The sequence below is a fragment of the Lycium barbarum genome, chromosome 10 (assembly GCF_019175385.1).
Source record: "Lycium barbarum isolate Lr01 chromosome 10, ASM1917538v2, whole genome shotgun sequence".
NCBI lineage: Eukaryota > Viridiplantae > Streptophyta > Magnoliopsida > Solanales > Solanaceae > Lycium > Lycium barbarum.
This window is the reverse complement of record NC_083346.1, coordinates 62,363,145-62,651,502: the sequence shown is the minus strand read 5'-3', so window position 1 is coordinate 62,651,502 and position 288,358 is coordinate 62,363,145. Positions and strand designations below refer to the sequence as shown.

Genomic DNA, 288,358 nt, shown 5'->3' with positions numbered 1-288,358 from the left:
TCACAAAGCTCATTTGAAGCAAGATATTCATGGTTGCCACTGCTCGCGGCCAACCTTGGATTTAAAAAAAAATAAAAATTCTAGATTAAATTTCCAAGTTGCTTTAAACGTTCAAGGGGGCAGCAACATAGGGATATTGAGTTTAAGAAGATGAAGTGGTGCAAATGGTGAAGTTATTGTAGGATCTGTCCTAATTAAATTTGAGGTATGATTTAATACTCTCTTACAGGTTTTAGAGATGGTTTGGTCTTTGTATGAATTGGTGGATGTGGAATTGAATGCAAGAATTATGTATGTTGATGTTGAGATTTTGTTTGGGCCGTATAGGGGCTGTTTTAATCTAATAATGGTGAATTAATTTTAATTAGTGTTGTTGTTATTGTTGTCATTGATTATATGATGAAAGTGAAGGAATTTGATATTTAAAGTTATGGTTGTATTGTGTTGGTAATGATCGGGTTCTGGTTGTGCTGTTGTTCTTGTGAAATTGGAGGACTAAGTGTAGTTAAGACTTGTATTGTGTTGTTATAATTGATGGGCTGCTTTAGGACTTATTAATGCTAAGATAGTTTTCTTGCATATGGAAGTTGAGGCCGTTGTTGTGTTGTTGCTAATGTGAATTACTAATTTGATAAGAAATAAATGTATAAGATATCGGATGCGAAGCGTATGTGGCTTGTTGGGTGCATATTTTAGATATTTGAGGTGTATCGGGCATTATTATGTTATGTCGGCTGTTTTGGAGTATCCTCGGATCTTGTTTTAACTAGTTCTTGATGCGATAACTTAGACATGCCTTGGTTGATGCTATGTTGGTTGTTGTATGGTTGGCTTAAATGTGAGGAAAGTGAGCGATATAGGGGAAGTGCTGCCCAATTGTCTAGAAATAAGCTGCTAACGTTGAAGTACGTTTTATGCCTTTCCGTAGCTTAACCATAGTTTTGACATCTTAATATAGGTTGAGATACTTTGGGCAGTGTATACATATCAAGTCACGGATTAAGTGCCGACAGGTATGTGAAGCTAACCGTTCCTTCTTTTTGGCATGATCTTTATGAAAAAAACAGACGACGTGTATATGACTTCAAAGAATCTCCTATTCTTAGAGACACTAGGATGGCTAATGTTCTTGATTCCCAGAACTTACTTCATTATGTCTTGATACGTGTCTATGATTCCTGAAGTCTATTTGATATATTCCATAGTGACATTCGAAGGATGCTTGATATGACTATTGTCTTGATTATCAAATGATGGTTCATTTTGATTATTCTATTGAGTCTCAGAGATGCTTAGTTTGCATATGGTTGCTCACTACTCTGCCCGTGCATGCCTCAATGTATCTTTCATCGAGTCCCGGGCTGGGGTACGTTCTCGTGCACAGTTTCACTGCATTGTTCACCGAGTCCCTCACTAGAGGGCCGGGATACGGTATATATATATATATATATGATATGATGATGTGATTATGGCACCAAGGATGGTATATGAGGACTTTATTCACCGAGTCCCATAATGGGCCGGGTATGATATATGATATTGATATGCATGATTTACATTTCATATGGCAAGTGTATTGGATTTATATTGTCATACTTGTCTCTTCTAATCTCTATTTCAGTCATGATCCTCTTTATTGTATTTCATGCTTTATATACTCAGTACATATCTCGTACTGACCCCCTTTCTTCGGGGGGCTGCGTTTCATGCCCGCAGGTACGGATACTCGATTTGGTGATCCTCCAGCTTAGGACTCCTACTCAGCTGTCTGGGAGAGCTCCATTGTTCTGGAGCCTAGACTTTTGGTACAGATCTTTTGATGTATATATATGTTTGTCCAGGGGTACGGCGGGGCCCTATCCTGTCATATTTCACTATCGATACTCTTAGAGGTCTGTAGACATATGTGTGGGTTGTGTATAAGTTTTGTTCAGCTGTGTCTATGTGATTTGTTATGGATATGTTCGTATGTAGTGGCAGCCTTGTCGGCATGCGTATCGTATTAGTATGTAGTGGCAGCGTTGTCGGCTTGCGTATCGTATTACGTTGTGATTAGTTGTGACTCCTCGGGAGACAGGTCATCTTGATATAGATGACGTTATGAACCTTTAATGATTTTGCAAGTTTCCAGATTGTCTTTAGTTTCAGTCTGACTATATCTAACAGGTACAAATACGAGTGTCCAGCTTGGGCACTAGTCATGGCCCACGGGGTTGGGTCGTGACAAAAAGTGGTATCAGAGTAGTTCATCCTCGGAGTGTCTACATACCGTGTCTAGTAGAGTCTTTTTTATTGGTGTGTTGTGCACCACATCTATAAACAGGAAGCTACAGGACATTTAGGTTGTTACCTTTCTTTCATATCTAAGATCGTGCGATAGAGCCCAGCCATAGGAAATGAAATTCCTTATACTAACACTTGATTTCAGCTGAAGAACGACATCGACAGAAGAAAGTGACTGATGATATTGGAAGTTACAAAGTACACAGGTAAGAAATGGTCCGAAAGATGCATGTCGGATAAGGTAAGAATATTGAAGTATGATTGAAATGTAAAGTTGAAGAATGAAAGGGAAGGTAGATAGGAAGGTATAACAGGACAGATTGCTAAAGGATCAAGTATGTCTCGAGGTGTGATATATGAGGTAAGTTTCGACATCTTTATACTTCTACTTGAAATTGGGAGCCCTGTGTGGCTATGATATGATATGATATATACGTATATATGTTGGCTCTGTGAGACATTGTTGGTATTTCCTGCGTGCAGGTTTTGGGATAGTAAGAAATACAGAGGAAACTCTGCCAAAATTTTCTTAGAAATAAAAAGGGAATGAGATATAAGTTCGTAATATGTCTTGAAAGGTCGTGTCAACAGTAATAATAGGATTTGTGTCACGACCCAGCTAGGGGCCGCGACGGGTACCCGGAGCAATTACCGAGCACCGCTTACTCTACTGCTTGTCTCGCTCATTTCATACTCTTTTATCAATTTTACATACCAATTGTAGGAAAATCATATTTAATCAAAATATAAATACTTTATATACATTTGCCCCTTGGCCATCAAAATAATATACATACATATGAAAACATCTTGTGAGACCATCTAACCCACACTGCGTATCTACGAGCCTCTATTATCATAATGAATACATAGACGGAACAAGACTCCGTCATGCCCAAAATATGCATATATGAATGTACATCAAAAGAAGAGCCATAAGCACCTCCGAACAATGGAGTGCTATCTATCAGCTGACAGCTACTGAGGACCTGGACCAAGCTCTCCTCCCTGTCTACCTGTGGGCATGAACACAGCGTCCGAAGAAAGGACGTCAGTACGAATATTGTACCGAGTATGAGAGGCATACATAATGTAAGGAAACATCAGTAATATAAGGATAACATCAATATGAGACAACTGAATCTGACTGATAATCATACATGAAGTAATGCATGCTGTCTTACTCATCATCATAACATGTATGCATCATATGCAAGCTGCCCGTCCATGTCGGAACGGTGTGATAATCAATAATATTAGCCCGCGTCCAGGCCTCCCGCGTCCGGGGTACCATCTCATGCCGCCCACTAGTGGTGTCTGCCCACACCCGTAGGTCGTGGTGTATCCGTATCGCCGCCCGCCGAAGCGGTGTCTGCCCGGCCAACTAGGCCCGGTGTAAATGCAATCATGACATGCTCAATGTAAGTACTCGTAGTAATATGCTTATCATAAAATACTTATCTTATCATAATGCGTGCATAAGACTCATGATCAACTTTACTCTATCGGGGTGACGTAAAGTCGTGATCCCCCGGTTACATTATGGAACCATTATGGACATTCTGCCTCACCTTGAAAGGACTAGTACATAAGGTGAGTGTAGGCAAGGAATAACATCATCATCATTCTAGTGTCATCGTATCGTATAACTTATCTCATATAGACATTCATAGGTATAAGCTTTTAACTTCTTAGAATGTAAGAACTCATGGAAGGAATAGGGATTCAAACTAAAAGATTCATGCCATTAGAAAGAAGGACTAGCCTCACATACCTTGGTCGTTTAGCTAAGATATCGCTCACTTTTTCTCCGTCGATATCACGTCGTTACCTTCATAAGGGAATCCGTATCAACATTAGTAAACTAACTACAAGAACACATTGCTAATTCTAGGAAAAGTCGGACAACGCTTCCTTTGCTCATACCATTTTTCTCATGTTTTATATCAACTCCCAACATTCATAATATTACTCGCAATATCATCATCGACAATCGTCATTTACGTACATTTGGCAAAATCCACCATTTTCCTCCAATTTTCCCTTATTTCTACTTCTAGCTCATCCTTGCGTTTTCATGAATTTAATGCTTGTTTCATGATATAAACATCATTTATAACGTATTTGTATTCACAACACTTCAATATTCATAGTTCAATCCCACTATCATTCATTTGTGTCATTATTCACTCAATAATGACCCATTTCTATGTTCTTCTACATTTCAAGTGTCTAAGCTTTCCAATACTTCAAACAACATGGAATAATCATGAAACTTACCTTGGATGATGGTTGACAATCCTTAAGTGGAAATACTTCAATTAGCCAAAACCCTAGTTCCACCTTCTTGGGAATTTCTTGACTTAGAAGATCCTTTGATGTGTTCTTACACTTATTTTCATGAATTTAGTGGTGATGATCTTGATATTCCCTTTGATTCTCTTGAATTCTTGTGGAGAAAATATTAAGAGAGTTCTAGAATGTCCTTGAGTTGTATGGATGAATAATGAAATGAATTGAAGTCCAAGTCCCTTTTAATAATCACAAAATCTGATCTTTAATGAATTCTTGTCGGGATGAACAGTGGTCGTAAACCACCATATACGGACCGTATTTTGATTTACGGTCCGTCCTCCATGACCATATTTAACCATTTCAAAGACAGAAAGTTTTGGCTGATGGACATGGCAGTTTACGACTGAGGTTTACGGTCCGTAAACCAGGTTACGGGCCGTCCTCCAAGTCGTTTTTAACCATTTTCGCAATTTACAAAAAGTTGAGATTTTTGACAAGTTGGAGGACGACTGCACTATACGGTCCGTAAATGACTTTACGGGCCGTATAGTGCCATATACGACCACTGGACTGAAAAATTTTCCGCGACTTTCTTATTTCCAAAAATTCTTAATTAGCCATTCCCGACTTAATAAAACATCATTCACTCAACTTTTCATCATTCCACTCATCATACAAGTACGGAGAAATTTCCGAGGTGTAACATTCTTCCCCCCTTTTGGAACATTCGTCCTCGAATGTTCGACACTCGGGGATTCTAGAAAAGTTTTGCCAGAGTTTCCTTTGTAATTTGGATACTACCTTTCCATTACAACAACCCACGATATCTTCGCCTCACTGGGCTATATCACAATATCAACACATTTATGGCCACACACGACCAAAAACATAAAATTAAAACATACATACCTTACACCATAGACGTCTTATCTTGAATCTCTTCTAGGGATTGAAACAAATGGGGGTACATAGACTTCATCTTCTCCTCCGCTTCCCAAGTCATTTCTTCCCGATTATTGTTCCGCCATAGAACTTTGACTGAAGCAACCTCTTTATTCCGAAGCCTTCGTACTTGTCTATCCAAAATGGCAATGGGGATTTCCTCGTATGTTAGCTTCTCTGTTACTTGCACATCATCAACCGGAACTATTCGTGTTGGGTCTCCAATACACTTGCGGAGCATCGAAACATGGAACACTAGATGCACATATTCGAGTTCTGAAGGCAAGTCCAATTTATAGGCTACTTGACTCACCTTGAGAATGATTTGGTAGGGTCCGATATATCTGGGACTTAGCTTTCCCTTCTTGCCAAATCTCATCACTCCCTTCATCGGCGATACCTTCAGGAATACCCAATCGCCCACTTGAAATTCCAAGTCTCGTCGGCGATTATCTGCATAAGACTTTTGGCGACATTGAGCTGTTAACAGTCGGTCTCGAATCACCTTAACCTTTTCAACTGCTTGTTGGATCAAGTCGGGGCCTATCAATTGTACTTCTCCGGTCTCAAACCATCCAATTAGAGATCTGCATTTTCTTCCATATAAGGCTTCATACGGGGCCATTTGAATAGTGGAATGATAGCTGTTATTATAGGCAAATTCAATAAGAGGTAAATGCTCATCCCAACTACCACCAAAGTCCAATACACATGCCCGTAGCATATCCTCCAAGGTCTGAATAGTGCGCTCGGCTTGTCCGTCAGTCTGCGGATGGAACGCCGTGCTGAGCTTAACTTGGGTACCTAGACCTTCTTGAAAGGACCTCCAGAACTTGGCTGTGAACTGTGCCCCTCTGTCTGTGATAATGGTCAAAGGAATACCGTGAAGTCGTACAATCTCCTTGAGATACAATTTAGCATAATCTTCCGCTAAATATGTGGTTCTAACGGGGAGAAAATGAGCTGCTTTCGTGAGTCTATCCACGATCACCCATATAGAATCATACTTCCCTCGCGTACGGGGTAATCCTACCATAAAGTCCATGTTAATTTCTTCCCATTTCCACATAGGAATTTCCATTGCTTGCAATAAGCCTCCTGGTTTTTTATGCTCGACCTTCACTTGCTGGCAATCTGGACACTGTGCTACAAATTTTGCTATGTCTCGCTTGATGCCATCCCACCAATATATCAATTTGAGATCGTGGTACATCTTGGTTGCACCTGGATGAATAGAATACCGGGAATAATGTGCTTCCTCTAAAATCTGTTGGCGCAAGTTTGCTACATTCGGTACACATAACCTGTCTCGATATCTAAGAACCCCTTCTATGGAAACTTTGAATGGAGACTTTTCCTTTTCCTTTTCCTGAGATAGATCTCGATAGTGGCTTAACTGAGGGTCTTCATATTGTCGTTCCTTCACTTCTAGATTCAATGATGAAACTGTGGGGTCATTGACGCTAATACCTGCATCTCCTGAATCAATTGGCCGTACGCTGAGACTTGCTAACCGATGGACCTCACGAACCATTTCTCGCTTTTCCGAAGAAACTCCGCACAAACTACCCATAGATCGGCGGCTAAGTGCATCCGCTACAACATTCGCCTTCCCTGGGTGATATAGAATGTTCACATCGTAATCCTTCAGTAATTCCAACCATCGCCTTTGCTGCAGGTTCAACTCCTTCTGTTTGAAAATATATTGAAGGCTTTTGTGATCCGTATAGATGTCCACGTGCACACCATATAAGTAGTGTCTCCACATTTTCAATGCATGAATGACCGCAGCTAGCTCAAGATCATGAGTGGGATAATTTTGTTCATGTTTTCGCAACTGCCTCGAAGCATATGCAATAACTTTCCCATTCTGCATCAATACACATCCTAATCCCACACCGGAGGCGTCACAATATACTACATAGCCATCTGATCATTCTGGAAGTGTTAGCACTGGCGCTGAGGTCAACCTGTTTTTCAACTCTTGGAAGCTACGCTCACAGGCATCACTCCACTGGAATTTAGCTGACCTCTGGGTTAACTTTGTCAATGGGGCTGAAATAGATGAGAAGCCCTCTACAAATCTTCTATAGTATCCTGCTAATCCAAGGAAACTACGAACTTCTGTAGGCGTCGTAGGTCTTGGACAAGTCTTCACAGCTTCTATTTTCTGAGTGTCAACTCGAACACCATCATCTGAAGTAATATGACCTAGAAATGCCACCGAGTTTAGCCGAAACTCGCACTTCGAAAACTTTGCATACAATTCCTGATCTCGAAGAACGCCAAGAACAATTCTTAGATGATCTGCATGTTCTGATTCTGTGCGAGAATATACCAGGATATCGTCGATAAACACTATCACAAAAAGGTCCAAGAACGGCCTGAACACATTATTCATTAAATTCATGAACACTGCCGGGGAATTCGTCAACCCGAACGACATTACTTGAAACTCGTAGTGACCATATCCTGTCCTGAAGGCAGTCTTGGGAATATCTGCTTCCCTGATTCTCACCTGATGATAACCCGATCTCAGATCTATCTTGGAGAACCATTTAGCACCTTGCAATTGATCGAACAAGTCGTCAATTCTAGGAAGGGGATATCTGTTCTTCACCGTCACTTTGTTCAGCTGTCTGTAATCAATACACATTCGTAACGAACCGTCCTTCTTCCTTACGAACAAGACTGGTGCTCCCCATGGCGAGGAACTAGGCCTTATAAACCCCTTCTCAAGTAAATCTTTTAGCTGTGCTTTTAGCTCTTTCAGTTCTGCTGGAGCCATTCGATACGGAGGAATAGAAATAGGCTCGGTGTTTGGTAATACATCAATGGCGAAATCAATCTCCCTTTCTGTAGGAAGGCCTGGTAACTCGTCGGGAAACACATCTGGGAATTCATTCACTACCGGGACAGAATGGAAAGTTGGCACTTCCGCTTCCGTGTCATGAACCCGAACTAGATGACAAATATAACCTTTGGCTATCATCTTTCTCGCCTTAAGGTAGGAAATAAACCTACCCTTTGGGGAAGCTGTATTACCCTTCAACTCAAGTATGGGCTCACCCGGAAATTGGAATCGAACTACCTTTGTCCGGCAACAAACATTAGCATAGCACGATGCCAACCAGTCCATACCCATAATTACGTCAAAATCTATCATCTCAAGTTCAATCAAATCCGCTGTCGTCTGGCGATCACATATAATGGCTACACAGTCCTTATATACTTGCCTCGCTATTACAGGATCACCAACCGGAGTGAATACCTCGAAAGGTTTAATCGGCTCGGGTCTCACCCCAAAACAATAAGCGATATACGGAGTAATATATGAGAAGGTAGAACCTGGATCAATTAGAGCATATACTTCACGGGAAAATATAGTCAAGGTACTTGTGACAACATCTGGGGAAGACTCAAGATCTTGTCGCCCAGCTAAAGCATACACACGGGACTGAACAGCACCTGAAGTGGATGCTCCCCGTCTACCTCTGCCTCTGCCTGCTGTAGTCTGAGAAGTCTGTGCTGTCGGGCGCGTTGAAGAAGACCCCAATGCTGAACCTGTGGGCTGAGTCCCCGCTCTATCTCTCGTTGAAGGGCAATCTCTCATCATATGACCAACCTGCCCGCAAGCATAACAAGCATCCTAACCCTGACGACACTGTCCGGAATGTAATTTGCCACACTGGCTACACCGCGGTACTGAAGGTCTCCTCTGGCTAAAGTCTCCCCTAGACTGCGAATCTGAGGCCCTCGAGCTCTGCCCTTGGCCTGACTAAAAAGAACGGTCAAATCTCCTATCCGAGAATCTGGGAGGTGCACTGGTCGCTCACTGACCTGAGTGCCTGGAATGCGTCTGTCTCGGTCCCCCTCGGTACTCACTGCTCTCCCCCATAGACCTAGCCCTCTTACCTTGTCTTCTGTCACCCTCACGATCACTTCTCTGATGTCGTTGTCGTTCCTCGAGGTTCTGAGCATGGGCCTGTATTCGGGAAATATCCATCCCGTCTTGCAAAGAGGCTGTCAGACAATCTCTAAACAAGTGTGGTCCTAAACCGCTCACAAATCTATAGACTCGGTCTCCCATGTCAGCCATCATAGTCGGAGCATACCGGGCCAATGAGTTAAATTGCATACTATACTCTCGGGCACTCATGCTTCCCTGTTTCAAATTCAAGAACCTGTCCGCTCTAGCTCGGCGGACTTTAGGTGGCAACTAATGACGAATAAAGGCATCTACAAACTCTTGCCACACGGGAGGTGGTGCATTCTCTCCTCTTGTTATCACCCAATTCTTATACCATAGTACCTCCACGTCGCGAAGTCTATATGAGGCCAACTCTATGGATTCGGTCTCAGAAGCATGCATAAGTTTCAGCGTCCGCAACATCTCATCGATTAAACCTTGTGGGTCCTCATCCGGCTTCGACTCGAAAAATTCTGGAGGATTTAGAGTAAGGAAATCATGGGCTCTTGTACTAGCAGAACGATCACTTGGGCCCGCATTCTGTCGTTATGCCTGAGCGGCAACCAACTGCGTCAATAAATGTATGGCCTCTGACACTCGTTGACCCGAAACACCCGGTGGAGGAACCGGAGCTGAGGCTCCTCCCTGCTCTTCTACATTGGGCGCAGCCTCACTTTGCGATTCACTTTCCTCTACATTTGCCGGAGGCTCTCTTTCCGCCTGCCTCTTTGTCGAAGCTTTGCCTTTCTGGGCAGCTGTAGCTTTTCCTTTCGGCGGCATTTTCTGATACCATAACGCACTTTTAGGAATGATATAATCCTAGACATGGCTCTATCGCACGATCTTATGAGAAGAAGGATGGTCATTTTCCTAAATGCCCTGTAGCCTCTTGTTTATTGGCGTGGCGCGCAACACACCCTAAACAAGACTCTACTAGACACGGCTCGTAGACACTTCCTAGGGAGAACTGCTCTGATACCACTTCTGTCACGACCCAGCTAGGGGTCGCGACGGGTACCCGGAGCAATTACCGAGCACCGCTTACTCTACTGCTTGTCTCGCTCATTTAATACTCTTTTATCAATTTTACATACCAATTGTAGGAAAATCATATTTAATAAAAATATAAATAATTTATATACATTTGCCCCTTGGCCATCAAAATAATATACATACATATGAAAACGCGGAGGCAGGCAAGTTTGTAAAGTAGAGTTTTTCTCGGCCTACTCTTTCCTTTTTTAAAAACGAGCAAAATCTTGTGACACCATCTAACCCACACTGCGTATCTACGAGCCTCTATTAACATAATGAATACATAGACGGAACAAGACTCCGTCATGCCCAAAATATGCATATATGAATGTACATCAAAAGAAGAGCCATAAGCACCTCCGAACAATGGAGTGCTATCTATCAGCTGACAGCTACTGAGGACCTGGACCAAGCTCTCCTCGCTGTCTACCTGTGGGCATGAACACAGCGTCCGAAGAAAGGACGTCAGTACGAATATTGTACCGAGTATGAGAGGCATACATAATGAAAGGAAACATCAGTAATATAAGGATAACATCAATATGAGACAACTGAATCTGACTGATAATCATACATGAAGTAATGCATGCTGTCTTACTCATCATCATAACATGTATGCATCATATGCAAGCTGCCCGTCCATGTCAGAATGGTGTGATAATCAATAATATTAGCCCGCGTCCAGGCCTCCCGCGTCCGGGGTACCATCTCATGCCGCCCACTAGTGGTGTCTGCCCACGCCCGTAGGTCGTGGTGTATCCGTATCGCCGCCCGCCGAAGCGTTGTCTGCCCGGCCAACTAGGCCCGGTGTGAATGCAATCATGACAAGCTCAATGTAAGTACTCATAGTAATATGCTTATCATAAAATACTTATCTTATCATAATGCGTGCATAAGACTCATGATCAACTTTACTCTATCGGGGTGACGTAAGGTCGTGATCCCCCGGTTACATTATGGAACCATTATGGACATTCTGCCTCACCTTGAAAGGAATAGTACATAAGGTGAGTGTAGGCAAGGAATAACATCATCATCATTCTAGTGTCATCGTATCGTATAACTTATCTCATATAGACATTCATAGGTATAAGCTTTTAACTTCTTAGAATGTAAGAACTCATGGAAGGAATAGGGATTCAAGCTAAAAGATTCATGCCATTAGAAAGAAGGACTAGCCTCACATACCTTGGTCGTTTAGCTAAGATATCGCTCACTTGTTCACCGCCAATATCACGTCGTTACCTTCATAAGAGAATCCATATCAACATTAGTAAACTAACTACAAGAACGCATCGCTAATTCTAGGAAAAGTCGGACAACGCTTCCTTCGCTCATACCATTTTTCTCATGTTTTATATCAACTCCCAACATTTATAATATTACTCGCAATATCATCATCGACAATCGTCATTTACGTACATTTGGCAAAATCCACCATTTTCCTCCAATTTTCCCTTATTTCTACTTCTAGCTCATCCTTGCGTTTTCATGCATTTAATGCATTTCATGATATAAACATCATTTATAACGTATTTGTATTCACAACACTTCAATATTCATAGTTCAATCCCACTATCATTCATTTGTGTCATTATTCACTCAATAATGACTCATTTCTATGTTCTTCTACATTTCAAGTGTCTAAGCTTTCCAATACTTCAAACAACATGGAATAATCATGAAACTTACCTTGGATGATGGTTGAACAATCCTTAAGTGGAAATACTTCAATTAGCCAAAACCCTAGTTCCACCTTCTTGGGAATTTCTTGACTTAGAAGATCCTTTGATGTATTCTTACACTTATTTTCATGAATTTAGTGGTGATGATCTTGATATTCCCTTTGATTCTCTTGAATTCTTGTGGAGGAAATATTTGGAGAGTTCTAGAATGTCCTTGAGTTGTATGGATGAATAATGAAATGAATTGAAGTCCAAGTCCCTTTTAATAATCACAAAATCTGATCTTTAATGAATTATTGTCGGGATGAACAGTGGTCGTAAACCACAATATGCGGACCGTATTTTGATTTACGGTCCGTCCTCCATGGCCGTATTTAACCATTTCAAAGACAGAAAGTTTTGGCTGATGGACATGGCAGTTTACGACTGAGGTTTACGGTCCGTAAACCAGTTTACGGGCCGTCCTCCAAGTCGTTTTTAACCATTTTCGCAATTTACAGAAAGTTGAGATTTTTGACAAGCTGGAGGACGACTGCACTATACGGTCCGTAAATCACTTTACGGGGCCGTATAGTGCCTTATACGACCACTGGGCTGAAAAATTTTCTGCGACTTTCTTATTTCCCAAAAATTCTTAATTAGCCATTCCCGACTTAATAAAACATCATTCACTCAACTTTTCATCATTCCACTCGTCATACAAGTACGGAGAAATTTCCGAGGTGTAACAATTTGACCAAGTTGCAAGTCTGAATTCGAGAAATAAAGTTAACTGTTGAATTGATAGTAATAGTAATTATGAGGTCGATATCGATATGGTAAATTTATCATGTTGGATTAAAGCATTAAGTGATACCCTCCATGTCATCCGTAAGAGGCATCATTCTTATTTGGGAAATTTTATTTCAAAGAAGCAAATATGAGCAGCAAATTTTGGAATTCATTTGAACGGACCAGAACACTTTCCAGCCACATTTTACCTTAGAAGAGGCTCATGTTGAAGAGCAAAAACGTCCACAATTAAGTTTCACTTTTAGTTAAAGAGTACAAAGCATACAACAAGTAGTTTATAAACTAAATAGTTCGTTCATGACCCAAGAACAAATTTGAAGGTAAACTGTGTGAATCAAGCATTAGAAGTCCCGTGGTGCTTGTCAGATTCTAGTTCTTCTTCTTGTGGTGGTTTTGGAGGATGCTTCATGGTGACGTAATCTTGGAGTTGGAGCGTTCTTCTGTTCTTGAGGTAACATTTCATCATATCTTTATGCCATTGAGTTTATTAGTTCTGAATCAATTAATTGGAGATGGAATTTGTAGAAGGAAAACTCAAACTTGTGGGCTGTCTTAGATCATGTGTTTCATGCGTTGTTGATGAAATGCTAGGATAATTTGGAAGGTCTTGTGACACTAAGGGATGATTTAGAAAAAGGTGGCAAATCTTAACAGAACATTTTATTAAGGTATCGAGTGAACTGATAAGTAAGGATAAATTACGACGAGTTTATAGTTAGAAGAAGTAATAGTATGATTGAGACAAGAGTACAGAGGAGGAAGAATTGTGATGAATATGAATGTACTGATAAGACAGCTGGTGAGGTATTAAGGATAAGATTGATCAGAAAGGGAAAAAGGTTAGGTATGCCGACCCCGCAGAGTGTAATCAAACCATAGTAAGAATCGTGAATAAGGTTAAGAAGTGTTACACTATAGGATTGATTACGAACAGGATATTATGTGAATATTAGGGATTGTTATGAAAATGAGTAAAGCCTAGTGAGGAAGTGACTAAAAGATATGACGTGATTTATGTGACTAAAGTATAAAGGCAAGTGTGAGATGGAAAGGCGAGCTATAGAACGAATAAGAAAGATAAGTTCAGAATAAAGATTATGTGATAACAAAAATGAAAGTGAGCACAAGAAAAGAATGAGTTAATTGAAAGAAGGAAATAAGAAGAAAGCGAGCGAGATAACAGTGTAGTAATAGGCTATGATATGTATAGCCGAGAACACAAGTAATATAAGTGACGGAATTGTGAAAGACCAAACTACAGAAAGATGAGCAACGAAGCAGAATGAGTGCCAGAAAATGACTGGTATGATAAGAACAAATAGGGATGAACAGAATATGTTTTGAAAAATGAAAAAGGGGTTATGTAGAGGTAGCTTTCCGAAGGATACAGAAGATTATTTGATTAGGTATGTATGCTCATTTACTCCAATTTTGGCTGGAAATGGAACACATTTTATTTATCACTTTGATGTTGGGAATGAATTTATTGTGCACAGAATAAAAGATGGACATAGACTGGAGAAATGGTAAGGGAATTTTAAAGGAAGCACCCAAGATAGACGTAATAAATTGAGTACGAGTATAAAATAAAAGGGAAATATATAGCTACGAACTTAAAGTTGTAGTACGACGACAAGGTGATAAGATAAGACTGTTATTAAGATGAACTTGATATGATTTTGAGTAAGTTAGAAGTCGGTACTGGGTACACAACAAGGGTAAAAGAGCATAAGGCATAAAGAAGTACTGCATGTATATGACTTCACCTCGGGAACAGTGAAATCCTTAAAGGAAAAGGACTGTAGGTTTGAGGAACAAATGATGTATTGTAAATTTATTAAGAGGAAACAGATGATACAGGTTGGGATAAAGATAATGTTACAAGAGAACTTTGGACACTTATCATCAGAATATAAGTGCTACCTAATTGAGAATTTGGAACGACTACAAGTAATAATTAATTATTGATTGAAATAAGTGGAATGTGGCCTTGGATGAGTTGCTACATTGGTTACATTACTCGAGTACATATTATCTGATGAGATTTTGTACTATATATAGAAAGGTTCTCATCGCTTCGTGATCTTGTTAAGGTTTCATACGTGGATAATCAAAGTTACAAATTATAAAGAAAAGGAATGGATATGGTATGGTATACCAAGTGAATTGGAAAAAGGATCAGATGAATTTGAAATTGGAAATAGGGACATAGGGCAGAATACAAATAGATAATGGTATAAGTACACCCTAAAGGGGGGAAGCGGGTGAGAGAAATGTAGGTGTAAGATGGAAACAATTGACACTGAAATATATTTGATACAGATGCTTAAATTTCAATTGAGATCCCTTGCTGAAACAAGTTAGTAAGCTCTGAAAGTCAGCAATAAACGGATAAAAGTCAGGATGATATTTGAGATAGTGCGGAGAATTATTTGTAAAGATCTCGAATGGTATGACATTAAAAAGTTGGTGCTTATAAAAAGAAAGAGTACTACAAGAGAATGGTAACGAGTAACTTAAGAGATATTATAAAGGATAGCAATGCTATACTAGATTAGAGGCTAAGATTTGGTAGTAGACCCATGGGAATCGACATAGACCCAAAGGTCCTCAACGTCACAGATCATGATAATCTGTCTCCTGCGGAGTCTCAACCAATCACAACGTAATAAAATACGCAAGCCGACGAGGCTGCCACTATATATCATTATACTACGCAAGCCGACAAGGCTGCCACTATATATCGATAACATACGCAAGCCGACGAGGCTGCCTCAACAAACAGAAACATCCACAACAACTATATAGACACAGGTGATCATAATCTATATACAACCCACACACATGTCTACAGACCTCTAAGAGTATCAACAGTGAAATATGACGGGACAGGGCCCCGTCGTACCCCTGAGCAAATAAACATATATATACATCAGAAGGTCTGTACCAAAAATCTAGGCTCCGGAACGACGGAGCTCTCTATGACAGCTGACTGGAAATCCTAAGCTGGGGGATAACCGAATCGAGTGTATGTACCTGCGGGCATGAAACGCAACCCCCCGAAGAAAGGGGGTCAGTACGAGATATGTATTTAGTGTGTAAAGCATGAAATGAAGTAAAGTGGATCATAACTGAAATAGGGAGTATAGGCGACAAGTATAACATCCAGAATACCAAAACACTTGCCTTTTGAAACATAAATCATGCATGTCAATATCATCTATCATACCCGGCCCATGATGGGACTCGGTGAGTAAAGTCATCATATACTATCTTGGCCGCCATAAGCATATCATTATATCATCATATCATATATATATATATATATATATATATATATATATATATATATATATACCGTACCCGACTCTCTAGTAAGGGACTCGGTGAACAATGCAGTGAAACTGTGCACGATAACATATCCGGCCCGGGACTCGATGAAAGACATATTGAGGCATGCACGAGCAGAGTAGTGAGCAACCATATGCAAGTTAAAACACATCTGAGACTCGATAGAATAATCAAAACGAGCTATCATTTGAAAATCAAGACAATAATCACATCAAGTACCTTTCGAATGTCACTATGGATTATATCAAAATAGAACTTCTGGAATCATATACACGTATCAAGACATAATGAAAAAGCTTCTGGAAATCAAGAACATTGGCCATCCTAGTGGCTCTAAGAATAGGAACTTCTTTGGAATCATATACACGTCGTCTGTTTGTTTCATAAAGATCATGCCAAAAAGAAGAAAGTGTTAGCTTTACATACTTGTTAAAGGTTAATCGTAATCAAGTTCGCTTCATCGCACCTTTAGCCTATTTAATATGAAAGTAACGCTATCGTTAGTAAACTATACTTTCTAGCATATAAATCTGTAACCAATCACTTATAGGAATCATTCTTTAATTCATACTTTCTTGATTAGGATTTTCATTAGTTAAGAACTTAACGGGAATCGGGAAGCATTTCCCTTATATAACTCGCCTAACCCGAACTTCCAATTAACCTCCTGTTATCACAGCAATACCAATAATGACAATAATATAAATATTCGTATAAAACCCTTACAATTCATCCCATAAACAACTCAAACAATCCAATAACCCTTCTTAATCCTTTTCCAATCCAAATCATTAACGTATGTCGATTAGCTTGCGAAAAATTCGACGTACAAAAATACAGGATATAACATTTTGTTTGGGCCGTATAGGGGTTGTTTTAATCTAATAATGGTGAATTAATTTTAATTAGTGTTGTTGTTATTGTTGTCATTGATTATATGATGAAAGTGAAGGAATTTGATATTAAAAGTTATGGTTGTATTGTGTTGGTAATGATCGGGTTCTGGTTTTGTTGTTGTTCTTGTGAAATTGGAGGACTAAGTGTAGTTAAGACTTGTATTGTGTTGTTATAATTGATGGGCTAATTTAGGACTTATTAATGCTAAGATAGTTTTCTTGCATATGGAAGTTGAGGTTGTTGTTGTTTTGTTGCTAATGTGAATCACTAATTTGATAAGAAAGAAATGTATAAGATATCGGATGCGAAGTGTATGTGGCTTGTTGGGTGCATATTTTAGATATTTGAGGTGTATCGGGCATTATTATGTTATGTGGGCTATTTTGGAGTATCCTCGGATCTTGTTTTAACTAGTTCTTGATGCGATAACTTAGACGTGCCTTGGTCGATGCTATGTTGGTTGTTGTATGGTTGGCTTAAATGTGAGGAAAGTGAGCGATATAGGGAAAGTGCTGCCCAATTGTCTAGAAATAAGCTGCTAACGTTAAAGTACGTTTTATGCCTTTCCGTAGCTTAACCATAGTCTTGACAACTTAATATAGGTTGAGATACTTTGGGCAGCGTATACATATCAAGTCACGGATTAAGCACCGACAGGTATGTGAAGCTAACCCTTCCTTCTTTTTGCATGATCTTTATGAAACAAACAGACGACGTGTATATGACTTCAAAGAAACTCCTATTCTTAGAGACATTAGGATGGCTAATGTTCTTGATTCCCAGAACTTACTTCATTATGTCTTGATACGTGTCTATGATTCCTGAAGTCTATTTGATATATTCCATAGTGACATTCGAAGGATGCTTGATATGACTATTGTCTTGATTATCAAATGATGGTTCATTTTGATTATTCTATTGAGTCTCAGAGATGACTTAGTTTGCATATGGTTGCTCACTACTTTGCTCGTGCATGCCTCAATGTATCTTTCATCGAGTCCCGGGCTGGGGTACTTTCTCGTGCACAGTTTCACTGCATTCACCGAGTCCCTCACTAGAGGGCCGGGATACGGTATATATATATATATATATATATATATATATATATATATATACATATGATGATATGATGATATGATGATGTGATTATGGCGCCAAGGATGGTATATGATGACTTTATTCACCGAGTCCCATAATGGGCCGGGTATGATATATGATATTGATATGCATGATTTACATTTCATAAGGCAAGTGTATTGGTATTATGATTGTCATACTTGTCTCCTGTAATCTCTATTTCAGTCATGATCCTCTTTATTGTATTTAATGCTTTATATACTCAGTATATATCTCGTACTGACCCCCTTTCTTCGGGGGGCTGCGTTTCATGCCCGTAGGTACGGATACTCGATTTGGTGATCCTCCAGCTTAGGACTCCTACTCAGCTGTCTGGGAGAGCTCCATTGTTCCGGAGCCTAGACTTTTGGTACAGAACTTTTGATGTATATATATGTTTATCCAGGGGTACGGCGGGGCCCTGTCCCATCATATTTCACTATCGATACTCTTAGAGGTCTGTAGACATATGTGTGGGTTGTGTATAGGTTTTGTTCAGCTGTGTCACGACCCAACCCCATGGGCCATGACTAGTACCCGAGCTGGACACTCATATACGTACCTGTTAGGTATAGTTAAACCGAATCTATGAAACAATATGGAAACTTGCATAAGAACTCCAAAAGTTCATAACGTCATCATATATATACATACTCGGATAACCTGTCTCCTGAGGAGTCACAACTAATCAAAACATAATATGATACGCAAGACGATAAGGCTGCCACTACATATCAATATCCATAGCACTTCGTATAGACACAGCTGAACAAACATATACACAACGTACACATATGTCTACAGACCTCTAAGAGTATCGATAGTGAAATATGACGGGACAGGGCCCCGCCGTACCCCTGGATAAACATATATATACATCAAAAGATCTGTACCAAAAGTCTAGGCTCCGGAACAATAGAGCTCTCCTAGACAGCTGAGTAGGATTCCTAAGCTGGAGGATCACCAAATCGAGTATCCGTACCTACGGGCATGAAACGCAGCCCCCCGAAAAAAGGGGGTCAGTACGAGATATATACTGAGTATATAAAGCATTAAATACAATAAAGAGGATCATGACTGAAATAGAGATTACAGGAGACAAGTATGACAATCATAATACCAATACACTTGCCTTATGAAATGTAAATCATGCATATCAATATCATATATCATACCCGGCCCATTATGGGACTCGGTGAATAAAGTCATCCTTGGCGCCATAATCACATCATCATATCATATATATATATATACACCATACCCGACCCTCTAGTGAGGGACTCGGTGAACAATGCAGTGAAACTGTGCACGAAAACATACCCGGCCTGGGACTCGGTGAAAGATATATTGAGGCATGCACGAGCAGAGTAGTGAGCAACCATATGCAAACTAAGTCATATCTGAGACTCGATAGAATAATCAAGATGAACTATCATTTGAAAATCAAGACAATAATCATATCAAGTACCCTTCGAATGTCACAATGGATTATATCAAAATAGAACTTCTGGAATCATAGACACGTATCGAGACACCATGAAATAGCTTCTGGAAATCAAGAACATTAGTCATCCTAGTGTCTCTAAGAATAGGAGCTTCTTTGGAGTCGTATATACGTCGTCTGTTTGTTTTATAAAGATCATGCCAAAAAGAAAGAAAGGATAGCTTTACATACCTTTAACGCTTATTTAAATGTCCAATGTCTACTTCTCGAGCTCGTAGGTATAAAATTAAGATAACTTAAGCCACAGTTAGATCATCCACATCACTTACTAACCAATCCAAGTACGAATGAAACTTAACGAAATTCGAGCAGCATTTCCCCTGAAAACTTAACAATCCTCGAGATTCCAATTTAGCCAAACATCAATCAAAATACCAACAACAACAACACCAACAATTTCATATCAAACTAGAATTAAATCCATTCTTAAATCACTTCCAAAACAGCCCAATATACATTCGTATACCAATGCTTGTATACACTTCATTATTTTCGTATATCTATAGTATAACAACAAACACAACAACAACAACAACTACAGCCAATCCCACGATATACCAGCCCACAAAACAATTCATAACAACCACCAAACAGCCCCAAAATATTGTCACAAAACAGCCCGGTATACGCTTTGTATATGATATCTTCATACACTTTATTCTCCCAAATTCAAGAACAGCAACTTGTCAACATCATCAACAATTATTATACATCATAACTCAGAAAATTCCATCCATTTAATCCAACTAAAACAGCCCCCGATCCATAAATCTCAACAAAACAACAAACGAATTTATAACGCTATTTTCTCCGTTCTAATCCGTTAAAACACTAAATAAACTTGTTAACAATGAAAAAGGGACCTTACTCTTACCTTAAGTATGAATTAACCACGTCAACACGCTTCTTCTTGGCTGATTTTTAGCTCAAATTGAAGGCAACGCAACGTACAACACTTTTCTCTTCATGAGCTTCGGGATTCGGGGCTCAGATTTTGATCAAAACTTTGTTTTTCTCTCTAAGGCTTTCCTCCCTCTATATCTCTAGAATTTTCTGTGTCTTTTTGGTCTGAAACTGAGGAGGAGAAGGCTGAAATTTCCCCTAAATAGCAAGGGAAATGGGCCTGACCCGGATTGGAATCGGGTTGGGCCCATTTCACTGCCCAGCTTGACCTTTCTGCCTTAAAACGTCCATATTTCCTTATCCCGATGTCACATAAAGGACCACGACCTATGGTTGGAAAGGTATTTCAATTATCTACAACTTTTATTTTAGGAGGTTTCCCAAATTACCAAATAATGATGGGTTTATGGCCTCCCGAAGTCAGATTACCCAAAATGTAACTTAAAAACATCTTTTGAGACGGCTTACACTTGGATTTGGATCAAGGGTCCTTATTGAGTTGTGTTTAACTTCACATATATTATCCATATAACTTGTCATATGTATATTTTTTAAAAAACAATCTCGACATGTGGACCCCACCTCAGCTTACGAATAATACAACGTACAAAAATATGGGGTATAACAAGCTGTGTCTATGTGATTTGCTATGGATATGTTCGTATGTAGTGGCAGCCTTGTCGGCTTGCGTATCGTATTGGTATGTAGTGACAGCCTTGTCGTCTTGCGTATCGTATTACGTTGTGATTAGTTGTGACTCCTCGGGAGACAGGTCATCTTGATATATATGACGTTATGAACCTTTAATGATTTTGCAAGTTTCCAGATTGTCTTTAGTTTCAGTCTGACTATATCTAACAGGTACGTATATAAGTGTCCAGCTCGGGCACTAGTCATGGCCCACGGGGTTGGGTCGTGACAATATGTCTGGCCCAGTCGGCCTATATTTTGTATATCATTTTGATAGCCTTGTCGGCTCATGTACATTGATGTGGCATAAATGCCAATGATGATATAAAAGCATTGTCGTCCAATGGGACTAGCCTGAATGATGAATAGAAATGTATGTTTAATTATGTGGCTCACCTAGATGTAACTGTAAGTGCAAGCCAAGGGGTGCCCGGGTGGGCTAGCACCGGGCGCTCGTCGCAACTCCTAGATGGGTCGTAACAGATGAATAGTGTATTCAAGCCTTTCTTGGATTCCTTTGTGATTGTGTTTATCGATGATATCATGGTATATTCTCGATCTGAAGTGAAGCATGTAGATAATTTACGTGCTGTCCTTACATTTCTTCAGGCTCGGAAGTTATATGTGAAGTTCTCAAAATGTGAATTTTGGTTGAATTCTATGACTTTTCTAGGGCACATTATTTCAGTTGATGGTACTCAGGTGGATACCCAGAAGATTGAATTGCGAAGACTTGGCCGAGACCTACAACACCTACTGAAGTTCGTAGTTTTCTGGGTTTAGCAGGTTATTACAAAAGGTTTGTAGAAGGTTTTTCTTCAATTTCTGCACCACTGACGAAGCTGACTTGGAAACTAGCTAAATTTGAATGGACACAGCTTGTGAGTGCAGTTTCAAGGAGTTGAAGTAAAAGTTGACTTCGGCCCCGATTTTGACACTCTCAGAGGGATCGGAAGGCTATGTTATTTATTGTGATGCTTCAGGGGTTGGGTTAGGTTGTGTGTTGATGCAACACGGTAAAGTTATTACCTATGCTTCAAGGCAGTTATGGAAACACGAGCAGAACTATCCAACCCATGATCTAGAGTTGGATGCGGTAATTCATGCATTGATGATGTGGAGGCACAATTTGTATGACGTACATGTTGATATTTACACAGACCACAAGAGTCTCCAATATATTTTCAAGCAGAAAGAGTTAAATTTTCATTAAAGACGATGGTTGGAGCTGTTGAAAGATTATGATGTTAGCATCTTGTATCATCCGGGGAAGGGGAACGTCGTAGCCGATTCCCTTAGCCGTAGATCCATGGGTAGTTCATGTGATGTTCAGCCAGGAAAGAGGGAGTTAGCTCGTGAGTTTCAACAGTGAGCTAGTTAGGAAGTTCGATTATTGGACTCAGGCAATATGGGAGTTACCATTTAGGATTCAACCATTTCGGCCTTAGTAGTTGAGGTGAAAGAGCGTCAGTATGAGGATCCCATGTTAGTTCGTTATAGAGATACATTCCCTTAGAAGAACAATTCGCCATTTGAGATTTCTGCAGATGGAGTTCTCAGGTACCGAGACAGACTATGTATTCCTGATGTTGCAGGGTTACGTCGCCAGATCTTGGGGAAAGCCTATTGTTCCCATTATTCTGTTCATGCGGGAGCGACGAAGATGTATCATGATGTTAAGACAATTTATTGGTGGGATGGAATGAAGAAAGACGTAGCAGAGTTCGTAGCTCAATGTCCGAACTATCAGCAGGTAAAGATCGAGCATCAGAAGCCGGGAGGATTGCTACAAGCTATGGAGATTCCGACTTGGAAATAGCAAGTAATTAATATGGATTACAGGCTTGCCTCGTTCTCATCGTAAGTATGATTCGATATGGGTAGTTGTGGATAGACTCATAAAGTGAGCTCATTTTCTGCCTGTTAGAACTACTTACTCAGCTGAATATTATGCAAAGATTTCTATCAAAGAGATAGTACGACTCCATGGCAATCCAGTATCCATTATCTCTGATAGAGGATCACATTTTACAACTAATTTCTAGAAGTCTTTCCAAGAGGGCTTGGGGACTCAGGTGATTCTTAGTACATCATTTCATCCCCAGAATGATGGACAAGCTGAGCATACCATCCAGACTCTCGAAGATATGCTACGAGCATGTGTGCTAGACTTTGGAGGTATCTGGGATGATTACTTGCCGCTCATTAAGTTTGCATACAACAACAATTATCATTCCAGCATTCGGATGGCCCGTATGAAGCTTTATATGGGCGAAAGTGTAGATCACCAATTGGATGGTTAGAAATGGGAGAGACTAAATTAGTAGGGCCTGATTTGGTCCAACAAGTAGTGGAAAATGTTAAGCTTATTCAGGACCGATTATTGACAGGCCAAAGTCGACAGAAGTCCTATGCGGACAATCACCAACGAGACTTAGAATTTCAAGTTAATGACTGGGTATTCTTGAAGGTGCCACCGATGAAAGGCATTATGAGATTTGGCGAAAAGGGTAAGCTTAGTCTCCGGTACATTGGGCCATAAAAGATTGTATGGAAAGTAGGCCTGTAGCCTATGAGTTAGATCTACCTTTAGACTTGGAGTCAGTCCATCCAGTTTTCCATAAATCAATGCTTCGCAAGTGTGTTGGAGATCCTTCCAGATTGTACCTGTAAATGATGTTCAAGTTACCGAGCAATTATCTTACGAAGAGGTTCCCATTGCTATTCTAGATAGGAAGATTCAAAGAGTGAGGACTAAAGATGTAGCTTCGGTAAAAGTCCTTTGGAGGAATAGGAATAAAGAATAAATGACATGGGAAGCTAAATAAGATATGAGGTCAAAGTATCCATATTTTTTTCCATTCCCAGAGGAGTTTCAGACAGAGACATCATTATCTTCAGGTGCGTAAAGTTTTCTTTCTATGATTTCTTGGTCGTGTGGGGCCATTATTTGTTGTTGTTGTTGTGGCTCTGTGAGACATTGTATATTTTAGGATGTAGTGATAGAATGGTAGTGGCATTTTTGTAGGGGAACCTCTGCCAAAAATTTTGTAGAATCCATAAGAGTTTAACATTCGACGACGAATGTTCCTAACAAGGGAGGAATGTTACATTTTGGAAATTTCGCATCGTTTGCATTATAAGTAAACTAACGTAATACTAAAGTAAATATGAATCCCTTACAATATTAAGCAGGGTATCCAATAATTTTAAGTGTGTATCTTAAGGTTTCGGGGTTGAATGAATCGGCGGAAGTAAGTTCGTTGAAGGATTGGAATTGGAGTCATGTTTTGGGAAGATTTCATATCATTTGTGTCATACTTTGTCTAGAATCACCTTGAGAGGAATATATAAGGCTACTTATATGGTTAATGAGGTTTTATACAAGTTCCAATAAGGTTCCATAAGGATTGGAGGTCGCACGAATCGAAAAGAACGCATTTTCGCGAAATCAGAAATTTAGGGCAATATGCAGCTGCATACTTTGTATGTTGTGCAACATAATGGCCTCAAACTCCCAATAATTGGGGGACTCAATGCCCAACATCTTCCCAAGGAGAGAAGGGGAGATGCGGCCGCATACTCGGTATGCTGTGCCACATCTCCCCCGCGAGTTGAAGCGGAAGTATGGTTTTAAATTCTTTTTAAGTTCCAAAAGACCCCATTTTTCGTATCCACCTCCCACACTTATCTACCAACATTATAAGAGAGTTATTTAGTGTTATTGAAGGTTCTATAACATTCCACAACTTTCCATACCATGAAAAGAGAAGACCAAACATCAAAACCTTAAGATAATCCATGGAAGATGATTTTTCTTGCTTTCCTTTAATGTTGTGATGAACTCGAGCTTTGGAGAAGTTGAGTGAGGTTAAGTCTTATATTATAAGGAAATTCTTCATCTTATTTATATGATTGAGTTGGTCTAAAGGTTTAGTAACTATTGGAAAGGAAAATAATTAAAGTGGAGAAGTCACAAAGTGTTGAATTAAAAAAGATGACTATGAGATGAATTTGAAAGGAGATTTTGGATTAATTTGAGATTAAATCGAATGAAATTATTTGATTATGGTATTATGGATGTTGTTAAGGTTGAGTGGGAGTTGTTTTGGAAATGGGTGGAAGTTGATAAAATAGGGGAAGTGCTGTCCAAATTCTGCTAGCTCATTAATTACACTAGTTTGAACTTAAGAGTGTTTTCAAGACTTAACCTTAGTATAAATCCACTTTAGTGTAGATTGCGAGATTGGGAGGAGAACATTAAGTAGTTAAGAAGACGAAAAGGGATGTTAAGGCTAACTATTTCTTTCTTAAGGCATGATTCCTTTGTTGTGAACCTACACACGATACCCATAATATCCCTATTCCTAGAAATGCTAGAAGCTCGTAATTCTTAAAGCTCTTATGATATTGTTAATAAATGTTCTTCACGATGATGATGATGATTCAATTTCTAGAGATACCAAAGCTTATAGTTCTTGATGTTCTCATGATATCGTTGAGATTGTTCTATGATTATTGGTTTTATTCATTGTTGTTGATCTCATCTCATAGTAGTTGCTCTTTCAAGATGAGATATAGCGATGATGATGATTCCACAATAGAAATCAGAGGTTTACCGACCTTACGTCACTCCGATAGATTTATAGCTTTTGTTTGGGCTCTCATTCATGCTTTATATATATGTAGCTATTTTGTCCCACCGAGCCGCGCTATAGTCGGCTGGGTACGACACGTAAATGTGCACTCCACTGCAGTGGGTATGTTATGATGATACCCCGGACGCGGGATGATATGATATATGGATCGGGCTGCACGTTCCGCAACACTAACATTTATATTATATATGTATGAAATGTTTTTTTTTTAAAAAAAAGCTAAGCATGCATGATATCTGCCTTAAGAGGTAATCAGATATACAAGTTATCTCTCCTATCTCATGTTTCTTCCATATTTTCATTATGTTGTTATTCATGTACATTATTCGTACTGACGTCCTTTTTTTTTGTGGAAACTGCATTCATGCCCGCAGGTAGGGATGGAGATGGATCAGATCCCTAGGTGCTTCATCAGCGATTGCACAGGAGCGCTCCATTTGCTTCGGAGCTGCAGTCTAGTGGTATTATTCTTTGTGTACATATTTGGGCATGGCGGGATCCTGTTCCGTCTTTATGATTCTATTTATTGTATGTAGAGGCTCGTAGGCATTTTTATATAGTTAGATGTTTTGTAACTTCATCGGTTCATATTTTTGTATATTATTTTGGCAGCCTTGTCGGCTTTTACATGTAGGCATAGTTGGAGATGTGCATATAGATGTGCTTTTATTTTTTGGACTCATGCCCCTACGGATTATGATATTCATGAGTTTTCTTTTATGGTCCACCTGGATATGATTACGGTAAGTATGCTTAGCGGTGCTGGGTAGGTTAGCTCAGGGTACCTGTCATGGCCCTTCGATTGGGTCGTGACATATATATGACCATGCAGGGTAAACCCAAAACAAGTGGAGTGCAATAACCTTGACCGCTGAGCTGGCATCCTAATAAATGGGTAACCAACCTGTATCCTGATATCTGCAGGCATGAACGCAGTCCCCCAGGCAATAGAGGAGTCAGTACGAATAATGTACCGAGTATGTAAGGTATGAAAGCAGTATATGTAAGAGACATGAAAGATATATGAGACTGGAAAGTAATTCTACAATTCTGAGTATCTCTGTGAGTCATAAAGTACATAATGTCTTGTATATGCATATATAATCTGTATATCTCTGTATACCTCTAGGAATCATGAAACATGTAAGTATCATGCTTATGCATATGAAACATGAGGTCGTACGTAAATATGTGCACGTATCATCATCAAGCCTTTGAAGGCATCCCATCGTAACATATCATATCGGCCCCTCTGTGGGCATTGTCGTCATCATCATCATCCTATACCAGTTGATCAGGTGGTGATACGTGTATAACTCCTATCCCTTTCCCCATACCCCATATACAGATAATATACACGTATATAACGCCTTCTGGTCATGGGTCAATGTACATATGTATAAATGAATGCAATGCATAAGTAAGATGAATAAATAGGACTCTAGGAGTGTCATAAAGTCGTGCTACCTCCGATAAACATCTTTGAGCTAATATCATCAATATATGTAATCTCAAGACCTATGAAAAGAAGGAAAAATCATAAAAGGGGTACAAGAACATCAAAGATTAGAGTACTCCTAATGCTTCTAAGAGTATAGTAATATGGAAGTTCCTTCATTCGTTCGTTTGTTCCTATCATAAGGATCATGCCAAAATGAAAGAAAGGATAGCCTTAACATACCTGGTCTCCTACTTAAACATTCCACGTTCACTTACCGAGCTTGTAAATCTATATTCAAGACGATATACACAACAATCATGCCACATACAAACACTCATAAACTCATTCTAAGCTAGTAGGTGACTTAATGAGATTCGGGCAACAGTTCCCTTATATTTTGTATTCCAATCAATCTCGAAACAGCCCACATATGTCCATAACAACATTAACAACAACAACAAGATATAACAGCATAATCGAGTAATAATTCCTACAAAACTCAATTCGAAATTAGTCCACAAGGCAGCCACATCTACGAACCCTTTTAGGACCTTCACAACATGGTTTTCTTTACTTTAAACTAAGGATTATTTCCATGAACATCTTAATAACAAAGTTAAGGTTGTACTCATAACCTTGAATTATCAGGAACTCCAACTAAACCCTTAGCTTTAACTTCAACCAAGCAGCCTCGCACCAACCATCTTAAGTACTACTTTCCCTTTCTAGTTTATGATTCTAAGATAATTTCTTGATCAACTTTGATGAGTTTGACTTGCGAATATTCAGAGAGGGTTTGGGAGTGTTCTAGGAATAGAAGTGTCATGACCCGACTAGGGGCCATGACGGGTAACCGGGGCTAACCACCGAGCACCACTCATTCTATTACTCATCATACTCATTATACAATTCTTCATTATTCTTGTGCTCATAATCATAGGAAAACCATTTGTCATTTGGAAACATAATTACTTTTATATACATAAGCCCTTTTGCTATCCACATAATACATATATACACGTGGAAAATCATGAGGCCATACTACCCACACATACGTATCTACGAGCCTCTACTAGAGTACTAGACATATGGACAGTACAAGACCACGTCGTGCCCAAAACATATATGTACATAAAATAGAGAATTAATGGCACCTCCGGAATAATGGAGTGCTCTCAAAAGTCTGCTTATCGGCTTCTATAAATCTAGGTCGCCTCCCCGTCTACCTGTGGGCATGAACAGATCGTCCAAATAAAACGGACGTCAGTACGAATATTGTATTGAGTATGTAAGGCATGAATGAAAGGAACATAATAGAGAAATCATAAGCTATAAGATGAAGATATAACCTGCGTAACTTTTAAGGATGGATACATTTCATACATATATCATATATATAATCATAGTACATGTATCATCATAGCGCATACATCATCGTATCATATAAATCATCATCGTTAACCCGCATCCGGGTAACCATCATATGCCGCCCACTAGTGGTGATCATGTACGGCCTTCTAGGCGCGGTGGAATCGTAAGCAGCCCGCCTTAGCGGTGACATGTCCGGCCATTTAGGCACGGTAGAGTAACAAGCAGCCCGCTGTAGCGGTGACATGTCCGGCCATTTAGGCATGGTGGAATAACAAGTAGCCCGCCTTTGCGGTGACATGTCCGGCCATTTAGGCACGGTGGAATCGTATCATCGTGAGCACATCATAGACATATCATGACCTTATCATAACTTAGCATCATTATATATATATATATATATATATATATATATATATATATATATATATATATATATATATATATATATATATCATAGTATCGTATCTGCTCATACACATTAAACATTATCCGTATTCGGCCACGTAGTGGCTCGACAATATCACATACATGTCTCCCGTACCCGGCCATAACAAGGCTCGGTATATCTCATCATCATCATTGCCATCACATACATCTCATAAGCTTATCATAACTTTCCATAAAGCATGCATTTGAATTTTAAGACAACCTATGAAAATCATATCTTATTCGTAGCGTGAACTTCGTAAAAGTATCGCATGATAGACTTTATAATCTCCAAACTTAGGCTCATCATTACCATCATCGTATCTATGGCATATCTCTTACCCTTAGCGCATATGGAACCCTCTATGAGCATAGACTCGTAACTTTTCGGAACATTGGTCATAGGACATGCATTAGAGCTTATAGAAAATATATAACAATGTCGGGGTGACATAATGTCGAGAACCCCCGATTCCATTATAGAGTAATCATATTCATCATATCTCACCTTGAAGGAACTAACATTTTAAGGTGAGTGTACACCATGAACAACATCAAGGGATCGTAAGTAGGATCTTTAACTTCATAGACATCATATTTTGCTTTAGAATCTCTAGGCTTAAACTTACCATCATTATTTCCGTATTCATGACATATTTCTCATCTTTATCTCATAAGAAGCTCTTTATCAATGTTGACTCATAGTTCCCGAAATGTAAGAAAATCATGGAGAGGTAGGGAAATAATATCATAGGAATCATATAAAGATCATTAGTATCGTAGTAATATCGTATCATGAGCTTTAGGATTTCTAGACTTAGATTCATCATCGGTATTATCATGCTCGTAACGTATCTCTTTTCTTTATCTCGTATGGAGCTCTTTATACTCGTAGATTCATAATTCCCGATATGTAGGAAAATCATGGAAAGATAGGAGGATTCATACCATAACGGTCATGCCTTAGAAAGAAAGGACTAGCCTTACATACCTCTTTTGTTTAACAATTTCCATTGCTTGATTGTTCTCCTTTAATGCTCGCATTTCTACCTTCAAGAGAATTCGCATTCATATTAGCTAATCGATTATATGAACGTGCTTAATAAAGCTAGAGAAAATTGGGTAGCATTTCCTTTGTTTATAAAACCTTCCCCATATTGTATATCAACTCCCAAACATTTATAATAACATTCACAATATCATAACCAACAATCTTCATTCATCTACATTACCCTCATTTCACAATTCCACTTCAATTCATCCATATTCATGGTCATAGTATACTAGTACGTTTTCTCACATATAATGATTATCCCATGTCCTTAATATCATTTATAGCATAATCATAATCACAACACATCAAGAATCATGACTCAATTCAAGCTATTACTCAATATTACATTATTCTCCATTCATGACCCATTTTTCTATATCCTTCTACAATCCAAGTGTTTCAACTTTCAAATACCTTAAACAACATGCATTGATCATAAAACTTACCTTCGATAGTATGAGAATAAGCTTTTGGTGGAAACACTTCACTTGAGCAAGACCCTAGTTCCACTTCCAAAGAGATTTCTTGTCTTGGATGAACCCTAGTGAGTTTCTTGCAGTCGATTCTCTTGGATTTATGATATGAACCTTTGATTTGTCTTGAATTTGTGTTGATGACATATTTAGAACCCTCTAGAACTCTTGAGAGAGATGAAGAAGTGGAAAGAATGAGAAAATAAAAGTGGGAACATGTATTTATACTTGCAACTAAATTAGTGTGTCGGGCATTATACAGACCACTTATACGGTCCGTATAACATTGTACGGTCTGTATAAGTGTCTGTGGTTCATTGCCTTGGAAAAAATTCTTTCTGTTGGGTTATACGGACCCTTATACGATCCGTATAAAATTCCACGGTCCGTGTAAGGTGGTCGTGTAACTCACAGCTTTTCCGAAGTTGTCCTCGTTGCTTCGTTTGATCTCCAATCATTATACAACCTTCTTAACACTTGTTTAATACTTCATTAACAATCTAAGGAACATTATAAATCTTCTCCAACACATCATTGAGCCACCATTAATTCGATACTAGTAAATCTTTCCAAAACACAACATATGCTTTGCCTTCCTTAACAACTTCCATTTCCTACCTCACATGTCTTTGAAATCTCATTTAGAATCATCAAATGTTATTTCTTTCTTATCAAAACATCGTATACGTCGTGCCCTTCGTCAGTCTATTCATTGTGCATGAACGAAAATTTTTCTGAGGTGTAACAAGAAGGGTGTGAAAAATGAAGGAAAATGGCGTGGATATACATATATATACAAGCACACAGGTCAACCACTGCCTATATGGGTCCCAACGAGGCTGACTGTGCAGTCTCGCGAAAACGCGAATATCTCTTTTCTAACATTGTATGGACGAATGGTTTAATGATTTGGAAACTAGACTCGTAGAAATTCAATTTGATAAGTGGATCACCCTGTAACTCCAAGTATATTGGGAGAGAATCTCAGTAACATTAGACCCAAATTTCAGTAAAATTTATGAACGTAACTTGTGAGACTTTTCGCCGACTTTTATTTTACAACTTGCTTGACTTTAAAGCATCAGATACGAATATTATATGATTCAAGTACCTTAAAACACGAACTTCTTGGCACATTAAGCATTCCTAGTTTAACCCCAAAAGTACGAGTTATGACACTGATTCGCTTAACCCCGAAACCTTATGGCACATGCTTAACAATTGTTAAAAGTCTTTCTTAACCTTATAGGGGTTCCATGGGCTCTCCGAGGTTATGTTAGCTTGCTTATGACAAAAATGACATAAAAATTTATGAGGTGTAACATCCTTTCCCCCTTTGGAACATTCATCCGCGAATGTTAACGTAGAGTTACCATCGTTTTAATCTTCAATGTGTTTTTGCTCGCATATAACCTCATTGAATACATTTCAACTTGCTGCGTCGATCTGCACATCTCAAGCTCTTGATGCCTAGGAGGTCTAAATGTTTTATCGAAGGTGTCTTAGTTTTTCTTATCACGACTCCTAGTAGTCTTTTGTTGTCCTCCTCGCATTCTTCTTGTAATCCTTCTCTTCTTCGCTACCATAACCCTTACTGCTAACTTAGTCACTCCTTTTCATTAGCTTATTTCATTTCACCTTCTTACGACGCTCATCTGGAGTTTCCTAGTACTTTGTTTCCTTTTATAATTTTTCTTGCCGAACTTAATACTTTGATCACTGTAACCTCACCTTCTTGCTCACCAAATCGACTAGAAACCTCCTTTTGATATTTCATTTGAGGATGTCCTTTTCGTACGCAAATCTTAATTGAATTCTCCGTTATCTTATACTTTGCTTCTCCATATTGCTTCCTCAGTCCGTATAGTTCCTCTTACTTTTAATTCTATCATTAACATAGATTGTTTCTGGCGGCTTGTTGTCTTCTATTTCTTGCCATTTATAAATCACAGGTTGAAATGAGATTACTTGAGTGCTACTGCAGGTACTTGTGAAGAAACGATCAAAAGAACTATATATTCACCATAAATATTACCTTGGTTCGAACATAATCTAAAGTTGTGTCCCTTCTTTAATAACTCGACATTGCTACCTTTAGTTTCCTTCCCTGTTTACGCCCTTATTTAACTTGACCATTTCTCATTTTCTATTGACTGCGCATAAGTTGTATTCATGTCTTCATGACTTACAATCCTTCTGGACTGATCATTTGATGTCTATTTCCTTGTTTTTACACAAGTCATATTCACTATTCGTCAAAGCTCTTCATAGGCATGATTATTTACAGGTTCATCCTCATGAAGCATCATCCGTAATTTGTTGTCTACATAGTCTTATCATGGTTTACAAAATTTTAACTGTCCCTCGCTGGTCGCTTCTTGACGACATTTGGGTATCCTTTCAATAACGTGAAAGACGAATCAATAGCCATTTACTTCCCTTTCTCTTCTTGATATTACAACTTGTCGATCCTTTTTTTTTCATGCTGGATTATTATAGGTGCTCTTTACCATTTATCCTTTCTGATGTAGTCATCGTCCTTTCAATCATTTACTATGTCAATCTCATAAGACTCTCGTCATAATTAGCAAGTACTTATAGGTACACCTTCCTTTCCACATCGGATCATCGTTTACTATATAATTAACTCTTGCACACTGTCAATTCTTATGTTGATATTAGTATCTCACTTAATTCTCGTGTTTCAACATGCTGACATTGCTTTATAAAGTTGGGGTTAATCTTTACTTTATTAACTAAGCTCTAACGATTATCAAATCACATAGTAGATCCCTTTTATTGCAATATTTCTGTTACATCTTGGAAATTTCGTGTCATTGAATTATGAGAAGACTAACTCAAGCCTAAAGTGGAAATGATTCCATTATAATGTTAAGGAGGGTATTTGATAACTTTAAGTGTGTACCTTAAGGTTTTGGAGTCATAGGAATCGGCAAAAGTAAGTTCATTGAATGAATTGGAATTTCAGTCATGTTTTGGAAGATTTCGTATCATTTGAGTTATACATTGCTTATAATTACCTTGAGAGGGATCTATAGGTCCCCTTAGATAGTTAATAAATTTTTATACAGGTTCCAAGAAGGTTCCATAAGGATTGGAGATCAAACAAATCAAAAAGAACACTTTTCGTCGAAAATCGGAGTTTGATCGCAAACAGGTCGAAAACTCACCAGAAGTGCTGGCTTCACTGCCCAACCTCCTCCCTAAGGAGAGCAGGGGAGTTGCAGCCGCATATCCGATATGTTGAGCCGCAACTCTACCGCAAATTGATGCAGGGGGGCGAATTTAACACCTTTTTAAACCCCAAAAGATCCCATTTTTACATCAACCTTTCACAATAATTTCCCCACACTTGTAGAGAGTTCTTGAGAGTTCTTGAAGGTTATATAACACTTCAAACCTTTCCATATCATCAATAGAGAAGATCAACATCAAAACCCCAGAGATAATCCATGGAAGATGATTGATAGCATCCATGGTAGCTCAGAATTATTGAAGGACGTGGATGAAGATATGGAAGTTCCAAGAAGATTTTGAAGAATATATTATATTGAGAGTTCTTTTGAACCTTTGTGACATTACTTTAGGATTTATCTTTCAACCTAACTAGTTCTTAGTTCAAGGTAGTAAGATAATTTCTTCTTTGATATCTTTGATTTCTTTTTGGTATTCTTTCGAAGGCGATTAGTTCTAAATACTAATTGTTGTCCTAAGTTACTCATAAAGCGGTCGGGATCCGAATCTACTGTTTTTGATTTGTTATCTCAAGTAAAGGCGTTAGATTTCTTCCTATAAATCTATACGTTGTTACTTGGATCTTGTCAAGACTTTAGAACTAACGTTCTTGGAAATTCGTGGATTGTTCCTTCGAATTTCACATATCTTTTATTTTCTAGTTTTTAGATTCTTTTCTATATTTGCTTCCGCACTTCTTATATTTTAATTATAAATTTGGGATTTAATGATAGCATCCATGGTAGCTCAGAATTATTGAAGGACGTGGATGAAGATATGGAAGTTCCAAGAAGATTTTGAAGAATATATTATATTGAGAGTTCTTTTGAACCTTTGTGACATTACTTTAGGATTTATCTTTCAACCTAACTAGTTCTTAGTTCAAGGTAGTAAGATAATTTCTTCTTTGATATCTTTGATTTCTTTTTGGTATTCTTTCGAAGGCGATTAGTTCTAAATACTAATTGTTGTCCTAAGTTACTCATAAAGCGGTCGGGATCCGAATATACTGTTTTTGATTTGTTATCTCAAGTAAAGGCGTTAGATTTCTTCCTATAAATCTATACGTTGTTACTTGGATCTTGTCAAGACTTTAGAACTAACGTTCTTGGAAATTCGTGGATTGTTCCTTCGAATTTCACATATCTTTTATTTTCTAGTTTTTAGATTCTTTTCTATATTTGCTTCCGCACTTCTTATATTTTAATTATAAATTTGGGATTTAATGATAGCATCCATGGTAGCTCAGAATTATTGAAGGACGTGGATGAAGATATGGAAGTTCCAAGAAGATTTTGAAGAATATATTATATTGAGAGTTCTTTTGAACCTTTGTGACATTACTTTAGGATTTATCTTTCAACCTAACTAGTTCTTAGTTCAAGGTAGTAAGATAATTTCTTCTTTGATATCTTTGATTTCTTTTTGGTATTCTTTCGAAGGCGATTAGTTCTAAATACTAATTGTTGTCCTAAGTTACTCATAAAGCGGTCGGGATCCGAATCTACTGTTTTTGATTTGTTATCTCAAGTAAAGGCGTTAGATTTCTTCCTATAAATCTATACGTTGTTACTTGGATCTTGTCAAGACTTTAGAACTAACGTTCTTGGAAATTCGTGGATTGTTCCTTCGAATTTCACATATCTTTTATTTTCTAGTTTTTAGATTCTTTTCTATATTTGCTTCCGCACTTCTTATATTTTAATTATAAATTTGGGATCTCCCTAACCTTGTTGTTATCAAGTGGTATCAGAGCGGTTCTATCAAGATTCCGTTCTTGATAATCTTGGGGATTTCTTGAAAAAAAAAAGAGCAAAAAAAAATAATAATAAAAATTACTGTAGCAGTGAACAGTGACGAAAAAAAAAAGAAAAAAAAAGTTTAGTGTTTGCTCTTCAAGAAATTTCTTCCATTTATTTGTTTTCTAAAGATTAAGATAGAAAACAAGAAGAGGGGATCCTAGATCTTTAAAGCTAAGAAGCAATCAATTCTTTTCTTGCTCCTTTAAAAAAATGTCCTTTTTGTTCGAGTCTTGTTTCAACTAAATTCTAATTCTTTCTAGGATTGGTTCTTCACTTTTTTTAGTGCCCTAAAATTCTTTATTTTACTACTAAGGGCTTGATTCTAGTGGGGTTTAATTATAAATCCACAAAGTGTTTTCCCAAAGGTTATTTGAGGGGAAAAAGGCAAGAGTGGGTGAGAATAATTGAGGAAAAAAGCCAAAAAAAAAAAAAACTGAGTGATACATTTTCTTTAAAATAACTATGTCTTTCACAATTGCAAGAATCTATGATTATGAAGGATTGGCCAAGTGCGGCAGTAATCATGTGGTACTACCAAGATTGTGCATGTGTGCTAGTAAAGAAACTTACCTACAATGGGAATACTATATGGAGCATATATTTGCTTGTAACAATTTTTGGGAGATGGAAAAATTGGAGTTTGCCACAAGGGCATTGTCCTTGAAATTACGGAAGATAGTCGATGATTATCGTAACCCTCATTGGGTGAAATTTAATCGGCTACTTTTGACGTGGAGTGATTTAAAGGAGGAATTGAGGCGCATTCATTCTATAACACTGTCCCAAGATGAAGCTAACTCCAAAATTCCTATTCGTTCCAATAAGATGGTTAAGTATGTAATCTTCCAAGAGGAGGAGTCAAGTTGTGAACAAAAGAGTGACTCTTCATCATGTGTAACTTCTCTTACACTAACAGAAGTTCTTAAACCTCCAGAAAAAAGAGAAGATGAGAGAATAAAAGAACTGAGTGAAAAAAAAAATTATAAGGAAGAGAGATACAAAATTGGGTGGAGTAAGGGAGTGCAAAATGGTAACTCAAGAGAGGAAAAAGGAAAGTTTCAGTTGAGAAAAGCGAGTGAGTTGTCACAAGAAAAGAATGGAGATAAAAACAAAAGCAAGAGTGAAAACAATGAGAGTGAAGGTAGAGATGTTAGAACAAAAAGTGTTTTGTTACAAGAATTGAGAGAATCAAAAGAGAGCTTAAGTGAGAATGGTTCTTGTTTATCTTCTAACCTCCTTACTCTTTGTCTTTCTAGTGTTTTTGAATCTACATTGCAGGTTTCGGAACAAGCGCCCATGCGGTCTTTAGAACAGCAAAGAAAAGAGATAAAGACCTTATGTTGCCAAGAAGATTCCGCAAAATTTTCAAGTGCTACATCACATGTAGACCAAGGTAGAGGATCCTTTAAGGAAGCAACTTGTGGTAAAATGGCTAAACCTAATACTTTATGTGCTTTAAAAGCCATTGAATGTGAAGGAATTGTAGGTAAGAGTTGTGATAATTCAATTTTTGAATCTGTTGTTTCATCACCTATGGATGAGAGTTATTCTCCTTGTTTAGGTCATTCTTTATTTGACTCTAGTGATGCAGTTGTTGATGAGAACTCATTCATGTCTAATGTGCACTATGCTAGTAATCTTTTAGTTGTAGCAATGGAAGGGGATATGACTAATCTCATTAGTCAAGGTTTTAAATTGTGTGACAACCCATTGTGGGATGATAATAAAGATGAGTTTGCAGTTTATTTTTGTCCACTTTGGGATACCAATGAAGGAAGAAAAGATGGTGAAATTCCCAATGAAGATAATGAGACACATGAAGCTTTTGGTGTCTTAGATATTAAGGAAGTTGAGCTAAATGCAGGATATAGTCACTCAAGTGTGGAAAAGGATAAGTGCTCACACATTGCTAATTTCACAATATCTTTATCTTGTTTCGTCGATCCTTTTTTGCAGGTTTATTCCAAGCCACTTCTTGAGGAAATTACTTTTGGTCCATCTCTTGATTATGGTATATCTAATGGTGAAGTTAAATTATTTAGTAAGAGCAAATATGGTATGTTTTCCTTGTATTCATACGCTTTTGGTCTAGCTAATGACCCTCTGCAATTTAAAGAGCTTATGAATTGTGTTTTTAGTGCTTGTGTTGGTGATTACATTTTCCTGTTAGCTGATGTTATACTTGGACTTTTAAAAGGAGTGTTTGTGCATAAAAATAATAAGTGGATTAAATGGTTGCATGGTCACTACCTTGTGTTACTCATACCAAGTGGTTGTTGTGTTTTTCTACTTATTATGATTATCATGTTGGTTGCAGGAAAATATCAAGATTCAAGGACGAGAATAATCTTTAAGAGAGGAAGAATGATAGTAACCATGAAGGCTCAAATGCATTAAATAGAAAATAAGGTCACCACCAAGATTCGAGACGAATCTTCTTTAAGAGGGGGAGAATGATAGCATCCATGGTAGCTCAGAATTATTGAAGGACGTGGATGAAGATATGGAAGTTCCAAGAAGATTTTGAAGAATATATTATATTGAGAGTTCTTTTGAACCTTTGTGACATTACTTTAGGATTTATCTTTCAACCTAACTAGTTCTTAGTTCAAGGTAGTAAGATAATTTCTTCTTTGATATCTTTGATTTCTTTTTGGTATTCTTTCGAAGGCGATTAGTTCTAAATACTAATTGTTGTCCTAAGTTACTCATAAAGCGGTCGGGATCCGAATCTACTGTTTTTGATTTGTTATCTCAAGTAAAGGCATTAGATTTCTTCCTATAAATCTATACGTTGTTACTTGGATCTTGTCAAGACTTTAGAACTAACGTTCTTGGAAATTCGTGGATTGTTCCTTCGAATTTCACATATCTTTTATTTTCTAGTTTTTAGATTCTTTTCTATATTTGCTTCCGCACTTCTTATATTTTAATTATAAATTTGGGATCTCCCTAACCTTGTTGTTATCAATGATGGTTCTTGCTTCTCTCCAAAGTTGTGATGAACTTGATCTTAGAGGGAGTTGAGTGAGGTGAAGATCCTCTATTATAAGGTATTTTATTCCTATATTTGACATGATTGAGTTGATGTAAATGTTTAGTAACTCTTGGGAAGGAAAAGAACTAAAGTGGAGAATCATAAAGTGTTGAAGTGAAAAAGATGACTATGAAATGAACTTGAAAAGGGTTTTTGGACAAATTTGAGACTAAAATGAATATAAATTCTTTATTATAATATTGGGGAAGTTGTTATTGTTGTTTGGGAGATGTTTTTTAATATGGTGGAAGTCGATGAAATAGGGGAAGTACTGCCCAAATTTTGTTAACTCGTTAATTATACTAGTTTGAACTTAAGAGTGTTTTCAAGACTTAACCTTAGTATAAATCCTCTTGAATGTAGATTTTTCGGTTTTTGGAGGAGAACGTTAAGTAAATAAGAAGACATAAAGCTATGTCAAGGCTAACCTTTCTTTCTAAAGGCATGATTTCCTCGTCGTGAATCCATCTATGATGCTCATAAAGCTCTACTTCATTGAGAATGCTAGAAGCTCATGACTACCAAGATTCTTAAGATATTATTGATAAAAGTTCTTTATAGTGATGACGATAATGATGATGATGATGATAGTGATTCCATAATAGAACTCGGGGGCTTACTAACTCTATGTCACCCCGATAGAGTTGTAATATTCCTTTGGATACTCATGTATGTCATATATGTATATAGTTATGATTGTGACACCGAGCTTATATGGCCGGGTATGATATTTATTGTGCACGCACCACTGCAGTTGGGTACGGACAATACCGAGCCTTGTTATGGTCAGGTACGGACAACACCGAGCCTTATTATGGCCGGGTATGGATGACACCAAACCTACATGGTCAGGTATGGTATAGTATATGTATATGTATGAAATGTTTTCTCTAGAGAAAGGTTAAGTTTGCATGACAATCGTCTTAAAAAGCGTTATGACATATAAATTGCTCTTCTTATCTTATGATATCTTCATGCTTTCATCATGTTATTATTCATGCCTTACATCAGTACATTATTCGTACTGGCGTCCTCTTGTTTGTAGACTCCGTGTTAATGCCCGCAGGTAGACAGGGAGATAGACCACACCTTTAGGCTGCTTCGTCAGTGATTGCATAGCAGTGCTCCTTTTGATCCGGAGCTGCAGTAGTTGGTATTATTCTTTTTGTGTACATATTTGGGCATTGTGGGGTCCTTTCCTGTCTTTATTATCTTACATATTCTTCGTAGAGGCTCGTAGACAGATGTATATGGCTAGATATCCTATAACCTTATTAGTTCATGGTAATTATGAGTTAGCCATGTGGCTCACCTAGATGTGATTATGAGAGTATGTTAATAGGTGCTCGGTGGGGTAGTTCCAGGTGCCCGTCATGGACCTCCGATTGGGTCGTGACAATTTCTCGCTACGATTTCAAATTCCAAGGGCTTGCAACTAAGTTACTTCATGCATACGTCATCTTGTCCGAAATGGCCCATAATTATTCTATAATTCTTTTGCAGCCGCTTCCATAACTATTCTATCTTAGCTCTCATACTCGCCCTCTAATTCCATTCCCTATTAATGGTTTCCTCTTAAGACATTGCAATATTACTTGAAACATGATTTCCATTTATACTGCCCCGTACGAATACTTAAATTGGTCCAATAAACACTAAAACAAGACCTCGTCCATTTTCGTGTTTTACTTTGTCTTCTTCTTTTCCTTAAGGGACCCCATTAGCAGTATGATAACTTTAGGCACAACCACATTCATCTTCCAACTTTGACTTAAAATTTGGGGTTGAGTCATACCATAATTTCCCAGTCAGCTCGTCGATCCCTGTCTATGCTTAATCACTCTAAATATCTTTTTGCCCTTGTTAGTTACTTCTTCTTCTCATAGTCTTATAGTCATCGCCTCCATAGTCACTTATTAAGTCAACCGCATGATTTGTTTTGTTACATATTGATATCGTTCCATCTCTTATCCATTTAAGGGTATGTAGTGATTAGGAAACCTCTTCGTAACTTTAAAACTTCTTTCGCGGTGGCCTATTTTCACTTATCCTTATTCTCGTACCAAATTCAAAATATTGACGGAATGTATCTTCTTAAAGGACTTATAAACTTTATGTTAATCAGGTTCCGCGATGAACCGAACCTATTAAGAGCATCCCTTTGAGGTAATTACCTATACTCTCATCTTCTACCCTATCTGATAACACTTGCAATATGGGTAACTTCTCTATGTAACGTCCATATTCATATGAAACTATTACATTGTTCTATCATTTGCCCATCCTTTGACTTCGTTCTGCAACTTACCTCATCTTGCTGGTATCTAGGGATTTTCTATCCCGCTTTTGTCTTACAATTCATATTTGCTATCACTTTGCCTTTACATCTCCGCATGCTTTATTGCCTTATAATGTCGAAGGTCAAATCCTTTGTCATCATCTGTTTAATACAACCCTGAAGCCGTGTGGTAGATCCCTTTGCCGTAGGTTTCCTTTCATATGCTCATCGTGACCCACAAATTACTTTAGATATTAGTTGCGTTTCGCATACACAACCTATGACCATTCTATATGTCTTTTACCACATCGTTCGTAAACTTACCATTTGTTGATTTGCCTTTCCTTATTGATCTCTTCTGAAGACACTGTCGTATAACTTACTTGGAATATGATTCTATCCGTTACTGCCTTTATAGGTACACAAGATTAGTCCACTGATTATTTAAGATCAAATCTTATCCATTTTCTTGTCGTGCTTCTCATTTCTTTGCTCAACTGATTCCATAATATTCTTTGATCAGTCCACATTATCATAGGTGTTTTCTTCTTTGATATTCCAATATATTAGTAACGTGGCAAAGTGTAGTCCTCTCGAGGTTCCTTGAAGGAAGGTTATATAGGCGAAGCGTCATCCTTTTACTAATGCATAAGTTATTCTACTCAACATATAATCTTATTTCCTCCGCCTTAGTCGCATCAATTACTTATCGTTTACAGTATAATCCAAGACTGTAACCACCCTCTGATATCCAGTAACATCCCTACTTATCATCGAGATGTTCACAAGGGATGATTCCTCTCTCACATTCTACTTATCGAGTTACTATAACGAATGGATGTATTGATATTCATTCCTTCTCTACTTCTCTTTCTCTATTAGTAACATACTCTTCTTCTTTGAACCATATACATTACACATAGTTGACAATGGCCACTAGTCGTCCTTTTGTCTCATTGATCATTCTTATCTTATTTCCATTATTGTAGCCTTGTATCCTTTCTTTCTTTCTTTACTTCTCATTCCCTTTTGTATCAATAACCATGAACTCTTGTTACGTAATTATCCTTAGTAAATTCCAAATCCCATAAAACTCTGTTTTCAGTCTATCATCTAGTAATATCGCTAAAGTCCGTAGGGCTGGTCCGTAGTGACATGAATACTTTCTTCCATAATCACGGATCAATTTCTAACCTGCCGGTCTGTACCTATGTCGCATTCATATATATATCTATATATATATATATATATATATATATCAAGTGCATTTCGTAACTCGGTCATACAAAGACATATAAGGGTCGGTCAATTTTTCCTTGATAAGTGAATTTCTTCTAAAGCAGCTTATCCTTTTGGATCTTTCATTATGCAAGGTCTCTCTCGACCTCCCGCTTAAAGAAATACAAAGCTTCCTCTTCATGTTCTTATATCCTGTTCTCATATACTTGTCACATTATCCTACTATTTACTTTTTCCAACTTAATGCATACCTGTTAAATCTATTCAACAATTGACTGCTAACTTCATCTCTAATTACTCTCTACCAGACCCTTTCTTACCTCTCATAACAATTCCACTTGAAGATTTCCACAATTTCCTTTAAGTCCTCGAGAAATTTCGGCAAAGTTTCCTCTATAATTGTAACAATCCCAAACCTGCACACAGCCCAGAAAATGCATCTCGTGCCTTACAAGGCCAAATATAGAAACACATATAGTATACAACTCAACCACATTGGGCTGATTAATATAAAAAGAATACGAAATAATAATGCTCATCTCATAAATTATCTCTGAACATCTATCCCTAAAACTCAAACTTTTACCTTCTAAACCTTTCGTCAATCAACCCCCTTAGATAATTAATAAGTGACTCTGTATTTACCGCTGAAATCCATACAAACATTACATAACTCACCTGTAGTACTCTGGAATTCATTTAACGACAAACCTTACTTCCTTATACGATCGCTCACATTATGAAGCTCCAACAACTGAGATTCTTACCTTGGCCCTATTCTGGAACTCTGATCTGGTATAGGTTGATCCAACGGTAGCTGGGGGAGTTCACCTTCTGGTTTCCCTTCTACAGGTTGTCCCATGACGCCCATACCCTCTACAAACGTACCAATTATACTGATTTTACCAGACTTACCTTTATTCTCATTTGAGCCCTGTTCTGCAGATACTGTCAATCTGGGATTATTCGAGTGATCATCTCCCAATACTTGCCTATCCCTTACCTGCCTAGTCGTGGCCTCCTGAATCTTAGACGGGTCTGTCTCTATGGAGGACATAGCTTCTGATGGATCTGTCTCAATAGAGGGCACATCCTCCAATGGGTCAGTATCATAAGAATATCTCACTTTGGGGGGCCCTGAACCATTTATCTTCTTTCCCATGGAAGCCATCTTACAACTACAAAATTAATCAGGATTAGGATTGGAAATCTCATATCCCACGACTTGTCTCTATCGCACGATCTAGAATAGGAAAGAAGGTAACCATCCTAAATGTCATGCAGCCTCCTGTTTATAAGTGTGGCGTGCAACACACCCATAAACAAGACTCTACTAGACACGGCTTGTAAACAACCCTAGGACAGAACTGCTCTAATACCAATTTTTGTCACGACCCAACTAGAGGGTCGTGAGGGGTACCTGACCGTACTAATCAAATACCATCTGACGTACATCTGTGACATTATTATGAATATAGGTGGACCGATAGGGTCATCATATGATACTCGATAGATTCATAAGGTACGCATGTCGGTATCAAATATCCTGAAAGAATCATCTATATGGATATGCTGGACAAACTGTATGAGCCAACAAGGCTGTCATGATCATCTGTGTGACAACATATAAAACATCTAGTCTGGACATTATCTGACTGTGCATAACTGTCTACAAGCCTTTACAGGAAAACATACATAACATGGCGGGGATAGGGCCCCGCCATACCCATGCATATATATATATATATGACCATGCTAACTCCTGGCACCTCCAAAATAAGTGGAGTGCAATAACCTTGACCGCTGAGCTGGCATCCTAATAGATGGGTGACCAACCTGTATCCTGAGATCTACGGGCATGAACACAGTCCCCCAGGCAATAGGGGAGTTAGTAAGAGTAATGTACCTAGTATGTAAGGCATGAAAGGAGCATATGTAAGAGACATGAAAGATATATAAGACTGGAGAGTAATTCAGTAAATTTGAGTATCTTCATGAGTCATAATGTACATAATGTCATGTATATGCGTATGTAATATGTATATCTCTGTATACCTCTGGGAATCATGAAATATTTAAGTATCATGCTTATGCATATGAAACATGAGGTCGTACGTAAATATGTGCACGTATCATCATCAAGCCTCTGAATGCATCCCATCGTAACATATCTTATTGGCCACTCTGTGGGCATCATCATCATCATCATCGTATACCAGCTGATCAGGTGGTGATGCATATATAGTGCCTATCCCTTTCCCCATACCCTATATACATATAATATATACGTATATAACGCCTTCTTGTCATAGGTCAATGTGCATATGTATAAATGAATGCAATGCATAAGTAAGATGAATAAATAGGACTCTCTAAGTGACATAAAGTCGTGCTACCTTCGATAAACATCTTGGAGCTAATATCATCAATATACGTAATCTCAAGACCCATGAACAGAAGGAAAAATCATAAAAGGGGTACAGGAACATCAATGATTAGAGTACTCCTAATGCTTATGAGAGTATAGTAATATGGAAGTTCATTCATTCGTTCGTTTGTTCATTCATATCATAAGGATCATGCCAAAATAAAAGAAAAGATAGCCTTAACATAACGTGTCGCCTACTTAAACGTCCCACATTCACTTCCCGAGCTTGAAAATCTATATTCAAGAAGATATACACCACAATCAGGCTACATACAAACACTTATAAACTTATTCTAAGCTAGTAGGTGGCTTAACGAGATTCGGGCAGTATTTCCCCTATATTTTCCATTCCAATCCATCTCCAAACAGCCCACAACTGTCCATAACAAAATTAACAACGACAACAACAAGACATACCAGCATAATCAAGCAAGAATTCCTCCAAAACTCCATCCGAAATCAGTCCACAAGGCAGCCACATCAACGAACCCTTTTAGGACCTTCACAACATGGTTTCCTTTACTTTAAACTAGGAAATATTTCATTGAACATCTTAATAACAAATTTAAGTTTGTAGTCATACCTTGAATGATCAGGAAATCCAAATAAACCCTTAGCTTTAACTTCAACCAAGCAGCCACGCATCAAGCATCATAAGTACTGTACTTTCCCTTTCTAGTTTATAATTCTAAGCTAATTTCTTGATCAACTTAGATGAATTTGACTTGGGAATATTCAGAGAGGGTTTAGGAGTGTTCTAGGATCAGAAGGGTGTGAAAAATGAAGCAAAATGGCATGGATATACTTATATATACAAGCACACAGGTCAACCACCGCCTATGTAGGTCCCAACGAGGTTGATTGCGCAATCTCGTAAAAATGCGAATATCTCTCTATTCTGATGTCGTATGGACAAACATGTTAATGCGTTGGAAACTAGACTCGTAGAAATTAAATTTGATCAGTGGATCACCCCATAACTCCAAGTATATTGAGAGAAAAGCTCAGTAACATTATACCCAAATTTCAGAAAAATTTATGAACGTAACTTGCGATACTTTTCGCCAACTTTTATTTTACAAGTTGCTTGACTTTAAAACTTAAGAGATGAATATTACATGATTCAAGTACCATAAAACATGACCTCCTTGGTAGATTAAGCACTCCTAGTTTAACCCTTAATGTACGAGTTATAACATTGATTCGCTTAACCTCGAAACCTTACGGCACATGCTTAACAATTGTTAAAAGTCTTTCTTAACCTTATAGGGGTTCCATGGCCTTTTCGAGCTTACGTTAGTTTAATTATGACACAAATGACACAAAAATTAATAAAAATAGCACCCCGAATAGAATGGGGCTCACTAATAGCTGACATGCGCTGAGTCCTAACGAGCTGATCCGTCGTCCATTAAATCTGCATAGTGAAATTCAGTCCCCCGAGCAAACAAATGGGACATCAGTACATTCGAATTGTACTAGTATGTAAAGCAACTGAATGAAACAAGCATGGCATATGAAATAATAGAACTGAAACTGAAACTTTGTCTGTAAGCTGAACATGAACATGAGTATATCTAACATGAGTATATATATATCAAGAGTAAAACATTTTAAGTGGGAGAGCCTTAGTGTAACTGACATGTAACAACCACGTAAGTATATGGCGTCTGATCTGTTACACCTCGAAAAAATCCTCCATTGTTGTCCAAGTGAATGGACCCGCGAGGAGTACGAGTATCCGATGTTTTTATGAGTAAGAAATAACATTTGACGACCCTAAGTAAGATTCTGAAGGCAATTACAATAAGAGATAGTTTATGCTCCATAATGAATAATTATAGGTTCTAAAGATGTGGAAAGTTGCAGATCTGCATTTTGGCCTGTTGCACGTAAAATGAAATACGGACCGTAAAGTGGTATACGGCCCGTAAACTGCCATGTCGTATTTTGGCTTCCAAAACTTCAACTTTCTGCCAAATGATCAAATGGTTAAATACGACCTGAAATACAGACCGTAAAGTGGTTTACGGCCCGTAAACTGTGTCCGTAAATCATCACATCTCAGCCTGAGTTTCTGGTTCTATTATGATTAAACACAACCACAAAGGACGGTTCGTAAACTGGAATACGGACCGTAAACCAAGTTTACGACCACTGTGCTGTTCACTCCAGACCATATTTTAAGTCATTAAATAAGGGATCCAAGTTTATTATTTCATTTCCACATTTCATTCCTTCTCTCTACATTTGTTCCACAAGATTTCAAGGATTATTAGTCATCAACAACACAAATCAAGTGAATCAAGTGTAAGGAAACCCATTAAGATTATTCAAGTCAAGAAAATCTTATTGAAGGAAAACTAGGGTTTTTCCTCAAGTGAAGTATTTCGACCAAGGCTCGTTCCTACAACATCTAAGGTAAGATTTATGGTATTTATATGTTGTTCAAGGTAGTTGAGAGTTAAAATGCTTGGACATTAGATGAGTATAGAAAAATGGGTTATGAATGATAAATAGTGATATTTTGAGAGATAGTTTGAATTGGACCATGATTCTTGTTGTGTTGTGATATGAATGTGTTATAAATGATGTTAAGATCATGAAAATGGGCATTGTATATGAATGGACGAAGTCGGGTGATATGACCATGAATATGGGTGAATTGGGAGAGAATTGAGAAATCTAGATAATGTGGTTAACGTAAATGATTAATGGCCATTGTTATGGTATTGTGAATGTATTATTGACGTTAGGGATTTGAATTACGATATGGAGGAATGTTGTATAAATAAAGGAGATGCTGTCCAATTTTCTCTAGCTTTAGCCATGTGTGCTAGTTGTCGATTGTATTGATAGTATGACTTTAATAAAGGTATAAACGCAACCGTTGAAAGAGAACGTGCAAGTGGTCAATAGTCGAACGAAAAGGTATGTAAGGCTAACCCTTCTTTCATAAGGCATGGTTCTTTGGCCAAACGTCTAAACCTTCTATAAGACTATGATTTCTTCAAAAGATTTGATCTTTCGGGCTAGTAAGCTCACGATGCTTGATACGTTACGGCTGTACCAAGTTCCTCATATCACGAGTAGGCCTATAAGATAGATGCAATGATAACAATGAAGATAGTGATAATGATAGTAATGATGATGAGAATAATATGATGTTAAAGATGCCTACGGGCTATTGTATGTATGTGTGCCTATGAAAGGCTATAATAAGACCCCGAGCTTATGATGCCGGGTAGTATGTATGTATATGAATATGTATAGAGTATGTATATGATTACGTAACGCGCGCACACTTCTGCAGAAGGTACGGATAACCCTGAAGCCTTGGTAGGGCCAGTTATGTATGACCTTGAGCCTTGGTTGGCCAAGTATGTATGAAACACCGATCCCTTATGGTCGGGTACGCTATACAAAAGCTATATAAAAGCTATATATATATATATATACACATATGACATCAATATGAGTATGTATATGCTAAGGATATGTAAATGTTGTGCAAAGGCTATGTATAAGCAATGTATATGAGATGTAGACGCTAGGAATATGAATATGAATGGGAACATGAATACGAATATGAAAATGAATGTGAAGGTAAATAAGTACGGATATGGATGTATGTACACGGATACACAATAGAATTGGGCTGTCCTTGTGGAAAAGCAAGTAAGTGCCACGACGACGATATATTATCTCCCATCCTATGTTGTCTCATATGTTATATATTATGCTTCTATATTGTTGTTGATCATGCTTTACATACTCAGTACATTCTTCGTACTAACGTCCTTTTGTTTGTGGATGCTGCGTCATGCCCGCAGGTGCACAGGGAGACAGGCTCGATCCATAGCTACATTCTCAGAGACTACATAGCAAAGCTCCATTTCCTTCGGAGCCATAGCCTTTGGGTACTTATTCTTTTGCGTACATAATTATGGGCATAGCGGGGTCCTGTCCCGCTTATGTGATATGTTATACTCTTCTTAGAGGCTCGTAGACATGTGTATGTGGTTAGATGTGTTTGGCCTTATCGGCCTATATTTGGTATACCATTTTGTTGGCCTCATTGGCCTATGTATATTGATGTGGCATAGATGCCTATGATGATATAAATAGGTTGTTGTCCAAAGGGGACTAGTATGATTGATGGATAGAGATGTATGTTCTACTATGTGGCTCGCCTAGATGTTGTGTGAAAGTATGTCAAGGGGTGCTCGGGTGGGATAACACCGGGTGCTCGTCGCGGCCCCCCCAATTCGGGTTGTGACATGATCTCTGCCCGACCAGCTAAGCCATCTTGTACCTTGTCGGGGTACAAGATATGAACATGGACATGAATGGATCCAATAACCCGTAATGGGTAAACATGAAGATATCGTTCTAACTGGGCAGAACGATCCTTATCCTACGCTGGTATACGTAGTTAATCTGTGCAACTCCCAAAACATGTACATGGATATATTTTACTTAGTAGCCCTTGAATTATATAATATTGACTGTAAACATGATTCGTGATTGTATTGTAACATGAAGATAAATAGATAATATAACTTGTGTGAAAACATGGAAACATGAAAATAAACATAAAAGTTCATATCTTGCATTTAAGAACCCATGGAATGCTAAGTATGGGTTTTCATGGAATACAGACAGATTCTCAATAACCAAAATGGAATATCAAGAATAAAATAACGAATTATCAATACAAACATGGTATATCATGTTACATGAACTTAGTGTTATTATGAATATGTCTAGAACCCTAGTTTTTAGTGAACTTTAGTATAACCATAGAAGAACATGGCGTGGGGAAGAACAATGATGTTCCCACACGTAGATAGAAACCCTACATACTTGTAAACGCTCCAAAACTTGTGATAGAATTCCAAAAGCTTAAACCTTGAGCCTTGAGCCTTGAGATGGGTTTTCTTGAAAATCCTAGGTTAGGAATGATGAACTCTCATTAGATTACATGAATAGATGTTAGAATTGACTTAAGAGGGCTTGGAATGCCTTACCTTAATGTTTTGGATTGATGGGAGATGAGGAACATCGTTGTAGGGCTTGAAGAATGTGAAAAGTGGGAAATAAAACTGAACCAATGTATTTATACTTAACCGAGTCGGAAAATTATACGGTCTATTTATACGGTCGATATTTCGATATATGGTCCATAAAAACTGACTGTATTTCACATGGTTGAAAATTCCAGAAACTGGAATTTCCCAAATGCTAATTATGAACTGAGATACGGTTCGTATTTCATTATACGGTCACCAAGTACGGTCCGTATTTCAATATACGGTCGGTATTTAAGCATTTAAGAACTTGGCCAAAATTGGAATTTTCCACATTCATGATACGACCCAAAGTGCAGTCCGTATCTCAAAATATGGCCAGTACTGTTGGTCGTATAATACCTGTTTTGCTGAACTGAAGCAGTTTTGAACTTAAACATTTTCCCGCTGATTTTTTAAGTCCCGAATCATGAACGTATCCTAGTTTAAAGGTGTGAGGTGTTACAATATCTCCCCCTTGGGATCATTCGTCCTCGAATGACGGGTCATGGTTACGAATATGGCTCGACGTGGGTTGAATACATGAATGTGAGGCAACACGACATGAAACATTGGAACTAAACTGACATGTCATGATTTCATGAAAACATGAATGCTAAAACATGAGACATGAGTAGAGAGTACATGAACATGAGCGTGAAACAAGAGGCATTAATACGTAAGGGACATGCCTTAGATTCGAAAGGGATGTACCTTGAACGCTTTTGCTTGCTCTTCAAACAATTACGGATACTTGGATTTCATGTCTTCTTTGGCTTCCTATGTAGCCTCTTCGATTTTCTGACTTCTCCATAAGACCTTCATTGAGGCTACTTCCTTAGTCCTCAACTTGCGAACTTGACGATCAAAAATTGCCATAGGGATGTCCTCATAGGTTAGGCCATGCTTAACCGTTATAGTGTCTGCAGGAACAACCAATGACGGTTCTCCTACACATTTCCTCAACATGGATACATGAAACACTGGATGAACCACAGAAAACTCTTGTGGCAACTCAAGTTCATATGCCACTTGACCAACCCTTCGCAGGATTCTGTAAGGTCCAATATATCATGGACTGAGCTTTCCTTTCTTGCCAAATCGCATCACACCTTTCATAGGTGAAAGCTTTAAGAACACCTAATCATCAACTTGAAACTCTAAGTCTATTCGTCGCACATTTGTATAGGACTTCTGACGACTCTGAGTTGTTCTCAAACGCTCTTGAATCAATTTGACTTTCCTCCTAGCCTGATAGACCAAATCTGGTCCCAACAACTCTGCTTCACCGACTTCAACCAACCAATAGGTGATCAACACCTTCGCCCATACAAAGCTTCAAACGGTGCCATCTTGATGCTAGCGTGATAACTATTATTATAAGCAAATTCAATGAGAGGCAAATGATCATCCCAATTACCTTTGAAATCTAGGACACATGCTCTCTACTTGTCCTCAAGAGTCTAAAGAATACGCTCTGCCTGGCCATCTGTCTGCAGATGAAAATCTATACTGAGGTTTACTTGGGTACCCAATCCTTTTTTAATGGACATCCAAAAGTTTACTGTGAACTGAGCACCACGATCTGAAATAATAGACACTGGTGTCCCATGATACCTGACAATCTCCTAAATATACAACTTGGAATGGTCCTCTGCCGAATCTGTGGTCTTGACTGGCAAAAAGTGTGTTAACTTAGTAAGTCGGTCCACAGTCACCCAAATCGAGTCATGTCTGCGGGATGAGCGAGGTAGACCTTCTATGAAGTCCATGTTTATCATCTCCCATTTCGAAACAGCAAAATTAATATTCTAAGCCAAACCACTAGGCCACCGGTGTTCAGCTTTCACCTGCTGACAATTGTGACACTTAGCCACAAAATCTGCTACATTCTTTTTCATATCATTCCACTAATAAATTTTCTTAAGATCATAATAGATCTTAGTGGAACCTGGATGAATGGAATACCCGGATCATGATACCGCTCTCTAAGCTCATCACCATATGGAACACATAATCTACCTCGGTACCTAAAGGTACCATTATCTCGCCCTTGTTCAAAAGCCATTGTCTTATGCTTGTGAATCCCCTCTTTCAGCTGTAATAAGTAGGGATCACTAAACTATTTCTCTTTAACTTCTACCACTAAGGAGGAATGATCTATGTTCTAAACAACAACACCACTATCTTCGGAGTCTAAGAGTCGAACTCCTAGATTAGCTAAACAGTGAACTCTTTGGTCATAGTTATTTTACCTGCCTCAACGTGAACTAAACTTCCCATGGAACACCGATTAAGAGCATCGACTACTACATTTGCCTTTCTTAGATGGTAGAGAATATCCACATCATAATCCTTAAGCAATTCGAGCCATTTTCTCTGCCTAAGATTCAGATCTCTTTGCTTGAAAATATACTTATGATCGGTGAAAATATCCACTTGCACTCCATACAAATAATGACGCCATATCTTAAGTGCAAAAACCACGGCTGCCAATTTCATGTCATGAGTCAGATAATTCCTTTCATGAGTCTTAAGTTGTCGAGGTGCATAAGCTACAACCTTACCATGCTGCATTAAGACACATCCAAGACCAATTCCCGAAGCATCACAATAAACTACGAACTCTTCGGTTCCCTCTGGTAGCGTCAAAACTGGAGCAGAAGTCAACCTCTTTTTCAACTCTTCAAAGCTTTATTCACATGCTCCTGACCACTGAAACTTAACCTTTTTTCTGAGTCAACTTAGTCAACAGAGCTGAAATAGAGGAAAATCCCTCCACATAACGTCTATAATAACCTGCCAGCCCCAAGAAACTTCTTATATCAGATACTGAGGTGGGTCTTGGCTAATTCTTTACAACATCAATTTTTTAAGAATCAACTTTCACACCTTCACGTGAAATTACATGGCCTAACAATGCCATTAACTTGAGCCAAAATTCACACTTGGAAAATTTCACATACAGCTCATGATCTTGAAGTGTCTGCAACACTATACTGAGATGTTTTGTATGCTTAGTCTCACTACGGGAATACATCAAAATATCATCAATAAACACAATGACGAATAAATCAAGATAAGGCTTGAAGACCATATTCATAAGATCCATGAAAATTTCTGGTGCATTTGTCAACCCAAACGACATGACAAGAAATTCAAAATGGCCATAACGGGTTCTAAAAGTTATCGTAGGAATATCAACTTCCTTATCCTTTAACTGATGGTAACCTGATCTGAGGTCAATCTTGAAATAACACTGCGCACCCTGAAGTTGGTCAAATAAATCATCTATTCTGAGGAAAGGGTACTTGTTCTTAATGGTGACTTTGTTCAACTGACGGTAGTCAATGCACAAGCATAAAGAACCATCCTTCTTTCAGATAAACAAAACTGGCGCTCCCCAAGGCGAGACACTAGGCGTAATAAATCCCTTGTCAAGGAGATCTTTCAACTCTACTGGAGCCATTCTGTATAGCAGAATTGATATCGACCGAGTGTTAGGAAGTAGATCTATGCCAAAGTCTATCTCCCTGTCGGGAGGAACTCCGAGAAGATCTTCTGGAAAAACTTCTGAAAACTCATTAACGACTGGTACAGACTGGAGAGTTGGGGTCTGGGTATCTGAATTCCTGACTTGAACTAAGTGATAGACATACCTCTTGGAAATCATCTTTCTGGCTTTAAGATAGGAAATAAATCTACCCCTGGGTACTACTAAATTACCCTTCCACTCTATGACTGGTTCATTAGAAAATTCAAATCTTACTATTTATGTTCTACAACCTACTGTGGCATAACATGAAGATAACTAATCCATACCCATGATTACATCAAAGTTTACCATTTCTAATTCTGCTAAATCAGCTATGGTTCTGCAATGATCCTTATAAATACGTCTAGATATAACTAACTCCCCAACTAGTGTGGACACTTCAAAAGGTTCAAGCAACTTTTCAAGTTCTATTCCAAATTTCTTAGCAGCAAATGGGGTTGCATAAGATATGGTGGACCCTGGGTCAATAAGGGCATACACGTTAAAGGTGAAAATTGTTAATGTACCTGTGACAACATCTGCACATGCTTTTGTATCCTGACGAACTGTAAAGTATACAAATGGTTTCGACCTTCGCCTGCATTACCAAATTGAGTTGCACCATGCCCTGACTGGGCTTGAGAGTTCCGAGGAGTTGCTGAATTTGTGGATCGAGCTACATTACCTCTGGTACCTTTTCTCACTGATTGACCTTCTCCCAGAAAATGGCCTCGCTGACCACACCCAGAGCATATATCCATACCCATAAGTGTTACACCATGTGGGTTTTATATGTTGAGATTCGCTAGGTGTTAGCTGTCCAATTGTGGACACTGGAGTTATTGTCGAGGAGATATGAATCAAGGAGATTGAGTTTTCGAAACTCTGGAGAACAAGTGAATCAAGGAGATTGAGTTTTTGAAACTCTGGAGAAAAGTTGGGTAAGATTTGGTACGATAATTTTGGTCTAACTTGGAGAAAGAAAATCTTTTTGTATATTAGGAGTTTTGGAGTGAAACAAAAGCATAAAATGAACTTCGGGAAGTCTAGCTTCCAACGCAACAAACCGCGCATCAACCCGACATCGGAGTCAAGCGTTATGAGAATTTTAAGATGGGCTATCAGAGTAGGGAATTAACCCTACACGAACACGCCAGAAGGTGGCGCGAATGCACAGAGGAGAACCCAGTAACTTAGCGTGAACACACCATAAGACAGCGGGGTACACCTTTGAATTTCGTGTCGCACGCATTATGAACATGCTAATGTAAACCTAAAGTGTATATGAAGCCCTTGTAAGGTGAATAAGGATGTTCGATGATTCTAATTAGGATTCCAAAGGCATTTGAGGCTAAAGAAGTATGTTTGTCGGAGAAAGCTAAGGTTGGGCCATGTTTTGGAAAATTTCGTATCATTTGAGCTGTGCATTGCCTAGCATCACCTTGAGGAAGAGATATGAGGTCCCTTAGATTGTTAATGAAGTATTATATAAGTGTCAATAAGGTTCCATAAAGATTGGAGGTTGAACGAATCGACTCAAGAAAGTTTCAAAAAAATTTGGGTTATACGACCACTTATACGGAACGTGCAGCCCGATCCATACAATATATTACTGCGGAACGTGCAGCCCGATCCATAAATATATTGCTGCAGAACGTGCAGCCCGATCGACAATTATAATATATTACTGCCGAGGAACGTTCGGCCCGATCCAAGATTGTATGCAAAGGTTAGAAACATTAATACTTACAGAACCATTTAAGGACATGAACTCTTATACCTAGCTCGTTATCCAATCAGGCCATAACCTCAACCATACTAAGTATGCTCATATCAATAGGCAAATAAGAATCGTAGACACGTTCGAACGCATATCCAATAGAACTTTGGAAACCATGGATACGTATCAAAGCCATATGAAACAGCTTATGGAAATAAAGAACGTTAGCCATCCTAGTGGCTCTAAGAATAGAAATCTCTTTGAAATCATACATATACATCATATACTCGTTTCATAGGGATCATGCCAAAAGAAAGAAAGGGTAAGCCTTACATACCTGTGCCACGCCTTATTAGCTACGCTTATTTATCCAAGCTTGCTATTCTACATTCAAGAAGATTTTACGTAATCATTAGATTCATTGTCATTCACTTGCCTTAGCTTCTCAAACAAATTCACTTATAATCTGCCGAAATTTCGGCAGCATTTCCCCTGTAAACACATCATCCCCGAGAATCTAACTCGGCCAATATACAACAACAAATTCGAGAATTTAACTCGGCCAAAATATCAACAACAATGCCAACAATTATTCCAACAATATCCACAATCGATTCAAAACGCATACTAACATTAGCAATTTCTTTCTACAAACTTCAACGGCGTTTCACTTATATTCAATTCATATTTTCTCACACATTCACGTACTAATCTGAAGCCATTCAAACAATATTCAAGTACGCTTTGAAAAATCCGCACAATATCCACAATAATCCAACCAACATGCCATTCCATCTGAAACCTTCCAAATTCAACAAGAACAACAACAACACATTTCTTCCTTTCAAATTCATGAACCACACCAACAATTTACACACTAACAACGTTATTTTCCATAAATGCAAGAAATGGTTTTTGACATCACATTAGCTTTTAAACAACTCTCCAACACTTACAACTTCAACTAGAATTATCAAACTTTCATTTCCATCATAGATTCCATTACAACAACAACCAAAATACTTAAGAAAAATTGATTCATTCTCTTCCACATCATACACTAACCATACGGCCACAACACATATATCCATATTTTCATGAATTTCATCCATTTCTACATACTACAACATACACCAACATCCATAACATATAAAAGAAGATTAAATCTTACCTTTTTCCTTCAACTTCTCACTTGGCTAGAATTATGGTCTTGCAACAAAGAGAGGTTTTCTTGCTCCAACAATCATACCACGTTAAAGAGGACCTTTGAATTAGTAGGAATACTAGAAGAAATAATTTTTTTTTGGATCAAAGTTCAAAGCTCCAATTTTTTTTCTCTCTCTCTTGGCCGAATAGCCTTTGTCTTGCTCCCAAGGATTTTGTTTTCTTGAAGGTTCTTGAATTAAGATGACAAATGGGAGTAGTCATCCCTTTTATTATTTGTACTAAATCCTCAAGTGGGCCTTGGCCCATCCCTTGGCCGGCCACACTTGGGCTTCTCTTTTTTTTTTTTTTTTTTTTTTTTGTTTTTCCAAGCCCATTTCTTCAAGACCAATCTCCCCTTCTTTTGTTGCATGAAAAATTATTCTCCAATTTCCAAATTTTCCCTTAGCCTTTCTTAATAAATCCACATCAAAATTATTCATAAACAACATATATGTTAAACAAGATCAAAAATATTGCCTTACTCTTAGCTTCCCGCAATTATCTTGAATTATCCGAATGCACAAAATGTGGGATATAACATGAAACATTGAATGGTAGATGGACGAGGGAAGTTAGGTTTAGTGTTGTTACCTCCTTTGCATTGGTCGTCTCCTCTAGCCTTGTAATCAAACTTAGCTTGAGGAGTGGGAGTAGTGATCTTGGGCTTCGCCCAAGTGGACGGCTTCCACTTCTCTTTCCCTTGGTTCCAATTTGAAGATGATTTTCTTTTGTCTTTGTAAGACCTCTCTTCTTTTAGATCCGCTTCAACCTTGGATACATCATGTAATGCCTCTTCTAGACTATTATAAGTCTTGAGCCGCATCGGTTTAGAGATGTCTCGATTCAAGTTGGCTACAAACCTTATAATAGTGTACTCTTCATGCTCTTCTATCTTAGACTTCATCTGCAAATCCTCAAACTCATCAAAGTACGCTTCCACACTTTTCAACCCTTGCTTCAACATGTACAATCTTTTGAGTGCATCTTGGTGGTATGTGGGTGGAAGCCATCTTGTCTCCATGAGCTCAATCAAGTCGTTCCAAGTTGGGGGATCATAGATGCGTTGTTGAGCTCTTTGTAACTTCTTGGATTCCCACCAAGTAGAAGCGTATCCCTCAAATTGAGTGAGGGCATACTTTGCCTTCAAGGCCTCGGACACATTGTTCGTTCGAAAGATGCGCTCACTTTGCAATTTCCATTCAAGGAACTCTTCCGGATTGCTACCTCCTTTGAACGTAGGAAGGTTCACCTTGATGGTGTTCAAATTCCGCTCATTATCTTGCCATCTTCCCCGGTCATCATAACCTTTTGTTACACCTCAGAAATTTCTCCATGAACGTACAATGAATAGACCAACGAAGAGTATGAGTGTACGATGTTTTACTAGGAAGGGGATAACTACTTATGGGTTTTGAAAATGTGAAAGTTGCAGATTTGCACTTCGGCCCAGTTGGTCGTAAAATAGAATACGGCCCGTAAAGTGGTTTACGGACCGTAAACTGCTATCGTCCTCCAATATACAAAATTTCAACTTTCTACCAAATGTCTACATGGTTAAATACGACTCAGAATACGGACCGTAAATCGAAATACGGCCCGTAAACTGTGACCGTAAACCACCATGACTCTAGCAAACCTTTCTGGTTCTGTTATACTTAAATACGGTCGTGAAGGACGGACCGTAAACCAGAATACGACCCGTAAATTGGGTTTACGGCCACTGTGCACTTCGACTACTGTTCATAAAAATTAGATTTTAAGTTAAGTATAAAGGACCCTTTTTCATTCCATTCATTTCATCTTCACTCCACACTTCAAGAAACATCTATAATACTCCTTAATATTCATCCACAAGAGAATCAAAGGGAAATCAAGATCAACAACACCAAATCCATGAAATCAAGAGTGTGAAACTCATCAAAGCTCATCTACACCATGAAATTACAAAGGAAGTGAAGTAGGGTTTTTGGTATAGAAGCGTATTGCTACTCAAGGCTTGTTCCTACCATATCTAAGGTAAGTTTTATGACTTTCTCATGATGATTGAAGTATTTATACGTTGAACACTTGGATTATAGAAGAGTGTAGTAAATGGGTCATAAAATGTGAATAGTGTCATAGTTGAATGATAGTTGGATTAAATTATGAATGTTGATGAGTTGGGAGTATAATATGCTATAAATGACGTGTAGACAATGAAATAGGTGTGATGTATGGGAAAATGTGATGATGAGCTAAAACCCATAAATGTGGAGAAATTGGAGAAAAATGGTGGAAAGTGGTAAATGTAGATAAATGACGACTGTTGATATGATATTGTGAGTGTTGTTGTGAATGTTTGGTAGTTGAAATGAAACATGGGAAAAGTAGTAGAAACAAAGGAAATGTTGCCCAATTTTCCCTAGAAATAGTAGCGCGTTCTTCTTGTCGGTTGACTAACGATGGTACGAATTCTCTCTTGAAGGTAGAGACGTGACATCAAAGGAAATCAAGCAAACAATAGCATAGTCAAACGACAAAGGTATGTGAGGCTTATCCTTTCTTTCAAAAGGCATGAATCCTTCAAGTCTTATATAATCCTTCTACAAAACAAAGCCTATGAGTCCTTCAATACATATGAATATGATGGTGATGATAATGAGTTATGTTACACCTTGGAAATTTCCCCCGCTAGCGTACAGTGATTAGGCCAATGAAGGGTATGACGTATATGGTGTTTTGACGAGGGACAATGTCCTTTAGACTGGTATAAGGTGCTAAATAATTGTTAAGAAGGTTCCATAAGGATCGGAGATCAAACGATATGACGAGAATAAGACTCAGTGAACTGATGGGTTATACGGTCGATTATACGGACCGTATAACATTATACGGCCGTATAATGGACCGTAAAAGAGTCACAGAATAAGGTTGCTGAAGGGATGATTTTACGGTCAATTATACGGACCGTATAAAATTATACGGCCCGTATAATGTACCGTCAAGTTGACACAGAAAAGGGTAGTCACTGGAGCAGTTTTACAGTCGATTATACGGACCGTATAAATTTATACGGATCGTATAATGGACCGTATAATGATGTCGGGTCAGATTTCAATTTTAAAATAAGGACCCAAGTTCATTTTATTTATTTCATCTTCTCTCTCCACGACCCAACCTCTCTCTAGAACTTTCCAAAACTCTTCCAATACAAGAATCCAAGTGAAAATCAAGATCAACAACACCCAAATCCGTGAAATCAAGAGTGTGAAATTCATCAAAGTCCATCTATACCAAGAAATTGCAAAGGAAGTGAAGTAGGGTTTTTAGTATAAAGGAGTATTGCTACTCAAGACTTTTTCAACCACCATCTAAGGTAAGTTTCATGACCATCTCATGTTTTTTAAGGTATTGGAAGGTCAAAATACTTGAATTATAGAAAGGCATGGCAAATAGGTCATAAATGGGTAAATAGTGCAAGTGGTTGAATGGTAATTGTGAATCATGAATGTTGATGTGTTGTGATTATGAATACGTTATAAATGATATTTATATCATGAAACAAGTATCAAATGCGCGAAAACACAATAATGAGTTATAAGGATAAATGTGGGAAAATTGGAGAAAAATGGTGGAATGTGGTAAATATATATATATGATGGTTGTTGGACGCAATATTGTGGATGAGGTTGTGAACGTTGGGAGTTGATATAGATTATGGGAAAAGTAGTATAGATTAAGGAAGTGCTGCCCAATTTTCTCTAGAAATAGTGACGCATTCCCTTAGTCGATTAACTAACATCTATGCGAATTCTCTGTTGAAGGTAACGACGTGACGTTAAAGGAGAGCAAGTGAACGATAGCTTAGCTAAACGACAAAGATATGTGAGGCTAGTCCTTTCCTTCTAATGGCATGAATCCTATAGTATGAATTCCTTTCCTCGTCATGAGTTTGTATGCTCCGGAAAGCTAAAAGCCTATATCCATAAATGTCTATATAAGATAAGAGATATGATATGATGGTGCCATATTGTTAATTATGCTATTTGTTGCTTACACTCACCTTATATGCTACTTCCTTCAAGGTGAGGCAGGATGTCGATGATTGTTCCATAATGACATCGGGGGATCACGACCTTACGTCACCCCGATAGAGTATAATTGAACTTGAGCCCTATGCATGTACTACGATAATATAAGCATGTTATGATGATGATATTACTATTACACCGCGCCTATTTGGCCGGGCAGTCACCGCCAAGGCGGGCAGCTATACACCATGGCCAAATTGCACGGGCAGACACCACTAGTGGGCGGTGTGAGATGATACCCCGGACGCGGGAGGCCTGGACGCGGGCTAATGATTATCACACCGATCCTATATGGACGGGCAGCTTATACATTATGCATATATGATATACTGATGAGTATGAGTAAGACAGCATGCATTACTTCTATTATAATTATCAGTCAGATACAACTATTTCACATTGGTATTTTCTTTACTTCATTGTCTTATTTCATCGTTTATGCCTCTCATACTCAGTACAATATTTGTACTGACATCCGTTTTTCTTTAGACGCTATGTTCATGCCCACAGGTAGACAGGGAGGTGAGCTTGATCCAGATTCTTAGTAGTTGTCAGCTGATTGAGAGCACTCCATTGTTCGGAGGTGCTTATGATTCTTCTTTTGGTATATAAGTACATTTTGGGCATGGCGGAGTCTTGTTCCGTCTATATGTTTAGTATGTCAGTAGAGGCTCGTAGATACGCAGTGTGGGTTAGATGATCTCACAAGATGCTATTATGTGTATATATTATTTTGATGACCGAGAGACAAATGTATATAAGGCATTTATGTTTCCATATAAAATATGTTTTCCTACAATTAGTGTATAAATTTGGTGAAAGAGCATTAAGTAAGTAAGATGAGTAGTAGCTCGAGTGGTGCTCGGTGGCTAGCCCCGGGTACCCGTCGCGGCCCTTAGTTGGGTCGTGACAAAAGTGGTATCAGAGCAGTTCGTCCTAGGAAGTGTCTACGAGCCGTGTCTAGTAGAGTCTTGTTTATGGTGTGTTGCGCGCCACATCAATAAACAGGAGGCTACAGGGCATTTAGGAAAAATGACCATCCTTCTTCTTAGGGAATCGTGCGATAGAGCTATGTGTAAGATTTTATCCTCCCTAATAATGTGTCATGGTTTCAGAATGCCGCCAAAGGGAAAAGCTGCAGCCACCCAGAAGGGCAAGTTTACGGCAAAGAGGCGGGTAGAAAGGGAGCCTTCGATGAATATAGACGAAGGCGAATCACATAATGAGGCTTTTTCTAATACTTCTTCTACCCCGCCTAATGTAGGAGAGCAAGGAGGTGCCCCAGCTCCGATACCTCCACCGGTTGCTTCGGGTCAACAAATGATCGAGGCCATCCAGTTATTGACACAATTGGTCGCTGCACAGGCACAACGACAAAATGTGGGTTCAAGCGATCGGGCAGCAAGCACCAAGGCCCATGATTTTATGAGTCTAAATCCTTTGGAATTCTTTGGGTCAAAGCCGGACGAAGACACGCAAAGTTTCGTAGATGAGATGTTGAGGACATTGAAGATTGTCCATGCCTCCGAAACTAAATCCGTGGAGTTAGGATCTTATAGGCTCCGGGATGTGGCAGTTTTATGGTACAACAATTGGGTATTATCAAGAGGAGAGAATGCGCCTCCTCCGGTATGGCAAGAATTCGTGGATACATTCATTCGTCACTATTTGCCATTCGAAGTCCGCCGAGCTAAAGCGGATAGATTTCTAAATTTGAGGCAAGGCAACATGAGTGTCCGGGAGTACAGTATGCAATTTAATTCTTTGTCTAGATATGCCCCGGCCATGGTGGCCGACATGGTAGATCGGGTGCATAGATTTGTGAGTGGTTTGGGGCCACACTTGGTTAGGGATTGCTTGACAGCCTCCTTGCAAGACGGGATGAATATTTCCCGCATACAGGCCCATGCTCAGAACTTGTAGGGGCGACAACAACAAAGAGGTGATCGTCATGTCGATAGAAGGCAAGGCAAGAGAGCCAGATCTATAGGAGCCGGCAGTGATTATAGAGGGGGATCAAGGCAGACACATTCTGGGTACTCATGCCAGTCAGTGATGAGTGCGCCTCCTTGATTTGTAGGTAGGAGATCTGACTGCTCCTTCCGTTTAGGACAGGGCCTGAGTTCGAGGGCTTCAGATTCCCAGTTCAGGGAAGATTATAGTCAGAGGAGACCCCCAGTACCGCGATGCAGCCAGTGCGGTAGGTTACATTCCGGACAATGCCGCCAGGGTTCGGACGCTTGCTATGCTTGTGGACAGGTGGGACATATGATGAGAGACTGTCCGTCAACGAGAGATAGAGTTGGGACTCAGCCCACAGGTTCAGCAGCAGGTTCTTCTTCGGTACGCCCGACAGCACAGATTCCCCAGACTTCAGCAGGCAGAGGTAGAGGTAGAGGGGGAGCATCTACTTCAGGTGTTGTTCAGCCCCGCGTCTATGCTTTGGCTGGGCGACAGGATCTTGAGTCCTCTCCAGATGTTGTTACAGGTACATTGACTATATTTTCCCGTGATGTATATGCTCTGATCAATCCGGGTTCTACCTTCTCTTATATTACTCCGTATGTTGCTGATTTTATTGGGATGAAACCCGAGCCAATTAAACCTTTCAAGGTATTCACTCCGGTTGGTGATCTTGTATTAGCGAGGCAAGTATATAAGAATTGTGTAGTCGTCATATGTGATCGCCAGACAAAAGCCAATTTGATTGAGCTGGAAATGCTTGATTTCGACGCAATTATGGGTATGGATTGGTTGGCCTCATGCTATGCTAATGTTGATTGCCGGACGAAGGTGGTTCGATTTTAATATCCGGGAGAGCCCGTGCTTGAATGGAAGGGTAATACAGCATCACCGAAGGGTAGGTTTATTTCCTACCTCAAGGCAAGGAAGATGATAGCCAAGGGCTATATTTATCACTTAGTTCGGGTTTATGACACCGAGGCCAGGCCACTAACTTTTCAATCAGTTCCGGTAGTGAATGAATTCCCAGATGTGTTTCCGGATGAACTTTCAGGTCTTCCTCTAGAAAGAGATTAATTTTGCCATCGATGTGTTGCCGGACACCAAGCCTATTTCTATTCCTCCTTATCGAATGGCTCCGGCAGAATTGAAAGAGCTAAAGGCACAGTTGAAGGAATTGCTCGAGAAGGGTTTCATTAGGCCCAGTTCATCACCGTGGGGAGCACCGGTCCTGTTCATGAGGAAGAAAGACTGTTCTCTACGAATGTGTATCGATTATAGGCAACTGAACAAAGTGACGATAAAGAACAGATATCCTCTTCCAAGGATTGATGACTTATTCGATCAACTGCAAGATGCCAAGTGGTTTTCAAAAATAGATCTGAGGTCGGGTTACCATCAAGTGAGAGTTAGAGAAGCGGATATTCCGAAAACAGCTTCCAGAACGAGATATGGCCACTATGAATTTCAGGTGATATCGTTTGGGTTGACAAACGCTCCGGCAGTGTTCATGAATCTAATGAACAATGTGTTCAGGCCACTCTTGGACTTGTTTGTGATAATGTTTATTGATGATATCCTCGTGTACTCTCGCATAGAATCAGAACATGTAGATCATTTGAGGATTGTTCTTGGCATTCTCTGAGCCCCAGAATTATGTGCGAAATTTTCAAAGTGCGAGTTTTGGCTAAATTCTTTGACATTTCTGGGCCATGTTATTTCAGATGATGGAATTCGAGTCGACACTCAGAAAATTGAAGCTGTAAAGACTTGGCCAAGGCCTACGACGCCTACGGAAGTTCATAGTTTTCTTGGACTGGCAGGCTACTATAGAAGATTCGTAGAGGGATTCTCATCTATTTTCGCTCCATTGACGAAGCTAACCTAGAAGTCAGCTAAATTCCAGTGTAGTGATGCTTGTGAGCATAGTTTCAAAGAGTTGGAAGACAAATTGACCTCAGCTCCAGTTTTAACACTTCTAGAAGGGTCAGATGGCTATGTTGTGTATTGTGACGCTTCCGGTGTCGGACTAGGATGCGTACTGATGCAGCATGGTAAAGTTATTGCATATGCTTCGAGACAATTACGAAAACACGAGAATAATTATCCAACTCATGATCTCGAATTGGCCGCGGTTATCATGCCTTAAAAATGTGGAGACACTATTTGTATGGTGTGCACGTGGATATCTATACAGACCACAAAAGTCTTCAATACATTTTCAAGCAGAAAGAGTTGAACCTGCGGCAGAGGCGGTGGTTAGAATTGTTAAAATATTATGATGTGAACATTTTGTACCACCCCGGAAAGGCAAATGTGGTAGCCGACGCACTTAGCCGCCGATCGATGGGCAGTTTATGTGAAGTCCCTCCGGGAAAGAAAGAGATGGTTCGAGAGCTCCACCAACTAGCTAATCTTGGAGTACGTGTAATGGATTCGGGCGATGAAGGGATTAGCATTAATGATCCCACAGTTTCATCTCTGAGCATAGAAGTGAAAGAGCGGCAATATGAAGACCCTCAATTGTGTCATTACAGAGACGCATCTCATGGAAAAGAGAAGTCTTCATTTGAAGTTTATATGGATGGGGTTCTTAGGTACCGAAGCAGGTTATGTGTGCCGAATGTGGCAGAATTGCGCCGTCGAATATTAGAGGAAGCCCATTATTCCCGGTATTCTATTCATCCAGGTGCAACCAAAATGTACCATGATCTCAAATTGATATATTGGTGGGATGGCATGAAGAGAGACATAGCATAATTTGCAGCACAATGCCCAAACTGTCAGCAAGTAAAAGCAGAACATCAAAAGCCAGGAGGCTTATTGCAAGCAATAGAAATACCTACTTGGAAATGGGAAGTGATCAACATGGATTTTATCGTGGGATTACCTCGTTCCCGTGGCAAGTATGATTCTATATGGGTGATCGTGGATAGATTGACAAAAGTAGCCCATTTTCTCCCAGTTAGGACTACATACTCATCCGAAGATTATGCGAGGTTATATCTCAAGGAAATTGTGCGACTTCATGGTATTCCATTGTCTATTATTACTGATAGAAGAGCACAGTTCACGGCTAAGTTTTGGAAGTCTTTCCAAGAGGGTCAAGGTACGCAAATGAAGCTTAGCACAGCATTTCATCCGCAGACTGATGGACAAGCCGAGCGTACTATTCAGACCTTAGAAGATATGCTGCGAGCATGCGCGCTAGATTTCGGTGGAAGTTGGGACGATCACTTATCGCTAGTTGAATTTGCGTATAATAATAGCTATCATTCCAGCATTCAAATGGCTCCATATGAAGCCTTATATGGAAGGAAGTGTAAATCACCAATTGGATGGTTTGAAACAGGAGAGGCACAATTGATAGGCCCCGAATTGATTCAACAAGCGGTGGAAAAAGTTAAGGTGATCCGAGATCGATTGCTAACATCCCAAAGCCACCAAAAGTCTTATGTGGACAACCGCCGACGAGATCTGGAATTTCAAGTTGGCGATTGGGTGTTTCTGAAGGTATCACAGATGAAAGGGGTGATGAGATTTAGCAAGAAAGGGAAGCTAAGCCATACATCGGACCCTATGAGATCATTAGTAAGATGGGTCAGGTAGCTTATGAATTAAATTTGCCTTCGGAGCTGGAATCGGTCCATCTAGTATTTCATGTTTCGATGCTTCGCAAGTGTATTGGAGACCCTACAAGGATAGTTCCGGTTGATGATGTCCAAGTGACAGAACAATTAGCATATGAAGAAGTGCCTGTTGCCATTTTAGATAGACAGGTGCGAAGGATTCGGAATAAGGAAGTAGCTTCAGTCAAAGTTTTTTGGCAGAACAACAATCGGGAAGAAATGACTTGGGAGGCGGAAGAGATGATGGGATCCGAGTACCCCCATTTGTTCCAACCCCCAGAGGAGATCCAAGCTGAGACGTCAACGGTATAAGGTATGTATGCTTTATTTTACTCTTTGGGTCGTGTGTGGCCATAGATAGGTTGATATTGTAATGTAGCCCCGTGAGGCAATGATATTATGGGTTGTTATGACAGGTTGGTAGCGCCAAATTACAGGGGAAACTCTGGCAAAAATTTTCTAGAATCCCGAGTGTTTAACATTCGGGGACGAACGTTCCAAAGGGGGGAAGAATGTTACACCTTGGAAATTTTCCCCGCTAGCGTATAGGGATTAGGCCAATGAAGGGTATGACGTATATGGTGTTTTGACGAGGGACAACGTCCTTTAGACTGGTATTGAGGTGCTAAATAATTGTTAAAAAGGTTCCATAATGATCGGAGATCAAACGAAATGACGAGAATAAGACTCAGTGAACTGATGGGTTATACGGTCGATTATACGGACCGTATAACATTATACGGCCGTATAATGGACCGTAAAAGAGTCACAGAATAAGGTTGCTGAAGGGATTATTTTACGGTCAATTTTACGGACCGTATAAAATTATACAACCCGTATAATGTACCGTCAAGTTGACACAGAAAAGGGTAGTCACTGGAGCAGTTTTACGGTCGATTATACGGACCATATAATGATGTCGGGTCAGATTTCAATTTTTAAATAAGGACCCAAGTTCAGTTTATTTATTTCATCTTCTCTCTCCACGACCCAACCTCTCTCTAGAACTTTCCAAAACTCTTCCAATACAAGAATCCAAGTGAAAATCAAGATCAACAACACCCAAATCAGTGAAATCAAGAGTGTGAAATTCATCAAAGTCCATCTATACCAAGAAATTGCAAAGGAAGTGAAGTAGGGTTTTTAGTATAAAGGAGTATTGCTACTCAAGACTTGTTCAACCACCATCTAAGGTAAGTTTCATGACCATCTCATGTTGTTTAAGGTATTGGAAGGTCAAAATACTTGAATTATAGAAAGGCATAGCAAATGAGTCATAAATGGGTAAATAGTGCAAGTGGTTGAATGGTAATTGGATTGAATCATGAATGTTGATGTGTTGTGATTATGAATACGTTATAAATTATGTTTATATCATGAAACAAGTATTAAATGCGCGAAAACACAATAATGAGTTATATGGATAAATGTGGGAAAATTGGAGAAAAATGGTGGAATGTGGTAAATATATATATATATATATTGGAAAAAAATGGTGGAATGTGGTAAATATATATATATATATATATATATATATATATATATATATATATATATATATATATATATATATATATATATGATGGTTGTTGGATGCAATATTGTGGATGATGTTGTGAGCGTTGGGAGTTGATATAGATTATGGGAAAAGTTGTATAGATAAAGGAAGTGCTGCCCAATTTTCTCTAGAAATAGTGACGCATTCCCTTAGTCAATTAACTAACGTCTATGCGAATTCTCTGTTGAAGGTAACGACGTGACGTTAAAGGAGAGAAAGTGAACGATAGCTTAGCTAAACGACAAAGGTATGTGAGGCTAGTCCTTTCCTTCTAATGGCATGAATCCTATAGTATGAATTTCTTTCCTCGTCATGAGTTTGTATGTTCCGGAAAGCTAAAAGCCTATATCCATAGATGTCTATATAAGATAAGAGATATGATATGATGGTGCCATTTTGTTAATTATGCTATTTGTTTCTTACACTCACTTTATATGCTACTTCCTTCAAGGTGAGGCATGATGTCGATGATTGTTCCATAATAACATCGGGGGATCACGACTTTACGTCACCTCGATAGAGTATAATTGAACTTGAGTCCTATGCATGTACTATGATAATATAAGCATGTTATGATGATATTACTATTACACCGCGCCTATTTGGTCGGGCAGTCACCGCCAAGGTGGGAAGCTATACACTATGGCCAGATGGCATGGGCAGACACCACTAGTGGGCGGCGTGAGATGATACCCCAGACGCGGGAGGCCTGGACGCGGGCTAATGTTATTGATTATCACACCGATCCTATATGGACGGGTAGCTTATACATTATGCATATATGATATACTGATGAGTATGAGTAAGACAGCATGCATTACTTCTATTATAATTGTCAGTCAAATACAGCTATTTCACATTGGTATTTTCTTTAAATCATTGTCTTATTTCATCGTTTATGCCTCTCATACTCAGTACAATATTCGTACTGACGTCCATTTTTCTTTGGACGTTGTGTTCATGCCCACAGGTAGACAGGGAGGTGAGCTTGATCCAGATTCTTAGTAGTTGTCAGCTGATTGAGAGCACTCCATTGTTCGGAGGTGCTTATGATTCTTCTTTTGGTATATAAGTACATTTTGGGGATGGCGGAGTCTTGTTCCGTCTATATGTTTAGTATGTCAGTAGAGGCTCGTAGATACGCAGTGTGGGTTAGATGATCTCACAAGATGCTATTATGTGTTTATATTATTTTGATGACCGAGAGGCAAATGTATATAAGGCATCTCCATATAAAATATGTTTTTCCTACAATTAGTGTATAAAGTTAGTGAAAGAGCATTAAGTGAGTAAGATGAGTAGTAGCTCGAGTGGCGCTCGATGGCTAGCCCCGGGTTCCCATCGCGGCCCCTAGCTGGGTCGTGACAAGTTAGACTATAGCGGTTCAAGAAATTGTGGCATGATGTTCCTATAAGGTTAATGATATTATCCTTATTAACACTCGCCTTATGCTTTATTTCCTTCAAGGCGAGGCACGATACTCATAAACGTTCATAATATAATCGGGGGTTCACGAGCTTACATTACCCCGACATAGTGTGGTTGCCTTAAGGATTAACGTGTGCTCTTAATGCTAATATACAATATGTCTATAGATGATTAACAATGCTAGTTTGTAATAGGATGATGATATGTATAAGATACCAAGAAATGATAAGATGATGCTATGTTATAAGATGTGTTATGATTGATTTTGTGATGATAAGATTCCATCGTGCCTATTTGGCTGGGCATGTCACCGCGAATGCGGGCTGCTATGTTTACACCGAGCCAAGAGGGTCGGGCATGATCACTACTAGTGGGCGGCATATGAGGATTACCCGGACGCGGGTAATGATGCGGAGTATGATGTGACGATGTACGTGATGAAGTATGTGACGATGTATGTGATGATAAATGTGATGATATATGAGATATGGCAAAACATAGACTATGATGATGTAAAATATGATATATGTGAAAAGTATGTTGCTTATAACACTCAAACAGGTTATATCTTTTCTTATGATTCATGATGCTCCTATGACATTGTTCATTTCATTCCTGCCTTACATACTCAGTACAATGTTCGTACTGACGTCCGTTTTCTTTGGACGCTGTGTTCATACCCAATGGTAGACAGGTAGGAGATCTTGCTCCGGACTCTTAGAAGTTGTTAGCTGACTGAAATCACTCCCTTGTACCGGAGGTGCTTATGATGAATCTTTTGGGTACAGTTGTATGTGTAATCCAATAGAGGCTCGTAGATACTCAATGTGGGTTATGGGGTTTCGCGACATGGATATTGTGTAAATATATTGATAAATGTTATTGTATAAAGGTATTATGTTTTGTAATGAAAAGAAGTTTCTTTTGTAAAATGAGCATGAAATAGATAAATGATTGTTGAATGACCCTAAGAAGTAATAGTACGAGCGGTGCTCGGTGGTTAGCCCCGGGTACCCGTCGCGCCCCCTAGCTGGGTCGTGACACCTTGAGCCCTCCCTAAGTCTACATGACCTTGGAATCTAGGGTCATGGCCCGGAAACCTCTCAAAGCCTCCTCTTCCTCCCCTCCCTCGGTTATTCATTCCTCCACGCCTTCCTCCTTGCCGATTACCATCCCACCACCTACCTTGTGGATAGTCATCATACTCCTCTTCATTCATAGGGTATTGATAGTGGCATTTCTATTGGTTTTGGTTAGGAAAGGGATCTTGTTTTTGGACTTGGGGTGGAGCTTGGGGTGTTTGTTGTAAGATTACTTGAGGGATTGCCTCATTCGGGTTATGTTGGTAAACTTGGGAATAGGTTTGTCCATTGGTGTTTTGGAATGTGGAGTTTTGGGGTGGAAGGTTGGTTGTTTGGGGTGGTGGAGCTCTTTAGGTGGAGGTGGTTGTGGTGTTGGGGTTGCACAAGGCATGTGCTTGTCTCGGGGTAAGGGTTGGTTTGGTGTCTTGTGTTTTATCCCCATCACCTTCATTCCTAGAATGGGGTGTGCCCCTTATACTCGAACCCTCCATTTGAACTTTCTCAATACTCACCATCTGTTCATCGATACCATTCAACTTCCCATTCACACCGTTCATCTCTCCTCTCATACCATTCATCTCTTCTCTCATATTTTCCATACCTGCTTTCATACCCGAGATTTGATTCGTGATCATAGCCAATGAACTTGCTATGGATGATATATCTACTACCTCTTGCGTCTTATCGCCTTGGTTAGACATGATGACCTGCAAAACTAGCAAACAAGATTAGCAATAAAAGCCTTACTTCACTCGTATTGAACTCTCAACCCCTACCGCACTCGTGCTCTTTCGAAGTAGTTGATGAATAACTCGTCCAATCAAATTCACACGTTACTTATCCTTATGGTAGAATGGATTCTTGTTTAGACGAATGACGGACGAATCAAAGCAAACGGATGAGAGCCAATAAAGTCTCAACGAAATAAAACGTAGAAAAGCTTGAAAGAAATTAGCACGAAAGAAATGCGGACACAAGAACTAGTAAACACAAGTAGGAACAACTAGTAAGTGGCTACTAGTTGAGAGACAAGAAATTGAAATGCTAAAATCGGAAAATAAATGAAATTTTGGGCCCGGGTAGGTGATAATTTGAAAATTGGGTCCTGAAGCCTCAATTGATCCAATGCATCAATTTGAAATAACAAAATTTTTTAAAATTATTTACTCTTTTTTTTTCTTTTTGTTCCCTACCTAAGGAATAGGGAAACAATCACTTACAATCAATGCTCAAGAAGTTTTGAGAAATAAATTGAGATGAAATGAAAATTATGAATTGAAATTGTACCTCAAATTTACGGATTGGGTTGTGAAATTTATATGGTCCGTATATAATTGACGGACCATAAAATGAGTCCGTAGAACAGGGACAGAAACTCAAAAATTTGGTACCAAATTTACGGCCCAAAATCTACGGGCCGTAAAATATTTACGGTCCGTATTTTTCCCACCGTAAATCACTAACAGAATGTAACTTTTGAGCCTCCAATTTTACGGACCGTAAAATTTATACGGTCCGCATGTGGGACCGTATAGTGGCTTCAGTGATTTCGTATTGAACTCGTTCTCCTCGAAATTTGGGCTGAATTTTCTTGGATCTGACGACGTCTTGGGCCCACACAACCTAGGACTTGCCCTTTTTGGCCCAACAAACAACTTTCCACTTGTCTTTGGAAAAACCTTTGGATCAAACCCTCTTCTTTGGTCTTCTTCTCCACTATGAAGATATGAATGTTCTTAAGAACACCAAGAACACCCAAATGCAATCTAGGACCAAATCAACTCGTTTTTGCTCCAGTTTTCATATCTAAGCTCCTTATCACTTGGAGAACAAAGCCCAATATTCAATTTGCCTCAATTGCTTCTCAATCACTAAACCCACTTTTGAGTTCTTCAAGCTTTGATGAAGCTTCAATGGTGAAAGCTTCAAAACCCACCCAAACAACTTCAAACTTTGGATTTAGATGTTTTCCACCTTGGTAAACTCAAATCTAACTGCAGAAACAGCAAAATCAAATCACAAGAACAATTTTCGATTTTGTTTGGATTTTCATTTTTTTTTGTGATTTTTAGATTTTAAGCCTAGGATTAGAAATTGTAGGAACAATCTCTTAGCCTATGCTCTGACACCAAATGATAAGATTCAACCTAAGGAAACTCTAAGAATTAAACAAAAATAAAGGAAAACAAAAATATAGATGAAGAATGGGGGATTAAAGATAGATGATAGATACTTGACCCAAGAGCAAGAAATCTATGGACAAGAAAGGGTATATCAAACTCTAACCCTTCCAATCGGATTTACAAGCCCTAGAACCTAAGCCATTCAAATCAACAAACGACTCAAATGAATCCACAAATGAGCAACATTGAATTCGATGGAAATGAGTAATTCACTTCACAACTAGGAAGCAACACTTGGTTAACCAACCAAACAATCTATATTAATCTAAAACTGTCAACTACAATCTCTCATAAGAGTTTCTTCATTCAACATAATCTGAAGATGAAAATAACTTAAGTCTAGTATTTATACTAAGAGACTTAAGAGCTAGGCTAGTTATTACAAGAATGCTATTAATGAGGCAAGGGCCTTGTTTGGCTAGTTGGATGTTGGCTTGAAATCCAAAAAAGGCTCCTCTTGCACATATAGCCATCATCCAATCCTCAAGCTTGAAATTGTGACCCTTTTGCATTTATGGCCCTTCTTTGTACGTCTAGCCACATTTGCGTTTCTGTCCCTTTGCGACTCCAGCCACTTGAGTGTTGGCCTTCTTTTTTGTTGCTTCTTCTTTCATTCCTCTCCAAGCATCTTGTCCATACTTCATAGGCCTTATTATGGGGCTTGTGTACCTCTCCATTGGTCTCTAATGCTCCTTTGGTCATCCTCCTAGCTTGAATGGATTGGAGTTCCATGCCTTGGTCTTCAATGTGAGCCTTCAAGCGAAGTGTGCCTAGTAGGGTTATATCAATGGATCTCCAATGCTATTTTGGTCATCTTCCTAGCTTGAATAGATTGGAGTTCCATGCCTTGGTCTTCAATGTGAGCCTTCAAGCGAAGTGTGCCTAGTAGGGTCATATCACCATAGGCACACTATCTTCCTTTCCTTTGGAGATTATTGAACTCCCTATAATTATTCCTCTTGTTAAAACTTTCATCTCTTCTAGTGCTAAGATTTCCCTTTTTGTAATCCAGATTGTCCTTTATACTTACTCCCTGGTCAGTTTACAGACCCTTCTTACTCCTTTCGTTACCTCTCGGAGTACGTTATTGCACACTTAAATGTAACCACAATTTCTTCGGTACGAGCGATTCGAGCCATAGTCCGGGGACATAACATGTCGCATTGAAGAAACTCATTCTCCTTCCTAGATTTGTCTCATAATATACCTGCATTTAATCCATTCTCACTTTTCTTTAGAACATTCTTGACATATCGGTTCATCTTGAAATTTGACTCCTTCAATCCAATATATATCTCTCTCTTGAGCTTCAGAATATTATAGCTCATCTTAGAACTGAATTTGTTCTTCCCCCCTTTGAGTGTTAATCGTCTTTGATAGTCATCTGGCCGACCTTAGTGATCCTCCAACTCCTATATTCCATATAATGCCGGAGTTCTTTTCATTGTATGGTTTAACTTGTTTTCCTTTTTGCTAGTTGAGTTCTTGTAGTAAATCAAAATGCTTATACATATCGGATACAATTCAGACTCCTTCTTTATTGTCTTTTCACTTCTACCCATCATGACTAGTGATCCTTCTAGGCTAATAAATTAATGGGGACATCGGAATTTATTATGCCCCTTATGGAGTGTCTGACTTGTCACACCCTAACCTTATTAGGGCGTGATGGGCACCCGACCCCACCTACGGAGCCGAGCGAACCTGCAGACTCTGATTACACACCTAATTCCTTGGGATCCAGAAAATCAAATACAAGTAAAATACATATTAAGCTGTCGAAATTTTCCTCTTACCGTTCAAGATTAAACAAAAATCTGTAATCACATAAAGTCTACTACATAACAAAAAATGACGTATCCGCTGATGGAGCCGCTTACAGACTGGCAACCATTACCCACGACGCTGTCTGCAAAGTCTCTAATGTTAACCAGAAACCATATCACATATACTTTTGAATCGGCAGTCCTCCAGGAGCAATTGGAGTTTGCCATCTTCGCTGGAGCATCTTCTATAATGTCTTCAACTCATCTAGGAGTACCTGCGCGACATGAAACGCAGCCCCCGAAGAAAGGGGGTCAGTACGGAATATGTACTGAGTATGTAAAGCATGAATCACAGAAAAGAGAACCATAACCGAAACAGACGGTACAAAGAAATTGGGTACGTTAACTAGAATATCAAGATGCTTACTTTACAGACACAAATCATATACCGATGTCACCTGTCAGAAGAAATACTGGAAGTACAGAATACCCAGAAGGCTTACTTTCCAAACACAGATAATATCATATATATCAGAAGGGACTCAGAACGTACAGACTACTAAAATGCTTACTTTCCAAACATAGATCATGCATGTCAGGATCATAAATCATAGATGCATGTAACGTGTCCCGGCCTTTTAATGAGGGACTCGGTAGATCATATATCATGTATGCATAGCGTGTCCCGGCCCTCACGTGAGGGACTCGGTGAATAGAATCATGCATGTCAATGTCATATATCATGTATACATATAATGTGTCCCGACCCTCTATTGAGGGACTCGGTAGATACATATAACTTGTCCCGGCCCTCCCTTGCGGGTCTCGGTGAGTAAAACATCATATGCCATCCTGGCCACCATCTCCATATCATCATAACATCATATACATATAACGTGTCCCGGCCCGCAAGTGAGAGGGACTCGGTGAACAATGCAGTGGAATATGCACGAGAACATGTCCTGGCCCGGGCTCAGTGGATAGACATATCAAACTTGCACGAACAGAGTAGTGCGAAATATGCACACAAATCAAGACCCGATAGATACGTGCACTTACCAACATCTGACAGCTCAGAAACAAGTTTCGGGCCAATCCGACGTCGTATGGGAAAGTTACAAACGTATAAAGTACAGAACATGCTATAAGCATTTTAGAGCAATTCTGCGATCTTTTCCGAAGGTTAGGAACATTATGACCTACAAAATTCTTTCAGAAACAAAACTCTTTATACTTATCTCGTTACTCAATCGTATAACAAACTGGATCATATCACACATACTTATATCAGAAACAAATCAGAATCGTAAACAGACTCGGGAACATATTCAATAGGACTTCAGAAACAAATCTCTTCCGAATATCATTTGGATCAAATCAAATATAACTCCCAGAATCATATGTACGTATAGGAAGGTCATGGACATCTTAGTACCGAAACCTCTTCGGACATTTCAAGGCAATCCGAGATCGTATACGGAAGTTAGAGACATTAAAGCTCACAGGAATTACTTATACCAGAATACTCATAGTAGAATACTTATAATAGAACACTTACATCAGAAATCTTGTTTCAGAATGCTTATGTCGAATACTTATTTCAGAAGGCTCATATCATAATACTTTATCCGGATACTTATACCAAAATACTTACATCAGATTACTTATATCAAAATATTTATATCGGAATACTTATATCAAAATGCTTGTATCAAAAACTCGTATCAAAATACTTATATCAAAGGGTGAGCAAAAATCATAAACTCGTATCAAGAACTGAGTTAGAAACATAATCAGACTCAGAATCACCGAACAGAGTTACCCCAAGGTAGCATATCACATCATACCTTACTTGGCTCTAAGACATGCCAAAAGAAAGAAAGGGTAAGCCTTACATACCTGTGCCGCGACCAACTGGCTACGCTCATTTGTGCAACTTGTTAGTCTTCATTCAAAAGAATTCATCCATTCATTCAGATCCTTGGTCATATACTTGCCTTAACCTCTCAAACACATCTGCTTATATCCTGTCGGAATTTCGGCAGCATCTCCCCAGTAAATGTACCATCCCCGAGAATACGGCTCGGCCCCAAATCAACAACAACAAATCCGAGAATTTGACCCGGCCACAATATCAACAACAATGACAACAAACATTCTAACAACATCGGCCATTAATGTAAACGCACTTTAACCTCAACAACCTTCTTTCGCAATATGCGACGACATTCCAATTACGTTCAAATCAAGATATATAATCAATCCAAAACCATTCAAACATGATTCCATAACATTTCCAACAATCCACAAAACTTTCCAACACAACCCAACCCAAAACATAAGGCAACCCGAAACCTTCCAAGTCCAAGGGAATATCAACAACACATTTCTTTTCCTCCAAATTCATAAACCACACCAACAATCTATACATTAGCAACATTATTTTCATCAACACAAAGGACCACATTAAAATCACATTAGCCTCCAAATCAACCCACACCATAACAATGTCATTTCCATAAATACAAAAATTACACAAGAATCACATTAAGGTGTCTCCAAAATACTAACTAAAATTTGTTCACTCATAACCACACAAAGAGACCATATTCGGCCACCATACCCATATACAAGCTTCATGATTTTCATTCATTTTCACACACTACAACAACAAAACATGCTAAATAGAGTTAGTTCATCACTCCTACACACATACACCTACACGGCCACATCAACATACACACTTCCATGAATTTTTATTCATTTCTACATATTCCAACATGTTCAAAACTCCCATAACATATGAGAAATAAGATTAAACTTTTACCTTTCTTCTTCACTTCACAACTTGCCTAAAGTTGGCCATGGATGAAAACGGATAATCTAACGCTTCCAATAACGCTTCCATGTTAATGAGCACCCTTCAATTAGTAGGTTTGCTTGGAGAAACAATTTTTTTGATGGCCAAATCTTGGTCTTGTTTTCCATAGCTCTTGGCCGAAAATGGCCCCCTCTTTTTTTTTTGATTGTTCTTCCCTTAGAAGGTAGCTCATATATATATATATATATATGTATGTATCCAAGCATGTGAGGGGCACATGCCCCTCTCTAGACTTTTCTTCTCTAGAGTCTTCTTAAAAGAAGACTAATTAATTAATTTTTTTTCCTTTCCTTTTTCTAGAATTTTCTTCTTCTTTTTCTTTTCTTTTCTTGAATCTTGTGAAATTACCTTCTTGCCCCTAGCCTTTCCACAAAATTACATAATGCCATTTTGCCAATTTCCCTTTTTGCCCTTGGTCTTCCTCAATATTTTCACACTAACAATATTCATAAATAATATTTTCAACAACTCGTATATTAAATAATTCTTGAAACATAGTCTTGTTCTTAACTTCTCCACATTATCTTGAATTTTCCGAACGTACGAAATACGGGTTATAACATCCTCCCCCCCTTTGGAACATTCGTCCTCAAATGTTCAACTGACCTTATGGGGCCTCGTGGCACTTCGGGAGGGGGTTTCTTTTATATTTGCCCGTTTCTCCATGCCCATTCCATATAATCGAACCTCTTCATCCTTATATGGGTCCTTACTCTGTGTCATCGGTTTTCTAATCTGCTGGGCCGACATATTATCCTTGTCTTTCTAAGGTCATCTTTTTTTTTTTTGTTACTGTTTCATGACCATATCTTAACAAAAGTCACACTCTTAGATTCGTACTACAATTCTTCTTTAGTCCCTTCTCTCATGTCTTTCGATACAGATATACTTGTTTTTGACTTCATGTGTTGGTGCTCATTTCATTCATCATTATTCCTTGTTAGCCTAATATGGCCTCCCCCCTTTTAGGGGTTCCTTGTACGTCACGATCTTCGAGTGGCCTTACCTTTAATTATTTTTCATCCCCCGTCTCTCTTTCTAGCTCTATGCATAACGTATCGAAACTTCTCAGCTCAAGTTTCCCGCCCCCTTTACTTCCTACTTATATCATTGTTTTGTCCACCTTTTCATTTCCCTTCAGGGGTTCCATCCACCGAGGTTTTCTTGTCTCTCACCTTTTTCCGATATCTTGATTTCCTTACTCCTCATTTACTTACTCACTTCTTTCTCAAATACCATACTGTTAAGACCTTTCTGTCCTTGATCTATTGTGAAAATAGTGTCTTATCTTATAATACTTACGCCGTTTGTTTTCTTACCACTGTTCCGGTTTCGGTATCCTTTACTTAATTGAGGCCTCCTTTACCGTAACATAGGTTGTTGGGGCACACGTGCCCACTGATACCATCACAAATAAGCCATCATACATATTCATATACATACACATAATTATTATCAACTATCCCACAAAATGGTTCCAAACATTATTCAAGCCTATCCTAATTCTCGAGCTGTGACACACCATTTGTCCCTTCACCGACTAATCTATCTTGTCCTATGCGTCTTCTTATGGTCTCCCGTCATCCCATATACCATTGTTTCACTTAGGTTACTCTAGTTTTCCATTCGTCCCTGTAAATTTTAACTTTACAAAAATTTTCCCAATTACTTCCCAGGGGGTCACCCATCCTGAAAATGCTCCCATCTGAGCACACTTAACCTTGAAACTTTGCTGGGATCCGGTGTCTTAATGCAGATATTTTTGCGTCCACTTTCACACACGACCTTTATTACATAATTTGAGACTAATCGAGGCCTTACAGTTCCCGGGACACCCTCGTAACACGTCCTTTTCTTTCACAATTACCATTTTACCCTTTTCGGCCCTCAGTGTTGTCACACCCCGACCTCGCTGGGGTGTGATGGGCACCCGACCCTTACTTAGGGCCGAGCGAACCCTCAGACTCTCACTGCACATAAAATCACGTCAACTTTTTTTTTTAAAAAAACAAATAATAAAGTACATAGCAAAACTTTTCTTTCAGAAATATTCTTTCTCGTGGCTTTCAAGCCGAACAAATTTGTGATCATACAAAATTCATTACGTACACAGACCGACAACCAATACCCACGACACTGTCTGCAAAGTCTCTAATAAGATCCCAAAAGCATAACATATAGAATCTGACTCGGCAGCACTTCGGGAACAAATGGAGCTTGTCATCTGCACTGGAACATCTTCCATCTGTCCTCAACTCAACTGGGAGTACCTGCGCGGCATGAAACACAGCCCCCGAAGAACAGGGGGTCAGTACGGATATGTACCGAGTATGTAAAGCGGAAATATAACAATATAAACAAAACCGAGCCAGAAGTATAGAAATAGAACAGGTAGTATCGGCTCCAAGTCCGAAACGGAAATACAGAGTGTATGGCCAGGACCACGATATATATCATAAGCACGGGGTGTAGCCGTCTGAATCGTGATATGAAACAGAGGTACAAAGCCTAACTGGCAGGATCATCGTGCGGATCGGGGCACAGAGTGCGACTGACATACCCGCAACCGAAGCTAGGGGTGTAGAACTATAGCCGACTGAAGCATAGTCCGGCTCAATCATGCAGAAGCAACACCAACAGAATCATTCTCCGAATCCGCTGTCCAGAAATGTAACAGGCAGAACCATGCATGTAGAATCATAAACTTACAGAAGCACAGGTAGTATACATTTACCTCAGGTTTCGGCCCTTTAGTGAGGGGCGCAATGGACAGTGCACTGGGGTGTGCACGAATAACCAGGTCGCCACAGGGTCGCCTCTAGTGCACAAGTCATACCCAAGAGGTTCCAGCAGGCAAATACGGCAGTTAGAATGTCAAAATGCTTTACTTTCTTTTGAAAAACATTTTTGTTTCACAAATATAAAGGAATCAACGCACAATTTCCGCGGCCATAAGTCCAGCGGTCGCTACCACGCATACCGCGGCCAAGTACCCAGCGGTCACTATCACACGTACCGCGGCCAAGGGTCCACCGGTTATAATCACACATACCGCGACCAAAAGTCCAGCGGTTACAATCACACATTTGACATACCGCGGTCAAGGGTCCAGCGGTCTATGTCAGGCACAATCACAAGTGCGGCAGACGCGGTCAATGGTCCAGTAGTCAATGCCACACGTCCGGCATGACGCGGTCAAGGGTCCAGCTGTCAATGTCGGACACGCCGCGGTCGAGGGTCCAGCGGCCAATATTACATATGCGCATATTCACATAACCGGCCCGGGACTCGGTAAAACAGAAAACAACCATACAGAATGCCAAATTATCACTTTCCCAACATAATCACACACGCCAGGATCATACATCACACAAGATTCAGGTATACCAAAATCGTATATCAGTAAGTACGGGAGGTAAGTAGTTTATCCAAAATATCAGGGTAATATTTTCAAAACGTTTTAGATGTCAAAAAAAATATTTTATAAAGCTCATAAAGGTGGTCATAGCACCTATCGTATAGTAAACAACATAATAACCAGGAGCTACCTGCGAGCTCCGGACACGAGTACATTTGCTAAAGCCATACAGAATTTATATCAGGGTTTCTGTCCCCGTAATTGTTTCCATGAACATTAAATCAATTCAGGTTCGTTAAAATAACTCCCGTTTAGTAGTCGGAACAATAGCCATAAGTTTCCTCGACTTATCGTATGGGAATAAGACAGACAGAACAATAAGAGAGGCATCGGGGAATAGCGGGCCCACCTCGGGCCAAGTCGAGGCGGCGGAAAAGAATCACGCCCATTAGACTCTACGGAGTCATCCAGGAAGGTTTCATAGTGATCGGGTTACATTTGTACAAGTTATGGAGGTTTAACCACTTTTCTAGCAAAATGCGCCTTTTGAAATTCAATTGAATTGAATGAATAGTACCAAAAATCAATCTCGAGTTTCTATGAGCAGAATCGTCCCCGAGGCTCCGATCTTGACCTAGTACATCTAGGACATGCCAAAGAACAAAGGGGAAGACTTTACATACCTCGATTGCGCCTTACGCTCGCTTGGCTTCAATTCCAATTTCGTCCAGAATCTACAAATGGTCATGTTTACCAATTGTCAATTTCAAGCTTTTCGAGAATCTAAGCTTAATCACATAATTGCCTACCGAAATTTCGGCAGCATTTCCCCTATATATATGACATCCCCGAGACTTAGCTCGGCTTAATATATCAATACAGCAACCCAACAACAACATCACTAACAACAACAAGCATTACAAAACACATAGTATGGCATAACTAGCCTTGTTTTCCACATGGTCCAACAACTTCCACTTCAACTTCACAAACCCAAACTAGTATCAACATTTCCATATTCATCATTAATCAAGACCATTACAATGTGATTTGGAAGTATTTCATATCATTTCTATACAATATTCACATGATATACAAAATATACAAATTTTCCACCAAACCATAATCCATCCAAAACTTCAAATCTTCAACATACATATTCATAACATATTTCCACCTTCCAATTTCATCAACCATAATCATAATTCACATCTTAACAACTTCATTTCCATAATATCATAAAATCATATTAAAATGACATAATCTTCTACAATCAATTTCAATGCCAACGGACGAATTTATATCGCTATTTTCCCGTTCTATTCCGTTGAAACTTTAAATAAACTTGTTGGCAATGAAAAAGAGCCTTAATCATACCTTAAGTGCACAGCTACCACGTCCACCCTCTTATTTTTAGTTGATTTTTAGCTCAAATCGAAGGCAACGCGATGTAGAACACTTTTCTCTTCATGGGCTTCGGGATTCGGGGCTCAGATTTTGATCAAACTTTATTTATCTCTCTAAGTCTTTCCTCCCTCTCTCTCTATAGAATTTTCTGGATCTTTTCTGATCTGAAAATGTGGAGGAGGAGGCTGAAACCTCCCTTAAATAACAAGGAAATGGGCCTGACCCGGATTGGAATCGGGTTGGGCCCATTTCACTGCCCAGCTTGACCTTTCCGCCTTAAAATGTTCATATCTCCTTATCCCGATGTCACCTATAGGCCCACGACCTACCGTTGGAAAGCTATTTCAATTATCTACAACTTTTATTTCTGGGTGTTTTCCAAAATGCCAGACTTATAATGCCGTTTTTGCCCCTCCAAGTCAGGTCATCCGAAAACGTTTTCTTAAAAAAATTCGTTTGGAGGGCTTCCACTTTGATTTGGCCCCAAGGCCCTTCACAAGTTGTGTTTTACTTTACATATGCGATTCATATAACTTGTCACGTGTCCCAAAAAAATATTGACGTGTGGGCCCCACCTCAGTTAATAATCTGACGTTCAAAAATACGGGATATAACAAGTGCTCACCTTTCACTTTCTTGTGTAATTACCTTTCATCCTGGGTTCCCAGACCCCTGCCGATAACAGATACACTTTCGTTGCCATTATTTTATGGATGCCCCGATATCAGTCCGTTCGAATTTCTTACTCACCACTTTTACATAGTAACCTGTAGTAAAATTAATTGTCAACTTCCTGAATCCTCCATCCGACCTTGTTTTTCTTATACTATCCTCTTGTACACAGCAAATACCAATGACACCTTACAGAACATACAGCTATACCACATTCTGGCCATCCGGAACTGCCAATTCCAAATAACAGATCAAATGCGTCAATACTTATCCTGGTGACTTTCCATATCGCTACTTACCTTTTCCGTCGTATGTAAGGCTCACATAAGGAATTTCATTTCCTATAGTTTGGCTCTATCGCACGATCTATGACAGAAGGAAGGTCAACAATCCCTAGATGCCCTGTAGCCTCCTATTTATAAATGTGGCCGGCTTCACACCATAAACAGGACTCTACTGGACACGACTTTGAAGACAACCCCACGGACAGACCTCGTTCTGATACCACTTTGTCACACCCTAACCTTATTAGGGCGTGATGGGCACCGACCCCACCTACGGAGCCGAGCAAACCCGCAGACTATGATTACACACCTAATTCCTTGGGATCCAAAAAATCAAATACAAGTAAATTACATATTAAGCTGTCGAAATTTTCCTCTTACCGTTCAAGATTAAACAAAAATCTGTAATCACATAAAGTCTACTACATAACACAAAATGACGTATCGGCTGATGGAGCCGCTTACAGACTGGCAACCATTACCCACGACGCTGTCTGCAAAGTCTCTAACGTTAACCAGAAACCATATCACATATACTTTTGACTCGGCAGTCCTCCAGGAGCAATTGGAGTTTGCCATCTTCGCTGGAGCATCTTCTATAATGTCTTCAACTCATCTGGGAGTACCTGCGCGGCATGAAACGCAGCCCCCGAAGAAAGGGGGTCAATACGGAATATGTACTGAGTATGTAAAGCATGAATCACAGAAAACAGAACCATAACCGAAACAGACGGTACAAAGAAATTGGGTACGTTAACTAGAATATCAAGATGCTTACTTTCCAGACACAAATCATATACCGATGTCACCTGTCAGAAGAAATACTGAAAGTACAGAATACCCAGAAGGCTTACTTTCCAAACACAGATAATATCATATATCAGAAGGGACTCAGAACGTACAGACTGCCAAAACGCTTACTTTCCAAACATAGATCATGCATGTCAGGATCATAAATCATATATGCATGTAACGTGTCCCGGCCTTTTAATGAGGGACTCGGTAGATCATATATCATGTATGCATAGCGTGTCCCGACCCTCACGTGAGGGACTCGGTGAATAGAATCATGCATGTCAATGTCATATATCATGTATACATATAACGTGTCCCGGCCCTCTATTGAGGGACTCGGTAGATACATATAACGTGTCCCGGCCCTCCCTTGCAGGTCTCGGTGAGTAAAACATCATATGCCATCCTAGCCACCATCTCCATATCATCATAACATCATATACATATAACGTGTCCCGGCCCGCAAGTGAGAGGGACTCGGTGAACAATGCAGTGGAATACGCACGAGAACATGTCCTGGCCCGGGCTTAGTGGATAGACATATCAAACTTGCACGAACAGAGTAGTGCGAAACCATATGCACACAAATCAAGACCCGATAGAAACGTGCACTTACCAACATCTGACAGCTCAGAAACAAGTTTCGGGCCAATCCGATGTCATATGGGAAAGTTACAAACATATAAAGTACAGAACATGCTATAAGCATTTTAGAGCAATTCTGCGATCTTTTCCGAAGGTTAGGAACATTATGACCTACAAAATTCTTTCAGAAACAAAACTCTTTATACTTATCTCGTTACTCAATCGTATAACAAACTGTATCATATCAGACATACTTATATCAGAAACAAATCAGAATCGAATCAGAATCGTAAACAGACTCGGGAACATATTCAATAGGACTTCAGAAACAAATCTCTTCCGAATATCATTTGGATCAAATCAAATATAACTCCCAGAATCATATGTACATATAGGAAGGTCATGGACATCTTAGTACCGAAACCTCTTCGGACATTTCAAGGCAATCCGAGATCGTATACGGAAGTTAGAGACATTAAAGCTCACAGGAATTACTTATACCAGAATACTCATAGTAGAATACTTATAATAGAACACTTACATCAGAAATCTTGTTTCAGAATGCTTATGTCGAATACTTATTTCAGAAGGCTCATATCATAATACTTTATCCGGATACTTATACCAAAATACTTACATCAGATTACTTATATCAAAATATTTATATCGGAATACTTATTTCAAAATGCTTGTATCAAAAACTCGTATCAAAATACTTATATCAAGGGGTGAGCAAAAATCATAAACTCGTATCAAGAACTGAGTTAGAAACATAATCAGACTCAGAATCACCGAACATAGTTACCCCAAGGCAGCATATCACATCATACCTTACTTGGCTCTAGGACATGCCAAAAGAAAGAAAGGGTAAGCCTTACATACCTGTGCCGCGACCAACTGGCTACGCTCATTTGTGCAACTTGTTAGTCTTCATTCAAAAGAATTCATCCATTCATTCAGATCCTTGGTCATATACTTGCATTAACCTCTCAAACACATCTGCTTATACTCTGTCGGAATTTCGGCAGCATCTCCCCTGTAAATGTACCATACCCGAGAATACGGCTCGGCCCCAAATCAACAACAACAAATCCGGGAATTTGACCCGGCCATAATATCAACAACAATGACAACAAACATTCTAACAACATCGGCCATTAATGTAAACACACTTTAACCTCAACAACCTTCTTTCGCAATATGCGACGACATTCCAATTACGTTCAAATCAAGATATATAATCAATCCAAAACCATTCAAACATGATTCCATAACATTTCCAACAATCCACAAAACTTTCCAACACAACCCGACCCAAAACATAAGGCAACCCGAAACCTTCCAAGTCCAAGGGAATATCAACAACACATTTCTTTTCCTCCAAATTCAACATTATTTTCATCAACACAAAGGACCACATTAAATCACATTAGCCTCCAAATCAACCCACACCATAACAATGTCATTTCCATAAATACAAAAATTACACAAGAATCACATTAAGGTGTCTCCAAAATACTAACTAAAATTTGTTCACTCATAACCACACAAAGAGACCATATTCGGCCACCACACCTATATACAAGCTTCATGATTTTCATTCATTTTCACACACTACAACAACCAAACATGCTAAATAGAGCTAGTTCATCACTCCTACACACATACACCTACACGGCCACATCAACATACACACTTCCATGAATTTTTATTCATTTCTACATATTCCAACATGTTCAAAACTCCCATAACATATGAGAAATAAGATTAAACATTTACCTTTCTTCTTCACTTCACAACTTGCCTAAAGTTGGCCATGGATGAAAACGGATAATCTAACGCTTCCAATAACGCTTCCATGTTAATGAGCACCCTTCAATTAGTAGGTTTGCTGGGAGAAACAATTTTTTTGATGGCCAAATCTTGGTCTTGTTTTCCATAACTCTTGGCCGAAAATGGCCCCTTTTTTTTTTTTTTTTTGATTGTTCTTCCCTTAGAAGGTAGCTCATATATATATATATATATATATATATATATATATATATATATATATATATATATATGTATCCAAGCATGTGAGGGGCACATGCCCCTCTCTAGACTTTTCTTCTCTAGAGTCTTCTTAAAAGAAGACTAATTAATTAAATTATTTTTTTTCCTTTCCTTTTTCTAGAATTTTCTTCTTCGTTTTCTTTTCTTTTCTTGAATCTTGTGAAATTACCTTCTTGCCCCTAGCCTTTCCACAAAATTACATAATGCCATTTTGCCAATTTCCCTTTTTGCCCTTGGTCTTCCTCAATATTTCCACACTAACAATATTCATAAATAATATTTTCAACAACTCGTATATTAAATAATTCTTGAAACATAGTCTTGTTCTTAACTTCTCCCCATTATCTTGAATTTTCCGAACGTACGAAATACGGGTTATAACATCCTCCCCCCCTTTGGAACATTCGCCCTCGAATGTTCAACTGACCTTATGGGGCCTCGTGGCACTTCGGGAGGGGGTTTCTTTTATAGTTGCCCGTTTCTCCATGCCCATTCCATATAATCGAACCTCTTCGTCCTTATATGGGTCCTTACTCTGTGTCATCGGTTTTCTAATCTGCTGGGCCGACATATTATCCTTGTCTTTCTAAGGTCATCTTTTTTTTTTTTGTTACTGTTTCGTGACCATATCTTAACAAAAGTCACACTCTTAGATTCGTACTACAATTCTTCTTTAGTCCCTTCTCTCATGTTCTTCGATACAGATATACTTGTTTTTGACTTCATGTGTTGGTGCTCATTTCATTCATCATTATTCCTTGTTAGCCTAATATGGCCTCCCCCCTTTTAGGGGTTCCTTGTACGTCACGATCTTCGAGTGGCCTTACCTTTAATTATTTTTCATCCCCCGTCTCTCTTTCTAGCTCTATGCATAACGTATCGAAACTTCTCAGCTCAAGTTCCCCCCCCCCCCCCCCCCCCTTTACTTCCTACTTATATCATTGTTTTGTCCACCTTTTCATTTCCCTTCAGGGGTTCCATCCACCGAGGTTTTCTTGTCTCTCACCTTTTTCCGATATCTTGATTTCCTTACTCCTCATTTACTTACTCACTTCTTTCTCAAATACCATACTGTTAAGACCTTTCTGTCCTTGATCTATTGTGAAAATAGTGTCTTATCTTATAATACTTACGCCGTTTGTTTTCTTACCACTGTTCCGGTTTCGGTATCCTTTACTCAATTGAGGCCTCCTTTACCGTAACATAGGTTGTTGGGGGCACACGTGCCCACTGATACCATCACAAATAAGCCATCATACATATTCATATACATACACATAATTATTATCAACTATCCCACAAAATGGTTCCAAACGTTATTCAAGCCTATCCTAATTCTCGAGTTGTGACACACCATTTGTCCCTTCACCGACTAATCTATCTTGTCCTATGCGTCTTCTTATGGTCTCCGGTCATCCCATATACCATTGTTTCACTTAGGTTACTCTAGTTTTCCATTCGTCCCTGTAAATTTTAACTTTACAAAATTTTTCCCAATTACTTCCCAGGGGGTCACCCATCCTAAAATTGCTCCCATCTGAGCACGCTTAACCTTGAAACTTTGCTGCGATCCGGTGCCTTAATGCAGATATTTTTGCGTCCACTTTCACACACGACCTTTATTACATAATTTGAGACTAATCGAGGCCTTACAGTTCCCGGGACACCCTCGTAACACGTCCTTTTCTTTCACAATTACCATTTTACCCTTTTTGGCCCTCAGTGCTCACCTTTCACTTTCTTGTGTAATTACCTTTCATCCTGGGTTCCCAGACCCCTGCCGATAACAGATACACTTTCGTTGCCATTATTTTATGGATGCCCCGATATCAGTCCGTTCGAATTTCTTACTCACCACTTTTACATAGTAACCTGTAGTAAAATTAATTGTCAACTTCCTGAATCCTCCATCCGACCTTATTTTTCTTATACTATCCTCCTGTACACAGCAAATACCAATGACACCTTACAGATCAAATGTGTCAATACTTATCCTGGTGACTATCCATATCGCTACTTACCTTTTCCGTCGTATGTAAGGCTCACATAAGGAATTTCATTTCCTATAGTTTGGCTCTATCGCACGATCTATGACAGAAGGAAGGTCAACAATCCCTAGATGCCCTGTAGCCTCCTGTTTATAAATGTGGTCGGCTTCACACCATAAACAGGACTCTACTGGACACGACTTTGAAGACAACCCCACGAACAGACCTCGCTCTGATACCACTTTGTCACACCCTAACCTTATTAGGGCGTGATGGGCACTCGACCCCACCTACGGAGCCGAGCGAACCCGCAGACTCTGATTACACACCTAATTCCTTGGGATCCAGAAAATCAAATACAAGTAAATTACATATTAAGCTGTCGAAATTTTCCTCTTACCGTTCAAGATTAAACAAAAATCTGTAATCACATAAAGTCTACTACATAACACAAAATGACGTATCGGCTGATGGAGCCGCTTACAGACTGGCAACCATTACCCACGACGCTGTCTGCAAAGTCTCTAACGTTAACCAGAAACCATGTCACATATACTTTTGACTCGGCAGTCCTCCAGGAGCAATTGGAGTTTGCCATCTTCGCTGGAGCATCTTCTATAATGTCTTCAACTCATCTGGGAGTACCTGCGCGGCATGAAACGCAGCCCCCGAAGAAAGGGGGTCAGTACGGAATATGTACTGAGTATGTAAAGCATGAATCACAGAAAACAGAACCATAACCGAAACAGACGGTACAAAGAAATTGGGTACGTTAACTAGAATATCAAGATGCTTACTTTCCAGACACAAATCATATACCGATGTCACCTGTCAGAAGAAATACTGAAAGTACAGAATACCCAGAAGGCTTACTTTCCAAACACAGATAATATCATATATCAGAAGGGACTCAGAACGTACAGACTGCCAAAACGCTTACTTTCCAAACATAGATCATGCATGTCAGGATCATAAATCATATATGCATGTAACGTGTCCCGGCCTTTTAATGAGGGACTCGGTAGATCATATATCATGTATGCATAGCGTGTCCCGGCCCTCACGTGAGGGACTCGGTGAATAGAATCATGCATGTCAATGTAATATATCATGTATACATATAACGTGTCCCGGCCCTCTATTGAGGGACTCGGTAGATACATATAACGTGTCCCGGCCCTCCCTTGCGGGTCTCGGTGAGTAAAACATCATATGCCATCCTGCCACCATCTCCATATCATCATAACATCATATACATATAACGTGTCCCGGCCCGCAAGTGAGAGGGACTCGGTGAACAATGCAGTGGAATACGCACGAGAACATGTCCTGGCCCGGGCTCAGTGGATAGACATATCAAACTTGCACGAACAGAGTAGTGCGAAACCATATGCACACAAATCAAGACCCGATAGAAACGTGCACTTACCAACATCTAACAGCTCAGAAACAAGTTTCGGGCCAATCCGATGTCGTATGGGAAAGTTACAAACGTATAAAGTACAGAACATGCTATAAGCATTTTAGAGCAATTCTGCGATCTTTTCCGAAGGTTAGGAACATTATGACCTACAAAATTCTTTCAGAAACAAAACTCTTTATACTTATCTCGTTACTCAATCGTATAACAAACTGGATCATATCAGACATACTTATATCAGAAACAAATCAGAATCGAATCAGAATCGTAAACAGACACGGGAACATATTCAATAGGACTTCAGAAACAAATCTCTTCCGAATATCATTTGGATCAAATCAAATATAACTCCCAGAATCATATGTACATATAGGAAGGTCATGGACATCTTAGTACCGAAACCTCTTCGGACATTTCAAGGCAATCCGAGATCGTATACGGAAGTTAGAGACATTAAAGCTCACAGGAATTACTTATACCAGAATACTCAGTAGAATACATATTCATAACATATTTCGGCCATTAATGTAAACGCACTTTAACCTCAACAACCTTCTTTCGCAATATGCGACGACATTCCAATTACGTTCAAATCAAGATATATAATCAATCCAAAACCATTCAAACATGATTCCATAACATTTCCAACAATCCACAAAACTTTCCAACACAACCCGACCCAAAACATAAGGCAACCCGAAACCTTCCAAGTCCAAGGGAATATCAACAACACATTTCTTTTCCTCCAAATTCATAAACCACACCAACAATCTATACATTAGCAACATTATTTTCATCAACACAAAGGACCACATTAAAATCACATTAGCCTCCAAATCAACCCACACCATAACAATGTCATTTCCATAAATACAAAAATTACACAAGAATCACATTAAGGTGTCTCCAAAATACTAACTAAAATTTGTTCACTCATAACCACACAAAGAGACCATATTCGGCCACCACACCCATATACAAGCTTCATGATTTTCATTCATTTTCACACACTACAACAACCAAACATGCTAAATAGAGCAAGTTCATCACTCCTACACACATACACCTACACGGCCACATCAACATACACACTTCCATGAATTTTTATTCATTTCTACATATTCCAACATGTTCAAAACTCCCATAACATATGAGAAATAAGATTAAACTTTTACCTTTCTTCTTCACTTCACAACTTGCCTAAAGTTGGCCATGGATGAAAACGGATAATCTAACGCTTCCAATAACGCTTCCATGTTAATGAGCACCCTTCAATTAGTAGGTTTTCTTGGAGAAACAATATTTTTGATGGCCAAATCTTGGTCTTGTTTTCCATAGCTCTTGGCCGAAAATGGCCCCCTCTTTTTTTTTTTGATTGTTCTTCCCTTAGAAGGTAGCTCATACATATATATATATATATATATATATATATATATATATATATATATATATATATATGTATCCAAGCATGTGAGGGGCACATGCCCCTCTCTAGACTTTTCTTCTCTAGAGTCTTCTTAAAAGAAGACTAATTAATTAATTTTTTTTTCCTTTCCTTTTTCTAGAATTTTCTTCTTCTTTTTCTTTTCTTTTCTTGAATCTTGTGAAATTACCTTCTTGCCCCTAGCCTTTCCAAAAAATTACATAATGCCATTTTGCCAATTTCCCTTTTTGCCCTTGGTCTTCCTCAATATTTCCACACTAACAATATTCATAAATAATATTTTCAACAACTCGTATATTAAATAAGTCTTGAAACATAGTCTTGTTCTTAACTTCTCCCCATTATCTTGAATTTTCCGAACGTACGAAATACGGGTTATAACATGACTATACCACGCTCTTTTAGCCCTAGTCTTTCGCCATGACTATCTTCTTAACATCCTTGAAATTCTCCTTGCTCTGGGTTCCCAATTCTGAATTAGGTTTATACTATACCATTAAAATTTGATACTCCACACCATCCATTCCCACGACTCGTCCTTTCATTAGCTTAGCTCATTTTATCCCGTAATATTTCTTAACTACTTGTTTGCATCACAGCTAGGCATTATAGTCCTTCTAGTGTTCTATCGATTCTTGTTCTTATCATGAAATCCTCACAAAGTATGCCCTTTCCTTTCTTCTTTCGTCGAGTCTTCATCTTCCTTTATGATATATATATATATATATATTCATGATCGCATATTTGTATCTTTTACACAACAATTGTCTTAAAATATCATTCATTTTTTTTCCTTTGGGTAAGCCTACTGACCCATTACCCTTCTCCTTGTTATCGGTGGCTACATAATTCCCCTTAACCATTTCGTTGAAACCTCCTCCTTCCTTTGGTCCTCATAATTTCTTTTACTTATAAAATACCTGTTTCCATTAGTCATCCTTTAATCTTAGGTTAGGACACTTTGGAGTGTTCCGTTACGAGTGCGAATCCCTGTTGACACTGAAAATCTCTTCTTGGGGTACTTTATTCCCTTAAATAGGAGTACCAATCATAGGTTCACATCCATCCTCCTGGTTAAATCTCAGGAGTTAAAATTTCCTCATCGCTCTCATAAGACCAGTTTATTTCTTCTCAAGGATGGACCTATGCCAATTATTTACAACCTTCTTAGTTCTGGTTATGAGGATGTATAGGTTAGTTCCAGGGTCCTCGCATTCATCCTTTGTCACGTACAACCTTACTCTATCTCCCGTGGATTTATTTAAATTTGATCCTATCGTCTGCTTTCCTGCTTTCGTCCTAACCTTTTCCTCAATTATATATTATTTGACCCTCAATGGGTATACATTTTCCTTGTCGAAGTTTCTCCCTCCTCCATGATATCATAACCTTCTTTTTCCTAATGCTCTTTCTTACATTGTTGGTCGCGTTACCGCTATCCGACTTTAATTCTCGAGACAACCCAATCCTGATTCTCTCTATAGCGCTTGCTACCTCAATTTTGACATACAGCACAATTAATACTTTTACCATGTCGTAACATCAATCATAAGGGTATACATAACACTCGATGTAGCCACTCGTGAATCATCTTTTTATCGCTTTTCAACACATTTTCTTACGAGATATCTCGTTGCCATTTGATTTTGTCCTGAATCTGTAGCTTTAATACATCTCCCCTCTTTTGACCAACTAGATAGACTCATACCTCACGATCATTTTGAAATTCTAATTGCAAAGCTCATATGCTCCTAATTTCCCTTGGCCTATTCTAGTTACTCATATTCCCTTTTTCGTATGTCTAAAGTTGTAGGTCTTCCTAGCATATCTTTTTACATCCTAACTGTGAATCCCGATGATATAACTTTACTTAAAAATCTTTACTCGTACTTCTACCCTATCTCTTTGTCTAAAATAATCAACCTCACATCATTTGCTTTCCAGTTGTCACGACACCACTAGAGGCCATGACGGGTACCCGGTACTAATATACCGAGCACCTCTGAACTAATATTCCATTCTCGCTACTAGGTGGGCCACATGGACAATTTATGAATATCTCACTTAATATAGTCATCAATAGCTATACCCGTAAGCATATGTCAATAAGCGTTACCAAAATATTACACAACAAGAAGGACGGACAATGTTACGAAACATCTATCCACAAACGTCTGTCTACGAGCCTCTAAATAAGATACATAAATCCACGAGGACGGGGCAGGATTTCACCATGCCCAAATATATACACAAGAGTAGTACTAATAAGTTGTAGCTCCGGAACAACTGGAGCACTTTCAAGATACCGCTGATGGAGCTCCTAGAAGTCAGACGCGTCTACCTGTTTACCTGCGGGCATGAACGCAGCGTCCACAAGAAGGGACATCAGTACGAACAGAGTACTGAGTACGTAAGGCATGACCAATAATATAATAAGACACATGAAGCATATCATGAGGGAAAAGGGTAACCTGTACATCTGAGTGCCTCTCAAGGCGGATACCATGCATGCTTAGCTTTCTTTTTTGAAAAACATTTCTCATACGTATATACATAAGATGGAATTGTTGCGGAACGTGCAGCCCGATCCAAAAGCATATCATTTTGTCGCGGAACGAACGGCCCGGTCCATCTATATATCATATATATAATAGTTTTGAGGAACGAACGGCCCAATCCATTTATATATCATATATCATATATATATATATATATATATATAATAGTGCCGACGAACGAATGGCCTGATACATTTAACCATATATCCCGCGTCTGGGACGATATCATAATATACCAACTGATCAGATGGCAACGCGTATATAACACCTCACCGTTTTTCCTTTCCCCATAAAATCATATAGATACATATAAGCATGTATAATACAAGTAGCATGCATGAGAGCCCAAATAAAGGTTGTTACTTTATCTGAGTGACGTAAGGTCGGTAACCTCCGATTTATATTATGGAATAATCATCATCGCTCTATCTCACCTTGAAGGAACAATTATTATAAGTTGAGATCAACAAGAATGAATAAAATTGAGAAAATCATGAAATAACTCAACATTCTCATAATAACACTGAAATCATAAACTTGGAACCTTTAAACATAAAATCATCACTATCACTGTAATCATCATAGAAACATTCTCATCTTTAACATGATGCGACGCTTTAAGAATCATGAACTTCTAGCTTTTGAAAACAAGGAGGTTATGGAAACATTTATGGAATCATAACATAGGAATCATGCCTTTGAAAGAAAGGACTAGCCTTAACATACCTGTTCGACCTCCTATTAGCCACGCTTATCCGTCCGAGCTCGTAAATCTACATTCGAGAGGATTTACACTAACGTTAGACTCATTATCGCACACTTGTTCTAAGTTTTCAAATCAAACTATTTTATATCCTGCCGAAAATCGGGCAGCATCTCCCCTGTTTATATGCCTAGCCCGAAATCTCAATTCAGCAAACAACAACAACAACAATACCAACATTAACCATAATATTCTCAATACCAAAATACTTCATAAACATCCCATATGGTGTTTATCCCATATTTCCACCAAAAGAATAATTTTATAACTATTTAACAACTCTATCTTCGTAAAGAAACCAAAACTAATATAGGGAGAGATTCATACCTTATTCTTACAAGAACATCAATATCTTCAGTGTTCGCCTAGAATCCAAACCGGAATCCACCGCAAAACGAAACTGCAATCACAACCACGCGCTATCTGAACCTAAACTAAAACTCCGCCGCTTGAAAATCACTCATTTGTGATATGCTCACCTCTCTCATCTGTTTTCTGGAAATAATGATGAAAATAAAGGGGTTCTACCCCTTATATAGGTTGTCAAAGTCGGTGGAACTGACTTAGTAATTGGCCTTCGCGAACGCGAGGTCCTCTCGTGAACCTGAAGGTCTGAATTTCCATGGCCATCGCGAACGCGAGGCCATCTCGTGAACGTGAAGGGAAATTCTGCCCAGTTTACCCAATTTTTCATCTTCCGCCCATTTGACCTCCAATCCTTCCAATACTTCTCATACTTGATTGTAAACCCTTATAACCATAAAATAGGTGTATATCACTATAGACCGCGATTAAAACAACTAACACCTAACTAACAGGTGTAACATCCTCCCCCCCTTAGAAACATTCATCCTTGAATGTTAAAACTTTCAGGAATTTCTACAAAAAATTTCTAGAGTTTTCCTTGTAATCGTACCACTACTATCCTGTCACAACAACCCAGAATATGCAATGCCTCACCGGGCATTAACATTTATATCTGCACTGGCCACACGTGGCCAAGAAATTATGTTAGAAAAGCATTACATACCTGAGGGTAATGATGTCTCTGGCTGGAGCTCTTTGTTCTCGTGTACATAATCAGAAGTCAACTAGTATCCCGTCCTCGCTCTGTTTCCGTTATAGAAATCTTGCCTTACTATGTCACGGCTACTCGCCATCCTGCGAATACTCTCTTTTCTCATTCTTTACTTCCCTATTAATGGTCTCGCTCGTTACTTCCCTATTAGTGGGTAACTCCATTGTTAACTACTTTGATGCTGCCTCGAGCTATCCCTTCTTATACTCGTTATCTTTTATATGCACTACATTGCCTCCTTGTCGCATCTTTTCACTTCTATCTTTCATGACTAATAATTCCTGGCTAATGAATTAAGGGGGACAGCGGAACTTATTAGACCTCTTCATGGAATATCTAATTATACCTCGCTTCTTTAACTCTAGCCTCCCTTCTCTTCTTCTTCTTCTTCTTCTTCTTCTTCTTCTTCTTCTTCTTCTTCACGACTATCTCCTTAACACCCTTAAAATTCTTCTTACTCTGTGTTCCCAATTCTGATTTACGCTTATATTATATTTTTAAAAGTTAACACTCTACACCTTTCATTTCCACGACTCGTCCCTTCATCCGCTTAACTCATTTGTCCGGAATTCTCCTTGACTACTTATTTGCATCATAACTATGCATTATAGTTCTTCCAGTGTCCTGTCGCTTCTAGTTCTTATCATAAAATCCTTACAAGCTACACTCTTTCCCTTTTTCTCTTGGTCAAGTCTTCTTCTTTCTTTTCGCCGCTACGACCGGTTCATTTTTATAAAATTTTCCCCCTTGTATCTGTCTATCTTCTTTATGATCGAATCTTTATACTTTTTACAGAGGTTCTTATCCCATGCCACTGATCTATTGCCTCTTGGTCACCTTTATTAACTTATTATCCTCTCCCTTGTCCTTGGTGATTGCCCGATTTTCTTCAACCGATCCGTTAGTGCACCCTTCTTACTTTCGTTCTAATGGTTTTAAGTTCCTTTACTCCTAAATGCTCTTGTCCACTTGCCATTTAATAACACTGGCCCTAGAGTTTGTGGAATATCCTTTCAGAAGTGCACATTTATGCTATCTTTGAGTTATCTTTTTGGAAGGGTTTCTTCGTTTCCAAGGTAGTGTGGCATGTTATTAAGACTATACATTCACTTCTTCAGATGTCCCTCGAACGTCAGAAACTCCGTAGCATCTTTTGCTAAGTCCTGTTTATTCTTTCCCAGTTTACATCCCTGTTCGTTGTTATTGCTCTTCAGTCCCACTTATCAAAATGCATATGCGAACCCTCTACATTCGTCTTTTGTTCCATACTATATACCCCATTCTTTCCATATACTTACTTTCGAGATTCATCCAAATGGTTCTTTGTCGCTGTACTTACCTTCAAGATTCCCATCTTGAAACTTGAGTTAACCTTTTTTAGCAACATACCTCCATTGCTTACACCTCTCCTTTTCTCAGGGCATCCTACTCTCCTTACACTTGTATACTCACTTTCACCCTTTTCCTGATGTGATTGCATCAGGATTATCCGACTTTAATTTCAGAGAGACTACTGTCGCCTCGCCCTGTAACACTTACCACTCGAACTTCAATACCTCGCTCAATCAGTACCTTTAACACATTGCAACGTCGATTATCGGGGCACGCAAACTGATTGACCACACATAAAATATCGTATATACCTCTCCTAACACCTTACTTACAAAATATCCCCAATACTATTTTAAACTCGTCCTAGTTCTCTAACTGTAATACTTCTTCTCTCTCTTTGCCAAGCCGGTCCGCCTTATCTCTCACAATTATCTGGAGATTCCAACTGTGAGTTTCACACGCTTCTAATTTCCCTCAAGCTATTCTAGTCCCTCATCCTTCTCTTATGTCCGAATTTGTAGAACTCTTAGTACACTTCCCAGGGGGTCACCCATCCTAGTATTACTCTCACCCCAGCACGCTTAACTTTGGAGTCCTGATGGGATCCGGTGCGTTAATGCTGGTACGATCGCATCCACCTTGCTGCGTGACCTTTATCGCATGACCTAGAACAAGTTGAGGTTCTAACGGATCCCAATAAAATTTCTGTAATGCATCTCTCTCGGGATTGGGAAGATCCCTTACTTTCCTGACCAAGCAAATGCTAGTTTAGCCTTCGGAACTCTCAATAATAATGATCGATCAACACACGACTATCTCCCATTCCTAAATTTAAGATTCCTGGTAGGGGCCAAAACATTTTAGTCGCAGTTATCTATAAGCATTAGCTTTCTTGTTTTCATCCCTAATTCCGCTTCGTTTCTCCGTCACTCGGACTTTCGTGACATCCTTATCGTAGAACTTCGAGTAAGGCTTTCCTTGAAATCTTCTAACCTTATCCTATTTGAAGTGGTTCCTGGTTCCTCTTTCTTTTACCTTGGTTCTACCTTTGTCTTTTATTCATGTGTCCTTATATACCTATCTCCGTACCACATCCTTACCAACATATTTCACGTGCTAAAAGGCCTTTGTCAACATCTGGCTCTTTTAGTAACATACATTGTTCTCTTACCTCGGTTACCCCTTTGTACTTTTAAATCATTGGCATATTTATACTGAAGGGTCATATTTAAACATATACTTATCCCCTTCACTTCTTACCTAGAGAAGAAGTCACAACTCCGTTCTAATTATCTTGATGCCTCACTGGTGAAGCACTCTGAAAGGCTTAATCGGGTCATGTTTTGCCCCGATCGGACCAACAATATAGGGAGTAACAGATAGAAATGTAGGACTCAGACCAGTCAATACATATACATCGTAAGGAAATACTAACAATTTACCTGCAACAATGTCAGGTGAAGACTCAAGTCCCTATCGCCTAGCTAGTACATAGGTATGATGTTGAAGATTACTCGACCTGGACACTCCTCTTTGATATCTACCCTAGCCTGCTGATGTCTGAGAGCTTTGCCCTGGAGGACGTACGAATGACGAAGAACTGGTTGTTAATCCTGTGAGCGGGATTTTACCTTTACCATGCATCCATGGACAGTCACGCCTACGATGGCCGGGCCGAGCACAGGCATAGCAAACATCTGACCCCAATCGGCACGGTCCAGAATGTAGTTTACCACACTGGGTACATCATAGTATAGGTGGTCTCGTCTGACTGGAACCAATTCTAATATGAGAACTAGAAGCTCTGGAGCTATGAACTGGCCCAGAATAAATAGATCTATCAAACCCGGGTCCAAGAAACTGTGGAGGCGCACTAGCTGTTGAAAGAGCTGAGTGCCTAGGGAACAACTTCCTCGGGCCACTTCTGAACTCACTATCAATCCTTGAGGACCTGACCCTCTTCCTTTGTCCCCTATTACCGTGGCTCGCACCCTGTCGCTGATCTTGGGCTGCTACTAACCGGGTCAGCAAAAGGATAGCCTATCCCATCTCCTAAATAAATATATCAACCCGTCATTCAGAAAATAAAGTTTTCACTATACTATGAGTTTATATTTTGTACAGTTATATAAAAAGAATGCGAAAAGTAAATACAAACTGTGACTCGATGAAATCGTCGAGTTCCTTCCGAATGTCGTCTCCGGGATGTATCTCTGGGTACCTGTATAAACACTTAGTAAAAAATGTTAGTAAGAGAATAAATAACTATCGGACGAATTAAAGAAATAATGAATAAACTTAAAATAAAAAACCCGTCTTTTGTACATGGGAAGCCTTAGAAATCGACGAAAATTTCTTCATTGGCCATTTGGGTTTAGTATTCGCCCAAACATCAATCCAGATTAATAATATCATCATCGCCTCTTTCGAAAAAATTGGAACCTCCCCATAATAGCCTGTTTGGACAACTTCAACAAAAAAAAAATTGTTAAAACAAATGAAACCTTCAGATCTGTTGATGTTACGGACCAAAAACATTTGGTCTAAGCTAGCTTAGAAATATCAGAACATTGAAATTTTCTATTGTTATCAGCGTCACAGCGTCACAATTGAAAATGAGGGCAAGAAATAATTTTCTTGTTTCCACTTTTGCAGAGGGTTGTTGGTTTGGTGGATGGAGGGAGCAAAGGGCTGGTGGTGTTGGTCTAGAGCTCCGACGAAGAGCTCGTCGGAGAAGAAGGTGAAGGGGCTGTGCGGTGGTTGTGGTTGTTTGGTGGAGGTGTGGTGAGGAAGATGATGGGGGAGCGAAGAAGGAGGTGTGGGGGTGGTTTGGCGCGTCGCCGGAGCTCGGAGCTCCGGCGTGGTAGCGGCGGCGGCGTGGCTGTGAGAGAGAAGGTGAGGGGAGAAAACAAAAAAAAATGTTTAGCAAAAAATCTGTGTTGTGTGTGTGTAAATATGTGTAGAATGAAGATAAAATTAAACCCCCGAACTTCTTTTATAAAACAAAGTGACCCATTTTATTGTCCAAAAAATATAAGAGTGCACCCCTTTGTCCCCTCAATGCTTATTTTAATCCTTGGGTTATTGTCCAATGGGGATTTCACCCTTTTAACCAATGTATAAAAAATTTATTAATCAATGGATTAAGAACCCAACCCATCACCTCAAATGTCAACTTTTAAAAAGGTGAGGTGACCTTGACTTGATCGAATTTTTGCTCTGCGCTTAAAAATTAATTACTCTGATTTTCTCTGCACTGTCGGACTGTACTAAAATATAGTTAATTAATACATGTATAAATAATAACGTAAGTATAAAATTTAAATATTAATATGTAAGATATGAAAATGTATTGCTATAAAATTAAGAAACAATTATTAATTGCACAAATATGGTAGTATTACTCTATACATGTGCAAAATAATAATTCTTGGAAAATGACAACAAATTGATAAATTTCCTAAATTAAGGATAATCATAAATAAATTGTCGAAAAATGTAAAAATGTGTAAAAAAATGTATTTTGCGCTCTTTAACGAATCAGGGCCCCCTAAAACGTTACTTTTAAGCACGTCGAGCCAAAATTAGGTATCAACAGCTTGTCCTTCTTCGACCGGAGATGATGAAAGAGTTTTCGGACGAAGACGTTGACGTGTAGCCTATTTTGGCTCAGCCAACATTTACTAAAAGGATATGTATGCAGAACGAAGCCAGACGTTGATAGAGCTTTGACAATACTCTCCGTCCGTCAGCAAGGTTGTGATAAAAAGGGAAGGATTGTTCAGGGCCGAAAAATATTAGCGTACCCACGTCATCGCTTCCAAGGGTGCAAGATTGTATACTTGCTGGGGAAAGAATGATTCTCGCCCCGATGTGACCGAACTCTGCATAGAGCTTCCTACATATCTCGTCAATCACGAGAATCAGGTCAATGTAGTTCGAAAGGTGGTAACTAATGGATGTTGTGGAAAATTTTGATCGTCTAATCAAAATTTTGCCCCAGTGTTGTTGGAGTGGTCCTAGTAAGTGCAGGACGAAGAATGGTCGTGCTCGAATTTGAGCTAACTACATATCCCTGAGATGGGAGTCAGACCGACTGTAGTTCGGGAAAATAATTTCGGGAGGAAAATGAGGTATTGCTATAGGGGTGACCAAACTCAGAGCCATGGATTGAAATGGACTACAAAGTTACATGTCGGGACCCTGATGAAAAGATCGGGTTGTGTACCGAAGCTTTGAATGTAGAGGGGTCCTGGATTGTGTGTGAGGACCTTGATGCATACTACGGTTTATGTGCCAGAGCCTTGAAATGAAATGAAGTCTCGTGTTGTGTGCCAAGATCTTAATGCATACTCTGTTTTGTGTGCCAGAGCTTTGAAATGGAATACCCGTATTTGAAGGTGGGCGCCTGTAAAAGTTAAAACTAAGATACCCGTATTTGAAGGTGGGTGCCTAACTGAAAGTAAAATACCCGTATTAGAAGGTGGGCGCTTGACTGAAATTAAAATACCCGCATTAGGAGGTGGGTGCCTGACTGAAATTAAAATACCCGCATTAGAAGGTGGGCGCCTAACATAAATTAAAGTACCCGCATTAGAAGGTGGGTGCCTGAACTGAAAATAAAATACCCGCATTGGAAGGTGGGTGCCTGACTGAATTAAAATACCCGTATTAGAAGGTGGGCGCCTGGACTGAAATTAAAATACCCGCATTATGAGGTGGGCGCCTGGACTAAAATTTAAAATACCCGCATTAGCAGGTGGCCGCCTGAACTGAAATTTAAAATACCCGCATTAGAAGGTGAGCGCCTAAACTGAAATTTAAAATACCCGCATTAGAAGGTGAGCGTCTGAACTGAAATTTAAAATACCCGCATTAGAAGGTGGGCGCCTGAACTGAAATTTAAAATACCCGCATTAGAAGGTGGGCGCCTGAACTGAAATTAAAATACCCGCATTAGAAGGTGGGCACCTGACTAAAATTAAAATACCCGCATTAAAAGGTGGGCGCCTGAACTGAAATTTAAAATACCCGCATTAGAAGGTGGGTGCCTGTAATTTTTTTTTGATGTATTTTTCATTGTTTTTGTTTTAAAGAATATTGGAAAATGAAGAAGTAAAGAGAATCACGTCTTGACTTCAGTAGGTACCAACAATTAGTTTTGCGCATAAGAATTCTATCAATTTCTTCCCAGCTAACCGAGATTGACTTCAGGATAATTCCTACAGCTTCAAGTGGTACCTCAGACATACCTAAGTATTAACATGATTTGTTCATCTTGCTTCAAGCAAAGGTTTTGAAATATACCTATCCTCATGTTTCAAGTGCCCTCACCAGAAAGAAAGTCCCTTTTTTCACACATATTCAGTATTTTTGAACTTTTGGACGTCTAGAGAAGTACACTCATACTCAGAAAGATGTTCAATGCATGCAATTGCGATACCATAAGATTGGCCGTCATGTAAGTATCCACTAATGTGAGAACCCTTGGCATAGGATCACGTAGGGCTTGTTATGGATTTGTAATGTAGGCTTAGGAAAAGGGTGGGATATCATTTGGGTAAGGAGTGACTAATCTTTCCCTGAGCGTTGCACTGTGTCTGTGCTTGGTATTTGGCACTCTGATGATGATCTGCTTCGTTTTATTGTCCCTTTATTTTGTACTTGTGCGACTTCTTTCGCAAGTTGGAGCTTTTTTTTTTTTTTTTTAGAGTTCGGTTTGTATGCCGAGACTCTTTGGGGATTAAGAGAATGAACCTGGGTTGTATGCCCAAAGTCCTGATGTTAATTCCGAGTTGTATGCCGGAGTGTGAAAAATAAAGAGGAATAACAGGTTGTATACCCGAGATCCTGAATGATGACTGATGATTTGTTTTTGGCCCCTTCTTGCTTTGGAGGTCATTGTTCGTCTTTGTTTTTATGGCACTTTTGTATCTTTTTGTCATTGGAAACTTCAGCTTGGATCTTTATCCGCGATTGCACATTTCTAGTACGCTAGCTCAGAGAGGTTGGGCCAAGAGAGGGATAGTGCATGTAAGCACTCAGAAATGGTATAGGCTTATGATGTTGCTGTCAAAGAAAAGGCTTTAGGCTCAAAGGGGGAATGCTAGGGATAATGTCATTTGGTAGACTAGAAAGCCTCAAACGGGTCAAAGAAGGCCTACGATCCTTTCCTATACCGAGTGTTACTCATAATTTCGCCTCAACAGACATTCAGGCCAAGTTCTAAACCACAATGCAATGCAATTGAACGTTATCTAAAGCTCACCACACATTGCACATGAAACAATGAGGTTGGTTTTGTTCTTGTCTTACAAGCATGCAAGAGAATTTTTCAAGTGTCACTTAAAGTGTGAATGAGAGATACCAAAAGAATCTATGATTTACCATGAAGACAGTCCTCACCATCATATTAATTGTTACTTGTTTCTTTCCTATGCACATTCCTAACTGTGTTGGTACCAACCAAGTCAAAGATATGAATCTAAAAAAAAAATAGTATTTTTTGAATAAGGGGTACCGAACCCAAAAGGGTTGCCTACGTATCTCATCCTTGATGAGAATCAGGTGCGCGTAGTTCGTTCAGATAGGATAGAAAGAGAGAAATAAAATATTTTTGTGATTTTTCAAAATAAAGTTTTTTTTTTGTGATTTTTTGAATAATGAATACCGAACCCAAAAGGGTTGCCGACGTATCTCATCAAAGAAGAGAATTAAGTGTGCGTAGTTCTTGCAGAGAGGTAAGAACAAAGATTTTTTTTTTTTGGGATTTACAAATAATTTTCAGACTTCTCTTTTTTTTTTTTTTTTTTTTCGAATAATGAATACCGAACCCAAAAGGGCTGCCTACGTATCTCATCAAAGAAGAGAATCAGGTGTGCGTAGTTCTTGCAGAGAGGATATAAGAAAAGGTGCTGATTGAAGGCGGAGTTTTGCAAGTGCTCCGACAGACGGCAGAAGGATGTGTCCATCGTAGGTACGGGCCTTTGAAAATTATCCAAGAAGGGACCAATCATAGGCTCAGAACTTGGATAGTACTATGGTAGGTGGTCTGAAAAAATGAGCCGATCGCAGCCAGAGCATTGAAAATACTCTAACAGACAGCCGAGAAGAAGGAGGTCAACTGTAGATGGAGCCTTGACATTACTCCAGTACACTGACAAGATTGTTATGGAGGAGAAGGTCGGACGTTGCCAGAGCTTTGACACTACTCTGCATCTATTGGCATGGTTGGCTATGAGGGAATGTCAACGTCGGCGGAGCTTTAAAAACAATCCGCGTATGCTATCAAGGTGGTAGGAGGGGATTCTGACCTTGACAGAGTTTATAAAAATACTCCGCGCCCATCGGTAAGATTGCAATGATTGGGTACCAAACTGTTTACGGAGCTTTAACTTTACTCCTTGTCAGTCGGCACGATTATTGTATAACTGAGGGGGGAAGGATTTACATGTGTTGAATCCTTGGGATTGAAAAATAAACACCGACAAGCCAAACTTTCACGGCCTGCGATGCTTGGAAGAAGAAGAAAAACTTATATCCCATATTTTGGGACCAAAGCCAGGTGATGGTAGGGGTAAGGATGCCGCTGTTGGGTTTTGGATTTCAAGGGGTTGATTGACGCTCTTAGAAGTCTTTTTGGAGAGCATCTTTGAACTGATCCAAAATAATTGTCCTAGTTTTTTATTCCGGTGAATTATTTGGAAACAGTGGGGAGACCGAACCCTTGTGTAGGGTTGCCTACGTATCTTGTTAGGACAAGAATCAGGTCAGACGTAGTTCGGGCAGCTACGGTATTGTATGTGATTTGTTTGATTTCTGTGAATTGGTGATTATATTGAATAGAAGTGAGGCTATGAACAAGAATTCGGACCTGAAAAAGTCTGTTCCGAAGATGGAAAGAATGTACAAGGCTGTTTTGTATTAAAAAAGAATAGTAAAGTCAAAATGATGGTAGCAAAGGCCAGAAATGGGTATGAAAAATAATGTGGCTGTGAGGGTGGTCGTAAAGACCAAAAAATGGGTGTGAGGGTTTGGAATTTTTCAAGCTCAACACAAGTCAACCAAAATTGTCCGATAAAGCAGATGAGGCGGAAGAAGGTATGTCTAGTATATATGTACAACTAAAGAATGTCTAATAAATACAGTATGTGAAAAAAATAAAGAATATGTAAGATGTGAAGATCATGTAGCAAATAAAGAATGTGTGGAAAATAAAGAATGAAATTAATCCGGCTAGAGCAGTATCAAAATTATACATACGACCTGAGAATTCTAAGAGTAGATTTACCTAAGCTGATAAAGAATATTCAAAAAACTGCGAGATGGCAAGTAGTAAGACTAGCCCACCAATCTCTGAAACTAAGGAGTTTGAAGAAGGTTCGGAGGAGCGCAAAAGCACAACTCGCGTGCACAATGTGTGTATGTGTATGGCCAAAGACTCAATTGAAATCGCGATGACAGTATAAAGAAAACAGTAACATGTAGTGTCGTCAAACAATTAAGGAACACAAGTTTGGCTTTGACTTGCATCCTTTCAAAGATAATATTGTAGCAATTCACGATATATACATAACAAGTAATAATAATAAAAACAAATAAATAATCACATATCTCTCAAGTGCTCACTTAAACTAAGTCTGTTAAGGTCAAAACCTAGGTAATCCCCAGTAAAGCCGCCATTCTGTTACGTCCTATTTTGAATGGGTCCAAGATAATTCGTAACTTCACGGTTCTTCTAACTGGTGTTAAAAGGGTTAGCGTTGCCACCTTATTTTTTAGGAAAATCAGGAAACCTAGATGTATTTGTGTGTCTACTCCATTTTAGTCCACGAAACCTATGAGATTCTAGATAAGGGTTTTATTTACCCCGAGGGGAAGGTATTAAGCATCCCTCAGAGCCTGCCCGAAGATAGTCCTTAGACTTAGTTTAACTGAACACTAGAGGGGGATTATCTATCTGTTTATCATTATTATTACCTGTTTTCAAAATGTTATGACTTCATGAAGAGCTACACTAGGTGATAATATACTAAGTATATACAGTGTATAAAAAATGTATTTATATCAAGTATCAGGTATTCATAAAGAATGTATAGTAAAAAGAATACATAAAAGAGTATAAAGAGAATGTACCTCGTAAGTATAAAAGTATATCTGTTAGTATAAAGAATGTATATCCGTTAGTATAAAGAATGTATACAACTATATAAAGAATGTATAATAGATATAGGAGTATGTAAAATAGGTATATCAAATATGATAAAGACTGTGTGTCTATGTATAAAAAATGTTTTTCAATTATAAAGGTGTATATCAAACATAAAATATATGAAGAATTGTATAACTAGATATATCAGTGAATAAAGAATATAAAAGGAATCCCTGAGTATTCATTGGTGTAAAAAGCTTATATAATAAAGGAAATCAGAAAGAAGTGAAGTCGATTTGACTTATTTCTACCGTTTCGTAAAAGAGTGTTTGTTTAATGAATATCCTACCAAAATAATAGGGAACAAACGAATTGTAAAAAAAAAGTATTGGTATAAAATAAATATAAGAAATTATGTATAAAAATGAGTGAAAAGATGTCTTTAAAGAATAAAATATTGTAAATGGACAGCCTTAATATTTGCCTAGCGTTAAAATGTGAATTTAACTTAATTAAAAAATGTATTAGTGTACACGAAACAATATAAAATGTAAGTTGTATTAAGAGTGTATAAAGAATCTAAATTAAAGGATGGACTAATATTTTTACCTAATCGTCAAAAGTGTGAATTTATTTAACAAAGTATTTATACCAAATCAATTTACTAAGTGACTGCTAAAATGCAAGGACTCTTTGTTACAAAACTATTCCCTTAATTCAACCAGCTGATCCAACTAAGTATAGCTAAATTAAGTCAAATTGTTCCAAACAAGAAAGAATCACGAATCCCACAAAATATTTGTTTTCAGCTACTTCCAGCTATGAACACATAAAAAGACAATAAAGCTAGCAACAGATCTTTGAAGAAAATAAAATAAGTAGAAATAAACAAGACCATCGAACTAATTTGACCACACATAATTTAGACGTTTTCAGCTACTTCTAGCTACGAATACATAAAAAGACAATAAAGCTAGCAACAACTCTTTTAAGAAAATAAAATAAGTAGAAATAAACAAGACCATCGAACTAATTTGACCACACATAATTTAGACGGCTTAAGTCTTGCCTAAAGCGAATGACAATTTAAGTTTATCAATCAAGGTGACAAGTAAATAAATATATCAACCCGCCATTCCAAAAATAAAGTTTTCACTATACTCTGAGTTTATATTTTGTACAGTTATATAAAAAGAATGCGGAAAGTAAATACAAACTGTGATTCGATGAAATCCTCGAGTTCCTTCCGAATGTCATCTCCGGGATGTATCTCCGGGTACCTGTATAAACACTTAGTAAAAATTGTTAGTAAGAGGATAAATAACTATCGGATGAATTAAAGAAATAATGAATAAACTTAAAATAAAAAACCTGTCTTTTGTACATGGGAAGCCTTAGAAATCGACGAAAATTTCTTCATTGGCCATTTGGGTTTAGTATTCGCCCAAACATCAATCCAGATTAATAATATCATCATCGCCTCTTTCGAAAAAATTGGAACTTCCCCATAATAGCCTATTTGGACAACTTCAACAAAAAAAAAAATCTTAAAACAAATGAAACCTTCAGATCTGTTGATGTTACGGACCAAAAACATTTGGTCTAAGCTAGCTCAGAAATATTAGAACATTGAAAGGTATCAGCGTCACAGCGTCACAATTGAAAATGAGGGCAAGAAATAATTTGCTTGTTTCCACTTTTGCTGAGGTTTGTTGGTTTGGTGGCTGGAGGGAGCAAAGGGCTGGTGGTGTTGGTCTAGAGCTTCGACGAAGAGCTCGCCGGAGAAGAAGGTGAAAGGGTTGTGCGGTGGTTGTGGTTGTTTGGTTGAGGTGTGGTGAGGAAGATGAAGGGGGGGGGGGGGGGGGGGGGGGAGCGAAGAATGAGGTGTGGGGGTGGTTTGGCGCGTCGCCGGAGCTCCAGCGTGGTAGCGGCGGCGGCGTGGCTGTGAGAGAGAAGGTGAAGGGAGAAAACAAAAAAAATGGTTAGCAAAAAATTTGTGTTGTGTGTGTAAATATGTGTAGAATGAAGATAAAATTAAATCCCCCAACTTCTTTTATAAAACAAAGTGACCCATTTTATTGTCCAAAAAATATAAGAGTGCACCCCTTTGTCCCCTCAATGCTTATTTTAATCCTTGGGTTATTGTCCAATGGGGATTTCACCATTTTAACAAATGTATAAAAATTTATTAATCAATGGATTAAGACCCTAACCCATCACCTCAAATGTCAACTTTTAAAAAGGTGACGAGACCTTGACTTGATCGAATTTTTGCTCTGCGTTTAAAAATTAATTGCTCCGATTTTCTCTGCACTGTCGGACTGTACTAAAATATAGTTAATTAATACGTGTATAAATAATAACGTAAGTATAAAATTTAAATATTAATATGTAAGATATGAAAATGTATTGCTATAAAATTAAGAAACAATTATTAATTGCACAAATATGGTAGTATTACGCTGTACATGTGCAAAATAATGATTCTTGGAAAATGACAACAAATTGATAAAATTCCTAAAATAAGGATAATCATCAATAAATTGTCGAAAAATGTAAAAATGTGTAAAAAATGTATTTCGCGTTCTTTAACGAATCAGGGCCCCCTAAAACGTTACTTTTAAGCACGTCGAGCAAAAATTAGGTGTCAACAATACCTGTTCGACTTACTATTAGCTACGCTTATCCATCCGAGCTCGTAACTCTACATTCGAGAGGATTTACACTAATGTTAGACTCATTATCTCACACTTGTTCTAAGTTTTCAAATCAAACTATTTTATATCCTGCCGAAAATCGGGCAGTATTTTCCCGGTTTATAGGCCTAGCCCAAAATCTCAATTCAGCAATCAACAACAACAACAACAACAACAACAATACCAACATCAACCATAATATTCTCAATACCAAAATACTTGATAAACATCCCATATGGTTTTTATCCCATATTTCCACCAACACAATCATTTTATAACTATTTGACAGCTCTATCTTCGTAAAGAAACCAAAACTAATATCAATAGGGAGAGATTCATACCTTATTCTTACAAGAACAACAATATCTTTAGTGTTCGCCTAGAATCCAAATCGGAATCAACCGCAAAACGATACTGCAATCACGACCACGCTATTCGAACCTAAACTAATACTCCGCCGCTTGAAAATCACTCAATTTTGTGATATGCTCACCTCCCTGATCTGTTTTCTGGATTTTTCTAGAAATAGTGATGAAAATAAAGGGGTTCTACCCCTTATATAGGTGGTCAAAGTCGGTGGAACCGACTTCGTAATTGTCCTTCACGATCGCGAGGTCCTCTCGTGAACGTGAAGGTCTGGAATTTCCATGGCCATCGCGAACGCGAGGCCATCTCGCTAACGCGAAGGGCAATTCTGACTAGTTCACCCAATTTTTCATTTTCCGGCCATTTGACCTCCAATTCTTCCAATACTTCTCATACTTGATCGTAAACCTTTGTAACTATAAAATAGGCGTATATCACTCCAGACCGCGATTAAAACAACTAGCACCTAACGAACCTCAACGTCCAACACTACGATGTGTAAAACCTGTAGCAACTGAATCGATCCTTGCGATATTTTATCTTCACTTGTACACCTACTCTCTTCTCTCTTTACACATAAATTGACATTGAACCTAATTTCTCTATCGTCAAATAACCTTCCCAACACCCGTATGAAAAAATTGAGGTGAAGTCTTCTTATAAGGATTAGCTAGAAATACACCACATATTCCTAAGGTTGATACAATCTCTACTTCCTTCGTCTGCCAAGAAACATCACATTTAGAAGTTGTATAAGCAATCCCAAAAACAATCATAAATGCAAACCAACTTACCTAACCATTTCTCATTCTTGAGTTCAAGGTCATCATTAATACCCGAAGTAACTTGGCCATAATGATTCTCAGAATAGTACCAAGACCGGTGACTTCTAAATCCCAATGTAAACCCATATCATATAGGGAAGTCTGATAAATGAGTCTGTGTGCCTGTCATCAACCCGTCCTGATCTTATGTAGATATATATATAAACTTCTAGAGTAAAAATTTTCCTTACTCATTAACTTCTTGTCCCTTATCTATATCTCTTCGTTATCTCTTACTCACCAATCTATAAATTGTAATACTGCACTTGAATTCTTAGTGTCAACTTTCCCTATATCTTCAATAATCTCAATTCTCCGAATTCTCGAATGTCTTATTCCAACTCCTTTAATTACTAATCATTTTTCCCCTCCAGGGTTCTTCCGTTGAATTTAAAATCATTCTAAAGCCTCTTTTGTCACATTTTCCCTTTATTCTTTCTCTATAGCCTAGACATTCAAACAATTCAATTTGTAAAAATTTCGACCGAGTTTCCTCTATACTTCTTACTGCCTCATTCCTGCACACAACCCAGAAAACACATCCAATGCCTCACATGGCAATCACAAATACTCGTAACATCTAGCTCGAGCTCTTATATCAAATTCTATCAATATCAATAAGGCAGGAAACATACCTTTCGGAGTAACAACTTAAATTCTCATCAATTACCTCATAGCGGCATAATCAACTGCTCATCCACAATCAAAACATTTAGGATTAAAATCAAGGACATCATATCCTATAATTTAGCTCTACGACATGATCTAAGATGAGAAAGAAGGGTCAATTATACCTAAATGCCCTGTAGCCTCTTGTTTATAAGTGTGTCGCGCTTCACATCCATAAACAAGAATCTACGGACACGACTCGTAGACACACCCTAGGACGAACTGCTCTGATACCACTTTTGTCATAGCCCAACCGGATGGCTATGGCGGACACCCGGAAGCTGACCTCTTGGATGCCACAATACATACATAACATACCTGCTCATGCTCATTCTGGGCCACCTGAGGGCACTCACAACATAATCTGCTGACTGATAGGTATCATAAACTAGAGGGTCACCGCCCTCGAAAGGTATATGCACACATGCATCACTAAACTGAACTGGGGTACAAGCCGACAAGGCTACCCGATAAAACTATATAACCAAACAAGTACTGAGCGGGCCATACTGTCTGACTGAATATAAGTGTTTATGAGCCTCTACTGACATACTGGACATGTTGCGGATGGGACAGGGCCCCTGCCCTACTCATAAACATCAAAACATATACCATGATGCAAGCCCACTTGCCTCAAGGCCACTTACAAGGAGCCAAGCCCGGGAACTACAACACTTGCAAAGCCTATTCATGAAGCGGGAGGTTCTTGAGTATACTTTTGATGAGCACCTTGGATCTCAAGTCCATTTGTTGATGAAGATTGCTTGGGGAGAAGAAAAGGAAATGGGAAGTTACCACAATGGCTAAAAGATGGAGAGTTGGCTATTCTTGCAAAGGAGATTTCAAGATTTTGAAGAAAGAAGAATAGCCAAACAAGGCCCTTGTCTCATTAAGGGTGTTTATGTCATTTTGCTATCTTTTATTTCTAGCATAGTAAAAATAGTTCGCTTCTTCTTCATGGAAGACTTAGACTATTTTGATGAATATTACTTGATATTTGGATATTATAACTCTTTAGAGTTGAGTGATTGCTTAGCCTTGGGTGTTTATTGAGAGGATAGGTTATTAGGGATTCTAATCCATCTTGGTCATCCTAAGAATTTGGTTGCTTCTTATTCTTAAATTTAGAGGACTTAGTTTTTCTATAACTTTTGTTGCTAAATTGAGTCTAAGTTGTGTTAAATTATCTATCTCTTTATTTCTTGCATTTTCTTGTTGTTTGCGTTCTTAATCTTGTATCAATTGGTATCAGAGCTTGGATTAGATTTGTTCTATCAAATCTAGCCTAGGGTTTGTTACTATTAAAAAAAAGTCGAAAATAAAAAACAAATGTTTCAAACCCTTATTTTTTGTTGATTCTAGTGTTAGATTTGAGTTCTAGAGTTTTAGGGTTTCAAATTCGAAGTTTCGAGTCATTTCAAGTTGTTTTGAGATTTTCACCATTGTTGAGTTGAAGAACTTGAAAGCGGATCTTGTTGATTTGAATTGAAATTGACATCAATAGGTATTGGGCTTTGTTCTCCTATCAAAGAGGAACCTATATCCGAAAGTTGGAGGAAAAACGAGTTAGAATTAAGGTGCTTGGAATTTTGACTGTTCTTCATGTTCTTGAGGACATTCATATATTCATCTTGAGAAAGAAGACCAAAAAGGTAGGTTTGATCTAAAATTTTCCAAGTCCCAGTGCAAAGTGTGTTAAAATGGCCCAAAATGGTAATTACTAGGTTTTTGTGGGCCCTAGGACATCAATAAGGTCATAAATCCGACCCAAGATCCAAGAAATTCGAATACGAGACGTCATCAGGGGAACTGGTATACGGTCCATTGTGCGAACCGTATAAAATTCTACGGGACGTCAAAATTGCAACGTCAAAATCCAGCCACCAAAGTTGCTTACTGTGACGCGTTGACGGTACAATTGTGCGGTCGTAAAAGTTTCTACGGACCGTCAAATCTCAGCGTAAAAATTAGTCCAGAAAATTTGCTTACTGTGACGCGTTGACGGTATAATTATACGGTCCACATAATTTCCAGCAGAGCGTCAAAATTCCACCGCAGAAAGTACAATATTTCCAGAATTTTGACGATCTACTTACACGGTCCGTCAAAATTTATACGGACCGTATAAAACCTGATACCCAACCGTATAATTTTCCGGGTATGAGTTAATTTCATCTTGTTTCTTTGATTTCCAAAGCCTCATATCTTGTTCTCAAATCAAAAATTTCTTGAGCCTTGATTGTAAGTGATCCCTATTCCTTAGGTAGGGAACAAAATAAAATTAAAAAAAAGAGTATAGAATTTTAAAAAATTTCGTTATTTCAAATTGATACACTGGCTCAACTGAGGCTTCAAGACCCCGTTCTCAAGTTATCACCTACCTGGGCCCGAAAATTTATTTATTTTCCATTTTTAGCATTCCATTTTCTTGTGTTTCTCAACTAGTATCCATTTAGTAGTTATTCCTACTTGTGTTTGCTAGTTCTTGTGTCCGCATTTCTTTCGTGCCAATTCTTTCGTGCTTTTCTTCATTTTTGCTTCGTTGTTAATTTCTTGGTTCAAGTCCGTTAGATTGAATTGAGTCGTCCGTCTTTCTTCATCTAACAAGAATCTATTCCGACCAAAAGTAGAATTTGAACCCTTGTGACTAGTCGACATTAACAAGCACACAATATTTGGCGGAAGCAATTTGCGACGCAATTAAAGGTGCGCATACTTGAGCGATTGTGAGTTGATTTTACTAATCTAACGTGTTTGCTTATTTTGTTGAGTGTCTTAATAGGTACCATGGCTACGGAGGATGAAACACAAGTTCCCACCGGGGAACTCACACTAGTTGATGTAATGAGGGCCTTGCAAGCCTTGAACAATAAGGTTGGCAGCATGGATGGTCGAATGGAAAACTTGGGAAGGAGGGTGGAAGCAATTGAAGGAGGTAGTAGGAAGGTCTCGTATTCGCCCCGAGTGCAATACCAAGGAGGCACAAGTGGAGCTACTCGAAGCACTTCACTTACATTGTCACCCGGAACCTTCCATCATCTATATAACCCCACTCCCCAAAACACCCCCAAAACCCTCCACAAAACACAACTCTCACCCCACCAAACAACATTCCCATAGGCCAATGGAACAATCCACCCCCACAAGATCAAACTCCAAATGACCCATATCCAAATGATCCACACCTAAATGCACCTGTTCCACCCCAACACTATCCAAATATCCAACAACCAAATGACGATGAGATAGAAGAAGCTATACTCGAGCACGAACGATATGGTGACCAAGGTTGGAGGCAACGAGGGCAAGCACAAGGAGGTTATCGAGAGAGGGGTGGAAGACATGGTCCTAACCCTCACATGGGTAGGCAAAGAGGGTACCAAGCTCGTGAAGGGTACCAAGGTCATGACCATCAAGGTTATGATGACGATGGAGATTTCAATGGGAATCACGGTTATGGAGGAGGGTGAGACACGAGTCTCAATTCCGTTAAGGTTACTCTCCCAAACTTTAAAGGAAGCAGTGATCCTGATACATTCCTTGATTGGGTGATGCATTGTGATATAATCTTCTTGACGAATGACATGTCCGAGGTGAAAAAGGTGTCTTACGCCATTGCTCAATTCGAAGGGTATGCCTCCACATGGTGGGAAACTCAAGTGAAGGCAAGAAGAATTATTGGGCTTCCTTCCACACCTACTTGGGATGAATTGAAGGATACCATGCGGCGTAAGTATGTCACCGAATGCTACAAACAAGAACAACTCAAGAAGGTGTGTACCTTAAGGCAAAACAAAAAGAGTGTGGAAGAATACTATGATGAGTTCCAAATTATCAAGATGATAATTGACTTTGACGAGGATGAGTTAAATGCTATGACTCGGTTCCGAGCCGGGTTAAATGGTGACATTGTCTCACAAATGAGACTCCACAACTATGGGAGCATTGAAGAGACCCTTCAAGCAGTTATTGAAATAGCGGAGGGTCTCAAGGAAGACAAAATCAATAAGTCAAGGGGCTATGTGAGTTCATGGAACAATAACAAAGAACGAGGAGCTTCCTCCTCCAATTGGCAAAAGAATAAGGGCCCCATGCAAGAAGCCAAGAAACCATTTGTGAAGAATACTCAAGTTGAGAAGCAAGTTGAAAAACAACCTCCGAAGTTTGCTCCAAAAGAAGGAGGTACGAAAACTCCTATTCAATGCTTTAAGTGTCATGGCTTCGGTCATAGAGCAAGTGAATGCCCTAATCGTAGAGCGTTTATTTTGAGAGACACTTGTAGTGAGAATGAGGAAGAATGTGAGGAAGGAGATGACGAGGGCGATTATAAGAATGAACAACATGATAGTGAAGGGGATGGTGTTGAGGGTGATGATGAGCCTATTGTACCTCTCTATGTGGTGCGAAGAACCATGATAAGCAAAGAAATGGATGACCCAAGTCAACGGGAAAATCTTTTCCATTCCAAGTGCATCATTAACCAAAACACTAGCATCATGATCATTGATAGTGGGAGTTGTGCCAATGTTGCTAGTACAACCCTTGTTTATTTCTTAAAACTTCCCACCACCCGCCATGAAAACCCTTACAAACTTCAATGGATCAATGAATGTGGTGAATTGAAGGTGACTCGGCAAGCTATCATCAAATACACGGTTGGGAAGTATCACGATGAGGTGTTATGTGATGTTGTTCCCATGCAAGCGTGTCATCTTCTACTTGGCCGACCATGGAAATATGATAGGTCCGTCAACCATAAGGGAGAACTAACCAATACACCCTTGTCCATAATGGTGTCAAACATGTCTTGAATCCCATGACCCCCTCCCAAGTGGGTGAGATCTATAACAAAATGAGGGAGTTGAAGGAGAAGGGTCATAGTGCATTACAAAAGAAGAATGTGGGGGAAGAGGGAGTAGAGGAGAGTAGTTCTCAAGGGGTGAGTGGAAAGAAAGGAGAGCTTAGAGGAAAACCAAGGTGTCTTTTTTGACAAATTGTGGGGAAATTAGGGAGGAATTGGGGGAGCGTCAACCGGTGATTCTCCTCATGCATAGGGACTATGAATTGCACACTAATGAACTAACCCCTTCTTTTCCTAGTTTTATTTCTTCTCTTTTGCAGGAATTTGATGATGTGTTCCCAACGGAACTCCCAAAGGGGTTACCACCCTTGAGGGGAATTGAACACCAAATTGATTTTGTCCCGGGGTCTCAATTACCAAACAACCCGGCTTATAGAGCCAATCCGGATGACACTAAGGAGCTTCAAAGGCAAATAGATGAACTCCTTGAAAAGGGAGTTGTGCGAGAAAGTATGAGCCCATGTGCCGTGCCCGTGATTTTGGTGCCAAAGAAAGATTGATCATGGCGCATGTGTGTTGATTGTCGTTCCATCAACAAGATAACATAAAGTATGGCCATCCAATACCTCGTCTTGATGACATGCTTGATGACATGCTTGATGAGTTAAATGGTTAATGCATATTCTCTAAGATAGATCTTAAGAGCGGGTATCATCAAATTCGGATGAATCCCGGAGATGAGTGGAAAACTGCATTCAAGACCAAGTTTGGTCTATATGAATGGCTGGTGATGCCTTTTGGCCTCACTAACGCTCATAGTACTTTCATGCGTTTGATTAATCATGTGATGAAACCTTTTATTTGCAAATTCCTGGTTGTTTACTTTGATGATATTTTAGTGTATAGTAAAACCATGGATGAGCATGTTATTAATTTGAAATGTGTGTTTGAAGTGCTTATACAAGAACAACTTTATGCCAAAGTTGATAAATGTTCCTTTTGTGTGGATGAAGTTGTTTTCTTGGGATTTGTTGTGAGCTTAAGGGGGGTTGAGGTTGATGAATCCATAATAGAAGCCATAAGAAATTGGCCCACTCCAAAATCCATTGGAGATGTAAGAAGCTTTCATGGCTTGGCTAGTTTCTATAGGCATTTTGTTAAAGGATTCAGTACCATAGCTGTTCCTTTGACCTAGGTAATCTAAAAGGATAAATCTTTTTCTTAGGGTACGAAGCAAGCTAATGCCTTTGAAATTTTAAAACAAATGCTTAGCTCCACACCATTGTTGCAATTACCCGACTTTGACAAAATATTTGAGATTGAATGTGATGCAAGCAAAGTGGGTATTGGAGCCGTTTTAATGCAAGACCTAAAGCCCATAGCCTATTTTAGTGAAAAACTCAAGGGAGCGACTTTGAATTATACTACCTATGATCTTGAGTTGTATGCCTTAATTCGTGCTTTGGGAAATTGGCAACACTACTTGTGGCCTAAATAGTTTGTGATTCGGACCGACCATGAGTCTTTAAAGAATCTTAAGGCCCAAGGTAAATTGAACAAAAGGCATGCCAAATGGGTTGAATTCCTTGAATCCTTCCCTTATGTAATCCAATACAAAAAGGGAAAGGATAATGTATTGGCGGATGCCTTATCAAGGAAACATATTTTGATCAATACTTTGTCTTCCAAATTGATGGGTTTTAAGAGCTTGAAGACATTGTATCCCGAGGACCCCGTCTTTGCACAAATCTTTCTAGAATGCGAAGAATGGGAAAGGGAAAGGTGGCTTAGGGATAGATCTTCTACTCCCTATTCTAAGTTTTTTAGTTTCTTGTTCAAGAACAAGCGACTATGTATGCCCATAAGCCCTTGGAGGGAGTTATTTGTGAGGGAGGCACACAATAGGGGATTGATGGGACACTTTGGGATTGACAAGACAATGGGGATTCTTGAGGAGCAATTCTATTGGCCCCACATGCGGCGGGATATGGCCCGAATTTGTGGCCAATGCCTTGAATACCGGAAAGCTAAATCTAGGCTTCAACCACATGACTTATACACTCCCCTCCCCATCCCTCAACAACCTTGGTTTGACATTTCCATGGACTTTGTGATGGGATTGCCTAGGACAAAAGGGGTAAAGATAGCATCTTTGTTGTTGTTGATCATTTTCGAAAATTGCTCATTTCATTGCTTGCCATAAGGTTGATGATGCTCCCTATATTTCTTCCTTGTTTGTTGAAAATGCGGTTAAATTGCATGGCATTCCCAATACAATTGTGAGCGATAGGGATCCCAAGTTCCTTAGCCACTTTTGGAAAGAATTGTGGGGTAGGCTTGGAACGAAGTTATTGTTTTCCACCTCTTGCCACCCACAATCCGATGGCCAAACCGAAGTTGTCAATAGGACTTTAGGATCTATGCTTCGGGCCATGGTAAAAGGGAAGCTAGCCTCTTGGGAAGACCAATTGCCTTTAGTAGAATTTGCATATAATAGAGTTATTCATAGCACTATTGGCATGTCACCCTTTGAGGTGTTGTATGGTTTTAACCCCCTAACCCCCTTGGATCTAACGCTTTTGTCTCAAGATGTGGTATTGATTTTAGATGGTAACAAGAAAGTCGAAGCTATGAAGAAGATCCATGAAAAGGCAAGGTTCCAACTTGAAAAGAAGAATCAAAAGGTGGCGAAAAGGGCAAACCAAAGGAGAAAAAGGGTGGTCCTTGAACCGGGAGATTGGGTGTGGGTGCACTTCCGAAAAGAAAGATTCCCAAACAAGTGGAAGACAAAGTTGATGCCGCGTGGGGATGGTCCCTTTGAAGTCCTTGAGAGGCTTAATGATAATGCCTACAAAATTGATCTCCCTCCGGAATATCAGGTTCATAACACCTTCAACATTTGTGACCTATCTCCCATGGTAATGGAAAGTGATGAGCCATTAAATTTGAGGACAAATTCTCTTCAAGATGGGGAGAACGATACAAGCCCAATTTCCTCAAGGACATTTACAGGAGCCAAGCCTGGGAACTATAACACTTGCAAAGCCTATTCATGAAGCGGGAAGTTCTTGAGTATAATTTTGATGAGCACCTTGGATCCCAAGTCCATTTATTGATGAAGATTGCTTGGGGAGAAGAAGAGGAAATGGGAAGTTACCACAATGGCTAAACGATAAAGAGTTGGCTATTCTTGCAAAGGTGATTTCATGATTTTGAAGAAAGAAGAATAGCCAAACAAGACCCTACTCTCATTAACGGTGTTTATGTCATTTTGCTATCTTTTTTTTGTAGCATAGTATAAATAGTTCGTTTCTTCTTCATGGAAGACTTAGACTATTTTAATGAATATTACTTGATATTTGGATATTGTAACTCTTGAGAGTTGAGTGATTGCTTAGCCTTGGATTGGGTGTTTGTTGAGAGGATAGGTTATTAGGGATTCTAATCCCTCTTGGTCATCCTAAGAATTTGGTTGCTTCTTGTTCTTAAATTTAGAGGTTTTAGTTTTTCTATAACTTTGGTTGCTAAATCGAGTCTAAGTTGTGTCAAATTATCTATCTCTTTATTTCTTGCATTTTCTTGTTGTTTTCGTTCTTAATGTTGTATCATACTAGGTCTAGACGGCAACTCTGGCAAGAGAGGAGTGCTCCACTGTCAAGCTGAAGAAGCAGCCTAAGGATGCAATCTGTCTTCCTGGCTATCTGAACCTGCGGGCATGAACATAGCCCCCCCCCCCCCCCCCTCGAACAATAGGGGAGTCAGTACGGATAGTGTACCGAGTATTTAAGGCATAAGAGTAACATACACATAGGAGTCATGAAGAGAATCTGAAACTCATGAGCTAATCTGACTGACTGAATGCATCTATGTGTTGGACTATCTGAACATATCTGTATGAATGCATCTATATGTCTGACTATCTGAACATATCTATATGAATACATCTATATGTCTGACTATCTGAACATATCTGTATATCTCTACTTACTGGAAATGCCTCTGACGGCGTATGATATGCATAAGTCATAGTGCCGAGGAACGTACGGCCCGATCCATATCCCATATAATAGTGCCGCGGAATGTACGGCCCGATCCATATATCATATAGGCCCCTTCGGGCATCATAATCATCATCCAGCTGATCAGGTGGTAATATGTATATAACGCCTCACCCTTTCCCCATACCCCATATATGTATATATATATATATATATATATATATATATATACGCGTATATAACGCCTTCTGGTCACGGGTCAATATGCATATATGTAAATAAATACAATGCATAAATATGAACTAACATTATCATGATACAAAACTCAGGACCCATGAACGGAAAGGAATATCATAACAAGGGGTATAGGATCATCAAGAACTGAGATACTCCTAGTACTTCTAAGAGTAAAGTGATATTGAGACTCGATTACTCGTTGTTCTCTCATGTCATAGGGTCATGCCAAAATGAAAGAAAGGGAAAACCGTAACATACCTTTTTGGTCTCCTATTACTTAAATCTTATTCTTCCAAGCTCGTAAATCTACATTCAAGAGAATTCATATCACTGTTAGACTTATCGTCATATGCTTATCTTAAGCCTTCAAATTAATCCTCTTTAGAATCTGCCGAAATTCGGGCAGCATCTACCCTGTTCATATCCCTAGCCCGAAATCACAATACCAACAAAGCAACAACAATAGCAATACTAATATCAACAACATCATCATCAATACCCAAATATTCCATAAAACATTCCCACACGATGTTTTCAACATACAATAACAATATACACTTCCTTTCTTCCCAATCAAGGAGCATAATTTCATCAACACACCAACAACATTAGATACTATCCATATACATGGAAATCAGCCCAACCACACGGCCACAACATGCTCAAAATAGTCCATAAACTCTACAACTACAACACGACACTTTATGCCTTTGCTCCATAACTATTTTCACTTTTAGATTTGCTAAACCTTCAAATCAACTCAACCTAAGAGATAGGATAAAGAACATACCTTATACTTGAAGAACTTTAGCCACACCAACTTTCTTCTAGACCAAACTCACCATAACATCAAGTAGAAGCAAGAACAATCACCTTTCATGGACTAGTTTGGTGTAATCTTGTTAAATTCTTGATTTAATGGGCTATAAGTGTTTGGGGGATGTGTTGGGCAGTTTCTAAGACTCATCAGAATGTAAAATGCTGAAAAAATGGGGTTGATGGGGGTTTTTTATAGCCCTCATAAGTCGGTTCCACCGACTTTCCCAAGTGGGACCTACGAAAGCCATTTGGCAGCTTGGATCTTTATCTTAAAATGGCCATAACTCCCTACTCCGATGTCTTTTTGTCGAGTGGTTTGTTGTGTTGGAAACTACTCGACGAACTTCACTTTAGGCTTTTGAAACACCTTAAAACTCCTACCGTACTGACCACCGCGTCCCGCAATAGAGGGTCGGGATCTGTTATGTGCACATATGATATATGATTTTGACTTGCATCGATGATTCTGTTCACCGCGTCCCTCACTAAAGGGCCGAGATCTGGTATATGCATATATGATTTACGATGTCGGCATATATGATGACTCCATTCACCGCGTCCCTTACTAGAGGGTCGGGATCTGTTATAAGTATATGTATACGATGACAAAAGATGTCAGCACACATGATCTGTGTTTGGAAAGTAAGTATTTTGATACTCTGGATGATTTACTCATTATCTGTACTTTTCTGACATATGAAATCGGTAAGCGTGATCTACGTTCGGGAAATAAGTACCTTGGTATCCTGGCTAATGTACTTACTTTTTGTACTATTGTTCCTGTTATGTTTCTATTTTCTATATTTCATGCCTTACATACTCAGTACATATTCCGTACTGACCCCCTTTCTTCGGGGGCTGCGTTTCATGCCCGCAGGTACAGACGTTCGTTACGGTGGTCCGTCAGCCTAGGATATCCGTTCTGCTGTTTGAAGTGCTCCCTTGATCCGGAGCCATACTTTTGGTACAGTTCCGTCTGTTGTATATATTTATGTATGTGTGACCATTCAGGGGTACGGCGGGGCCCTGTCCCATCATATGATTCTGTTGTCTTTGTTAGAGGCCTGTAGACATGTATGTGGGTCATGGATCATTCTGTCCGGATATGCTAATATGGTTTACGTCTGGAATTTCTCTATTCTACAATAACTTGATCGGTTTGTGTACTACGTTATAAGTAACGATATAAGTGACATGTTGCTTAGTATGCACGAAAATCCTTAATATGTTAAACGCAAGTAGGTTTTGGTTAGTAAGTATGTACGAGTGTCTATCTCGGGCACTAGTCACGGCCTACGGGGTTGGGTCGTGACAAAAGTGGTATCAGAGCAGTTTGTCCTCGGAATGTCTACAGGCTGTGTCTAGTAGAGTCTTGTTTATCGGTGTGTTGTGCACCACATCTATAAACAGGAAGCTACAGGACATTTAGGATGTTACTTTTCTTTCGATCTTAGATCGTGCGATAGAGCGGTATTATTAGGATGGTTCCTTTCTGACGAAATGTTATGTTTACAGCGATGCCTCCGAGAAAAGCGACAGCTGCCCAGAAGGGCAAATCAGCAGTAGTTGGAGAGACCAGCCAGGCCTAGAGAGTTACCAGGGCCCGTGCCCAGACTATGCCCGAGGTTATGCCCCAGTCAGCGGGCTCTGCTACGCCACTATTATCAGAGGAGCCTAGAGCAGCAGCCGCTGCCTCTATGGATCAGGAGGCGGCTCCACCATTATCTCCAGAGGCTCCAGCGCCCGAGCCACCAGCTCCTCAGCCAGGAGCAGAGGACAGGGTGATGAGAGATGCTGTACAGTTATTGACGAGACTAGTAGCAGGGCAGGCTCGCAGACGCGGGCTTGGGGGTGATGATGTGGATAGACGTGACAGTTTGAGGGTTTGTGATTTCTTGACCTGTAATCCCCCATAGTTCAACGGGTCAAAGCCCGAGGAGGATCCCCAGGACTTTATTCGACAGATGCAGCGTACGCTGAGATTAGTTAGAGCTTCTAAGACTGAGTCTGTCGAGCTGGCTTCATATAGACTGCGTGATATAGCGGTCAATTGGTATGAGTCCTGGGAGCTGTCTAGAGGCGAGGATGCTCCTCCACCTGTGTGGGACGAGTTTACAGCAGCCTTTCTGGGCCACTTTCTGCCGCCCGAGATGCGGCGAGCGAGGGTTGACAAATTTTTACAACTGAGACAGAGGGGCAGAAGTGTTCGAGAGTACAACCTAGAGTTTGACTCCCTAGCCAGATATGCGCCCACCATCGTGGCTGATATGACTGATAGGATGCACCGATATGTGATAGGGTTGGATGACTACCTGATTGATAGTTGTATGGCGATGGCATCCTAGCCTGGGATAGATATTGCTCGGGTGCAGGCATATGCTCAGGGAATGGAGGATCGCCACAGAGGGCGCCAACCCGACAGAGATTGTGATAGAGGCCAGCCCAAGAGGGCCAGATCAGCTGGCTATTCTCGGGAGTTTCGAGGCGGGCAGCCTCAACAGAATACTAGACAGTCTTCTCAGCCAGCACGAAGTGCACCCCCGCGGTCCACTGGTGGGAGATTTGATAGCACCGGATACTCAGGAGCTGGACAAAGTTCCAGGGGTTCAGGTTCGCAGGTGAGCAGAGTTTTCAATCAGTTAAAGTCACCCATGCCTTGGTGTTCTTACTGTGGAAAGCCTCACCCAGGGAGGTGTTATCATGCTATGGGTGCCTATTTCTTTTATGGTCGTCAAGACCATGTTTTGAGGGAGTGCCCGTTTAAGAATGGTCCCGGTGGTTCAGCCCAGCCCACTGGGTCAGTTTCTGGTTCATCTTCCCCTTCTGTAGCTATGCGGCCGACACCGGCAGGTCGCGGTAGAGGTCGAGGCGGAGCTCCCGGTTCTAGCGGTCCTTCGAACAGCTTATATGCCTTGGCCGGCCGACAGGACCAGCAGGCGTCACCAGACGTGGCTACAGGTATACTGTTGGGATTTTACAGAAATGTATATGCATTGATAGATATATTTTTCCCCTAGTTGCTGGTAGAATTGGGATAAAACCCGAATTGATAGAACCGTTTGAGGTAGTTATCCATACATATAAAGAGTAAATGTTGAGAATTTAGAAGGCTAACTCGGTAGTTACATAATAAGAAAAAAATAAAAGACCCTCTCTCGATCGGAGTGGGACCCGCTACGAGAACTTTTCGGAAATTGGTAAGACCCCGACTTGCCCTAGATTGTGTGAAAAAGGTCGTGCGGGAAAGTGGGTGCAATTATATTAGCATTAATGCATCGAAATGCAATAAAGTTTCGAGGTTACGTGCTAGGGCCAGAGAAATTTTGGGATGGGTGACCCCCTAGGAAGTGTACTAGAATTTCCACAAATGTAGATATAAGAGACAAATGGGAAACTTGGAATAACCTAAAGGAAATTATAATATGCGGAGTAGTTAGAAACCTTAAAGAGGTCGCGTAGGCTAAGGCGGACTAGGCCGGTGAAGAATAAGAAAGCACAACGCAGCTCTGGAATCAGAGTAAGTTTGAATAGTGTTTGGAAATATTCTGTAAGCGAAATGGTAATAAATATACGTGTATGCACATGATATCTCATTTATGACTATATCGATCGCTAAGTGAAACCTAGCAACTAGTGTTGCGACGTATGGAAAATATTAACTGGACAGAATTCAAGAGACAAAGCGGAAGGTATGGTACAGATGTTATGGAATAGACGAATACTGATTTCACTACAGGTTAAATGTTCTGATACAACGATATTTGGAAAGGAAGGGAGTGAGTAAATAAAAGGCAAGGAGATCAAATGTCGAAAAAGGTGAAAAATAAGAAATATGATTGAGCAAGCCTCCAAAAGAGCCGACGAGCAGATCATGAAACTATTTGCGTAGGAATTCGAAGGACAGGTCTGTAAAAGAACTAGAATGTGATAGCATGGGACAAAAGAGAAACAAACTTGAGGAAGGTTAACGGTGAAAAACAGGACAAGCATATGGGAGTACGAAGGATACTTAAATAAGTTGGCGATAACAAGCCGATTACTTGCCAATGGAAGAACAAGGATAGAGAGTTGGTGTAATTGATAAGAAAACCTACGACCTGGAATGAGGATTTATATGAAGACTGAGGAATTCGATTATCGAGAAAATAAAATAAAAGATAAGAAATAGGTTTGAAGGAAAGGAAAACCTTGACCGAATCCCTTATTATAGAAGGATATAATTACAAAAAAGAAACTTCAATTGTAAAAAGGTCACGGATAGCGATAGTCACTTAAAGGGTATAGGCGTATACAGACCCTCTTAATAAAAGGGGGGGAGAACATATTAGACCTAAAATGAACTATGACAATTCAAGCCCAAGAAAAGCAGACTTATTACCTCGGGGCCAGAATTCGGGATATGTTGGTATATCATAAAGGGGTACGAAAGGACGTAGAAATAAATTGACAACGAGTGTACAATAAGGTAGATATAGGGAAAATATGGAAGACACGTAGAGAGGATGCTTTATGCTGACACAAGCCTCGATATTCCTTGATCACGGTTTTGATTCCCCGTACCGAGCAGAACTTGTGGGGTACCTAGATATGTAAAGGTGTGCCCAAGAGGGATGTGAGGGAAGGAAATGAGTAAAGGTTGTGGCAAGAACCTAAAGATGTTGCTAGTTAATAAATTTACTGAACTCGAATCATAAGTCATCATGAGTATAGTTGGATTGCGAAGAATGAGAAGTGGCAAAACAATATCACATATATACGTTTTGGATACTGATATAACTGGCCTTGGTAAGGAACATAACCATTATGTTCATTAGTGGCAAGTTTTGATTGGATAAACACTTAGAATGTAGGATTAGAGGGAAAGCCGAAAGAGGTACCGAATAGATAAACACAAAGAATATGTTATATATGAGCAGGGTAACTGCCCATTAGCAAGACAACGAGGAGCGAGAAAAGAAGAATACTTGAAGACCAAAAATCGACGTCGACACTTAGAGTCCCAGATTGGCGAATGGCTATTCCTGAAGACGTCACCTATGGAAGGTATAATAAGACTCGGCAGGAATGAAAGGCTCAATCCAAGATATAGTGGGCCTTATTAAATTGTCCGTAGTGTTGGCAAAGTCACCCATGAATCAGAGTTACCACCGAATTAGAAGCGATACGTCCAGTCTTCCACAAAGGAGACCTCCCCGAAGTACTGTGATACACCATGAGGCCAGTTCAACATTCGAGGACGAATGTTCTAAAGGGGGGGAGGATGTTATATCCCGCATTTTGCACATTCGGATAATTTGAGATAATTGTGACTAGTAAGAGATAAGGCAATATTTTTATCTTACTTAATACATGAGTTGTTCATGAAAATATTGATGCGGAAATATTGAGGAAGGCTAAGGGAAAAATTGGAAATTTGGAAAATAGTTTCATGAATTACAAAAATTAGTCATGAAATAATTAGGCTTGAAAAAACAAAAAAAAAAAGGGGGGGGGGGGGGGGGGGGGGAAACAAGCCCAAGTGTGGCGGACCAAGGTATGGGCCAAGGCCCACTTGGGAATTTAATCCAAGTCAAATAAAAAGGGATGACTATTATTTTATCATCTTATTCAAGAACATTCAAGAAAAAGAAACTTGAGAGCAAGAGAGAAAGGCCATTCGGCCAAGAGAAAAAGAAGAGGAAAAAAATTGAAGCCATCAATCTTGATCCAAAAAAAATATATTCTCCTAGTATTCTTACTAATTCAAAGGTCCTCTTTAACGTGGTGTAATTGTTGGAGCAAGAAAGCTACTCTTTGTTGCAAGTCCAAATTCTAGTCAAGTGGAAAGTTAAGGAAAAAGGTAAGAAGTAATCCTCTTTTACATGTTATGCAAGGTTTATGTATGTTGTAGTATGTAAAAATGAATGAAAATCATGGAAATAATGTGTGTTGTGTGTGGCCGTGTGGGTGTGTGTGTGTAGAATTGTGGCCATGTGGTTGTTGTATGGCGGAGAAGAGATGAATTAATTTTACTTAGTATGTTAGTTGTGTTGTTGTGGACTTTATGATGCAAATGAAGGTTTAATGGTTCAAGTTGGCATTGTAATTGGTTGTGGGTTGTTGTAGGAATTAATGTGATTCTAATATGATTTTATGTAGTTATGAGAAGGAAATTGCTAAAGTGTGAATTGTTGTTGTAGTTTATGAATTTGAAAGAAGGAAATGTGTTGTTGTGGCTTTTGTTGCATTTGGAAGGTTTCGGGTGGAATGGCAAATTGGTTGGATTATTGTGAATATTGTGCGGATTGTTTGAAGCATTCTTAATATTATGTGAATGGTTGCGGATTCGAACTTGAATATGTATGCAATTATGAATTGAACATAAATGGAAAGTCGTCAAAGTTTATAGAAAGAAGTTGCCAATGTTAGTATGCGTCTTGAATCGATTGTGGATATTGCTAGAATGATTGTTGGTATTGTTGTTGATATTTTGCCCGAGTTAAATTCTCGGATTTGCTGTTGATGATATAGCCTAGTTGAATTCTCGGGGTTGTTGTATTTACAGGGGAAATGCTGCCAAAATTTCGGTAGATTAAGTGTCCGCTTAGAATTGGACTCCTAAGTGTTTATGGCTAATGTTTGGTATATGTTAATATTGTTGTAGATCTTGCGAAGCCAAAGACCAAAGTTCGGATTAGCGTAGGAAGCGGGCAAGGTATGTAAGGCTTACCCTTTCTTTCTTTTGGCATGATCTTTATGGAACGAACAAATGACGTATATGTATGATTGCAAAGAAATTCCTATTCTTAGAGCCACTAGGATGGCTAATATCCTTGATTTCCATAAGCTGTCTCATATGATCTTGATGCGTATTTATGTTGTCCGAAAATCTACTTGGTATGTTTCCGAGTCTCTCTATGATTCTTATTCACTTCTGACATGAGTACATTCGATATAGTTGAACTTATTGTATGGTTGAATAACGAGATGAGCATAAAGAGTTTTGTTCCTAAAAGAGTTCGGTAAGTTTTAATGTCCCTAACTTTCGAAAAGATCTCGGATTTGCTTTGAAACGTTCGTAAGAGCTCTGTATGTTTCCGAATGGCATTCGAAAGATAATTGATATGACTAAAGTTTTGATTTTCAAATGATAGCACGTTTGATTATTCCATCGAGTCTTTAATACATTTTGATACGTACATATGGTTCCAAAAGCTCTATCTGAGTTGATCCATAACGATATTCGGAAGGTACCTAACGTGATTGTTGCTTTGATTTTCCAAAATGGCTTCCGAAATTGTTATAACCCGTATTTTGTACGTTCGGATAATTAGAGATAATTGCGAAAAGTCAAAGGCAAGACCATTTTCCAAAATTATTTCAATGAACAAGGTTTTTACTAGTATGGAAATATTGAGGAAGGCTAAGGGCAAAAAGGGAAATTCGCAAGATGGCTCATAAAAACATTGCGGAAGGCTAAGGGCAAATTTGGAATTTGGAAAATAAATTTTCATGAATTACAAAACAAAAAAAAGGGGGGGGGGGGGGGGGGGAAGAAAGTGGGCTTGACTAATTTGGGCCCAAGGTGGCCGGCCATGTGGGGTGGCCCAAGGCCACATGGAGGCCTAATATATATTTCCCAAAAGATGATTATTTGGTCACATTTTTCATTCTTAAAACTTGGAAAATAGAAGAAGCTTGGAGAAGGGCAAAGAGAAAGGCCATTCGGCTATGGAAAAAAAAAGAGAGAAAAATTTGAAGCCTCCAAATTTGATCCAAAAAAATATTTTCTTCTAGCATTCCTACTAGTTTGAAGGTCCTCTTTAACGTGGTATAATTGTTGGAGCAAGAGAACCACTATTTGTTGCAAGTTCATAATTCTAGACAAAGGAGAAATCAAGGGAAAAAGGTAAGAATTAATTTCCTTTTATATGTTATGAATGGTTGTGTATGTTGTAGTGTGTAGAAATGGATAAAATTCATGAGATATGTATATGTATGTCATGGCCGAATAGGGTGTGTTGTGTAGAGAAGATGAAATGATTTTATTTAGTAGTTTGATTGTTGCGTTGTGGATTCCATGATGTGAAATGAATGAAAACCATGAATTTAGTGTGTTGGAGTGGTGGCCGTGTGGTGTAGAGCTTGGCCGTATGTGTGTGTTGTGTTGTATAGGGAAGATGAATTAATTTTATTTAGTATGTTAGTTGTGTCGTTGTGGATTCTATAATGCAAATGAAGGATTAATGATTCAAGTTGAAGTTATAAGTGTTGGAAAGTCATTTTAGAAGCTAATAGGACTATAATATTACTTTTTGCATTTATGGAAAATAATGTTGTTAGCATGTGAAATGTTGGTTTAGTTCATGGATTGGGAAGAAGAAAATGTATTGTGGTTTTTGTTGCATTCGGAGGGTTTTGGGTGATGTTATATGTTGATTGGGTTGTTGGAATATTATGTGAATTGTTAAAAGTATTCTTGAATCATGTTAGAAAGATTTTGGATTAATACTTAAATGTGGGATCATTGGTGTTAGCTTGAAAATATGTGATTAAATTGGATAAATGAAATGTCGTGAATTGCGTGACAAGAGTTGTTGATGTTAGAATATCTTTTGGGATTGACTGTCGAAGTTGTTAGTATGATTGTTGGCAATGTTGTTGATAATTTGGCCGAGTTAAATTCTCGGATTGTTGTTGATAAACTTGACCGAGTTAGAATCTCGGGGATGTTGTATTTACAGGGGAAATGCTGCCGAAATTTCGGTAGAATATAAATGAATTCATTTGAAAGACCAAGACGAGTATATGTCGATGAATCTAATGATTATGTCAATTTCCTTGAATGTAGATTAGCAAGTTTGGGCGAATAAGCGTAGCTAGTTGGTCGTGGGACAGGTATGTAAGGCTTACCCCTTCTTTCTTTTGGCATGTCCTAGAGCTACGTAAGGTATGACATAACACGCACCTTGGGGTAATTCTACTCTTTGATTCCGAGCTTGATTATGAGGCCTATTCTCTTTTTTCATGAGCATGTTTCGTATGGTTGAGTCTATTGTATGATTAATAAATGAATAAGCTACTTCATAAGGTTTTGATATGTATCTGTGATTCCGAAACTCTGTTTGATATGTTTCCGAGGTTGTCTACGATTCTGATTCACTTCTGTTAGAAGTATGTCTGATATAATCGAACTTAGTATATGATTGAATAATGAGATGAGTATAAAAAGTTTTGTTTCTGAAAGAGTTCTGTAAGTTTTAATGTCCCTAACTTTTGTAAAAGATATTGGATTTGCTTTGAAACGTTCGTAAAAGTTTTGTGGTAAAGATGTCTGTAACTTTTATATACTAACTCCGATTGACTCGAAACGTGTTTATTTTCCTTCAAACGTCGGTAAGTGTACGTATCTATCGAGTCTTGACTTATATGCATATGGTTTCTCACGACTCTGTTCGTGCAAGCCTCAGTACGTTATTCACTGCGTCCCGGGCCAGGTTCGGTTATCGTGCGCCTTCCTCTGCATTGTTCACCGCGTCCCTCTCCCTTGCGGGCCGGGTTTTGTTATATGTATATCTGTTCTGATGATGTGGGGATGGCGGCTAGGATGGCATATGATGATTCTGTCCACCGCGTCCGGCAATAGAGGGTCGGGATCTGTTATTTGCACATATGATATATGATTCTGACATGCATTGATGACTCTGTTCACCGTGTCCCTTACCAGAGGGTCGGGTTCTGTTATATGTATATGTGATACATGATGTCTGCGTACATTGATGATTCTGTTCACCGCGTCCCTTACTAGAGGGTCGGGTTCTTTTGAATGCATATGTGATATATGATATCAGCATACATAATAAGTCCATCCACCGCGTCCCTCACTGGAGGGCCGGGATCTGTTATGTGTATATGTATATGATGACATATGAGGTCAGTACACCTGATATGGATTTGGAAAGTAAGTATTCTGATACTCTGGATGATTTACTCATTTTCTGTACTTGCTTTTGTACCGTTGTTCCGGTTATGTTTCTGTTTTCTGTATCCCATGCTTTACATACTCAGTACATATTCCGTACTGACCCCCTTTCTTCGGGGGCTGCGTTTCATGCCACGCAGGTACACCCAGAAGAGTAGAAGATTTTGTTAGAAGATGATCCAGCGGATTGGCGAGCTCCATTTCCTCCTGGAGTGTTGCCGAGTCAGAGTATATGTATGTTCTGATTTCTGGTTTGATGTTAGAGACTTTGCAGACAGAGTCGTGGGTGTTGGGAGTCAGTCTGTAAGCGGCTCCATCAGCCGATGTGTCATTTTGTATTACGATATAAGTTCTACATAATTACAGATTTTGTTTGATTTGAGGACAAAGGAAAAGAATATTTCTGAAAGCTTTATTATGTATTTCATGTTTATCTGATTTAAAGGTCTGAAAAGATTATATGTGTATCAAGGGTCAGAGGGTTCGCTCGGCCCTAAGTAAGGGTCGGGTGCCCATCACACCCTAGTAAGGTTAGGGTGTGACAAAGTGGTATCAGAGCAGGTTTGTCCTAGGGGTTGTCTTCAAAGTCGTGTCCGGTAGAGTCCTGTTTATGGTGTGAAGCCGACCACATTTATAAACAGGAGGCTACGGGGCATCTAGGGATTGTTGACCTCCTTTCTGTCATAGATCGTGCGATAGAGCCAAGTCATGGGAAATGAGATTCCTTATGTAAGTCTTACATACGACGAAAGAAGTGAGTGGTGATATGAGAAGTCATAAAGGTAAGTATTGACATATTTGTTCTGTTATCTGAAACCGGAAGTTGTGGATGGTTGGAATGTGTCATATAGTCGTATGCTCTGAAAGGTAATGTTGATATTAGTTGTGTACAGATTTTGAAAGGAAGGAATGGTATAAGAGGAACCAGGTCTGTTAAAGGATTTAGAGAAAGTTGACAAGCAGTTTTGCTGTAGATTATTATGAAGGGATGGTGAGTGGAAATCTGGACAGACTGATACTTGAGTACTTGTAAGTAATGGCGACGAAGGAATGTTCCCCACTATCGGGAACCTGGGAATCTGGGGATAAAAGGTAACCATACTCACAGGTGAAGGATGAATATTGAAGATCGAAAAGGGTAAAGCAGTAATTGTAAAAGAAAGGACGCGTTACGAAAATGTCTCGGAATCTGTAAGACCTCGACTCGCTCCAAATCATGTAATAATGGTCATGCGAGGAAGCGGACGTGATTATATCAGCATTAAGGCACTGTAATTCATCAAAGTTTCGAGGTTAAGCGTGCTAAGGTGGGAGCAATTTTAGGATGGGTGACCCCCTGGGAAGTATGCAAGAGATTCTATATATCCAAACATAAGAGACAAATGAGAAGTTAGAGTAACCTAAAGGGAACTAGAGTATACGGAATGGCTGGAAACCTTAAGGGGTCGCGTAAAACAAGGTAGGCTAGACTGGAGAAGAGACAAAAAGTGTGTCATGCTCTGGAAATTTGGATAGGCTTGGATAGCGTTCGGAAGTATTTTGTGGGCTAGTTGATAGTAATTATATACATATATATGAAGGCGTATGATATCTCATATGTATTTTATCGGTGGGCATGTGATGTATGTCCCAGCAACCGGTGCTACGGTGCGGAAGGCACCAGTTGAGTAAGGGTACCGAAGTTCAAGTAACAACAAAACTAAATGGTACTAGTGTTACAAGGTAAGCTAATGCCATTTCAATTCAAGTTAAGACCGGGAATCCAAAAAAAAAAAAGGAGTGTGAGTAAATGGAAGGCAAGGAGATTAAAATGTCGGAAAAAGATGAAAGGTAAGCAACCTTAGTAAGTGATGCCCCGAGAGAAATTACCGGTAAAGTACGAGACTATATGGATAAAAATTCAAAGATAGGCATGTGAAAAGGATAAAGTGCGGCCATATGGAGCAAAAGAAGAATGTGTGAGGCTCGAGAACCAATTTCAATAAGTGGGACTGAAGGAATAGTGACCACGACAAGGAATGTGAAGTAAGAAAAGGAATGACTAAGCTTAGTGACGTTGTTATAGGACTTCGGCCTTGAAAGGTATATAAAGGAATACATGTATAGCCATATTAATACGGTTGCCTCGGACATGGAAATGCTTTCCTGGAAGGATGGCTTAGGAATAATACGGATTTGTGCGTTTAAGGTAAGAATTTTTACGAACTTCATAGCCGATGCCACAAATGGCAAAAGAAGAAAAGTGCCCGAGGAGGAAGGAACCTAAGGAAAACTTAAGATGAGAAGTTTCGATATGTTATGCACAGAGTTGGAAAAAAAAAAGGACTATTGGCATATGAGGAACCCCTAAAGAGGGGGGGGGGGGGGGAGAGCACATTATGTTAGACTTAAAAAGGAACCACAAAACTGACAGGCTCCAGAGGAGAAACATTTATTAGCTCGGGACCAGAGTTTGAAACATGTCGGCACATCAAAAAGGATACATGGAAGAGGTGGAAACGAATTGACAATGAGAGTACCGTGAGACCGACATAAAGGGAAGGAATGAAAGATACCTTAAGAGAATGCTTCTTGTCAACATGAATTATGACATGTTTATGTCATGATTTGGATCTCTCCTATCGGGCAAATTGACGCCGTACCTAAGTACGCAGTGCCACGTTGAAAAGAGTAATAAAAGAGCAAGGAAATGGTTACAACTTAAGTGCACAAAGGATAATGAAGAAAATGATAAGATTCAAAGGATATTTCGGACGACAACGACTATTAAAAGAAAGTATCAACAATTGATAGTCTGGGAATTTTGAAGGAAAGAAAGAACATAGCGCCTGTGAATGAAATAAGAGAGGTCACCGGATACTAGAAAATAGTTCATGGACCATTAATTGTACGGAATATGAGAATATGCGCTATAAAAGTATATGAATCGTCGACGTGAAGGGAGGTTCGATCATATTCGTAAGGAATCTGCACTGGAGAGCCAACAAGAAATAACGACGGATGAAATGAGCGCCAATACAAAGGCACCAAGGACAAGTATACTTGCGTCGAGAAATGTGAGGGAGAAAGGTAAAGAAAAAGTTGCAATAAGAACTTAGAGATGTCGCGAACTAAGAAGTTAAGTGAACTCAGATCATAAGTTACCATATGAGTAACTAGACTGCGAAGGATAATAAATAAGGAAACATTTCGTACATACGTTTTTGGATAAATATTCAGAATGAAAGATTAAAAAGAGATAGTGACAAGACCTAAAGAAACAGGGGGCGAAGGAAAGAGAACACCAACGGCTGATAAATACTTATAACATGGTAAGCGAGACTGCAATACCGTAGATAAAATGAGGACAAGGAACAGCTGGTGGCCATGTTGGATCGTCAGATGAAAAGATTACGTACCAAAACATGACTTCTATTAAGGCATTGTGACGAAATAGTAACAAAGAAGAGGTGACCTGGGAAGGACAAGGATAATAAGTTAGCACAGTGGATTAGGAACCCACGATACAGAATGAGGACTCAGGTAAAGACCGAGGGGTTCGATTATAAAGAAGATAGGGTGAAAGATAAAGAATGGGCATGAAGGAAAGGACAACTATGAAAGGGACCCTCCCGACGTATTATGACACCCCATAAGATCAGTTGAACATTCGAGGACGAATGTTCTAAAGGGGGGGAGGATGTTATAACCCGTATTTTGTACGTTCCAATAATTAGAGATAATTGCGAAAAGTCAAAGGCAAGACCATTTTCCAAAATTATTTCAATGAACAAGTTGTTTACCAGTATGGAAATATTGAGGAAGGCTAAGGGAAAAAAGGGAAATTAGCAAGATGGCTCATAAAAAAATTGCGGAAGGCTAAGGGCAAATTTGGAATTTGGAAAATAAATTTTCATTAATTACAAAACAAAAAAAAAAGGGGGGAAAAGAAAGTGGGCTTGACTAATTTGGGCCCAAGGTGGCCGGCCATGTGGGGTGGCCCAAGGCCACATGGAGGCCTAATATATATTTCCCAAAAAATGATTATTTGGTCACATTTTTCATTCTTAAAACTTGGAAAATAGAAGAAGCTTGGAGAAGGGCAAAGGGAAAGGCCATTCGGCCATGGAAAAAAAAAAGAGAGAAAACTTTGAAGCCTCCAAATTTGATCCAAAAAAATATTTTCTTCTAGCATTCCTACTAGTTTGAAGGTCCTCTTTAACGTGGTATAATTGTTGGAGAAAGAGAACCACTATTTGTTGCAAGTTCATAATTCTAGACAAAGGAGAAATCAAGGGAAAAAGGTAAGAATTAATTTCCTTTTATATGTTATGAATGGTTGTGTATGTTGTAGTGTGTAGAAATGGATAAAATTCATGAGATATGTATATGTATGTCATGGCCGAATAGGGTGTGTTGTGTAGAGAAGATGAAATGATTTTATTTAGTAGTTTGATTGTTGCGTTGTGGATTCCATGATGTGACATGAATGAAAACCATGAATTTAGTGTGTTGGAGTGGTGGCCGTGTGGTGTAGAGCTTGGCCGTATGTGTGTTGTGTTGTATAGGGAAGATGAATTAATTTTACTCAGTATGTTAGTTGTGTTGTTGTGGATTCTATAATGCAAATGAAGGATTAATGATTCAAGTTGAAGTTATAAGTGTTGGAAAGTCATTTTAGAAGCTAATAGGACTATAATATTACTTTTTGCATTTATAGAAAATAATGTTGTTAGCATGTGAAATGTTGGTTTAGTTCATGGATTGGGAAGAAGAAAATGTATTGTGGTTTTTGTTGCATTCGGAGGGTTTTGGGTGATGTAATATGTTGATTGGGTTGTTGGAATATTATGTGAATTGTTAGAAGTATTCTTGAATCATGTTAGAAAGATTTTGGATTAATACTTGAATGTGGGATCATTGGTGTTAGCTTGAAAATATGTGATTAAATTGGATAAATGAAATGTCGTGAATTGCGTGACAATAGTTGTTGATGTTAGAATATGTTTTGGGATTGACTGTTGAAGTTGTTAATATGATTGTTGGTAATATTGTTGATAATTTGGCCGAGTTAAATTCTCGGATTGTTGTTGATAAAATTAACCGAGTTAGAATCTCGGGGATGTTGTATTTACAGGGGAAATGCTGCCGAAATTTCGGTAGAATATAAATGAATTCATTTGAAAGACTAAGACGAGTATATGTCGATGAATCTAATGATTATGTCAATTCCCTTGAATGTAGATTAGCAAGTTTGGGTGAATAAGCGTAGCTAGTTGGTCGTGGGACAGGTATGTAAGGCTTACCCCTTCTTTCTTTTGGCATGTCCTAGAGCTACGTAAGGTATGCCATAACACGCACCTCGGGGTAATTCTACTCTTTGATTCCGAGCTTGATTATGAGGCCTATTCTCTTTTGTCATAAGCATGTTTCGTATGGTTGAGTCTATTGTATGATTAATAAATGAATAAGCTACTTGATAAGGTTTTGATATGTATCTGTGATTCCAAAACTCTGTTTGATATGTTTCCGAGGTTGTCTACGATTCTGATTCACTTCTGTTATAAGTATGTCTGATATGATCGAGCTTAGTATATGATTGAATAATGAGATGAGTATAAAAAGTTTTGTTTCTGAAAGAGTTCTGTAAGTTTTAATATCCCTAACTTTTGTAAAAGATATTGGATTTGCTTTGAAACGTTCGTAAAAGTTCTGTGGTAAAGATGTCCGTAACTTTTATATACTAACTCCGATTGACTCGAAATGTGTTTATGATCCTTCAAACGTTGGTAAGTGTACGTATCTATTGAGTCTTGACTTATGTGCATATGGTTTCTTACGACTCTGCTCGTGCAAGCCTCAGTACGTTATTCACTGCGTCCCGGGCCAAGTTCTGTTATCGTCTGTCTTCCTCTGTATTGTTCACCGCGTCCCTCTCCCTTGCGGGCCGGGTTCTGTTATATGTATATCTGTTCTGATGATGTGGGGATGGTGGCCAGGATGGCATATGATGATTCTGTCCACCGCGTCCCTCAATAGAGGGCCGGGATCTGTTATCTGCACATATGATATATGATTCTGACATGCATTGATGACTCTGTTCACCACGTCCCTTACCAGAGGGTCGGGTTCTGTTATATGTATATGTGATACATGATGTCTGCGTACATTGATGATTCTGTTCACCGCGTCCCTTACTAGAGGGTCGGGTTCTTTTGAATGCATATGTGATATATGATGTCAGCATATATAATAAGTCCATCCACCGCGTCCCTCACTGGAGGGCCGGGATCTGTTATGTGTATATGTATATGATGACATATGAGGTCAGTACACATGATCTGTCTTTGGAAAGTAAGTATTCTGATACTCTGGACGATTTACTCATTTTCTGTACTTGCTTTTGTACCGTTGTTCCGGTTATGTTTTTGTTTTCTGTATCCCATGCTTTACATACTCAGTACATATTCCGTACTGACCCCCTTTCTTCGGGGGCTGCGTTTCATGCCACGCAGGTACACCCAGAAGAGTAGAAGATTTTGTCAGAAGATGATCCAGCGGATTGGCGAGCTCCATTTCCTCCTGGAGTGTTTCCGAGTCAGAGTATATGTATGTTCTGATTTCTGGTTTGATGTTAGAGACTTTGCAGACAGAGTCGTGGGTGTTGGGAGTCAGTCTGTAAGCGGCTCCATCAGCCGATGTGTCATTTTGTGTTATGATATAAGTTCTACATAATTACAGATTTTGTTTGATTTGAGGACAAAGGAAAAGAAAATTTCTGAAAGCTTTATTATGTATTTCATGTTTATCTGATTTAAAGGTCTGAAAAGATTATATGTGTATCAAGGGTCAGAGGGTTCGCTCGGCCCTAAGTAATGGTCGGGTGCCCATCACACCCTAGTAAGGTTAGGGTGTGACAGAAATGTTCGTAGAAGGTTCTGTACTTCAAACGCTCATAACTTTCTTATACTAAATCAGATTGACCCGAAATTTGTTTCTGAGCCTTCAGATGTAGGTAAGTGTATGTATCTATCGAGTCTGGATTTGTGTGCATATGGTTTCGCATTAATCTGCTCGTGCAAGCCTCAGTATGTATTTCACTGCGCCCTGGGCCAGGTTCTGTTATCGTGCGTCTTCCTCTGCATTGTTCACCGCGTCCCTCTCCCTTGCGGGTCGGGTTCTGTTATATGTATATCTGTATATGATGATATGACGATATGGGGATGGCGGCCAGGATGGTTGTCACGACCCAACTAGGGGCTGCGACGGGTACCCGGAGCTAGTTACCGAGCACCGCTCACTCTAATACTTATCTTGCTCATTTAATACTCTTTTATCAATTTTACATACCAATTGTAGGAAAATCATATTTAATCAAAACATAAATACTTTATATACATTTGCCTCTCGGCCATCAACATAATATACATACATATGAAAACATCTTGTGAGACCATCTAACCCACACTGCTTATCTACGAGCCTCTACTAACATAATGAATACATGGACGGAACAAGACTCCGTCAAGCCCAAAATATGTATATATGAATGTACATCAAAAGAATAGTCATAAGCACCTCTGAACAATGGAGTGCTATCTATCAGCTGACAGTTACTGAGGACCTGGGCCAAGCTCTCCTCCCTGTCTACCTGTGGGCATGAACACAACGTCCGAAGAAAGGACGTCAGTACGAATATTGTACCGAGTATGAGAGGCGTACATAATGAAAGGAAACATCAGTAATATGAGGATAACATCAATATGAGACAACTGAATCTGACTGATAATTATACATGAAGTAATGCATGCTGTCTTACTCATCATCATAACATGTATGCATCATATGCAAGCTGCCCGTCCATGTCGGAACGGTGTGATAATCAATAATATTAGCCCGCGTCCAGGCCTCCCGCGTCCGGGGTACCATCTCATGCCGCCCACTAGTGGTGTCTGCCCACGCCCGTAGGTCGTGGTGTATCCGTATCGCCGCCCGCCGAAGCGGTGTCTGCCCGGCCAACTAGGCCCAGTGTGAAATGCTCATGACATGCTCAATGTGAATGCTCATAGTAATATGCTTATCATAAAATACTTATCTTATCATAATGCGTATATAAGACTCATGACCAACTTTACTCTATCGGGGTGACGTAAGGTCGTGATCCCCCGATTACATTATGGAACCATCATGGACATTCCGCCTCACCTTGAAAGGCCTAGTACATAAGGTGAGTATAGGCAAGGAATAACATCATCATCATTCGAGTGTCATCATATCGCATAACTTATCTCATGTAGACATTCATAGGCATAAGCTTTTACCTTCTTAGAATGCAAGAACTCATGAAAGGAATAGGGATTCAAGTTAAAGGATTCATGCCATTAGAAAGAAGGACTAGCCTCACATACCTTGGTCGTTTAGCTAAGATATCGCTCACTTGTCCTCCGTCGATATCACGTCGTTACCTTCATAAGAGAATTCGTATCAACATTAGTGAGCTAACTATAAGAACGCGTCGCTAATTCTAGGAGAAGTCGGACAACGTTTCCTTCGCACATACTACTTTTCTCACGTTCTATATCAACTCCCAATATTCATAATATTATTCGCAATATCATGATCGACAATCGTCATTTACGTACATTTGGCAAAATCCACCATTTTCCTCCAATTTTCCCTTATTTCTACTTCTAGCTCATCCTTGCGTTTTCATGCATTTAATGCTTGTTTCATGATAAAAAACATCATTTATAACGTATTTGTATTCACAACACTTCAATATTCATAGTTCAATTCCACTATCATTCATTTATGTCACTATTCACTCAATAATGACCCATTTCTATGTTCTTTTACATTTCAAGTGTCTAAGCTTTCCAATACTTCAAACTACATGGAATAATCATAAAACTTACCTTGGATGATGGTTGAACAATCCTTAAGTTGAAATACTCAAATTAGCCACAACCCTAGTTCCACCTTCTTGGGAATTTCTTGACTTAGAAGATCCTTTGATGTGTTCTTACACTTGATTCCATGAAATTAGTGTTGTTGGTCTTGATATTCCCTTTAATTCTCTTGAATTCTTGTGGAGGAATTATTTGGAATGTTCTAGAGGTCTCTTGAGTTGTTGGATGAATAATGAAGTAATATGAAGCTTAAGTCCCTTTTTAAAATCACAAAATCTGATCTTTAATGAATTCTTGTTGGGGTGAACAGTGGTCGTAAACCACCATATACGGTCGTATTTTGATTTACGGTCCCGTCCAGTGTGGTCGTTTTTAAGCATTCCAAAAACAGAAAGTTTGGCTGGTGGACATGGCTGTTTACGACCTGGTTTACGGACCGTAAACCAGTTTACGGGCCGTAAACTGGGTCGTATTTAACCATATCCAACATTTACAGAAAGTTGAGATTTTTGACAAGCTGGAGGGCGACTGCACTATACGGTCCGTAAATCACTTTACGGGCTGTATAGTGCCATATACGACCACTGTGCTGAAAATTTTTCCGCGACTTTCTTATTTCCAAAAATTCTTAATTAGCCATTCCCGACTTAATAAAACATCATTCACTCAATATTTCATCATTCCACTCATCATACAAGTACGGCGAAATTTCTGAGGTGTAACATTCTTCCCCCCTTTTGGAACATTCGTCCTGGAATGTTCGACACTCGGGGATTCTGGAAAAATTTTGCCAGAGTTTCCTTTGTGATTTGGATACTACCTTTCCATTACAACAACCCACAATATCTTCGCCTCACAGGGCTATATCACAACATCAACACTTTTATGGCCACACACGACCAAAAACATAAAATTAAAACATACATACCTTACACCATCGACGTCTCATCTTGAATCTCTTCTGGGGATTGGAACAAATGGGGGTACATGGATTTTATCTTCTCCTCCGCTTCCCAAGTCATTTCTTCCCGATTATTGTTCCGCCATAGAACTTTGACTGAAGCAACCTCTTTATTCCGAAGCCTTCGTACTTGTCTATCCAAAATGGCAATGGGCATCTCCTCGTACGTTAGCTCCTCTGTTACTTTCACATCATCAATCGGGAATATTCTTGTTGGGTCTCCAATACACTTGCGGAGCATCGAAACATGGAATACTGGATGCACGGATTCGAGCTCTGAAGGCAAGTCCAATTCGTAGGCTACTCGACCCACCTTGCGAATGATTTGGTAGGGTCCGATATATCTGGGACTTAGCTTTCCTTTCTTGCCAAATCTCATCACCCCCTTCATCGACGATACCTTCAGGAACAACCAATCGCCCACCTGAAATTCCAAATCTCGTCGGTGATTATCTGCATAAGACTTTTGGTGACTTTGAGCTGTTAACAGTCGGTCTCGAATCACTTTAACCTTTTCAACTGTTTGTTAGATCAAGTCGGGGATATCAATTGTACTTCTCCGGTTTCAAACCATCCAATTGGAGATCTGCATTTTCTTCCATATAAGGCTTCATACGGGGCCATTTGAATACTGGAATGATAGCTGTTATTATAGGCAAATTCAATAAGAGGCAAATGCTCATCCCAACTACCACCAAAGTCCAGCATACATGCTCGTAGCATATCTTCCAAGGTCTGAATAGTACGCTCGGCTTGTCCGTCGGTCTGCGGATGGAACGCCGTGCTGAGCTTAACTTGGGTACCTAGACCTTCTTGAAAGGACTTCCATAACTTGGCTGTGAACTGTGCCCCTCTGTCTGTGATAATGGCCAAAGGAATACCGTGAAGTCGTACAACCTCCTTGAGATAAAATTTAGCATAATCTTCCGCTGAATATGTGGTTCTAACGGGGAGAAAATGAGCTGCTTTCGTGAGTCTATCCACGATCACCCATATAGAATCATACTTCCCTCGCGTACGGGGTAATCCCACCACAAAATCCATGTTAATTTCTTCCCATTTCCACGTAGGAATTTCCATTGCTTGCAATAACCCTCCTGGCTTTTGATGCTCGGCCCTCACTTGCTGGCAATTCGGACACTGTGCTACAAATTCTGCTATGTCTCGCTTTATGCCATCCCACCAGTATACCAATTTGAGATCGTGGTACATCTTGGTTGCACCTGGATGAATAGAATATCGGGAATAATGTGCTTCCTCTAAAATCCGTTGGCGCAAGTTTGCCACATTCGGTACACATAGCCGGCCTCGATATCTAAGAACCCCTTCTATGGAAACTTCGAATGGAGACTCTTCCTTTTCCTGAGATAGATCTCGATAGTGGCTTAACTGAGGATCTTCATATTGCCGTTCCTTCACTTCTAGATTCAATGATGAAACTGTGGGGTCATTGACGCTAATACCTGCATCTCCTGAATCAATGGGCCGTACGCCGAGACTTGCTAACCGATGGACTTCACAAACCATTTCTCGCTTTTCCGAAGAAACTCCACATAGACTACCCATCGATCGGCAGCTAAGTGCATATGCTACTACATTCGCCTTCCCTGGATGATATATAATGTTCACATCATAATCCTTCAGTAATTCCAACCATCTCCTTTGCCGCAGGTTCAACTCCTTCTGTTTGAAAATATATTGAAGGATTTTGTGATCCGTATAGATGTCAACGTGCAAACCATATAAGTAGTGTCTCCATATTTTCAATGCATGAATGACCGCAGCTAGCTCAAGATCATGAGTGGGGTAATTCTGTTCATGTTTTCGCAACTGTCTCGAAGCATATGCAATAACTTTCCCATTCTGCATCAATACACATCCTAATCCCATACCGGAGGCGTCACAATACACTACATAGCCATCTGATCCTTCTGGAAGTGTTAGCACCGGCGCTGAGGTCAACCTGTTTTTCAACTCTTGGAAGCTACGTTCACAGGCATCACTCCACTGGAATTTAGCCGACTTCTGGGTTATCTTTGTCAATGGGGCTGAAATAGATGAGAAGCCCTCTACGAATCTTCTATAGTATCCTGCTAACCCAAGGAAACTACGAACTTCTGTAGGCGTTGTAGGTCTTGGCTAAGTCTTCACAGCTTCTATTTTCTGAGTGTCAACTCGAACACCATCATCTGAAATAACATGACCCAGGAATGCAACAGAATTAAGCCAAAACTCGCACTTCGAAAACTTTGCATACAATTCTCGATCTCGAAGAACGCCAAGAACAATTCTTAGATGATCTGCATGTTCTGATTCTGTGCGAGAATATACCAGGATATCGTCAATAAACACTATCACAAAAAGGTCCAAGAACAGCCTGTACACATTATTCATTAAATTCATGAACACCGCCGGGGCATTCGTCAACCCGAACGACATTACTCGAAACTCGTAGTGACCATATCTTGTCCTGAAGGCAGTTTTGGGAATATCTGCTTCCCTAATTCTCACCTGATGATAACCCGATCTCAGATCTATCTTGGAAAACCATTTAGCACCTTGCAACTGATCGAACAAGTCGTCAATTCGAGGAAGAGGGTATTTATTCTTTATTGTTACCTTGTTCAACTGCCTGTAGTCGATGCACATTCGTAGAGATCCATCTTTATTCCTTACGAACAGGACTGGTGCTCCCCATGGCGAGGAACTAGGCCTTATAAACCCCTTCTCAAGTAAATATTTTAGCTGTGCTTTTAGCTCTTTCAGTTCTGGTGGAGCCATTCGATATGGTGGAATAGAAATAGGCTCGGTGTCTGGTAGTACATCAATAGCTAAGTAGATCTCCCTTTCTGGAGGAAGGCCTGGTAATTCGTCGGGAAACACATCTGGGAATTCATTCACTACCGGGACAGACTGGAAAGTTGGCACTTCCGCTTCCGTGTCATGAACCCGAACTAGATGAAAAATATAACCCTTGGCTATCATCTTTCTCGCCTTAAGGTAGAAAATAAACCTGCCCTTTGGGGAAACGGTATTACCCTTCCACTCGAGTATGGGCTCTCCCGGAAATTGGAATCGAACCACCTTTGTCCGGCCACAAACATTAGCATAGCATGATGCAAACAGTCCATACCCATAATTACGTCAAAATCTATCATCTCAAGTTAAATTAGATCAGCCCTTCTCTGACGATCACCTATAATGACTACACAGTTCTGATATACTTGCCTCGCTATTACAGGATCACCAACCGGAGTGAATACCTCGAAAGGTTTAATTGGCTCAGGTCTTACCCCAACACAATCAGCGATATACGGAGTAATATATGAGAAGGTAGAACCTGGATCAATCAGAGCATATACGTCACGAAAATATATAGTCAAGGTACCTGTGACAACATCTGGGGAAGACTCAAGATCCTGTCGCCCAGCTAAAGTATACACACGCGGCTGAACAACACCTGAAGTAGATGCTCCCCCTCTACCTCTGCCCCTACCTGCTGTAGTCTGAGGAGCCTGTGTTGTCGGGCGTGCTGAAGAAGAACCCGCTGCTGAACCTGTAGGCTGAGTCCCAGCTCTATCTCTCGCTGAGGGGCAATCTCTCATCATGTGACCAACTTGCCCGCAAGCATAACAAGCATCCGAACCATGACGACACTGTCCGGAATGTAGTTTGCCACACTGGCTACACCGCGGTACTGGAGGTCTCCTCTGGCTAAAGTCTCCCCTAGACTGCGAATCTGAGGCCCTCGAACTCTGCCCCTGGCCTGACTGAAAAGAACGGTCAAATCTCCTATCCGAGAATCTGGGAGGTGCACTAGTCACTGACTGACCTGAGTGCCTAGAATGCGTCTGTCTCGGTCCCCCTCGGTACTCACTGCTCTCCCCCATAGATCTAGCCCTCTTACCTTGTCTTCTGTCACCCTCACGATCACTTCTCTGTTGTCGTTGTAGTTCCTCCAGGTTCTGAGCATGGGCCTGTATCCGGGAAATATCCATACCATCTTGCAAAGAGGCTGTCAGGCAATCTCTGAACAAGTGTGGTCCTAAACCACTCACAAATCTATAGACTCGGTCTCCCATGTCAGCCACCATAGTCGGAGCATACCGGGCCAATGGGTTGAATTGCATACTATACTCTCGGGCACTCATGCTTCCCTGTTTCAAATTCAAGAACCTGTCCGCTCGAGCTCGGCGGACTTCAGGTGGCAAGTAGTGACGAATAAAGGCATCTACAAACTCTTGCCACACGGGAGGTGGTGCATTCTCTCCTCTTGTTATCACCCAATTATTATACCATAGTACCGCCATGTCGCGAAGTCTATATGAGGCCAACTCTACAGATTCAGTCTCAGAAGCATGCATAAGTGTTAGCGTCCTCAGCATCTCATCGATAAAACCTTGTGGGTCCTCATCCGGCTTTGACCCAAAAAATTCTGGAGGATTTAGAGTAAGAAAATCACGGGCTCTTGTACTAGCTGAACGATCACTTGGGCCCGCATTCTGTCGTTGTGCTTGAGCGGCAACCAACTGCGTCAATAAATGTATGGCCTCAGACACTTGTTGACCCGAAGCACCCTGATAACAACGAGGTTAGGGAGATCCCAAATTTATAATTAAAATATAAGAAGTGCGGAAGCAAATATAGAAAAGAATCTAAAAACTAGAAAATAAAAGATATGGGAAATTCGAAGGAACAATCCACGAATTTCCAAGAATGTTAGTTCTAAAGTCTTGACAAGATCCAAGTAACAACGTATAGATTTATAGGAAGAAATCTAACGCCTTTACTTGAGATAACAAATCAAAAACAGTAGATTAGGATCCTGACCGCTTTGTGAGTAACTTAAGACAACAATTAGTATTTAGAACTAACCGCCTTCGAAAGAATACCAAAAAGAAATCAAAGATATCAAGGAAGAAATTATCTTACTACCTTGAACTAGGAACTAGTTAGGTTGAAAGATAAATCCCAAAGTAATGCCACAAAGGTTCAAAAGAACTCTCAATATAATATATTCTTCAAAATCTCCTTTACAATGGATGACAATCACCCCTATATATAGTTGTAAAGGAAGGAACTAGTCCAAATAGAAATAAATGGGAATTATCTTCCCTAGAAACATAGAAGACTTCCCACACTAGGACCAATGTAGTCAACATAGATTAAAACAACCTAGAAGACTACCCACACTTGGACCAATGCAAGTCAACATAGATTAAAACAACAATTAATTATTTGTTCTAGAAACTAATTTGGGCCAATTTGGGCTGCTGGAAACTTCTTCTTTTGGGGCTGATTTGGGCCTCATTTCATCTCACTTTGGACTTTAATTTGGGCCTCCAAATAAGTGTAAGACTTGAGGAAAAAATCTGAATTGGGCTGGAGCTCTTCTTCCATCACAAGACACTTTTGAATTGTTGATTGCAGCCCATTAAGCTTGTCTTGCAATTTCCTCGTTTGAGATCTTGTCATGGGTCTTCTTGGAACTTCCATATCTTCATCCACGTCCTTCAATAATTCTGAGCTACCATGGATGCTATCATTCTCCCCCTCTTAAAGAAGATTCGTCTCGAATCTTGGTGGTGACCTTATTTTCTATTTAATGCATTTGAGCCTTCATGGTTGCTATCATTCTTCCTCTCTTAAAGATTATTCTCATTCTTGAATCTTGATATTTTCCTGCAACCAACATGATAATCACAATAAGTAGAAAAACACAACAACCACTTGGTATGAGTAACACAAGGTAGTGACCATGCAACCATTTAATCCACTTATTATTTTTATGCACAAACACTCCTTTTAAAAGTCCAAGTATAACATCAGCTAACAGGAAAATGTAATCACCAACACAAGCACTAAGAACACAATTCATAAGCTCTTTAAATTGCAGAGGGTCATTAGCTAGACCAAAAGCGTATGAATACAAGGAAAACATACCATATTTGCTCTTGCTAAATAATTTAACCTCACCATTAGATATACCATAATCAAGATATAGACCAAAAGTAATTTCCTCAAGAAGTGGCTTGGAATAAACCTGCAAAAAAGGATCGACGAAACAAGATAAAGATATTGTGAAATTAGCAATGTGTGAGCACTTATCCTTTTCCACACTTGAGTGACCATATCCTGCATTTAGCTCAACTTCCTTAATATCTAAGACACCAAAAGCTTCATGTGTCTCATTATCTTCATTGGGAATTTCACCATCTTTTCTTCCTTCATTGGTGTCCCAAAGTGGACAAAAATAAACTGCAAACTCATCTTTATTATCATCCCACAATGGGTTATCACACAATTTAAAACCTTGACTAATGAGATTAGTCATATCCCCTTCCATTGCTACAACTAAAAGATTAGTAGCATAGTGCACATTAGACATGAATGAGTTCTCATCAACAACTGCATCACTAGAGTCAAATAAAGAATGACCTAAACAAGGAGAAAAACTCTCATCCATAGGTGATGAAACAACAGATTCAAAAATTGAATTATCACAACTCTTACCTACAATTCCTTCACATTCAATGGCTTTTAAAGCACATAAAGTATTAGGTTTAGCCATTTTACCACAAGTTGCTTCCTTAAAGGATCCTCTACCTTGGTCTACATGTGATGTAGCATTTGAAAATTTTGCAGAATCTTCTTGGCAACATAAGGTCTTTATCTCTTTTCTTTGCTGTTCTAAAGACCGCATGGGCGCTTGTTCCGAAACCTGCAATGTAGATTCAAAAACACTAGAAAGACAAAGAGTAAGGAGGTTAGAAGATAAACAAGAACCATTCTCCCTTAAGCTCTCTTTTGATTCTCTCAATTCTTGTAACAAAACACTTTTTGTTCTAACATCTCTGCCTTCACTCTCATTCTTTTCACTCTTGCTTTTGTTTTTATCTCCATTCTTTTCTTGTGACAACTCACTCGCTTTTCTCAACTGAAACTTTCCTTTTTCCTCTCTTGAGTTACCATTTTGCACTCCCTTACTCCACCCAATTTTGTATCTCTCTTCCTTATAATTTTCTTTTTCACTCAGTTCTTTTATTCTCTCATCTTCTCTTTTTTCTGGAGGTTTAGGAACTTCTGTTAGTGTAAGAGAAGTTACACATGATGAAGAGTCACTCTTTTGTTCACAACTCGACTCCTCCTCTTGGAAGATTACATACTTAACCATCTTATTGGAATGAATAGGACTTTTGGAGTTAACTTCATCTTGGGACAGTGTTATAGAATGAATGCGCCTCAATTCCTCCTTTAACTCACTCCACGTCAAAAGTAGTCGATTAAATTTCACCCAATGAGGGTAACGATAATCATCGACTATCTTCCGTAATTTTAAGGACAATGCCCTTGTGGCAAACTCCAATTTTTCCATCTCCCAAAAATTGTTACAAGCAAATATATGCTCCATATAGTATTCCCATTGTAGGTAAGTTTCTTTACTAGCACACATGCACAATCTTGGTAGTACCACATGATTACTGCCGCACTTGGCCAATCCTTCATAATCATAGATTCTTGCAATTGTGAAAGACATAGTTATTTTAAAGAAAATGTATCACTCAGTTTTTTTTTTTTTTGGCTTTTTTCCTCAATTATTCTCACCCACTCTTGCCTTTTTCCCCTCAAATAACCTTTGGGAAAACACTTTGTGGATTTATAATTAAACCCACTAGAATCAAGCCCTTAGTAGTAAAATAAAGAATTTTAGGGCACTAAAAAAAAAATGAAGAACCAATCCTAGAAAGAATTAGAATTTAGTTGAAACAAGACTCGAACAAAAAGGACTTTTTTTTTTAACAAGATAAAAGGAGCAAGAAAAAAATTGATTGCTTCTTAGCTTTAAAGATCTAGGATCCCCTCTTCTTATTTTCTATCTTAATCTTTAGAAAACAAATAGATGGAAGAAATTTCTTGGAGAGCAAACACTAAACTTTTTTTTGTCACTGTTCACTGCTACAGTACTTTTAAATTTTTTTTTGTTTTTTTTTTTTGCTCTTTTTTTTTGTTCAAGAAATCCCCAAGATTATCAAGAACGGAATCTTGATAGAACCGCTCTGATACCACTTGATAACAACGAGGTTAGGGAGATCCCAAATTTATAATTAAAATATAAGAAGTGCGGAAGCAAATATAGAAAAGAATCTAAAAACTAGAAAATAAAAGATATGGGAAATTCGAAGGAACAATCCACGAATTTCCAAGAATGTTAGTTCTAAAGTCTTGACAAGATCCAAGTAACAACGTATAGATTTATAGGAAGAAATCTAACGCCTTTACTTGAGATAACAAATCAAAAACAGTAGATTAGGATCCTGACCGCTTTGTGAGTAACTTAAGACAACAATTAGTATTTAGAACTAACCGCCTTCGAAAGAATACCAAAAAGAAATCAAAGATATCAAGGAAGAAATTATCTTACTACCTTGAACTAGGAACTAGTTAGGTTGAAAGATAAATCCTAAAGTAATGCCACAAAGGTTCAAAAGAACTCTCAATATAATATATTCTTCAAAATCTCCTTTACAATGGATGACAATCACCCCTATATATAGTTGTAAAGGAAGGAACTAGTCCAAATAGAAATAAATGGGAATTATCTTCCCTAGAAACATAGAAGACTTCCCACACTAGGACCAATGTAGTCAACATAGATTAAAACAACCTAGAAGACTACCCACACTTGGACCAATGCAAGTCAACATAGATTAAAACAACAATTAATTATTTGTTCTAGAAACTAATTTGGGCCAATTTGGGCTGCTGGAAACTTCTTCTTTTGGGGCTGATTTGGGCCTCATTTCATCTCACTTTGGACTTTAATTTGGGCCTCCAAATAAGTGTAAGACTTGAGGAAAAAATCTGAATTGGGCTGGAGCTCTTCTTCCATCACAAGACACTTTTGAATTGTTGATTGCAGCCCATTAAGCTTGTCTTGCAATTTCCTCGTTTGAGATCTTGTCATGGGTCTTCTTGGAACTTCCATATCTTCATCCACGTCCTTCAATAATTCTGAGCTACCATGGATGCTATCACACCCGGTGGAGGAACCGGAGCTGAGGCTCCTCCCTGCTCTTGTACATTGGGCACGACCTCACTTTGCGATTCACTTTCCTCTACATTTGCCGGAGGCTCTCTTTCCGCCTGCCTCTTTGTCGAAGCTTTGCCTTTCTGGGCAGCTGTAGCTTTTCCTTTCGGTGGCATTTTTCTGAAACCATAACGCACTTTTAGGAATGATATAATCCTAGACATGGCTCTATCGCACGATTCATGAGAAGAAGGATGGTCATTTTCCTAAATGCCCTATAGCCTCTTGTTTATTAGCGTGGTGCGCAACACACCATAAACAAGACTCTACTAGACACGGCTCGTAGACACTTCCTAGGGCGAACTTCTCTGATACCACTTCTGTCACGACCCGACTAGGGGCCGCGACGGGTACCCGGAGCTAGTTACCGAGCACCGCTCACTCTAATACTTATCTTGCTCATTTAATACTCTTTTATCAATTTTACATACCAATTGTAGGAAAATCATATTTAATCAAAACATAAATACTTTATATACATTTGCCTCTCGGTCATCAAAATAATATACATACATATGAAAACATCTTGTGAGACCATCTAACCCACACTGCGTATCTACGAGCCTCTACTAATATAATGAATACATGGACGGAACAAGACTCCGTCAAGCCCAAAATATGCATATATGAATGTACATCAAAAGAATAGTCATAAGCACCTCCGAACAATGGAGTACTATCTATCAGCTGACAGCTACTGAGGACCTGGGCCAAGCTCTCCTCCCTGTCTACCTGTGGGCATGAACACAGCGTCCGAAGAAAGGACGTCAGTACGAATATTGTACCGAGTATGAGAGGCGTACATAATGAAAGGAAACATCAGTAATATGAGGATAACATCAATATGAGACAACTGAATCTGACTGATAATCATACATGAAGTAATGCATGCTGTCTTACCCATCATCATAACATGTATGCATCATATGCAAGCTGCCCGTCCATGTCGGAACGGTGTGATAATCAATAATATTAGCCCGCGTCCAGGCCTCCCGCGTCCGGGGTACCATCTCATGCCGCCCACTAGTGGTGTCTGCCCACGCCCGTAGGTCGTGGTGTATCCGTATCGCCGCCCGACGAAGCGGTGTCTGCCCGGCCAACTAGGCCCGGTGTGAAATGCTCATGACATGCTCAATGTCAATGCTCATAGTAATATGCTTATCATAAAATACTTATGTTATCATAATGCGTATATAAGACTCATGATCAACTTTACTCTATCGAGGTGACGTAAGGTCGTGATCCCCCGATTACATTATGGAACCGTCATGGACATTCCGCCTCACCCTTGAAAGGACTAGTACATAAGGTGAGTATAGGCAAGGAATAACATCATCATCATTCGAGTACCTTCTTAGAATGCAAGAACTCATGAAAGGAATAGGGATTCAAGTTAAAGGATTCATGCAATTAGAAAGAAGGACTAGCCTCACATACCTTGGTCGTTTAGCTAAGATATCGCTCACTTGTCCTCCGTCGATATCACGTCGTTACCTTCATTAGAGAATTCGTATCAACATTAGTGAGCTAACTATAAGAACGCGTCGCTAATTCTAGGAGAAGTCGGAAAATGCTTCCTTCTCTCATACTACTTTTCTCACGTTCTATATCAACTCCCAATATTCGTAATATTATTCGCAATATCATGATCGACAATCATCATTTACGTACATTTGGCAAAATCCACCATTTTCCTCCAATTTTCCCTTATTTCTACTTCTAGCTCATCCTTGCGTTTTTATGCATTTAATGCTTGTTTCATGATAAAAACATCATTTAGAACGTATTTGTATTCACAACACTTCAATATTCATAGTTCAATTCCACTATCATTCATTTATGTCACTATTCACTTAATAATGACCCATTTCTATGTTCTTTTACATTTCAAGTGTCTAAGCTTTCCAATACTTCAAACTACATGGAATAATCATAAAACTTACTTTGGATGATGGTTGAACAATCCTTAAGTTGAAATACTCCAATTAGCCACAACCCTAGTTCCACCTTCTTGGGAATTTCTTGACTTAGAAGATCCTTTGATGTGTTCTTACACTTGATTCCATGAAATTAGTGTTGTTGGTCTTGATATTCCCTTTAATTCTCTTGAATTATTGTGGAGGAATTATTTGGAATGTTCCAGAGGTCTCTTGAGTTGTTGGATGAATAATGAAGTAATATGAAGCTTAAGTCCCTTTTTAAAATCACAAAATCTGATCTTTAATGAATTCTTGTCGGGGTGAACAGTGGTCGTAGACCACCATATACGGATCGTATTTTGATTTATGGTCCGTCCACTGTGGTCGTTTTTAAGTATTCCAAAAACAGAAAGTTTGGCTGGTGGACATGGCAGTTTACGACCTGGTTTACGGACCGTAAACCAGTTTACGGGCCGTAAACTGGGTCGTATTTAACCATATCCAACATTTAAAGAAAGTTTAGATTTTTGACAAGCTGGAGGACGACTGCACTATACGGTCCGTAAATCACTTTACGGGCCGTATAGTGCCATATACGACCACTGTGCTGAAAATTTTTCCGCGACTTTCTTATTTCCAAAAATTCTTAATTAGCCATTCCCGACTTAATAAAACATCATTCACTCAACTTTTCATCATTCCACTCATCATACAAGTACGGCGAAATTTTCGAGGTGTAACAATGGCATATGATGATTCTGTCCACCGCGTCCCGCATTAGAAGGCTGGGATCTGTTATGTGCACATATGATATATGATTTTGACTTGCATCGATGATTCTGTTCACCGCGTCCCTCACTAAAGGGCCGGGATCTGTTATATGCATATATGATTTACGATGTCGGCATATATGATGACTCCATCCACCGCGTCCCTTACTAGAGGGCCGAGATCTGTTATATGTATATGTATACGATGGCAAAAGATGTCAGCACATATGATATTTGTTTGGAAAGTAAGTATTTTGATACTCTGGATGATTTACTCATTTTCTGTACTTTTCTGACATATGACATCGGTAAGCGTGATCTACGTTCGGGAAATAAGTACCTTGGTATCCTGGCTAATGTACTTACTTTTTGTACCATTGTTCCAGTTATGTTTCTATTTTCTGTATTTCATGCCTTACATACTCAGTACATATTCCGTACTGACCCCCTTTCTTCGGGGGCTGCGTTTCATGCCCGCAGGTACAAACGTTCGTTACGATGGTCCGTCAGCCTAAGATATCTGTTCTGCTGTTTGAAGTGCTCCCTTGATCCGGAGCCATACTTTTGGTACAGTTCCATCTGTTGTATATATTAATGTATGTGTGACCATTCAGGGGTACGGCGGGGCCCTGTCCCGTCATATGATTCTGTTGTCTTTGTTAGAGGCCTGTAGACATGTATGTGGGTCATGGGTCGTTCTGTCCGGATATGCTAATATGGTTTACGTCTGGCATTTCTCTATTCTACAATAACCTGATCGGTTTGTGTACTACGTTATAAGTAACGATATAAGTGACATGTTGCTTAGTATGCACGAAAATCCTTAATATGTTAAACGCAAGTAGATTTTGGTTAGTAAGTATGTATGAGTGTCCATCTCGGGCACTAGTCACGGCCTACGGGGTTGGGTCGTGACAGTCAAGGACACAATCATTTACCCTATAAGAGTCTCCCATAACATAAGATGCACCTAAAACATACACACGAGCATCATCAAATGTAAACAAGTAGTAAAGAAAGGTATTGCGTAAAACAACTTCCTCTTCTATGTCATCCTCAAGTGTAACCTCACTACTAGAATCTAGAACAAGATCATCCAATAGGATACTATGAAGTTGAGCATGAAAGAAAGAATAATCCATTTCTAAACAAGGTCCACCTTTGTTTTGTACACTTTCCTTCAACATAAAAGGATCACACCTCCTCCAAGGAAGATCTCCATCATGGGAAAGAGTGTCATCATTCCATAGGGGGTTACATATCACATGATAGTCTCCAAAGGAAACCAAATGCTCAGCATTACCAAACACCCCACTAGGTTCATCATTCCCAATAGTCATGTCAATATCAAATAACACATTATCTATAAAGAGAGAAGAATCAATGAACAATGAAGGATCAAAGCATGCAATATCACTCTAAAAAAGACAAAGGTCATTTTTCAAGGCATTGTCATTCTCATGACTAACTACATGACACATAACACCATTAAGATCTTGAGTCTCCACAAATGACAACAAGTCAAGGTCATGGGACTCATCTCCATATGTATTAAACATGGGTGGTGTGTCATATTCAAATTCACTATCAACTTGGTCAAAGTTATCACGAAATTGAGATTCATTAGGCATATCACAACATTTCTCAATTAGTGGACTATCAATACAGGCAAGTTGACCAATACCATCATCGTCCACACTAGTTGGACACAAATCGACCTTACTAGAAGATTCAATTCGGTCATCGCTAGGATCAACTAGTGGGTGTCCTAACAACTCACATGACAATGTATTAACATGAAAATCAAGAGGATCAACACTAGGCAGATACAACTTGAACTCAAAAGAAGAGTCAAGATAGTCATCAATAGGATCAACTAGTGTTGGATCACCCATATCAAATACATTGTCAATCATCACAATAGCACAAAGCTCATCACAAGGCAAAGACTCATTAAGGTCAATTAAGGATAAGCTATCACTCACACTCAAGTCAGCATGCTCATTCATAAGATTTGGAGTGTTATGATTAGCTATTTTACCTTGAAGTGCACACAAAGTATCTTCTTTACAGTGGTTCTCAACTTGGGAGCCCATTTTGCTCCTACGGGAAGCTCTTAAAGTTTGAGGTTCGTCATTCGATTTGCTTCCAAGAATACCTATACCATCATTAGAACAACTAGAGAAGAAAGAAAAGTTACAAGGGTTAGATAAAGGTTGTGACAACTCCCTCACATCACTCCTTACAACCTCTCCTTTTTCCACTCTAGAGTTGTCATTTTTCACTCCCTTACTCCTCTCAATCTTTTCTCTCTTGATTTCATGGGAGTTAGGACAAGTGTCAAGTACATCCTTGGAATAATTAAGAATGTGCTTGGTGTCTTTTGTCTTTCCATATGGAAATATTGACAAAGTGACACCTCCAAAATTCCTTTAAGGCACACTCTCAATTGGATTCCCCTTCATTTCTCATGCTCCCAATGCTTTAAAAGAATCCCTTTGAGGGCGCTAGAAGCTAGCTCCACTTTCTCTTTTTCCAAGTAGTGGTAACATCTAAAAATCTCATCCAACTTGTGTTCCCATTCGAAGTAACATTCTTCATTATATTTTGGACACAAGGTTGGCCACTACACTTTGGAATTTTGCACATTTGCAACGAATATGTTCTCTCTTTCTTGCACAAGTTGAGCCATGTACGTCTCGATACTACAAGGAGGCAATGCCAAATTCCCTAACTTAAACATTGTACCTGCAAAAACTAGCAAACACGTTAGTAGCAAAAAATTCCTCACGTCACTCGTATTTGCACTCACCTAACCTCTCAACCTAGTGCTTCTTCCAAAGTTGGTAAAGAACCTCTTATCCCAAATCAATTCACGAGGTTGCTAAGCTTTGTGGAAGAATGGACTCTTGTTTAATAAATGACGGATGACTCAAAAACTAACGGAAAGAGCCAAAGAAGTTCCAACGAAATTAAAACAAGAAAGGCTTGAAAGAATTGGCACGAAAGAAATACGGACTCAAGAACTAGTTAACAACCAAGTAAGGATCAATTACTAGTTGTTAATTAGCTAGGAGAATCAAATAAATGAGAAGAAGAAGAAGTGAACAAACCTTGGCCAAACACTTAGACAAATTTGGGAAGTTTTTAGCCAACACTTAGAAAATTCAGAGCTTCTTGCCACATGTTTTTAAAACGCAAATAATTCTTTCTACATAGCTCTGATTGATGAATGGTTGGTTGATTTGGAAAGTAGACCCGATGAACTTCAATTTAGATAGGTTATGCGTCACGTAACTCCTTATACACACAAAGATATGCCCCCACGCGCCCATCAGGTGTGACTGGGCTTGCTGGCGCGTCAGGCTGACGTGTTTGCTGGCGTGGGGCTGACGTGGATTTTTTTTTTTGAAAAATCAGAAAATTGGATTAAATGTTTCTGATTTTTTTTATTTTTTTGGAGACTTGGCTTGGGCCCACACAAACACCTTTTCACCCTTTTGAGTTGATAATTTTGGATCAAACACTTTTTTTGGTCTTCTTCCTCACTATGAAGATATGAAAATGTTTATGAACACCAACAACACCCAAAACTCAATCTATGCCCAAATCAACTTATTTTTCTCCCAAAATTTCAAATTTAAGTCCACCCTGACTAGGAGAAAAAAACCCAATAAAAATTAGCTCCAAATAAACTCCAAATCACTGAACGCACTTTGTTAGTATCTAAACTATGCAAGAACACCTATGAAGATATGAAGATGCTCAAGAACATGAAGAACACCCAATTTGCATATCACCTCCAAATCAACTTATTTTTGCACCAAAATTCGGATCTAAGCTCCCATCGATTAGGAGAACAAAGCCGAACAGCAATTGAAGTAAATTTCACCTTCAATCACAAAGACCTACTTTCAAGTTTCAAGCCTTCAAGCTTCAACAATGGTAGAATCTTCAAAACACTTCCAACTGCCACGAAATTTGAAACCTAGAAGCTTTTAATATCAAGGAACCCAAATTTGATCTCAAATCCACCAAAAAACTACAACAAATTTTCGGTTTTCTTTTTTTAGAATTTTCAATTTTTTTTTTGGGATTTTCAAAGTTCAAACCTAGGATTGAGGATTGATAGCATCCATGGTAGCTCAGAATTATTGAAGGACGTGGATGAAGATTTGGAAGTTCCAAGAAGACCCATGAAAAGATCTCAAACGAGAAAATTGCAAGACCAGCTTAATGGGTTGTAATCAACAATTCAAAAGTGTCTTGTGATGGAAGAAGAGCTCCAGCCTAATTCAGATATTTTCCTCAAGTCTTACACTTATTCGGAGGCCCAAATTAAAGTCCAAAGTGAGATGGAATGAGGCCCAAATCAGCCCCAAAAGAAGAAATTTCCAGCAGCCAAAATTAGCCCAAATATTAGTTTCTAGAATAAATATTTAATTGTTGTTTTTATCTATGTTGACTTGCATTGGTCCAAGTGCGGGTAGTCTTCTAGGTTGTTTTAATCTATGTTGACTGCCTTGGTCCAAGTGTGGGAAGTCATCTATGCTTCTAGGGAAGATAATTCCCATTTATTTCTATTTTGACTAGCTCCTTCTTTACAACTATATAAAGGGGTGATTGACATTCATTGTAAATCAGATTTTGAAGAATATATTATATTGAGAGTTCTTTTGAACCTTTGTGGCATTACTTTAGGATTTATCTTTCAACCTAACTAGTTCCTAGTTCAAGGTAGTAAGATAATTTCTTCCTTGATATCTTTGATTTCGTTTTGGTATTCTTTCGAAGGCGATTAGTTCTAAATACTAATTGTTGTCTTAAGTTACTCACAAAGCGGTCAGGATCCTAATCTACTGTTTTTGATTTGTTATCTCAAGTAAAGGCGTTAGATTTCTTCCTATAAATCTATACGTTGTTACTTGGATCTTGTCAAGACTTTAGAACTAACGTTCTTGGAAATTCGTGGATTGTTCCTTCGAATTTCTGATATCTTTTATTTTCTAGTTTTTAGATTCTTTTCTATATTTGCTTCCGCACTTCTTATATTTTAATTATAAATTTGGGATCTCCCTAACCTCGTTGTTATCAAGTGGTATCAGAGCGGTTCTATGAAGATTCCGTTCTTGATAATCTTGGGGATTTCTTAAAAAAAAAAAAAAAAGAGCCAAAAAAAATTAAAAAAATACTGTAGCAGTGAACAGTGACGAAAAAAAAAAGTTTAGTGTTTTCTCTTCAAGAAATTTCTTCCATTTATTTGTTTTCTAAAGATTAAGATAGAAAACAAGAAGAGGGGATCCTAGGTCTTTAAAGCTAAGAAGCAATCAATTTTTTTCTTACTCCTTTTATCTTGTTAAAAAAAAGTCCTTTTTGTTCGAGTCTTGTTTCAACTAAATTCTAATTCTTTCTAGGATTGGTTCTTCATTTTCTTTAGTGCCCAAAAATTCTTTGTTTTACTACTAAGGGCTTGATTCTAGTCGGGTTTAATTATAAATCCATAAAGTGTTTTCCCAAAGGTTATTTGAGCGGAAAAAAGGCAAGAGTGAGTGAGAACAATTGAGGGAAAAAAAGCCAAAATTTGAGTGATAAATAGTTTTTGAGATGACCAATACAGGTGGTAGTGATGATGAAAGGAGGGCTCGTCAAGAAGCTGAAATCCGAGGAAGAAATGACTTCACTCTACAAGCTATGCACCAACAATTCGAAAGATGGACCTTGCAATTTCAAGAGATCAAGGATACCATTGCTGAACAAAATGAGACAATAGCTGAACTTAGGAGGGGAGATCAACATGTTGTACAACCACAAAATAATCCTAGGCCTCAAAATAGAAGAAATATGCCCTATGCCCCTATTGTAAATCAAGAAAACCCTATAGATGATTTTGTTGATGATCTTGATGTAAATCTAGATAGGGTAGGGAGAGATAGGAGGGGACAACGAGGAAGAGTGGAAGATGATAACATTAATAGCATAAAGATGAAGATGCCAACTTTCAAGGGGACAAGAGATCCAGACTTGTACCTTGATTGGGAGCGGAAAGTTGAAGCCATTTTTGATTGTCACAATTATTCTGAAGCTGAGAAGGTAAAGCTTACCGTTGTTGAATTTTCTGACTATGCTTCTATTTGGTGGAAAAAGCTTACAAAGGATAGACAACAAGATGGAGAGCCACCCATTGCCACTTGGGCTGAGATGAAGAGAGTAATGAAGAAGAGGTTCGTGCCTTCCCACTTTCAAAGAGACCTACAAATGCGTCTTCGAAGATTGGAGCAAGGAACCATGACTGTTGATGAATACTTCAAAGCTATGAATATGGCTATGATCCAAGCTAATTGTATGGAAGATGAAGAGGCCACTATGGCTAGATTTCTTAATGGTTTAAATAAAGAAATAGCTGATGTAGTAGAGATACAACAATATGTAACTTTAGATGAGTTTGTGGATATGGTTGTAAAACTAGAAAGCAGCAAGCTAGCTCGTGGAGGAGTCGGCCAAACACCAATTCAAAGAAGCCATGGCCGAAACAAGATGTGACTTCTAGGCCTCAAAAAAGCAAAGGGAAGGCTAAAGTAGATGACAAAGAGGGAGGTAAAACTTTTAATCCTAAATCACCAAAACCTTCTAGTTCTATTCAATGTTACAAATGTCATGGAAGAGGGCATATGATGCATGAATGTCCAAATAGAAGAAATATTCTCATGAAAGAAGATGGAGAGTATGAGAGTGAAAAAAGTGAGGTAGAGGAAGAAGAGGGAGGTGCGAGTGAAGATGACGTAGAGTTGCCTAATAGTGGTTTTGTTGGGGTAGCTAGGAAGATTCTTGATGGAGAAAATGAGAGTAAAAAAAGTGAGAATGAGGAAGAAGAGGGAGGAGTGAGTGAAGATGGCGTACAACTTCCTTTTAATGATAGTTTGGTTGCAGTAGTTAGGAGGATTATGGCTATCAATTTGGGAGTCAATAGTGAAGAACAAAGGGAGAATATATTCCATAGGTGTGGGATAAGGGGGAGAACTTGTTCTATGATTATTGACAGTGGTAGTTGTACTAATGCAGTGAGTTCACACTTGATAGATACGTTAGGGCTTGCATGCATGAAACACCCTAAGCCCTATAGACTCCAATGGTTGAATGATAATGGTGAACTGAAAGTCAACAAACAATGCATGATTTCATTCAATGTTAGCAGGTGTGAGGATGATACTCTTCGTGATGTCATTCCTATGCAAGCTTGTCATATCTTGCTTGGTCGTCCATGGCAGTTCGATAGGAATACTTTTCATGATGGAAGGAAGAACAGATATTCACTTGAGCTTAATGGCAAGAAGTATACTCTTGCACCTTTAACACCGTCTCAGGTGTTTGAAGATCAAAAGAGATTGAGGGAATCAATGGGAAAACAAAGGTGATAGAAAAAATGTGAGCTTGAGGGAAAAGAAATGAAAGATGGCCAAGAGAGAGAGAAAGAGGGCAGCAACTTAAGCAAAGAGGTAAAAGAGGGTTTGAGTAGAAAAAAAGAAAGTTATGGTGAGAGGAAAGAGGCTAAGGGAAAGAAAAAAGAGAGTCTCTATATAAAAGCCAAAGAGTGTTTGAATGCAAGAAAAGAGGGACTGCCCATAATACTACTTACTTACAAAGAAGTCTTGATTAATTCTGAGCTACTAACTTCTTCTTTGCCAAGTAGTGTTTTTTCTCTTTTGCAGGACTTTGATGATATCTTTCCTGAAGATATTCCTAAAGGTCTTCCACCTTTGCGTGGAATTGAACATCAAAGTGACTTTTTGCCTGGTGCACACATTCCAAATAGGCCTGCTTATAGGAGTAATCCTGAAGAGACAAAGGAGTTGCAAAGGCAGGTTGAAGAGTTGCTTAAAAAGGGGTTTGTGCGAGAGAGCCTGAGTCCTTGCTCAGTTCCTGTTCTATTGGTGCCCAAAAAAAATTGATCTTGGAGGATGTGCGTGGATTGTCGAGCTATCAACAAGATTACGGTAAAGTATCGTCATCCTATTCCTCGTCTTGATGACATGTTGGATCAATTGCATGGGTCCAAAATCATTTCTAAAATTGATCTAAAAAGTGGTTACCATCAGATTCGAATGAATCCTGGAGATGAATGGAAAACTGCTTTTAAGACCAAATATGGGCTTTATGAGTGGTTAGTTATGCCTTTTGGCTTGACTAATGCACCCAGCACGTTCATGAGATTGATGAATCATGTTTTTAAGGATTTTCATGGAAAATTTGTGGTGGTTTATTTTGATGATATCTTGATCTTTTCTAAAACTCTAGATGAGCATGTAGAACACCTAAAACAAGTTTTTGAAGTTCTTAGAAAACAACAATTGTTTGCTAATCTCAAAAAGTGTGCCTTTTGTGTGGATCGTGTGGTATTCTTGGGTTTTGTGCTCAGTTCTAAGGGAGTTGAGGTTGATGAAGAGAAAATCAAGGCAATCAGAGAGTGGTCTAAACCTAAGAGTGTAACTGAGGTTAGAAGTTTTCATGGGCTTGCTAGTTTTTATAGGAGATTTGTTAGAGATTTTAGCACCATTGCTGCTCCTCTAACTGATGTTATCAAGAAAGATAAGGGTTTTACATGGGGGAAAGACCAAGATGATGCTTTTAACTTGTTGAAAGAAAAATTATGTTCTGCTCCTCTTTTGCAATTACCTAATTTTTCTAAGTCTTTTGAGGTTGAATGTGATGCTTCTGGAAAAGGAATAGGTGCTGTTTTGATGCAGGAATCCAAGCCTATTGCATACTTTAGTGAAAAGTTGAGTGGAGCTACATTGAACTACTCAACTTATGACAAAGAGCTCTATGCTTTGGTAAAGGCTTTAGCTACTTGGCAGCATTATTTGTGGCCTAGAGAGTTTGTGGTTAAGACTGATCATGAATCCTTGAGATATTTGAAGAGCCAAGGTAAGCTTAATCGTAGGCATGCAAAATGGGTTGAATTTATTGAAAATTTTCCATATGTGATTGCTTACAAGCAAGGAAAGGAGAATGTGGTTGCTGATGCACTGTCAAGAAGGTATGTCTTAGTCTCTACTCTTACTTCTAAGCTGATGGGTTTTGATCAAATCAAGGGCCTTTATGCTAATGATGCTGATTTTGGAAAGGTTTTTGCAGAATGTAAGTTGGGTCCTTATGACCGGTTTAATCTTCAAGATGGATTTCTTTTTAAGGAAAATAAATTGTGTATCCCTAATTTCTCTTTGCGTGAATTGTTTGTTAGGGAAGCACATTGTGGTGGACTCATGGGACACTTCGGAGTGCCCAAAACTTTGGATATACATGCTGAACATTTCTTTTGGCCAGGCATGCGAAAGGATGTTGAGAAAGTGTGCTCTCAATGTCTTGAATGTAAACAAGCCAAATCGAAAGTGTTACCACATGGTCTTTATACTCCTTTACCTGTTCCCACTTCCCCTTGGCTTGATATTTCCATGGATTTTGTGTTAGGTTTTCCTAGAACTAAGCATGGTAAGGACAGTATATTTGTGGTGGTAGATAGATTTTCAAAAATGGCTCGGTTTATTCCATGTTTGAAGACTAATGATGCATCCCATGTGGCTGATTTGTTTGTAAAAGAAGTGGTTAAATTACATGGTATACCTAAAACTATTATTAGTGATAGGGATGCTAAGTTTTGAAGTCACTTTTGGAGGGTTCTTTGGGGAAAGTTGGGAACTAAACTACTATTTTCTACGTCTTGTCACCCGCAAACTGACGGGCAAACAGAAGTAGTTAATAGGACTTTAGGGAATATGTTGAGGGCTGTTCTAAAAGGAAAATTGACATTTTGGGAAGAACATTTGGCCATGGTAGAGTTTGCCTATAATAGAACTATCCATTCTTCTACAGGTAAGTCTCCTTTTGAAGTTGTTTATGGCTTTAATCCCCTCACCCCCCTTGATTTACTGCCTTTGCCTACTGATAATATTGTTAATCTTGATGGTAGGAAGAAGGTTGAAATGATGAAGAAGATTCATGAACAAACAAGGCTTGCAATTGAGCGGAAGAATGAGCAGACTGCCTTAAGGAGAAATAAGGGGCGAAAATCTGTTATTTTTAAGCCCGGGGATCAAGTATGGGTGCATTTTGGGAAGGAAAGGTTTCCTGCCAAAAGAAGATCCAAACTAGACCCAAGAGGAGATGGTCTATTTGAAGTCCTTGAAAGGATTGGAGACAATGCTTACAAACTTGATCTTCCTAGTGAGTATCAAGTTAGTGCTACTTTCAATGTTTCTGATCTTTCCTTATTTGATGCAGGTTTAAATTCGAGGACGAATTCATCTCAAGAAGAGGGGAATGATAGCATCCATGGTAGCTCAGAATTATTGAAGGACGTGGATGAAGATTTGGAAGTTCCAAGAAGACCCATGACAAGATCTCAAACGAGAAAATTGCAAGACAAGCTTAATGGGTTGTAATCAACAATTCAAAAGTGTCTTGTGATGGAAGAAGAGCTCCAGCCCAATTCAGATTTTTTCCTCAAGTCTTACACTTATTTGGAGGCCAAAATTAAAGTCCAAAGTGAGATGGAATGAGGCCCAAACCAGCCCCAAAAGAAGAAATTTCCAGCAGCCCAAAATTAGCCCAAATATTAGTTTCTAGAATAAATATTTAAGTGTTGTTTTTATCTATGTTGACTTGCATTGGTCCAAGTGTGGGTAGTCTTCTAGGTTGTTTTAATCTATGTTGACTGCCTTGGTCCAAGTGTGGGAAGTCATCTATGCTTCTAGGGAAGATAATTCCCATTTATTTCTATTTTGACTAGCTCCTTCTTTACAACTATATAAAGGGGTGATTGACATTCATTGTAAATCAGATTTTGAAGAATATATTATATTGAGAGTTCTTTTGAACCTTTGTGGCATTACTTTAGGATTTATCTTTCAACCTAACTAGTTCCTAGTTCAAGGTAGTAAGATAATTTCTTCCTTGATATCTTTGATTTCTTTTTGGTATTCTTTCGAAGGCGATTAGTTCTAAATACTAATTGTTGTCTTAAGTTACTCACAAAGCGGTCAGGATCCTAATCTACTGTTTTTGATTTGTTATCTCAAGTAAAGGCGTTAGATTTCTTCCTATAAATCTATACGTTGTTACTTGGATCTTGTCAAGACTTTAGAACTAACGTTCTTGGAAATTCGTAGATTGTTCCTTGTAATTTCCCATATCTTTTATTTTCTAGTTTTTAGATTCTTTTCTATATTTTCTTCCGCACTTCTTATATTTTAATTATAAATTTGGGATCTCCCTAACCTCGTTGTTATCAAGGATTTTAGAAACAACACTCTAGCCTAAGCTCTGATACCCAATGATACGAATCCGGCTTGTGGAAGACGCGGATTTAATCAACAAAATGCGGAAACAAAGATAATAAAGAAATCAAGGGATGAGAAGTGAAGAAATTGGGATGAGAAATAGAGAGACAAAAGCAAGACACAATTTAGTAAAGGAATTATAGGCAAACCTAGGTATATGAAACCTAAACCCTCCTAATCGATTCCTACTAACGATCCTATACTATTTGATAATCAACCAAGGGTAATCCAAATGGACAACTCTATTGAAAATCGATGGAAAAGGGTTACATAGCCAACAATGGAATCCACCATGATTAACCATCACTAATCACTAGATTAGCACTACACTAAAATACCAAACAAACTATCACTCAATTTAGAGTATTCATCTCAATTCAACATAATCTAAGTAAATGAAATGTCTAAGTCTAGCATTTATACCCCCAGACTAAAGAAGACTAAGTTATTACAAAAATGTCATTAATCAGGCAAGGGTCCTGTTTGGGTAGTTGGGATGTTGACTTGGAATTCGAAATATTTCTTCCTTGCACAAATAGCCAACTCCTCAAGGATTGAGGGTTAGCACACAAAATCATAATCACGTGTTCATGCCAAGGATGAACAAATTTAGGGTACAACCACATGTCAATGACAATCATGATTAACTTTTGCACACATGAGGTACAAAGAAGTTGATCCCTCCCAGGTTCATGACATAATAGTAAAGTAATAAAGCCAATGGATGCAAAATATGAAGCATGTAATACTACATTGTTTCTATTTCACATGAAGCACCATGAAAATTCAATTTTCAAGCAAGGACTCTTCCAAGATAGTGTCCCTAAATCACACGAGGTATCACCCGGATCAAATGAGTAGATTACCCGCCTAGTATGGTCAAGGACACAATCATTTACCCTATAAAAGTCTCCCTTAACATAAGATGCACCTAAAACATACACACGAGCATCATCAAATGTAAACAAGTAGTAAAGAAAGTTATTGCGTAAAACAACTTCCTCTTCTATGTCATCCTCAAGTGTAACCTCACTACTAGAATCTAGAACAAGATCATCCAATAGGATACTATGAAGTTGAGCATGAAAGAAAGAATTATCCATTTCTAAACAAGGTCCACCTTTGTTTTGTACACTTTTCTTCCGCATAAATGGATCACACCTCCTCCAAGGAAGATCTCCATCATGGGAAAGAGTGTCATCATTCCATAGTGGGTTACATATCACATGATAGTCTCCAAAGGAAACCAAATGCTCAGCATTACCAAACACCCCACTAGGTTAATCATTCCCAATAGTCATGTCAATATCAAATAACCCATTATCTATAAAGATAGAAGAATCAATGAACAATGAAGGATCAAAGCATGCAATATCACTCTAAAAAAGACAAAGGTCATTTTCAAGGCATTTTCATTCTCATGACTAACTACATGACACATAACACCATTAAGATCTTGAGTCTCCACAAATGACAACAAGTCAAGGTCATGGGACTTATCTCCATATGTATCAAACATGGGTGGTGTGTCATATTCAAATTCACTATCAACTTGGTCAAAGTTATCACTAAATTGAGATTCATTAGGTACATCACAACATTTCTCAATTAGTGGACTATCAATACAGGCAAGTTGACCAATACCATCATCATCCACACTAGTTGGACACAAATCGACCTTACTAGAAGATTCAATTCGGTCATCGCTAGGATCAACTAGTGGGTGTCCTAACAACTCACATGACAATGTATTAACATGCAAATCAAGAGGATCAACACTAGGCAGATACAACTTGAACTCTAAAGAAGAGTCAAGATAGTCATCAATAGGATCAACTAGTGTTGGATCACCCAAATCAAATACATTGTCAATCATCACAATAGCACAAATCTCATCACAAGGCAAAGACTCATTAAGCTCAATTAAGGCTAAGCTATCACTCGCGCTCAAGTCAACATGCTCATTCATAAGATTTGGAGTGTTAAGATTAGCTATTTTACCTTGAAGTGCACACAAAGTATCTTCTTTACAGTGGTTCTCAACTTGGGAGCCCATTTTGCTCCTACGGGAAGCTCTTAAAGTTTGAGGTTCGTCATTCGATTTGCTTCCAAGAATACCTATACCATCATTAGAACAACTAGAGAAGAAAGAAAAGTTACAAGGGTTAGATAAAGGTTGTGACAAGTCCCTCACATCACTCCTTACAACCTCTCCTTTTTCCACTCTAGAGTTGTCATTTTTCACTCCCTTACTCCTCTCAATCTTTTCTCTCTTGATTTCATGGGAGTTAGTACAAGTGTCAAGTACTTCCTTGGAAGGGTTAAGAATGTTCTTGGTGTCTTTTTTCTTTCCATATGGCAATATTGACAAAGCGACACCTCCAAAATTCCTTTAAGGCACGCCAAGTCTTAATTGGATTCCCCCTTCATTTCTCATGCTCCCAATGCTTTAAAAGAATCCGTTTGAGGGTGCTAAAAGCTAGCTCCACTTTCTCTTTTTCCAAGTAGTGGTAACATCTAAAAATCTCATCCAACTTGTGTTCCCATTCGAAGTAACATTCTTCATTAGATTTTGGACACAAGGTTGGCCACTCCACGTTGGAATTTTCCACATTTGCAACGAATATGTTCTCTCTTTCTTGCACAAGTAGAGCCATGTACGTCTCGATACTACAAGGAGGCAATTCCAAATTCCCTAACTTAAACATTGTACCTGCAAAAACTAGCAAACACGTTAGTAGCAAAAAATTCCTCACGTCACTCGTATTTGCACTCACTTAACCTCTCAACCTAGTGCTTCTTCTAAAGTTGGTAAAGAACCTCTTATCCCAAATCAATTCCCGAGGTTGCTAAGCTTTGTGGAAGAATGGATTCTTGTTTAATGAATGACGGATGACTCAAAACTAACGGAAAGAGCCAAAGATGTTCCAACGAAATTAAAACAAGAAAAGCTTGAAAGAATTGGCACGAAAGAAATACGGACTCAAGAACTAGTTAACAACCAAGTAAGGATCAATTACTAGTTTTTAATTAGCTAGGAGAATCAAATAAATGAGAAGAAGAAGTGAACAAACCTTGGCCAAACACTTAGTCAAATTTGGGATGTTTTTAGCCAACACTTAGAAAATTCAGAGCTGCTTGCCACATGTTTTTAAAACGCAACTAATTCTTTCTACATAGCTCCGATTGATGAATGGTTGCTTGATTTGGAAAGTAGACCCGATGAACTTCAATTTAGATAGGTTATGGGTCACGTAACTCCTTATACACACAATGATATGCCCCTCCAAAGTTGGACCAAAATCTGTCAACACTTAGAAAAAATTTCTAACTGTTGAAAAAATTCAACTCTTTGTAAGTGGCCCCCACGCGCCCATCAGGTGTGACTGGGCTTGCTGGCGCATCAGGCTGACGTGTTTGCTGGCGTGGGGCTGACGTGGATTTTTTTTTTTTTTTTGAAAAATCAGAAAATTGGATTAAATGTTTCTGATTTTTTAATTTTTTGGAGACTTGGCTTGGGCCCACACAAACACCTTTTCACCCTTTTGAGTTGATAATTTTGGATCAAACACTTTTTTTGGTCTTCTTCCTCACTATGAAGATATGAAGATGTTTATGAACATCAACAACACCCAAAACTCAATCTATGCCCAAATGAACTTATTTTTCTCCCAAATTTCGAATTTAAGTCCTCCCTGACTAGGAGAAAAAAACCCAATAAAAATTAGCTCCAAATAAACTCCAAATCACTGAACGCACTTTGTTAGTTTCTAAACTATGCAAGAACACCAATGAAGATATGAAGATGCTCAAGAACATGAAGAACACCCAATTTACATATCACCACCAAATCAACTTGTTTTTGCACCAAAATTCGGATCTAAGCTCCCCTCGATTAGGAGAACACACCTGAACAACAATTGAAGCAAATTTCACCTTCAATCACCAAGACCTACTTTCAAGCTTCAACAATGGTAGAATCTTAAAAACACCTCCAACTGCCACGAAATTTGAAACCTAGAAGCTTTTAATATCAAGGAACCCAAATTTGATCTCAAATCCACCAAAAAACTACAACAAATTTTCGGTTTTTTTTTTAATTTTTTTTTTTTGGGGATTTTCAAAGTTCAAACCGTGGATTGAGGTTTGTAGAAACAACACTCTAGCCTAAGCTCTGATACAAAATGATACGAATCCGGCTTGTGGAAGACGCGGATTTAATCAACCAAATGCGGAAACAAAGATAATAAAGAAATCAAGGGATGAGAAGTGAAGAAATTAGGATGAGAAATAGAGAGATAAAAGCAAGACCCAATTTAGTTAAGGAATTATAGGCAAACCTAGGTATATGAAACCTAAACCCTCCTAATCGATTCCTTCTAACGATCCTATACTATTTGATAATCAACCAAGAATAATCCAAATGTACAACTCTATTGAAAATCGATGGAAAAGGGTTTCATAGACAACAATGGAATCCACCATGATTAACCATCACTAATTACTAGATTAGCACTACAGTAAACTACCAAACAAACTATCACTCAATTTAGAGTATTCATCTCAATTCAACATAATCTAAGTAAATGAAATGTCTAAGTCTAGTATTTATACCCCTAGACTAAAGAAGACTAAGTTATTACAAAAATGTCATTAATCAGGCAAGGGTCCTGTTTGGCTAGTTGGGATGTTGACTTGGAATTCGAAACATTTCTTCCTTGCACAAATAGCCAACTCCTCAAGGATTGAGGGTTAGCACACAAAATCATAATCACATGTTCATGCCAAGGATGAACAAATTTAGGGTACAACCACACGTCAATGACAATCATGATTTACTTTTGCACACATGAGGTACCAAGAAGTTGATCCCTCCCAGGTTCATGACATAAGGGTAAAGTAATAAAGCCAATGGATGCAAAATATGAAGCATGTAATACTACATTGTTTCTATTTGACATGAAGCACCATTAAAATTCAATTTTCAAGGAAGGACTCTTCCAAGATAGTGTCCCTAAATCACACGAGGTATCACCCGCATCAACTGAGTAGATTACCCACCTAGTATGGTCAAGGACACAATCATTTACCCTATAAAAGTCTCCCTTAACATAAGATGCACCTAAAACATACACACGAGCATCATCAAATGTAAACAAGTAGTAAAGAACGTTATTGCGTAAAACAACTTCCTCTTCTATGTCATCCTCAAGTGTAACCTCACTACTAGAATCTAGAACAAGATCATCCAATATGATACTATGAAGTTGAGCATGAAAGAAAGAATTAGCCATTTCTAAACAAGGTCCACCTTTATTTTGTACACTTTCCTTCCGCATAAATGAATCACACCTCCTCCAAGGAAGATCTCCATCATGGGAAAGAGTGCCATCATTCCATAGCGGGTTACATATCACATGATAGTCTCCAAAGGAAACCAAATGCTCTGCATTACCAAACACCCCACTAGGTTAATCATTCCCAATAGTCATGTCAATATCAAATAACGCATTATCTATAAAGAGAGAAGAATCAATGAACAATGAAGGATCAAAGCAAGCAATATCACTCTAAAAAAGACAAAGGTCATTTTTCAAGGCATTTTCACTCTCATGACTAACTATATGACACATAACACTATTAAGATCTTGAGTCTCCACAAATGACAACAAGTCAATGTCATGGGACTCATCTCCATATGTATCAAACATGGGTGGTGTGTCATATTCAAATTCACTATCAACTTGGTCAAAGTTATCACTAAATTGAGATTCATTAGGCACATCACAACATTTCTCAATTAGTGGACTATCAATACAGGCAGGTTGACCAATACCATCATCATCCACACTAGTTGGACACAAATCGACCATACTAGAAGATTCAATTCGGTCATCGCTAGGATCAACTAGTGGGTGTCCTAACAACTCACATGACAATGTATTAACATGCAAATCAAGAGGATCAACACTAGGCAGATACAACTTGAACTCAAAAGAAGAGGATAGTCATCAATAGGATCAACTAGTGTTGGATCACCCATATCAAATACATTGTCAATCACCACAACAGCACAAAGCTCATCACAAGGCAAAGACTAATTAAGCTCAATTAAGGCTAAGCTATCACTCACGCTCAAGTCAACATGCTCATTCATAAGATTTGGAGTGTTAAGATTAGCTATTTTACCTTGAAGTGCACACAAAGTATCTTCTTTACAATGGTTCTCAACTTGGGAGCCCATTTTGCTCCTACGGGAAGCTCTTAAAGTTTGAGGTTCGTCATTCGATTTGCTTCCAAGAATACCTATACCATCATTAGAACAACTAGAGAAGAAAGAAAAGTTACAAGGGTTAGATAAAGGTTGTGACAACTCCCTCACATCACTCCTTAGAACCTCTCCTTTTTCCACTCTAGAGTTGTCATTTTTCACTCCCTTACTCCTCTCAATCTTTTCTCTCTTGATTTCATGGGAGTTAGGACAAGTGTCAAGTACTTCCTTGGAAGGGTTAAGAATGTTCTTGGTGTATTTTTTCTTTCCATATGGCAATATTGACAAAGCGACACCTCCAAAATTCCATTAAGGCACACCAAGTCTCAATTGGATTCCCCTTCATTTCTCATGCTCCCAATGCTTTAAAAGAATCCCTTTGAGGGTGCTAAAAGCTAGCTCCACTTTCTCTTTTTCTAAGTAGTGGTAACATCTAAAAATCTCATCCAACTTGTGTTCCCATTCGAAGTAACATTCTTCATTAGATTTTGGACACAAGGTTGGCCACTCCACGTTGGAATTTTGCACATTTGCAACGAATATGTTCTCTCTTTCTTGCACAAGTAGAGCCATGTACATCTCGATACTACAATGAGGCAATTCCAAATTCCCTAACTTAAACATTGTACCTGCAAAAACTAGCAAACACGTTAGTAGCAAAAAATTCCTCACGTCACTCGTATTTGCACTCACCTAACCTCTCAACCTAGTGCTTCTTCCAAAGTTGGTAAAGAACCTCTTATCCCAAATCAATTCACGAGGTTGCTAAGCTTTGTGGAAGAATGGATTCTTGTTTAATGAATGACGGATGACTCAAAACTAACGGAAAGAGCCAAAGAAGTTCCAACGAAATTAAAACAAGAAAAGCTTGAAAGAATTGGCATGAAAGAAATACGGACTCAAGAACTAGTTAACAACCAAGTAAGGATCAATTACTAGTTTTTAATTAGCTAGGAGAATCAAAGAAATGAGAAGAAGAAGTGAACAAACCTTGGCCAAACACTTAGTCAAATTTGGGAAGTTTTTAGCCAACAACAACAACAACAACAACAACATCCCAGTGAAATCCCACATCGTAGGGTCTGGGAAGGGTAGAGTGTACGCAGACCTGACTCCTACCAAGGTAGGACGGTTGTTTCCGAAAGACCCCCGAAAGACACTTAGAAAATTCAGAGCTGCTTGCCACATGTTTTTAAAACGCAAATAATTCTTTCTACATAGCTCCGATTGATGAATGGTTGGTTGATTTGGAAAGTAGACTCGATGAACTTCAATTTTGATAGGTTATGGGTCACATAACTCCTTATACCCACAAAGATTTGCCCCACCATCCTTGGAAGGGTTAAGAATGTTCTTGGTGTCTTTTTTCTTTCCATATGGCAATATTGACAAAGCGACACCTCCAAAATTCCTTTAAGGCACACCAAGTCTCAATTAGATTCCCCCTTCATTTCTCATGCTCCCAATGCTTTAAAAGAATCCCTTTGAGGGTGCTAAAAGCTAGCTCCACTTTCTCTTTTTTCAAGTAGTGGTAACATCTAAAAATCTCATCCAACTTGTGTTCCCATTCGAAGTAACATTCTTCATTAGATTTTGGACACAAGGTTGGCCACTCCACGTTGGAATTTTGCACATTTGCAACGAATATGTTCTCTCTTTCTTGCACAAGTAGAGCCATGTACATCTCGATACTACAATGAGGCAATTCCAAATTCCCTAACTTAAACATTGTACCTGCAAAAACTAGCAAACACGTTAGTAGCAAAAAATTCCTCACGTCACTCGTATTTGCACTCACCTAACCTCTCAACCTAGTGCTTCTTCCAAAGTTGGTAAAGAACCTCTTATCCCAAATCAATTCACGAGGTTGCTAAGCTTTGTGGAAGAATGGATTCTTGTTTAATGAATGACGGATGACTCAAAACTAACGGAAAGAGCCAAAGAAGTTCCAACGAAATTAAAACAAGAAAAGCTTGAAAGAATTGGCATGAAAGAAATACGGACTCAAGAACTAGTTAACAACCAAGTAAGGATCAATTACTAGTTTTTAATTAGCTAGGAGAATCAAAGAAATGAGAAGAAGAAGTGAACAAACCTTGGCCAAACACTTAGTCAAATTTGGGAAGTTTTTAGCCAACAACAACAACAACAACAACAACATCCCAGTGAAATCCCACATCGTAGGGTCTGGGAAGGGTAGAGTGTACGCAGACCTGACTCCTACCAAGGTAGGACGGTTGTTTCCGAAAGACCCCCGAAAGACACTTAGAAAATTCAGAGCTGCTTGCCACATGTTTTTAAAACGCAAATAATTCTTTCTACATAGCTCCGATTGATGAATGGTTGGTTGATTTGGAAAGTAGACTCGATGAACTTCAATTTTGATAGGTTATGGGTCACATAACTCCTTATACCCACAAAGATTTGCCCCACCATCCTTGGAAGGGTTAAGAATGTTCTTGGTGTCTTTTTTCTTTCCATATGGCAATATTGACAAAGCGACACCTCCAAAATTCCTTTAAGGCACACCAAGTCTCAATTAGATTCCCCCTTCATTTCTCATGCTCCCAATGCTTTAAAAGAATCCCTTTGAGGGTGCTAAAAGCTAGCTCCACTTTCTCTTTTTTCAAGTAGTGGTAACATCTAAAAATCTCATCCAACTTGTGTTCCCATTTGAAGTAACATTCTTCATTAGATTTTGGACACAAGGTTGGCCACTCCACGTTTGAATTTTCCACATTTGCAACGAATATGTTCTCTCTTTCTTGCACAAGTTGAGCCATGTACGTCTCGATAAAACAAGGAGGCTATGCCAAATTCCCTAACTTAAACATTGTACCTGCAAAAACTAGCAAACACGTTAGTAGCAAAAAATTCCTCACGTCACTCGTATTTGCACTCACCTTACCTCTCAACCTAGTGCTTCTTCCAAAGTTGGTAAATAACCTCTTATCCCAAATCAATTCACAAGGTTGCTAAGCTTTGTGGAAGAATGGATTCTTGTTTAATGAATGACGGATGACTCAAAAACTAACGGAAAGAGCCAAAGAAATTAAAACAAGAAAAGCTTGAAAGAATTGGCACAAAAGTAATACGGACTCAAGAACTAGTTAACAATCAAGTAAGGATCAATTACTAGTTGTTAATTAGCTAGGAGAATCAAAGAAATTAGAAGAAGAAGTGAACAAACCTTGGCCAAACACTTAGACAATTTGGGAAGTTTTTAGCCAACACTTAGAAAATTCAGAGCTGCTTGCCACATGTTTTTAAAACGCAAATAATTCTTTCTACATAGCTTCGATTTATGAATGGTTGGTTGATTTGGAAAGTAGACTCGATGAACTTCAATTTTGATAGGTTATGGGTCACGTAACTCCTTATACACACAAAGATATGACCCACAAATGTTTGACCAAAATCTGTCAACACTTAGAAATTTTTTCTAATTGTTGAAAAAATTCAACTCTCTGAAAGTGGCCCCCACGCGCCCATCAGGTGTGACTGGGCTTGCTGGCGCGTCAGGTGGACGTGTTTGCTAGCGTGGGGCTGACGTGGATTTCTTTTTTTTTTGGAAAATCAGAAAATTGGATTAAATGTTTCTGATTTTTTATTTTTTTGGAGACTTGGCTTGGGCCCACACAAACACCTTTTCACCCTTTTGAGTTGATAATTTTTGATCAAACACTTTTTTTGGTCTTCTTCCTCACTATGAAGATATGAAGATGTTTATGAACACCAACAACACCCAAAATTGAATCTATGCCCAAATCAACTTATTTTTCTCCCAAATTTCGAATTTAAGTCCTCCCTGGCTGTGAGAAAAAAACCCAATAAAAATTAGCTCCAAATAAACTCCAAATCACTGAACCCACTTTGTTAGTTTCTAAACTATGCAAGAACACCTATGAAGATATGAGGATGCTCAAGAACATGAAGAACACCCAATTTGCATATCACCTCCAAATCAACTTGTTTTTGCACCAAAATTCGGATCTAAGCTCCCCTCGATTAGGAGAACAAAGCCGAACAGCAATTGAAGCAAATTTCACCTTCAATCACCAAGACCTACTTTCAAGTTTCAAGCCTTCAAGCTTCAACAATGGTAGAATCTTCAAAACACCTCCAAATGCCACGAAATGTGAAACCTAGAGGGTTTTAATATCAAGGAACTCAAATTTGATCTCAAATCCACCAAAACACTACAACAAATTTTTGGTTTTTCTTTTTTTTTAGATTTTTTTTTTTTTGGCATTTTCAAAGTTCAAACCTAGGATTGAGGATTGTAGAAACAACACTCTAGCCTAAGCTTTGATACCAAATGATACGAATTCGGCTTGTGGAAGACGTGGATTTAATCAACAAAATGCGGAAACAAAGATAATAAAGAAATCAAGGGATGAGAAGTGAAGAAATTAGGATGAGAAATAGAGAGATAAAAGCAAGACCCAATTTAGTAAAGGAATTATAGGCAAACCTAAGTATATGAAACCTAAACCCTCCTAATCGAATCCTACTAAAGATCCTATACTATTTGATAATCAACCAAGAATAATCCAAATGTACAACTCTATTGAAAATCGATGGAAAAGGGTTTCATAGACAACAATGGAATCCACCATGATTAACCATCACTAATTACTAGATTAGCACTACAGTAAACTACAAAACAAACTATCACTCAATTTAGAGTATTCATCTCAATTCAACATAATCTAAGTAAATGAAATGTCTAAGTCTAGTATTTATACCCCTAGACTAAAGAAGAATAAGTTATTACAAAAATGTCATTAATCAGGCAAGGGTCCTGTTTGGCTAGTTGGGATGTTACCTTGGAATTCGAAACATTTCTTCCTTGCACAAATAGCCAACTCCTCAAGGATTGAGGGTTAGCACACAAAATCATAATCACATGTTCATGCCAAGGATGAACAAATTTAGGGTACAACCACACGTCAAAGACAATCATGATTAACTTTTGCACACATGAGGTACCAAGAAGTTGATCCCTCCCAGGTTCATGACATAAGGGTAAAGTAATAAAGCCAATGGATGCAAAATATGAACAATGTAATACTACATTGTTTCTATTTGACATGAAGCACCATGAAAATTCAATTTTCAAGCAAGGACTCTTCCAAGATAGTGTCCCTAAATCACACGAGGTATCACCCGGATCAAATGAGTAGATTACCCACCTAGTATGGTCAAGGACAAAATCATTTACCCTATAAAAGTCTCCCTTAACATAAGATGCACCTAAAACATACACACGAGCATCATCAAATGTAAAAAAGTAGTAAAGAACGTTGTTGCGTAAAACAACTTCCTCTTCTATGTCATCCTCAAGTGTAACCTCACTACTAGAATCTAGAACAAGATCATCCAATAGGATACTATGAAGTTGAGCATGAAAGAAAGAATTAGCCATTTCTAAACAAGGTCCACCTTTGTTTTGTACACTTTCCTTCCGCATAAATGGATCACACCTCCTCCAAGGAAGATCTCCTTCATGGGAAAGAGTGTCATCATTCCATAGTGGGTTACATATCACATGATAGTCTCCGAAGGAAACCAAATGCTCAGCATTACAAAACACCCCACTAGGTTCATCATTCCCAATAGTCATGTCAATATCAAATAACGCATTATCTATAAAGATAGAAGAATCAATGAACAATGAAGGATCAAAGCATGCAATATCACTCTAAAAAAGACAAAGGTCATTTTTCAAGGAATTTTCATTCTCATGACTAACTACATGACACATAACACCATTAAGATCTTGAGTCTCCACAAATGACAACAAGTCAAGGTCATGGGACTCATATCCATATGTATCAAACATGGGTGGTGTGTCATATTCAAATTCACTATCGACTTGGTTAAAGTTATCACTAAATTGAGATTCGTTAGGCACATCACAACATTTCTCAATTAGTGGACTATCAATACAGGCAAGTTGACCAATACCATCATCATCCACACTAGTTGGACACAAATCAACCTTACTAGAAGATTCATTTCGGTCATCGCTAGGATCAACTAGTGGGTGTCCTAAGAACTCACATGACAATGTATTAACATGCAAATCAAGAGGATCAACACTATGCAGATACAACTTGAACTCAAAAGAAGAGTCAAGATAGTCATCAATAGGATCAACTAGTGTTGGATAACCCATATCAAATACATTGCCAATCATCACAATAACACAAAGCTCATCACAAAGCAAAGACTCATTAAGCTTAATTAAGGATAAGCTATCACTCACGCTCAAGTCAACATGCTCATTCATAAGATTTGGAGTGTTAAGATTAGCTATTTTACCCTGAAGTGCACACAAAGTATCTTCTTTACAGTGGTTCTCAACTTGGGAGCCCATTTTGCTCCTACGGGAAGCTCTTAAAGTTTGAGGTTCGTCATTCGATTTGCTTCCAAGAATACCTATACCATCATTAGAACAACTAGAGAAGAAAGAAAAGTTACAAGGGTTAGATAAAGGTTGTGAAAACTCCCTCACATCACTCCTTACAACCTCTCATTTTTCCACTCTAGAGTTGTCATTTTTCACTCCCTTACTCCTCTCAATCTTTTCTCTCTTGATTTCACGGGAGTTAGGAAAAATGTCAAGTACATCCTTGGAAGGGTTAAGAATGTTCTTGGTGTCTTTTTTCTTTCCATATGGCAATATTAACAAAGCGACACCTCATAAATTCCTTTAAGGCACACCAAGTCTCAATTGGATTCCCCCTTCATTTCTCATGCTCCCAATGCTTTAAAAGAATCCCTTTGAGGGGGCTAAAAGCTAGCTCCACTTTCTCTTTTTCCAAGTAGTGGTAACATCTAAAAATCTCATCCAACTTGTGTTCCCATTCGAAGTAACATTCTTCATTAGATTTTGGACACAAGGTTGGCCACACCACGTTGGAATTTTGCACATTTGCAACGAATATGTTCTCTCTTTCTTGCACAAGTTGAGCCATGTACGCCTCGATACTACAAGGAGGCAATTCCAAATTCCCAAACTTAAACATTGTACCTGAAAAAACTAGCAAACACGTTAGTAGATAAAAATTCCTCACGTCACTCGTATTTGCACTCACCTTACTTCTCAACCTAGTGCTTCTTCTAAAGTTGGTAAAGAACCTCTTATCCCAAATCAATTCACAAGGTTGCTAAGCTTTGTGGAAGAATGGATTCTTGTTTAATGAATGACAGATGACTCAAAAACTAACGGAAAGAGCCATAGAAGTTCCAACGAAATTAAAACAAGAAAAGCTTGAAAGAATTGGCACGAAAGAAAAACAGACTCAAGAACTAGTTAACAACCAAGTAAGGATCAATTACTAGTTGTTAATTAGCTAGGAGAATCAAAGAAATGAGAAGAAGAAGTGAACAAACCTTGGCCAAACACTTAGACAATTTGGGAAGTTTTTAGCCAACACTTAGAAAATTCAGAGCTGCTTGCCACATGTTTTTGAAACGCAAATAATTATTTCTATATAGCTCTGACTGATGAATGGTTTGTTGATTTGGAAAGTAGACTCGATGAACTTCAACTTAGATAGGTTATGGGTCACGTAACTCCTTATACACATAAAGATATGCCCCTCCAAAGTTGGACCCAAATCTGTCAACACTTAGAAAAATTTTCTAAGTGTTGAAAAAATTCAACTCCCTGAAAGTGGCCCCGACGCGCCCATCAGGTGTGACTGGGCTTGCTGGCGCGTCAGGCTGACGTGTTTGCTGGCGTGGGGCTGACGTGGATTTTTTTTTTTTTGAAAAATCAGAAAATTGGATTAAATGTTTCTGTTTTTTTAGTTTTTTGGAGACTTGGCTTGGGCCCACACAAACACCTTTTCACCCTTTTGAGTTGATAATTTTGGATCAAACACTTTTTTTGGTCTTCTTCCTCACTATGAAGATATGAAGATGTTTATGAACACCAAAAACACCCAAAACTCAATCTATGCCCAAATGAACTTATTTTTCTCCCAAATTTCGAATTTAAGTCCTCCCTGACTAGGAGAAAAAAACCCAATAAAAATTAGCTCCAAATAAACTCCAAATCACTGAACCCACTTTGTTAGTTTCTAAACTATGCAAGAACACCCAATTTGCATATCACCTCCAAATCAACTTGTTTTTGCACCAAAATTCGGATCTAAGCTCCCCCCGATTAGGAGAACAAAGCCGAACAGCAATTGAAGCCAATTTCACCTTCAATCACCAAGACCTACTTTCAAGTTTCAAGCCTTCAAGCTTCAACAATGGTAGAATCTTCAAAATGCCACGAAATTTGAAACCTAGAAGCTTCTGATATCAAGGAACTCAAATTTGATCTCAAATCCACCAAAAAACTACAACAACTTTTTGGTTTTTCTTTTTTTTAGATTTTTTTTTTTTGGGATTTTCAAAGTTCAAACCTACGATTGAGGATTGTAGAAACAACACACTAGCCTAAGCTCTGATACCAAATAATACGAATTCGGCTTGTGGAAGACGCGGATTTAATCAACAAAATGCGAAAACAAAGATAATAAAGAAATCAAGGGATGAGAAGTGAAGAAATTAGGATGAGAAATAGAGAGATAAAAGCAAGACCCAATTTAGTAAAGGAATTATAGGCAAACCTAGGTATATGAAACCTAAACCCTCCTAATCGAATCCTACTAAAGGTCCTATACTATTTGATAATCAACCAAGAGTAATCCAACTGGACAACTCTATTGAAAATCGATGGAAAAGGGTTTCATAGCCAACAATGGAATCCACCATGATTAACCATCACTAATCACTAGATTAGCACTACACTAAACTACCAAACAAACTATCACTCAATTTAGAGTATTCATCTCAATTCAACATAATCTAAGTAAATGAAATGTCTAAGTCTAGTATTTATACCCCCAGACTAAAGAAGACTAAGTTATTACCAAAATGTCATTAATCAGGCAAGGGTCCTGTTTGGGTAGTTGGGATGTTGACTTGGAATTCGAAATATTTCTTCCTTGCACAAATAGCCAACTCCTCAAGGATTGAGGGTTGGCACACAAAATCATAATCACATGTTCATGCCAAGGATGAACAAATTTAGGGTACAACCACACGTCAATGACAATCATGATTAACTTTTGCACACATGAGGTACAAAGAAGTTGATCCCTCCTAGGTTCATGACATAAGGGTAAAGTAATAAAGCCAATGGATGCAAAATATGAAGCATGTAATACTACATTGTTTCTATTTGACATGAAGCACCATGAAAATTCAATTTTCAAGCAAGGACTCTTCCAAGATAGTGTCCCTAAATCACACGAGGTATCACCCGGATCAAATGAGTAGATTACCCACCTAGTATGGTCAAGGACACAATCATTTACCTTATAAAAGTCTCCCTTAACATAAGATGCACCTAAAACATACACACGAGCATCATCAAATGTAAACAAGTAGTAAAGAACGTTATTGTGTAAAACAACTTCCTCTTCTATGTCATCCTCAAGTGTAACCTCACTACAAGAATCTAGAACAAGATCATCCAATAGGATACTATGAAGTTGAGCATGAAAGAAAGAATTAGCCATTCTAAACAAGGTCCACCTTTGTTTTGTACAATTTCCTTCCGCATAAATGGATCACACCTCCTCCAAGGAAGATCTCCATCATGGGAAAGAGTGTCATCGTTCCATAGTGGGTCAAAGCATGCAATATCACTTAAAAAAAGACAAAGGTCATTTTTCAAGGCATTTTCACTCTCATGACTACCTACATGACACATAACACCATTAAGATCTTGAGTCTCCACAAATGACAACAAGTCAAGGTCATGGGACTCATCTCCATATGTATCAAACATGGGTGGTGTGTCATATTCAAATTCACTATCAACTTGGTCAAAGTTATCACTAAATTGAGATTCATTAGGCACATCACAACATTTCTCAATTAGTGGACTATCAATACAGGCAAGTTGACCAATACCATCATCATCCACACTAGTTGGACACAAATCGACCTTACTAGAAGGTTCATTTCGGTCATCGCTAGGATCAACTAGTGGGTGTCCTAAGAACTCACATGACAATGTATTAACATGCAAATCAAGAGGATCAACACTAGGCAGATACAACTTGAACTCAAAAGAAGAGTAAAGATAGTCATCAATAGGATCAACTAGTGTTGGATCACCCATATCAAATACATTGTCAATCATCACAATAGCACAAGGCTCATCACAATGCAAAGACTCATTAAGCTCAATTAAGGATAAGCTATCACTCACGCTCAAGTCAACATGCTCATTCATAAGATTTGGAGTGTTAAGATTAGCTATTTTACCCAGAAGTGCACACAAAGTATCTTCTTTACAGTGGTTCTCAACTTGGGAGCCCATTTTGCTCCTACGGGAAGCTCTTAAAGTTTGAGGTTCGTCATTCGATTTGCTTCCAAGAATACCTATACCATCATTAGAACAACTAGAGAAGAAAGAAAAGTTACAAGGGTTAGATAAAGGTTGTGACAACTCCCTCATATCACTCCTTACAACCTCTCCTTTTTCCACTCTAGAGTTGTCATTTTTCACTCCCTTACACCTCTCAATCTTTTCTCTCTTGATTTCATGGGAGTTAGTAAAAGTGTCAAGTACATCCTTGGAAGGGTTAAGAATGTTCTTGGTGTATTTTTTCTTTCCATATGGCAATATTGACAAAGCGACACCTCCAAAATTCCTTTAAGGCATGCCAAGTCTAAATTGGATTCCCTCTTCATTTCTCATGCTCCCAATGCTTTAAAAGAATCCCTTTGAGGGTGCTAAAAGCTAGCTCCACTTTCTCTTTTTCCAAGTAGTGGTAACATCTAAAAATCTCATCCAACTTGTGTTCCCATTCGAAGTAACATTCTTCCTTAGATTTTTTACACAAGGTTGGCCACTCCACGTTGGAATTTTGTACATTTGCAACGAATATGTTCTCTCTTTCTTGCACAAGTTGATCCATGTACGTCTCGATACTACAAGGAGGCAATGCCAAATTCCCTAACTTAAACATTGTACCTGCAAAAACTAGCAAACACGTTAGTAGCAAAAAATTCCTCACGTCACTCGTATTTGCACTCACCTAACCTCTCAACCTAGTGCTTCTTCCAAAGTTGGTAAAAAACCTCTTATCCCAAATCAATTCACGAGGTTGCTAAGCTTTGTGGAAGAATGGATTCTTGTTTAATGAATGACGGATGACTCAAAAACTAACGGAAAGAGCCAAAGAAGTTCCAACGAAATTAAAACAAGAAAAGCTTGAAAGAATTGGCACGAAAGAAATACGGACTCAAGAACTAGTTAACAACCAAGTAAGGATCAATTACTAGTTGTTAATTAGCTAGGAGAATCAAAGAAATGAGAAGAAGAAGTGAACAAACCTTAGCCAAACACTTAGACAAATTTGGGAAGTTTTTAGCCAACACTTAGAAAATTCAGAGCTGCTTGCCACATGTTTTTAAAACGCAAATAATTCTTTCTACATAGCTCCGATTGATGAATGGTTGCTTGATTTGGAAAGTAGACCCGATGAACTTCAATTTAGATAGGTTATAGGTAACGTAACTCCTTATATACACAAAGATATGCCCCTCCAAAGTTGGACCAAAAAATTCAACTCTCTGAAAGTGGCCCCCACGCGCCCATCAGGTGTGACTGGGCTTGCTGGCGCGTCAGGCTGACGTGTTTGCTGGCGTGGGGCTGACGTGGATTTCTTTTTTTTTTTTAAATCAGAAAATTGGATTAAATGTTTCTGATTTTTTTTTTGGAGACTGGGCTTGGGCCCACACAAACACCTTTTCACCCATTTGAGTTGATAATTTTGGATCAAACACTTTTTTTGGTCTTCTTCCTCACTATGAAGATATGAAGATGTTTATGAACTCCAACAACACCCAAAACTCAATCTATGCCCAAATCAACTTATTTTTTCTCCCAATTTTCGAATTTAAGTCCTCCCTGACTAGGAGAAAAAAAAACCCAATAAAAATTAGCTCCAAATAAACTCCAAATCACTGAACCCACTTTGTTAGTTTCTAAACTATGCAAGAACACCTATGAAGATACTCAAGAACATGAAGAACACCCAATTTGCATATCACCTCCAAATCAACTTATTTTTGCACCAAAATTCGGATCTAAGCTTCCCTCGATTAGGAGAACAAAGCCGAACAGCAATTGAAGCCAATTTCACCTTTAATCACCAAGACCTACTTTCAAGTTTCAAGCCTTCAAGCTTCAACAATGGTAGAATCTTCAAAACACCTCCAAATGCCACGAAATTTGAAACCTAGAAGCTTTTAATATCAAGGAACTCAAATTTGATCTCAAATCCACCAAAAAACTACAACAAATTTTCGGTTTTTTTTTTTTAGAATTTTTGATTTTTTTTTTTGGGATTTTCAAAGTTCAAACCTAGGATTGAGGATTGTAGAATCAACACTCTAGCCTAAGCTCTGATACCAAATGATACGAATTCGGCTTGTGGAAGACGTGGATTTAATCAACAAAATGCGAAAACAAAGATAATAAAGAAATCAAGGGATGAGAAGTGAAGAAATTAGGATGAGAAATAGAGAGATAAAAGCAAGACCCAATTTAGTAAAGGAATTATAGGCAAACCTAGGTATATGAAACCTAAACCCTCCTAATCTATTCCTACTAACGATCCTATACTATTTGATAATCAACCAAGAGTAATCCAAATGGACAACTCTATTGAAAATCAATGGAAAAGGGTTTCGTAGCCAACAATGGAATCCACCATGATTAACCATCACTAATCACTAGATTAGCACTATACTAAACTACCAAACAAACTATCAGTCAATTTAGAGTATTTATCTCAATTCAACATAATCTAAGTAAATGAAATGTCTAAGTCTAGTATTTATACTCCTAGACTAAAGAAGACTAAGTTATTACAAAAATGTCATTAATCAGGCAAGGGTCCTGTTTGGCTAGTTGGGATGTTGACTTGGAATTCGAAATATTTCTTCCTTGCACAAATAGCCAACTCTCGATCTTATCCAAGTTTTCAAGTGTAGCCAATTAGCAGAAATGCCCCTGTTTGCATGTTTGGCCACTTTGCGTTTATACCCTTCTTGCACTTCTAGCCACTTGCGCGTTTTGTCCCCTTTCTAGTAGGTGCTTCTTCAATCAACCCCCAAGCCACCTTCCACACATCATAAGCCATCTTGTGTGGCTTGTAGGAGCCTCCAAAGGCCTTCAATGCCATCATTATCATCCATGCGCTTGTAGAGCTTGAAGTTGCATAACTTGGCTTTGGATGTAAGTCTTTAGATGAAGTGTGCCATGTAGGATCCTATCATCTGCTTAGAAGGAGAAGAGGTTATACTTTTCCTACTCCAGGAAACACAAAGACTTATGAACCTTACCCTAATCCGGAGAAGCCAAAGTCCCAATATGGTAGGAGAAGAAAAGTGTTGAGGGGAGATGGCCATCCTGCTGGTCATGGAAATTATTATGGCGATTTGATACAATAACAGATAGAGGAACAAAGAAACTAACTCGGAATTCAAAAGGGACAAGGAAATTAAAGGATAAATAAGTTGACACAAAGAGAAATACCAATTGGCAACCAAGGTTCTATATAACCAAGATCTCCAATTGAGTAATCACAAGCACCAAACTTCTTAAGGTGACTTCAAGGGAAACAAAAGTCCTCAAGCAACCAACCTTCTCAACAAAGAATTCAACCAAAAGCTTCAACAAGATCTCATCTCTTATGCTTCCAATGGAGTCTCACAATTTCAATATTTCATATCATAAAAGTTTCCCTAATGAAATAAACTAAGGTAGTATTTATACTAGATAGAAAAGGAAGACTACTATGGCTATTACAATAATACCCTTAATAAAGTAAGGGCCTTGTTTGGTTGGTAGTCTTCTTAAAAGATTAGAAAGTCCTTCTTCTCCCTACTTCATCCAAATGAGGCCTATACTTCCATTTTAGCATATTCTTGAGCTTCATGCCTTCAATCCAAGCACCTAGTAAGTCTCCAAAGTCGTGATCCCTAGCTCGGCTTGATGTGGATGTTCTTGATGAAGCTCGGCTTGTATCATTCTCCCTTCTTGAAAAGGATTCTTCCTCAAGTCTAATCCTTGCAAAACCATAGGGAAGACAAGCAACAACAAGGTCCTTAAAGGATGAGGGTTAGTGTAAGAGTAGCCTACTCTACTAACATGCCAAGTATGCACACACTTGCGATATAACCAAGTATCAACAATGATTAAGAAAAACAAGCTCTCATATAGAGCACTAAGAACTTGGTTATCCCAAACAACATGAAATGAAGGTTTCATAGAGGAATCAATGGTTTCAAAATATCGAAAAGGCAATACCACGTTGATTCTAATAGCCATGACACACAAATGATCCTCAACTTAAAAGTGATACCACCCCAAAGGAAACACTATGACCAAGTCACACAAATTTAAAACATCGTCGGGGTCAAAAGGGAAAAATATCCACACATCGTTGCCAAGAGAATGACTATCTACCCCATTGGATCCCCTCGCAACATAAGATGCACCCCCAATACAAGCATGAATGTCATCATATGCAAATATATAGTAAAGAAAGGTTTCACACAAAACAATTTCATCTGTGGTGTCCTCACATGTAGCTTCACTATTAAATTAAAGTACATGATCAAGCATACTACTAAGACTCGAAACACACAAGGAAGAGTTAACAATTTGTAACTCCTTCCCCACAAGTGTCTTATTATTTCCTAAGGGGAGTTTTCTATCATAGGGAAGAGCGTCATCATTCCATAATGAATTTTCAAATACTATGTAGTCCCCAAAAGTGGCTGCATTTTAAACATTACAATACATTCCACTAGGCACTTCACTCTCATTAGTCATGTTATCATCAAATAAGACATTATCTTTAAAGAAAGAATAATCAATGAACAATGGTAAGTCGAAGCATGTAGTTTCATTCTCAAAAAGACAAATGTCATCTTTCAAAGTACCTTCATTTACATGACTATCCACATGACACACATCACCATCACAAACGGGAGTCTCATCACTTGACATAAAGATAAGGCCAAGAGACTCATTTTCACATTCATCAAACAAGGGTAGGGTGTCACAGTCATTTAAATGATCAACTAGAACCACATCATCACTAATCGGAGTTCATTAATCAAATCAAAAAATTCTTCGACTAATGGACTAACATTACACTCAAGTTGATCACATGATAATGTATTTTCATTCAAAGTACAAGTGTCAACACTAGGGGGACACAAATCAATCTTTCAAGAAGAATCAATTCGGTCATCAAAGGATCAACTAGTGTGGGGACACTTTCAACAATGACATTATCATCACATGGTGAAGAATCATTAAAATCACACAATGACAAGCTATTACTCACACTTACATCACAAATTGGTGCATTCAAAGAGTTGGAAGTGTTGAGTTTAGCTATCATACCTTGAAGTTCACATGAAGAATCTTTTTTAGTTGACAAGGTTTCCATGGGAGGAGATTTTTGCAACCTTGCATTCATTGTCTCTTGTGGAAGAGGTTGTGGAAAGAGAAGACTCCCGCATTTTTCCATTACATACTTGTGCCCCTCTCTTTCATAGGTAAGTCCATGAGTTTCGAACCAATCAAGCTCTCTTCGTCGTTTCTCCTTACATTCCGCGATTTCTATCCTACTCTCTAGGTGATCCATTTGACTATTCAATCTCCCTACCTTGTTGTTCATATCTTGTAACAACCTCATCAAATCAACAAGTTTCAGTTTTGCGGTGGGAACTTGCGTTTCTCCGCCTTGATTAGCCATTAGTACCTATTTAAGAAACTCAACAAAGCAAACAAACACATTACGTTAGTTAAAAATAACTCACCAAACGCTCAAGTATGGGCTCCTTTTGAATGCCTCACAAATTGCTTCGGCTAATGGTTGTATGCTTGTTAATCCGGTTGGGTCATTCACTACTCGAGGTCAAGAGTGGATTCTTATCGACTCAAAGAAAGAAAGGACGACTTAATTTAATCTAGCGGACTTGAGCCAAGAAATTCACAACGAGGTAAAAACAAGAAAAGAACGAAAAGAATTGGCACGAAATGAAATTAAGGACTTAAGAACTAGTTAACAAACTAATAAGATCGATTACTAGTTATTAATTAGATATAAGAATCAAAGAAAAGAAGTTAGGAAAGAGTCAAACAGTTTTGACACTTGGAATTTTTTTCAAAAACTCTTCAGTGAATCCGGCTTTCCTTCCGCTTTGCGGATGAAAAGAGGACCAAACAAATTTATGAATCTCAGGTTCTCAGGAAATCAGACTATCCTTGCGCTATGCGGATCGAAAGCGGACCGCTTTCCTTCTGCTTAACGGACCAAAAGCGGAGTGAATAGTACCTTTTTTTTTTTTTTTTTTTTGCAAAAATTCGAAAATAAGACTTAAGTATTTCTGATTTTTTTCCTTTTGGATACTTACTTGGGCCCACAAACACGTTTTGACCCTTTAACTAAAATTTTGAAGATCAAACACCCTTCTTAGGTCATCTTCTTCCTTTGAAGATATGAACAACTTCAAGAGCACAAAAACAATTCAAAATTTCAACTACCCTCAATTCAACTCCATATTTCAGATCTAGGTTGTCTTGATACGGAGAACAAAGTCCACTAGAAATTAGCCTTCAATTTCGAACATCGCAAGACCCACTTTTCAAGTTCTTGAGTTCTTCAAAGCTTCAAAGCTCAACAATGGTGATTCACTTCAAATTTCTCCAAATCACTTGAAACTTAAGATCTAGACTCAAATAACACTAGGGAATTCAAATCTAGTGTCAAAAACAACAAACAAGGAAAAATCAAACACGAATTTGAATTTTTGAATTTCAATTTTTTTTTTTGAATTTCAATTTTTTTTGTTGAATCAAATCCCCAAGCTAGATTTGTTGAAACAAACCTAATTTAGGCTCTGATACCAATTGATACAATAACGAATAGAGGAACAAAGAAACTAACTAGGAATTCAAAAGGGACAAGGAAATTAAAGGATAAATAAGTTGACACAAAGAGAAATACCAATTGGCAACCAAGGTTCTATATAATCAAGATCTCCAATTGAGTAATCACAAACACCAAACTTCTTAAGGTGACTTCAAGGGAAACAAAAGTCCCCAAGCAACCAACCTTCTCAACAAAGAATTCAACCAAAAGCTTCAACAAGCTCTCATCTCTCATGCTCCCAATAGAGTCTCACAATTTCAATATTTCAAATCATAAAAGTCTCCCTAATGAAAAAAACAAGGTAGTAGTTATACTAGATAGAAAAGGAAGACTACTATGGCTATTACAATAATACCCTTAATGCAGTAAGGGTCTTATTTGGTTGGTAGTATTCTTAAAAGATTAGAAAGGCCTTCTTCTCCCTACTTCATCCAAATGAGGCCTATACTTCCATTTTAGCATATTCTTGATGTGGATGTTCTTGATGAAGCTCGGCTTGTATCACGATTACTCAAATCTGATGTCTTATCCTACCCATGGAATACAATGAATCATTACTCTTATCTAATCCGGGATTTCCAAGTCCTCATAGTGATTGTGTTGTGCAAGGTAGGAGGGAAGTGATGGTAGGTAGGAGAGGTGAGTAGGATAGATGAGGGGCCTCAAGTGAAAAATGACCCTAGAGAAAAATTAAAAGGCACAAGAGATGATATAAAAGGGGCCAAAGAAATCCTCAAGGGAATGACGGGGCTCCTTTTCCAAATGCAAGTACAAGTCCATAAGACACAACAAATTGTGAGAGAAAAGATTTAGAAGAGTAAGGGAGCACTCTAGAGAGGAAAAAGGAAAGGATGTGAGGAGTAATGTGAGCGAGTTGTCACAAACTTTATCTAACCCTTGTAACTTTTCTAGTGGCCTTGTTGATAGTGCAGGTATTCTCGAATGCAAGCCGAATAATGAACCTCAACCTTTGAAGGTTCTTGAGGTAGTTGAGAGCTTTCCAGGGGAGCAACTGAGCGCCACAGTTGAAATCTGAGTCAAAGAGGATGAATGCGAACTTCAAGGTAAAATAGCTTTAATCTAACTCTCTAAATGATGTGAATGACCATGCTAGTGATAGATTTTCCTTTATTGAGCTTAATGAGTCTTTGCCTTGTGTTGAGCTTAATGTTTGGATGATGATGGACAATGCGGTTGAAATAAGTGACCCAACACGAGTTGATCCTATCGATGACCATCTTGACTCTTCTTTTGAGTTCAACTTGTGTCCACCTAGTGTTGATCCTCTTGATATGCATATTAGTACATTGTCATGTGAATTGTTAGTGCATCCGTTAGTTGATCCTAGCGATGACCTAATTGACTCCTCTAGTGAGATCGATTGGTGCCAACTAATATGGTTATGTGTGAAGATCAATTTGATTGCTATAGTCCACTATTTGAGAAATTTTGTGATGTGCTTGATGAACCTCAAATTAGTGATGTCTTTAATATAATTGATCAGCTAGATAGTCATGGAAATGGAAATGAATTGGAATGTGACATAAGTCTTTTTGAGAGTGAGGTCGACTTCTTTTATTCACCTTCATTCATAGAATCTTCTCTCTTAATATGTCTTATTGCATGAAAACATGACTAGTGAAGTCGCTTCACCTAGTGATTTACATTGTCATGATGAATATGTAGCCACCGTTGGAGGTTACAACATATTTCGTGATTCACTATGGGATGGAGATGAGGCCGTTGACACCATTCTCATTGACGAAATGTCCTCCTTAAAGGTTTATTACCTACTCGATAGACCTACGTCGAATTTGAAAACAACCTCCAAAAATGATGATTGCCTTTTAAAGAAGGGTGGTGTCGAAAAGGAAGGTTATGCTTGCTTTCATTTTGCTACTCCTTCACTGCATTTACAAACCCGTAGTAGCTCGATGCATGATAGTGTGCTAGATCATAGTGTAGCTATATTGGGAAATGACATAGATGAGGAAGTTATTTTACGAGATACGTTTCTTCACTACTTATTTGCCTATGATGACATTCTTAAGCCTATTGGGAGTGTATATTATGTGGGAGAGGACTCTTATGATTTATCTGAGTGTGTTCTTGATCATACTAGGTGGATGTTCTTCCCATTTGATCCGGGTGACGCCTTGTGTGATTTGAGGGTACTATCTTGGGAGAGTCCTTGTGTGCAAAATGAGAGTGTCCTTGTCTGGACATTGTCGAGTTGCATACTTTGTATTTTGAATACATTGGTTTTATTACCCTATCTTCATGTCATGAACCTTGGAGGGATCAACTTCTTGATACCTCATATGTGCAATTGTTGTCCATGATTGTTATTGATGTGTGGTTATACCACAAATTGGTTCATCCTTGGCTTGAATATGTGATTATGGTTTTGTGTGCTAACGCTCAATCTTTGAGTAGTATGTTTTTGTATGTCTTCCCTTGGATTTTGCTAGGTTCGGATTCGAGGAAGAATCCTTTTGAAGAAGGGGAGGATGATATGATCCTACTTGGCACACCTCATTTCAAGACTTACATCCAAGGCCGAGATATGGAACTTCAAGCTCTACAAGCGGCATATATGATAAGGATGGCGTTGAAGGCCTTTGGAGGCCCATACAAGCCCCAAAATGAGGCCTATGATGTGTAAGAGGTGGCTTGGGCGAGGCTTGAAGATAATGCTACAAGAAAGAAGGCCAACAATCAAAAGTGGCTAGAAGCGCAAAAGGTTAGAAATGCAAAAGTGGCCGAACATGCAAGTTAAGGGGCATAAATGCAAATGGTCACAATTGTAAGCTTTGTGGATTAGATGAGGGCTAGTTGTGCAAAGAAGAGACATTTTGAATTCCAAGCCAACATTCCAACTAGCTAAACAAGGCCCTTACAAATATGTAATAGCTAGTGATCTTTTATTTCTAGGAGTATAAATATTAGACTTAACTCATTTTTACACTGAGTTTTATGAATGATGATATGAAAGACTCTTGTGAGTTGATAGTTTATAGTTAGGGTTTAGCTTAGTTAACTATTGTGCTGGTGGATTCCATTGAATGGTCTTGAACCTTTGTTTTCATTGATTTCATGAAGAGATTGTTCATTTGTGGATTTAATTGAATCTTCTCTTGCCTTGATTTCAAATAGTATAGCTTTTTAGGTTTGATTCCAATTGGGAGGGTTTGGATTTAATATATCAAAATTTGTCCATAGAGTCATTATCTAGAGGTTTTGCTTTTATCCCTCCCTTCTCATCCCCTTTTTCTTCGTATCCCCTTAATTTCCGTATTTTGGATTGAATTGGGTTCTTTCCCCAATTCGATTCGTATCGTTGAAGCTTTTGGGAAAAGTTGAAGAACAACTTGGTGGGTTTTGAATTGTGACGAAATTGGGAGTTGATAACCATTGGGCTTTGTTCTACTAGGTTAAGGAAGCCTAAATCTGAAATTTGGGGGTAAAATGAGTTGATTTGAAGGTAGCTAGAAATTTGAATGTTCATGTGTTCTTCAGCTATCTTCATAGATTCAAATGGAGAAGAAGACTCAAAAGGAAAGTTAGATCTAAAAGTTTAAACCCAAGTTTTGGAAAAGTGTTTTCTACCCCAAAGGGGTAAATACTAAGTTGTGTGGGCCCAACAAGTTCATAAATTTAGAAAATTTAGCACAATCCTCGAGCCAAACAAGGTACAGGCAAAAAATCACTGAAGCTGGGAATATTGAAAATTACGGACCATAATTGACATTACGGACCGTAATTGGGGTCGTAAAATTGGATCGTGAAATTGAGAGGACTATAGTAGCTCACGGGAATTTGGCAACATCCTTAAATACAGTCACAAATACGGACCGCATAACAAGATACGAACCGTATTCTCCAACCGTATAAAAGGACCAACAATTGGAACATTCTGCCTACGAAATACATCATTAAATACGGTCACCTATATGGATCATATAACAAGAAACGACCCGTATTTTGTGGTTCGTATAAGGCAAGGTACGAAGGTGAACATTCTGTTTTAGAGCATCACCAAATACGAACCGTAACATAAAATACGGACCATCTTTTGTCAAGCTTTAACTGTATATTCAAGGTACATTTTCAAGTCCAAATTTCATTTCATCCCACTTCCATTTCTCAAAAAATTTCTTGATCCTTAGTTGTTGGTTTTGTACCTATTTCTTTGGTAGGGCACAAAAAAAAAAAAAAGGACCGCGCTTTCAAGCTATCACCTACCCGGGCCCGAAATTTGAGTTATTTCCCGATTTTACCATTCCATTTTCTTTGGTCTCTCAACTAGTAGCCATCTAGTAGTTGTTCCTACTTGTGTTTACTAGTTCTTGTGTCCGAATTTCTTTCGTGCTTTTCTTTGTTTTTGCCTCGTTGTTAATTTCTTGGTTCAAGTCCGTTAGATTAAATTGAGTCGTCCGTCTTCCTCAGTCTAACAAGAATCTATTCCAACCAAGAGTAGTATTTGAACTCTTGTGACTAATCATCCAACAACCAAATGAAAATGGGATAGAAGAAGCTATACTTGAGCACGAACGTTATGGTGACTAAGGTTGGAGGCAACAAAGGCAAGCACAAGGAGGTTATCATGGAAGGGGTGGAAGGCATGGTCCTAACCCTCCACATGGGTAGGCAAGGAGGGTACCAAGGTGGTGACAATCGAGGCTATGATGACGATAGAGATTTCAATAGGAACCACGGTTATGGAGGAGGGCAAGACATGAGTATAAATTTCATTAAAGTTACTCTCCCGACCTTCAAAGGAGGAACTGACCCCGATACATTTCTTGATTGGGTGTTGCATTGTGATAGAATCTTCTTGACGAATGACATGTTCGAGGTGAAAAAGGTGTTTTATGCCAATTGCGCAATTCGAAGGGTACGCCTCTACGTGGTGGGAAACTCAAGTGAAAGCAAGATGAATAGTTGGACTTCCTCCCACACCTACTTGGGATGAGTTGAAGGACGCCATGCGGCATAAGTATGTCACCGAACGCTACAAGAAAGAACAACTCAAGAAGGTGTATACCTTGAGGCAAAACAAAAAGAGTGTTGAAGAATACTATGATGAGTTCCAAATTGTAAAGATGCGAATCGACTTTGAAGAGGATGATTTGAATGCTATGACTCGATTCCGAGCCGGGTTAAATAGTGACATTGTCTCCCAAGTGAGACTCCACAACTATGGAAGCTATTGAGATATAGGAGGGTCTTAAGGAAGACAAAATTAATAAGTCGAGGGGCTATGTGAGTTCATGGAACAATAACAAAGAAAGAGGAGTTTCTTCCTCAAATTGGCAAAAGAGTAAGGGCACCATGCAAGAAACCAAGAATCCCTTTGAAAAGAACGCTCAAATTGAGAAGAAAGTTGATAAACAACCTCCAAAGTTCGCCCCAAAGGAAGGAGGTACAAGGACTCCCATCCAGTGTTTTAAATGTCATTGCTTTGGTCATAGAGCAAGTGGTGCCCTAATCGAAGAGCCTTTATTTTGAGAGATACTTGTGGTGATGATAAGGGAGGCTGTCACGACCCAATCGATAAGCCGTGACGTGAGTCTGACCTCTAGCGGCCAAACACCCCTATATTTATATCGGAATCATACTGAACATCAAAGGCCCATAAATGGCACAACTAATATCATAAAAAGGAAACATCAGAACTCTGTACACTCTGCATATATATACACAACATGCGGAAGAACAGTGCAAGCCAGCCAGGTTGCTACATATACTGTACACAAAAGAATAGAAGCCGACAAGCCTACGTCATCTGACTACTATATACAACTGTCTACAGACCTCTTCTGGAATGAAAGCTGTAGAAAGGACGGGACAGGGCCCCGTCATACCCATATGCATACACATCTCAAAAGGGGCATACCAAAACTGACTGTAGCTCCGGATCGAATAGAGCGTACTGATCACTACTAGATCTAGAGGTCCTACTGAGCCGGACCACCTGTCTGTCTCCCTGTACCTGCGGGTATGAACGCAGCCACCAGAGCGACGAGGAGTCAGTACGGATAATGTACTGAGCATGTTAGGCATAAGAGCAACATCATATACATATATACACATGAGAATCATGGATTAGATCTGAACGCATAAGCTGAAATGACTGACTGCATGTACTTGTATGAAGTAGTATCTGCCTGAATCTGCATAAATCTTTATAACTGACAATGCCTCCGTGGTCACATAATATGCAGGCTCATGCCTATCAATGAATGTCATACATCTATATATAGGTGCGTATATAACGCCTGATATGTGCACGTATATAACGCCTGTCTCTTTTCTCATGTCATCTCGGCCTCTCTGCGGCCATCATCAAATACATTGTTGTGGTACTTGCAGCCTGATTCTCATATTATCATCATAGTGCACCAGCTGATCAGGTTGTAATGTGTATATAATGCCTGTTCCTTTCCATACCCCATATACATATAATACTTGCGTATATAACGCCTTCTGGTCACGAGTCAACATATATATATATGAATGTAATGCATGAATAACTGTATACCTAAAACTGGACCCATGAACAGAAGGAATAATCATAACTGGGTGCATGAATGTCAAAAACTGAAATACTTCTAAGAGTAGAGTAATATGAAATCTCGCTTACTCGCTTGTTTGATCACATCATAGGATCATGCCAAAAGAAGGAAAGGATAGCCTTAACATACCTCGACGTATAGCAAATCGATCGACTCCTACTTCTCGACTTGTAAATCTACAATTAAGATAACATAGACTTCATTAGACTAGGTACATCACTTATTAACCTCCTTTAGATGCATAAAGAGCTTAACGAATCATGGACAACATTTCTCTCATAAGCTTAACAACCCTTCAACTTCTCATTCACTTTAATACTAACCATAACCACAATAACAACACTTATATATCAAAATATATTCTAATCCATTCCCAATCATCTCCAAATAACCCTAAGCTACTATTTTTTCTTTCATCAACTTATCACTTCCACAACTATCCCCTTTTTACTTAGAATCACTAAAACTCTTGATACTCAACTTAAATACAAAGGTACAAATCATTTACATACCTTGAGGGGTCAAGAATCCCAAGAACCACTTCACTTTGACTCCCTAAGTTTTAAAACTTTGAAGGAACCCTAGAAGCAACCTTTCTTCTTCACCATCTTGGGTTTACGGGGTCCGGGTCTTGTCAAATCTTCACTAATATGATGGAAAATATTGGGAGAAAATATTGTAGGGTTTTCTGAATGAAATGAAGTCGTGACCCACATATTTATACTTCGAAGCCAAAAAGGCTACAGCGGTCCGGTTCGACGAGCGGGTCGACGGCCCGTCGACTTGTCCTCCGACCTGCGCCTGCAGATGCATGGCTGCGGAATCCCATCGACGCCGGACGTCGATGGTCCGTCGAACAAGTCGACGACCCATCGACATTGACTGGTGTCCTGCAGATTTTCTAGTTCAGTTCCTATCCCGTCGACTTGATTCGCTCAACTTCTAACTCTGCAAATTACCCAGAACACATACTGGTACTCTTGAACACGGGGTAAGATATTTCCTATCTCCAAACTCGGGCTCGGGTGTCACGACCTAACCCCGTAGGCCGCGACTCGAGCCCGAGCAGGGCACCTTACGTACCCAAAAATCCCAAACTAACATGCAAACTAAATACACATATATAAAAGCCAAACGGAATCGCAAACTATCGTACATAAGCAGATGTAGCGCACGAAAGCCGATAAGGCCGTCACAAAATACATATTCCCAGAACATATATACACAACCCACATATGTGTCCACAGACCTCTACGAACAATAATAACAGAAACATAAGACGGGACAGGGCCCCGTCATACCCCTGAATAAACATATACATATGTGATAGAAAAGTCTATACCAAAATGTGGCTCCGGACAAAGGAGCACTCCAAAATAGCAGAGCAGATATCCTAAGCAGGCGGATCTCTGAAGCGGGTATCTGTACCTGCGCGGCACGAAATGCAGCCCCCCGAAGAAAGGGGGTCAGTACGGAATATGTACTGAGTATGTAAAGCATGGAGTACAGTAAACAAAATCATAACCGGAATAGAAAGTACAGAAAATGAGTGCAAAGTCCAAAATATCAAAATGCACACTTACAAAACATAAATAATGCATGCAGAAACATATGTCAAATCCGGCCCCATATGGGACTCGGTGAGCAGAACGTGGCGCCACCCCGCAACTGGCGCCACAACACATCATACTTCAGAGTAGGGAATAGCTCCGTAACATATCATAACATATCAGATGGCCATATCATATCATATCATATCGCCAACATCAGAACGTAGATGTACATGGCACATCATACTCCGGACCCATGTACATTTCATACCTGCCCCCTCACATCGAGGCACGGCGAACAATGCAGTAGAATACACTTGATAACAAATCCTGGCCCGGGCTCAGTGGGGGAAACATTGAGGCATCCACGAACGGAGTAGTGAGAAACTAAATGCAATAAAAATATCATATATTCCCAGAGACTCAATGAGGCATATCAAATGACAAATCGAAATGATGAAATCGGACAGAATCATAGTAAGCATATTTCGGATGTCATAACGGGTTGCGGAGACATAATCTTTCTGAGATCGTTTCCAAGTTCCAAAACAGTTTATAGGACTTAATAGGATATTTAAAACCATTTTTATATAATAGCTAGAGGAGTAATTAAAACATTTCATTTTATATTACTTGAAAATAAGCCAATAGTACCATAAAGGACAAAACGGGAATAGTGGGGCCCGCCTCGGGTCAACCGAGGTGGCGGACACAAATTGTGTATAATAAACTTTATGGAGTCGCTTATGAGGGTTTTAAGGTAATCGGACTTTATTTACACAAGTTCTAGGTACTTAGACAACTTTCCTAACCATTTACAACAGAATTAGTTCAATTCCACTAAATGGAAAAGGGGCAAATTTAGACGCGGATTCCGAAGAGTAGAGTAGTCCCCAAGGTCCATATTCAAACCTAATACATCTTGGACATGCCAAGAGAAGAAAAGGTGGAGCTTTACATACCTTTCTTGCCTTTTACGCTCGCCAAACCTCAAACCTCGTTTCGTCCGAAACCTACAAATGGTCACATTTACCCAATGTTACTATAAGGCTTTTGGCATCCAATCCTGAATTAGTACTTGGCTACCGAAATTTCGGCAGCACCTCCCCTATAACTACGACACCCCGAGAATTCAACAACAACCCAACAACAACAACAACAATCACTACAAGTCACAATATGTCACAACTAGACTTCTTTCTAACATAATGCAATAGCTTTCATTCCGACTCCACATTTTCCAATAAATACCAACATGCTCATATTCATTACTTCTCAAGATCATTACAATATAAGTAGGAAGCATTTCATATCATATCTACAAAATATTCATAAGATATACCAAATATACAAACTTCCCTCCAAAGCCATATTTCATCCGAAGCTTCTAATCTTTAGCATATTTATTCATAACATGTTTCCATCTTCCAAGTTCGTCAACAATCATCATAATTTGTACCTTAGCAACTTAATTTCCATAATGACATAAAATCATACTAAGACGACATAAGCTCCTACATTCCATTTCAATGCAAACTTACCTCATTTTACCTTCATTTACATAGCAAGCATCACAACAACACAACTAACATGTTAAACAAAATTGATTCATTCCCATTCCTTTAAGAGATACCACACGGCCAAACCCCATATCTCCAACTTCAACCAAATTCTCTCAACTTTCATTTCCAATATAAATTCTATCATAACCACAACTAGAATACAACATAAAATTCAACACATCTTACTTATACAACCATGCTCACTCACGGCTACATACATATATACATACCCACTTTGCACACTTCCATGTTTCCATCAAATCTACTCATTTCTACCTTTTATAACATCAACAAGACCTTTACAACATATAAAAAGGGATTGAATCATACCTTTTTCTCCCAACTTCTTCACTTGACTCAAGGTTGTCAATTGATGAACCAAGCTCTCTCTCCTCCAAAATAGCTACACCACGTTGTAGAGGACCCTTAATTTAGTAGGAAAACCACAAGATAATAATTTTTGGCTCAAGATTTGGAGGGGGGAAAAATTTGGGACATGGCCGAATGGCCTAGGGTTTCTTGCTCTTCTTTGAGTTTGTTCTCTAAACCACAATTATCTTGAATGTTCTAATGATTATGTGGCCCTTTTATTTATTATTCATCACATGGATGAATTACATGGGTTGGGCCCTTAATTCTTGGGCCATGGCCGGCCACTCCCTTAGCCTTCCTCCGTATTTCCACACCAATATTTTTCATGTAGAACACACATATATAAATTCAAATCAACACATGACCTTGTTTCTTACAAATCATGATTATTTCGAATTTTCCGAATATGCGAAAGTACGGGGCGTAACATCCTCCCCCCCTTTAGAACATTCGTCCTCAAATGTTTAACTGACCTTATGGGGTATCACGATACTTCGGGGAGGTCTCTTCTCTTTCCTTTCTTCAAAATTTTTCCTCAAACGTTACTATTACTGTGCCCCTTTGCGTACTCGCTTTCTCTTTTATTCCCAAACATTCACCTTTTTATCCATACTCACGATCCTATTGCTTCGAATCTTATCCAGATTCTATCAGTAATTAGGAGGGAAAATATACCACGAAATAGAGCCTAAACATGTCAATGAATACATATATATCGAGAAAAGACCGATAATATACCTGCGTTCGCGTCTGGTGGCGCCTCCGGGTCCTGTCGACTAGTCAAGGCAAAGATGCGATGCGAAGGGCCGCCGGAACTGGGAGCTCCGCCACGGCCTCTACCGCGGCCTGCTGGTGTCGGTGTACCTTGCCCCGTGGGGCGCATAGCCACAGATGAGGATGATGAACCAACAGCTGACCCCGTAGGCTGAGCCATACCACCCGGGCCGCCCTTATACGGACACTCTCTCACAGTATGGCCTTGACGGCCGCACGCAAAGCAGGCACATGTAACACGATAGCACTCTCCAGGGTGGTGCCTCCCGCAATAAGAACATTGAGGCATGGGTGGCCTCGACTAGCCAGAACCTCTGTCCGCCCGTGAACCCGAAATCCTGGAGCCCTGGCCTATGCCTGAATACCCTGGGCTATCAAACCCCCTGCCTGAAAACTGTAGAGGTGTACTCGGTGCCGACTGGGAAGGTTGTCTGCTGAACTGCTGCTGCGGCTGAGGCTGCATACTCCGAAACTCTCCAGAATACCCAGTCGATCTGGCCCTCTTGGGCCGGCTCTCATCCTGACTCCTATCGGTTTGACGTCCCTTATGCCGGTCCTCCATACCCTGGGCATGTGACTGTATACGTGCGATATCCATACCGGTCTGAGCGGCCAACACCAAACAACTGTCGACCAGATAATCGTCTAGCCCCATAATATACCGGTGCATCCTATCCGTCATAGTAGCTACCACACCAGGTGCATATCGGGCCAATGAGTCAAACTCCAAACTGTACTCTCGGACACTACGGCCTCTCTGTCTTAGCAACAAAAACCTGTCAGCCCTGGCCCGCCGTAGCTCCGGAGGCAGAAAATGACTAATAAAAGCCTCAGCAAACTCATCCCAAACTGCTGGGGGAGCACCGTCGCCTCTGGATAACTCCCAGGACTCGTACCAATTTGCTGCTACATCATACAACCGGTACGAAGCCAACTCAACTGACTCGGTAGCAGAAGCCTTAATCAAGTGTAGCGTGCGCCGCATCTTTCTGATAAACTCCTCTGGATCCTCCTCGGGCTTTGTCCCGAAGAACTCTGGTGGACTACAGGTCAGGAACTCACGAGCTCTCGAACTGTCACGCCTGTCTGCGCGACCACCTCCCAATCCGTGCCCCTGAACCTGCCCTGCTATCAGTCTGGTCAACAACTGAACTGCATCTCTCATAGCCCGATCCTCATCTCCCGGCTGTGGAGCTGGAGGCTCAGGTACTGGCATCTCGGGAGCTGGCGGTGGAGCCGCCCCCTGTTCAGCAGCTGCCGCAGTCCCCTCTGGTGTGGCGGTTTAGAGGAGCCCTCTGACTGGGGCAAAATCTCAGGAATAGTCTGGGCACGGGCCCTGGTAGTCCTCTGGGCCTGGCTAGTCTCTCCCGCTGACACTGACTTGGCCTTCTGGGCCGCTGTCGCCTTTTTCGGAGGCATGACTGCAAATGTAACAATTCGTTAGGGAGGAGTCATCCTGATAACACAGCTCTATCGCACGATCTAAGACAAGAAAGAAGGGTAGAATCCTAAATGCCCTGTAGCCTCCTGTTTATAGGTGTGGTGCACAACACACCGATAAACAAGACTCTACTAGACACGGTCTGTAGACACTCCGAGGACGGACTGCTCTGATACCACTTCTGTCACGACCCAACCCCGTAGGCCGCGACTCGTGCCCGAGCAGGGCACCTTACGTACCCGAAAATCCCAAACCAACATGCAAACTAAATAGACATATATAAAAGCCAAACAGAATCGCAAACTATCGTACATAAGCAGATGTAGCGCACGAAAGCCGATAAGGCCATCACAAAATACATATTCCCAGAACATATATACACAACCCACATATGTGTCCACATACCTTTACGAACAATAATAACAGAAACATAAGACGGGACAGGGCCCCGTCATACCCCTGAATAAACATATACATATGTGATAGAAAAGTCTATACCAAAATGTGGCTCCGGACAAAGGAGCACTCCAAAATAGCAGAGCAGATATCCTCAGCGGGCGGATCTCTGAAGCGGGTATCTGTACCTGCGCGGCATGAAATGCAGCCCCCCGAACAAAGGGGGTTAGTACGGAATATGTACTGAGTATGTAAAGCATGGAGTACAGTAAACAAAATCATAACCGGAATAGAAAGTACAGAAAATGAGTGCAAAGTCCAAAATATCAAAATGCACACTTACAAAACATAAATAATGCATGCAGAAACATATGTCAAATCCGGCCCCATATGGGACTCGGTGAGCAGAACGTGGCGCCACCCCGCAACTGGCGCCACAACACATCATACTTCAGAGTAGGGAATAGCTCCGTAACATATCATAACATATCAGATGGCCATATCATATCATATCATATCGCCAACATCAAAACGTAGATGTACATGACACATCATACTCCGGACCCATGTACATGTCATACCTGCCCCCTCACATCGAGGCACGGCGAACAATGCAGTAGAATACGCTTGATAACAAATCCTGGCCCGGGCTCAGTGGGGGAAACATTGAGGCATCCACGAACGGAGTGGTGAGAAACTAAATCCAATAAAAATATCATATATTCCCAGAGACTCAATGAGGCATATCGAATGACAAATCGAAATGATGAAACCGGGCAGAATCATAGTAAGCATATTTCGGATGTCATAACGGGTTGCGGAGACATAATCTTTCTGAGATCGTTTCCAAGTTCCAAAACAGTTTATAGGACTTAATAGGATATTTAAAACCATTTTTATTTAATAGCTAGAGGAGTAGTTAAAACATTTCATTTTATATTACTTGAAAATAAGACAATAGTACCATAAAGGACAAAGCGGGAATAGTGGGGCCCGCCTCGGGTCAACCGAGGTGGCAGACACAAATTGTGTATAATAAACTTTATGGAGTCGCTTATGAGGGTTTTAAGGTAATCGGACTTTATTTACACAAGTTCTAGGTACTTAGACAACTTTCCTAACCATTTACAACAGAATTAGTTCAATTCCACTAAATGGAAAAAGGGCAAATTTAGACGCGGATTCCGATGAGTAGATTAGTCCCCAAGGTCCATATTCAAACCTAATACATCTAGGACATGCCAAGAGAAGAAAAGGTGGAGCTTTACATACCTTTCTTGCCTTTTACGCTCGCCAAACCTCAAACCTCGTTTCGTCCGAAACCTACAAATGGTCACATTTACCCAATGTTACTATAAGGCTTTTGGCATCCAATCCTGAATTAGTACTTGTCTACCGAAATTTCGGCAGCACCTCCCCTATAACTACGACACCCCGAGAATTCAACAACAACCCAACAACAACAACAACAATCACTACAAGTCACAATATGTCACAACTAGACTTCTTTCCAACATAATGCAATAGCTTTCATTCCGACTCCACATTTTCCAATAAATACCAACATGCTCATCATATTCATTACTAATCAAGATCATTACAATATAAGTAGGAAGCATTTCATATCATATCTACAAAATATTCATAAGATATACCAAATATACAAACTTCCCTCCAAAGCCATATTTCATCCGAAGCTTCTAATCTTTAGCATATTTATTCATAACATGTTTCCATCTTCCAAGTTCGTCAACAATCATCATAATTTGTACCTTAGCAACTTAATTTCCATAATGACATAAAATCATACTAAGACGACATAAGCTCCTACATTCCATTTCAATGCAAACTTACCTCATTTTACCTTCATTTACATAGCAAGCATCACAACAACACAACTAACATGTTAAACAAAATTGATTCATTCCCATTCCTTTAAGAGATACCACACGACCAAACCCCATATCTCCAACTTCAACCAAATTCTCTCAACTTTCATTTCCAATATAAATTCTATCATAACCACAACTAGAATACAACATAAAATTCAACACATCTTACTTATACAACCATGCTCACTCACGGCTACATACATATATACATACCCACTTTGCACACTTCCATGTTTCCATCAAATATACTCATTTCTACCTTCTATAACATCAACAAGACCTTTATAACACATAAAAAGGGATTGAATCATACCTTTTTCTCCCACCTTCTTCACTTGACTCAAGGTTGTCAATTGATGAACCAAGCTCTCTCTCCTCCAAAATAGCTACACCACGTTGTAGAGGACCCTTAATTTAGTAGGAAAACCACAAGATAATAATTTTTGGCTCAAGATTTGGAGGGGGGAAAATTTGGGACATGGCCGAATGGCCTAGGGTTTCTTGCTCTTCTTTGAGTTTGTTCTCTTCTCCACAATTATCTTGAATGTTCTAATGATTATGTGGCCCTTTTATTTAATTATTCATCACATGGATGAATTACATGGGTTGGGCCCTTAATTCTTGGGCCATGGCCGGCCACTCCCTTAGTATTGGGCCTCATTTTTCTTTCCATTTTCTTGAGCCCAAATGGTTAAATTCTTATTTTGCAATTCCCGAAACTAATTTCCAAAATTTCAATTTTTGCCCTTGGCCTTCCTTCGTATTTCCACACCAATATTTTTCATGAAGAACACACATATATAAATTCAAATCAACACATGACCTTGTTTCTTACAAATCATGATTATTTCGAATTTTCCGAATATGCGAAAGTGCGGGGCAGAACGTCGGGTCTCTAATCCAAGGGCATACCCGGCTAGGAACCCATAGGTTCTACTACTACAGAGACGAGGGGTGTAACATTCTCCCCCCTTTAGGACCATCCATCCGCGGGTGTTCAAACATTCCTGGGATAAAAGATAAATAAAATAAAAAATTTCGGCAGAGTTTCCCCTGTACTTATACCAATCCGCCCTGCACATAGCAACCCAAAATAATTACACACAAGGCCGCACACTACAACACACAATACCATGGCCTCACACGACTAAATCACGATACCTGAAATGTAAACAATACTTAGGGAAAATGATGTCTCCGACTGCACCTCTTGTACTGCTGGGAACAAATGCGAGTACTTAATCTTCATCGCTTCTTCCGCTTCCCAAGTCACTTCTTCAACATTCTTATTCCTCCACAAGACTTTAACGGAGGCTACATCTTTGGTTCGCAACCGACGAACCTGCCTGTCCAATATAGCCACCGGAACCTCTTCGTACGATAACTGCTCGGTCACCTGGACATCATTCACTGGTACAACTGTTGAAAGATCTCCGATGCACTTACGAAGCATTGATATATGAAATACTGGATGTACCGATGCTAACTCCAAAGGCAATTCTAGTTCATATGCCACTGTACCCACTACAAAATGATCTTATATGGCCTAATATATCAAGGCCTCAGCTTACCCTTCTTACCAAACCTCATCACTCCCTTCATAGGCGAAATTTTCAGGAACACCCAGTCGCCCATTTTGAACTCTAGCTTACGTCGCCGATTATCCGCATAGGATTTCTGTTGGCTCTGAACTGTTAGCAATCTCTCTCTAATCACCTTCACCTTATCAACTGCTTGTTGGATTAAGTCTGGGCCTAGTAATTGATTCTCCCCAATATCAAACCATCCTATGGGCGATCTACACCTCCGCCCATATAAGGCTTCATAAGGAGCCATTTGAATACGGGAATGGTAACTGTTGTTATATGTGAACTCGATAAGAGGCAAATGATCCTCCCAATTACCCTGAAAGTCAAGCACAGAAGCTCTAAGCATATCCTCAAGGGTCTGTATGGCTCGCTCTGCTTGCCCATCTGTCTGCGGGTGAAATGCGGTGCTAAAACTCACCTGAGTCCCCAATCCCTGCTGAAAAGACTTCCAGAATCTGGCTGTGAACTGTGCGCCCCTATCTAAAATAATTGCTGAAGGAACACCATGGAGTCGTACAATCTCCTTAAGATAAAGCCTCGCATAATCTGGTGGACTACAAGTCAGGAACTCACGAGTTCTCGAACTGTCACGCCTGTCTGCGCGACCACCTCCCAATCCGTGCCCCTGAACCTGCCCTGCTATCAGTCTGGTCAACAACTGAACTGCATCTCTCATAGCCCGATCCTCACCTCCCGGCTGTGGAGCTGGAGGCTCAGGTACTGGCATCTCGGGAGCTGGCGGTGGAGCCGCCCCCTGATCAACAGCTGCCGCAGTCCCCTCTGGTGTGGCGGTTTAGAGGAGCCCTCTGGTGTGGCTGTTTAAAGGAGCCCAAATGGTTAAAATTCTTATTTTGCAATTCCCGAAACTAATTTCCAAAATTTCAATTTTTGCCCTTGGCCTTCCTTCGTATTTCCACCTGCGTTCGCGTCTGGTGGCGCATCCGGGTCCTGTCGACTAGTCAAGGCAAAGATGCGATGCGAAGGGCCGCCGGAACTGGGAGCTCCGCCACGGCCTCTACCGCGGCCTGCTGGTGTCGGTGTACAAGCCCCGTGGAGCGCATAGCCACAGATGAGGATGATGAACCAACAGCTGACCCCGTAGGCTGAGCCATACCACCCGGGCCGCCCTTATACGGACACTCTCTCACAGTATGGCCTTGACGGCCGCACGCAAAGCAGGCACCTGTAACACGATAGCACTCTCCAGGGTGGTGCCTCCCGCAATAAGAACATTGAGGCATGGGTGGCCTCGACTGGCCAGAACCTCTGTCCGCCCGTGAACCCGAAATACTGGAGCCCTGGCCTATCCCTAAATGGCTTGGGCTATCAAACCCCCTGCCTGAAAACTGTAGAGGTGTACTCGGTGCCGACTGGGAAGGTTGTCTGCTGAACTGCTGCTGCGGCTGAGGCTGCATACTCCGAAACTCTCCAGAATACCCAGTCGATCTGGCCCTCTTGGGCCGGCTCTCATCCTGACTCCTATCGGTTTGACGTCCCTTATGCCGGTCCTCCATACCCTAGGCATGTGACTGTATACGTGCGATATCCATACCGGTCTGAGCGGCCAACACCAAACAACTGTCGACCAGATAATCGTCTAGCCCCATAATATACCGGTGCATCCTATCCGTCATAGTAGCTACCACACCAGGTGCATATCGGGCCAATGAGTCAAACTCCAAACTGTACTCTCGGACACTACGGCCTCTCTGTCTTAGCAACAAAAACCTGTCAGCCCTGGCCCGCCGTAGCTCCGGAGGCAGAAAATGACTAATAAAAGCCTCAGCAAACTCATCCCAAACTGCTGGGGGAGCACCGTCGCCTCTGGATAACTCCCAGGACTCGTACCAATTTGCTGCTACATCATACAACCGGTACGAAGCCAACTCAACTGACTCGGTAGCAGAAGCCTTAATCAAGTGTAGTGTGCGCCGCATCTTTCTGATAAACTCCTCTGGATCCTCCTCGGGCTTTGTCCCGAAGAACTCTGGTGGACTACAGGTCAGGAACTCACGAGCTCTCGAACTGTCACGCCTGTCTGCGCGACCACCTCCCAATCCGTGCCCCTGAACCTGCCCTGCTATCAGTCTGGTCAACAACTGAACTGCATCTCTCATAGCCCGATCCTCATCTCCCGGCTGTGGAGCTGGAGGCTCAGGTACTGGCATCTCGGGAGCTGGCGGTGGAGCCGCCCCCTGATCAGCAGCTGCCGCAGTCCCCTCTGGTGTGGCGGTTTAGAGGAGCCCTCTGACTGGGGCAAAATCTCAGGAATAGTCTGGGCACGGGCCCTGGTAGTCCTCTGGGCCTGGCTAGTCTCTCCCGCTGACACTGACTTGGCCTTCTGGGCCGCTGTCGCCTTTTTCGGAGGCATGACTGCAAATGTAACAATTCGTTAGGGAGGAGTCATCCTGATAACACAGCTCTATCGCACGATCTAAGACAAGAAAGAAGGGTAGAATCCTAAATGCCCTGTAGCCTCCTGTTTATAGGTGTGGTGCACAACACACCGATAAACAAGACTCTACTAGACACGGTCTGTAGACACTCCGAGGACGGACTGCTCTGATACCACTTCTGTCACGACCCAACCCCGTAGGCCGCGACTCGTGCCCGAGCAGGGCACCTTACGTACCCGAAAATCCCAAACCAACATGCAAACTAAATAGACATATATAAAAGCCAAACAGAATCGCAAACTATCGTACATAAGCAGATGTAGCGCACGAAAGCCGATAAGGCCATCACAAAATACATATTCCCAGAACATATATACACAACCCACATATGTGTCCACATACCTTTACGAACAATAATAACAGAAACATAAGACGGGACAGGGCCCCGTCATACCCCTGAATAAACATATACATATGTGATAGAAAAGTCTATACCAAAATGTGGCTCCGGACAAAGGAGCACTCCAAAATAGCAGAGCAGATATCCTCAGCGGGCGGATCTCTGAAGCGGGTATCTGTACCTGCGCGGCATGAAATGCAGCCCCCCGAACAAAGGGGGTTAGTACGGAATATGTACTGAGTATGTAAAGCATGGAGTACAGTAAACAAAATCATAACCGGAATAGAAAGTACAGAAAATGAGTGCAAAGTCCAAAATATCAAAATGCACACTTACAAAACATAAATAATGCATGCAGAAACATATGTCAAATCCGGCCCCATATGGGACTCGGTGAGCAGAACGTGGCGCCACCCCGCAACTGGCGCCACAACACATCATACTTCAGAGTAGGGAATAGCTCTGTAACATATCATAACATATCAGATGGCCATATCATATCATATCATATCGCCAACATCAAAACGTAGATGTACATGACACATCATACTCCGGACCCATGTACATGTCATACCTGCCCCCTCACATCGAGGCACGGCGAACAATGCAGTAGAATACGCTTGATAACAAATCCTGGCCCGGGCTCAGTGGGGGAAACATTGAGGCATCCACGAACGGAGTGGTGAGAAACTAAATCCAATAAAAATATCATATATTCCCAGAGACTCAATGAGGCATATCGAATGACAAATCGAAATGATGAAATCGGGCAGAATCATAGTAAGCATATTTCGGATGTCATAACGGGTTGCGGAGACATAATCTTTCTGAGATCGTTTCCAAGTTCCAAAACAGTTTATAGGACTTAATAGGATATTTAAAACCATTTTTATTTAATAGCTAGAGGAGTAGTTAAAACATTTCATTTTATATTACTTGAAAATAAGACAATAGTACCATAAAGGACAAAGCGGGAATAGTGGGGCCCGCCTCGGGTCAACCGAGGTGGCAGACACAAATTGTGTATAATAAACTTTATGGAGTCGCTTATGAGGGTTTTAAGGTAATCGGACTTTATTTACACAAGTTCTAGGTACTTAGACAACTTTCCTAACCATTTACAACAGAATTAGTTCAATTCCACTAAATGGAAAAAGGGCAAATTTAGACGCGGATTCCGATGAGTAGATTAGTCCCCAAGGTCCATATTCAAACCTAATACATCTAGGACATGCCAAGAGAAGAAAAGGTGGAGCTTTACATACCTTTCTTGCCTTTTACGCTCGCCAAACCTCAAACCTCGTTTCGTCCGAAACCTACAAATGGTCACATTTACCCAATGTTACTATAAGGCTTTTGGCATCCAATCCTGAATTAGTACTTGTCTACCGAAATTTCGGCAGCACCTCCCCTATAACTACGACACCCCGAGAATTCAACAACAACCCAACAACAACAACAACAATCACTACAAGTCACAATATGTCACAACTAGACTTCTTTCCAACATAATGCAATAGCTTTCATTCCGACTCCACATTTTCCAATAAATACCAACATGCTCATCATATTCATTACTAATCAAGATCATTACAATATAAGTAGGAAGCATTTCATATCATATCTACAAAATATTCATAAGATATACCAAATATACAAACTTCCCTCCAAAGCCATATTTCATCCGAAGCTTCTAATCTTTAGCATATTTATTCATAACATGTTTCCATCTTCCAAGTTCGTCAACAATCATCATAATTTGTACCTTAGCAACTTAATTTCCATAATGACATAAAATCATACTAAGACGACATAAGCTCCTACATTCCATTTCAATGCAAACTTACCTCATTTTACCTTCATTTACATAGCAAGCATCACAACAACACAACTAACATGTTAAACAAAATTGATTCATTCCCATTCCTTTAAGAGATACCACACGACCAAACCCCATATCTCCAACTTCAACCAAATTCTCTCAACTTTCATTTCCAATATAAATTCTATCATAACCACAACTAGAATACAACATAAAATTCAACACATCTTACTTATACAACCATGCTCACTCACGGCTACATACATATATACATACCCACTTTGCACACTTCCATGTTTCCATCAAATCTACTCATTTCTACCTTCTATAACATCAACAAGACCTTTATAACACATAAAAAGGGATTGAATCATACCTTTTTCTCCCACCTTCTTCACTTGACTCAAGGTTGTCAATTGATGAACCAAGCTCTCTCTCCTCCAAAATAGCTACACCACGTCGTAGAGGACCCTTAATTTAGTAGGAAAACCACAAGATAATAATTTTTGGCTCAAGATTTGGAGGGGGGAAAAATTTGGGACATGGCCGAATGGCCTAGGGTTTCTTGCTCTTCTTTGAGTTTGTTCTCTTCTCCACAATTATCTTGAATGTTCTAATGATTATGTGGCCCTTTTATTTAATTATTCATCACATGGATGAATTACATGGGTTGGGCCCTTAATTCTTGGGCCATGGCCGGCCACTCCCTTAGTATTGGGCCTCATTTTTCTTTCCATTTTCTTGAGCCCAAATGGTTAAAATTCTTATTTTGCAATTCCCGAAACTAATTTCCAAAATTTCAATTTTTGTCCTTGGCCTTCCTTCGTATTTCCACACCAATATTTTTCATGAAGAACACACATATATAAATTCAAATCAACACATGACCTTGTTTCTTACAAATCATGATTATTTCGAATTTTCCGAATATGCGAAAGTGCGGGGCAGAACGTCGGGTCTCTAATCCAAGGGCATACCCGGCTAGGAACCCATAGGTTCTACTACTACAGAGACGAGGGGTACAACATTCTCCCCCCTTTAGGAACATCCATCCGCGGGTGTTCAAACAATCCTGGGATAAAAGATAAATAAAATAAAAAATTTCGGCAGAGTTTCCCCTGTACTTATACCAATCCGCCCTGCACATAGCAACCCAAAATAATTACACACAAGGCCGCACACTACAACACACAATACCATGGCCTCACACGACTAAATCACGATACCTGAAATGTAAACAATACCTAGGGAAAATGATGTCTCCGACTGCACCTCTTGTACTGCTGGGAACAAATGCGAGTACTTAATCTTCATCGCTTCTTCCGCTTCCCAAGTCACTTCTTCAGCATTCTTATTCCTCCACAAGACTTTAACGGAGGCTACATCTTTGGTTCGCAACCGACGAACCTGCCTGTCCAATATAGCCACCGGAACCTCTTCGTACGATAACTGCTCGGTCACCTGGACATCATTCACTGGTACAACTGTTGAAAGATCTCCGATGCACTTACGAAGCATTGATATATGAAATACTGGATGTACCGATTCTAACTCCAAAGGCAATTCTAGTTCATATGCCACTGTACCCACTACAAAATGATCTTATATGGCCTAATATATCAAGGCCTCAGCTTACCCTTCTTACCAAACCTCATCACTCCCTTCATAGGAGAAATTTTCAGGAACACCCAGTCGCCCATTTTGAACTCTAGCTTACGTCGCCGATTATCCGCATAGGATTTCTGTCGGCTCTGAACTGTTAGCAATCTCTCTCTAATCACCTTCACCTTATCAACTGCTTGCTGGATTAAGTCTGGGCCTAGTAATTGATTCTCCCCAATATCAAACCATCCTATGGGCGATCTACACCTCCGCCCATATAAGGCTTCATAAGGAGCCATTTGAATACGGGAATGGTAACTGTTGTTATATGTGAACTCGATAAGAGGCAAATGATCCTCCCAATTACCCTGAAAGTCAAGCACAGAAGCTCTAAGCATATCCTCAAGGGTCTGTATGGCTCGCTCTGCTTGCCCATCTGTCTGCGGGTGAAATGCGGTGCTAAAACTCACCTGAGTCCCCAATCCCTGCTGAAAAGACTTCCAGAATCTGGCTGTGAACTGTGCGCCCCTATCTAAAATAATTGCTGAAGGAACACCATGGAGTCGTACAATCTCCTTAAGATAAAGCCTCGCATAATCCTCGGCTGCATAAGTAGTTCTGACAGGCAGAAAATGAGCTGACTTTGTGAGCCTATCAACTATGACCCATATCGAATCGCACTTCCGCTGAGTATGGGGCAACCCTGTAATAAAGTGCATATTAATTACCTCCCACTTCCATGTCGGAATCTCCATAGCCTGCAATAGACCTCCAGGCTTTTGGTGTTCTATTTTGACTTGCTGACAATTCGAACACTGAGCGACAAATTCGGCTATATCTCTTTTCATGCCATCCCACCAATAAACTTCCTTGAGATCATGGTACATCTTTATTGAGCCTGGATGAATAGAATAGCCGGAGTAATGTGCCTCGCCCATAATCTGCTGTCGAAGTCCTGCAACACTAGGGACATACAACCTACCTCAATATCTGAGTACCCCATCACCTGTGATCACAAAGGGTGTTTTTTATTTCTGAGGTGTCGTATCTCAGTAATGAACTAGAGCAGGATCTTCATACTGACGCTCCATTATCTCAACTACCAGGGATGATACCGCTGTGTCTTGAACAATAACCCCGCATCACCTGAATCTATCAATCGAACTCCGAGGCTAGCTAATCGATGAACCTCACAGACCATTTATCTTTTCTCTGGTGACACGTGCGATAAGCTACCCATACATTTACGACTGAGGGCATCAGCTACTATATTCGCCTTCCCGGGATGATACAGAATATTTACATCATAATCTTTTAACCTCTCCAGCCATCGCCTCTGACGCAAGTTCAAATCTTTCTGCGTAAAGATGTACTGGAGACTCTTATGATCAGTATATATATCAACATGGACACCGTAAAAGTAGTGCCTCCATATCTTCAAGGCATGAATCAGTGCTGCTAACTCAAGATCATGGGTTGGATAATTCTTCTCACGCTTCATCAACTGCCTAGAAGCATAAGTGACAACCTTACCGTGTTGAATCAATACACAGTCCAATCCAACACCGGAAGCATCACAATATACCACATAGCCATCTGCTCCTTCTAGAAGAGTCAAAACTGGCGTTGAAGTTAGCTTATCCTTCAACATCTGAAAACTCTGCTCATAAGCATCCGTCCATTGGAACTTAGCTGATTTCTGAGTCAATTTGGTCAATGGGACTGAAGGAGAGAAAAATCCTTCTACAAACCTTCTATTATAACCTGTCAAGCCTAAGAAACTACATATCTCCGTTGGTGCCGTGGGCCTTGGACAATTCTTCATGGCCTCAATCTTTTGGGCATCCACCTTAACGCCTTCCTCTGAAATAATGTGACCCAGAAAAGCCACAGAGTTCAACCAGAATTCACACTTAGAACACTTGCCATACCACTCTTTACCTCGAAGAATTCCAAGCACTATTCGCAGATGTTCTGCATGATCGGGGCCTCTGACGGCGAATAAACCAAAATATCATCTATAAACACAATCACGAACAAATCTAGGAATGATATGAATACATGATTCATCAAATCCATGAATACAGCTGGGGCATTAGTTATCCCGAACGACATAACGAAACTCATAATGGCCATATCTAGTCCGGAATGCCGTCTTCGGAATGTCTTCTTCCTTCACCCTAACCTGATGGTATCCTGACCTCAAGTCTATCTTCGAGAAATACTTACCGCGTTGCAACTGATCAAATAAATCATCAATCCTCATGAGCAGATACCTATTCTTTACAGTCACTTTATTCAATTGCCTATAATCGATACATATTCATAAGGAACCATCCTTCTTTCTCACAAATAACACCGGCGCTCCCCACGGTGATGTGCTCTTTCTATTCCTACAACTGCTCTTTCAATTCCTTCAACTCTGCAGGTGCCATCCTATAAGGAGGAATAGATATTGGCTGAGGGTCTGGCAATAGATCAATAGCAAAATCAATCTCCCTCTCTAGGGGAATGCCTGGAAGCTCATCTGGAAACACTTCTGTGAACTCATTAACCACAGGAACAGACTGAAGGGTCGGAGACTCTACTTGCACATCTTGAACTCGAACTAGATGAAAAATATACCCTTTTCTGATCATCTTCTCTGCCTTAAGGTAGGAAATAAACCTACCTCTAGGCGAAACAGCATTGCCACTTGCTCGCCTGGAAACTGAAATCGAACCATCTTTGCTCTACCATCAACATTAGCATAACAAAAAGCTAACCAGTTCATGCCCATAATAACATCAAAATCAATCATATCTAACTCAATCAAATCTGCTACGGTGTGGCGGTCATAAACTATAACAACACAGTCCCGGTATACTCGTCTAGCTATAATCGGATCACCGACTGGCGAGCTCTACTCCATACTTGCCAGCAAAAAATGGTGTAATGTTTGATAAAGTGGAACCTGGATCAATCAGTGCATAAACATCATGGGAGAAAATCGATAATGTACCGGTAACAACATCAGGGGATGTCTCGCGGTCCTGTCTACCAGCCAATGCATACACGCGGTGCTGAGGAACGCTCGAGCTGGACGTTCCACTCCTCCCTCTACCTCGCCCTGATGGCAAAAACTTGCCCTGAAGGGCGCACTACAGAAGAAGAGCCAGCCATAGACCCTGTAGGAGGAACCATACCTGTACCAATCCTCATCGGGCACTCCCTCACCCTGTGGCCTAGTTGGCCATAAGTATAACAACCATCTGATCCCAGTCGACACTGACCGATGTGTAACTTGCCATACTGGGCACATCGCGGCAAAGGGGGTCTCATCTGGCCTGACTCCTGTTTGTACTGAGAGCCTGGTGCTCTAGAACTCTAGCCTGCTCCGAAATAAGGAGACCGGTCAAATCTCGGACCTGGAAATCACAGAGATGCACTCCCTGCTAAATGGAAAGGATATCAGGGATGCTGCTGTCTCTGTCCTCCCCTAAACTCACCCCCACTATCAAACGATCTGGACCTCTTACCATGGCCCTGGTCACGATCACGACTTGTCCTCTTCTGGCGCTTGTGATCCTCCAAATTCTGTGCATATGCCTGTATACGGGAGATATCCATGCCTGGTTGTATTGCGATAGTCGTACAAGCATCAATCAAATGTGGCCCTAGACCAGCCACAAAATGATGAACTCTATCCTCCATCTCAGCCACCATGGCTAGAGCATACCTGGCCATAGAATCAAAATACACACAATACTCCTGGACACTCATACTGCCCTGCTCAATACGTAAGAATCTATCTGCTCGGGCTTGCCTGACCTCAAGAAGCAAATAATGGCGGATAAAGTTATGTTCGAACTCTCGCCACACAGCTGGAGGGGCATTCTCTCCCCTAGATAACTCCCAAGTCTGATACCACATTACTGCAATATCACGCAGCCTGTACGAAGCCAACACTACGGACTCAACCTCATCCGTATGCATAACCCTCAAAGTCCTCTGCATACTTACTATCTATGAAATCCTGGGGGTCCATATTCTACTTTACCACGGAAAACTCTAGAGGACCTAACCCAAGGAAGGTCTTAACCCTCGAGCTACCAGTCCCATCTGCCTAGTCAACACCAACTCCCTACCGTTGAGCTTGGGCGGCTACTAATCTGGTCAACAACCGTATGGCATCCCGCACATCCTGGTCCGGTGGATTCGGCTGAGGAACTAGGGCAGGTGCTGGAGGTGGTATATGCGATGTCTCAGATGGCCCCTCACTCTGAATCTCACCCTGGGCTCTCGTGGCCTGTCGAGTGCGGCCAGTGGACTCGCTTGTGACTTTCTTGCCCTTCTGGGCAGCTGTAGCTTTCTTGGGAGGCATAGCTGAAATCATAACAATTTATCTGAAAGCGAACGCCTAACACGTGGCTCTATCGCACAATCTAGGAGGGAAAGAATGACATCATCCTAAATGTCCTGTAGCCTCCTGTTTATAAGTGTGGTGCATAACACGCCCATAAATAAGACTCTACTAGACACGGTCTGTAGACAACCTTAGGACGAAACTGCTCTGATACCACTTCCACCAAGACCCAACCGATGAGCCGTGACGGGAGTCTGACCTCTACCGGCCAAACACCCCTATATTTATATTTGAATCATACTGAACATCAAAGGCCCATAAATGGCACATATAATCTCATAAAAAGGAAACATCAGAACTCTGTACACTCTACATATACATACACACAACATGCGGAAGAACAGTGTAAGCCAGCTAGTCTGCTACATATACTGTACACAAAAGAATAGAAGCCGACAAGGCTACGTCATCTGACTACTATGTACAATTGTCTACAGACCTCTTTTGGAATGAAAGCTGTAGAAAGGACGGGACAGGGCCCCGTCATACCTATATGCATACACATCTCAAAAGGGGCATACCAAAATTGACTGTAGCTCCGGATCGAATAGAGCGTACCGACCACTGCTAGATCTAGAGGTCCTACTGAGCCGGAGGTGTCTGTCTCCCTGTACCTGCGGGCATGAACGCAGCCCCCAGAGCAACGGGGAGTCAGTACGGATAATGTACTGAGCATGTCAGGCATAAGAGCAACATCATATACATATATACACATGAGAATCATGGATTAGATCTGAACTCATAAGCTGAAATGACTGACTGCATGTACTTGTATGAAGTAGTATCTGCCTGAATCTGCATAAATTTGTATAACAGACAATGCCTCCATGGGCACATAATATGCATGCTCATGCCTATCAATGAATGTGCGTATATAACGCCTGATATGTGCGCGTATATAACGCCTGTCTCTTTTCTCATATCATCTCGGCCTCTCTGCGGCCATCATCATATATATTGTTGCGGTACTTGCAGCCTGATTCTCATAACGTCATCATAGTGCACCAGCTGATCAGGTGGTAATGTGTATATAACGCCTGCTCCTTTTCATACCCCATATACATATAATACTTGCATATATAACGCCTTCTGGTCACGGGTCAACATACATATATATATAAATGAATGTAATGCATGAATAATTGTATACCTAAAACTAGACCCATGAACAGAAGGAATAATCATAATGGGGTGCATGAAATCTCGCTTACTCACTTGTTGGATCACATCATAGGATCATGCCAAAAGAAGGAAAGGATAGCCTTAACATACCTCGACGTATATAATATCGATCGACTCCTACTTCGCGACTTGTAAATCTACAATTAAGATAACATAGACTTCATTAGACTAGGTACTTCACTTATTAACCTCTTTTAGATGCATAGAGAGCTTAACGAATCATGGACAACATTTCTCTCATAAGCTTAACAACCCTTCAACTTCTCATTCGCTTTAATACCAACCATAACCACAATAACAACACTTATATATCAAAATATATTCTAATCCATTCCCAATCATCTCTCCAAATAACCCTAAGCTACCATTTTGTCTTTCATCAACTTACCACTTCCACAACTACCCCCTCTTTACTTAGAATCACTAAAACTGTTGATACTCAACTTAAATACAAAGGTAGAAATCATTTACATACCTTGAGGAATCACGAATACCAAGGACCACTTCACTTTGACTCCCTAAGCTTTACAACTTTGAAGGAACCCTAGAAGCAACCTTTTTTCTTTACCATCTCGGGTTTACGAGGTTCGGGTCTTGTCAAATCTTCACTAATATGATGGAAAATATTAGGAGAAAATATTTTAAGGTTTTCTGATTTTTGGAAGGAGGAAAATATTTAATGAAGTCGCGACCCACATATTTATACTTGGAAGCCAAAATGGCTATAGTGGTCCGGTTCGACGAGTGGGTCGATGGCCCGTCAACGTGTCGACGGTCCGTCGACTTGCCCGTCGACCTGCGGCTGTAGATGCATGGCTGCGGAATCCCATCGACGCCGCACGTCGATGGTCCGTCGAACATGTCGATGACCCATCGATATTGACTGGTGTCCTGCAGATTTTCTAGTTCAGTTCCGATCGTGTCGACTTGATTCGCTCAACTTCTAACTCTGCAAATTACTCGAAACACATACTGGTGCTCTTGTACACAGGATAAGACATTTCCTATCTCCAAAATCGGGCTCGGGTCTCTATTCCAAGGGCATACCCGGCTAGGAACCTATAGGTTCTACTACTACGGAGACGAGGGGTGTAACAGGATGTGAGGAAAGAGATGATGAGGGTAATCATGAGAATAATGAACTTGGGAGTAATGAAGAACAAGATGATGGTGATATCACCGTCCCACTTTTCTTGGTAAGATATATGTTAACATGTGTGAACGTGCCTCAAGAAGGGGAGCTTCCCATACCACATTGGGTAGACACTTTTGTAGGTTCCCAAAGAAAAGACTTGCTAAAGGAGTCCTCATGTGAAGAACTTCCATACTTGGAGGAAAGAAGTGAGTCCATGGAAGAAGATCTTTGTCTTGAGCATCAAGGTAAGTTAGTTATCCCTAATACTTCAAGTGTTCATGTTTATTAATGAAAGTGATCATACACTAGTTGATCCTTTTGATGACCAAATTGAATCTTCTTGCAAGATTAATTTGTGTCCATCTAGTGTTGACATGTGTGAAGAGAATGGTAATATTGTTGAGACCTTGAATGTGAATGGTGGCTTGTCTTTGTGTAATCTTTAATGTAAATGGTGGCTTGTCTTGATTCCTTTTCTTGTAAAGGCATGAATTCTAGTTGTACAAGTAACTTTGAGTTGAGTTTGAAGAATGCAAGTGCAATGTCATGTCTTGGCAAGAGAAAAAAGAGTAATATTCTTGAAAGGAAAGATAGCATGATAAAATTTCATTCTTTGTTCTAATTCATGAATGCCATTAAGAACATAGGTTTGGATGAAGGTTGTGCTAACTATTCCCTAGTTGATATGGACCTTTCTCTCTTGAAAAAGGATGATCCTTTGGTTGAGGAAGAATTTGATTTGCTCGATTATTTGTGAAACCCAACTAAAGATTATTCTTGCAATGTTGGCATTGAAGTGAGTCCTTGTATGATTCTCCTCCCATTTATGATGATGATATTCATGCTTAGCTTTATTCAAGTGATCCATTTCCCGATGAGAACACTAGTGAGGAAAATTATCTTCATGCTAAGAGTATAGTATCATCCTTGAGTAGCCTATGTCAATCAATAAGCTTGACTTTGATGTTGTGAGTGATATGGATGATAGCTATGTTGATGGTATTGCTTTGATTGAAATTTTTCTTGGTAAATGTTTTTCATGTGAAGTCTTATGATGGTAAAAAGGCATATGTGTCCATTGGAGACTTTACAATTGAGTTTGAGCTAAGAGATACTTTCCTCTACTACTTGTTTGCTTATGATGATTGTCATTGTGGGATGATCCTTGCAGATCTCTCTAGTACTAATGAATTTTTTAGTGGAGGCGTGTTTTCTTCTTGTTGGATGTGTGTAGGTGACCCCTTAAATTTGAGGACAAATTCCTTTCAAGATAGGGAGAATGATCCAATCCTAGTTTCCCCAAGATCACCTATGTGGAATCAAGTCAAGGAGCTCCAAACATCACAAGGGTTGTACATGAAGATAGGCGCTCGTGAGCATGCATTAGCGCCATACCAAGGATCCCAAGTGTGGAAGATTGCATGGGAGGACGAAATGGAGAAGAGTGACAAAGATGGCCATGCATGTAAAGAGGCTAATACTTAAATGCAAGACTTTTTCGGGTTTCATTTCCAAGGAAGTCTAACCAAACAAGGCCCTTTCTTCATTAAGGGTATATTTGTAATAGCTAGCTTGTCTTCCTTATTATCCTAGTATAAGTACTAGAATTAAACATTTCCCTAGGGTTACATTATTTTGATGATTGATATTTTGAGATTGTAAAACTCTTTTGAGTGTTGAGAGCTTGCTAAACTTGAGATTGTGATAAGATCCAACCTAAGAAACCCTAGAAAAAAATTAAAGAACAAGAAAAATCAAAATAAAGGGTGGATGAAGAATAGAGATGGATAGATACTAGACCCTTAGGATTGATTCTATAAACAATGTTGGGTATATGAAACCCAACCCCTTTCTATTGGAATGCAATTCCTAAAAACCTAAGCAATTTGAACTTCAAGAATTAACTCAACTTGAATCCACAAATGAGCAATCCTAGGCAAATTCAATGGAAAGTAATTCAAGGCACAACTAAGAAATCACACTTAGTTAATTAAGCCAAACAATCTATATTAGCTAAAAATTACTTAACAATCTATTACACTCAATTCATCAATATTCAAGCTAAGGGAATGAAAATGAGACAAGTCTCCTATTTATAGTCTAGGGCTTACAACAAAGGCCCAAAAGTGGCTCTTTGCAAAAATACCCCCAACATGGGTCTTCATCCATCTAGATGACTAAAACTTGCAAATGTGGCCTCCAATTGTACTCTTGACGAATTGCATGTCGAGATTTGCATCAAATGCCCACAGTTTGCAAAAATGTCCCTCTTTCACTTTTAGCCACTTTGAGATGTCTTCTCCAAATCTTCCCAAGCTACCTTCCAAATGTTGTAGACTCTTGAGATCTTCTCTTCTCTTAAAAGGCTTCCTTCTTCATGAATAGAGCTTGAAGGTCTTGAAGCTCCTTTGCTTGGCTCCTAATGAATGGTCTTGAGCTAGGTGGGGTCATATTATCCTCCCCTTCTTGGAGAAGATTCATCCTCGAATCTAAAAGATCACCTACAACACAAGAAGAAAGATCACTTAAATTAAAAACATCGTGAACATTATACTCACTTGGTAAGTCGATCTTGTAGGCATTATCATTGATCTTCTCAAGGACTTTGGAGGGACCGTCTCCTCTTGGACTCAACTTGCCTTTCCTCAATTGAGAAAATATTTCCATTCGAAAATTGACCCAAACCCAATCATTGGGTTGGAATTCTATCTTCTTCCTCCCACGGTTTTGCCTCTTTGCTACCTTGGTGGTGATTTTGTCAATGTTCTCCTTTACCTTAGCATGGCTTTTCAACATTTTGGCCGCCCTTTGTTTTGCATCTATACTCACAACAACATCACTATACAAGGGGGTTACGGTTAAGGGAATCAAAGGATTAAAACCATAGCAAACTTCAAACAGAGTCATGCCAATAGAAGTGTGTAGAGAACGATTATAAGCAAATTCAATCAAAGGCAAACAATCCTCCCAAGAAGTAGGCTTTCTTCTAATCATACACGTAAGCATGCTTCCAGGAGTCCTATTTACTACTTCGGTTTGCCCATCCGTTTGAGGGTGGCAAGAAGTAAAAAACATGAGCTTGGTGCCAAGTGCACTCCAAAGACTCTTCCAAAAATGGCTAAGAAATTTAGAATCCCTATTACTAACAATAGTTGTAGGAACTCCATGCAATTTAAGCACATGATTCACAAACAAAATGCATCATCACATTTATGGCATGGTATAAAATGAGACATCTTTGAGAACCTATCTACCACAACAAAAATGTTATCATGACCCCTTTTGGTTCTTGGAAGACCCAACACAAAATCCATAGAAATGTCTATCCAAGGACAATTAGGAGTAGGATGGGGAGTATACATACCTTGGGGTCGAGTCTTGGTGTCACGACCCAAACCGGAGGGCCGCGACTGACACCCAAGACCCTACTCGGCTGAGTGCCATACTACCATTCCATCCATGAGTCACAACTTTTTGTGAACCTTTAATGTATGAAATGACGCTTCCGTCAAGTAAAACAGGACAAACTTTTCAATAAAACTCTTTTGTCAAATCAGGGACTTCTCCCTTATTGTTAATTCAAAGAAAGCCTTTAGTCACAATAAAATCTTTAAAACTGAAGCATAAAAACACATCGACCTAGATGGTCGCTTTACACAACTGTTAACACCTCGACGCACTATCCACAGGACACTGTCTGCAAAAGTCTCTAACATACACGAGATACCATGACATAAGTACTCTGACTCGGCAACACTTCGAACTGAGATGGGGCTCACCAATCCAGCTGATAGCCTGGGAACATCCTATAGCCAATGTCTTCTACTCATCTGCATACACCTGCGTGGCATGAAACGCAGCGCCCCCAGGCAAAGGGACATCAGTACGAACAATGTACCGAGTATGTAAGGCAGAACTGAAACAATATATCTCGACTCGGATGATAAAAGAGTAACAGACTCAATCTGTATATGTAACCAACTCTAATAATATATCTATATATATATATATATATATATATATATATATATATATATATATATATATATATAATGCATGCCATCACCCTTTTCGCAGCCCCTTCGGACATAATAACATAATGGCCCCTTCGGGCATCATAATCATTGTATACCAGCTGATCAGGTGGTTTGCGTATATAACGCCTTAGCCCTTTTCCCCTTCCCTATTAAATGATGTCGTGAATGTATGTAAATATGAAAATGCATGAAAATCTTTAGAAACCATCAAAAGACTCCCTTTGGAACAACTTTCAGTTCAAAACGGGAACTTCTTCCCTTTTCTTAAAAATGGGAACTTCTTCCCCTTTTCATTTGTCTCGTTCGAGACTCCAAATTTAAATGTAAAATGCATAGGAAAGAGAAAACCTTATGAATGTCTCCTTCGGGAATTAGACAACATTATGAAATTGAACAAATTATGGGTGCCCCCTTCGGGACTTAAGAGGTCAAGGATACGAATATCCTTACACTATCTAAGAATAGAGTCTTTGGAATTTGTTTATTTGATGGGTTCATTTGGATAATAAGGATCTTCATCACTACCATAATCATCACCACTATCACGTCTCACTTTGAATGATCCAGAACATAAGCTGAGGCCATATGTTATATAGCACGCTCAGACATAAGCTGAGGCCATATATTATATAGCATATTCAGACATAAGCCGAGGCCATATGTTATATAGCACACTCAGACATAAGCTGATGCCATATATTATATAGCACGCTTAGTCACGTCATGAAATCATCTAGAACCTTAGGCTTGAAAATCTCGAGGATTGGAGTCATCGTAAGATTCTTCAGAAACTATAGACTTCTGGCATTCTAAGATTAAAAATATTATGGATGTCATGCATGGAATCAAAACATAGGAATCAAGCTTTTAAAAGAAAGGGACGAGCCTTAACATACCTGGAAGCTCGCTTTTTGACTTTCCAACCTACCTCCTTGTCATGACCCGACTAGGGGCCGCGACGGGTACCCGGGGCTAACCACCGAGCACCAGTCGTTCTATTACTCATCATGCTCATTTAATGCTCTTTTTATCAATTTTATGCTCAACTCGTAAGTGAATCACCTTTCATTTCAAAACATAACACTTTTATATACATAAGCCTTTAGGCTATCAAAGTAGTACATATATATATATATATACAGTAGCGACCTCGTGAGACCATCTAACCCGCACTGCGTATCTACGAGCCTCTACTGGAGTACTGAACATAGGGACGGGACAAGACCCCGTCGTACTCGAAAATACATATACATGGCTATATATATACACAAAAGAATAATCATGAGCACCTCCGGGACGATGGAGGGCTTCCAGTCAGCTGACAGCTACTTCGGATCTGGGTCGAGCTCTCCCCCCTGTCTACCTGTGGGCATGAACACAGTGTCCAAAGAAAACAGACGTCAGTACGAATAATGTACTGAGTATGAGAGGCATAAACAATGAAATAAGACAATGAGGTAACGAAGACACTCATATGGAACATCAGAATCTAACTGCCAAGTATAAAAAAAACAAGTCATGCTGTCTTACTCATGCTCATCATCATAACATATCATATATGCATCATGTATAAACTTCCCGTCTGTATCGGATTGGTGTGATAATCATAACATTAGCCTGCGTCCGGGGTAACATCTCATGCTGCCCACTAGTGGTGTCTACCCATGCCATTTGGCCATGGTGTATCATATAGCTGCCCGCCTTGGCGGTGACTGCCCGGCCAAATAGATGCGGTGTAATAGTAATATCATCACATGCTCATCACAAAATGCTTAGTTATCATAATACATACGTAAGGCTCAAGATCCACCATACTCTATCGGAGTGACGTAAGGTCGTGATCCCCCGATTGCATTATGGAACAAACATGGACATTCTGCCTCACCTTGAAGGAATTAACATATAAGGTGAGTGTAAGCGATAAATGACATCATTAAACTTTTTGTACTTTAACTCATTACCTTGTGTAGCTAATCATAGACATAGGCTCATGGATAAGAAATAAGTTACACTATAGGATTCATGCCATTAGAAAGAAGGGACTAGCCTCATATACCTTTGATGTTTAACTAAGCGAGCGTTCGCTTATTCTCCTTCAATGTCACGTCTCTACCTTCAAAAGAGGATTCGTACTAACGTTAGTTAATCATCTATAAGAACGCACTACTATTGTAGAGACAATTGGGCAACACTTCCTTTGTTTATACTACTTTTCCCATATTCCATATCAACTCCCAACACTCGCAACAACAATTACAATATAGCAATCAACAATCATCATTCATATACAATGACCATGATCCACCATTTCTCTTCATTTTTCCCACATTTATGGTTTTGGGTTCGCTATCATATTTTCTCATGTATCACACTTATCTCATGGTCTACATGTCATTTATAAGGTATTCATACTCACAACACACTAACATTCATGATTCAATTCAACAACCATTCACTCATGGCACTATTCACTCATTTATGACCCATTTGTTAGGCTTTTCTACAATTCGGGTATCTTAACCTTCCAATACCTTAAAAAACATGAAATGGTCATGAATCTTACCTTAGATGATGGTTGAACAAGCTTTGAATGGATTTAATCCTCTAGCACCAAAACCCTACTTCACTCCTTTTGGGTTTTCTTGAGAAGGATGAACTTTAGGGTGATTCTCACACTTGATTTCGTGGGTCTCATGTAATTGATCACCAATCTCCCTTGAGTTCTTGTAATTGAAGAGTAACGAGTATTCTAGGAGTTTCTAGAGAGAAATATCGTGAAGATGAAATGATTTGAATGAGCTTGGGTCTCTTTTTAATGACTTAAAATCTATTCCGGAATGAACAGTGACTGAGGTGTACAGTGGTCGTAAACCCACTTTACGAGCCGTATTATGGTTTACGGTCCGTCCTTCACGACCGTAGTGAAGCATAATAGAACCATAAAGGTTTGCTAGAGTCATGGTGGTTTACGGTCACAGTTTACGGCCGCCGTATTTCGATTTATGGTCCGTATTCTGGGTCGTATTTTACCATTTAGACATTTGACAGAAAGTTGAAATTTTTGAAAGGTTGGAGGACGATAGCAGTTTATGGTCCGTAAATCACTTTACAAGCCGTATTCCATTTTACGACCAACTGAAGTGCAAACCTGCAACTTTTCACTGTACGTTCGCGGGGAAATTTCCGAGGTGTAACACTCTTCCCCCCTTTTTGGAACATTCGTCCTCGAATGTTAAACACTCGGGATTCTATGAAAATTTCGCTAGAATTTCCTTTGTAATTTGACACTACCAACCCACAATATCATCGCCTCACAGGGCTACATCACAACATCAACATATCCATGGCCACACGCGACCGAAAGCATGAAAAATAAGCATACATACCTCATCATTGGGGTTTCATCGTGAACCTCCTCTGGGGGTTGGAATAAATGTGGGTACTTGGACTTCTTATTCTCTTCCGCTTCCCAAGTCATTTCTTCCCGATTGTTGTTTCGCCACAATACTTTGACTGACGCTACTTCTTTATTTGGAAGCTTTCGCACTTGCCTGTCTAGAATGGAAATAGGCACCTCTTCATAGGTTAGCTTTTCCGTTATTTGCACATCAGCTATCGGGACAATATTGGTGGGATCTCCAATGCACTTGCGGAGCATCGAAACGTGGAAAACTAGGTGGACTGATTCAAGCTCCGAAGGTAGATTCAATTCATAGGCTACCTGACCCACCTTGCGAATTATTTGGTAGGGTCCAATGTATCTGGGACTTAGCTTCCCTTTCTTACCAAATCTCATCACCCCTTTCATGGGTGACACTTTCAAAAATACCCAATCATTAATTTGAAATTTCAAGTCTCGTCGGCGGTTGTCGGCATCGGACTTTTGGCGACTTTGAGCTGTTAACAACGATCTTGGATCACCTTGACTTTTTTCTATTGCTTGTTGGATCAATTCAGGGCCCACTAATTGTGCTTCTCCTATTTCGAACCATCCGATTGGAGATCTACATTTCCTTCCATATAAAGCTTCATATGGAGCCATTTGTATACTTGAATGGTAGCTATTGTTGTATGCGAACTCAATAAGGGGTAAGAGGTCATCCCAGCTACCACCGAAATCCAACACACACGCCCGTAGCATATCTTCTAAGGTTTGAATGGTACACTCAGCCTGTCCATCAGTTTGCGGATGAAATGCCGTGCTAAACTTCACTTGCGTGCCCAAACCTTCTTGAAAAGACTTCCAGAACTTAGCTGTAAGCTGTGCTCCTCTATCTGTGATAATAGATAATGGGATTCCATGGAGTCGCACAATTTCTTTGAGATATAACCTTGCATAGTCTTCTGCTGAGTACGTGGTCCTAACTGGGAGAAAATGGGCTGCTTTCGTCAATCTATCCACAATCACCCATATAGAGTCATACCTGCCACGGGAACGAGGTAATCCCACGATGAAATCCATGTTGATCACTTCCCATTTCCAGGTGGGTATCTCTATTGTTTGCAATAAGCCTCCCAGCTTCTGATGTTCAACTTTTACTTGTTGGCAATTTGGACATTGTGCTACGAATTCGGCTACGTCTCTCTTCATGCCATCCCACCAGTACATCGTCTTGAGATCATGATACATTTTGGCTGTACCTGGATGCATAGAATACCGAGAACAATGTGCTTCTTCAAGAATTCGTCTGCGCAATTCTGCTACATTCGGCACACATAATCTGCCTGGGTACCTAAGAATTCCGTCCGTGAAAACTTCAAATGGAGATTTTCCCTTCCCATGAGATGTGTCTCTATAACGACATAACTGAGGGTCTTCACACTGCCGTTCTTTCACTTCCATATCCAAGGACGAAATTGTGGAATCATTTATACTAATCCCGGCATCGCCCGAATCAATTACACGCACTCCAAGATTAGCCAATCGATGAAGTTCTTGAACCATCTCTTTCCTTTTAGGAGGGACTTCACATAAACTGCGCATTGATCGGCGGCTAAGTGCATTGGCTACTACATTCGCCTTCCCGGGGTAGTATAAAATGTTAACATCATAATCTTTTAATAATTCTAACCAGCGCATCTGTCACAGGTTCAAATCCTTTTGCTTGAAGATGTGCTGAAGACTTTTGTGATCTGTATAGATATCAACGTGCACACCGTACAAATAATGTCTCCACATTTTTAAGGCATGAATGGCCGCAGCTAGTTCGAGATCATGAGTTGGGTAATTCATTTCATGCTTCCGCAACTGTCTCGAAGCATATGCAATAACCTTAGCATGCTGCATCAATACACATCCCAATCCGACGCTGGAAGCGTCACAATACACAACATAGCTATCTGGCCCTTCCGAAAGTGTTAGAACCGGGGCTGAGGTCAACCTGTTTTTCAACTCATGGAAATTGCGCTCACAAGCATCGTTCCACTGAAACTTTGCTGACTTTTGGGTTAGCTTCGTCAATGGGGCCGAAATCGACGAAAAGCCCTCTATGAATCTTCAATAATAACCTGCCAAACCCAGAAAACTACGAACCTCTGTAGGCGTCGTAGGACTTGGCCAAGTCTTCACCGCTTCAATTTTCTGGGTGTCGACTCGAATGCCATCATTTTGAAATAACATGGCCCAGAAATGTCACAGAATTTAGCCAAAACTCGCACTTTGAAAATTTTGCATATAATTCCCGGGCTCGAAGAATGCGAAGAACAATTCGCAAATGATCTGCATGTTCTGATTCTGTGCGAGAGTACACCAGAATATCATCGATAAACACTATCACGAAGGAATCCAAGAGTGGCCTGAATACATTGTTCATCAAGTTCATAAACACGGCCGGAGCGTTAGTCAACCCGAACGACATCACTTGAAATTCATAGTGGCCATATCTCGTTCTGAAGGATGTTTTAGGAATATTTGCTTCTCTAACTCTCACTTGATGGTAACCCGACCTCAAATCTATTTTGGAAAATCACTTGGCACTTTGCAACTGGTCGAACAAGTCATCAATTCTTGGGAGAGGATATTTGTTATTTATCGTCACCTTGTTCAATTGCCTATAGTCGATGCACATTCGCAGGGAACCGTCTTTCTTTCTCACAAACAACACCGGTGCTCCCCACGGTGATGAACTGGGTCTAATGAATCCCTTCTCGAGCAAGTATTTCAACTGCCCCTTTAGCTATTTTAATTCCGCCGGGGCCATTCGATAAGGAGGAATGGAAATAGGCTTGGTATCCGGCAACATGTCAATGGCGAAGTCAATCTCACTTTCTGGAGGAAGTCCTGGAAGTTCGTCTGGAAATACATCTGGGAATTCATTCACTACCGGAACTGACTGGAAAGTTGGCGGCTCTGCCTCGGTGTCGTGAACCCGAACTAGGTGATAGATATAACCATTGGCTATCATCTTCCTTGCCTTGAGGTAGGAAATAAACCTGCACTTCGGAGATGCTGTATTACCCTTCCATCCAAGCACAGGCTCTCTCAGAAATTGGAATCGGACCACTTTTGTGTGGCAATCAACATTTGCATAACACGAAGCCAACCAATCCATACCCATGATTACATCAAAATCTACTATTTCCAACTCAATCAAATCAGCGTTGGTCTGTCGATCACATATCACAATGACACAATTCTTGTACACTTGTCTTGCTATCACAAGATCACCAATCGGAGTAAGCACCTCAAAGGGTTTAATTGACTCGGGTTTCACCCCAGTACAACCAGCAACATATGGAGTAATATAAGAGAATGTAGAACCCGGATCTATCAACGCATACACATCACGGGAGAGTATAGACAATATACCTGTAACCACCTCCGGAGAGGACCCGAGATCCTGCCGTCCGGCTAAAGCATATACACGGGGCTGAGTGGCACCTGAAGTAGATGCTGTCCCTCGGCCTCTACCTCAGCCTGCTGTCATCTGGGGAGTCTTCCCCGCTGAGCGTGCTGATGAGGAACCTGCTGCTGAGCATGTGGGCTGAACCCCACCTCTGCCATATCGCGAGGGACAATCTGGCATCAAATGTCCGGTCTGCCCACAAACATAACAAGCATCAGTATCCTGACGACATGGCCCTGAGTGAAACTTGCGGCACCGACTACATCGTGGAACTGGGGGTCTCCCCTGACTATAATCACCCTCAAACTGGGAACCTGAAGCCCTCGAACTCTGACCCTGTCCCGAGCGAAAGGAGGGGTCAAATCTTCTATCGGGAAATCTGGGAGGTGCGCTAGTCGCTGACTGGCCTGAATGTCGGGAATACGTTTGCCTCGATCCCCCTCTATAATCACTGCCTATGCCCATAGATCTAGCCCTTTTGCTTTGTCTTCTATCACTGTCGCGATCACCCCTTTGTTGTTGTTGTCGCCCCTCCAAATTCTGAGCATGGGCCTGTATTCGAGAAATATCTATCCCGTCTTGCAAGGAAGCGGTCAGACAATCTCTAAATATATATGGCCCTAGGCCACTCACAAACGTCTCCCATGTCGGCCACCATGGTCGGAGCGTACCTAGCCAAAGAATTAAATTGCATGCTATACTCCCGGGCACTCGTGTTTCCTTACCTCAAATTGAGAAATCTATCCGCTCTAGCTCGGTGGACCTAAGGTGGCTAATAGTGATGAACAAAAGCATTTACAAATTCTTGCCAAACCGGCGGAGGCGCGTTCTCTACTATTGATAGTACCCAATTGTTGTACCATAACACCGCCACATCCCGGAGTCTATACGATGCCAACTCCACGGATTCGGTCTCGGAGGCATGGACAATCTTCAATATCCTTAACATCTCATCTACGAAACTTTGCAGATTCTCATCCGGCTTTGACCCGAAGAATTCCAGAGGATTTACACTCATAAAATCACGGGCCTTGGTACTTGCTTCCCGGTCACTTGAACCCACATTTTGTCGTTGTGCCTGTGCGGCAACCAATTGTGTCAATAACTGGATGGCCTCGGTCATTTGTTGACCCGAAGCAGCCGGCGGAGGAATTGGAGCTGGGGCTCCTCCTTGTTCTCCCACATTGGGCGGGGTAGAGGAAGTATTAGATGGGGCCTCGTTATGCAATTCACCTTCATCTATATTCACCGGAGGCTCTCTTTCTACCCGCCTCTTTGCCGTAGTCTTGCCCTTCTGGGCGGCTGTAGCCTTTCCCTTTGGCGGCATTCTGAAATCATAACGCACTATTAGGGAGGATAAAATCTTATATATGGCTCTATCGCACGATCCTCTAGAAGAAAGATGGTTAATTTTTCCTAAATGCCCTGTAGCCTCTTGTTTATTGATGTGGCGCACAACACACCATAAACAAGACTCTACTAGGCACGGCTCATAGAAACTTCCTAGGACCGAAATGCTCTGATACCACTTTTGTCATGACCCGGCTAGGGGCCGCAACGGGTACCCGGGGCTAACCACCGAGCACTGCTCGTTCTATTACTCACATACTCATTTAATGCTCTTTTTATCAATTTTATGCTCAACTGGTAAGAGAATCACCTTTCATTTCAAAACCTAACACTTTTATATATATAAGCCTTTAGGCTATCAAAGTAGTACATATATATATATACAGTAGCGACCTCGTGAGACCATCTAACCCGCACTGTGTATTTACAAGCCTCTACTGGAGTACTGAACATAGGGACGGGACAAGACCCCGTTGTGCCCGAAAATACATATACATGGCTATATATATACACTAAAGAATAATCATGAGCACCTCCGGGACGATGGAGGGCTTTCAGTCAGCTGACAGCTACTTCGGATCTGGGTCGAGCTCTCCCCCCTGTCTACCTGTGGGCATGAACACAACGTCCAAAGAAAATAAATGTCAGTACGAATAATGTACTGAGTATGAGAGGCATAAACAATGAAATAAGACAATGAGGTAAATAAGACACTCATATGGAACATCAGAATCTAACTGCCAAGTATAAGAAAAACAAGTCATGCTGTCTTACTCATGCTCATCATCATATCATATCATATATACATCATGTATAAACTGCCCGTCCATATCGGATCGGTGTGATAATCATAACATTAGCCTGCGTCCAGGCCTCCAGCGTCCGGGGTAACATCTCATGCTGTCCACTAGTGGTGTCTGCCCATGCCATTTGGCCATGGTGTATCATATAGCTGCCCGCCTTGGCGGTGACTGCCCGGCCAAATAGGCGCGGTGTAATAGTAATATCATCACATGCTCCTCACAATATTCTTAGCTTATCATAATACATACGTAAGGCTCAAGATCCACCATACTCTATCGGGGTGACGTAAGGTCTTGATTCCCCGATTGCATTATGGAGCAAACATGGAAATTCTGCCTCACCTTGAAGGAATTAGCATATAAGGTGAGTGTAAGCGATAAATGACATCATTAGACTTTTTGTACTTTAACTCATTTCCTTGTGTAGATAATCATAGACATAGGCTCATGGATAAGAAATAAGTTACGCTATAAGATTCATGCCATTAGAAAGAAGGGACTAGCCTCACATACCTTTGACGTTTAACTAAGCTAGCGTTCGCTTATTCACCTTCAATGTCACGTCTCTACCTTCAAAAGAGGATTCGTACTAACGTTAGTTAATCAACTATAAGAACGCACTACTATTTATAGAGACAATTGGGCAGCACTTCCTTTGTTTATACTACTTTTCCCATATTCCATATCAACTCCCAACACTCGCAACAACAATCACAATATAGCAATCAACAATCATCATTCATATACAATGACCATGATCCACCATTTCTCTTCATTTTTCCCACATTTATGGTTTTGGGTTCGCTATCGTATTTTCTCATGTATCACACTTATCTCATGGTCTACATGTCATTTATAACGTATTCATACTCACAACACACTAACATTCATGATTCAATTCAACTACTATTCACTCATGGCACTATGCACTCATTATAACCCATTTGCTAGACTTTTCTACGATTCTGGTATGTTAACCTTCCAATACCTTAAACAATATGAAATGGTCATGAAACTTACCTTAGATGATGGTTGAACAAGCTTTGAATGGATTTACTCCTCTAGCACCAAAACCCTACTTCACTCCTTTTGGGTTTTCTTGAGAAGGATGAACTTTAGGGTGATTCTCACACTTGATTTTGTAGGTCTCATGTAATTGATCACCAATCTCCCTTGAGTTCTTGTAATTGAAGAGTAGAGAGTATTCTAGGATTTTCTAGAGAGAAATATCGTGAAGATGAAATGATTTGAATGAGCTTGGGTCTCTTTTTAATGACTTAAAATTTATTCCGGAATGAACAGTGACTGAGGTGTACAGTGGTCGTAAACCCACTTTACGGGCTGTATTATGGTTTACGGTCCGTCCTTCGCGACCGTATTTAAGCATAACAGAACCAGAAAGGTTTGCTAGAGTCATGGTTGTTTACGGTCACAGTTTACGGGCCGTATTTCGATTTACGATCCGTATTCTGGGTCGTATTTAACCATTTAGACATTTGACAGAAAGTTGAAATTTTTGAAAGGTTGGAGGATGATAGCAGTTTACGGTCCGTAAATCACTTTACGAGCCGTATTCCACTTTACGACCAACTGGAGTGCAAACCTGCAACTTTTCACTGTACGTTCGCGGGGAAATTTTCGAGGTGTAACACTCCTGTCTTGAAATCTACATATAAAACCATTCATTCTATTGTTAGGTTCGTTGTTATATACTTATCCTAAGCCTCCAAATAAATCTTTCTAGAATCTGTCAAAATTTCGGCAGCATCTCCTCTGTTTATATGCCTAGCCCAAAATCTCAATTCAGCAACCAACAACTACAATAATACCAACATCAACAACAATATTATCAATACCAAAATATTCCATAAACACCCCACACGATGTTTGATTAAATTTCTCGACCCATAAATTCATTATACGCTCATGTAGTAACTTTTTCTCCGTAGATAAGCTTAAATCAATACTAATAAGGAAAGATTCATACCTTTCACCCGCTATAATTGCAATATCTTCGATTACTACCTTGAATCCAAGCCATGTTTCGCCACAATTCGATATTATAATTGCAGTTATGTGTTGTACGAACTTAAATTTGGGGATTTCACTTAATTTGCATTAAAATCTAATGAACGGAAGTTGGGAGAATTTTCTAGAAGATTTGGGAAATATTTGGAGTGTTCTTGGCTGAAAAATGACGTTTAGGATCAGATTTGATCCTTAAATAGTGGGTCAAATTCGGGTCAGGTCACTGTAGCAGTGCTGTAGCAAGTCGGTACTGTAGCATTACTGTAGCAGTGTTTCTGCTCTGTCAGCCTAACTTGTAATGTCCATAATTGTTATATCCCGTATTTTTGTATGTTGGATTATTCGTAAGCTAATCGACATAAGTTCTAGGACAAGATTATTTTTGAGATATGAGACAAGGACTTTTTAATTCCGATTTTAATAAGTAAGCGATTTGCTTGTAAATTTTAGTTAGTGTGGGAATATTAGCGGAGATTAGGGATTAATTAATCATGATCAGATTATTAAGTGGGGATTAATGACTAATTAAGTTAATTAGTGTACTAAATGGACCCCACTACAACATGGCCGAATCTGATTGGTCCATGCCATAGTGGGACACATGTCATTGTGGCTGGTTGCATATATAAATGGGTTGATGACTCATTTAATCACATTTCATTTTTACCAAAATATCATTTCATTGAAAGAAAAACTCATAGCACCAGCCATGGCAGCTCACGGCCAGCTGGGCTTTGAAGGAAAAAATTAAATTAAATTCCCAAAGGTGTTCTAAACAGTCAAGGGAGGCAGCAACATTAGGATTTAAATTGAGGAAGAAGAAGTGGTGCAATTGGTGCAAGTGATTGTAGGATCTGTTATAATTAAATTAAGGTAAGATTTCTTGTTCTTATGGTGTAATCGGAGTAGATGATATTGTAATTGAGAGATTAACTCTTATTAAGTGGAATTGGATGCAAGGAATTGTATATGTTAATGTTAAGGTTTTGTTTGGCCGTGTTGGGGTTGTTCTAATTTAATAATGGTGGATTAAGTTTGATTAGTGTTGTCGTTATTGTTGTATTGTGTTTGAGGATGATCTGGTTGTGTTGAAGAGATGGAAATATAGTTAAAAGTATGTATATGTGTTGTTGTTCTTGTTGTTCATGGTGATATCATACTCTTCTCCATGTATTTGTGATTTGCGAAGTAAAGTCGAAAATTGTATTTTCGATGTTGTAGTTTCGGTGGACTGTTTTGAGCTCGTTATTAAAATGATATTGAAGTAGTTTTCTTGTACATGGATGGTAGTTAATGTTGTTGTCGTGTTGTTGTTGATATGGCTCATAAATTTGGAGAAAAAAAAGTGTACAAGGTATCATATACGAAGCGTATGTTAGTTTGGTTGGTGTATAATCTTAGACGCTGATGATTTTTGAGTTGAAGAAGGATTAAGAGAGGTTGCTGGGTTGTTGTCGTTGTTGTTGGTTTTGTTAATTATTAGGGGAAATGTCGCCCAATTTTCTAGAAATGAGCTACTAACTTGAAAATACGTTTTACGCCTTTCCGTAGCTTAACCATAGTTCTTAACGTTTTAATATAGGTTGAGGTACTTTGGGAAGCGTATACATATCAAATCACGGATTAAACGTCAAAGGTATGTAAAACGAACCCTTCTTTCTTTTTGGCATGATCTATGTGAGACAAACAGACGACGAATGTATAAACTCCAAAGAAGATCTATTCTTAGAGACACTAGGATGGCTAATGTTCTTGATTTCCAGAAGCTATTTCATTATGTCCTGATACGTGTCTATGATTCCTGAAGTTCTATTTGATATAATCCATAGTGATATTCGAGGGGTACTTGACATGGTTGTTGTCTTTGATTCTCAAGCGTTAGTTCATTCTAATTATTCTATTGAGTCTCAAATGATGATGTAGTTTGCATATGGTTGCTCATTATTCTGCTCGTGCATGCCGTAAATGTATCTTTCACCAAGTCCCGGGCCGGGTATGTTTTCGTGCACAGTTTCACTACATTGTTCACCGAGTCCCTCACTAGAGGGCCGGGTACGTATGTATATATATGATGATATGATTATGGCACCGAGTCCCATAATGGGCCGGGTATGGTATATGATGACTTTATTCACCGAGTCCCATAATGTGCCGGATATGGTATATGATATAGACATGCATGATTCCCATCTCGTAAGGCACATGTGCATTGGTATCTTTGATTATCATACTTGCCTCCTGTAATCTTTTATTCAGTTATGATATTCTTTATTGTATTTCATGCTTTATATACTCAGTACATATCTCGTACTGACCCCCCTTTCTTCGGGGGGCTGCGTGTCACGACCCAGCAAGGGGCCGTGAAGGGTACCCGGGGCTAGCCACCGAGCACCACTCGTTCTACTACTCATCTTACTCATTTAATGCTCTTTTATCAACTTTATACTCAAATTGTAGGAAAATCATATTTTATATAGAAACGTAAATACCTTTATATACATATGCCTCTCGACCCTCAAAATAATATATACATATAATAACATCTCGTGAGACCATCTGACCCACACTGCGCATCTACGAGCCTCTACTGGAGTGTTATACATAAGGACGGGACAAGACCCCGTCATGCCCAAAAATACATATATATGACTATACACAAAAGAATAATCAAGCACCTTCGGGACAAAGGAGTGCTTTCAATCAGCTGACAGCTACTACGGATCTGGGTCAAGCTCTCCTCCCTGTCTACCTGTGGGCATGAACACAGCGTCCAAGAAAACGGACGTCAGTACGAACATTGTACTGAGTATGATAGGCATAAACAATGAAATAAGGCAATGATATAAAAGAAGTATCAATATGGAATAATAGTATCTGACTATCAAGTGTAAAAGAAATAATGCATGCTGTCTTACTCATAATCATCATCATGTCATATATGCATAACGTATAAGTTGCCCGCCCATATGGGTACGGTGTAGTAATATATAGGCTGCCCGTCCATATCGGATCGGTGTGATAATCATAACATTAGCCTGCGTCCAGGCCTCCCACGTCTGGGGTATCATCTCATGCCGCCCACTAGTGGTGTCTGCCATGCCATTTGGCCATGGTGTATCGTATAGCTGCCCGCCTTAGCGGTGACTGCCCGGCCAAATAGGCGCGGTGTTATATCATCATCATACATGCTCATCATAATATGCTTATCGTAACATACTTATCATAATACATGCATAAGGCTTAAGAACAACTTTACTTTATCGGGGTGACGTAAGGTCGTGATTCCCCCGATTTCATTATGGAATAATCATTGACATTCTGCCTCACCTTGAAGGAATGAAAACATAAGGCTAGTGTAAGCAATAAATAACATCATATCATATATTTTATCTTATATAGCTATTCATGGACATAGGCTTGTAGCTTTCTGGAATATAAGTTCTCATGAAGAGGAAGGAAAATCATTCTATGAGTTTCATGCCATTAGAAATAAAGGACTAGCCTCACATACCTTTGACGTTTAACTAAGCTATCGCTTGCTTGTTCTCCTTCGATATCACGTTCCTACTTTCAAGAGAGAATTCACACTAACGTTAGTTATTTCGACTATAAAAACGCGTGACTATTTCTAGGGAAAATTGGGCAGCGCTTCCTTTATTTATGATACTTTTCCCATTTACTGTATCAACTCCCACACGCTCGCAACAACACTCACAATATCGCAATCAACAATCATCATTTATATACATTGACCACAATCCACCATTTCTCTTCAATTTCTCCACATTTATAGTTATAGCTTACTATCGCGTTTCCTCATATATAATATTTATTTCATGGTCTAAATGTCATTTATAACGTATTCATAATCACAACACTCCAACATTCATAATTCAACCCAACTACCATCCAACCATAACACTATTCACTCATGAATGAACCATTTCCTATGTCCTTTTACAATTCATGTATCTTAACCTTCCAATACCTTAAACAACATGGTTTAGTCATGAAACTTACCTTAGATGATGGTTGAACAAGCCTTGAATTGAATTACTCCTCTAGCATCAAAACCCTACTTCACTTCCTTTGGGTTTTCTTGAGAGAGATGAACTTTAGCGAGGTTTCATACACTTTGTTTCATGGATTTGGTGTTATTGTTCATGGATTTCCTTTGATTTTCTTGTAATGAAGAGTGGAGAGTATTCTAGAGATTTCTAGAGAGAAATATCGTGGAATGAAATGAATTTAATGAGCTTGGGTCTCCTTTTAATGACTTAAAATCTGATCCAGAATGAATAGTAGCTGAAGTGCATAGTGGTCGTAAACCCAGTTTACGGTTCGTATTCCAGTTTATGGGCCATATTTCGTGGTCATATTTAAGAATATCAAAACCAGAAAGGTATGCTAGGGATCATGGCGATTTACGATCGCGGTTTATGGGCCGTATTTCAATTTACGGTCCGTATTCCAAATCGTATTTAACCATTTGATCATTTGGCAGAAAGTTGAAGTTTTGTAAGTTTGAATACGACATGGTGGTTTACGGGCCGTATACTACTTTACGGTCCGTATTTCATTTTACGACCAACAGGGCCAAAGTGCAAATATGCAACTTTCACGTCTTCAGAACCTATAATTAGTCATTGTGGAGCATAACCTTATCCCTTATTCCCATTGCCTTTGAAATCTTACTTAGGGTCGCCAAACGTCATTACCTTCTGATTAAAACATCATATACTCGTATTCTTCGATAGTTTATTCGTTATTCATTCACGGGGAAATTTACGAGGTGTAACACTCTCCCCCCCTTTTGGAACATTCTTCCTCGAATGTTAAACACTCGGGATCCTACGAAATTTCGTTAGATTTTCCCCAATAATACGACGCTACCATCCTGTCACAACAAACCACAATATCATTGCCTCACAGGTCCATAACACAATAAAACTCTAAGAAAGACTTACGAAAGCTTCCGAAAGTAGGGGATATACTATCTGAGTAATGATGGAAATAGGGGTGTTCACATACTCTAATTATTACACTTCATTTATTGCATACTTACCTTATATTGTTGGCGTTCCATCTTGAGTCTCTTCTGGGGGTTGGAATAAACGCGGGTACTTGGACTTCATACTCTCTTCCGCTTCCCAAGTCATTTCTTCCCGGTTATTGTTTCGCCACAAGACTTTAACTGAAGCTACCTCTTTATTTCGGAGTCTTCACACTTGCCTGTCTAGAATAGCAATAGGCACCTCTTCATAGGTTAGCTTTTTCTGTCACTTGCACATCATCTATCGGGACAATCTTTGTGGGATCTCCAATACACTTGCGGAGCATCGAAACGTGGAAGACTGGATGGACTGATTCAAGCTCCGAAGGCAAGTCCAATTCATAGGCGACATGAACCACCTTGCGGATAATTTTGTAGGGTCCAATGTATCGAGGACTTAGCTTCCCTTTCTTTCCAAATCTCATCACCACTTTCATTGGCGACACTTTCAAAAATACCCAATCACCAGTCTGGAATTCCCAGTCTCGTCGGCGATTGTACGCATAAGACTTTTGGCGACTTTGGGCTGTCAATAATCGATCTCGGATCACCTTAACCTTTTCCACTGCTTGTTGAATCAATTCAGGGCCCACTAGTTGTGATTTTCCTATTTTAAACCATCCGATTGGGGACCTACATTTCCTCCCATATAAAGCTTTATATGGAGGCATTTGAATACTGGAATGGTAGCTATTGTTGTATACGAATTCGATTAGCGACAAATGGTCGTCCCAACTTCCACCGAAATCCAGCACACACGCTCATAGCATATCTTCCAAGGTATGAATAGTACGCTCCGCTTGTCCATCGGTCTGCGGATGAAATGCCGTGCTAAGCTTCACTTGAGGCTTAGACCTTCTTAGAAGGACTTCCAAAATTTGGCTGTAAACTGTGCTCCTATATCTGTAATAATAGATAATGGAATACCATGAAGTCGCACAATTTCCTTGAGATACAGCCTCGCATAGTCTTCCGCTGAGTACGTAGTCCTAACTGGGAGAAAATGGGTTGCTTTCGTCAATATATCGACGATCACCCATATGGAATCATACTTACCTCGGGAATGGGGTAACCCCACAACAAAATCCATATTGATCACTTCCCATTTCTAAGTAGGGATTTCCATTGCTTGCAATAAGCCTCCTAGCTTTTGATGTTCAATCTTTACCTGCTGGCAATTTGGACACTGTGCTACAAATCCCGCTATGTCTCTCTTCATGCCATCCCACCAAAAATACCCAATCACCAGTCTGGAATTCCCAGTCTCGTCGGCGATTGTACGCATAAGACTTTTGGCGACTTTGGGCTGTCAATAATCGATCTTGGATCACCTTAACCTTTTCCACTGCTTGTTGAATCAATTCAGGGCCCACTAGTTGTGCTTTTCCTATTTTAAACCATCCGATTGGGGACCTACATTTCCTCCCATATAAAGCTTTATATGGAGGCATTTGAATACTGGAATGGTAGCTATTGTTGGATACGAATTCGATTAACGACAAATGGTCGTCCCAACTTCCACCGAAATCCAGCACACACGCTCATAGCATATCTTCCAAGGTCTGAATAGTACGCTCCGCTTGTCCATCGGTCTGCGGATGAAATGCCGTGCTAAGCTTCACTTGAGGCTTAGACCTTCTTAGAAGGACTTCCAAAATTTGGCTGTAAACTGTGCTCCTATAGCTGTAATAATAGATAATGGAATACCATGAAGTCGCACAATTTCCTTGAGATACAGCCTCGCATAGTCTTCAGCTGAGTACGTAGTCCTAACTAGGAGAAAATGGGTTGCTTTCGTCAATATATCCACGATCACCCATATGGAATCATACTTACCTCGGGAACGGGGTAACCCCACAACAAAATCCATATTGATCACTTCCCATTTCTAAGTAGGGATTTCCATTGCTTGCAATAAGCCTCCTAGCTTTTGATGTTCAATCTTTACCTGTTGGCAATTTGGACACTGTGCTACAAATCCCGCAATGTCTCTCTTCATGCCATCCCACCAATATATTATCTTGAGATCATGATACATTTTGGTTACACCTGGGTGAATAGAATACCGAGAACAATGTCCTTCTTCTAGAATTTGTTGGCGAGATTCCACTACATTCGGCACACATAGCCTGCCTCGATATCTAAGAATTCCATCCGTAAAAACTTCAAACTAAGACTTCTCCTTTCCATAAGATGCGTCTCTGTAACGACATAATTGAGGATCTTCATACTGCCGTTCTCTCACTTCCATGTCACAGGACGAGATTGTGGGATCATTAATGCCAATCCCTGCATTACCCGAATCATTTACACGCACTCCAAGATTACCTAGTTGGCGGAGCTCACGAACTATCTCTTTCTTTTCCAGAGGGACTTCACATAAACTTCCCATCGATTGGCGGCGAAGCGCATCAGCTACTACATTCGCTTTTCCAGGGTGGTACTGTTACACCCCGTAAGAGTCTGTGCTATTTTAATTAAGACAAGAAAGAATGAGTTAAGAAAGTTCAAGAAAAGTTAATCGAGTTAGTAAGAATATCGTTATATATATGGTTGCCTTAAGTATCCCGAGGTGACATCGTAACCTAAAGGATTTGAAATCGCGTTATGAACGTATATGAGGTAATGTGAGTGCCCTTTTAAAGTGTTTGAGATTATTAGTAATGATATAGAAGATGGATAAAAGATATGAATATATTTTTGCGATTGGAGTTTCGTCGAAGCTTCGTAAGTTCTCCAGTTACGTTTAAGGTTATGGTGATTCTCCGGACCCTTCGAGACGTGTATGGGATTGTTATGTATGTATATGGGTATGTATATGTATGTATAAGAGGTTACATGAGAGTTGGAAGAGGATTAGAAGATAAACGAATCTAAACAAAATGAATCGGAACAACTTCAGTAAAATCTCGGACCAGATTTTTAGCCCATATTGTTGGGGCCATATCTCCTAGTATATGAGGAGTTTTAAGGTGTTTCAAAATCCTAAAATGAATTTCATCGAGTCTAGTTTCCAACGCAACAAACCGGTCGTCAAAATGATATTTGGATAAGGAAATATGGACGATGCAATTTGGGCTGGCAGGGCAGCAAGTTTGGACCCGACCCAAACACTAATGTTTCGGCCCATGAGGCCCATTAACGTTAATATATATGGAAAATTCACTTGAGGGCTGATCATTTTCAGCTAATATCCTCCAAAAACATTAGAGAGAGAGAGAGAGAGAGAGAGATCCTAGGCTAAGGAAGCCATTTTGATCAAAATCCGAGCTCCGAATCCCGAAGCTCATGAAGAGAAAAACGTTGTACGTTGCGTTGCCTTCAATTTGAGATAAATATTGGTCTCGGGGGATGAAATTTTCGTGGTGGAGCTTCTGATAAGGTATTTATAAAATTCCTTTTATGTTATTAAAGTGTTTATTTAGAGTTTTAACGAATTAGAACGGAGAAAACAACATTATAAACTCGTTTGTTGTTTTGTTGAAATTTATGGGTGAGGGGCTGTTTTAATTGAAATTGATGGACTGATTTGAATTAATATTTTGGTTGTTGTAATCATGCATATGTGAGGAGAGTGAAGGAATTTAATGGTTAGAGTTGAAATGAAGGTTTTTGCTTTATGAAGAAAAGAGGAATCTTTGCATTTTAGTGCGATTTGTGGTAGTTATGTATATTGTTGAATGGGTTGTTGTTGTTGTTGTTGATATATTGAGCCGAGCTAAGTCTCGGGGATGTCATATATATAGGGGAAATGCTGCCGAAATTTCGGTAGGCAAGTATGTAACAAGCTTGGGCTATTGAAAGGCTTGAATTTGACATTTGGCAAACTTGACCATTTGTAGATTTTTGACGAACTTGAGGCTCGATTTTGGAGACGTATAAAGGGCGGAAAAGGTATGTAAAGCTTATCCTTTCCTTCTTTGGCATGCCCTAGGTCTACTAGGTTGAGATTTCGGCCTCGGGGACCATCCTGCTCATCGTAACCCGAGATTAGTTTTCGTTACTATTCATTCAATAGAATTGAATTATAAAAGGTGCATTTTACTAGAAAAGTGGTTGGACTTCCAAAACTTTTACAAATGTAACCCGATCGTTCTAAAACTTTCCTGGATGACTCCGTAGAGTCTAATGGGCGTGATTCTCGTCCGCCGCCTCGACTTGGCCCGAGGTGGGCCCGCTATCCCCGATGCCTCTCTTATTGTTCTGTTTGTCTTATTCCCGTACGGTAAGTCAAGGGAACTCATGGTTATTGTTCCGACTACTAAACGGGAGATATTTTATCTATCCCGAGATGGATTTTAATGATTATTGACCCAATTGTGGGGACCGAAACCCTGACATGTGATGTACGGCTTTAGCCAATGTACTCTTGTCCGGAGTTCGCAGGTAACTCCTGGTTATTATGCTGTTCACTATATGATAGGTGTTATGACCACCTTCATGAGCATTATAAAATGTTTTTGACATCTAAAGCGTTTTTAAAAATCTTACCTTGAGATTCTGGACAAACTACTTATTTTCTTTATTTTCCGATATACGATTTTGGTATACCTGAGTCCTGTGTGATGCATGATCCTGGCATGTGTGATTATGTTTGGAAAGTGATAATTTGGCATTTTGTCTGGTTATCTTCTGTGTTACCGAGTCCCGGGCCGGTTATGTGAATATGCGCATATGTGATATTGGCCGCTGGACCCTCGACCGCGGCGTGCCCGACATTGACTGCTGGACCTTTGACCGCGTCATACCGGACGTGTGGCATTGACCGCGTCTGCCGCACTTGTGATTATGCCGACATAGACCGCTGGACCCTTGACCGCGTCTGCCGCACTTGTGATTATGCCGACATAGACCGCTGGACCCTTGACCGCGGTATGTCGAACTTGTGATAGAAAACCGCTGGATACTTGACCGCGGTATGTGTGATTGTGACCGCTGGACTTATGGCCGCGAAAATTGTGCGTTGATTCTTCTATGTGTGTGAAACAAAGATGTTTTCCAAAAGAAAGCAAACATTTTGTCATCCCGATTGCCGTGTTGATTTCTCCGGAACTTCTTTTGCCTGTTGTACGACGGATACGACTCCTTAGTATGCTGGCTATTGTGCTCGCTTTCTATATATCGTATTTCAGTTGTGACTTTGCTTTCTGTGTTGTATGCTTTACATACTCAGTACATATTTCGTACTGACCCCCTCTTTTCGGGGGGCTGCGTTTCATGCCCGCAGGTACAGATTCTTGTTTTGGTGACCCACCGGTATAGGATCTCCATCCTGCGGTTCGGAGTGCTCCTCTTGCTTTCGGAGCCGACGTTTTGGTATATACTCTTTTGGTGTACATGTTTATGTTGTTCAGGGTACGGCGAGGCCCTGTCCCTCCATATGTTTCTGTCGTTCTGTATTAGAGGTCTGTAGACATAGACGTGGGTAATGTATAGTTTGGTCTGGATGTGTTATGTGATTTGGGTTCGGGCGGCTCATCCGCCTTGACGACCCTATCGGTTGCATATATGTATGTCTTAATACGTTGTGTATGATCTGAAAGCCTTGCCGGCTTCTCTGTAGGGTATATGGTTGTAGGCACCCGTGTGGACCCTCGTCTGGTATTTACTTATATACAGGCCATTTGTATGCTGAATTTGGTAACGAGCATGTTGGGGGTGCCCAAGTCGGGCACTAGTCACGGCCCACGGGGTTGGGTCGTGACAGAAGTGGTATCAGAGCAGTTCCGTCCTCGGGTTGTCTACAGACCGTGTCTAGTAGAGTCTTGTTTATCGGTGTGTTGTGCACCACATCTATAAACATGAGGCTACAGGGCATTTAGGGTGTTATCCTTTCTTCTGATCCTAGATCGTGCGATAGAGCTGTGTTATCAGGAGTGTTCTTCCCTGATGAATTGTTATACTTTCAGCGATGCCTCCGAGGAAGGCCACAGACGCGCAAAAGGGCAATTCAACAGCGGCAGGTGAGACCAGCCGAGCTTGGGTGACTACTAGGGCTCGTGCCCAAACCGAGCCAGATGTTGAGCCTTCAATGGCCAGTTCTGCTACGTCACCAGTACCGGAGGGGTCTGGAGCAGCCACAGCTGCAGTACCGGGGGCGGCCCCACCGCCAGCTCCCGCGGCACCAGTACCTGTACCCCCAGCCCCCCAGCCACGGGCAGATGATGGGACCCTGAGAGAGGCAGTCCAGTTATTGACTCAGTTGGTGGCGGGACAGGTTCAGAGACAGGGAGCAGGAGATGATCGTGTAGACGGACGCAATAGTAAAAGGGCTCGTGATTTTCTGGTTTGTCGCCCACCAGAGTTTTCCGGGTTAAAGCCCGCAGAGGACCCTCAGGAGTTCGTCCGACAAATGCAGCGTATCCTGCGATTGATTAGTGCCTCCGAGACAGAGTCGGTTGAGTTGGCGTCATACCGGTTGCACGATGTAGCAGCCAATTGGTATGAGTCTTGGATGTTATCCAGAGGTGAGGATGCCCCTCCAGCGGTATGGGGAGAGTTCACAGAGGCCTTCCTGGCCCATTTTCTACCTCCGGAGATAAGGCGGGCCAGAGTAGACAGGTTCCTGCTATTGAGGCAGAGGGGCAAGAGTGTCAGGGAGTACAGTCTGGAGTTTGATTCGCTGGCCAGATATGCGTCCACCTATGTTGCTGATATGCCTGACCGGATGCACCGGTACGTGATGGGGTTGGATGATTATTTGGTTGACAGCTGTACGGTGCTGGCGGCCCAGACAGGGATGGACATTGCCCGTATACAGGCCCACGCCCAGAGTATGGAGGACCGACGCCGAGGGCGCCAGCCTGACAGGGATTATGACAGGGGTCCGCCCAAGAGATCCAGATCCGCGAGATATTCTGGGGGATCGCGAGGCAGGCAACCTCAGCAGCAGCAGAGCGGATATCCTCCCCAGCGGCACAGAGCACCCCCCCACAGTTCTCCGGCTGGGAATCGGATGGTGCAGAGTATTCAAGGGTAGGCCAGAGCTCTAGGGCTTCAGACTTTCAGAGGGACAGAGATTCCAGCCAGTGGAGGCCACCTTTACCCCGCTGCCCTCTCTGTAGGAGACACCACCAGGAGGGGGAGTGCCGTCGTGCCACGGGTGCTTGCTTCACCTGTGGCCAGCAGGGCCACTATATGAGAGACTGCCCACTTGGGGACCGTGCCGGGGGAGCAGCACAACCTACCGGATCAGTCGCTGGTTCGTCTTCCCCTTCCGTAGCCATGCGCCCGATGGGACGGGGCACACCGGCACCAGCAGGTCGTGGCAGAGGTCGCGGCGGAGCCTCCAGTTCCGGCGGTCCATCGAACCGCCTATATGCGCTGACCAGCCGACAGGACCCAGAGATGGCACCAGGTGCCGACCCAGGTATATTATTAATCCTTACTTGAGAAATATGCGTGTGGATAGATCTGTACTCTATCATAGTATGTGATTTTCTTCTTCCGGGTGTTAGTAAAGGTAAAGTGATCTTCAACCCAGTAGAACTATATGAGGTGACCATAAACGTACCCTAGGGAATGGACATTGAGGATTCAGAGGGGCGATAGAAGAGTTGAGTCAAAAATAGAGAAACGACACGAGATAATATGCTTGAAGTGTTATAAGTGGGATTAAGGGAAATTGCGAAATGGTTTAAGTGAGATGGTCAGAACGAGCTAGTTACTAGAAGACAATGAATTTAAAGAGAACGAGCAAGAAGAACTCGACTTAAGCTTCAAGTATAGATGGATATGGTAAGTTGCAGTCGATTACGGAGGTAGCTAAATCGTGTCTACTATATTTGGAAGATCAATATTAACAGATGTCAGGTGGAGAATGGCATTAGGCTAAGTAAAGAAAGGCACAGCATGATAGATGAGTTCAAGTTACAAGTGAATCGTTATAAGATCACCAGAAGCAGTATAATTATGTAGGACTAATTTGACATTCAGGGACGAATGTTCCTAAGGGGGGGAGGATGTTACACCCCGTAAGAGTCTGTGCTATTTTAATTAAGACAAGAAAGAATGAGTTAAGAAATTTCAAGGAAAGTTAATCGAGTTAGTAAGAATATCGTTATATATATGGTTGCCTTAAGTATCCCGAGGTGACATCGTAACCTAAAGGATTTGAAATCGCGTTATGAGCGTATATGAGGTAATGTGAGTTCCCTTTTAAAGTATTTGAGATTATTAGTAATGATATAGAAGATGGATAAAAGATATGAATATATTTTTGCGATTGGAGTTTCGTCGAAGCTTCGTAAGTTCTCCAGTTACGTTTAAGGTTATGGTGATTCTCCGGACCCTTCGAGACGTGTATGGATTGTTATGTATGTATATGGGTATGTATAAGAGGTTACATGAGAGTTGGAAGAGGATTAGAAGATAAACGAATCTAAACAAAATGAATCGGAACAACTTCAGTAAAATCTCGGACCAGATTTTTAGCCCATATTGTTGGGGGCATATCTCCTAGTATATGAGGAGTTTTAAGGTGTTTCAAAAGCCTAAAATGAATTTCATCGAGTCTAGTTTCCAACGCAACAAACCGCTCGTCAAAATGATATTTGGATAAGGAAATATGGACGATGCAATTTGGGCTGGCAGGGCAGCAAGTTTGGACCCGACCCAAACACTAATGTTTCGGCCCATGAGGCCCATTAACGTTAATATATATGGAAAATTCACTTGAGGGCTGATCATTTTCAGCTAATATCCTCCAAAAACATTAGAGAGAGAGAGAGAGAGAGAGAGAGAGATCCTAGGCTAAGGAAGCCATTTTGATCAAAATCCGAGCTCCGAATCCCGAAGCTCATGAAGAGAAAAACGTTGTACGTTGCGTTGCCTTCAATTTGAGATAAATATTGGTCTTGGGGGATGAAATTTTCGTGGTGTAGCTTCTGATAAGGTATTTATAAAATTCCTTTTATGTTATTAAAGTGTTTATTTAGAGTTTTAACGAATTAGAACGGAGAAAACAACATTATAAACTCGTTTGTTGTTTTGTTGAAATTTATGGGTGAGGGGCTGTTTTAATTGAAATTGATGGACTGATTTGAATTAATATTTTGGTTGTTGTAATCATGGATATGTGAGGAGAGTGAAGGAATTTAATGGTTAGAGTTGAAATGAAGGTTTTTGCTTTATGAAGAAAAGAGGAATCTTTGCATTTTAGTGCGATTTGTGGTAGTTATGTATATTGTTGAATGGGTTGTTGTTGTTGTTGTTGTTGATATATTGAGCCAAGCTAAGTCTCGGGGATGTCATATAGGGGAAATGCTGTCGAAATTTCGGTAGGCAAGTATGTAACAAGCTTGGGCTATTGAAAGGCTTGAATTTGACATTTGGCAAACTTGACCATTTGTAGATTTTTGACGAACTTGAGGCTCGATTTTGGAGACGTATAAAGGGCGGAAAAGGTATGTAAATCTTATCCTTTTCTTCTTTGGCATGCCCTAGGTCTACTAGGTTGAGATTTCGGCCTCGGGGACCATCCTGCTCATCGTAACCCGAGATTAGTTTTCGTTACTATTCATTCAATAGAATTGAATTATAAAAGGTGCATTTTACTAGAAAAGTGGTTGGACTTCCAAAACTTTTACAAATGTAACCCGATCGTTCTAAAACTTTCCTGGATGACTCTGTAGAGTCTAATGGGCGTGATTCTCGTCCGCCGCCTTGACTTGGCCCGAGGTGGGCCCGCTATCCCCGATGCCTCTCTTATTGTTCTGTTTGTCTTATTCCCGTACGGTAAGTCAAGGGAACTCATGGTTATTGTTCCGACTACTAAACGGAGATATTTTATCTATCCCGAGACGGATTTTAATGATTATTGACCCAATTGTGGGGACCGAAACCCTGACATGTGATGTACGGCTTTAGCCAATGTACTCTTGTCCGGAGTTCGCAGGTAACTCCTGGTTATTATGCTGTTCACTATATGATAGGTGTTATGACCACCTTCATGAGCATTATAAAATGTTTTTTACATCTAAAGCGTTTTTAAAAATCTTACCTTGAGATTCTGGACAAACTACTTATTTTCTTTATTTTCCGATATACGATTTTGGTATACCTGAGTCCTGTGTGATGCATGATCCTGGCATGTGTGATTATGTTTGGAAAGTGATAATTTGGCATTTTGTCTGGTTATCTTCTGTGTTACCGAGTCCCGGGCCGGTTATGTGAATATGCGCATATGTGATATTGGCCGCTGGACCCTCGACCGCGGCGTGCCCGACATTGTCTGCTGGACCCTTGACCACGTCATGCCGGACGTGTGGCATTGACTGCTGGACCCTTGACCGCGTCTGCCGTACTTGTGATTATGCCGACATAGACCGCTGGACCCTTGACCGCGGTATGTCGAACTTGTGATAGAAAACCGCTGGATACTTGACCGCGGTATGTGTGATTGTGACCGCTGGACTTATGGCCGCGGAAATTGTGCGTTGATTCTTCTATGTGTGTGAAACAAAGATGTTTTCCAAAAGAAAGCAAACATTTTGTCATCCCGATTGCCGTGTTGATTTCTCCGGAACTTCTTTTGCCTGTTTTACGCCGGATACGACTCCTTAGTATGCTGACTATTGTGCTCGCTTTCTATATATCGTATTTCAGTTGTGACTTTGCTTTCTGTGTTGTATGCTTTACATACTCAGTACATATTTCGTACTGACCCCCTCTTTTCGGGGGGCTGCGTTTCATGCCCGCAGGTACATATTCTTGTTTTGGTGACCCACCGGTATAGGATCTCCATCCTGCGGTTCGGAGTGCTCCTCTTGCTTTCGGAGCCGACGTTTTGGTATATACTCTTTTGGTGTACATGTTTATGTTGTTCAGGGTACGGCGGGGCCCTGTCCCGCCATATGTTTCTGTCGTTCTGTATTAGAGGTCTGTAGACATAGACGTGGGTAATGTATAGTTTTGTCTAGATGTGTCATGTGATTTGGGTTCGGGCGGCTCATCCGCCGTGACGACCCTATCGGTTGCATATATGTATGTCTTAATACGTTGTGTATAATCTGAAAGCCTTGCCGGCTTCTCTGTAGGGTATATGGTTGTAGGCACCCGTGTGGACCCTCGTCTGGTAATTTACTTATATACAGGCCATTTTTATGCTGAATTTGGTAACGAGCATGTTGGGGGTGCCCAAGTCGGGCACTAGTCACGGCCCACGGGGTTGGGTCGTGACAGGTACAAAATGTTCACATCATAATCCTTCAATAATTCTAACCACCGCCTCTGCCGCAGGTTCAACTCCTTCTGCTTGAAAATGTACTGAAGACTTTTGTGATTTGTATAGATATCAACATGTACACCATAAAAATAGTGCCTCCATATTTTTAAGGCATGAATAACCACAGCCAATTCGAGATCATGAGTTGGATAATTCCTTTCATGTTTTCGTAATTGTCTCGAAGTATATGCAATAACTTTACCATGCTGCATCAATACGGATCCTAATCCGACACTGGAAGCGTCACAATATACCACGTACCCATCTGACCCTTCTGGAAGTGTTAAGACTAGACCTGAGGTCAATCTGTCTTTCAAATCTTGGAAACTGCGCTCACAAGCATCACTCCACTGAAATTTAGCTAACTTCTGGGTTAGTTTCGTCAATGGGGCTGAAATAGATGAAAAACCCTCTACGAATCTTCTATAATAACCTGCCAAACCCAGAAAACTACGACCTTCGGTAGGCATCGTAGGCCTTGGCCAAGTCTTCACAGCTTCAATTTTCTGAGTGTCAACTCAAATGCCCTCATATGAAATAACATGGCCCACAAATGTCACAGAATTTAGCCAAAACTCGCACTTTGAAAACTTCGCATACAATTCTCGGGCTCGAAGAATGCCAAGAACAATTCGTAAATGATCTGCATGTTCTGATTCCGTACGAGAATACACCAGAATATCATCAATAAATACTATCACAAATAAGTCCTAGAAAGGCCTGAATACATTGTACATCAAATTCATAAACACGGCCAGAGCATTAGTCAATACGAATGACATCAATCGGAATTCATAGTGGCCATATCTCGTTTTGAAGGCCGTTTTGAGAATATCCGCTTCTCTAACTCTCACTTGATGGTAACCCGACCTCAAGTCTATTTTAGAAAACCACTTGGCACCTTGCAGTTGATCGAATAAGTCATCAATCCTTGGGAGGGGATATTTGTTCTTTATCGTCACTCTGTTCAATTTCCTATAATCGATGCACATTCGTAAAGATCCGTCTTTCTTTCTCAAGAACAAGACCGGTGCTCCCCACGACGATGAACTGGGTCTAATAAACCCCTTTTCAAGCAAATCTTTCAACTGCGCCTTTAGCTCCTTCAATTCCGTCGGAGCTATTCAATAAGGAGGAATAGAAATAGGCTTGGTGTCCAGCAACACATCAATAGCGAAGTCAATCTCTCTTTCTAGAGGAAGACCTGGAAGCTCGTCTGGAAACACATCTGGGAATTCATTCACTACCGGAACTGATTGGAAGGTTGGCGGCTTTGACTCGGTGTCATGAACCCGAACTAAATGATAAATATAACCCTTGGCTATCATCTTCCTTGCCTTAAGGTAGGAAATAAACCTACCCTTTGGGGATGCTGCATTACCCTTCCTTTCAAGCACGGGCTCTCCCAGAAATCGGAATCGAACCACTTTCCATTGACAATCAACATTAGCGTAGCACGATGCCAACCAATCCATGCCCATAATTACATCAAAGTCTAACATTTCCAACTCAATCAAATAAGTTGTGGTCTAGCGATCACATATCACAACTACACAATTTTTATACACTTGTCTTACTATTACGGGATCACCAACCGGAGTAGACACCTCAAAAGGTTTGATTGGCTTAGGTTTCACCCCAATACAACCAACAACATATGGAGTAATATAAGAAAGAGTAGAACCCGGATCAATCAAGGCACATACATCACGGGAGAATATAGACAATGTACCTGTAACCACATCCGGGGAGGACTCAAGATCCTGCCGTCCGGCTAAAGCATATACACGGGGCTGAGTGGCACCTGAAGTAGATGCTGCCCCTCTGCCTCTACCTCGGCCTACTGACATCTGGGGAGTCTGCCCTACCGGGCGCACTGAAGAAGAACCAGCCGCTGAACTTGTAGGCTGAACCCCAACTCTACCACTCATCGACGGGCAATCTCTCATCATGTGCCCAACCTGGCGACAGGTATAACAAGCATCCGAACCCTGGCCACACTGTCCGGAATGTAATCTACCGCACTAACTGCATCGTGGTACTGGGGGTCTCCTCTATAATCGTCCCTGAACTGGGAATCTGAGGCTCTCGAACCCTGGCCCTGTCCTGAACGGAAGGAGCGATCAAATCTCATACCTGTGAATCGAGGAGGTGCACTAGTCACCGACTTGCCGGAGTACCTAGAATATGTCTGCCTTGATCCCCCTCTATAATCACTGCCTGCTCCCATCGATCTGGCTCTCTTGCTTTGTCTTCTATCACTATAACGGTCATTTCTCTATGGCTGTTGTCGCCCCTCTAAATTCTGAGCATGGGCCTGTATTCGGGAAATATCCATCCCGTCTTGCAAGGACGCCGTCAAACAATCTCTGAATAAATGTGGCCCTAGGCCACTTACAAATCTATGTACCCGATCTCCCATGTCGACCACCATAGCCGGGGCATATCTAGCCAGAGAATTAAATTGCATACTATACTCCCGGGCACTCGTATTTCCTTGCCTCAAATTTAGAAATCTATCCACTCTAGCTCGGCGGACCTCTGGTGGCAAATAGTGACGAATAAATGCATCCATGAATTCTTGCCAAACCGGAAGAGGCGCATTCTCTCCTCTTGATAATACCCAGTTGTTGTACCATAAAATTGCCACATCCCAGAGTCTATAAGATGCCAACTCCACGGATTCCGTTTCGGAGGCATGGATAATCTTCAATGTCCTCAACACCTCATCCATGAAACCATGCGGGTCTTCATCCGGTTTTGACCCGAAGAACTCCGGAGGATTTAGACTCATAAAATCACGGGCTTTGGTGCTTGCTTCCCGATCACTTGAACTCACATTTTGTCATTGTGCCTGCGCGGTGACCAATTGTGTGAATAAATGGATGGCCTCGGTCATTTGTTGACCCGAAGCAACCGGTGGAGGAATTGGAGCTGGAGCTCCTCCTTGTCCGTCCACATTAGGCGGGGTAGAAGAAGTGTTAGACAAGGCCTCATTATGCGATTCGCCTTCTTCTATATTCATCGGAGGCTCTCTTTCTACCCGCCTCTTTGCCATAGTCTTGCCCTTCTGGGCGGCTGTAGCCTTTCCCTATGGCGGCATTCTGAAATCGTAACACACTATTAGGGAGGATAAAACCTTATACATGGCTCTATCGCACGATCTCATAGAAGAAAGATGGTCATTTTTCCTAAATGCCCTGTAGCCCCTTGTTTATTGATGTGGCGCGCAACACACCATAAACAAGAATCTACTAGACACGGACGACTCGTAGACACTTCCTAGGACTGAACCACTCTGATACCACTTTTGTCACGACCCAGCTAGGGGCCGTGACGGGTACCCGGGGCTAGCCACCGAGCACCACTCATTCTACTACTCATCTTACTCATTTAATGCTCTTTTATCAACTTTATACTCAAATTGTAGGAAAATCATATTTTATATAGAAACGTAAATACCTTTATATACATATGCCTCTCGGCCATCAAAATAATATATACATATAATAGCATCTCGTGAGACCATCTAACCCACACTGCGCATTTACGAGCCTCTACTGGAGTGCTATACATAAGGACGAGACAAGACCCCGTCATGCCCAAAAATACATATATATGACTATACACAAAAGAATAATCAAGCACCTCCGGGACAAATGAGTGCTTTCAATCAGCTAACAGCTACTACGGATCTGAGTCAAGCTCTCCTCCCTGTCTACCTGTGGGCATGAACACAGCGTCCAAAGAAAACGGACGTTGTACGAACATTGTACTGAGTATGAGAGGCATAAACAATGAAATAAGGCAATGATATAAAAGAAGTATCAATATGGAATAACTGTATCTGACTATCAAGTGTAAAAGAAATAATGCATGCTGGCTTATTCATAATCATCATCATGTCATATATGTATAACGTATAAGCTGCCCGCCTATATAGGTACGGTGTAGTAATATATAGGCTGCCCGTCCATATCGGATCGGTGTGATAATCATAACATTAGCCTGCGTCCAGGCCTCCCGCGTCCGGGGTATCATCTCATGCCGCCCACTAGTGGTGTCTGCCCATGCTATTTGGGCAGCGCTTCCTTTGTTTATACTACTTTTCCCATATACTATATCAACTCCCACACGCTAGCAACAACACTCACAATATCACAATCAACAATCATCATTTATATACATTGACCACAATCCACCATTTCCCTTCAATTTCTCCACATTTATTGTTATAGCTTACTATCGCGTTTCCTCATGTATAATACTTATTTCATGGTCTAAATGTCATTTATAACGTATTCATAATCACAACACTCCAACATTCAAAATTCAACCCAACTAACATCCAAGCATAACACTATTCACTCATGAATGACCCATTTCCTATGTCCTTTTACAATTCAAGTATCTTAACCTTCCAATACCTTAAAAAAATGGTTTAGTCATGAAACGTACCTTATATGATGGTTGAACAAGCCTTGAATGGAACTACTCCTCTAGCATCAAAACCCTACTTCACTTCCTTTGGGTTTTCTTGAGAGAGATTAACTTTAGCTAGGTTTCAAACACTTTGTTTCATGGATTTGGTGTTATTGTTCATGGATTTCCTTTGATTTTCTTGTAATGAAGAGTGGAGAGTATTCTAGAGATTTCTAGAGAGAAATATCGTGGAATGAAATGAATTTAATGAGCTTGGGTCTCCTTTTAATGACTTAAAATCTGATTCGGCACGAACAGTAGCTGAAGTGCACAGTGGTCGTAAACCCAATTTACGGTCCGTATTACAGTTTACGGGCTGTATTTTGTTGTCGTATTTAAGCATATCAAAACCAGAAAGGTATGCTGGGGATCATGGCGATTTACGGGCCGTATTTCAATTTACGGTCCGTATTCCAAATCGTATTTAACCATTTGATCATTTGGCAGGAAGTTGAAGTTTTGTTAGTTGGAATATGACATGGTAGTTTACGGGCCGTATACTACTTTACGGTCCGTATTTCATTTTACGACCAACAGGGCCAAAGTGCAAATCTGCAACTTTCACGTCTTCAGAACCTATAATTAGTCATTGTGGAGCATAACCTTATCCCTTATTCCCATTGCCTTTGAAATCTTACTTAGGGTCGCCAAACGTCATTCCCTTCTTATTAAAACACCATATACTCGTATTTTTCGTTAGTCTATTCATTGTACATTCACGGGGAAAATTACGAGGTGTAACACTGCGTTTCATGCCCACAGTTACAGACACTCGGTTTGGTAATCCTCCAGCCTAGGACTTCTGCTCAGCTGTTTGGAGAGCTCCATTGTTCCGGAGACTAGACTATTTTGGTACAAATCTTTTGATGTAGACTTCTGCATATCCAGGGGTACGGCGGGGCCCTGTCCCGTCACATTTCACTTTTATACTCTTAGAGGTCTGTAGACATGTGTGGGTTGTACGTAGGTTTTGGTCAGCTATGTTGATATGATTCGTTTTGGGTATCTCCGTATATAGTGGCAGCTTTTTCGGCTTGCGTATTATGTTATGTGTTGGTTAGCTGTGACTCCTCACGAGACAGGTTTATGATAATATGTGACGTTATGAATCTTTAGTTTGTTTTTACAAGTTTCCATACTGTCCTTAGTTTCAGTCTGACTATATCTAGAAGGTTCGTATACGAGTGTCCAGTTCGGGCACTAGTCATGGCCCGTGGGGTTGGGTCGTGACAAAAGTGGTATCAGAGCAGTTCATCCTTGGAGTGTCTACATACCATGTCTAGTAGAGTCTTGTTTATCGGTGTGTTGTGCACCAAATCTATAAACAGGAAGCTACAGGACATTTAGGATGTTACCTTTTCTTTTTACTCTAGATCGCGCGATAGAGCTATATTATCAGGATAATCCCTCCCTAACAAATTATTGTGTTTACAGCTATGCCTCCAAAGAAAGCGACAGCTGCCCAGAAGGGAAAATCGGTAGCAGGAGATACTAGTCAGACCCGGAGAGTTACTAGGGCCCATGCCTAGTCTATGCCCGAGATTGCACTTCAGTCGGCAAGTTCTGCTACACCGCCACCTCCAGAGGAACTTAGAGCAGCAGCAGCTCCAGTTCAGGGGGCAGCCCCACCGCCAGCTCCCGAGGCCCCAGTACCTGAGCCTCCAGCTTCTCAGTCAGGGGCGGAGGATAGGGCCATGAGAGATGCAGTTCAGTTGCTCACCAGATTAGTGGCAGGGCAGGCTCGCTGGCATGGACTAGGAGTTTACCATGCGGATAGATCTGATAGTTTGAGGGCTCGTGATTTCTTAAGTTGTAATCCTTCAGAGTTTTTCGGGTTAAATCCCGAAGATGATCCGTAGGAGTTTATTCGGCAGATGCAGCGTACATTGAGGATAATTAGGGCTTCTGAGACTGAGTCTGTTGATTTGGCTTCGTATCGGTTGCGCGATGTAGCTGTTAATTTGTATGAGTCTTAGGAGTTATCTAGGGGCGAGGGTGCTCCTCTAGCGGTATGGGATGAGTTTGTAGAGGCCTTCCTTGGCCACTTCCTGCCTCCAGAGATGAGGAGAGCTAGAGTTGATAGATTTTTACATTTGAGGCAGAGTGGCAGGAGCATTCGAGAGTACAGTCTTGAGTTTGATTCATTGGCCAGATATGCGCCTACTATTGTAGCTGATATGGCTGATAGAGTGCATCGTTATGTGATGGGACTGGATCGTTACTTGATTGATGGCTGCATGGCAGTGGCTCTTCAGCCAAGTATGGATATCGCTCAGGTAAAGGCATATGCACAGGGGGTGGAGAAATGACACAGAGGACGTCAACCAGATAGAGATTGCGACAGAGGCTAGCATAAGAGGGCTAGATCGGCTGGCTATCCTGTTGAGTTTCGAGGCAGGCAGCCTCAGCAGCATATTAGACATTATTCCCAGCCAGCACGGAGTGTACCCCCACAGTTCACAGGTAGGAGATTTGATAGCACAGGGTATTCAGGGGCCGGTCAGAGCTCCAAGACATCAGGTTCACAGATGAACAGGGGTTCGAGTCAGTCGAGGCCACCTTTTCCTCGGTGTTCTCGATGTGGTAGGCCCCATTCTGGGGAATGTCGTTGGGTTACAGGTGCTTGTTTTTCTTGTGGCCGTCAAGGCCATATGATGAAGGAGTATCCCTATGGAAATGGTGCAGGTGGTATGGCTCAGCCTACTGGGTCGGTTGGTGGTTCATCTTTTTGTGTAGCTATGCGCCCTATGGGGTAGGGTATTCAGACACCAGCAGGCTGTGGTAGAGGTCATGGCGGAGCTTCCAGTTCTAGTGGTCCTTCAAACCGCATATATGCCTTAGTTAGTAGGAAGGATCAGAAGGCGTCACCAAATGTGGTTACAGGTATATTATCGATTTTCTCTCGGGACGTATATGCATTGATAGATCCAGGCTCCACTTTATCGTATATATCTCACTTTGTTGCTAGTAGAATCGGAATGGAACCTGAGTTGATAAAACCATTTGAGGTAGCTACACCGGTAGGAGATTCTGTCATAGCAAAGCAAGTATATAGAAATTGTTCGGTGGTTATATATAGTCGTCATACCATGGCAGATCTGATTGAGTTAGATATGACTGAGTTTGATGTTATGATGGGGATGGATTGGTTAGCTTCTTGTTATGCTAATGCTGACTGTAGAGAAAAGATAGTTCGATTTCAGTTCCCAGGAGAGCCGATTATAGAATGGATAGGGAATACGGGATCGTCAAGGGGTAAGTTTATTTCATACCTCGAGGCAAGGAAGATGGTTAGAAAGGGTTATATTCATCATCTGGTTCGTGTGCATGATATTAAAGCAGAGGTACCGACTAAGTCAGTCCCGATAGTTAATGAATTTTCAGATGTATTCCCAGATTAACTTCCAAGTCTTCCGCCTGAACGGGAGATAGAGTTTACTATAGATGTATTGCCAGATCTATTCCTCCTTATAGAATGGCACCTGCAGAGCTGAAGGAGTTAAAGGAGCAACTGAGGGACTTGTTAGAAAGGGGCTTCATCAGGCCTAGCACATTACCTTGGGGAGCACCGATATTATTTGTGAGAAAGAAAGATGGGTCGCTGCGGATGTGTATTGATTATAGGCAACTGAATAAAGTAACAATAAAGAATAGATATCCCCTCCCCAAGATTGATGATCTATTTGACCAGTTGCAGGGTGCTAAGTGTTTTTCGAAGATAGACTTACGGTCAGGCTATCATCAGGTGCGGGTAAAGGAGACAGATATTCCAAAGACTGCATTCAGGACCCGATACGGGCATTATGAGTTTAGAGTGATGTCTTTTGGGCTGACCAATGCTCCAGCAGTATTTATGGATTTGATGAACCGAGTGTTCAAACCATTCCTAGATATGTTCGTGATTGTATTTATCGATGATATTCTAGTCTATTCACGTTCAGAAGAGGAGCATGCAGATCATTTGAGGACGGTACTTAGGGTGCTCCAGCACCAGAAATTGTATGCTAAGTTTTCTAAATGAGAATTTCGGTTGACTTTAGTGGCATTCTTGGGGCATATTATTGGAGTTGATGGTATTCGGGTAGATACACAGAAGATTGAGGCTGTGAAGACTTGACCTAGACCCATGACACCTACTGAGGTACACAGTTTTCTGGGGCTAGCAGGATATTACAGGAGATTCGTAGAGAAGTTTGCCTTAATTTCAGCGCCTTTAACAAGGCTAACTCAGAAGGCAGCTAACTTCCAGTGGACTGATGCTTGTGAGCAAAGTTTCCAGTTGCTGAAAGACAAGCTGACTACGGCTCCAGTATTAACTCTTCCTGAGGGACCAGATGGCTATGTTATTTACTGTGATGCTTCAGGTGTTGGACTAGGTTGTGTATTGATGCAGCATGGCAGGGCTGTAGCCTATGCTTCCCGACAACTCAGAAAGCACGAAAGTAATTATCCTACTCATGATCTGGAGTTAGCAGCGGTAATTCATGCCTTGAAGATATGGAGGAATTATTTATATGGTGTTCATGTTGATGTTTATACGGATCACAAGAGTCTCCAATATATCTTCAAGCAGAAAGAGCTGAATTTACGACAGAGACAGTGGTTAGAGTTATTAAAGGATTATGATGTTGATATTCTATACCATCCAGGGAAAGCAAATGTTGTAGCAGATGCTCTTAACCGTAAATCTATGGGTAGCTTGACGGACGTACAACCAGAAAGGAAGGAGATGGTCCGTGAGATTTACCAACTAGCTAACCTTGGAGTCCGTTTGGCTGATTCTGGAAATGGTGGAGTTTCTAGTTGAGAAGTTGCTGAATCCTCTATCATAGAAGAGGTAAAGAGACGCCAGTACGAGAAACCTGTTCTGGAACAGTATAGAGATACAACTCTTCAAAAGGAGAAGACCCCATTCCAGGTTACACTTGATGGAGTGTTACGACATGGAGGCAGATTATGTGTACCTGAAGTTGCAGGGCTACGGCAACAGGTTATGGGAGAGGCACACTATGCCCGTTATTCTGTTTATCCAGGGTCAACGAAGATGTATCATGACCTCAGATGTTAATATTGGTGGGATGGTATGAAAAGGGACATAGCGGAGTTTGTTGCTTAGTGCTCGAATTGTCAACAGGTTAAGGTCGAGCATCAGAAGCCTGGTGGGTTATTGCAGGAGATAGAGATCCCAACTTGGAAATGGGAAGTAATTAATATGGATTTCATTACGGGTTTACCTCGCACTCCACGGAAGTATGACTCTATATGGGTTATTGGGGATAGGCTGACAAAATCACCCCATTTTCTTCCAGTCAGAACTATTTATTCAGCTGAGGACTACGCCAGATTATACATTAAGGAGATAGTGAGACTTTATGGGGTTCCCACGTCTATTATCTCATACAGAGGAGCTCAGTTTACAGCTAACTTCTGGAGATCATTCTAGAAGGGATTGGGGACACAGGTGAGTCTTAGCACAGCATTTCACCCTCAGACTGACGGACAGGCCGAGCGTACCATTCAGACGCTAGAAGATATGTTGCGAGCCTGTATTATTGACTTCAGAGGTAGCTGGGATGATCATTTGCCACTTATTGAGTTTGCCTATAATAATAGCTACCATTCTAGTATTCAGATGGCACCGTATGAGGCCTTATATGGGAGGAAGTGCAAGTCACTTATCGGTTGGTTTGATGTTGGTGAGACTAAATTGGTAGGCCCAGACGTGATTCAACAAGCTGTTGACAAGGTGAAGCTTATTCAGGAAATATTATTGGTAGCCCCGAGTCGATAGAAGTTATATGAAGATAACCGACGTCGACACTTAGAGTTTCAGATTGGTGATTGGGTGTTCTTGAAGGTGTCGCCCATGAAGGGTGTGATGAGATTCCGCAAGAAAGGGAAGCTTAGCTCGAGGTACATTGGGCCTTATCAGATTATTCGTAGGGTAGGCAAGGTTGCCTATGAGTTGGACCTACCATCTGATTTGGAAGCAGTACATCCAGTCTTTCATGTGTCGATGCTTCGTAAATGTATTGGTGACCCTTCTAGAGTATTCCCTGTAGATGATGTCCAGATAACAGAGGAGTTGTCTCACGAGGAGAGCCCTATAGCTATACATGATAGTCAAGTTAGAAGGTTGCGTACTAAGGATGTGGCTTCCGTCAAAGTATTGTGGCGAAATAATAATAGGGAAGAGATGACATGGGAAGCCGAAGGTGAGATGAAGAATAAGTATCCTTACTTATTCCCTACGCCTACAGGTAATATTAATTCCTTACTTGACTATATTGATCGGTAGATAAGACTATATGTTATTGTGGCCCTGCGAGGCATCTGAATACAGGGTAGTAAGGATCTTATATCCCGTATTTTTTTATGTTGGATTATTCGTAAGCTAATCGACATAAGTTCTAGGACAAGATTACATTTGAGATATGAGACAAGGACTTTTTAATTCCGATTTTAATAAGTGCACGATTTGATGGTAAATTTCAGTTAGTGTAGGAATATTAGTGGAGATTAGGGATTAATTAATCATGATTAGATTATTAAGTTGGGATTAATGATTAATTAAGTTAATTAGTGTACTTAATGGACCCCACTACAACATGGCCGAATCTGATTCGTCCATGCCATAGTGGGACACTGTCATTGTGGTTGGTTGCATATATAAATGGGTTGATGATGTCACGACCCAACCCCGTGGGCCATGACTAGTGCCCGAACTGGGCACCCATATACGAACCTGTTACATATAGTCAAACTGAATCTAAGAACAATATGGAAACTTGCAAAAGACTTCCAAAGGTTCATAACGTCATCATACGTATATATCCAGATAACCTGTCTCCTGAGGAGTCACAACTGATCAAACACAATATGATACGCAAGCCGACAAGGTTGCCACTACATATCAACACCATAAGCAAGCCGACAAGGCTGCCACTATAGACGAACATATCTATAGCACATCGTATAGACACAGCTGAACAAACTTATACACAACCTACAAATATGTCTACAGATCTCTAAGAGTACGAATAGCGAAATATGACGGGATGGGGCCCCGTCGTACCCCTGGATAACATATACATATATATCATAAGATTTAAACCAAAAGTCTAGACTCCGAAACAACGGAGCTCTCCAAGATAGCTGAGTAGAAGTCCTATGCTGAAGGGTCACCAAACCGACTATCTGTACCTGCGGGCATGAAACACAGCCCCCCGAAGAAAGGGGGTTAGTACGGAATATGTACTGAGTATATAAAGCATAAGAACATCAAGTACAAATGAATCATGAAAAACAATCTCAATGATTGAATGCATCTGTGGCCAACATGTGACAATATCTGCGTAACTCTATATAACTGAATTTGACTTTACGGCGTATGACAGGCATAGATTATAGTATAACTGTTAGTGCTGTGGAACGTACAACCCGATCCATATATAATATAATAGTGCCGAGGAATGTACGGCCCGATCTATATATAATATAATAGTACCGAGGAGCCTACGGCCCAATCCATATATAATATAATATGTTAGTGCCGAGGAACGTACGGCCCGATCCATATATAATATACTATGTTAGTGCCGAGGAACGTACGGCCCGATCCATATATAATATACTATGTTAGTGTCGAGGAACGTACGGCCCGATCCATATATAATATAATAGTGTTGAGGAACGTACGGCCCGATCCATATATAATATAATATGTTAGTGCCGAGGAACGTACGGCCCGATCCATATATAATATAATATGTTAGTGCCGAGGAACGTACGGCCCGATCCATATATATAATATAATATGTTAGTGCCGAGGAACGTACGGCCCGATCCATATATAATACATATACATGCATGTAAAACTCGGAAAAGGATACTCTGAACTCATCTGGTGACACAAGAAGCTAACATGAAAAGTCTCTGGGAATTATGAACATAAAACATAAGAGGCCAACGATACGAATATTTCCACAGTCTCTAAGGGTAGAGTGTTACATATATCAACTACTATCCAACGCATAGAAAACTCGAGGGGAAAACTTAATCACTTAAAAGTTCTAACATCAAGAAGTGAATAAGAATTATGAATCACATTCGGAACTTATGAATAGAGTTACCCCAAAGTTCATATCAGTCATCACTTAAGTCTAGGACATGCCAAAAGAAAGAAGGGACAACTTTACATACCTGTTAGCGACTATTCGTAAATCTGTTCGCCTCGTCGCTCTTTTAGCCTATTTAATATAAGAGTAACGTTATCGTTAGTAACTATATTTTCTAATTCGTAAATCCGTAGGCCATCAATTATAGAACTTATTCTTTTAACTTATATTCCTCGTTTTAGGGTTTTTCACTATTTAAGGCCTTAACGAAAATCGGGCAGCATTTCCCCTATATATTCGCCTAACCAGAATTTCCAATTATTCTCCTGTTAACACAGAAATACCAACAACAGAGATATACATACGAAATTCTCACAATTCAGCCCATAACAATTCTAACAACCCAACAACTTCTCTAAATCCATTTCAACCCACAATTTCCTATAATATCAATTTCATGCATTTCCTTAATTCCAATTTCGTCCAATCCAATTTTAATCCTTTCATTACAACACCATTAACATAATTACACCATAAAACAAGAAAATCTTACCAAATTTTTCTCGGAGGAATTTCCACGCTCAATTGCTCCAATTTTACAATTTCTTCTTCTCCAACTTAAAATCCAATGTTGCTATAACCTCGTTGAGCTTGCAAATCACTTGGAATTTTCTCCAAATATTCAAGAAAAAATTTCTCCTTCAACACCATGGCTGGCCAAGAACAGCCATCGTTGAGTTGTGATCTCTTTTTTTTTTCTTTGATTTTTCTTGAAAATGGAAGCAAAAATGAAATTTTGTTCATCTAATCCTAAATATATATGGTGTCCATTTATTGGACACGTTCCCCCCCCCCCCCCCCCATGACTCACCCACATTTTGTTTGATTTGTCATTTCATTTTTTTAATTAAAACGGGTGGGACCCACAAACTAAAAATTAAATTAATTAATTTAATTAATCACTAATTCTCACTTAATAATCTAATCAAAATTAATTAATTCCTAATCTCCAATAATATTTTTACACTAAATAAAATTTATAAACAATTGTTCTAATTTAAAATTGAAAATTAAAAGTTTCTATTTCGTGTCCGAAAATGACCCCGTCTTTAACTTGAGTCGATTTTCTTGCGAATAATTCGACGTATAAATATACGGGGTATAACATCCTTCCCCCCTTTATAAAATTCGTCCTCGAATGTTAAACCGATCCTGAATTCTGAATACTTTCTCAAGTGTTCTCTTATTTAATGATGCCCTTCACATACCCCTTTCATTGGTCGATTCGCTAGAATTCATTATAACGCATTTCAGGCCTCCACATAGTCATTCCTGTACCATCTCCTTCTTCCGTTGCTCCTCGAGGCAATTATTCCACGTCGTTGTCTTTGCCCTTCCCTTTGTTTCACAGTTGGTTATCAGCTGTATTGCGAGCTGTTCTGCTGAAGTGTTACTGTCTCTCTTATCTGCATACTGTTCAGTTGTACTGTCATTGATTGATTCAGACTTGTACTCATGGTGTATGTAGTCATAATTCGACTCTTTTCCCTTAACATGATGTATCGTTCACTTCACTTTGCCTCCTTATCTTTAAACAAGATCTTGTAATGCGTAGACGTCCCTCGTCGGTTCATTAGAATTTAATATCCCTGGAGCATTGCATGCCTCTGGTAACCTGTAGGCCCTTCGCAGGTTCTACGAGTAAAATGAACTTCCTAGAGGGTAACATCTTTCCACTCCAATATCTTTGCTTTACTCTGTTGTTATAGCCCGTATTCTGGAATCCTCAGCATCATGTGTCACTTTCTGACTTTCTTTTAAAGGTCTTTAACTCCTTGATCTCGATCTTTAGGGTTGGCTATCAAATAGCGCTAGGGTCTCCTCATATTATAGCTTTACTGTCATCTAGTAACTAGTAACTTGCCTGTTCTAATTGTCTCGTTTAAATCATTTTGCAATTTCCCTTAACGTAACTGACACTACTTTGGGCATATTATCTCGTGTCGTTTCTTTATTTTTGATTCAAACTCCTCTATTGCCCTTTTACTCAAATTTGCTCTTAGTTCTCCTACCACGCATCCTATTGCAATCTTTACACAAGTATGTGTAGGTGCTCAAATCAACCCCGAAAATACCTTAGTGTCGCCTCGCCCGTCTCTATGTAGACCCTATATCCTTTTCTTTATATCTTTTAATTGATATCAAGGCTCAACTATGGCTTTTGCCTTCAGTACTAATTATATCTCTGTAGTTTTGCCTCAAACCATCTTATACCTATCTGTTATTCATCCAAAATATCGCAATCACATTGTTGTTACTGAATTCTTACCCTTCTTATCAAGTACTTACTTGGTATCGTCCTTAGCATACAAACATTCGTAGGTTGCATAACTATTCTTATACAATTCGTACGAAGTGCATCCAGTCTTAGTCATAGCCTTTCCTTCTCGTGATTTAATCTGCTCTACATATCTTATTGTACCAAAACTCACTTGCTGTGTCTGTTTTATCATACTCCTTTCCCTTCCTTTACTTTCCTTTCAATTTCCTCATATTCTACTATAGGGGATTCCCTATCCTTCCTCATTTGCTACTTATAAATCACAATATCATCAGCCAATAAATCCGTCGTCGGCATCTTAACCTCTAATCTCGTATATCCTTGCTATTCTTTCTAATATCCTTTTAAGTTACTCGTTACCATTTTCTTGTCGTATTCCTCGTCATTTTTTTTATAAGCCTCCACCTTCTGATGTCATATTATCCAAGGTCTTTATCCATAATTCTCAGCACTGTCTCAAATGCCGTCTTGGCTTTTATCTGTTTATTGTTGGCCTTCAATTCTCACTAATTTGTTTCAGCAAGGGATCTCACTTATAGTTTAGGAATTCACATTAAACGTGTTGCAGCGTCAATTATTTCCATCTCGCACTTGCATTTCGCTCACCCGCTTTCCCCCTTTGGGGTTGTATCTATACCATATCCGTGTCTCTCCTTTATCATTTATAACTTAGATTACCTACGTATGAAACTCCAACACAATCATGAGGCCCTGAGAACTCTCGATATATAGTACAAAATCTTGTCTGATGGTTGGTACTCGAGTAATGTAATTAATGTAGCAATTTGTCCGAAGCCACACTCCATTCATCCCAATCAGTAATTAGGTAGTGCTTATCGTCGTTTCAAATTCTCCATTCAGTAGCACTTATATTCTAATGATAAATGTTCCAAGTTTTCTTATAACACCTTCTTTGTCCCAACGGATATCATTTGTTTCTTCTAATAAATTCACAATACATCAGTTGTTTCGCAAATCCACAATCCTTGTCCACTAAGGATTTCACTATTTCCGAGATGAAGTCATATACGCGTAGTACTCCTTTATGCCTTATGCCCTTTTACCCTTGTTGTGTACCCAACACTGACTTCTAACTTACTCAAAATCATATCAAGTTCATCTTAATGACATTCTTATCTTAGCACCTTGTCGTCGTACTACACCTTTAAGTTCATAGCTATATATTTCCCTTTTGTTCTATACTCGTACTCAATTAATCACGTCTATCTTAGGTGTTCCCTTTAGAATTCCCTTACCATGTCTCAAGTCTATGTTCAACTTTTATTCTGTACACGAGGAATCTTATGCTACCTCTATATCCTTCGGAAAACACTACTTCTACACAACCCCTTTTCTCATTTCCAAAAAGTAATCTGTTCATCCCTATTTGCTCTTATCATACCAGTCATTTTCTGGCACTCATTCTGCTTCGTTGCTCATCTTTTTGTAGTTTGGTCTTTCACTACTCTGTCACTTATATTACTCGTGTTCTCGGCTATACATGTCGTAACCTATTACTGTACTGTTATCTCGCTCGTTTCCTTCTTATTTCCTTCTTTCAATTAACTCCTTCTTTTCTTGTGCTCGCTTTCATTTTCGTTATCACATAATCTCTATTCTGAACATTCCCTATAGGACTTTATAAGTCTTTCTTATTCGTTCTATACCTTGCCTTTCCATTTTGCATTTGCCTTTATACTTTAATCGCATAGATCACGTCATATCTTTTAGTCATTTCCTCACTAGGCTTTACTCATTTCTATAATAATGCTTATGGTATTCAGATTACATCGCATAATCAATCCTATAACGTAACACTTGTTAACCTTTTACCCTTCTTGGTCAATCTTATCCTTAATACCTCACAAGCTGTCTTACCAATACATTCATATTCGTCACAATTCTTCTTCCTCTGTACTCTTGTCTCAATCATACTATTACTTCTTCTAACTATAAACTCGTCGTAATTTATCCCTGCTTGTCAATTCAGTTGATACCTCAATATAACACTCTATTAAAATTTGCCAGCCTTTTCTAAATCATCTCTTATTATCACAAGCCCTTCCAAATTGTCCTAGCATTTCCTTTTTTTTACCATATTGATATCGACTTCATAATTACTATTACCATCAATTCAACAGTTAACATATTTCTTGAAGTCAGCTGTACTCACCACTTAGTCAAATCCTATCATTACTATTCACACGACCTTTCAAGAATATTACGAACCTATATCTCATTCTCTTTTTATTTCTAGGAAAATTTTGGCAAAGTTTACTCTGTATTTCTCACTATCCCTAAAACCTGCACGCAGGAAATACCAACAATGCCTCACAGGGCCAACATATATTCATATATATTATATTCTGTCATAGCCACACAGGGCTCCCAATTCGGGTGAAAGTATAAAGATGTCGAAACTTACCTGATCCTTTAACGATATGTCCTGTTATACCTTCCTATCTACCTTCCCTTTCATTCTTCAACTTTACATTTCAATCATATCTCCAATATTCTTACCTTACCCGATATGCCTCTTTAGCACCGTGGCTTACCTGTGTACTGTGTAGCTTCTAATATCATCAGTCACTTTCCTCTGTCGATGTAGTCCTTCAGCTGAAATCAAAGGTTAGTATAAGGAATTTCATTTCCTATGACTGGGCTCTATTTCACGATCTTAGATATGAAGGAAAGGCAACATCCTAAATGCCCTGTAGCTTCCTGTTTATAGATGTGGTGCACAACACACCGATAAACAAGACTCTACTAGACACGGTCTGTAGACACTCCGAGGATGAACTGCTCTGATACCACATTTGTTACGACCCAACCCCGTGGGCCATGACTAGTGCCCGAACTGGCACCCATATACGAACCTGTTACATATAGTCAAACTGAATCTAAGAACAATATGGAAACTTCCAAAAGAGCTCCAAAGGTTCATAACGTCATCATACGTATATATCCAGATAACCTGTCTCTTGAAGAGTCACAACCGATCAAACACAATATGATACACAAGCCGACAAGGCTGCCACTACATATCAACACCATAAGCAAGCCGACAAGGCTGCCACTACATATCAACACCATAAGCAAGCCGACAAGGCTGCCACTATAGACAAACATATCCATAGCACATCGTATAGACATAGCGAAATATGACGGGACAGGGCCCCGTCGTACCCCTGGATAACATATACATATATATATCATAAGATTTAAACCAAAAGTCTAGACTCCGGAACAACGGAGCTCTCCAAGACAGCTGAGTAGAAGTCCTATGCTGAAGGGTCACCAAACCGACTATCTGTACCTGCGAGCATGAAACGCAGCCCCCCGAAGAAAGGGGGTCAGTACGGAATATGTACTGAGTATATAAAGCATAAGAAAATCAAGTACAGATGAATCATGAAAAACAATCTCAATGATTGAATGCATCTGTGGCCAACATGTGACAATATCTGTGTAACTCTATATAACTGAATTTGACTTTACGGCGTATGACAGTCATAGATTATAGTATAACTGTTAGTGTTGTGGAACGTACATGTTATATCCCATATTTTCATATATTGGTACTTTTTAAACTAAACGCGACAAGTTAAAGACAAGACTATTTTAAGATACGAAGTAGAGACTTTAACTTCCGGTTTCGTTTCAAGTCACAAGTTACCTACAAATTTCGGTTGGCATAGAAGCATTAATGGAAAATTGGGATTAAATTAACCATGATTAGATTATTAAGTGGGATTAAAAAAAAAACCAAATCAGTCCATTAAATAAGCCATAGTGGCCGTGTAAGTTATAGTGGAATGGTCAAAGATAATTGACCCAAATATTGAGTGGGACACTTGTCCAACCCATGCAACTCATATATATGTAATAATTCTCATTCATTATCAACTAAACAAGTCATTTTCATCTTTACAAAGTAGAAAACTTAGTGATAGAAAGAGAGGCTCTCGGCTAGAGCTAGCCGAGAATGGTGAAGTGAAATTGATCCAAAATTTTCAGTTTCTCAAGCAATTTAACTCCCTTGAAGGTGTGTATTAACGTGTAGCATTCATTGGAATAGCAAGAACAAGTGTTAAAATTCAAGAAGTGAAAGTGAAGGGCTAGCCGATTGAAGGGTTTAGTTACAAGGTAAGAATTGATCCCTTCTCATGTGTTTTATGGTAAATTGAATGTTTATGATTGTGCATGTTGGTATTGGACTGTTTTTCTTGAAGTTGAAGTGGGCCGTGTGCTATAGACCTAGGTGAAATGATGCTTAATCTTCTTTTACATGTATTGGGAATGAATTGAATGTGTTGTAGTATGGATAAATGGATGAAAATCATGAAGTTGTTGTAGTTGTGTTGAAACCGTGTAGGGGACTGCTTTAGGAGAAGTTATGGACTGTTTTGTGTCATGTTTTAATTGTTTTTGTTATGGACATTGTGGTGTATTGTATGCATTATGGAAAGATGAATTGGGGTGTAAAAGAAATGAATTATGTTGAAGTAGGAAAACAGTCCCAAACCGTGGACTGTTTTAATGATAGGAGTAGATTAGTGCGTTTTGAATGTTGATTGTTGTTATGAACGTATAGTGAAAGTGAAGCTTAATGATTCAAGTTGAAATTGAAATGGTTTGTGGGCTGTTGTAAGAATAAATATGATGCTAAAACAGTTCCAATAATCGTATAAGTAACGTTGTAAACGTGTTGTTGTCGTTGTAGTTGAAGTTGGAAAACTGCGAATTGAAAATGGTAATGTTGTGCGTGCTGTTTGGCCGTGAATAGGGGACTGTTTTGAGTGATGTACGGACTGTCCAAAGTTCCCTTAAGTCATGTTTAACCAAGTTCGGATTGATACTTGAAAATATGATTGCAATATTAGTTTGTAGTACTAGTTGGTTTGAATAGGAACGGAAAGTCGTCTAAATGTTAGAAAGGGATTGTTAACGTTAAAATACATATTGAATCCCCTCGTAGACTAATCGTAGCTCTTGATATCTTGATATAGGATAAGTACCATTGGGCAGCAAGTACAAGTTATAATACGACTAAACGCTAAAGGTATGTAAAGCCTATTCCTTCTTTTTCTAGGCATGTCCTAGACGTAAGTAAGAAATGATATGAACCTTGGGGTAAATTCTACTCTCTAGTTCCAAGCATAATTTATGATTCTATTCATTCCTTAATGTTATTGTCACGAGCATACTATATGATTGACTAACAAATGATGTATGGAAATTCCTACTCTTAAAGAATTGCATAATTAGAGTCATATTTGACTTTCAAAAGCCATATCATGTTAGATTGATACATGTATAGGAATCCTGAAACGTTCTTTGCTATGGTTTGTAATAAGATTTAGAAAGAACTGAATATGATTATTATCCTGACACTTGAAAGCTGATTAGTTACTTATCTATTGAGTCTCCAAAGATGATTTGCATGTATGTGGTTGCTTATTATTCTGCTCGTGCTTACCGTTACATCCTTCACTGAGTCCCGGGCCAGGACACGTTTTCGTGTGCATATTTATTACATTATTCACCGAGTCCCTCACTAGAGGGCCGGGACACGTTATATATATATATGATGATATGATGACATGATGATATGGGGATGGCGGCCAGGAAGGCATATGTTCATTATTCACCGAGTCCCTCACTAAAGGGCCGGGACACGTATATGTACATGTTTATGATGCCATGATTTTAATTACCGAGCCCCTCACTAGAGGGTCGGGACACGTTATATATGTTATGTACAGAATGATTATTCAGCTTTGACTACTAAACTCTATAATGATATTGGTATGAGATTCATAAATATGAATTATGTTCAAAGGTAAGTTTTATGGATTTCTGTTTGTTGCATTGGGTCCTACACACCTTGTCTCAGTATGAGTCTATTACTATATTTCATACTTTACATGCTCAGTACATATTTCGTACTGACCCCCTTTCTTCGGGGGGCTGCGTTCATGCCCGCAAGTGCAGACGTTCGTTTTGGAGATCCACCAGCCTAGGATATCTATTCAGCTACTTTGAAGTGCTCCTTTGTTCCGGAGCCTAGCTTGTGGTATAACTCCCTTTTGTTGTATATGTATGTGTTTATTTGGGGTACGGCAGGGCCCTGTCCCGTCATATGATACTGTCAGTACTCTTAGAGGTCTGTGGACATTTGTGTGGGTCTGTATATAGTTGTTGTTGCGTTGTATGAATACGACTTATGTTTGGGGCGTACCCATTCGTAATGGCAGCCTTGTCGGCTTGCATATATATATATGTTTGGGATGTTGTGTGTAGTGGCAGCCTTGTCGGCTTGCGTAGATATATATATGTTGTTGTTGAAGATCGTAACTCCTCAGGAGACAGGTGCCTACGACATACAGAATTGTGACAGCTTTAAAATAACGTCCTGCCTTTTTATACAAATAAGTTCATAATATGTTGGTTATAAAAGATTATAGTTAACAGGGAATATGAGTGTCCAACTCGGGCACAAGTCACGGCCTACAGGGTTGGGTCGTGACAGTACAGCCCGATCCATATATAATATAATAGTGCCGAGGAACGTACGACCCGATCCATATATAATATAATAGTGCCGAAGAACGTACGACCCGATCCATATATAATATAATAGTGCTGAGGAACGTACGGCCCGATCCATATATAATATAATAGTGCTGAGGAAGGTACGGCCCGATCCATATATAATATAATATGTTAGTGCCGAGGAACGTACGGCCCGATCCATATATATAATATAATATGTTAGTGCCGAGGAACGTACGGCCCGATCCATATATAATACATATACATGCATGTAAAACTCAGAAAAGGATACTCTGAACTCATCTAGTGACACAAGAAGCTAACATGAAAAGTCTCTGGGAATTATGAACATAAATCATAAGAGGCCAACGATACGAATATCTCCACAGTCTATAAGGGTAGAGTGTTATATATATCAACTACTATCCAACGCATAGAAAACTCGTGGGGAAACCTTAATCCCTTAAAAGTTCTAAAATCAAGAAGTGAATAAGAATCATGAATCACATTCGGAACTTATGAATAGAGTTACCCCAAAGTTCATATCATTCATCACTTAAGTCTAGGACATGCCAAAAGAAAGAAGGGACAACTTTACATACCTGTTAGCGACTATTCGTAAATCCGTTCGCCTCATCGCTCTTTTAGCCTATTTAATATAAGAGTAACGTTATCGTTAGTAACTATATTTTCTAATTAGTAAATCCGTAGGCCATCACTTATAGAACTTATTCTTTTAACTTATATTCCTCGTTTTAGGGTTTTTCACTATTTAAGGCCTTAACGAAAATCGGGTAGCGTTTCCCCTATATATTCGCCTAACCCGAATTTCCAATTATTCTCTTGTTAACACAGAAATACCAACAATAGAGATATACATACGAAATTCTCACAATTCAGCCCATAACAATTCTAACAACCCAACAACTTCTCTAAAACCATTTCAACCCACAATTTCCTATAATATCAATTTCATGCATTTCCTTAATTCCAATTTCGTCCAATCCAATTTTAATCCTTTCATTACAACACCATAAACAAGAAAATCTTATCAAATTTTTCTCGAAGGAATTTTCACGCTCAATTGCTCCAATTTTACAATTTCTTCTTCTCCAACTTAAAATCCAATGTTGCTATAACCTCCTTGAGCTTGCAAATCACTTGGAATTTGCTCCAAATATTCAAGAAAAAATTTCTCCTTCAACAACATGGCTGGCCGAGAACAGCCATGGTTGAGTTGTGATCTCTCTCTTTTTTTCTTTGATTTTTCTTGAAAATGGAAGCAAAAATGAAATTTTGTTCATCTAATCCTAAATATATATGGTGTCCATTTCCTGGACACGTGACCCACCCCCCCCCCCCCCCCCATGACTCATCCACATTTTTTTTAATTAAAATGGGTGGGACCCACAAACTAAAAATTAAATTAATTAATTTAATTAATCACTAATTCTCACTTAATAATCTAATCACAATTAATTAATTCCTAATCTCCAATAATATTTTTACACTAAATAAAATTTATAAACAATTGTTCTAATTTAAAATTGAAAATTAAAAGTTTCTATTTCGTGTCCGAAAATGACCCCGTCTTTAACTTGAGTCGATTTGCTTGCGAATAATTCGACGTATAAATATACGGTGTATAACAGATGACTCATTTAATCACATTTCATATTCACCAAAATATCATTTCATTGAAAGAAAAACTCATAGCACCAGCCATGGCAGCTCACGGCCAGCTGGGCTTTGAAGGAAAAAATTAAATTAAATTCCTAAAGGTGTTCTAAACATTCAAGGTAGGCAGCAACATTAGGATTTAAATTGAGGAAGAAGAAGTGGTGCAATTAGTGCAAGTGATTGTAGAATCTGTCCTAATTAAATTAAGGTAAGATTTCCTGTTCTTATGGTGTAATCGGAGTAGATGATATTGTAATTGAGAGATTAACTCTTATTAAGTGGAATTGGATGCAAGGAATTGTATATGTTAATGTTAAGGTTCTGTTTGGCCGTGTTGGGGTTGTTCTAATTTAATAATGGTGGATTAAGTTTGATTAGTGTTGTCGTTATTGTTGTATTGTGTTTGAGGATGATCTGGTTGTGTTGAATAGATGGAAATATAGTTATAAGTATGTATATGTGTTGTTGTTCTTGTTGTTCATGGTGATATCATACTCTTCTCCATGTATTTGTGATTTGCGAAGTAAAGTCGAAAATTGCATTTTCGATGTTGTAGTTTCGGTGGACTGTTTTGAGCTCGTTATTAAAATGATATTGAAATAGTTTTCTTGTACATGGATGATAGTTAATGTTGTTGTCGTGTTGTTGTTGATATGGCTCAAAAATTTAAGAAAACAAAAGTGTACAAGGTATCATATACGAAGCGTATGTTAGTTTGGTTGGTGTATAATCTTAGAAGCTGAAGATTTGAGTTGAAGAAGGATTAAGAGAGGTTGATGGGTTGTTTTAGTTGTTGTTGGTTTTGTTGATTAGGTGGTGGTTGTTAAATATTAGGGGAAATGCCGCCCAATTTTCTAGAAATGAGCTACTAACTTGAAAATACGTTTTAAGCCTTTCTGTTGCTTAACCATAGTTCTTAACATTATAATATAGGTTGAGGTACTTTGGGTAGCGTATATATATCAAATCACGGATTAAACGTCAAAGGTATGTAAAGCTAACCCTTCTTTCTATTTGGCATGATCTATGTGAGACAAACAGACGACGAATGTATAAACTCCAAAGAAGCTCCTATTCTTAGAGACACTAGGATGGCTAATGTTCTTGATTTCCAGAAGCTATTTCATTTTGTCCTGATACGTGTCTATGATTCCTGAAGTTCTATTTGATATAATCCATAGTGATATTCGAGGGGTACTTGACATGGTTGTTGTCTTTGATTCTCAAGTGTTAGTTCATTCTAATTATTCTATTGAGTCTCAAATGATGATGTAGTTTGCATATGGTTTCTCATTATTCTTCTTGTGCATGCCGTTAATGTATCTTTCACCGAGTCCCGGGCCGAGTATGTTTTCGTGCACAGTTTCACTGCATTGTTCACCGAGTCCCTCACTAGAGGGTCGGGTACGTATGTATATATATAATGATATGATTATGGGGTTGGGTCGTGACAATAATTCTCCACTTCGATGCCGTATCGACCAGCGGTTTGTTGCGCTGGAAACTAGACACGACGATCTTTATTTTAGGCTTTTACTTTGCTTCAAAACTCCTCGTCTACTAAAAGATATTCTTTCTCCAAGTTGGGCTAAAATTACCCCTCATATTCTCTTCCAAGTTCCAATAAATTTAATTTTCTCAATTCACTTGCCCTTCAATCCTTCCATAGCTTACTATATGCACTTAAACCCTTATAACCATAAGTTAAACACATATAAGCTCACATACCTCCTGAAAGGTAGCTCGAATCTCAACATACGAAACTACGGGGTGTTGTCACGACCGGACTAGGGGCCGCGACGGGTACCCAGGGCTAACCACCATTCTACTACTCATCATACCCATTAAGCGTTCTTTTATCAATTTCATACTCAATTCATAGGAAAAATCATTTTTCATTTGAGAACATAAATACTTTTATATACATAAACCTTTCGGCTATCAAAATGATAATATGTATATCTACAGTAGTAACCTTGTGAGACCATATAACCCACAATTGCGTATCTACGAGCCTCTACTATAGTGCTAGACATTGGGACGGGACAGGACCCCGTCGTGCCCAAAATATACATACATATACAAAATAATAATCGCGGCACCTTCGGAACAATGGAGTGCTCTCAAATCAGCTACTAGCTCCTACGAGTCTGGATAAAGATCATCTCTCTGTCTACCTGTGGGAATGAACACAACGTCCAAAGAAAACGGACGTCAGTACGAACATTGTACTGAGTATGAGAGGAACAAGTAATAATAATAATACATCAATGAGAATAAGGAAGCATCAAATAAGGAGCAACTGTAACTGACCCTCCATCACAAAGAAATGATGCATGCTGACTTACTTCATAATCGTCGTCATGTCATGCATGCATAAATATATAAGTGTATAAGCTGCCCGTCCATATAGGCACGGTGTGATAATAATTAACCTGCGTCCAGGCCTCCCGCGTCCGGGGTATAAGCTGCCCACTGTAATGGTGTGTCTGCCCGTGCCATATAGACACGGTGTAATATCATCAACATATACTCATCATAATGCATGTATAATAACTCAAAGATAGCTATACTTTATCGAGGTGATATAAGGTCGTGAACCCCCCATTTCATTATGGGACATTTATAAGTGTTCTGCCTCACCTTGAAGGAAATAGTATATAAGGTGAGTGTATACAATAAATGACATCATTAACTTCATGGTATTCTACCTCACCTTGAAGGAAATAATATATAAGGTGAGTGTATACAATATATGACATCATTATCGTTATAGGAACATCACATTATGAACTCTAGAATCTTTATACTTAACTCATCATCATCATTATTGAACTCATAATATATCTCTCATCTCATATGGCTATTCATGAACATAGGCTATTAATCTATCGCTTGCTTGTTCTCCTTCAATACCCACGTTTCTACCTTCAAGAGAAGTCGCATGAACATTAGCTAATCGATTACTTAAACGTGCTTGCTAAAGCTAAGGAAAATTGGGCAGCATTTCTTTTGTTTATACAACTTTTCCCATATTCTATATCAACTCTCAAACATTCATAACAACATTCACAATATAATAGACCACAATCTTCATTTATCTACATTATCCCCATTTCACAATTCCACTTCAATTTCTCCTTAATTGTGATTATAGTTCGCTATTACGTTTTCTCATATATAATACTTATTACATGGTCTAAATATCATTCACAATATATTTATAATCACAACATACCAATATCCATAATTCAATCCAAACATTCACCCAACAATGTCACTATTCCCACATTTATGACCCACTTTCTATATCTTTCTACAATCCATGTGTTCTTAACTTTCAACACCTTAAACAACCAATAATGTTCATAAAAATCACCTTAGATGATGGATGAACAACCCTTGAGTGGAACTTCCCTTCTTGCACCAAAACCCTAACTTCACTCCCAAGAGAATTCTTGACTTAGATAGACCCTAGTAAGCTTTATGCACTTGACCCACATGAATTCTTGATATTGATCTTTGTTTTCCTTTGTATTCTTGTAGATGAAGTATGTGGAACCTTCTAGAGGTCTTGAGAGAGATGAGGAAGTGTGTGGGAAATGAAATTAATGAAGTGGGATCACATTTATATAAGTGAACTTATTCAGCCCGTCGGGACTTCCACGGACACTTGTACGGTCCGTGGAACATTGCACGGCCCGTACAAGTGGCCGTGGTTCACCATCTTGGAACACTTCGTTGCTGTTGGGTTATACGGACCAATATACGGTCCGTATAACATTCCACGGGCCATATAACATGGACGTGTAACTCACAGTTTTCCCGAAGTTGTTCTCGTCGTTTCGTTTGGTTTCCAATTGTTACACCTCGAAAAATCTTCCGTTGGTACGCAAGTGAATGATCTAGTGAGGAGTACGAGTATACGATATTTCCACAAGTAAGAAACAACATTTGACGACCCTAAGTAAGATTCCGAAGGCAATTGCAATAAGAGATATGTTATGCTCCACAAAGACTAATTACAGGTTTTGGAAAATGTGAAAAGTTGCAGGTTTGCATTCTGGCCAGTTCCACGTAAAATGAAATGCGGACCGTAAAGTGGTATACGGCCCGTAAACTGCCATGTCGTATTTTGGAAGGATATCATAGTCTCATAGAAGATTTAGATATTTGGCCAAAGAACCATGCCTTATGAAAGAAGGGTTAGCCTTACATACCTATTCGTTTAACTATTTACCACTTGCACGTTCTCTTTCAACGGTTGCGTTTATACCTTCATTAAAGTCATACTATCATTAGAATCGATAGCTAGCATACATCACTAAAGCTAGAGAAAATCGGACAGCATCTCCTTTATTTATACCATATTCCTCCATAACGTATATCAACTCCCAAACGTAAACAATACATTCACAATACCATAACAATGACCATTAATCATTTACGTTAACCACATTATCTAGGTTTCTCAATTCGCTCCCAATTCACCCATATTCCTGGTCATATCACCCGACTTCGTCCATTCATATACAATGCCCATTTTCATGATCTTAACATCATTTATAACACATTCATATCCCAACACAACAAGAATCATGGTTCAATTCAAACTATCTCTCAAAATGTCACTATTCATCATTCATGACCCATCTTTCTATACTCATCTAATGTCTAAGCATTTTAACTCTCAACTACCTTGAACAACATATAAATACCATAAATCTTACCTTAGATGTTGTAGGAACGAGCCTTGGTCGAAATACTTCACTTGAGCAAAAACCCTAGTTTTCCTTCAATAAGATTTGATCTTCCGAGCTAGTAAGCTCACGATGCGTGATACGCCACGATTGTACTAAATCCCTCGTATGACGAGTAAGCCTATAGAGATAAATGTGATGAATGACGATAATAGTAATAATGATGTTGATGACGATTATGATAATGATGTAAATAGTAAAGATGCTTATGAGCTATTATGTATATGTGTCTATGTATGGCTATTATAGAACCCCGAGCTTATGAGGCCGGGTAAGATATGTAAATAAGTATGTATATGATTACGTAACGCGCGCACACCTCTGCATATGGTACGGACAACCCTGACGCCTTGGTAGGGCCCGGTAGATGTAACCCTGAAGCCTTGGTAGGGCCAGGTATGAGTAACCTTGAGCTTTGGTTGGCCAAGTAAGTATGAAACCGATCCTACGTGGTCGGGTATGCTATGTAAATGCTATGTATATGATATGATTATGTATATGACATGAATACAAATATGATATGACTATGTATATGGATGTGAATAAGGGGCATGTATACGAATACAAGCACAAATATGGTACGGGTACTATTATGAATACGGATAATGATGTATGTACACAAACACGTATTAGAAATGGAAAGTTCGTAAAAAAGGCAAGCAAGTGCATATGACGATGATATTTCCATCTCCTATTCGATGCTATTTATTATGTTGCTATCTATGCTTCTATATTGATATTGATCATGCTTTACATACTCAGTATATTCTTCGTACTGACGTCCTTTTGTTTGTGGACGCTACGTCATGCCCGCAGGTGCACAGGGAGACAGGGTTGATCCATAGCTGCTTACTCAAAGATTACATAGCAGAGCTCCATTTCATTCGGAGCTATAGCTTTTGGGTACTTATTCTTTTGTGTACATAGTTATGGGCATAGCGGGATCCTGTCCTACTTATGTGATATGTTATACTCTTCTTAGAGGCTCGTAGACATGTGAATATGGTTAGATGTGTCCGGCCTTGTCGGCCTGTATTTTGTATATTATTTTGATAGCCTCGACGGCTCATGTACATTGACGTGGTATAGATGCCAACCATGGTATGAAAGCATTGTCGTCCAATGGGACTAGCATGAATGGTGATTATAAATGTATGTTTAATCATGTGGCTCACCTAAATGTAAGTGAAGTGTAAGCCAAGGGGTGCCCGGGGTGGGCTAGTATCGGGCGCTCGTCGCGACCCTCTAGACGGGTCGTGACACCAATCCTTATACAACCTTCTTAACACTAGTTTCACACTTCATTAACCATCTAAAGGAAATTATAAAACACTTCCCTAAAACATCATTAAGCTATCGTTAACTTGTCACTCATAATTTGTTATATCTCGCATTTTGTGCGTTCGGATAATTCAAGATAGTCGCGGGAAGATAACAAGCAAGGCCATATTTTTATTTTGTTTGGCATACAAGTTGCTTATGAAAAATCTTGAAGTGGAAATATTAAGAAAGGCGAGGGGCAAAAAGGGAAATTTGCAATATGACTCGCGGAAATATGGAGGAAGACGAAGGGTAAATTTGGAATTTGAAAAAAATATAAATTTTCATGAAGTGCAACAAAAAAATAGTGCGCTTGAGTTATTGAGGGCCTTGTGGCCGTCCCAACTAAATGGGCCAAGCCCATATGGTGGTCAAATTAAATAAGTCCAAAGATGACTTATTAGTCATCTTATTTGCCTTATTCTCTAGAAAATTCAAGAAACAAAGAACAAGAGAAATAGGAGAAAAATCTCCAAGGCCATTCGGCCATAGCAAAAAAATCAACAAAACCTTGGAATTTTTTCTTAAAAAGTATTTTCTACTAATTGAAGGGTCCTTAGCAAGTTGGAGTGTTTATTAGAGCAAGAACAACACATATTCTTGCAAGTTGTAAGTTCTAGCTAAGTGGGAAGACAAGAGAAAAAGGTAAGAATTCATTCCCTTTTTATATGTTATGGATGTTGGTGTATGTTATAGTATGTGAAAATGGATGGAATTTATGAAAATATGGATGATATGTGGTAGCCGTGTATATGTGTGGTGTAGCCGTGGGTGTGTAGTGTGTGTATGGACGTGTATATTAGTTGTATTGTGAAGGGATGGTGAGCAAATTTTATCTAGTATTTTAGTTGTTGTTGTAATGAAATCTATGGTGAGAAAGGGAAGTTCAATAATTCTAGTTTAAATTGTTATTGTTGGAAAGTTGTTTTAGAAGTGATGTGAATTGAATATGGTGCTCTTGTATTCATGCAAAATAATGTTGTTAGTGTGTAAATTGTTTGTATGGTTTATGAACTTGAAAGATGGAAATGTGTCGTTAATGTTCTTGTCGCATTTGGAAGGTCGCGGGTGAAGTAGTATGTCAATTGAGTCACTTTGAATGTTATGCGAATTGAATTGAATATGAATGAAGTATCGTTGAATTGTATGACGAAGATTGCTAATGTTAGAATGTATCTTGGGTTGTTTGTTGAAATTGTTAGTATGATTATTAGCATTGTTGTTGATAGATTGGCCGGGTTGAATTCCCAGATTGTTGTTGATTAAAATTGGCCAAGTTAAATTTTTGGGGATGGTGTATTTACAGGGGAAATGCTGCCGAAATTTCGGTAGACAAAGTGTTAGTCTAGGATGAGATTCTTGGATGTTCATAGCTAATGTTTATATTCATTAATATTTTTATAGATTTTGGAAAGGCCAAGAGTTAAGTTGGATTGACTAAGGAAGCGAACAAGGTATGTTAAGGCTCGCCCCTTTTCTTTCAAGGCATGATTCTGACGTCATGACTTCATAATTGCTTCCATATTTCCTAGCTCTCAAAAGCTAGATGTTTATGATTCTATGGTATAACTCCCTTCCAATATCTCGTAGATGTTTTTTTTTAAGAGTTAGAAACTTATGATTCCTAAAAGCTTCCTATGATATTAAAGATTAGGTACTTTCCATAGTGTCCTTACCCTCAAAAGTTGAAGTTTCATAAGTTCAAGAGTTTCTTATGACATTAAGGATGAGTGAACCTTATAAAGGATAAAGAAGATGAAATGTTTATTATGATGAAAATGGTTACGTGTTTGAAAGTCTCAAGTTATGAAACCAATATGAATACGAGGATATTGAGTTAGTTCTTGACCCTTAACCTTATTCCTTAATTATGATTCCATTTTCTAAAGACTTCAAGAACATAAGTTGACGCCCTATGAGTTTCATGATCTTATTACATGTTTTCTCTTAATACCATTTTTCATTTATAGTCTCGCCTTATATCACTAGTTCCTCCAAGGTGAGACAAAGCGACCGTGGTTATTCCATAATGTAAGGGGAGGCTACCGACCTTATGTCACTTCGATACGGACATGACTTTCTTTGGGCTCTCATGCATGCTGTTTATATGTTATAAGTATATGTATATGTATATGGGGAAGATGGGGAAACGGAAGGCGCTATAGACGCATAGCCACCTGATCAGTTGGAGTATGATACATGATATCGTCCCGGACGCGGGATGCCCGGACGCGGGATATATGGTTAAATGGATCGGAGCCGATGCCTCGGCAATATGATATGTTCTATTTTCTATATATATGAAAAGAAATGTTTTCTAAGAAAGTAAAGTATTATACGTATATGGATCGGGCTGCACGTTCCGCAGGACTAAGCATGCATGGTATCCGCCAAAGGGCAATCACATGTACAAGTTACTTTTCTATCTCATGATATGTTGTGTATTTCCTTTATGTCATTATCCATGCCCTGTATTTCCCGTATGTTATTATTCATGCCTTACGTACTCGGTACATTACTCGTACTGACGTCCCTTCTTGTGGACGCTGCGTTTCATGCCGCGCAGGTAAGCAGGTAGACGGGCTTGACTCCTAGGAGCTTCATCAGCGGTACTTGAGGGTGCTCCAGATGTTCCGGAGCTCCATCTTATTGGTACTACTTTTGTGTACATGTTCGGGCACGGCAGCACCCAGCCCTCCTCGTTATTATATGTATTTTGTTTAGAGGCTCGTAGACAGATATGTACAGTCAGATGTTTCATAACCTTGCTTGTCCCCGTCGTTGTATATTAAATTAGTAAAGATTATTAATACATGTTTATAATAATGCTATTAATGATAGTGTTAATTAAAGGAACGACAGTATTCATTTACACGGCCCACTTAGTAGTAAGAGTATGGTACGAGATAAGGGGTGCTCGGTACAAGTATCGGGTACCCGTCGCGGCCCTAGTTGGGTTGTGACAGAAGTGGTATCAGAGCAGTTCGTCCTAGGGTTTGTCTACGAGCCGTGTCCAGTAGAGTCCTGTTTATGAGTGTGTAGCACGCCACACTTATAAACAGGAGGCTGCAGGGCATTTAGGAAATCTGACCTTCTTTGTATTCTAGATCGTGCGATAGAGCTATGTTACCAGGTTTCTATGTGCTTTTCCTGATCCTGTGTTATGGTTTCAGTAATGTCGGTGAAGAAGAAAACTACGGCGGCCCATAAGGGCAAGACGGTGGTTGGAAGAAGAGTTGAACGGGAGCCACCAGCGGAAGTGGAAGAAGGTGAGTCTTACAACGAGGCTCCTCCCCAGATTTCTCCCGCTTCCCCAGTATCAGCAGAGCAGGAGAGAGCTCCAGCTCCAGCCCCAGCACCTCCAGTTCCCCCGCCAGCAGCTTCGGGCCAGCAGATGCCAGAGGCTATTCAGTTGCTGACCCAGCTAGTTGCCGCACAAGCTCAGCGGCAAGACACATACCAGGGAGACAGGGCAGTGAGTGCAAAGGCCCGTGATTTTATCGCCCTAAAACCTCCGGAGTTCTATGGGTCGAAACCAGAGGAAGACCCGCAGAGTTTCATAGATGAGATGCTGAGGACACTGAGGATAATACATGCTTCGGATACAGAATCAGTAGAGTTGGCCTCATACAGATTGCGGGATGTAGCAGTTCAGTGGTATAATAATTGGATATCTTCAAGGGGAGCAAATGCACCTCCCCCGATTTGGCAGGAGTTCACTGAGGCATTTCTGCGACATTACTTACCACCGGAGATTCGACGGGCTCGAGCCGATATGTTTTCGAATCTTAAACAGGGAAATATGAGCGTCCGGGATTACAGTCTTCGTTTTAACTCTTTGGCTAGGTATGCCCCTGCCATGGTGGCTGATATGGGAGATCATGTACATCGGTTCGTGAGCGGGTTGGGGCCACATTTAGTTAAGGAGTGTTTGACAGCTTCACTCCAGGACGGAATGACTATTGCACGTATCCAGGCCCACGCCCAAAATCTGGAGGAACAATATCAGCTACAGAGAGGTGAGCGTTATCATGATAGGGGTTCTAGAAAAAGGGCCAGATCTTTCGAGACTAGGGGTGAGTATAGAGGGGGACAGGCACAACAGCATCCCAGGTATTCAGACCAATCAGCGGCCAGCGCACCCCCTCGATTTGCGAGTAGAAGATTCGATCGCCCTACCTATTCAGGACCAGATCAGGGTGCCAGAGCTTCAGGGTCCCAGTATAGAGCTGATTCCAGCAGGACGATGCCACCCCCGCCACGGTGTCCTCGGTGTGACAGGCCACACTCTGGAGAGTGTCGCGTAGGTACAGGTGCTTGTTTTTCTTGTGGGCGGGTTGGCCATTTGATGCGTGATTGCCCACTAAGGAATGAGGGAGAAAGAGCTCAGCCCGCCGGATCGACAATTGGTTCGTCATCGACTGTGCGCCCTCCTGGACAGACTTCCCAGGCTCCAGCAGGCCGTGGCCGAGGCAGAGGAGGAGGGGCACCCATTTCAGCCGGTCCTCCGCACCGTATATATGCATTGACAGGATGGCAGGATCCTGAACCTTCCGCAAACGCGGCTACAGGTACACTTTTGGCATTTTTCTATGATATGTGTGTGTGTTAATTGATCTGGATTCTACTTTATCATACACCGTTCCTTGTATTGCTGATGTCACACCCCGACTTTACTAGGGTGTGATGGGCACCCGACCCCATATCTGGAGCCGAGCGAACCCGCTGACTCTTATTACATAGATAAACTCTTGTACCAATTAAGAAATAAATACATAGTAAGCTCTCCAATTTTTTTTCCATAAGTAATGTCTATCATCATATGGGACCCGCGACATAAAACGTAATAACATTGTGACGGGTGAAGCCGTCTACCAAGCTGACACTCTATACTCATGACTCTGTCCGCAAAGTCTCTAACTTCGAACAAGACATCATGGCATAGCACGCTGACTCAGCTACACTCCAGGGCCAAATGGAGTTTACCAACTTCGCTGGAACATCTTCTATAATGACTTCGGCTCATCTGGGTGTACCTGTGCGGCATGAAACGCAGCCCCCGAAGAAGAGGGGTTAGTACGAACATTGTACTGAGTATGTAAGGCATGAACGACAACACAATAAGAGGTACCAGTGGGGATAGTCACAAGGAATCATATGGCATCTCATAGGGTACATATCATGTCATATCATATCGTGTCATATCATATCATGTCAGATCATATCGTGTCATATCATATCATATCATATCATATCATGTCAGATCATATCATAAGGAGACATATAGCATATCATAGGCTGACTGAGATACCTGTACATATGAATGCCACTTAAGGCGGAAACCATGCATGCTTGTTTGGTCATATTATATCATTGCGTCGAACAAGTCGGCTCGCCCACATTGCGCCGAAATATGTCGGCTCGCCCATATATCCCGCGTCCGGGCATCCCGCGTCCGGGATGATAATGCCAGCTGACCAGGTGGCGATGAAACATGTTTCCCTTTCCCATGTCCCCATATACATGTATCCCTTCCCCCCTCCCATATACATATATAGCATGCATGAGAGCCCAAGGAAAGTCATGTGTCTATCAGAGTGACGTAAGGTCGGTAACCTCCGATTGTATTATGGAATCATCATGGTCGTCATGTCACGCCTTGAAGGAACAATTATAAGGCTCCTATCAATGAAGAACATTATCTCGAGAAAACATAAAACAGGATCATAACATATTACTTCGTGTACTTTAAAACCTTTAAACTAGTCATTATCCAAAAGTAGCTTAACATTTCATATCGTCGTATTCATGGTAAGAACATATCCTTGGCATATTCGTCATAGACACTTTCTCATGTCTGGCTTCATTATTGTCATGATAACTTCGTAGTCATTGTTTTAGTTATAAAAACTTTCAAAATCATAAAGCTTGGATTTTTGGAGAAAAATGTATATTTTTGGTAACGTTTACAACTTTTGGAAAGGAAATCATGTTTTGAATTCATAACTTCTAGCTTTTGAAAACAAGGACGTTATGGAGAACATTTATAAGACTACATCATAGGATTCATGCCATAGAAAGAAAGGGCTTAGCCTTAACATACCTGCGCCGCGCCTTACTAGCTACGCTCATTTGTGCAACTTGTTGATCTACATTTCAAAAGAATTTGTCCATTCATTAGATTCGTTGTTATATACTTGCCTTAGGCCTTTCAACACATTCAGTTATATTCTGCTGAAATTTCGGCAGCATCTCCCCTGTAAATACACCACCCCCGAGATTCTAACTCGGCCAAATTTAGCAACAACAATCCGAGAATGGAACTCAGCCAAACCAACAACAATATTAGCAATTCATTCTAGCAACATTCCAACATTTAATTCAATTCAATTCACATAATCTTTCAACGACTCAATCTACATATTACTTTGCCCGAAACCTTCTAATTTAACAACAACCATGCATGTCATCATCATTCATGTTTGCTAACTTCAACAACAACCTCCATTCTTCATCACATAATCCATAACAACGACAACCAGAATGTCAAATAACATCAATTTACCTTAACTTACCAAAACGCCTATTATTTGACCATCACCACTTCTTACATATTTTCATGCATTTTCATCCATCTTTTCTATACATTGCAACAACAAATAACATACTTCATATAATTAATTCAATCCTCTCACACAACACAACACATATACACGGCCAACACTACTCCATACGGCTACCATTCCAACATATTATATTCATGGTTTTTTTCATTCATTTTACATTATGGATTTCACCATACAACAATTAAACTTCTAAATAAAATCATTTCATCTTGTCTACACAATACTACACATATTCGGCCATACAACAACATTATACACATCTTTATGAATTCCACCCATTTCTTGACATTACAATCATAACCACCATACTAAATACTCTTAATCCATTCTTCCTACACAACACACCACATGCACCACACGACCACATCTCTATATGCATGTTTTCATGTTTTTCATCCATTTTCACACATTATAATACTCATAAACCATCCATAACATACACAAAGAAGATGAAACCTTACCTTTCTCCTTTGATTCTTCACTTGGCTAAAGTTATGAATTCGTGCAAATGAATGATGTTCTTGTTCCAACAACCCTTCCATGTTGTAGAGGACCTTCCGTTAGGTAGGAAAACTAGGAGAAAATAGTTTTTCTTCATCAATTTTCCATGGCTAAATTTTTGAAGCCATGGCCGAAACCCACTCTCCTCTTCTCTTTTTTTTTTTGTTCTTTCTTCTTCCAAATTTGTTGAATTAAAGATGACTTCATATATGTATACATCCTCCACCACCTTTATATATTTGCACTTAGGTCCCTCTCTAGAATTTTCTTCTTTTTCCTTGATTTTTCTCTTCCTTTCTTGAATCCTCTTACTTGGTCAAAGAAGACCAAGTGTCTTCTTTTTTTTTGTACACTTTAATCCCCACTTAATATGAAATAACCACATGCCTCCCTTTCTTTCTTTGTCTAGAGTTTTCCTCCATTTTCTTGAAATTTTCTTAAATAAAAGATGACCACTTAGCTTATCTCATAAGCTTTATCCATATGTCTTCTTTTTATTTTGTCCACCATTTACCTATGTATATACACTTAAGCCCCTCGACTTTCCTCAATATTACCATTTACCATTTTGCAATTTCTCCTTTTTGCCCTTAACATTTCTCAATAGTTCTGTCCAATAATATTCATAACCGACTTGTATACCAAAAATAAGTTTTGAAAATGGTCTCGCCCTTAACTTTCCACGACGACCTTGAACTATCCAAACGTACAAGGTACGGGCTATAACAGCTAAACGTATTAGGAATTCGGAAATTTAGGACGAAAAGTAGCCGTACACATAGGTAAAAGGTGAATACTAGGGATTGCGGAGGCTAAAATAGTAATAAAAAGGGAAAGATGTGTTACGAGAGCGTTTCGGAAATTGTCAAGGCCCCAGATTACGTGATAAAGGTAGTTCAGGGGAGTGGAGGCAAGAATACTAGCATTAAGACACTGAAATGCATTAAAGTTTCGAGGTTAAGCGTGCTAGAGTGAGAGCAATTTCAGGATGGGTGACCCCCGGGAAGTGTACTGAAAATTTCATAAATATCGATATCGGAGATGAATGTGAAATTAGACCAACTTAAGGGAAATTAGAGTATGTGGAGAGGTTAGAAACCTTATAGAGGTCGCGTAGGCTAAGACGGACTAGACTAGCAGAAAGGGAGAAAGCACGACAGGGCTTCAGGATTAAAGTAAGTTTGAATGGCGTTGGGAACGTTTGTAAGTAAAATAGTAGTAATACATATGCATGTAACATATCATTTGTGACTGTAGAGTCCCAGAAATAGTGTTGCGATATATAGAAGATGCTAACCGAACGGAATCCAAGAGACGGAGTGAAAGACCTAAGTACAGATGTCACAGGGTAAGATCGATACTGAATCCACACTAGTTAAGGCTAGAAATTCCTAACACAGTAGTATGTGAGAACATAGTTAGGGGACGTGACAGACTCCACAATGAAGGAATTACAATTGTAAAAAGACCGCGGAAGGCGATGGTTATTTAAAGGGCATAGGCGTGTGTAGACCCTCTTAATAAAGGGGGGAGAACGTGCTAGACCTAAAATGAACTACGACGATTTAAGCTTCATAAAAAGGGACCTATTAACTCAGGGCCAGAGTTCGGAGTATGTTGGCATATTGTGAAGGTTACGAAATGATGTAAAAATAAGTTGGCAGCGGGTGTAATATGAGGTAAATATAGGGAGAACATACAGAAGATACCTGGTGAGGTCAACGAATATAAAGAGGGGACAACTGAGGCAGCACCATATGAGGCTTTGTATAGTATGAAGTACAAGTTACGATCGGTTGGTTCGGAATTGACGAAACTAAGTTAATTGGCCCATGGCTTACAGGCAACCTGAGCTTCTAAACGGATATGCTAAAGTGATCGTATGTGACAGTTATAAATTAGACCTCCCCAAAGTGTCATAATACGCCATGAGGCCAATTCAACATTCGAGGACGAATGTTCTAAAGGGGGGGAGGATGTTATATCCCGCATTTTGTGCGTTCGGATAATTCAAGATAGTCGCGGGAAGATAACAAGCAAGGCCATATTTTTATTTTGTTTGGCATACAAGTTGCTTATGAAAAATCTTGAAGTGGAAATATTAAGAAAGGCGAGGGGCAAAAAGGGAAATTTGCAATATGACTCGCGGAAATATGGAGGAAGACGAAGGGTAAATTTGGAATTTGAAAAAAATATAAATTTTCATGAAGTGCAACAAAAAAATAGTGGGCTTGAGTTATTGGGGGCCTTGTGGTCGTCCCAACTAAATGGGCCAAGCCCATATGGTGGTCAAATTAAATAAGTCCAAAGATGACTTATTAGTCATCTTATTTGCCTTATTCTCTAGAAAATTCAAGAAACAAAGAACTCAAAGAGGAGAAAAATCTCCAAGGCCATTCGGCCATAGCAAAAAACTCAACAAAACCTTGGAAATTTTTTCTGAAAAAGTATTTTCTACTAATTGAAGGGTCCTTAGCAAGTTGGAGTGTTTATTAGAGCAAGAACAACACATATTCTTGCAAGTTGTAAGTTCTAGCTAAGTGGGAAGACAAGAGAAAAAGGTAAGAATTCATTTCCTTTTTATATGTTATGGATGTTGGTGTATGTTATAGTATGTGAAAATGGATGGAATTTATGAAAATATGGACGATATGTGGTAGCCGTGTATATGTGTGGTGTAGCCGTGGGTGTGTAGTATGTGTATGGCCGTGTATATTAGTTGTATTGTGAAGGGATGGTGAGCAAATTTTATCTAGTATTTTAGTTGTTGTTGTAATGAACTCTATGGTGAGAAAGGGAAGTTCAATAATTCTAGTTTAAATTGTTATTGTTGGAAAGTTGTTTTAGAAGTGATGTGAATTGAATATGGTGCTCTTGTATTCATGCAAAATAATGTTGTTAGTGTGTAAATTGTTTGTATGGTTTATGAACTTGAAAGATGGAAATGTGTCGTTAATGTTCTTGTCGCATTTGGAAGGTCGCGGGTGAAGTAGTATGTCGATTGAGTCACTTTGAATGTTATGCGAATTGAATTGAATATGAATGAAGTATCGTTGAATTGTATGACGAAGATTGCTAATGTTAGAATGTATCTTGGGTTGTTTGTTGAAATTGTTAGTATGATTATTAGCATTGTTGTTGATAGATTGGCCGAGTTGAATTCTCGGATTGTTGTTGATTAAAATTGGCCAAGTTAAATTTTTGGGGATGATGTATTTACAGGGGAAATGCTGCTGAAATTTCGGTAGACAAAGTGTTAGTCTAGGATGAGATTCTTGGATGTTCATAGCTAATGTTTATATTCATTAATATTGTTATAGATTTTGGAAAGGCCATGAGTTAAGTTGGATTGACTAAGGAAGCGAACAAGGTATGTTAAGGCTCGCCCCTTTTCTTTCAAGGCATGATTCTGACGTCATGAATTCATAATTGCTTCCATATTTCCTAGCTCTCAAAAGCTAGATGTTTATGATTCTATGGAATAACTCCATTCCGATATCTCGTAGATGTTTTTTTTTAAGAGTTAGAAACTTATGATTCCTAAAAGCTTCCTATGATATTAAAGATTAGGTACTTTCCATAGTGTCCTTACCCTCAAAAGTTGAAGTTTCATAAGTTCAAGAGTTTCATATGACATTAAGGATGAGTGAACCTTATAAGGATAAAGAAGATGAAATGTTTATTATGATGAAAATGGTTACGTGTTTGAAAGTCTCAAGTTATGAAACCAATATGAATACGAGGATATTGAGTTAGTTCTTGACCCTTGACCTTATTCCTTAATTATGATTCCATTTTCTAAAGACTTCAAGAACATAAGTTGACACCCTATGAGTTTCATGATCTTATTACATGTTTTCTCTTAATATCATTTTTCATTTATAGTCTCGCTTTATAGCACTAGTTCGTCCAAGGTGAGACAAAGCGACCATGGTTATTGCATAATGTAATCGGAGGCTACCGACCTTATGTCACTCCGATACGGACATGACTTTCTTTGGGCTCTCATGCATGTTGTTTATATGTTATAAGTATATGTATATGTATATGGGGAATATGGGAAAGGGAAGGCGCTATAGACGCATAGCCACCTGATCAGTTGGAGTATGATACATGATATCGTCCCGGACGCAGGATATATGGTTAAATGGATCGGAGCCGACGCCTCGGCAATATGATATGTTCGATTTTCTATATATATGAAAAGAAATGTTTTCTAAGAAAGTAAAGTATTATACGTATATGGATCGGGCTGCACGTTCCGCAGCGATACATTATAGTATATGCACAGATGGATCGGGCTGCACGTTCCGCAGCACTAAGCATGCATGGTATCCGCCAAAGGGCAATCACATGTACAGGTTACTTTTCTATCTCATGATATGCTGTGTATTTCCTTTATGTCAATATCCATGCCCTGTATTTCCCGTATGTTATTATTCATGCCTTACGTACTCGGTACATTACTCGTACTGACGTCCCTTCTTGTGGACGCTGCGTTTCATGTCGCGCAGGTAAGCAGGTAGACGGGCTTGACTCCTAGGAGCTTCATCAGCGGTACTTGAGGGTGCTCCAGTTGTTCCGGAGCTCCATCTTATTGGTACTACTTTTGTTTACATGTTCGGGCACGACAGCACCCGACCCTCCTCGTTATTATATGTATTTTGTTTAGAGGCTCGTAGATAGATATGTACAGTCAGATGTTTCATAACCTTGCTTGTCCCCGTCGTTGTATATTAAATTAGTAAAGATTATTAATACATGTTTATAATAATGCTATTAATGATAGTGTTAATTAAAGGAACGACGGTATTCATTTACACGGACCACTTAGTAGTAAGAGTATGATACGAGATAAGGGGTGCTCGGTACAAGTATCGGGTACCCGTCGCGGCCCTAGTTGGGTCGTGACATAATTCTTACCCGATACGTAACATATCCTTTAATTTCTTTGACAACCTTCTTCCCTTATGTCAAATGTCCTTGGATCTTGATTAGG

General features: G+C 39.7%; 1 long non-coding RNA gene and 1 pseudogene across 1 annotated transcript; both read right to left on the bottom strand.

Annotated features, from left to right (window-relative positions):
• Positions 1 to 97,269: 97,269 nt before the first annotated feature.
• On the bottom strand, positions 97,270 to 97,386 carry LOC132616243 (5S ribosomal RNA; annotated as a pseudogene).
• A 183,488-nt stretch (positions 97,387 to 280,874) lies between these two features.
• Positions 280,875 to 283,547, bottom strand: LOC132616175 (uncharacterized). The gene is made up of 3 exons (XR_009573035.1): positions 283,320 to 283,547; positions 282,336 to 282,381; positions 280,875 to 281,268 (listed from the first exon to the last, which is right to left on the bottom strand). It is a non-coding gene; the product is annotated as an uncharacterized LOC132616175 (long non-coding RNA).
• Positions 283,548 to 288,358: the final 4,811 nt, after the last annotated feature.